The 236,563-nt window shown below is 38.1% G+C and overlaps 2 protein-coding genes and 2 non-coding genes across 7 annotated transcripts; 1 reads left to right on the forward strand and 3 right to left on the reverse strand.

The window, feature by feature from the left end:
- Nucleotides 1-788: 788 nt before the first annotated feature.
- ftz (fushi tarazu) lies at nucleotides 789-2,321 on the reverse strand. The gene is made up of 2 exons (XM_068297291.1): nucleotides 1,517-2,321; nucleotides 789-1,410 (listed from the first exon to the last, which is right to left on the reverse strand). Exons 1-2 carry the CDS (start codon nucleotides 2,319-2,321, stop codon nucleotides 914-916), a joined length of 1,302 nt encoding a protein of 433 aa, XP_068153392.1. The 3' UTR covers nucleotides 789-913.
- A 45,381-nt stretch (nucleotides 2,322-47,702) lies between these two features.
- Nucleotides 47,703-159,304, reverse strand: Antp (Antennapedia). Of its 4 annotated transcripts, XM_068296269.1 has the most exons (7): nucleotides 158,015-159,301; nucleotides 126,295-126,366; nucleotides 61,153-61,369; nucleotides 60,232-61,053; nucleotides 60,039-60,077; nucleotides 59,687-59,909; nucleotides 47,703-49,438 (listed from the first exon to the last, which is right to left on the reverse strand). In XM_068296269.1, exons 4-7 carry the CDS (start codon nucleotides 60,898-60,900, stop codon nucleotides 49,188-49,190), a joined length of 1,182 nt encoding a protein of 393 aa, XP_068152370.1. In that variant the 5' UTR covers nucleotides 60,901-61,053; nucleotides 61,153-61,369; nucleotides 126,295-126,366; nucleotides 158,015-159,301; the 3' UTR covers nucleotides 47,703-49,187. The 4 variants fall into 4 exon arrangements, with proteins under 4 accessions (XP_068152370.1, XP_068152373.1, XP_068152372.1 ...); XM_068296272.1 differs by lacking the exon at nucleotides 60,039-60,077 and having other exon boundaries at nucleotides 158,015-159,304; XM_068296271.1 differs by lacking the exons at nucleotides 126,295-126,366; nucleotides 158,015-159,301 and adding an exon at nucleotides 112,558-112,580.
- A 35,615-nt stretch (nucleotides 159,305-194,919) lies between these two features.
- On the forward strand, nucleotides 194,920-195,026 carry LOC137583284 (U6 spliceosomal RNA). Its single transcript, XR_011033390.1, has one exon. It is a non-coding gene; the product is annotated as a U6 spliceosomal RNA (small nuclear RNA).
- Nucleotides 195,027-229,253: 34,227 nt separating this feature from the next.
- Nucleotides 229,254-229,360, reverse strand: LOC137583295 (U6 spliceosomal RNA). Its single transcript, XR_011033401.1, has one exon. It is a non-coding gene; the product is annotated as a U6 spliceosomal RNA (small nuclear RNA).
- Nucleotides 229,361-236,563: the final 7,203 nt, after the last annotated feature.

The raw sequence follows: 236,563 nt of genomic DNA on the forward strand, positions 1-236,563 counted from the left end.
TGATCTAATGAGTCTTATAAATGCCGCTTGGCACCCAAAAACCCACACCAAGCGACTGGCTCTAGGTCTGATTCTGCACATGGTGCCGATAACTGTCATGGGGAGGAGAGGGGCGAATGAAAAATGACCAATCAATGTCTTACTTGAATAGATTGAGCAAACAGAGGAAGGGCTGCTGCTGCTGCTTTTTGGGATCTAAACTGAATCGATCTGATCTAATGGTGGTAGATATTCCAACCAAAAATGTGACGAAAAGAGTAGAATTTTGAGGAAAAATCTCCAGCAATAGAGAGAGGAGGGGGAAAATGCAGCTGCTCGAATTTGCGACTATTTGATTTTCGGTTTTAAGAATTAGTTTTTCGGTGGTTGATGGCCCAAGTCATTGTTTTTTTTCTTTCAATAAATAGATCATTTATCAAGTTCTTTTAAATATTACTTAATTTTTTATATATTTTTCATAAATAAATATTTATATTAGAAGTAGATAACTAAATAATACTATCTTCGTGTTTATACATTTTTACAATTTTGATTCTATATAAGTTCTTCAGTCTCCAAATATTTTGTGTCTTTGCTTACTTTTCCCAACCGCAGATAATCGAAAACCCATCATGGGCCAGCCACTGGGTTCGCTTAGAGTGCTCGGCAAGGAGCCTCGGCCTGAGTCTCAGGCTCAGTCTCTGTCTCAGTCTTCAGTACGAAGTCGAAGAGATACTTCTTAGCGCACAAGCACACAAATTTCCTAAGCACCGTAGGGAGTTTTGTGTGCCTGCGTGAGCGCAGCTTCGTTTCGGTTCCTCGATACGTTCTCGCTCGTTTGCCATTTGCGTGTCACCGGCAAATGGTCGAGAGAAAAATGTGCGGGGTTTCTCTTGGTTTTTGCCCATCTTGTTAGACCTAGGCTCGTGTGTTCTTAGGGCAATGGCAGATTATACAGCGCCTGATTGGAGGTGGTTAGGTCCTGCTGGTAGTTGCACTGAGACTGTTGATGGTATTGCGGTGTGTACTGGGCCTCGTACGCCTGCTGCTGACTCTGTTGCTGTGGGTAATCATAGCCGCTGGTTTGGGCATTGGCCAAGTACGTGGGATATGCACTGTGGTGCTGGAGTTGCTGGTGGTGGTGATGTGACTGCTGTGGCTGCTGCTGGTAGGATATCGTCGGCTGTGGTACTGTTAGATTATAGGCCGCTGGGCAATGCTCGGGTGAAGCTTCCAGGGTGCGATCCTTCTTGGACTTCATGCGACGATTTTGGAACCAAATCTTTATCTGGCGTTCGGTTAGGCTCAGAGCGTGGGCAATGTCAATGCGACGACGTCGTGTGATATAGCGATTGAAATGGAACTCCTTCTCCAGCTCCAACGTTTGATAGCGTGTGTAGGTCTGACGTGTGCGTTTCGAATCTTTTGAATCTATAGTAAAAAGTAGAGAAAAGAAGAGAATAATATTGAGTATTGGGTCTTTGATATTTTGTTTTCCTCTTTAAGGGGGAGGTTTTACCATGTTGTCGATGCTTACCTAATAGTTGGCTCTCTTCGATGTGCGACCAATTGAAATCGTTGGCTGTCACAATTCGATGATTGATTTGTTCCTGATTCTTTTCTTTCGGTGATTGGGGTGGCGTTGAGATCCCTTCGACCAGAGATGTGGGCGTGGCGGGTGTGGTACTCGGCGGTGGTGTGCCATTTTTGCTGGTCTTGGGCGAGTAGACGTCCAGATAGTCGACATCTTCGCTGGCTGTTGGCGTTGGAGCGGCTACATAATCTGGTTCATAGCTGGGCGCAGGACTGGATGTAATTTTTGTGGAGACAGCTGCCTTCTTGACACTCTCGAATGTGGTATAGAAGTAGTCGGGAGTGTACTTCAATTTCTTGACGGGATTGGTCAGCAGGGCACGCAATGTGCTGGGACGTTCCTCGACAGCGGCAATGACTGCAGCTGCGGTGTCCTTGGTAATTGTTTCTTCTGCCTTACGTTTGAGTGACTTGGGTGGCGATGGAGGAGGTAGAGCTAGAGATTCTAGTGGTGCTGCTTCTGGTACTGATGGCACTTCTTGCTGTTGATACACTGGCATCTGTTCCGGGCTATATCCGGAGTAGTAGCAGTTGTCCGTAAACTGTTCCTGGCTTGTGTATGAGTTGGAATAGCTTTGCTGATAGCTGGCCGATTGCCAACTGGATGCAGTACCTGTGTTTGACTGATAGTTCTGATAGTTATCGTAGTATGTGGATGTAGATGTGGGTGCAGCTAGATGGTGATGATGATGATACATGTTGTACATGCTATCGGCTGCTGTATAGTAATGACTGTGACTGGCTGCCATTTCTCTGTGTTCTGTGCTGTGATGTGTGCGCTTTGCTGCTGCGATTGCGAATGAGCTACTCTCTGTTCAGATCCTGCCCTAATATAGGAAAACTGCGACGACGGCACACGCTCCTCTCCGCTCAGTGCTCGTCATAGCGCATAAATATCCCTGCGTATGACACTTTGACACATGCTGGGCCCAAGGCAACTACCCCTCTTGTTCAGTCAGTCGCTCTGACCTTGCTTCAAGGATTTATGGCTTGCAGGGGTAGAGCAGGGGAAATGCAGAAAGTTATCCGCAAAAAAGTTATCCGTATTGAGGCCTACCTGCTGTGTCCTGCTCATTACCTACCCATCGCGCCCATTATCATCGCGAAACTGCAGCCAAATTATCCGTCTAGCATTTCCCCTGAGATCGCGCTGTCACCTTGAGACGAGCGTATGTCTACCTCCCACGTCCTGTAATTAAGGTGCGAACGAGCAGGACACCTAACGAAATTTTTGCGTTTACCATTTCTCTCTCTAATTGCAATAATCATAAAGACATAAAAAGAAAAACTCGCTGCAAACGTTTGCACAAAAGGGCTTTTTCCCCGGAGTTTATTGTAGGTACATACATAGAGCCCTTAGATTTTCAACAAAAATTTCTCTGGATTTTTTCAGCTCTTCTTGGTGGTTCTTGGAAATCGGTAAAAGGCCCAGGCTGCGAAAGGATAACATTACGTTTATGCAATTGCGCGTGCTCCTTGAACGGGAGACGCGTGTTTGCTTTGTCCAGCGTTTCTCTCCAAGGACTTTTTATTTGCTTAGCTCTGGCAAGTTGACCGACCTAAGCCGCTCTTAAGTAACTAAGTAAATTGACTGGCAAACTTCTCGCCTCGCCTCGCCTTGCCTTGCCTTTGCCCACTTTTTGCGTTTTTCGATTGTTTACACGACTTTCTGATCCGCTTAGGTCTAACAGAATCAAACTTACTTACTACACGGGTCGATATCAGTTTCAGCTTCAGTTTCAATTGCACTTTTACCACCCCCGAGAAAGGGGGGTAGATGGTATTCCTGTAACATATGTGAACAGTTTTTGGTGCATGTGCGAATTTTTCTCTCTTTGTTGATGTCAACCCCCATACCAAGGCCACAGACCTCGACGGAGTCCATTGTTGTCGCCGAACGCTTGTCGTACAAAATTTATGGCGTTTTTCAGTTTGACAGCACATAGGAAGGAGGGTACGATCGAAGGGCCGAACCTTTAGCTGTCCACGACCCACGGCAATGCAGTTTGCAATGTAAAAGAAACTTTATAGAAATTACAGGACATGAGACCTTTACCACCAGCAAAGGAACCCTCAGTTAAATTTGTTTCCTTACTTATCCAATTAGCTTTCAAGCTGTATTTTCTAGTTCGTCTGGGTCACCATTTTCAATTCTTGTTTAAAATTTGCTTACAAGTTTCAAGAATTCATTGTAAAATGTTTGAAATACTTAAAAACCCTTTCAGTTTGCTTAGCTACAGATAATTGAGTTTTTGGTTTTGAAAGTCAAATCCCAATAAAAGTGCAACACAGATAGAGAGACACCCAAAAAGAAGACCCTGAGCAGTTTTAATTGAGTTGTATGGCCCACATGCGAATGTCCGACCACAATACACCCCAAAAATAAAAATGTGCGATTGCTCGATTGCCCGAATTCCGAACCCGGATTCGCACCCAAAAACCAAGCAAAAGGAACGTTTTTATTGCCGAATTAATAAATTACCTTGACAGTGGAATCGGGACCATCCCATTGTGTCCTCATTCACGTTCGTTCGTTCTTTCGCCGCACGCCGTTGCACATTTTTGCCACTCTCAATGAGGGTGAACTGACTATACAGGAAAGGAAATACGCAGGACCCAGGATCACCGACTATTTATCAAAATGCTCTTGCTGTTGTCGGAAGGTAGAAACAGGCACGCGCCTGAAGTAGGCGAATGTGTTAATCCCTAACGATGGAGATGGAATTCAGCTGCGTCTTTTAAAAGTTTCTTTAACCCAATAAAAATGCAGTTAAACACAATCGAGAATCAAGAACTTGAGTTCCTCACTCTAATTTAGGCATCAATTTTCAATCCCATTAATATTTGAAACTTCAAAAGACTTTCCATTCAATTACAAATTGGCATAAGGGAAGAATCATTATATAAATATTAGTGGTTTCGGTCCTTCTTCATTGGGTAAGTTTTTGCCCAGTGCCTCCAACCCGTGGTGGAGTCACATGCTGTGGTTGGTTTTTGGTCTTTGAAGTTTGAGTTTGGGGGGGGGGAGCCATTCCCATCTATAAAGATAGCCATGCTCATTACGTCGATCCCCCACCCAAAGACTAATTAGAAGACAGGAAAATATCCGAACAACAACGGAAAAAAAGAAACAATCGACACTATCGCCAGTTCACTTTGAGGTGGATGTCATGCTGTGTATCAAATGTTGGAGCTATCTGGACGGGTTGAAAAGGGGCTGAGAAAAATTATCAACAACCAAAGAAAAACAAACAAAGTAAATACATGAGAGAGAAGTAGTTCTTTCACTTCTTCCCCCGACTGATTCAGATTTATATTTAGTAACAGCGTCAATGGGTCTAACACGGACCCAGCATGAGTGTTCGATGTGTGGGGAATTGAGGAACAATCAATTTGATTGCCTCAATCGACGGCTAATTAGTGAAAAATTTGAAAAAATTATTCAAAATTCATTTTCTGTTTGTTTGATTTAGTCATTAAGTTGGAGGAAATCAATCGAAAAGTCGAATCGGAACATGGCCCAGCAGGTTCCACGTCTGCAACGATGTAAAGTAGCTCTCGATGAAGTAATTTTATTTTACTTTTCTAAATTCATTGTAGACGAAATTTTCTCTGACCTTCATTCCGAAGGACACTTTGGAGGGGAAGCTTGTCGCTCGTCCTTGGATAGTCGATGATCAACACTAAAGTCAAGGCAAATGCTGCCTCCTCGCTGTGCTCCTTTTCTTAATGTGTACAAACATTTTCCTCAATATGTCACGCGTCGCCTGTGTCCTTGGCTTCTGTTCCTGCCTCTGTCAGTCTATCCATCCGTATGTGTGTGTGTGTGTAAGTGTGTGTGTTTATGTTGGCATTTCCTTAGCGCATCAGCAGACTGAGAATGGGCATCGGACATCAGGATCAGGCAATAATCGCTCCTGTCACACTTATTCGCATTGTTTTGCCACATTTCAATAATGATGACCTCGTAAGTTGGCAAAAGAACTGAACTATATTTATGTGTTTTGTGTACTTGTTTATGGCCTTCGATATCAGCTACAATACCAAATACCTTTAAAAATTGCTGGTGGTCCTATTAACACCTTCTGTGTGTATCATTGAATTGAATAAGTGACAAGGTTCTAAATTCAAAGAGCATTATTTCAGGTGTCGACAGGAGGAGAGTCGAGATAATTTAAGGACGGTATATAGGAGGCAAGTATCCTTACATAGATCAAAGTAAATTTGTCCTTTAAGCCAAGATCTTTATGAATTCAGTTACATTCATTAAGTAGTACTGAACTAACAGATGTAAAGTTCTATGACAAAGAAGTCTGGCTATATCGACTCGGATTCTCATGCTGATTAAGAATTTACATAAATAGTTTATGGGGTGGGAAAGATCTGCCTAACTTACATACATAATAAAACATGCAAACATAGTTTTTGTTTTAAAAATCTTTTTCTCTTTCTCAGAACATGGAAGACACATGACGATCTGACAGTTGGGGTGTAGTTTGTCTTGAAGAACTGAACTGGTGATTGAACTAGTCAGTCCTCTTTTGTAATCACGAATATATGTATGTGTTCAATTAGATTTCTATGAATTTATATTGTTGTTTAGTTTTTAAGAAACATTTACATATTAGTTTTAATTGCAATTATGGCAATTTGCATGTGTTCAATTAGATTTCTATGAATTTATATTGTTGTTTAGTTTTTAAGAAACATTTACATATTAGTTTTAATTGCAATTATGGCAATTGTGGCCCAGTCACAGAGGCAAACTAGGATCCGTCTTGGATTCCCTGGCTAGTGTGTGGATGCAGTTTATCAGCTAATTGTAAGATGCTTGTAAAAATTGGTTGGGTTGATCCTATACTAAACTAATTTTAATCATAATTAGGCTTAGCTTCAGTTTGCTCTTTACACCAAAATGATAAATCCAGTTGGATGATTTCTTTTTTAATACAACCTTTATTGAAGAACTGGGCCATTTGTGAAGTCATTAAATCTAATGAAGCAAGTAAGTCGACTCGTCGACTCGGGTATACCATACACCAGGTGAAACAAATTTTTTTAAATTTCGAAAACCAAATGTACATACATATGTCTATTAAATTGTTTTTACATGCTTCATACTATGTGCTACCTCGCTGACTCTACAAACACACGAGCACTCTAGCGCCGCCACTAGCCAACGGCCAATTCTGGCCTTGTGGACCGCTTAGTAAAATACATTCATACGCATATTTTGCATGTTTCTAGTTCGATTTCAATAAAATTTGGAAGTTTTGTAGAAATAGATAAGATTAATTAGTCTGCCGAATTGGAATGCGATGGTCAAAAAACTACAGGAGGAAATCGGTTTTTTCTTAATTATGGAGGCGGAAGTGGGCGTGGCAAAATATGAAAATATATATACTCTGCGCGCATACTAAGCCAGTATACATACTAAATTTGGTGACTTTAGCTTTGTTCGTTTTTGATAAAATCAGTTTTGTTTGATTTGCGGGGGCGGAAGTGGGCGTGGCAAAATTTTTGAATAGCCAGTTTCTGCGCGTCTATTAAACTAGTCTGCATACCAAATTTGATATCGGTAGCTGTCATAGTTTTTAAGAAAATCAGTTTTATTTCAATTCCGGGGGCAAAAGGGGGCGTGGTTTGAACAATTAGTTTCTGCGCGCCAACTAAACGAGTATATAAACCAAATTTGATGTCTCTAGCTGTTATACTTTTTAAGAAAAACAGTTTTATGTGATTCCTGGGGGCGTAAGGGGGCGTGACCGAAATTCCAATTAACTCTATATATGTACATAATACACGAGTATACATACCGAATTTGGTGGCTCTAGCTCTTATAGTCTCCGAGATCTGCGTGTTCATACGGACGGACGGACGGACGGACAGACGGACATGGCTAGATCGACTCGGCTATTCATCCTGATCAAGAATATATATACTTTATAGGGTCGGAGAAGCTTCCTTCTGCCTGTTACATACATTTTGGCGACTTTAATATACCATTTCACCCTATGGGTGTATGGTATAAAAAGTATATCAATTGGTTTTATATAGTTTGCTTAGGAGTAACTATTCAAAACCTCCTTTCGAATGATCCTGATTTTGCACAAATTACATTCTATTATTATTATATTTCCATGATTTTGTTGATTCAATGCATAATTCAATCGCTAGCAAATTGCATGGAGAAATTTACAAACATTATTTGGCAGAGTCAAATTTCGTTTACTCTGCCTTGAAGACAGACATCAAGAACTAATAAGGATTGTTATCCATTAACAATGCCCTGAACTAAAGGCCACCTCCCGAGAGTTCAGTGTAAAAACTGAATGCAATTTTTGTTAAAATTGACGAGTCGTACGCCATGGAATCGATGCCGCGCACGCCCGTCTGAATTCAGCGAATCGTTTCGGGGATCGTCGATCTACGTTCTTGGCAGTCCAAGAGTTCTCCTGAGAGTTTCAGCTAGAAACTGGGACCGCATTTCGCCCCCTGCGGGCAGTTTTATAGTTTTATGACGTGGCAATAATATTTCCGCCTTGGAAACCAATTGCACATCTCACAAGCGAAGGATACGTGGGCAATTAAGACGTTTTAAGGACCCATGACACGGTGCATTTACATTCTATAAACAGACGACGACGACAACGACGAATATGAGAAGAAGGAGAAAAATTCGAGTCGCGTGAACTGTGTCCTTGGTTGGACTTAAACACGACGATCATTTTAATGCGAGACACACGCGACGTCGCCCTTGCCGTTGCCAGGTAGGCCAACGAATCCTTGATTCGTCCCGTGGAAGTGTTTACTCAAAACATACTTAGCTTAGTCCAGCTCCTCCCGCCTCTCCTTCGTTTCTACTAAAAACTTTTTGGGTGGGTTTCTGTGTCTAGAGTTAAAGGAAATTCAAACAAATTTGTGTCAAGATTATTTTTAGGTGTGAACTATTTCCAAAAGTTGATTTATACTTAACAAATTTAAACAATCTAGAATATATAAAATAAATATATAAATATCTTCTCTTCGTGTACGGACCCCTATGATCCGTATGGTTTTCTTACTCAAAGAAAGTGCGAAAATGTCAAAATCACAACTTCCATCTCAAAGGTAGTCTCATTTTCGATAATTATTTTTGTTATCCAAGCTATTGTCATAAATTATATAATTTGTTTATTTGATCGATCGAGAATACAGCTTTATTGGACTATAATATAGGAATATTGGCCATGGAGTGAATCATTTCTATACAAAACACAGTTTATTTAGCAATTGCAAAATTAAAAATTTAGTAATTAAATTCATAATGAGTAATTAATGTGCAAAACTTCACCAAAATCAGTTAAAGAAATATTTGAAAACATTAGTTTTAGTAATTAGTAATAGTAATTAGACTATTTTTATGCGTTTTAAATACTTTACTTTTATCCGATTATGAAGACTACGGGGAATTCTATTCACTTTTTCTAGTAGTTCGAGAAAATGAATACATTGAAACTAACTAGCAACGAAAACCTACAAATACTTAGAAGTCGAGAAAATCAGAACTTAAGTCTAATTGTAAGAACATATATGCACGACATATGTAGATTCATGTCCACCTATAGAGAACAAGTTCGGGGTGCGTGGACACAAGGCACAATGCTGGTCTCTGAACAAATGGTCTACTTTTCTCAGCTTTCTTTACTTTCAGCAAGTGAGTCTACAAAGTGGTCGATAAAATGGATAAATCCTTATAACCTCATACAGACAACCCCAAAAATAGTTCCAAGATTCTGGGCTTAGAATTAAATCCCCTCCCTCCCTTTAAAATAATATAAGCTTGACATTTTAAAAAGTAGGCCCTCATGATAGAGCCTCCAAATCCATGTTTTTCATTTCATAACTATACAAAATAGTTGTAAAACAAAATATAATGATACAAAGCCAATTGTTCAAAGAAAGAAAACATTAAACATTTACGTGCTTGACTCGGAGATCTGAACAAGTTTTGGTTAAAACGAATGCCATTTATGTAATTGAGGAGGAAAAAAAAATATAGAATATGGTAAAATTTTATATTAAAGTCGCCAAAATGTACATATACATATGTAACAGGCAGAAGGATCACTTCGTGTTCTAGGTGTTCTTACAGACAGACGGGCGGACATGGCTAGATCGACTTGGCTTTAATGCTGATCGTGAATATATGTATATGTATTCATGATTCTGTCTGTATGAACACCTAGATCACGGAGACTATAAAAGCTAGAGCCAACAAATTTGGTATTTAGACTCATGTAATGTGTAAATAAATAGAGTTTATTTTAAAGTTTTGCCACGCCTCCCTCCGCATGTGAAATTCAAAGAAAACAATTTGGCGAGTCTTTTTGGATAGGGAGCGTGCAGATACTAATTGCTTACAATTTTTGCCGCGTCGAAATTTAAATAAAACTAAGTTTCTCAAAGATCATAACAGCAAGAGGCATAAAATTCGTTAAGTGTCGTACCTCAAAGTACGCACAGGTTTTGTTTGTGCAAACAGTTGGGCCCCTTGGCGCCGCGAGGCAACTTACTTGCTTCAGTTATTCACAAAATGGATTTTAATTTTAAATTATGTGGTTGATTCTAGAACTCACGCTTCATTAGAAATATCTGTTAATTCTTCTTTTATTTTTTTAGGAATCAAAAGTGATTCCTTATTAGTTAGGAATTTAATTTTTCACTTTCTTCGTTTCCCACTTTCAAACAATTTATATTATTGATATCCAAAGTTTATTTTGCATAACTTGGTTTAAAATTATAAAAACGCTCTTGTTGTTGTTTATCCTTACTATCGATCCTTATTTTGTTGAAGGTTTAAGTTTAAGCCGAATTCCTTGAACTTTCGAGTTGTCGCAGGGCCATAAAAATTATATTCAAATAGAAAAATTTGTGTAAAAACAAAAGATGATGGCAAAAATTAGGTCAGTTTTTAGGAAACAGTGGACACAATGAGTTTTGAGCAATTTAAATTAGAGCAGCGGCGACAGACCAGTCCCGGGCCTTAGTTCCTTTGTGGGCCGCGGACCAGAGCCTAATCCCCGGATTTAGGAAATCGGTTGTGAAATATTGTGTAAGAGGTGACCTGGAGGTTCGACGTGGGCGTTGCCCGGCTAAACACAATGGCCAACACAATGGCCGAAAGTAGAGCATTTCCAAGTTAAACAAATAAATATTTGGCATTTATTATGCAAGCCTCTTTGAAAGACGAACCCATTTGCAATTGCATAGACTTGCATAACCGGATGCCTCTAAGTTGGTCCGTTGGTGGCCTTGAATTCAAATGAAGATTTGCTGAGATGGCGAAAGGAAATTCATGCCACGTCCTGACCTATTTCATGTCCTGTTCGCTCTCTTCCTGCTACAGTTTCGCGGCTACCAAATCAGGTCTACGGTCGGAAACTCGAGCGGTCGCGTCCATAAAGTTTTATTGGTACTCTGTGTTTCGGAATGGATGGATGGTTGTAAAGCGATAAAACTTTTGTGCGACGAGCATTTTAAATGGAAAATGAGACCGAGAGCTGCCAGCAAAAAAAGAAAGCAAAAGAAAAATATGAAAAAATTAAGTCGCCGCCCGGAGTAATAATAAAAAAAAACTGCTCGCATTTTTTACACAATGGCAAAAATGCCGGCAAACAATGAAAATTCGTTTTAAAATATTTTTACAGGGCATATCTTCTTTTTATTTCGTGTTCCCGTATTCCAGTTTTCCATTTTTTTCCACAGAGAAATTCTCAAAATGAAACTAGAACTAAGGCAAATATTTTTTTGTATGCATTTTTTTGTCCTATTTTTCTAACGATTTTTAGTGAAATTGTTCGACGGACTGTGACTTTTACAGAGGTCGTCAAGGTCTCTCTACAAAATACCAAACCTGGATTTTAACATAGAAAATTGTCACAATATTTTTCGAAATTCTTTTTATTTTTGACTACCAACTGAGCAAATGGAAGCCAACAAAAGAATCCAGCATCGAAGATAACTTGTCAACATTTAGCAGATAATTAAGGATCTAGAAAACGAGAAACAAATTTGGAAAATTCAAGTTGATATCTTCAAGTTATGTGAAATGTTTTACTCTATGATTTTAAGTAGTCCCTAACTTTCTTTTACTTTCTACCAAAAATCCACTGTCATTAATGAAGTTGGATTCGAAGATTATTCCAAAAAAGGTTTGAGCAAACAATTTATAAGGAAAATAAAGTTTACCCAAGTTTATGTATACATTTTTTCTAAATTTTAGCAGTGGCTTATCATTTGATAAGGTCTAAGTCGCAACATAATCTTCGTCTCTTATAAATTTGTATTCATATATGTATATATATAGAAGGTGAAAATATATATTTAATGACAATATGTTATTAAAAAAACATTCGGTTTAGTGTTCCATTATGGTCTTATACATTGAAATGACAAAAGATATGTTCACATATTGATAGTAGAGGTTCTCGTTCGCTTTCAAACCATTCTACAATATTTGTGAACTAGTTCATATTAATTCTGGAATTGCAATTTATTATAAATTTTATTTAATTTTTATTTTGGATTTGATCGAATAAGCATCTGCAATGATTTGAGAGCATTCCATCTATCCCAGCTTATACTATCTGCTATATGAACGTCTTTTTCATAATAATAGCCGTTGAGGTTGCTGATAATAAAAGATCATAATGTCAAAATTTGTGTATCTGAATAATCAGTTACGGTCCATTACAGTTGCCTCTGTACCACCAGGCTCCATAGAATCGCGAGGCACAGTTGATGTCTGGCGCGTCGTCGTTGTCACTATCCTTGGTTGTGAAGGGCCGTTCCTTTAAATTCTCCCAAGTTCTTCAACATATATTTGGAGTCTTCATTATCTATTTGAAAACGATCATAATGAGCAAATGCGACACTTCCATTCTTACGTTCCATTTGTATATACAGTTCATGAGGGCCCGAAGTAGTTATGCCATATAAAAGTTCTAGACCAATGTATAATTCTCCACTTAAACTGCCAAAACCATTGCGATAGTCAGTCCAATTTCTGAGAAAGTTTTCGCTACGATCAAATCGTTTCTGCATAACGATCAGCTATATCTCCGTTGCAAAGAGCAAGAAATGGATCTACTCCCGGCATCTCGATGTGATAAACACCCGATGAGAGTCCTTTACAACTGGGTTTAGGAAGAAGTCTATCATTGCAGTCTCTTTCCATTTGGCTTAATTTCGCCAAATCGGTTAATTGTTCTTGCGATTCCTTTAACTGTTGGTAGCAATAGGAGCGACAAGAATTGGGACTGTCCTCTAAATATCCACAAAGCTACAATGTAAGTATGAAAATATTTTCATTTCACATATTAACATTTCCACTTACCTTTTCGATCAGAGAAGTTGTCGTTGAGTTTACTTCTTGATAACAAGAAAGCCAAACAAGAGCACAAAGTGCCACAACACCTTGTGGATTCATTGCAAAGTCTCAGAATGAAATGATTCTTGTTTTAAATTATTCAATGTTTTCTATTTCCATTTGTTCTTTCGAGAGTCAAGCTTTTGTGATAAGGTTCATTGACAGAAATCTTTGTTATCTCTTATAAATATGTGAGAGCCCAGCCAAAAATCGTCCAAACTCTTCGGTTTTGGGTAGTGTATTGCGAATAAGTTCATTATATTTTATTTATATTTTGCTGATTTTGCTGATAGATCGATAAATAGGTCGCCAAAATAAATGTGACATACCAAATACTGTATACAAGTAATGATTAGTCGGTTTAAGCGATGCTTCTTCGACTAATCTGTTGACGGTTTTCGGACCATGAAAACAAAAGGATGACTTTTAGAGTTCTAAGCTATGCTTGCCTTCTTTCGCTTCATCCAGTTACAATTCGCAACTGGTTTTAGTGTTGAAGTAGTGGTACTGCCTTACAATTCTAGGGTGGTTAGATGCTGATGAAAGAACTTGGTAGTTCTTGAAATAGTCCTGAATGTGACCTCTAGCATGCTCACTCTAACGATTTTTGACCTTTTACAGAACGAAGTTTGAATATTTTAAGACTATTCAGCTTTTTAGTAGAATTCTCCTTTTCCGTTTACAACTTGAATTTCTTAGATATCTTCTACTTATTTCATTTGGTAACCTCAATATCATTGTGGTGGTCGAATTAGTATTAAAAATATCGCAAGCCTAAAGCATTCTCCTATACAAAGTGTCAACAATTTTGGCATCTAGGCAAAGTTTTTTGTTTATCTTGAAAATTGTACGTTAAATTTTGTTGTTGTTGAATGAAAATGAGAACTGACATGCGAAAAAATCTTTGGTCGGTTTAGTTTTAATGGGCCGTAAATGATAATTTTAATTTTTAATCAAACATATGTACATAAACTCAGCGCAGCATAAAATGATTTAAGGGCAGAGAGGCAAGAGGACGAGACAAACTGAAACTGAGACGGCAATGATGATGAAGATGGGCATGGGGATGGGCATGGGTATGGGGAACAGGGACACAGACTAAGGCTAGCAAATTTTATTTTGTTTCAAAAGAAGGCCGCCAACCGAAATAAATGAGAAAAAGAAAGGAAGATGTGAACATGTGAGGAGCAACTGGGCGATGCCTCGCTCCAAGTAGCGCATATCTGCATATATAATATAATTTACATATCATTTTGTTTTCGGCTGAAATTCATGGTCAGGGAGAGAAAGAGAAAGGTAGAAAGATAAGTAAATATTCCAACAGAAACTACTAAATGCATATATAGATACATTGATAGGCAAAACAAGACTCAAAATAGCTTATCTTATTGTTGGGTCATGCTAAAAGCTTCAAGTTCTGCTTCAGTCTATCTTTCAGTCAAAAACATTAATAAGATCTTGGAGAAGTATTTTCATTTAGGGTCAAATTTGACCCCAACAAGGAACATGTAACATTTTATTCCAGAAGATGCCCATTAGAAGAGATCCATTTACCCACGAACCAATGCTTTTCCTTAAGTTCTAACTTCATAGCATGGAGGACTTGGTAATCTCGATTTCCACAGTCTTAAAGTTAACTTTGAATAATACTTTGCCGCAAAAGGAGAGAGGGAGGCAATTCATTTACATATATGGAGGAGTCCCATCCAAGAAGACATTTCGTCTCAAGGAAAAAGGACTGGTTTAACGCTTTACAACAAAAAACTGAGGATATGTTCCTATGTTCTGATTACAATCTTGTGTATCCCGTAATTAGATCAGAAGTCTCTCTTTCCCTTGTGAAAACTTCTATTTTAGCACATTTAGCTCGTAATTAGCTGTAGTTAATCATATTTTTAATTGTTTGTCCGTTTTATTTGTATTTGTCCACGCGATCGTGCCGTCCGATATGCGGCTGCGCCCCACGGTCGGTTGGGCGGGAGGTGGACAGCGCTGTGCTTGGGCTCGCGCGAAACAGGCTATGTCCTGGTGTCGTATGGGCCACTTGAACGTACTTCGCATTGTACGCGTCAACGTCCAGACAATAATGACGTTGAGGATGTTGAAATGATTTCTGCTGTTTAAACTGTCCTGTGGCGCCCTCTAATAAGAGAAAAGGGCACTGCCTCGCAGCCACCTATTGAGTCCAATCAGAAGACAACAGTGGCGCCATCTGTGCGCTGTACAAGAAACACCTCTTACGTCTGGTAAGAATGTTGCTCAACATTTGTTGAGAAACATTTGGCAATTTCAAGGATGTTGCAACATTTCAGATGCTTTTCAAGTAGGGAAATGTAACAAATTAAGGGAAAAGGACTTTTTCAAGGGAATTTCATAAGGATATTTTTATGGCTAATTTCAGTTTGAGAATGTATAGAAATAAAATGAGTCTCTTTACATTTTATGAAAACAAATATTAAAGGAAATGTTTTTAATTCAAAGTTCGAGTTCATCGTTAATTTATATATAAAACTTTTGAAAAATATTGCAGTAATGAAAAAATCCATTACGAAATATCAGAAAATGCGTTTAAGCCGACTGGAACTTACTTACTTACTATATAATTATGAACAAGATTGGAAGAAGATTCTAAGTAAGATGGTCTCGAGTGATGTTTAATTCATTTCAAGGGGTTCGAAATCGAGAGAATACTTACAAATTCTTGTGAGGACTTAATATATTCCAACAATACACTCAAAGGTAATATTTAGTCAAGTTTTCATGTTTGAAGTACTTTCTAAGTTTACTTAAAAGTAACTTGTCTTTCAACCCATATATACTCTATACGAGTTTGAATCTAAAATTAAGGTAAAATTAGATTTGTATCTCTGAACTTTAATTCAAGATTACGAACTGGCAAGGTCTTTGCTTGATGTGGTTTCTAATTACCAAACGTGAATGACTTTTCACAGTCCCACACAAAAGGCTGTGTCTATGTATGTAAGTGAACCTTTTCTTCCCCGAAAACCGAAAGGCAAACTTCAAAAGATTTCCGACATTTTGTTTTAGTTTTTTTTTTCGTTTTCTTTGTGCTTTGTGAGTTTTTCTGTTTGCGTGAGGCTTCCCCATAGCAAAAAACCAAAAAGTTTTGTTTTGTTTGGCGCGTATCTACAGTTGTTCTTCAATTAAACTTGCCTCCATAGCGGACGAGTGTAGCCCCAACACACACACACACACACACACAGTAAACAAAAAAATATCTGTAAGATACAATTATACGCACGCAATTCGTCAATCAGAACGACATTTTTCTTTTATTTGCTCTCTGGTCATTAAAAAAGAAGGGGAAAGAAAAAAAAACAACAAATGAAAAAATAAAGAAAATGAAGAACAAATGTAATAAAAGTGCCGCAACCTGAATGGCAATTATTATTGCTGTTGTTTTTCCTCAAGTAATTATAATTCTGTTAGGTGAGGCTCTCCCCAATGTCTCACCTTTCCCCCCATCGTTCCTCCAGAAGTTGCCTTGCCTTCATTTTGGAGTTTTTGTCGCAAAACTTCAACTAATTAAATGATTAATATCGGCGATCACACGCTTTATCATGCAAATTAATATTATTCAATTTAAAACTGACTCAAACTCATTTTCACCACAACTAAAAGTTGTCGCACTATAATGGCATCGATTTGTTTTCAGCCGCAGAGACGGACAGACAGACAGACAGACAGAAAGAGAGAAGGAGACAGAGCAGAATATGTAAAAACAGTCAGTAAGATCCTTTTGAGATCTTTATCGTTTGCCTGTCGTCTCCATCGCATCGATAGTCGATTCTCTGTCCCTGCCTTCATCTCGCTTTTTCTCTTTGGTTGGGTCTCTGTGTCGTCTGGAACTGGGATTGGGCATGTGAATCAGAGCCGCCAGATAATGCCAATGGATCGCATAACTCAAATTGTGGCTGGTCGAGGGGGAACCTGGATTTGGCTCCGACTCAGTCCGACTCTGTCTCCGGCTTCGGCTCAAATGTGACCAAATTAATTGAGCTGTTAAATGTAAGTCTCCAAAGAAATGAAAGGGAAAAAAATTCAAATTGACAACCTAATTAATATTTTGCTTCTTTCAACCAAAGGTTCGAAAATTATCAAAAGATTATAATACTCACGAAAATAACAAGCAAAACTGATATCTCTGACAACTGCTATACTAAAGTTAAGAGATCTGACCATTTTGGTTAGTCAATTGTTAGCTTCGACTACTATTACTTAGTTTTTGTCAAGCCTACAAGTAATTATTTATATGGCAAAGGCTGCATCATCCACGTGTTCCAATTACATCCCCGTCCAAAAGGTGCCAATGAACCGTGTCAAATTAAATTCTAGTTCACTTGCTCAACAATTCATCTACATATATGTATGCAGGATAAACTGATTAATGACTTTGTTTCCCCCCTCTACCCGTTTGCCATCAAATTAGTCAATATAAGTTCTACTCAATGAATTTCTATGCAAAAATCTGCATCAAGGCAAAATTATTGAAAGAACATATGGTAATTTGTGTATAATAAGAAAACATTGCCATAGCGTAGAGAACTAAACTGAAAGATTTTCGTTATTGCCATTTGGTAGTCAGTTTCAGTTTCAATTTCAGTTTCAGTTCCAGTTTGGGTTCAGGGTTCTGTCTTTACTCTCTATGTATGTATGTAGATCCTCCGTGGAGTTGAGTTTGTTGCGTTTGGCTGCTTTGTAACAGTCTGATTTTGACATTGACGAATTTGTCGACATTTATCATGGAACTCCTCTTCTCCCGTTCTCCCCACTACATCCAAAAACGAAAAAAGAAACAAGCGGGAAACGCAGGGAACTTCCAACTGAGAACAGAGACAGGACGAAAGGATACACCCGAAGTGTATGTGTGTGTGTGTTTGTGTGTGTGTGCACACGCTGCAGGCCTACTCTACCTCTTGGTGGATGATGATGATGATGACGGACTGGCTGACTAGCCAGCCAGACTTTGCAGGCAGACATTCCATCAGCCTTCATCATCGCCGTTGAAATTTTCATTATTCTTCAAATATATACACATAACTATATATGTATATGTATAGGTAGGCATCTAATTCATTTAGCGATGCGTGGAACAAATCTATATTAGACCACCAAATTTTGTTCGTTGAGTCAAGCGTGTAATTAAAATGTATTAATAAAGAAAAGATAGTTTGCATGAATGAAACATAAAATTAGATAATTCTCACACGAATTCAAAATATTCAAATTGTTCTTGATTGAAATGATTCTGTTCCTCATTGAGGTTCTCAAAACTTTTTGGTTTATATTTTGTGATATATGTTGGTTGCTTTTAAAAATTTGATTAGTGCATTGATATTTTTGTTGGACGGGTAAGCTATAGTTCTTACTCGATTTAGATCTCTGCATTCTACGATTATATGGTTAATTGTAAGGTCGGAGTTACAAGAAGGGCACATTGGTATGGGGTCTCTGTTTAGTATGTAACCGAGTGTCCCAGGCGAATTCTTGTAAATTTTATAAGGTCTACTCTATTATTAACTGGGGATTAGTCGCTTATTGAGAGTTTCGTGGAGTTAGCTCTTATATTCACAGTTTATATTCACAGTTTCATTCATATGGCTGAAAATATTGACTTCTTTTTGTTTACAATATTCATTCTAAAACTAACTTGAAATAAAATCAAAAAGTTGGAAATTGTTGTAGAAGAATAAAATAGCAATCTTCTTTATAATGCTGATAAAATTATGATCTGCAAAATATTCCCAATTTTGATCCGATATATCATCATTATCTAAGTACAGATTAAAAGGATTGTTTTTATTTTACTGAAGCTCATTTCGTAAGTATTTTCAGGATATCAAAATCAAGCTTACCTTTTATAATTACTATTAGTTTGTTTGCTTTTCGAAGAGTCTAGAGCTGTAAGAGAGGGACAGTATAATATGCTAAGAGTTTCCTTTGGCTTTTATTACAAATTTAATCCATTCAATACGCATCGTATACATACAAATGTATATTCTTGTATAGGTTATAATATTTCCAGTCAGATGTCTGTAACTCAGTTTCCATGAAGAACAACTATGCTTGACCAGCATGAGAAGGCGAATCGATATATCCATGGCCTTCTGTCCATATGACCTGGAAAACTACTAGAATGAAACTTGGTTCTTAATCCATTTACTACCTAAGTAAGATCGTCGAATCGGTTAACTATAACATACATACTTATGGCTACCATTAATCGACTTTGTTTATAAAACCTTGTTAACATATTCTTAGTGAAAAGTTTCTATAAAATATACAAATATTTGGAAAACGAAACTTACTTATGGAAATTTATTGATGGAATTAAGGATTTTGAAGTAGTTCGTACTACAAAGGTAAATGAACTTGACCTTTTTTTGATTTGTTTTATTAAAGCTTATTTTCAGCTATATTAGGTTATTTCAAGATTATCATTTAATTACAATTTTGGCTATATTTATAATACATATCTGTTAGACTTTCTGGGATGGGAGTATATTCGATTTTTAGCAGTTTGAGTTGCAGAAAGGAAAAGGATTTGGTTTTATTTTGAGGAAAACTTTGAAATAATATTCTATTGGAAGATTGACCTCGAGCCGGATTAAATGAAAGGTTTGACTTGAATTTCAAAAAGGTCGTAATCTAACAAGATGGAAACTTTTAGTTGGCAGATCTCAAGTTTTTAAAGGTAGTCACAATTGTATTAGATATGAGACTTTAAAGCTTGATAACAGATTGGTATTTGTTTAATTAGTAGCATAATAAGGATCGATAATTATCACATAGACTACAATTATGTACACTAAGCCAAACTTAAATTTAGATTACCTTTAGCCAATACAATTCAAGATAATAGATAACTTGTTTTTAATTCGATGGGCTGGCTTCAATTTTATTTCTACTACATGACATTTTCAGACCAAATAAAAAATTTGTTTGGTGTTAAAATTTCATTTAAACGTACTTTCAATTTATAAGGCAAAATTTAGTTTTTATCAAATGAAATGAAGGAAAATAGAAATAAACATTGTTTCATTTTTTTGCTGGTCCATTTTGCTTTGGTTTTTTGTGCAGCCGATAAAAAATATTCCCTGACCATTCGGTGAGTATTTTGACAAATTACCCGATTGGACATTGAAACATTTTATCTGCCATGTCGTCGATGCCAATGGGCAACACACACACACTCACACACACATTTGGTGGGGGTGGTGGAGAGGCGAAGAAGGATGAGAAGGAGGATTGGGTCAGTGCGTGGCATTTTGGTCATTTATATGAACACTCGTCCTTTTTCATTTGCCCATTGGGTGAGTCTGTCTCTCTCTCTCTCTCTTTCTCTCGCAGATTGTGTCTATGTGTATCTCTCTGTCCCTGTCTGTGTGTGCACATGTGTGTGACGAGGTCCTCTCCAGCTCCAAGCTGTCCAAAAAGGCCGCCTTTGAGGGATGCCTGGCAACAACAGTAGCAGCAGCAGCATCATGGCGAATGACAGATTAGTAAAGTCCCCATGGACATTTGTAACCGAACTGCAAAATGCCCAGGATACAGTGGCAAGCACTTCCCAATTCTTGTCCCTGGTGCTGTATGTGTGTGTGTGTGTGTGTGGGTGGGTGGAGAATTGTAATTTAAATTTGCCAGATCTCTCTGGAGACGAAGACGCCTCGGACGCTTCTTATCGGCACTGATTACTTTCTAATCCTTGGCCACGCGTTGACACAAACAAATGACCAATGTCCAGAGCAGACCAAAGTTGTTCAAATGACAGGACTCGGTCTCACATCAAACGCCACTAGAAGTGAAAGGTATTAATTGCCCTCCTGCCTGTCCAAGACCAGGTAGGCCTCTGTCCATCCTACACGTATCCTAGTTGCATGAAAGAGAGTGTTTCTAATGTGAAAGCAATTTCGGTAAATCCTCTCCACTCCTCAAACGAACTTGCCGACCGACTCTCTTCCACAGGTAAATTCCTTTCTCGTTTCGTTATTATGACCGAAAGTGGCCATAATTATTTTGATGTTGCTTTGTAATTAGTGACCACCCACCCTACCCCCTCCACCAGGCCGTCCCACTCCCATTCTTCCATCTCACCATCGATGAATGTGAATGGCAGAACGGTAGAGAGAAGAAAAACAAAAAGGGAAAGTGAAAAATTGCATTTTATGCGTGGCTGGCTACAACAAGAGGAAATTACTCGTACTTACACTCGTAATCGAAAAGTGAAAATGCCGAAAACTAATTGCCATTCCAGCCATTCAATGCAATCGAACAAAATGGTCATAAAATGTGCCACAAAAATATACACGGATATTGAAAACTAAATTTCACTTTTAACCAAAATAAACTATTTACATACTCACATATGATGATCTAAATAAAGTTATTTGGATAGCTTTATCAGATTGCTTTTAAGCCAATTCAAAAAATGCAAAGATAACTCCTAAAATATATTGAATTTCGGCTACCAAACATAATTATTTTAAAATGCACCTAACATTAAAAGGTTCAAATATATGTAGTAGATCTCTGTTTAACGAAACCATTAAGAGATTATTTACATTTAAAATTTATTAAAAATAAAGGATCTGTATAGTAATTCAAGATTTTGTCTAGGTGTTGTGGTTTTTAAAGTTTAATCAAAGGTGGCACTTAAGTCGAATAGAGATTATTATTTATTCAAGAGGATTATTTTATCGGCAGCACAAAATGGTGAGTAGATTGTCAATAGAATCAGCAATCTCCGGAATTCTAATAGGCATATATAGTCATAACCATGAATCGATCATATAGTTGTTGTTAAGTGTGTATAGTGTCCAGACTTGCCATAGCTGGCATTAGCAAAAGGTTCATAGGGTGGGTCATCAATCTTCATCTGTTGAGACCAAGGAGACAAGCCCTATCAGATCAGGCCAGAAAGGTAGATCCAGAATCGATCATATGAAAGAATTATCGTATTTACTGAAAAAACAATAAAATAATAGCCTAAATAAACGATTTTTGATTTCATTTTGGTCAAGCAAATTTAATTTGACAGCAACAGCAAGTACAATAAGTCTCACAATCAGTAGAAGTGAATAAATTATTTGCAATTTAGAGAGGCGTGTACTTTATATGCTCCTTATATTAGATCCAGAAGCACCACCTTTTGAAATAAGAAACTATGTTTTAACGATAGATTATATTAAGAAGACATTAAGTTTAAGGTAGACCGTAAGTAAGTCGATCCATTGACAAGGTTCAGTTTAAACTCCACGATAGGAACTTTAAAGAAAAGTTGAGCTCGTCCTGAAAGTGATAAGTATGATTGGACCTCTTAAGGCGTTTGTGTGGCAGAGTCTTATCGTTGGTTCATAATTGAAATTCAACATCGCCGATAGATGATACTTAGATATTTAGGCATCCTAGGCTTTCAGTTGTTTCTTAAAGCGTTGTCCTTTGTATGATTGATAATACATACATGACAACAACAAAAATTGAAAAGCGTTAAAATACACCATTAGTCGATTATGTGAACAATCAGCATTTAAACGATTGTATTAGTCGAAATACATTTATTATTATTATTATTATTATAAGTATACGCTATAGTTGTAAACTATCAACCTAACTATATTTTACAAGCACTGGCAACTAAGGCCATACACTAGCCTGGGATTCGAACCCGGGGTCCTCGTTGTTCCGTTGCAGAAATAACTCATCTACCGAGGATTTGAAATACATTTTGAAATACAATTTTACCGTTAACATGCGCCAACATGATCCACGCCACGTTAAAACTAGTTGCGAATCAGAACTAATAAGGCGAAAAAGAAAGAAAGATTATTCTATATATATTTTTGTTATCTCAAAGCAAATTCTTGTATTTGCATTTAGTTTTTAATTCTTTTGTTAGATTTAATTCTTCTGTTCAATAGCTTTGAAGTCCTATTTGTGATATTTCAGACGTACAAATATTGAAATATTGTTTCCACATTTTTCCCTTAGTTCTTACATTGGTATTTCTGTTTTTATGAAATATTTATATATGTACTATGTTAATTTGCTTCACTTACAATATGCATGTCTATTGGGCTCAATCTGAAGTCCGCAATTATAAACTTTAACATTCAGCATCTTAACTAATCAGCCATTTGTTACATCAATGTGAAACGGATATTTCTAAATTCCAGAATCTTTATTGTATAAATCTTAACCTAAATTGGCTTATTATTGCATTTGTATTACAAGATAAAGTCCTTTAATATATTATGCAATAATATATATGAATAATATTCAATATCAATCATATCTCATATATAATGTAAAAGAAATGAATATGTACATACATATGTCTCAGTCAACGATTCGTCCCAATTTGGGGACTTTTAGTACACAATTCAATTATTAAATAGCCTTGAAGTGAATTTTTGTTGGTCTATTATAAATGAGTTTTGGGAGTAATTTTAAATTGATTCAGTTATGCCAAATGATATTTGGGGTGTAATTGTTTCCTTGGTTCTCTTTTGTTAGCCAAACACAAGTGATTCTAACCAAAGTGTTTCTTCTGTCTCATACACCATTTGAATGCTGCGTAACTTTTGGCCGGCATTTGAATAATGGCCACGACTCTCGTTGACGAGCACAACAAATTTCATTGCAACGTCTCATACTATCAATGTCGGCAATATGTCAAAATATAACAGCAGCAGCAGCAGGCGCTACAGAAATGCAGACGCAGAGGCAGAAACGGCGGCTGCCACGTGATGCTAAAATAAAACAAGATGAAATGAGCAAAGTGGAGGAGATGCTGCCATGATGATGTTGCCAAGCCCCGCCATATGATGCACAAGGGCAGAGCCGCATAAAAATTCATTTTGAAAACTGCTCCCGTTCGGCCCTTTGCCATCATGCGTCCCCCTCTCCCGCATGTGAGGCAAAGAAATTAATAATGACGCCGACAGTAGCGAAGGCGCGACGATGTTATATAGATATAGAAATAGATATACATACATATGTATGCATGTAGATCTCATAGCCGACATGCAGATGAAATGTGAATGTGTGTGTGTGTGTGTGTGTGATGCAGATTAGATATGGCTTCGTGTTGCTCATAAGGCGGAGACTTACTTGGGCACGAAATGGTTATGCAATTTTAATATCCAATAATGGGACTCCGACAAATTTCCCCATACTTAATGTAATTCCTGTGAATTTTATGTGCTTATAAAAGTCAGCAGATTCCAATTGAGTTCTTTATTAAAAGGAATGGCTTCTATATTAATATTTGGGCGAGTATCTCATTGGAGTGGTCTAAATTGAATACCCCTGTAAGTTTCAGTAACCCTTTTAGGACCACTTTCATCTTCGAATTGTCCTTAGACTTAAGCAAAAGCATATCTTATGCTTGTATGCATGTTACCAAAGTCCTTAATAAGTAACAGAACCAAAAATGGCGGACGTTTTAACGGTCGAAATAGCTCAATGACTTGACCTAGATTAGATTATGCAAATAGACAACTCTGTTCTTTATTTTCGAGAAAATCATTTGTACCTATTTGAAGTACGAGGTCTAGTATGAGTTTAGGGATATAAAGTGAAGTCTTTTGTGCTGATTAGCGATATGAAGAGATGATCCTTCTTATAGTAAAATGATCTAACCGCCAAAGAAGATCGCTTCATACAAATAAAGAAAGTGTTCATTTGAACCGTTTTCCAAAGTGATTTCTAATTCGTTAGTTCTATGTAATAGAGCCCTCAAAAAACCAATATACATACAGCTGTGTTCAAAAGTATAGTATTAATATTAATTTTTCGACATGTTAAACACTAAAAATTAAATTTTTTTTCATACTTTTTAAAGAATGGGATATAAAGATGAGAATAGTGACTATATTCCGCGTGTTCTCCATTGGTTCTTATAATTTTTTAATGACTTTTGCGAAATACACCAAAAAGTGCCTGCTCAAAATTATAGTAGTGGCTACAAAGGGGTCAAAAAAAACCGTTTAATTTAACTCAAAAGTAATTTTTTTAGTTCTTTTCACTTAATAGTGACAAATACTTTGTTGCGTAGCCTTTTTTTTTTAAATACCGACATCGCATCAGCGGATCATCGAATCGATGAGGTCCTGACAACGGCTCAAGGGGATTTGCGATCATGCTTCCCGAACTATTTGCCAAACCTCAGCTGTTTTTGATGGATATGATGTTTCCACAATCCGCTTAACATCTCCCTATAAGTCCTCGATCAAATTAAGATCTGGGACTGAGGTGGCCATAGCATAACATCGATCTCTTTGGATGCAAACCAATCTTTCGCAAGCTTTCTGGTATGTTTCGGATCGTTATCCTGTTCAAATGTCCATTTTATAGGCATTTCCCAACTGGCACATGGTACCATTCTATTTCGTAATACATCTACAAGAACATATCTATCCATATTACCGTTTATCATGTGATAAACGGTAATATGGATAGATATGTTCTTGTAGATGTGGGTAGGGCCAACGGAGTTTCAAGAAAACCATGCAAATATCATTATGCTTATGCCACGATGCCTAACTGTCGTTTGTGGTGTTTCTATTATTTTATTTTCGGAAAGCAAGATAGTTTTATTTGACAAAAAAGGCTCTAGGAAGTACAAACACCTAATATCCTAAATTACTCCAATCTATGTATACTTAATACAGTCTTCTCGAAATTCGCGTAGTCACGTTGACATCTCTAAATAGAACTAAAATTCCCATTCAGACTTCAAAGAGTATAAAATGAAAGCAAGAAAACAAAAAGAAGAATAAAATTTGTTAAGAATCTTTGGCAGCATTTTATGAGTGACAAGACCAATTCGACTTTTAATCATAGAAAATTAAACAGAATTGAAGAGAAAGAAAACAAACGATTAACTAAATATATTTATATAAAATACGTAGCAAACCAAAATTCTTAACAAATGACCAAACACAATTCTCTATTATGTGAGAATTATGTTGAGAGAAAAAGTTCGCTTCCACCATACAACAACAACAAAAATAAAATTTGTTGACTCAAACACATTGACAAAAGACCAGAAAAAAGCCAACACACACACACACAAAGGCACACCACATAGATACAAAAAAAATGAGATTAATTTGGTCAATTTGAAGTTTTGTTGTAATGACTTTTGGTCACTCATTTTGGCTTTGACATTTTGTTGTCTTCATTTTGAGTTTGTTGGTTTGCTTGTGTGTTAATTGCCCAAGTTCCAAAGGAACGAAAGAAAACAAGAAAAAGGAACAAAAAAAAGAATATCTTTGTGTTTATTCAGTTTAGAATTTTATGAAATTTTGGAATTTATTTGATGTGCCTGATTCGGTGAAGCTGCTCATTTTTCCACAGTCAGTTCCGCCTTCAATTCGCCTGCAGTTGCATCTCCATCTGCATCTCGAAAGAAGAACATGTTTCTTATTATTATTGCGTTGTGTTTTGTTTTGTTTTTTTGTTAGTTGCTGTTGCTTTTGCTGATTAATCGATTGTCGGCTGCATGTCGCTGGCTTTCCCTGCCTCGATATGTCATCCCGCTGTCCCCTGCCACGATCTCTGCCGTTTTGCCTCTGGTGTGCTGTGATTCAGACACTTGTCACTGAAAGAAATGTAAACATGAAATGCATTTATGTAGAAAGCAAAAAAAAAAAAAAAGATGAAACATATATAAATGCATCTACATGATATGCCACGCCCTCACTCCTTTATAGAGAGTGAGTATAAAATATGGACATCTGTCTGGAGTGCGAGACAAATGTTTGCCAAAGAGTTGCCCCCAAAGAAACACATCTGAAAACTTTATTTACTGGATATTTAAGAGATAAAACAAAATAATTCCCATCAGATCAGGATCAAAGCCTAATATACTCATCAAACTGCAACTGAACTTCTCATGGATATGACATCCTCTGGTATATGAAAGTTTCCTGTTTAGAAGGAGCAGGAACTTATGTATGTGCTCTCATCTGGCTCATCGCAGACTTTCGAGTAGTTAGAATTTAAATTAAAGTGTGAAGTTTTTAAATCCTCTTTTTTGATTTTTACGACCTTAAGACATTTACAAAAACCATGATACAACGAAGAAGATCCAAAGTGAAACCGAAACCTTTCAAGAACACGACAAGATACACAATTCGGAACAAGATCTTTGCCTTTACCTTGCATAACTTGAATGGTGGCTGATGGGTGGGTGGATGGAGGGGTTAGAGGGGGCCGTCACTGACAATGGTTATTAATCAGTTGCTGATAATACAGACAAGACTTTTGAATATAAAACGAGGGAAGACCCCTTACCGTCACTCTTCATCTCTGACTCTCAATTTCCCGCATTGATCGAGGGGTAAGAGTAGTTCGTTTTTTCCAACATTTTCTTTTTTTGGCTGATGTGTGACACTACTCACACTTTTGTTGTTAATTAAACGTGGCGATGCTCATGCCTCTGCCCCACCATCTCACGCAAGTGTCTGCCCTGTTCAGCTAATGCCGGATTCATGCTAAGTGGTATACACACATGAGGCAAGATCTCGTTTGAAAGTGTCTCGGATTGAACTGTAAGAGTATGTGCCATCTATTCATAGAATTTCTGTACATGGTTGTCATTGGACCTTGCAACAGCACCAGCAGCAGAATTAGGCGCAGATGGAGATGCACAGTCGGAGAGGAAGGCGGAGAGCCAGCCATCATCTTCCGGCAATTGATTAATCACTGACTGTCTGAGAGTCCAAGTCGAAGGCGAAAGGCGATGCACTTTAACGCCTGTGAAATTTATGTACTTTCAATGGAATTCTCGATTGCGAGTGTCATTTAACAAGCAAATATAAGCGATAAAAAAAAAACAATACTAAAAAATAGTAATTATGGAGAATCCGAAGAGAAGTTTGATTATACAAACTTCAAGTACATTCTCTATATTGAAAATAAATATAAAATTTGATACTTTGAGTGAAGTATTTTAATCCTCCACCCCTTTTGTGTTCTTTTTGTATTTCTTCCCTCTGTAAAAATTCGAAAAAATTCATATCCAGAAGGCGAGAGAGAGAGTGAGAGGAAAAGAGGGAGATAGAAACAATGAATAAGAAGAGATTCACAATAAATACAGCCCTTGCATTGGGCCTGGCTAACAACTAGCTGCTGGCCTGGTGGCTTCTTCTTTGCCTGAAATTTTCGGTTGTTCGTCATGTCCATCGAGTGATTTTGATGAATTGCTGCCATTAATCCTATGACGGTACCAAGAGGAAATGCCATCATCATCAAAAGCAGCCCAGACTCAGACCCATGAAGCAGCGGCAGCAGCATCAGCCGAAGCCAGAGCCAGCAAAGGGATCTGGGATGGGATGGCCCGCAGGGAGGCAGGCCGTGGAGAAGGGCAAAGCGAATACAGAAACTTGGGCAAGGGCATTGGAAAAACAGAACAACAAAAAAAGCGTCGAAAAAAAGCAATTCAGGAATAACTTTAGGGCAAAATGCGAGGATGAATGAAACAAGAACACAGAGGAAAAATGTAACATTTGGGATTTTTAGACGATTTCGCTTTCATTTTCCAAGCGAATGAAATCTTATTTGATATGAAATCTGGAAAGGATGTTAAAAGTGAACTAAAGAAATCTGTATTCTTCATAAGAAACAACACTTAATGTTAAATTTTAAGTCCCATTGTGACTAAATCTCATAAAGCTCTGTCAATATTTAGATAAATCCTATTTAATATAGAAATTTTTATATTGAAAACATAAATATGTTGTAGTCAAGACTGTCGGCTAAAAGATTATGTCTTAAAACGAAAAATTAATTGGCTTTTGAAAGAAAAAACATTTTTAGATCCCATTCGCTTCTTTATTATGTAACAACTAATAAATCTACTAAGTCTAAGGGAACACAGACAAAACGTCAAAATTAAATGGCTAGTAGACTTGCTCAAGATATTATATCATGGGTTTGCCTTACTAAAATGTAGTCAATCGTATTTAGTTTCAATCCATTCTAATTAGTTCTACGTAGCAAAAGAAGTACTTTTTTTAAGTAACTGGCAAAAAACTATTGAGCTTACCTCTTGAGTCCCTGGCTTATCCTTATCTTTATCTTTTTAGGTGAGGTTGAAAACTCCATTTGAAGTTGGAGCAAATCCAAAATCCTTACACTTTGGTAATATTTCTGCTTGTCATAATTTATTTCACATGTTTTAATTGTTTTTTAAGTGCCGCACAAATTACTTAATCACAAGCCAAGAAAAGCCTACGGCTACCCTCTCTCTCTCTCTCTCTGCATCTTGTCTGACTCTCTCGATTCTCGTGTACTTGCTGATACCCCTTGTCTCCCCTCTGATGATTATTCGTCTTTTGCTGTTTTGATAAATGTTTTTATCACCGCATCCAGTTCATTCTACAACGGCCCAGGACGAGCAGCAGCTCGGCTTAATCTGAATGCCATCGTCAACTGATGGTAGAGCATTAGTTTTATTCACAGTAAAAGTAGATGGGGGAGGAGGAGGCGTGGCCGAAAAGGAAGTTTCATTACAGTTGCCCGAAATAAAAACGGAAATGAAATCGCCCCTCTGCCCCAGGGTCTATCTCTCTATCTCTTCATTTGTGGCGCTGAAATCGATGCGTATCTTGAATGATGATTTGCGGTGTTGAGATGAACCGCCGAAACTTGAACTTTTTGAAAGCCATGAAATAATTAACACTTGATTATTATACAGGGACCGAAACAAGGAATAAAAATAAGTCTTTGCCGGCAAGTTAAAACTTTCCTTTTTAAGTGGCGTCGTGGGTGACATTCATTTAATTTCCTCGACAAACTATGAGGAGATGCAATCTGAAAACAGATTTCTGATTTGATTCAGAGTCCTGTGAATGAAGAGTAGTCTGAGGCTCAGACAATGGCTGGATGCAAATTGTTGAAATAGTTGCCATGGCATCTGAAAGATTAATGCAAACATTAATTTATCAAATTTTTACTTTCGACCCCCAACTAAAGGAAAGAAGAAAATGCTTTCTTCGCCTTTTGTTCTTTCTAATAAACTTAAGTGCAACTTTCTGTGTGTGTGTGCAAAAGAGGGCAGGACACAAGGAAGCCAAAAGACAAAAGCAGCAGAAATAAAAAATTAACGTCAAACAAAAGAAAATCCACCATTATAATGTGCCAACCCAAGGAACCAAACAGAGATGACAACGTGACACGATGAGTTCAACTAAAGAGCAATTTTGTCACAATCAATCTCAATCAAATTCACAATTGCTTTAAGTTGGAAGGTTAAGTTTAAAACATAAGCCAAACTAAACACATTCTAAATAAACTTAAATAAACATTTAAAAACTAAATTATTGCAGAATTAGCCATGGCTTTTGCTTAATACATGGCTAATTAACCGATTGGGATTCAAACTTGTTTAGGTCACGATCTCAGCTCTAAACTGGAGAAGAAAATATACAATGAAATGCGGTTCAGTTTTTATTTCTTAGAGGGGGAGTTTGAAAAGTTACAAAACAAAACCCACATATGAAGATTGTTAAAATATTATTATAAGTACAGAAAATTCCAAATTTTTCTTGTCTTCTTTTGTTAAAGATTTAGTTATAAAGGGTAGCTAAAATGAACAACATCTAAGAAGAAGTTAGAGAATTGTTAAGTTTTTCTTCAGATGTTGTTCAAGGCAAACTACAAAAAGAGGTATTATGATCCGAATCGCTTTGTTTTTGGCAAAGGCAAACTTTTTAAGCAACCCGTAAATGGAAAACAAGAACAAACAAAAAGCAAGCGTGAACAAAAAAACTGCAGCTTTTCATCCCTGTCACAGGGAAATTCTTTTGGGAAACCATAGTTCTTTTCTTTGGCTTGCCTTTCACTCTCCTCCAGAGGCAACAATGGCAGCAAGAGCAACACAAGGGTGACATGATGGACAGACGTCGACGTTTTTCATCAACGCTCGTCATCTTGTGTCATCGTCAGAGAGAAGAACGCACAATTGTGCGTATGGCAGGGATATCGTTCTCCATCCCTATTCCCATTGCCCGTTGCCATTGCCCTTTTTGCCGCCATTGTGCGAGTGTGTGTGTGTGAGAGAGTAAGGTCCTGACGGTGGTTGGTGGTGTGGTGTGGTGATGGTGGTGGTGGTAGTGGTGCTGCCTGCGTATTTTTGTGTCACATTCCAATCTATATCAATCTTGTGTTCGCAATGACGGATGACATTTGTCAATGTCAGACATTTTCGTTTTCCATTTCGAGGCTCTAATGGCAGGAACAGAGGCAGGAGTGCGTAACATAGAAGTGAAGTCCTTAAAGTCACTTGTATGACGGCGACAACGACAACGAGGACGACGAAGTCAGTCCACGCCTTCAATGCGACGTCCCACGCATGAGTTTGACGAATTTGATGTCAAATATTTTCCTTGTTTTTCCCCACACAACTGTTCGTTTTTTTTTTTTCTTTCTGTTTTCGGTTATATGAAAAGCATTTTCTGGGAATTAGAATTGGCTTCCATTCTGCTAGGCTTGTCTGGGGCCAAGTTTTTTTTTTTTGTTCTTCCCGTGTCAGGGTGGTTGTTCTTTTAGGCATGTTTGCTTAGTGAAATCTGTTCGAGGAATCACTAAATGTGTTTGCGTTAAGTGTTTTCGATTCACAAATATTTGCATGGATTCTCAAAATCAGAGGAAGTATTTGTTGGGGCTCTGTGGGTTGGATGATGATGATGGCCGAAAGATGATGAATGTTTAGTAAGTAGCTCAAAAATGTCTTTTGTTATGGTTAAGCAATGAACATTGCCTCGAATCGGAGGAAACATTGTGCTCTTCCTGACTAAACTAATAGTTTTATAATGGCAATGAAATGGAAATTTCAAGTCTATTTTGCAGGAATTATCTTAGAGCTGTTTTTTATGGCCCAATCGGATGTCTGAGTGTGTGTGTGTGTGGTCCGATAGTTAGTTAGTCCATTTATTTTGATACACAAAAATTGAAAGGCAAGAAATGCCGCAACACGAAATACAATCAACTAACACAATCAACGGGATATTTAATTATATTTTCAAATTGAAATCGACTAATGAAAATTCGCGCTCACTTTAATCGACTCGAGTATGGGAGTTCCGAACAAGATCACGGAGTGCATGGAGCGTGACGATGATCGATTTGGCTAAAACAACTGACTGGCTACTCTTGGCACTGACAACCGGGAAGCCCCATAAAGAGAAAAAGGGCACACACACCTGTTTGTAACTTTTTGTTTGGGTTTTGGACTCCTCGTTTCAATGGATTATTAATGATGGGCGATCGATCGTTGCTGCTGCTGCTGATGATGATGATGATGACGATGACGACGGTGATCGTGGCTTAGTAAAAATAGCCACTGTTACTCCTTCTGCTTGTCCTCCTTTGCCTACTGCCAATCTACTTGGATCTTTGGTTTAACCATTTAGCGTTAACGTTAACTCAATCGACCTGTTATTTGGCATTACCATAATTTCTGCCACCGTCCAACTTGAAGTCGTTCATCGACACATCATTTATTAGGCTTCATAATGAACTATTTTTAGATGCCAACCAACTAAAATTTGCATTCATTTATCATAAAAGCATAAACGTAATATCAAATTAATTAGCCGCCTCCCCCCTGTTATTCCTGTCTCCCCGCCCGAGTCAGCTTATTATGTCTCCCTGTGTTTTATTTTTAATTCGATTTGTTTGCGACCATCGCCAGACTGAGTGTGAAATTCGCTTTTGGTAATCATTAATCAATCGAATCGATCAAACAACACAACACAAAACCCAAGGTAGACATAAAGTCTGGTGGGATGTGCGAGTCAGGATACCACAAAGTCTCTAATGCAACAGACAATTGGGTTCCAATTCTTGTTCTTTCGAGTGGTGACTGGTGACCCCGACGCTAGCCCCATATCCATCGACACAGTTTTCAATTTGTTTATGCATTTTTGTTATTGTTTTTTGTTTTCAACAAAACTTCATTAATTTCCCCCAACTTCTCCTCCCGGAAAGGGGAACCGAGAATGGGAGGACGGGAGGGCTGGACATGCGTTTAGCACATCTTTTGCAGTTGATGTTAAAGTCGAAGATACAGATACAGAACCAAGTCCAAGGCATTCATTAATTCCCTCTCGTTTGTACGTATTTGTGTTATTAATGATGTTCAACAAAACGGCGGCTTCGTACGGTTTTGGTTTCGGTTTTGTTTTTTGACACCGTTTCGGTTCGGTTCGGTTTGCTGTTGATTTGCGGGTGGTTTCTGTTTATTCTCGTAAGAACGATCATCATCATTATCATCATCGTCATTCGTGTGTTAGCTGTCTTTTGGTTTTTGGCTGAAAATGTTTTCATATCTTTGGCCACAGAATCATTTCGAAATGAATGATGTCGAGTGTTTGTTTTGACATTTGCGTGTGCTCGGGGCACCTTGTTGTTATTAAACATTTAGTATTTAACTTTTCTGATTAATGATTTTTCAATTTGTAATTGGCCTGAGAGCAGGAGCAGGAAGAATGACTAACAAGGATGAGAGAAATGAGCCTTACCAGGATTCCTTAATGATGGGCGTAGTGAATGTTCTCCTTGTTACTCACTGATATTGATCTTTCTTTGAAATGCCATTTAGAAACCGTTGAATGTTTTGGACTCTCCTTGCCAAATATCAAAAGGGAACTGGTTGTGTCAATAGCAAAATGTCAACTGAATTTGCATTTGCTCTTCTCGCCTTTTCTCTTTTGCATGCTAGGACCAAGGACGTAGGTAGAAGGCGGGCGGTTTTAACCACTTTCAATTGACCCGAAAGTCAAAGTCAAATGTCATAAATCAAAAAAGGGACATCCAAAACAAAAGCGAGAAAGGCTAAACAAAGCCGTTGAAAAGTCAAAACACAAACACACGAGAAAGTAAACTGAAACTGATGTGAAGGGAAATTTTATGACCCCAGACGGACCTCATCGATGGTTATGTGGATGGCTGGTGATTGACATTGAAGGACATTCAGAGCAACTACTGAGAGTTAAGTCAATGCTACCTACAGCAAGGATTACAAAGGATTGCCGAACAATTGAGATGGTTCAAATATTTGCATATGTCCTGATTCGCCACGCTGTGGGAGTAGATTTCAAGGACATGCAGGCAAAGTGAAAGATTTCCATCTTTAAATGTTCATTCTTAGGTAAATCCTCTCACAATTACTTAATAGCAGTAAAATTGAATTGAAAATGAAGTAATTCAATTCAACTTTCAAAAAAATGCCTTTTACCTGAACCCATCTTCGTGTCTTGGGGGCTTAATATGTTCAAATCGACAAGTTTGGCTTTTTATTTTAGCCTTCACAACAAATGAGGGGGGGGAGTGAGACAGTCGGGGAGGAGATGAGAGGCCTTGCCTGAAAATGTTGCTTATTTGCATAATTATAATAATTAGCAATAAATATTCAGCCAGTGCAGAGAGAAGGGTAGTTTGGGTGCTTTAATTTAATTTGTTTTTAATTAAGTTTAATAATAATTACACTCGATTAGTTCGGCTACATTTGCAATACACTTAAAAATGCATTTCAACAACATAGACATACATACATATATACGCTTGTAATGGTATTAAAAATGTTTATAAATAAATTGTAAATTTGAATTTGAAAAACTGTTTCTCTCTCTCTCTCTCTGTGAGGTGAAACTTTTTGATTGGTTTCTTTGGCAGATAATACCATATCATTTCAAACTGTTAAAATGATCGATTTGCCGATATTAAACAGACTCTGTCTGTCGGTTATATACAAACATACATATGTATATGTATGTGGCACCTGTGCCACGGCAAGGACCTCAATTATGTATCCATTGAAGACTTTTCTCATTCCTTTTTTGTTTTAAAAGCTCATAAATATTTCAACGCGTATTTAGAATGGCTGCGGATGGTGCCACAGCCTGTTGCACTTGGGCGCCCTGGCTACTGTGTGTGTGTGTGTGTGTGTGTGTGTGTGTGTGTGTGTGTGTGTGTGGAGAGTGTGATTAACAAGAATGGTGGCAATTACTGGAAATTGCTTCCTTGCACCTACCTTCTTTTGTCTTCTGCCACTGAACGAAGACAGAGAGGGAGGAGAAAGAGAGAGAGAGGAGGTCAAGCCAGAAGAAGGAGGTAAAAGCAAGTCGATTATTTTCCATGAAAAATGTGCGTGCACTTTTTACTTAATCACAAAATTTGATGCATATAAAATGAAGACATTGGCCAACTGCAATCACCTTGCCCTCACATCTCCCCCCGATACCATTGTCCTTACCCCACTTTGCTGCTGGTCATAGGTGCAGAGTGCTGCTCATTTTGCAATCACTTTAAAAGCCATAATAAGGGTGAAATTTTTAATGACTTTATTACTCAAGACACAAAAAGAAAAGCATAAAAAAAAAACAATGAACAAAAGAGGAAACAAAGCCAACACAGGCAACAGTGGTTTTTGCAAAATGAGGTCCAGAAATTCCTTCTTTCAATGGTAAAACATCGATATCCTTATGAAGAATATATACTTGATCGTGAAATACATACTCGATTATATAAACTTTAAAAATTTATAAAAATTATTTTAAATTTCGACAACATTTTTCCACTAAAGGAATACCGAAAGACATTCAATTGAGAACAGATCTTAGAACAGAGAACAGATTGAAGTAATTTAGTTTTCGAGATTCCTAATCCTGAAGAAATCGCATTACCTTGAATATTATGAAATGCATTTTTCAAATACTCCCAAAAAACAATGTTTAGTGCTCATAATTCATTATATGTATGATCCTCTGGGCCCCTAAAAGCAATATGGTTCCGTAGCATATGCGAATCCTTCCGTATGACTCATCCAGTTTTTGAATCAACGATCGAGTACAATGAACTGAAGTCTTTCACAAACGAAAGAAATCAAATGATAAAGTCGAGATATATCTGTGGAGACAAGTCCGGTACGTCCATTCGCCTCTCCGGCTTTGCTTCCGTTCGTATAAGCAACTATATCTCGGAGTCTGAAAAAGTGTGAGTCACCATATTTGTCGACCATTTGGAAGATTGTTGTACTATCAATATGGACTAAAACCCAGAAAGTGGTTTCAAAATCATGAGAAATTAAAACATTAATCAAAAAGACCAAAATAAATTTCACTTTCTGCAATTTAACACTCAAATATACTAATTTTAGTCGACAACTTTCAATCAAAGCAAGATGATTTTCTGTTCTAATTGAATTTATTCTTTTTAGGTTTTTGTCCCACTGTAACTTTTCTCTCAGGCCTGTTGACATTGCCATTTACCCATACCCATTACCATTACCGTTTTCGGCTCATAAAGGGCCGAGTTCCTGTTCCTCCAGTTCCTCAATTTAATATGTGTTGAGCTTAATTTTCATTTGAACAATTTATGTAATTATATGGTAAATGTTGCCCTTATGAGGTGGGGTGGCAAGAAGGAGAGGATGGTTTCCACCTAACCAGAGCAAGTGCATTAACCTATTTTAGTGTGTTTTTTTTTCCTTCTCCTCTTCAGCCATGTTGCAACCATTTTGAATTGCAATAGGTAGAGAGGCAAGGTGAACACAAGGTAAAGTGAAGTTAGGGTAACAGACGGCACCCAGTGGACAATCAAAGAGAGCCACAAACAAATGCCTGTTTATCTGTTTGCTGTTGGTTTTCGTTTCGTTTTTGGATGCCATTAAGGTAGCCCAGAGGCTCATCTATTGACAGGTAGAAAATTTATGGACACTGCATTTTGTTGTTTTTGGTGGGTCCCGGTTCCCGGGGGTAACCGAAACTCTGAAAACTGGTTTTCGATACATATATGTATATACAAATAATTCAGCTGCTCACCCACTGTGAGGTCAATGGCTGATTTTGGGTTCCTTTGTTTTCTTCTTAGTTTTTAATTACAACAAACAAAATCTGCATGATTTTGAATATGGTTAAGACCAAGTCAAAGGTGTGTTAGGGGAAATTATTTAAATTCCACTGATTGAAGCAGATAAAATGAAAACTATTTCAAAGATTAATAGTACTTGAAATCCGAAAGAAAGTTGATTTCTACAATAAGGATGAATAGTTTATATTGAGGTACTCAAATAAAGACTACACTAAAAAACTAGTTAGCTTGTTAGAGGATATCTAGTGATTGTCGCTTTGCCTCGAACTTTGTGCTTTTTAGCCACAATTGACCTCCACTTCATTTTGGGTTGGCATTGATGGCAAAGTGGCTAGCAATTTAGTTGGCCAGGGGCCATCATCATCATTAGAAACAGCAGCGAAAAGTCCTCCAAATACTACGACTCCACATGGTTCACAACGGTTCCGTTCGATGGTAGTGGCGGCCTTAAGTCGTTTTTGATGTGTGCCAGAGTGTGATTCGAAGTTGAAGTCGAAGTTGGAGACGGAGGTAATCAACGAGCCGCCATAACAACTAACTGATGTCTGATGTCTGAGGTCTGCATTGCCATCAAGCATTTATTATCCACGCACTTTTGCGGCATCATTTGGTATGAAGTCGCAGGTGCCTTCACTCGGATAATGCAACTTTAATTGTCGATCAGTCGTTAATTGTGGCAAATTAAATACATGAGGAGAAATTGCAAAATACCAGAGAGTCAAGCCAGAGACGCCAGCTTACAGATTAGCCAGGCTAAAAATGGAATCTCTTGTATAATTAGCCCAATCAATGGCGACGCTTTTGCATCCCATATATGGCTAGAGAGAAACTGGCGAATACAAATAGTTAGAGTATATCTTACCACTCCAAGTCTTAAGACTTAAATTAAGCTATAATTTCTCATAGTTTTTCCTTTTGGTTTTGACAGCATTTCCTTTCTTCTTTGGTTCTGGAAACCACATGTTGCCACATGAGACGCTGTCTCACTTATGATATTAAAAAGCAAACGGAAAAATGGTCTTCAACACTTTTCCCGGATATGTTGCTATGTTGTTTGTAAATTTACTAGAGTCCCGTACTGCAATTTCATCAGAGAGAGAGAGTCAAGCTTGGCTGCGCGGTTTTTGCGCCCATGAAGGACATAAACTTATAAGGCGACCAAGATTTATGGAATTTAATTTCCTGAGCTGTTTTGCATGGCATCATGTCTGGCGAATGTGTGTTTACTGGATGTGGGATGCAGAAAGGAAAACAAGGAGATGGCTGTCAGCACATCTGCAGTCTCGAGAGCAGGAGACTGAGGGGGAGGAAAAATGAAGAATGGCCTTTTCGGTTACCTAAGCTAAGGAAACTAATAAGTGAGCAACATATTGGGAGAAAAAGTAGGAAAAGTGAAAGTGCTGCTCCTAGGTTGGTTGAGGCAGGCAAATTTCATGCAACGCTAACCACGGGGTTTGAGCCAAGAATAGAGCCACTGCCAGTGAGAAGTGTGCCAGGGCACTGCAGGACATTATTGTTGTTGTTGTTGTTGCTGTTGCTGTTGTCCTGTCTCATATACACGCCGTGTAGCGAGCGAACGAATAATATATGAGTGCACTCACTCAAACTGACTAAAAATTCCCTTGAAAGAGACTTAAAGACAGACAGGGAGAGAGAAAAAGACAGAGATAGAGAAGTGGAGGAGAAAAAAACAAATGTTTTACTCACTTGATCGATTGCTGTTGAACCGTAACGAAGCAGAAGCAACGCACGCGTAACAAATGCAATCCTCCTTAAAAGCAGAAATGTGTCACATATCCCCTCTCCTCGCACTCCTCCCCACTATTTTCTCCCATCAACCCAACCCAACCATGTCCATGTGGTGCCCCTAATGGCTGAATCCTTTCAGTGCAACAACATCTTTGCTCCCTCCCATATTGCTTAGAGTTTTCCTTAGTCCTTTTGTTGAGAGCTTTTGCCAGCTTCTTTTGTTGCGTTGCCTTTTTATTATAAACTTTTTTCCTTTCCTTTCTTTCATTCGCCTTCCTAGTCTTCTCTCTCTCTTGTTGTGTAGAAAACAAAGATAAATTGGTTAATTTCCCCTTGCCTTTTGTTTCACAAAACCAACGAGAGGGATGGGAGGAGAGCCATCAATCGATGTTTTTGGGGTCTCTGGTAATGGACTTGACGGTTAGCTGGAGTTACGCATTACTCGCCCTTCCTTGTTCCCCAAAAAACGAATCCTGTACAATTCCTCTTAAGTCTATCCTGATCAAAAACTTTCTACCAGATCCTGCGGTAATTAAAAGTCAATATCGTTTGCCTGACCAAATATCAAAGTACATTTTGCCCTAATAGATTACACAATCCATAATCGTTCAAGACCCTTGCGGGCCCATTCGTCACTTGGAGGCACTTCATCAGAGTCATAGCCACAGCCACAGTCAGAGTCAGAGTGGGAGTCAGAGTGGGAGTCAGAGCCGGCGTCAGAGTCAAGGCCACATCCACATCATCGAATATGGTGTGCCGGAACTCTGTCGAAATAGAAATTCCAAGCCCAGTTGAAAATGAAGATTTCCTTAAGCTAGCTACCGTTTGATTGCTTCAGCGCCCTGCCACTTCCAGCTCCTCCCACTCCGCTTAGAACAAAAACTTTGATGTGCATACAAAAGAGTCAGGCGAACGAGAAGCAAAGAAAAACCGAAACGAAACGAAAACTGAAATACGGCTGCATCATTAAATTTAATATGATACTCATTTAATGAAATTGTTGCCGATTTGTTTTGAAAATACACGCGCTCCTCCTCTAGTCCTCGTTCTCATCCTTCAACTCCACTTCCAATGCCACCTTCACCTCATTCTCTCATCCTTAACCTCCTCATCCTGGCTGGCTTGCTTTTTGCGACTTTGATGCCTTCAACAAATGCGGATGCGGAGCTTTGAAGCTACTCAGATCTCGTGCCAAATGCGGGCGGCGTTGGCGGTTGGCATTGTGGGCGGGGCTGAGAGTGCAATATTGCGAACATGGACGGATAATGACGACAACGACAACGTCGACCAAACTCGGAAGGAAATGTGCACTGGCCCCGCAGGCTGGAAACCAACGAACGAAATAGAAAGAAGCCATGTGAAGTAGAGATGGAAGCGGGGCATAGGCAAAATACACAGAAAAAAACAAAAGTAAAATGAAATTCTTTAATATTTTAACAGAACATTTTTTCAAAACAGAGAGAAGAGCTCCAAAGAGAAGAGAAGAGCTCCAAAGCTCACTGATAATATTCTAGTTTATTAAGGAAGAAATTTAATTTGCATTGCAATACAGCAAAATCCGGTCAAAATGACTCCGTTCGGTTAAAGCAACGAAAATTCGATGACTTGAAGAGGGCCTAATTTCAACCGCGTCAAAGTTTGTTTATATATTTGAAAAAAGGTTTTATTTAAAACCTCTGATTTAACTAGTTAAGAAAAGTCACTTTTTCTGACTTTATCGTTTGTATGGAATCTATACAATATGGTGATTCGATTCTGCTGAACCCGAGATATACAAACGGTGAAAGATATAGAAGTCTACGGGAGGAGATGCTTCCATTATTATTACAATATCATTCTCAAATGATATTAAAAATGAAAAGGACATTCTTCTATTGTTTTCGGTGAGAGCTCTACAAAATTTTTGGAGGAATATGTTTTTATTGACGAATGTGTGGCGATTTGTAGAGAACCTTTCGAGGACAACATTGTTAACAATTTGTTGGTCAGGACAATGACGAAAACTCCACCGATCAACAGGAAGATGTGTTTCGGAGTCAAATAAGTCTGCGAAAACTCTACATAGATTTGTCATCTAAAATTTTCAAGAAGCTATAATGAGCTTAACGTACAGCATTCATTTCTCGCTTCAAGCGAGTCAAAAAAAAAATTTTTTTAATTAAAATTTTTGGTTCTTTTTTGAAAATATTTATTGTAAAACCTATTGTGAACATGACAACCATCAAATAATTAAGAAAACAGACTTCCGGTTAAAGTCTCGCCGGTCGCTTGAGCGTCGTTATAGCTGGATTCTGTGGTATATTATTTAGTTATAACACATTTACTTATTATTAAATCTATTTTGTTTTAATAAGATATGGGTAGTCGGTTTCAAAAGTGGAGAAGTTGAATACCCAAAGATGGTAGATGAGTGACGAACGATTGGAAGAAAATGATAATGAAGGCGCTTCATAAGGATCGAATTTTTAAAGTTGGAAATATAAACATCGGGAATCTATTTCTATCTAAATGACTTGTAAAGTGAATCGTTAAATTTATTTTATTCTGGTTAGAGATTGCGACCTATTGAAATTTAAATTGAATTTAAACCGGCTCGAGGTCAATCTTACAAAAGAAGATTATTTCAAAGGTAACGGAAGGCACGCCGTTATTTTGGAATTTCATTCCAAAAAAAAAAAACCCTTTTTCTATATGGTACAATATACCGTGTATAAAAAGAAACAGGTCTTGAATTTAGTTTGTTAAGGGCGAAGCTCTTACACTAATATTTCATAGCGCCTAAGGGTAATGCACAAAAGGTGGTCTTCGGTATTGTAGGCTTCGCCAGCTTTTTTCGCTTCATTTAGTTGGCAATGTAATTCCCAACTAGTTTTAGCGTTGAAGACATGGTATGGCTATTGCAATTCTGGAGTTCTTTAGCAAAGTCTGCTGATGATAGAACTTGGTAGTTCTTGAAATAGCTATACAGACAACCTGCTCACCTTTTTGTGTGTTACCTTTGAAATAATCTTCTTTTGTAAGATTGACCTCGAGCCGGTTTAAATTCAATTTATTTTATTCTGTTAGTTCTCTTTAGATAGTTGGTTTTTCTGTAGTTTCTTTCAGTGTAAATGTAAGAGCATTGTAGTTAGTGGCAAAAATCATTCTAATGACAGCAAAACGTAAAAAGCTCTGAAAGTGTTAAGTGGTTTCTCATTAAACTTTATGTACTGCCGCCTTGTCTCTCCCTCTCTTTCTCTGGCTCACTCCCTCTCTCTCTATCTCTCTCTCACTCTCTCATTCTCTGTTGTGGGCGTAGAATTAGAAGGATTGAAGGAATGAGATGAGGACGAAGGCTTAACCGATGGCCAGACCAACATCATTAGCACTTTTAACCGCATATTAAATTTAGTAAAGTATTTGATTAATGGCCAGCAGTCCATTTTTTTGCACACTGACCAGTTGACCAGTTCTCGGCCTCGCGTTTCGTCTCCTCCGTTCTTGGCCAGTGCCTTGTCCTTACTTTCAGTGGCTGGTCTCACCGTCAGGTCTAAACATTAGAAGAGAAGTACAAGCTACCGAAAAATCTTATCTTTCAATGAGTCGTCGAGACAAATGACACGTGATTTTATTTGATTTACTTACATCTGCAGCTCAATTTACAGTTTGACTTTTGGTTGTTCTCCGTCCCGCTCACTCTGTGTGTGTGTGTGCTGGTTGATTTTGGCCTTTCTTATGGCCAAGAGTTACAGTTTCGCTTGGCCCTGTTGCTACTGATGCCCGGGCACATTATCCGAAATGATTCGATCATTAGCGGTGTCGAGTTGTGTTTTGGTGTTCTGTCTGAGTTTCTTTTTAGGCATTACTGGTAATTACTGAGAATGTTGTGACAACATTTTCTTCCCTCCACACCTCTTCCTTAACAACATTGTGGCAATCGTTCTGTTATCCCCGCCCTCTCTTCAAATTACTTAATTTTAATGCTCGGCAATATTGAATGGAAAAAGATTGAGATATGAGAATTTCTATACCAAGTGCAGAAACTTTTTCTCTCACTCTCGATGAATATTGATAAGACATGAATGAATAAAAGAGACATTCAAAAATGTTAACACCTCACGGTAATTAAGTAATTAAAATATTCTCAAATTGTATTTGATCTCAAACGAATATAATAAGTAGCTTGATCTTTGTCAAACTTCCTATTCAAGATCTGTATCTGTCTAGAATCACTTTTATAACTAACTGAAAAAGTCAAATGTGAATATTCAATTTCTTTAGTTAATATAATTTCATTATTTAGGTAATTAGTTGAGACGACTATATTGACAAGGGTAGGAAGATCTACTAAACACTTTTCTAACTAACATACTAAATTCTTATACCATTTACTTAGATTGACCTTAAGCTCAATTAATTTAATAACAGTTCATGGCAAAGAAGTCTCTAAATTGCAAGTTTTAAACTTAAAGGGCGATTTTTGGACTCAATAATCTTAGCAACAAAAAAAAACAACAGATTTTCCTTCAGAATTCTAGAAAATCAACTGATATTATATATACTTTCTACATTGTAATTTCTGCCTTGCTTAAAATGAAAAAAAACACTGATTTTCAGTTAAAAAATATATTGCTCAGTTAAATTTCTTGTCTAGTAATATTTCTCTCAGAAAACTCTTGAAGGCTTTGATGAAAATGTAAGAATAAAAGAAACACTTTGAAAAATATGAGAGATTGGTATCTTGCTCTCCACTCTCAAATCGTTTCAGAATAAGCTTTATGATCTTATTAACCTAATTTTTTGTTCAGACTCTTTTAGGTTTTCCAATTCGTCTGTGGGCCTTGTCTATATTTGACTTTTTCTCTTCCTTTTCTCCTTTCAAATTTATCAATTTCGAATTTCGGGTTATCCTTCTTCTTTCAATTGTTGATTGTTATACTTTTAAGATACTTTTCATTTCAGAACTGAATTATAGCGTTAGCGATCAGGCAAAAACATTGATTTGGATATTTTAAACTCAGAATGAAGAATCAGATCTGAGTCTATCCCTACAAAAGATGTATTTTTGAAGAGCAGAAGAGGAACTGATTAAGAAAAATCTACCAAAATTTATTTTCTTTCGCTTGTAAAGTTGAGAATAAGTTTTTTAAGTTTTCGTTATCTTCCAAACAAAATTAATATTATGATCCAGCATTTTCTATATCAACTAACAACCTAACTATTTTTACAAGCCCAAGCAACTATTGACGATAACTAAAACAATGCACTATCCGGGGATTCGAAGCCAACTACTGCTTGTTCCTGACAAGGAGAAGGATTAGACCGAGTACTGCTTAAGCAAAATACATTGTTCAGATTCTGCCATTCCATATTGGATTCTAATTTAGATTAAGTTTTCTATATAGTAAGTCGTAAGTTCGCTAATAGAAACAAGTTCACAACTTTCATTGATTTAGTAATCAAGTCTATCGAGGTCAATCTAAGCATTCTTTGTTCCGTTTCCAAAAAGATAAGATTTCAATATATGTCGAATTATATTTATTTATCACAGATTGTTTTCTTAAACTATTTAAAACACATTTTCAAAATTCGATCTTAAAATTGAGTTTTCTTCCGCCGGCATTTGTGGTAGGTGGCCAAGCATAACGGCGGCAAATGGTTGCCGCATCTCTGTTTGCTCTGATGGATTCCGCTGCTGCATGCCGCCTGCCATTGCCGAGTCACCATCATCAACAAGAACAACAACAACAACAGCAGTTCGAATGGCCACAGCAGCAGCAACAACAACACTATTATCGAAACGGCAGCCATATTGAAAACAATTCATTCGAAACTCGTGGGCGGTTACAAGTGTCTGCGCATGTGCGCGGGTGCGAGCAGGCCAACCAGTGCCTGTGTGTGTGTGTGTCTCACTCCCTCATGGCGAGACGAGACATCCATGCCGTTTCCCTGTGGGTGCCCCGCTGTGGTGGCATCTCGTTCGATGCGCATGCGGTCCAAGTGGAAGGAATTCCTTGCGACCTGCTGTCGACCGAGTTCGAAAAGTAACTGAACTGCGGAACCCTGGGTTCGAGCGAATTGCCTTGGTATTAGTGCTCGAAATGCATTAGTATTGGTGTGCGAAAAGAGATCTTCGAATTTCGATTACTCGAATATTCGAACAGTAAGTCGAACTTGAAACCGGATTTTCTATATTTCGTCTCTAGAACTGGTTCTGGGTGCAAGTTTACCTGCTGCCTGCCTGCCGACAGTCGCCTGTCGCTTGGTTGTTGCGCTACGGATCCATCTCCAACTTCATCTCCGACTCCATCTCCATTTCCATTTCTGTTACCGTCTTTGTCTTTAGCTTAGCCGCAGCCACAACCACATTTCGAATTGGTTTTTGGGAGTTAATATTCTATTAGAGACTCATTTGGGCCATCAAGGACATGTGTGTGTGAGAGAGATTGCAATTTCGCCAGTGTCTCTTAGTGTGAGTGTGTGCGTAGGTAATTGACAGTAGTTGTTAAATGTTCAGTAATTGATATTATATCGTAAATATTTCGTCTTTATACCCTTGATTAACTCCTCTTACAAGTCAATTCTCTCTAATTATCTCTTCTCCTCTCTTGTGGGCCAATGATTTATGTTTATTTGTCTCTCACTCTTGATGGTCGATCACTGATCACTGATCACCGATCACCGATCACCGATCACATTGCGATTGATGGATTGTGTGAACGAAGGCATATGTTGTGCCATGCACTTGTCTAGGGCCTTCATTATGATTATCGCCGTTGTCGAGTGGATTTCTGACATCTTGCTTTGTCTCTCTCTCCTTCACAAGTTCCAGCTGATAATTAATGATTTCGATTTCCAATTGTTGTCTCAATTCTGGTAAAGTGATTATTGATAGTTTTGACGTCAGTTAGACGTGTGGATGGCTAAAGACAGAATCACCTGACTAAGTTATGGGCATAAAATTAGATTTTCGATGACGATATCAATAGCTAAAGACTAAAAAATCGGTGAATATAAAAGTGAAAACAGAAAATAAACAAAGTAAATTGAAATTCGGATGGTATATTTAGAATTATTTCGATTTAATAAGATAAATATGTAAAATAATAAACAACTAAATAAATATAAAAATTGACATAAAAATAGACTTAAAAATAAAATAGGAAAAAGCAAACCAAAAGAATTGCAAATACTTAAAACAAATTGAATATTAAAACTTAACTAGTTTAAGTTAGTCCTCAAGAATTTGTGTGTGTATTAATGTCTAGGTAATAAACCATAGAAAAGACATTATTTTCTAAAAGTCTTTGCTAAATTTAACTTCACCTAGGTAAGAAATTCAATTAAAATGCTATTTGGTGCAAACGAGAAAGTTTTTAATTAATTTCACTAGACCGAAAACCAAATAAGAACTCAAACTTGGCGTGTTGGGCCAGAAAATCTTGCCATGGCCATGGAAAAACTGCATTTGCATCCGCGTTGCGTTGCATTGCGTTGGCAAATTGGCAGCTGCTCAAGAAAAACTACTATTTCGAGTGGGAAAAATGAAAAACTACAACAGGGCAGAAAGTACTCCATCTGCATTTTCGTAAAGTGGCCATTGAGGCGTGATCTCTATTACATCAAAAGATGACCGAGAATGACATGGCGAAGACACTTTCAATGAGTGCCAGACGAATCTGATCGCCGATCGACAGTGCCTCCTTTCTCTCTGGTTATTGCAATTCAAAGGAATCGCAATTCATTTTGAGAATTCGCTTGTGACATAAACGTGATCACATTCATTTTACAAATGTCTGGTGATTATGCAAACAATGCGAATTCAATTTGTTTACTTGGAGCCTCCCCTCCTCTCTGAGAGATGCGGGTGGAGTTGAGATCCGCCAGATCCGAAAGTCGTGCTGTGGCCTCAGGTGTCCACTTCATTGGTCAGTGGCAGTTTTTCTCTTTCTCGTAGTGTTGGGTTAATGCCAAATGATAAATGACTTATTATGATGTCAGATTAATAAGATCGTTTTCGCAACGCGAACAGCAACCTGCAAAGCAAATATCATATTCTTTTAATAAAATAAAATGAATGAAAAAACTTCAATGACTCACTCACCTTTAGTGTTTGATGTTACCTTTAAAGAGATAAGTTGTTTACTAAAATCAGAAATACAAATATATTCAAAGCGGCACTTGCCTCTTAGTTTTGATTAGTTTAATTACTTCTGATGTCCATCGCAGAGACTTAAATGTAATTAAAGTTAATGTGAGACTGTTGTGATATGAATTCCAATGAAGTCTAGATTAGATCTTTCTTTCTTATGCTCTGAAATGAGCTGCCTCTTGGAGATTTAAATTCTAAGTTCAAATCTGTAAATATAAATTAAGTTCATGTTAGTTATTAAATACTTCCATAATATTCATATTGTACTTACTTTAAAATGAAATTGATATAGTTTTGACTGCCTCGTCTCAAGTAATTACCTAAATAATGCAATACTTCAGAAATGATTTAATTCCCATTTGACTAAAACTGATTGTAGGTAAGAAAAAACCTTGTTAAATTTTTAAATACTATATTTTTATTATAAATTTTACAAATAAAAACAAAATCTCATTTGTAATGTTGTTGTTTTTGTTCTTTTTGTTTGTTCATTTTATTTCATTAATTATAATTTTAATGCTTTTGTTTTCGCCCTCTTTTTGTGTTTACACTAAAATGTGGATTTTGGTATTTCCATCATCGGTTTTTTTTTGTTTTTTAAATTTTTATTTACAACAAATTATTAAGCTTCCACACTTTAAATCAATATCGAAATGTTTTAAGGATGAATTCCTTTGTGATTCATAGAATTTTCTTACAGAATGAGGCCGAAAGTTACGTATCTGGATTGAGAGTGTGTGTGTGTGTGTGTGTGTGTTCAATCACAAAATGTTTTACGTATTTTTATGTTGCGGGGGATTTTACAAAAACGAAACGCACACTACAAAGTTATTGGTATTATATTATTATAATAATATATATATATATATATATCTACATATAAACATATGCTGTTACTTGCTTTTCCATTTTCTTTCTTTCTTTTCTTTTCTTTTCTTTTAACTTTGGTATATGGATCTCTACTGTTAAGTAGAGAAATTGAGTTTGAGTTACGTACATACATTCATATAGTTGTTCTTGTTGTTGTTGTTGGTTGTTGTTAAGGAATTTCGGTATTTCGGAATTCACAAATTACAAATAATGTGATTTTTTTTGTTTTTAATTTTATATTTTACTACTTTACATGTTGGTTGAAGAAACAGCGAAATCGTTTTGTTTTTAGTTTAGTTTTGTTTTTTTTTTTTAACAATTTATAGTAAAAATGTTCGCCAATTTAAATTTGTGTTTTGTTTTCGTGTTGGTTTTTGTTTTGTTTTTTTGGTTTGTTGGTATACTTTATATCCTTTAAGATCTAATTCATTCATTTATCCTTCTTAGATACATCAAAACTAGAGTCCTAAATAGAATGCTGCATTCTTTGGAACACATTCCAATAATCATTAAGAGGTGAAAGATTTGATTAGAAAGAAGAGAAAAGTTGATCAATCATCTGATAGATGAGGTCAAATACGTCAAAGGGTATGGAAAAAGGATGATTCAAGTGGAAGGGACTCCACATTCATAAAGGACTCTAATTCGAAAGACATTTAAGAAACATGAAACAAAAAAATTGCACAAATTAAAATTCTACAAAAATATTTGCCATTTGCCAAAATGAATTCTCTCAATTTTGTTTTCTTTTTTGATTTAGTTTTATATTTTTATATTTAACCAACATTTAAATGGAGAATCTGTTTCATTCAAGATCGATCTGGTTCGACATTTTGGTTTAACTCTTTATTTAGTTTTCAATTTTGTTCATTTAATTCATCATTTTTTTTTTTTTTTTTTAAGCTAAGATTGCTACAAACATTTATTTAATTTTTAGTTTTTATGTTTGTGTGTGTGTGTGTGTATGGGTGTGTCTGTGTATAAGTTAATAGTACATTAAATTATATGTTGTTGTAAAACTAATATTATTGTATATATATATAGTTTAATTTATATATGTTTCATATATAATTCATCTTTGCCTTTAGATTTTTTCATCTTTCGTTTTTTTTTTTGTTGATTTTGTTGTTTTTTTTATAATGTTTTGTTTTTTTTATAATTATACATACATATATGCATTATATTTAAATATATAGCTTATTTAAATCTGAGGTCACATGAGTTGGTTTTGTTGAGTTTTTTACGCCTTTTTCTATATTTATTATAATTTTTGCTCGCTTTGTTTCTTCTTTTTTTTGTTTTTGTAAAATTAAATAATAAAAGTAGAAAATAATAACAATTAACTAAGTTTTTTGTTTGTTTCTCTCCTTTACTCATTTTGTTTTATCATAGTGGTAGTATATATATGTATTTAGAGATACATACTATATAGAATAGTCCTCTCATTTGGATTAGTTTTGCTGTAAAACATAAATTGTATTTAGATTTTGAAGATTTTTTCCATTTTTGGATTTATTTTCTGTTTCGGTTTTTGTTGTTGTGGGGGAACTATTGAAACTACTGTGGACTATTGGGTGGTGTGATCTCATCGCCCTCGCCACCGGAGCCGGGTTCACCCTTCGTCTTGTTCTCCTTCTTCCATTTCATGCGTCGATTCTGGAACCAGATTTTTATTTGGCGTTCGGTCAGGCACAGGGCATGGGCAATCTCGATGCGTCGTCGTCGGGTCAGATACCGATTGAAATGGAACTCCTTCTCCAGTTCCAGTGTCTGGTAACGGGTATAGGTCTGACGGCCACGTTTACGTTCTGTTGGTTGTCAAAGAGCAAAGATAAGAACAAATCACAATTAAAATTCGTGTTTTTTTAAATGGGCTAGAACAACTACAATAACAACAACAACTACAATACAATACAAATTACAACAACAACAACAACAATAAGTAAATATATTCAATCTGGAATGCATCCCAAGTATCTGTATCTCAGTTTCTGGTTCTCTTTAGCTGCGGGCTTTGTTCTAAACCAGAATCAAATCCAAAAAAAAAAAAAAAAACAGAAAAAAGGGAACAAAATTTATAAAAATTAAACAAGAAAAAGCGAGAACCGAAAACGAAAAACCACATGAAGCAAAGGCGCTGAGGCTGATTAAAAGACAACCTTACCGAATTCGGATATTTGTACTTGTCAAAAAACCCAACATGACTTCACCCAGACCCAGGGAGAAAGAAGTGCCCAAGAGTCAGAGACTGAAGAGAGGAGAAGACACTCAGATATCTGACCTCTGTATACACTTCATGTGAAGGAGACTCCCTGTTTTAGAGACTTGAGATGAGACTGAGAGTCCCTCCCTTGATAACTTTCATTTCTGGTTAGAGTATACGAACTTCGTTGAGGGGAAATACATTCGATCTAGACCTTTGCCATAGATATGCATAAATGCCCATCTCTCTGAATGCATAACGAAACCAGACTATCATAGCCATGATTCAGTCAAGTCTGACTTGATTCCATTCCAATTCCACTTTCTTGCCATATCTCTCTGTAGATTGTGCATATATAACTGTTTTATTCAGTTTAATTGCAGTTGCTTTTCCACCAACCAAAACAAACAACAAATAACTCGAAAAAAAAGGTACCACAAAATGGGTAAATGGGTTGCTGCCCCCGCCGCCTAATGACACTTACCATAATTATAATTTTGGTAATGACGAAAACGAAACAGAAACAGAAACAGAAACAGTGAACAAAAACAAAAACAACTGCGACGTGGAAAAATATGTCAAATATAATATAATTGTCAATGGTAAAACGAATTTGGTGTTTGGCCGTGTGAAATTTCAAAAACAGAGCAACTAGAGATGGAACTTTAAGGCTCCGGAAATTGGATTTTTGTCCATTTTTTTTCTGTGTTTTTGCTGACCACGCCAATCAGTAATCAGTAGACTTGGATTTCCATCCGTTTAGTTTTATTTTAACCTAGACATGGGGCGGGTTCTTCTGGGTAGCTTAACTATTTTTTAATAACATCTTCAGCATTTGTCTTGCTCAACTCGCTCGTCCAATTTTCTGTTGTTGTTTTTGCTTGTGTTGCTCATCTATGGCTGGAGGTCATTACATCATAAGCTCTTCTGCCTGTCGGTGTGGTGTAAGTGTGTGTGTGTGCCACGTCCATTAAAGTGAACGCGAATCCAAATCAGGGGAAGAAACAAAAAGTAACAGGCCTGGTCAATGGCAGCTTAGTAGGGTGTAAGGAAGGTGGAGGGAAGGGAAGGTTAGACCGCCTCAGCGGTGGCCCGGGCCAGCAGCTACCTTCTTTTAAATGACACGACTGATGCCATGTCTATAACCCAAGGCGTTCGCATTTAATCATCATCAGTTAGACGACGAGTCGCAGCCGCCGCAGCATCACCAGCAAAAAAATCTTGAGAGATTTGTGGCAAAAAGCGTGCGTGGTGCTTTTTCTTTCATTTTTTTGCCATTTTTTTGTTGGTTTTGTTTTTTTTTGCTTTTTTGTTTTTGCAGTTTAATGGAATGAATAACCTCCATGTTGGAGTCCAGTGAGCTGGGGTATTAGATGCGGATTAAGAGCACATCGTTAGGAACACAAGTGGATGTGGTTTACTTTCACCAGATGAGAATTTAGCCTCCTCTCCCCTCCATCGACCAAATAAAACTTAGACATCCAATTCAAAGAACTGCATCTAAGTTATTCCAATAGTTGCTAATCATCTTGGATCCTTTTCTATCCTTAGTTGCGAGTTCATTCACAAGATTCAAGTTGATTGTCAGATGCTATCACACTTTTCGTGTACTTTTACATCTCTTCAGGGGATTCTCTTTTTGCAGAGGCACTTTAAAGTCACTCGACAAATAGTTTACACTCGATACGTATCATATGGAGTGTTTCATTATCGCAGATCTTGTATATGAGTCTCTCCCCGTTCTTTTACGTGGCAATCGCTAATTAGCAGCACATGTCATAGTTCCATACCCACTCCCATGACCATTCCCATTCCCATTTCGAGCTGCGCATGGCATTGGCAAATAAATGTTTATTTTAATTGATAAAAACACCTTCATGGCTCACAAGTCGATGATGATGATGACGACTATGTCGAGGATGACTGACATGAGATTGCCATAAAAGGGCCAAGCCATGGCCCGGAGACGGAAGCAACGAGAAAGGGTGGCCATAATAGTAGTTATGAGGCGTTCGCATGGCAATTTAAGAGCGGGCGATCTTCTCTACCCTCTCTACCCATTGGAAATTAGTTTTTAATGATGCCTTTGCAGAGAATCGGATTCTTCATCGTCTTATAATTTCGATTCAAATTCATATCTCAAAAATTATTATAAACGCATTAATGGCGCTCTGGGTAATCCCCAAAGAGATTGAAGGCACACACTCATATCAAGAACAGAACAATATAATAAAAGTGAAACAATTAATCTAAACCAAAAAAAAAAAGAAGAAAGAAAAGAGTAGCGATACATGTGAAATACACGCCCAATTTGCCATTGCCTTGCCCCCTTCCCCTGCCCCTTACAGCAAGAGTTGTGGTTAGTATTTGGTTGACTGGAGATGGGAGCTGGAGTTGGCGGTGGCGCTGAAAGTGGAACTGGACTTGGCCTGTGACTGGGACCGAACCATTAATGCTTTTTGATATGAAAGCGTATTGTAATTAAATTGCGATTAGGCCACCATTTTAACCATTTTACTTTGTATATTACTCTTCTTGCTGCCATAATGGATTTTATTCCATTTTTTCCCCCATTTTTCTTGTTGTTGTACAATTACATTAGTGCGCCGAGCACTGGGTGTGTGTGTGCGAGTGTGTGTGTGTGTGCGAGTGTTTAACGTTTAAAGGAAATCATTAAAATAATTACTACAACATTTTTATGAAATTCGTTGAAGCAGCAAAATAAATACAATTATTATTATTATTTAATAGTAAAAAGAGAAGAAATGAAGCCAATTTTATTTCCATTTTATAATTGGCTAAATGTCTAAAACCAAAAATTAAATAAGTATTGAACCAGTAGATTTTGTTTATCTATATTATTCTTGATTCCAACTACAGTAGAACCTCAACTCTCATGACGTTTCTTTGTTAGGCGAAAAGGTCCTTCTTGACCCTATATGTATATAGTCTGAACGAGGTTCTATTTGATTACATCTGAGGTAAATAGATTGTCTTTCAAATGATACCTATATCTATTAGTGATGATCTAAGTAAATATTGTAACTAACTATCAAAGAGTTTTAAATCAAACAAATGAAAGTTCTCAGTAGATTCTGCTAAACAACAAGGCAAGGCCAAAACTGGTTGAGAATTGCAACAAAATACTATGTAAAGCTTCAAGGTTTAAAGCTCACAATACGAGGGTTCCTCTCTTTTTGATTATGCTCTTTGTTGAATATTTAAATTTAACTCATTTCAGTTTAAAAAAGAAATTCTAAATATCTTTGCACTTGATACTCCCAAAATTACAAAGAAAGAAGTTTTTTGTTGGCGGCGTGACGAAACATCATCGTCAATGTCAGGCCACATGTTCTCAGTTTCAATGGCTGCCACCGCCTTCTAGATGGCCAGTTGAGGCACGCCTACCCATAATGGTGGAATAGATGGTGGATGATGGTGATGATGATGATGATGGAATTGGTAGCAGGCGCTCAGCTAGCCGACAAGTTTTCCATTAAAGTAGAGATTTCGTTTGGCCTAGAGGGGATATGATGATATGCCCGACGGCTGCCTGCCAGAGTTCGCTCTGGTCTCTCTCTCTGTGAGATCTCTGAGACTGGTTCTGTCCCGCATAGCCCCTCCTCCCTCTACCCGTCTCGCAGAGCATGTTTTAGTCAGCTGTCAAATATTTTGACATGGGTAGCCATGGCCAGCGACTGAATTCGAATAACCGAAAAATGGGGAACTGAATAGAAGAAGATAGAAACAAAAAATAGTTCCCCCCCGCCATTTCGTTGCGTTTTCTCTTTCTTTTTTTCTTTTGGTTGGCTTTTGTTTAAACGATAACTAACATAAAGTTTTAAAGTCCCTGCACAGTCCTGGCCATGTTTTAAATTTTGAATGGTTGGCAGCAGATACAATCCTTTCTTTTGTCAACTAGTTGTTGTTGTTCTTGCTTTTTTTAAACCTCTTATGTGCTTAAACAAGTCCCAAATTAAAAAACCAAGTCAAATCTCTCGGGATACAAGCAGACAAAGAGAAAGGGACAACACCAAGAGAACCAACAAAAAAAAAAAAAAAAAACTGAGGAAAACAGAAAAGAAAATTAAAATAAAATTGTACAAATAACAAATGATCAATGTTAATTTTTAATTGTTATCCCTGTAAAATATGGTTTTAATTAACCGACCCAAAAAAAAATGTAGGATCGAGGTTGAGTTTTGTGGAATTGGCCATTCTTTTGATAGATGTCAACGGTGAAAATGAATATTTTAGCCTGGCCCACTCAGCCTCCCGTAACATTTCCTCCATTTCCATCGTCTTACATGACAAATAAGTTTTTCCAGCCAACCTATCGACCACACACGAACTAAACAGCAAATTCTTTTGAGTTTTGCGCGCAAAATTTTTATCAACTTATGGATCATAAATAATAATAATTTGCGGCGTCTCTTTGCACGTTTTACGTTTGCCTGTAATTTCCGCAATTAAAAAAACATTTACTCGCATTTGTGTGTGTGTGTGTAGGTTTTTGTGTTTCTTTCATTCGTTTATTAGTATTTTATACGGCAAAGTGCAATATTTTGTTGCATGACATGCAACTTTTCGACAGTCGACCACCAGCAAAGATTGCAAAAGGGGGGCAGAAAGAGGAGGCAGCCAGCCTTAACCTGCCGTTATTGAGTTGGAGGCTATGACAATGTCAAATGAGTTGATAAATTGTTTACAATAAATTCCATTTCATTACTCTTCTTGGTAAGAACTTGGGGATGATCAGAAGCAATTGTAGTTAGAGTCACTTAGTCGACCATTTGATTTCCATAGCCAATCAACATGTCCCTCGCACAGAGTAAACAACTTTTCAATTCTTTGCTTCGAGTATGAAAAGTGCACTTCATTGTGCATTATAACCGACAGCTACCACAATCCCTAACTGTCCTCCACCCACATCGTCCTCCGGATACTCCCCCGCCCGAGAGTCACAGGGCGCAAGACAATGAAAAGAACTTCTTCTGCAATGCCAAAAAGTTGCACGTTTGGCAAACGTTGGACAAAGTTTTGTGCTTTTGGCTTCAGCGTAAAACGTTGATCCCGGGCCATCATCCGCCTTCGACTTGACTTTACTTGCACTTGCCGCTGCTCTAGGAGGAACTTCTCTCTGCTCAACTCCCATCTGCCTCCCCTCCCTATGGCCTGTTGGCACTGCACTTAATGTCCTGGGGAGTGTTTTCCTATTTTTTTTTGTATCTTTTGTTGTTCTTCTCCTTCAACTAAAAATTTTTCTGTTTAACTTGGGGATTTTCCCCCAGCAAACTACTTTTCGATGGTAAAACAGAAAGATACAGACGAAGTAAGAGGCAACGAGAGAGAGAGAGAGAGAGAGAGAGAAAGAGACCCAAGACTAGCAACTACTTAGGCACACGATTGCCAGGGCTTAGGATGTGTCCACGCCGAAGCTTGAAAGCTCCAAAGTGAAATTGTGTTAACGCATTTTCCTTTCGCCTTTCATCCTCCCTTCCACATTCCCCAGCACCCCCTCAAGCTGTCAATGTGTCCCGTGAACGGTTAAATTCATCCAGGATCAAAAGATAATTTGCCAAATGCGTGAAGGTTTTTCCTAAAAATAAAACAAAAAATAAAATAAAAGATGCCAAAGCAAAAACTTTGACATGGCCTGTCAAAATGGAGCTGGTCGACCCAACCAAAGCGAAGGGGGGGGGAGGGCAGAAAAAATGACACGAGAACTTTTGGGATTTCTGAACAAAAAATAAAACCCCCAAAAAACCAAACCAAACCAAACAAAAAAGAAACGAGAGAAAAGTTTAATAAAGCGCATCAAATGCGAAAAGGAAATTTCGCTTTTATTTTTATTCCGTTCCAAGCTGGCCAGCAGAAGCGTAAAATAATGGCAACAGCTCGCCCCAAAAGTCCTTAGGGGATTTTCCAGGGGAGGTTTGGGTCAGCAGCAGTAACAACAATCCAAAGTGTGGGTGGTTTTTGATACCCTGCATCAATATAGACCCAAAAATGGGCATATTCGAAAGACTCAATCGAAGAATCGAAGTCCATAAGTGAATTGGACTTGTTTTCATTCGATACTTTTCTAATACCTTGACCTCAAAGACTTCTTACCCAGAAAGTAATCTCTGTTAAGGATCATCTTTGGGTCTTAATTCTTACAGGTGATCCCAAAGTCGATGCCATGACTTATCGAATAATTTTTTTTCATTTTTGCTATTCTCAATCGCAGCGTTGTTTTTGGATTCCATTTTTTCTTGGTTGTTCTCTTTGTGCTTCTTCTACGGTTTTTGTATTTTGGGATTTGGCCAACCTTTTTGACAAATTACGAATATTATTCATGCAGCAATGAAGTGAGGAAGCTTCCATTGAGCTTCTTTCTGCGGTTTACTTCCACTTTAACTATTTCAAATTTATTTATTTCCGTTGCATGAACTAAAATCCTTAAAGATTTCTATGCTCTAGTCCAAATCCGATGACTATCAAGACTTAACAAGGTCAAAAAAGAAAACTCTTTCACCCACACAAAGACACTTAGAGAGAGAGAGAGAGATAGGGAGAGTGCCAGACTCGCATCCCGTCCAAACAAACACTTGTTGCTTTAAATTTGTTGACTGTCGCTTAAATTTATGACCCGCCTCATACTCGTTCCCTCACCGCAGGCTAAAAGCCAAAAGGCACCAGCCATCGAGGATTAAGTATGGCGAATCCAACCGAGGCTGTGGCAGATTGCAAGTTGTTGCTGCCATTTTTACTGCCACTTTTGCCAGTGCCTCTGCCACAGCTGCTTATGAGCAAATTATCAAAAAGTAAACTACCAATCGTCCCAACATACATTCGACTGGGACTGGAAGTTTCATTTCTTCAACTATGTAAAAGTTGCAATACCCTTCAATCATATCAACTATATATTCTCATATCAAATCCTCTTGGTTTCTACTTGTTCTCCTTATGAAATTTATGTCTTCAATCTACAATCTTTCTCTGACCAGAATATTGCATAAGAGTATAGAAAATTAAGCAAATGGAGCCGGATATCAAAACACCATTAACAGTCGGTCAGAAAGGACCCACTTACTGGTCCTTCGCTTTGCTTCCCCTTCCCTCCTCCCTTTTTTTCTTTTGCCTTCTGATGATCATGAGTTACAACTTAATTGAAACTAAGTTTCCTTTTATTTTCGCTCTTTTGTTGGCCCCAATGACAATGTCCAAATGGCCATGGAAGTTCTTTTGGCTAGTCACGATCGGCGCTTTTTATATGAAAAATTGCAAGGCGTTAAGTAGTTACCATGGGTAAGAGCACCAAGAAAAGGTCTATAAATAATATAAATGAAATAAGAGTTCCCATTCTCTCTCTCTCTCTCTCTCTTCGGATTTAGATGACTCTTTGCATACTTTGAACTGCTCGAAAGAAGCAAATGTCAAATTTTTACATTACATTCTCATTGGATGTCGATTTTGGTGACTTTGAATCTTCTCTGTTCCACTGTATTTCTTACTATTTATGGGCTATGCAAAACAATCTAAAAGGAAGGAAAAAAACCTAAGCAAAAATAAACTCGTATGCATTTAATCATCGTAACTTAAGCTCGGGGATCATGTTGTGGCACAGTGAGAATGCTCAAAGGCCGCACCTTCCACTGCCACACTGCCCCTCTGCAGCAGCCTCTCCTCTGCGGGAGATTCAAACTCCAACTTTAATTCGCCCAGCCTCCAAGTCAAAGTTACTGTTGCATTTTAAATACGCCACAGAAAAAGAAAAAGAGAAAAACCTCGTGTCACCGCAGCTTGGCTAGTAGGCGCGTTCTCCTTCCACTTAATTTTTTGCACCGCCACAAAGGGAGCAGGTTGAGAGGAAGACTGAGTGAGGGAGCAGGGATTAAGACGACGAAGTGGCCAGAGACCAGGCCTGGCCCAGGTTGCCTTGCTATGAATGGGGAGCTCTCGGCGTGTTCTGGAGATTAATAAATTGATGGCATCCATTGCACATAACGTGTAACTAATGACGGTCATCAATTCTGCTTTACATCTCAATCTGGCTTTGGTGCAAAATAAAAAAAAAAAAAGCAGAAACGCAAAAGAAAAACAACAAGCAAATAAAAAACAAACTAAAATAAAATGCAAAAAACACAACGAAGAACAAAATAGAAGCAAGGAAAAAGCTCTCTCAGGCTTAGGCGATTTGGTCAGTGATCCATTTTGCTTGAAATGAAAGTGAAAGTGAATAAAATTCTAAATTTGGAAATATTTTTGTTGAAACAAAATTCAGTGGGTTTCTCATGCCTCTGACTTCAATCTGTATATGGACATATGCTTCAGTGTTTTTCGTGGCATCGATTAGTTACGCTCTGGAAACCTTTTCGCTTTCACTTTGTATCGAACGGTCCGAAGACTCTATTGTCAATTTGCATTATGTGCCTAGACCGCCTTCTGTGTACGCCTTTATCCTGCTCTAGGATCCTTTTGGCCTGTCCCTTTCGGTAAACCTTCTTCCTCCTCACTCGTCTCAACCTCTTTTCCTCACACACACACACACACACACACAGTCGTAGCACATTTATTTGGCATTCATCGATTGCGTTCCGTTTCGATTTTGGGAAATTTGCGAATTTGTATAAAATTGTCAGGTATTTCTCCCTTTTACATTTTTGGGATTTTCGACTTCTTCCTCGCCTTTGTCATTGCAGATGGATTACGTTTAATGCGAGCAATTGGCCAAGGCAATAAAGTGAAAATCACTGAGACGTGTCAAGGTCAGAAGCGTTGTCATGACTCATGAGTGAGGAGCAGACTGAAATGTTTAGAGTTAAATCGGAAGAAAAAGTTAGCAGAGTGTGCATTCTCAGGAGTCTTTAAGAAAATGTTTTAAAGACTCGGACATGGACATAGTTTTAAGTTAGGAATATAAGTTTATAAGTAAAAACTTCTATCAACACTTCAGTCCCATCATTGGGACATCGCAGTCTGTAAATTTGTATTCCATCGTACAGTATTTTCTATGATAGGAAAGGACCGAAGTCCTCTTCGGAGAGAAGTGCAATATGATGTATTTATTAACTAAAATTTGAAGACTTAATGAATGTGTTCCATATCTTGACGAGTTTGTAATGGATTCAATGAACTGCAAAAACTGAAGAACATTTCTAAATTAAAACCCATTAAAATGGATCTGGGGTTTAAACCGACGAAAGAGTTAGGGGGCTATCCAGAGAGACAGTTATGATTTGAAATCAAAAATCTTCCTCTATAAGAATTAATAGGTAAAATAGCAAAGTCTTCTAACAGCTCTCAAAGTATTTCGTTAGGTATTCTTCAAATTGAAGTTTCTGGCCTTAATCCCAGTTAATGGATGGATAGTTATTCAGATGGGATTTCGTTATTAATAGAAGTCGGTCAAAGTTTAGAGCTGGTTTTGGTAAAAAGATTTCAAAATATTGTCAAATCTTTAACAATTTTAATTTCACATTTTCATCAACCGAATAAAAGTGAATTTAATTGTTTAACTTGTTGAAATGATTAATAATAATTAACTAAAAAGGACTAAACAAAAAGCTGAAAAATAAAGTTGAAAAATCGAATATAAAGTCTGGATTTGAATGATAATCCTTTTGGCATTATCGTGTCTTGGTCAATCAATCTGCTGCAAAGGTTCGCTCAACATTCGTTTCTCGAGGCAAATTCACAGCATAAATGGAAATTAGATTAAACAATTTGTTGTTGTAACTACAATACGAACTAGGTAGTACGAACTAATGTCAACAACTAACTACAAATCAACCCACTACTATAAGAAGAAGAAAAATTCCACTTAATACGTTTCGTGGAATTGTCGATCACTTTCCTTGACACTTACCAAACTGACTTCGCATCCAGGGATACAGTGGGGACGGCATCCCTGAGGATTGCGAATTCGGATTTTGGGATGGCGGTGTGTGTTGTCCTGGATGTCCTTGATGCATTTGCGGTGGTCCTTGGCCAGCATGCATCATGCCTTGAGGCCCTGGTGCACCCACGCCTGGTGGTACTCCGGTCTGTTGTTGTCCATACATGCCCATATTGTGATGATTTTGATGGACCTAAAGATATTACCAAATTTTCAATGTTTTAATCTCAATAAACTCAAAAACCCGTTAACCCCATCCAAAGGGATGTTAATAAAAGCAAAGTGTATCAAAGTTATTCGAGTATTGGAAGCTCGATCTTACCTCTGTGACATCGGGAACGCCAACATCTGTGTAACCCAACTGGAGAGGCAGCATGAGAGATAGAAGAATGAAAGCGTTTAAAAAGGGTTAGATTAAGCAGGGGCAGGGGAAGAGGAAGCTAGTGCTTATGTTATGCCACCAAAATTATCCTTAAACCGGTAAAAATACTCCTCATCCCATGTGCTCAACTTACCTGTGATTGCGGATGTCCCAAGTGATGTGGCAACGACATTTGGGCATTCATATGATGTCCACCCATCTGATCAACCAAGGGTGGTGACCCTCCCTCGGGCACCAAGCCCAAGCCACCGCCCACAGCCGCTTGCAGTTTGCAACTGGCATAGACCACAGGTTGTTGTTGCTGCTGCTGCTGTTGTTGCTGTTGCTGGGGATGTGTGGGCACTTGCACTTGCTGCTGTTGCGTCACTTGAGGATGTTGCTGCTGCTGTTGTTGTTGCTGCTGCTGCTGAAGTTGCTGTGGTGCCTGTTGGGATTGCTGCTGTTGGTTCTGAGATTGCTGCTGTTGCTGTTGGTTGACCAATTGACCACCATTCGTTTGCGCCTGCGGCATCACACCACCCACCTGACTGGAGGGACTATCGGGACGAGAGTAACCCTGATGTTGCTGCTGTTGCTGATCCATGCCCTGGCCATTGTAGTAGGGCATACGATCGTAGGGCGGGAAGCGCGGATAGGGCATATTGCCCTGATGATTTGGATTCTGACTGTAGTGATGCATTTGTTGGGCATCGAGATCGGTGACGCCATTGCCCGGATAATGGCCATGGTGCATATCGGCCCCCATATATGAGTTTGTGAAATATGACGTCATGCTCTCACAGTTATTTGTACTCATCGTCATTTTGAAGATGGTGATTTTGCTTCTGTGTGGGTGTGTGTGTGTGTGTGTGGTTCTTAGTATGCTAGTGACTACTGACTGGCTGACTGACTGCTGTGACTCCTCGAGATTTACGTCTTCTTGTGCTTTTAGCTACTTTTCTATATACAAAGTAATCTGCAATGAAACAAACAGAACAAAAAATCAATCAACCGAAACTTTAAACTAAAACAACCGAAACAGTTATGACTTTTTAAGCCATTCCAATTTACTTACCTTTTTTGAACACTTAAGTTTAATGTACAGTTGCCCCTTAAAATCTTAGTTGGTTGTGTGTTTGTGTGTATGTTGCGTGCCTGAGGTATAAAATGATTTCGTATTTTTTATTATTTTGCTGATCCTCTGGTTGATTTTTCAGTGAAATTTTGGATTTTCTTTTTATTTGGTGTAGCCTTATCTTCTAGTTGGTATTTTCAATTTTGATTTTGAAACTCTGTAAAAGAAGAGAGAGAGAAGAATGTCACATTAGCACTTGTTGTCTCTACCAAGTTTTGGTTTGAAATGAAGCTCCAAAATATGGAAACATCTGTAGGATGAGTATCATGGAACATGTGTGGCCTTCTCCCGCTGATGTCTGATAAATTGATTATGATATGCTTCGGCAAATCCTCAAGAGAACTTCAAAAGCTCGGGAATTCAGATTGCATTTCAGTGTCAGAATTTCGAAAGCAGTCCGGCATCACTGAATTTTAATAAGAAACTTATGTAATCAAAGTCCTCACACAAGTTTTGGTGATGCCATTTCCTTTGGTCAGGCTGCCCGCTCCTAGGCATCCTTCCTCGCACTTCTGTCATGTACAAGCTGACAACATTCATTGAATTTATGAATATGAAATCAATTGTGTTATCCCCTTTTGACCTGGACATCCTTCCGGTCAAAGTGATTTAATTTCCTGGCTCATTATCACGAGTCTCTGACCTCATAAATCAAACCTCAGCTCGAACAATGCATACAGACGGACAGACAGACAGGAAGACAGAGACAGACAAGTAAAGTAAAAGAGAGCGAGTGAGCGAGAGAGAATGGGAGTGAGAGTGAGAGGGAGGGGCTAACACACACGTTAAATGTTAAGTCATGCATATGCATGGTGGGTGACAACCCTGGCCAGAAAAAAGTACCTAACTAACGGTAACTTGTTGTCGGAAATGAAACTTTGGCAACTTTTTGCATTGGCTGAAAATGAATGAACAAAAATAAAATAAAAAACTCTAAAAATAGAAAAAGGGAATATAAAAAACTTTAAAATATTTTCCAGCCACCTTATACCCACCCCACCCACACACACACACACATACAAACACACAGGGACAAAAGTACACCCGCCATGTATTGTGTTTGTTCCTCCTTTCCTTTCCCTTTTTGAAATATTTCTCCTTTGTTAACGAAATAATTTTCTTGCTGCCAAAACCAAAGCTTCCCTTTCAATTACACATTTTCCCTTCCAAGTGATGGCCACCAGTGGCAGAAGGAGTTGGATGAGTGGGGGAGGTGGGTTAGGCGCGAAAGGACAATGCCTGGCGGAAGTTTGGTCGCTCGCTCTCTCTCTGTCTATCTGTGTATGGACCTCGATCTCCTTCTGCCTACTGAATAATATGTGTGATATGAAGAGATGATTGGGAAGCCAAAATAGAATGTGGGGAAGATTGGTGGGTAGCCTTGGCCATGAAGGCATTTTTGCGGGCATCGTTGCCGGGGGGAAGCAGACGGCAAAAGAAACTCATTCAAGCACAAGCGAGATGATAATAATGTCTGATGTGTGTGCTCTCCTCTTTCCCCCCCATTGTTGTTGTTGTTGCTTATTATATGATTTATGTCTCATGTGATTTATTCAAGCGCACAAAATTCTTAAATTTGATTCAAAGTAAACAGCAAAAAACTCCAGCCAAATTATCATTATCTAACTTTAATCATAGACAAGTCGATAATACCAACTAATTGTATAATGTGAAGCATCGCTATCATAAGGACATAAGTATAAAACATCTTAAGCTGGGATGTCCTTTAGAAAATTAGATATAGCCTTTTTAGCTCTTTATTAATGACATTTGACATCATTGAGAAAAATTCTGTCGATAATTTATATTTCATTTCAAAAGTATGCAATCTTTTTAGGATTTGGTGCTCAAGCTCTTGGTTAAACATAAGTGTTGCATACTTTTAGTATGAGAAAAAAACATTGCCTGACTTTAGGCAGAAGTAACAATTTTCGAAACCGCCTAAGTTCAGGCAACAGAAATGGCTCGAAATCAGTGGCGCCATCCAGATGGAGACAGTGAGCAACTGAGTAAAGCGCCATCTGTCAGTTAATGTATTAACTATCAGCTATTACAGTGGAACGTTTCGACAAATAAATGGGACGAAACAAAGCCGTCAACTGTATTGCAATCTGAACACTTATTAACTAATATATAATTAGTTTGTTAAATGATGGGCTTAGTTCACAACTAATTTACCCATTGTTAAAGATTTATGTATATGTACATATATATAAGATTCTCTATAAAATAAAAGATTTGTTTATATTCAAAATACTAAATATTGGTATATTCAAAATCTTAGAATCAACACTGAGGGTTATTAAACGATTAACTGTATCGACAATTTTTCGCAGAATTATTTTGGATGTACTCATTATTATTTTTTTTGTTTTAAATATTCAATGAAAATACTACAAAATTTTTGAACGTCATATTTGTTTGGAAATTCGATTTGATTTGGTTGCCTTTTTCGTGCATGCTCAAATCACAGTGCGAGGCCATAGTTTTTAAGCCCAGCCCACTTTCACAGAGACCAGTTTGCATTTGTAGCCTCAGCTGATTTGCCAAGTGTGAAATTTGCAAATGGCCAAACATTGATGGCGATGATGATGACGAAGATGATGACAATTCATCACGGAAATCTATTTTGTTGCTGTTTTTGTTTAGCCCATCGGAATATCAACACATTTTCGAAGCCATTTCCCTTCAACTCCCACGCATGCGCTGTCTCTTTCGCACCAGCCATAAGTGAAAGGGGGCGAAAATGAAATGAATGATGATTGTCTTTTCTTCAGCCATTTTGATTTACGACTGCCGACTGTCACTGCCGCTGCCGACTGCCGTTGCCGACTGCCGCTGCTGCCTTTTTGCATGGCCGCTGCCGTCGCATAGTTGAAGGCGTCGCCCGTTAACTGTCAGTTGTTGTTGTTGTTGCTGCTGCTGCTGTTGATGGCGTCGGGGCATCATCATCATCAGCAGGGGGTAAGAAGTGTGGAGAAGGGGCATGAATGCAGACAAACAAAAGGCAACGGTAAACTTACAAAAAGGTAGTTAGTGCGTCTTATCTCTAGAGGCATGTGGCAAGAATCCAGGCAAGCGCGGTACGTGAAGGGGGAGGCGGGACGATGCGAGTCGAGGCTGACTATTCTGTCTCTCAATTAAAAGCAAGTTGAAAAACGTTACGCTCCGCTGACCCCCCTCCAAAACGATGGATGAGAGTTAAATTGCTAATTTGCATTTTATTTAAATAATAATTGGCTTGACTAACTTTTGCAACGAGAAAAAGAAAACAACACATAAAAACCTAAATGGAAGAGAGAGAAAATCTTGAAAATTCAAAGAGTATCAGCATATTCAGATTTAATTAACTGTAACTCTCTACTCGGCTTTTGATTTTCCAAATTTAATCACTTATCAGCCAATGGAAAAGATTTTTACTCTTAGGAAGAGTTTCTTTAACGAATCGTGGAAATCGGTAAAGTGACAACGAAGCAAACGATTAGAAAGTTATAAATTTATTTCAAATTAAGCCTTCACTTTCATTTAGTCCAAGCCTGATCCAAAATTCGAATCAATTTCTCAAATATACTCAAAAATCAAACGAATACTCCGGTATCTAGTTCACAATCATTTCAAACAAAACACTTTAAATCGTCCCTGCCATACATTTGGGTGGAAGTACCATTCCATTCAGCGACTCGGCTAAATACCTGGGCCTCATCATGGACAGACGCCTCACTTGGAGGAAGCATCTCAGCAACAAACGCAATCAATTGGAGCCACCTCTGGCTGGTTGGAAGGAAGTCTACCCTGCGGCTGCGCGTCAAGCTTTTAATATACAAAACCATTCTAAAGCCAATGTGGACCTACGGAGTTCCCATATGGGGCACTGCCAGCCGTTCCAACGTGGACCGCATACAAACCTTCTAAAATAAGACCCTAAGAATCCTGTCTAATGGCCATCTCTTTACTTCAAATAAAGAGCTACACGAATTGCTGGATATACCTTGGGTACACGAGGAAATTGCCAGAATCTCCAAGGCCCATCTGAAGCGGCTTGACAAGCACAGCTATATAAAAAAAAAAAAATAAAAATAAAAACCTAAATCGTATCTTTGTCGATTCTTTATTTGTCTTGAAAATCTATAGAACTTCGGAAAGGAAGAAAATAGAAAAGAAGATTAAGAAAATTCAAGAAAATAGGAAATAACTTATGAGGATTCCATAACTTTCCAAATTAATGTTATAAAAATATATGATATATATATTTTTGAAAGTAATTAATCCAAAAGGGTAATTATATCATTCAAATCACATAACTTTTCTGCCTATCTACAACATTCTGAATTTAGATTTTGATCAGAAAACTTTTAAATAGGTTAATATTACTCAAAAATCAATCAAAAATCGGTAATAAACTAAAATTGGTAAGTTCATACTATAAACGTATTCGCTGTGCTGGCCATGAATCATATCAAATAGCAAATGCCAACGACATATAAATGTAGATAAAGAACTCAAACTGCTTCAATTGAAACGTCCTTTAGCTAAATGACCTTGAAATATTGCTTGCTTATGTTCATATTTTAATATACTAACTATAAAAAAGTAAGGAGGAAAAAATTTAAGCACGTGCTGTTGTGAGGACCAAGAGAATAACAAAATGCCAAAAGAGTTTATTGTGCCATCAACTAAAAGAGCAAATAAAATTTTATTGCCACTATAAATTTCAGGCGAAAACAGAGCCAAAACGAAATGCTGTGGCAAGACAGGGCACTGCCAGTCTCTGAGGCAGGGGCGGAGGCAGGGGCAAAAGCAGAGGCCAAGGCAGGTTCTTGTAGGATAAGCCCACGCGATTTGCGAAAGAGCAGTGAAAGAGGCAACTCAAGAAGCGGCAGAGAGAAGAAACAATACTGAAGAAGAGACCGAAGAGGTAGGAAGGGTGACTGCATTTTTCTCACATTTATCTTTTCCCTCCACTGAGTTGTTGTTGTTGTTTGCTGCGTTTTATTGCGATTGGAAATTGAGCTTGTCAACGCGGCTGGCCAGGCAACGCTTGGCTAGTCACTGAAAATATCGATAAGGTAATGGTAGGACCGAAGGGCGGGGGAGAACACTGGCCAAGTGGTGGCTAGCAGCAGGTTAAGAGCAGCAGCTGGCTCGGGTTTTTGGCGGCCCTTCGGATAATAATAAAAATGTCAGCCGCTTGACGATTGTCGTCGACGGTTCATAAATAAAACTTTTCAGCATTTGAATTGGAAATTTCCATGGAGTTGAAGGTGGCAAGGTAAGAAAGAAGTGCAATCATAAGAAGGAGGAGTTGGCGGAGAAGAAGGCGAAGTTGATTTTGCAATCATGTTTGGCATTTTCTTACATTTAATTGGCGATATTTAGCATTTACTAATGGACATAGGCTCCTGGCTGGCACCTGCCTCAATAAGCTGGCTAACTGACTGACTGACTGACTGTGCAAAGGAGCTTTAGCCCATTTGGGAATAAATGGACATAAATGGTACATGAACAAACAACAACAAACTGATAATAAATCTAATTGACACATTTGCACACAGAAGACAGAATACATCATTCGAGATGATACTAGATACTAGACAATCTTAGTAAAACCTTTAGGAAGTCTTAGGCAACTCCACGTGAAAACACTCACGATATCATCACTAGAACTTAAAACCAAAGTCCTTATTCCGCTGGGAATTGACATGATTCGCAAGAATATGGGCTGCGTGTAAGCGCAATTAAAACTCCACTTCCTCCACTGCATCGTTAATGATCACAATGATCAGTGATCACAAACACACACACACACACACACCTTGCACGCAAAATAATGGCAGCCATTGCTCTGTGTAATTATGCCTAAAAAGTTGACAATCTACACGCACACAACATACATGATTTTTGTTTTGTTCGATCATATCGAATGGATGGATGGATGGATGGATCGATCGATCAGACGATTGCCTTCCCTGCCGTGATAACACTGCAGGACTTCTGCCATCATCGGCAGCAACATCTCATCCATCTTGACTGTTGCTGTCTGTTTACTGTCCGTCCACACTTCTCTCTCTCCAGCAGATGCATGTTGTTTGCCATTTCTTGATTGGCAGGGCACAAATGAAATGCAATGTGCCTCGACTATTGGCAACTGATTGGCACAAGAAACAGCAAACGGCAAACGGCAGCAGCACAAATCAGTAATCAACATGGCCGGTCCAACATTGGGTAATGAGACAACAAAAAATCCTTTCATTACAAGAACACGCATCTCACGCACCTCGCACGCAATATGGTGGAAATGGCATAGCAAAAACTCTAGTTTATCTCCATTTGTTGTCACTGGAACTACTCTTGTTAAGTGCAAATGCAACTCCCCCGCCTTTAGGTCCTTCAATCGAATTGAAATATTGTTCCACAATTGAATTGTTAAGTGCGTTTGCAGTCTCCAGTCCCAGTGCCTCGAGGCAGTTGCGTGTGAAAATTATAATTTCGTGTGCAGTTCGAGCATGCCAAAAGTAAACCCGATCCCAAAAGTACAAACCAAAAAAAAAACTAATGTCAACAATTTGCAAACGCTTGAGTATCTCGCAATCAAGTTAGTCGTTTCGTCTCTTTTTAAGTGGTAATTAAATTTTCTGTTAATTTTATTTTTTTATGGTTAAGGGAAACTTTTAATTCGGTTGTCTTAAATGAAGTAGAGGTAATATTAATAGCGTGTTGAAAGTGAAATTCAAATGAAGGTAAGAGTCAAAAGGTGCTCGCAGGTACAGAAACTAGTAATACTGGATTTCAAATTGCATTTTCACTTGCTTAACCCAATTATTTAAATAATTATCAGTTGGACAATTAACTAGGTGGGTAGGGTCACAATTTATCATAGACTTTATTAAAAACAAAGCAAGGAATTGTAGGATATACCAACCGAAAGAGTCTAGCAAAACTTCTAAACTAGGGAATCTAATTGGATAATGCCATGGGGTAGATTAAAATAATTAAAACAACCAAATCAAATGAATCATTTGTTCATATATTTCAACTACATTTGATACAGTTTTCCTTATGAATATTTCTGTAGACTTGTTTCTTTGTTTTGCTTAGTGAGTAAAATGAGGTATAAGCCATTTCAGTCACGATTTGCTTTGACCTGCCGCTTAACCCAAAACACTGTCATATCTTTTGGCAAAGACAACCAAATAAAGGAAGAAGAGAGCGAAGAGTGAACCTGCCTATTTCTAATCGAATGGCTACCCACCGAGTTGACAAAAATCAGCAGGAGCTAAAAGGTGAAAGTTGGGAGGAGGTTGCATAAGAACCTCAAGAGACCATGAAACGAATTCAGAAGAATTACGCAAGACCCAGCAAAGACCCTCAAGGTGATGAAGGTCCTGAACTTGGTTAGCAGCTACCTGTCAAATGGCTAAGATCAAGGCCATTAGATTAACTAACAATTTTGTTAGCCAAAAATAGAGCAATTAACCTTGCCTACGTGGCTCAGAAGATCGCACTTGAATGGAGGTCTTTCTTTTTTGGGGGGTTTCTGTGTTTTGTCTGTCATTAGAAGTCATCACGTAATTGTCATATGGCTGAGTTTAATTAACGACTGCAGTGCGGCAATTAATTAATTATCGAAGCAATCTGAATTCGAATCGGATTCGAAAACTGATGACTTTACGAAATGGAAACGGAAAGTTTTTTGCTGTTGGAAATTGTCAACTTCAACTGCTGCTTATATTTACTTATTCAAATCGTTGCCCCTTAACAATTCCCATTCAACTTTGCCGCCTGACACTTTTCTGACAGCAGCCACAAGCAAAAAGGGAATGAAAACAGCAAAAGAATCAGAAGGAAGGCAAAAAAAAAAAAAAAAAAAAACTCAGAAAATGAAACTTTTGTTCTATTTTCCACAGAGCAAAATGATGCTATGTGAAAAAAAAACAAAAGGAAAAATATATATTCTACATACAAACATATCTATATCTATATTTGTATCCCTTTTTGCCCGCAGGAGATGGAGGAGGGAAGTATGCAGGCGAATGTCATGACAGGCTCAGTGACTTTGGGACCCCGAGACCAACTGAATTGCTGACTAACAGCCTGTCGCGAAATATGAGTCCATTTCAGCAAAAGAGATACCAAAAGTATCTCAAAGATACTTGCTTCACGGCAGTAAATACCCTAGATGGAAGTCGAAGAGTTCTCAAACTATTCTCAAAACATGAAAAGCATTTCCAATTTGTGTCCTTAAAATCGTTTCAAAGTTCTGTCCTGAATTGCTAATATATAAGCTTTATATTTAGTTCTTAACCAAGTCCTGTTTTAAGTAATAAACGAGTAAGTAATAACGGTAAAGCGAAGGTTGATCTCTATTGTCTTCAATCTCATATGTTGCCATTGACTAAAGGCAGTTTTCACTGTAGAGAATATATATACAGGATATGCTCACTGATTCCTTCTGCTCCACTGTGCGCACGTGCTTAAATACTTTGACATTACTCCACCCTCCCCTGTTGCCAACGTCGCCCATCCCTCCCGGCCCCACCACCCCCGTCGTGGCAACAATGCCAGAAAGACTCTTCAGGATGTGACACAAAATGCCGCCATCGTCGTGGCCTGTCATCATTGTCTGCTTTAAAGATTACACAAAATATTTGTAAAAATACAAAACAGAGACAAGCCCAACATCAGCGGCAAGGTGGCAATACAAGGGGTGAGAGGTGCGGGGGCACAACAAGAACCGAATAAAAAAAAATAAAATAAACTCACAGCTTTACAAAAATAACAACTGCGGAGGCAGTAGCAACGAAGAAAACCCCGAAAAAAAAAACAACAACAACAAAAAACTGGAGGAGATGGCAAGAAGGAAAATACACACACACACCACACACACACACATACAGACATACAAAAATATTTACAAAATATTTTCCACTTCAACGAAATGGAAAACGCGACCGCCCCAGTCGCAAGTTCACCCACCGTCCCCCCCTTAGTCTCCCCCTTAGCTCTCTCACTCAACCTCTCTCCCTCTCTCTTTCTGTGCTTGCCACTGAATTGACTTGGCTTTTGTCTTTACCCTAGTCCCCCTTCTCCCTTTTTTCGCCTCATCCGATTCACTTCTCGGTTGGATGTCTCTGTGTCTGGCAATGGCTCGTTGGCGTCGGCGCCGCCTGCCAACAAGCGTAAAATGCCTTGGGAGATACAACAACAACAACAACAACAACTATTGCAAATGCAACTACAAATAGCAACAACAATGCAAATAAAATGTGCAACTGAACTTGACTGAGAAATCAACTGCAACAAGAATATTTTCCACAAATACAGCAACATTTTTCTCAACTGCAACTTGAGGAAAGCACAAAACACGAAGGAGGGTGAGAGCGAGGGGAAGATATCGAGAAGGGGGAAGTAAGTTTACTTTTTAATTGACACTATAGTTTGAACAAGTTTCTTCATTCATTTAATTGATTATTTGGTTCTCTCTCTCCCACAAAAGTGAAAATACACGAAGAGCTGGAAATATGAGCAATTAAAGGAAAGCTGGAAAAACCATGACAGATAGTTAACCCAATTTAATTTAAACATTTTGTCCCATTTATCTTTCTTCTTGTGGTTTATATTAAATGCTTCTTCCTGCTTTAAAAATAATGTATTCATTACCAATATTAAAGTTATATTTCATTCCGTATCGAATTTCTAAAGAGATTTAACTTTTGAGAATGAATGGAAACATTTACGATCTATCACAGCTAATAATTTTATATTTTTAAAGTATTAATACTAAAATGATAATAACATTAAGTTTTTGTTCGTTGATTTCAACTAAATTGACATAAAGATAGAAGTTTGATAGATCATAGAACTCCTTTTGGATGGTGAAAAGTTAAGTTAAGTCTTATTACCAAAACTCCAAAACTAACAATCTATTAGAATGACTTCTACTGGAAGAGTATTTTATATAGTTAGTTGTTCAGTTAGTTAATATAGGGTCCGTTGTTCACTGGTAAATTGAGCACAAATATAACTTCCTTCTTCTAACTCTGTGTGAGATATGGCTAAGCTCCAACTCATCTCTACAGCCAGCTGGTTAGCCCTTCTGTTTATTCCCCTGCTGTCTCCTGTCTTCCTCCTCCACTATGATATGATAATTATATGGCGCCACAGAAATGAATGGTAAATGTGAAATTTATATATGCAATTTGCGGTCGCTAAACCTTCAACCCAAGCCTCAAACCCCCCAAAAAAAAAAGAACAAAATACATAAACAGATCTCCCAATGTGGCAGCCAACCAAATACAAACGACAAAAACAAGGCATGTCAATGTTAATTTAGTCAACGCCACAAAAAACAGCAAAAACAAAAACAAAAAGGCAAACAAATGAAACAATTCCATTGGGCATTGTTAGGTGACTCCAAACTTCCCAAACAACGAACTCCTCCAACCCACACGGTGGTTCCATTTCTAGCTTGGATTTCACATGTGCTGCCTATGTCAAGTTTCATGAAAATTAGTTGGCAACATGACGAGCTGCCATCATGGAAAATGTCAACCAACAGAAAAGAAAAACCAACTGAAGGCAACACGCCCATTAGAGGCATTTGGGCAAATGGAAAATGGGTGGACAAAATTTTGTACTAATGCGCAGCTGACACCGACACCAACACCGGCCAAAGTAGTTTTCGCTGTTGCGTATAATTCACAGAAAACTGGGAGCTTGGGAACATTGAGTCCCAATGGGGATTATACGCACACACACACACACACACACACACAGAAAGTCAGACAGACAGACAGAACGAGGCCTTTTGCCACTCTTTTGGGCCACGTTACACGTGTTGCAAACACCGCAATGAAACCCGCCAAAGGGGGTTGGGCAACGCAGCAGCTAATTAAATATCCCACACACACACACACACACACACACACATTTAGTTTAGCCATTTAGTTTAATTAGTACAAATGGTGGCATCACAAATTTTCAACTAAATTAAATTATATTTATTTTCAAAGAGCAGACAACAAAAACCAAAAAAAAAAGAGAAAATTTAATATCTCATTTAAGCCAAACTCTGGGGAATCCTTTTTAAACAGAGTGGCTAAAATTAGTAGCCAAATGGAAGCAAGAACATCTTATTTTAAAAGCAAGGACAGTTTTAAAATGATATCATTTTAATGGATCAGAAATAATATTGACTTTTCCCATAATCTTGAATGGTTTTAACATGTAGAACTAACTAACTAAAAATGTTATCTGAAAAGTCCTATAAATGATCCTTTTGAAGCATTTGTTTTTGTTGGAAATTTTTTTACCCCTGACAATCAATGACTGTTAAATCGATAAAGGCATTTTAGCTGCAATTTCTGTTTTGCAGGCAAAAACTATTTGGTGGAAAACAATATGTTCGAGATGGCAAGGAAAAGAAAGAATCAGAGTCTGCCACACTCCCCCTCTCAATGCCCTTTAACACCCACTAGATACAGAGATTTTTCTCCCTATTTGCCTCTCCGGGTCTCAGGGGAGTAGTAGTGAAACAAAAGTCGATTTCTGTTTGGTTGGCGATAAGTTGCTTGGCCATAACCCACGCAACAAGCTAAGACGATGATGAAAAGCCAAAAACACAGCCCACCCCCTCTCTCTTTACCCAAAGGCAAATGATGCCACAACGCACTGGCCTCAGGACTCGGGACTGGAGGACTAAAGTGGACTGGGAGAATGCTATTGGCATTGGCATTGATAAGGCTTGTCCAGTAACGAGTTCTCAGGTCGCAGGCTCTTAGTTCTCCGGTGCCGGGCAGCTGCCCATATGGATGAAAAACTAAAAATGGCATTAGACCATCGTAATCGCAGACGCCGGGTGGATATTTTCCTGTTTTTCTTTCTTGTTTTTTTCCTCCCCCCTCGCCACTCGGTCGCTGCTGTTGTTGTTATTTCTTCTCAATTTTCCTAACTAGCGGCGCATGGCTCAAAATGGAAAAACAACCCCGTCCTTGGGGTAAGTTTGATATGTGTTTGGGTGTGTGAGTATGAGTGTGTGAGTGTGTGCGGTTGTGGGGTTGATTCCATTCGCTTCTTGCCAAGTGCGTGGCAAAAAAAGTTTCAGGTCTGAAGCAAGTTTTACTATTCAAAAGGGGGAGGCCAACAATTTTCTTGCTTACGTTCGCATTTCATTTCTCATGTTATTTTCCTCCAGGCTTTTGCTGGTTTTAGGCTTATGGCATTTGGCTTGAATTCTTACCTGTAAAGAAATGAAACGAAAACAGTTTAATATTAGTTGAATGTAGAAAACAACTAAGTTTAACTATTTATATTCAAAAACCTTATCAAAAACCTTTATCATTCTTTCGTTCATTATTTCGTGTCCAATTTAAAACTATTTTTCAGACAATTTATTTAATTTGAAGACAATTTGCCTAATCCTCAATCCAATGTCGAAAATATTCCAGGCCAAAAGAGTTGAAAGAATAAGCGAGAAAGATAGAGGAGAGGGAGACATTTGCGGTTTAAAGAAAAGTCGAAAGCGGAGCAACTTTTGTGACGACAACTTTACAATGTGTGGCAAACAAAGGAAGTCAAGACGGCAGGAGGGAGGTGATAAAAGGGGTATATCGGGGGGCAAAAAACATGAATAAAATTTGCGTAAAAGTGGACAACAAGCAAATGTGCAACAAAAGACGGCCAAATAGAAGCTGAGAAGAGACAGGGAGAAACAGAGAGAGACTCTGTTATTGGATGCAAAGCTTAATAAAATAATGCCACAGAAGGAACGACAATCATGATGACGATGATGACAACGACGACGACGGAGAGGATGCTGAAGAGAATGAATGAAGAGGCTGATGATTGTGAGTACCAGCGAATGAACGATGCCAAGTGAGTTCGACTCTGAGTGCTGCTGAATGTTGTGTGGCGCGAAGTGAATTAATGGCTTAATTGAAAAATTTGTTCTCACCAAGAGAATTGCGAGTATTATATGTACTTGGATATAACACACAGAATATGTACATATATATATGTATATGTACTTTATGGACAAATTGAGCGATCTCTGTAGAAAGTACAGTCGTGATGGCGTTGCCATTTAATTTACAGTTTTGTGATTTTCCTGTGTTTTCTTATTCTCTTTGTAAATAAACCAAATCAGTTTAAGCTCCTTTTTGCAAAACTGGTTTTACCTGTCGCTCAGTTATAGCCTCCATCACCTTCTTCTCTTCTCCTGCTGACCATCGTCGTCGTCGTTGGGCTTTAATCAATTTCATATCAATTTGTAAATTTGCAATAATTACGATAATTAGCTCAGACTTCGAACTGAAGCAACTTCCCAGCCCAGCATCCAGATTTGGTCGGCTCTGATGGCGGAGCTGGTCTGCAGCCAAAATGCATTCAAAGAATGCCACAAGGTGATAATGAGATTTCATTTCAAGAAAAGAGCGAGAGAAAAAAAAAACAACAACAACAGTCGCATCGCTTCTTTTGGGCATGAAGAAATCTCTGCATGAATATTTCATTTCAATTTACACTTTTGCCTTGGCCTTTTGCTTGAGCTGTGTTTTTTTTCTCTCTCTCTTTTTTTCTTTGACTGCTTTCTTGGCAAGGATCTGGCCAACTAATTAAGTAATTTTTGCTCCTCCTTCAGGCCTCGTTCTGTTGCCTTCTTGCTTGACTTGCTTGTTTGCTGCTTATATTTATGGTCATTCAATTAACACTTTGCTTGGTTCCTGTTAAATTGCTGGAGTTGAGGAATTCCGGCCTTCTCTTTGGTCTGCAATTGACTTTTTCTTAATTGGCTTTTCTTAACAATTGATTAAATGAACCTCAAAAACCAATTGAGCAATTGCTTATCGAGCAATCGACTGCGAAATTGCATTCAATCTTTCCCAGTTAGTTAATTAGGGCAACTGAAAATAGTTCAAGTTAATCGAAACTGATATGATTTCGAAGAAGTTTTATAAATATACTTCATTGTGTCTATATCGTACAAAGTTATTGATAAAACGATATCGAATAGCATTGAGAACATAAATAAAACGCATTCAATACCCAACCGAGTATATAAATGTGGAACATTTAGTAAGCAATTCATTTTTCGCTTTCGTATGACTGATTAAAGTAGAGCACTTGGTTCCACTTGGTGCCCTGTTACCTCTCTATACGAATATATGTATGTGCACTTGGGTGTCTATATAGATATATCATTTCATAACGTATCGGACCACCGACAGTTACTAATTTTCAACACCTTCGCATTTTCTATGTGTGTGTGTGAGTTTTTTTTGTGTTATTTTTAGAGCCTCCGCAACGGGGGTTGTCGGTCGGTCTGTCGGTTCATTTGTATTCATGCAAATGGCAGACTTTTCACCTGCTTCCTTTGCTTCGACTTTGGGAAAATTGAGTATGTGTGCGTGTGTGTGTTGTTGGTGGAAATTGCATGTTATTAGCCGAGCATACACGATCCCATCCATTGATAAGAAAACCATATTTTATTTTTTATACAAATTTTGCCCGCTTAGACACTTTGTTTGCCAATCCAAAACCGAAAAGCTAGAAAAAAACCAAACCCAACCTAACCGTACCACAGCCCAGACTCAGAACCAGACCCAAAACAGACCCTGGGCTTAGTGTCGCAGCATAATAAGAAGACATTACACCAACAACAGTGGCAACAGCAACAGCAACAGCAACAACAGGGGCAAACTTTTTGCCTTTGCGTGTCAGCATGCAATTTCAATGTAACCAACAAACACACTCACACACACACACACACACACACACAGAGAAAAACAAAAACCAAATTACAAAATTATACTCGTCTATAAAGAATTTGTGCATACGTTTTTCCAATAGCAACTAAATAATAATATGCAGTGTGGTTAAATTAAAGAAAACATAAAATATATATGAAAAAGTCAAGTAAATTATCAAATTTCTCCATGGAAGAAATGTCTTAGAGTGTGTTTATTAAAACAGATTAAATGAAATGATAATAATGAATATGATTTTCACTTGAAGCTTTTTTACCACTGTTCTGACAGAGGCAAGCAAATATTACGTATACGCTGCGTTCACAACATTCGAGTAACGTTTTTATTTTGTGCACAAATAGAGAGACAGAAGAGTAAAGGGGGTGGGAAAAGGCAAATGTAAAATGGTTAGAAGGTATATGGGTGTTAGATTTGCCCGATTTCAACGATGTGTGGAAACTTTATGCGTATCCTAACCAGGCGTAAAACTTTTCTGTTTGTTTATCATTAAGACATTTTACATTTTACACGGGCATTTGCCTTCATAATCTCCTCCATGTTTATATCTCTCTCGCTTGCTCTCAGCTCTCTGACCGTATGTGTGTGTGTGTGTGTGTACAGGATTTTGGCGTCGCCTGTCGCCGTTGGCTGTTTGTGCAAAGGATTACCAGACGTAACCACAACCAACTGCAACTGCTACTCCCGATTCCAACTCTTTTACCCAAGCTCGTTGACTTCATGTGTGGCTTGTCCTGGCCAAACACACACACACACCCAAATACATACATATATTTATATAGCTACCAATCTTTCTTCTTCTTTACGTTAATTACAATAATTTTTCTAATGTTTTGGCATAAATTTGTAATGTCATGTGACCGATAAAGATCTCGAAACATGACAACTTCCAGGAGCCAAGCTCCATGGACACGAACATGGGAAAACTATAAAACAAGAGAGAGCTCTATGGAGAAAGAGAAAGAGGGAAAAGGTAGCCAGAGAAAAACGTGAGCAGCGATTACAATCAATGAGTCTCGACCTGGTTGTCAATCACAGAGACTCATTTACAGAAATACACTGAAAAGAATAACTCCCAAAGGGAAATGCATTTTGAGTTTCGAGTTCAATTTGTCAATGTTGTCAAATCACACCAAATTCACACCAAAGATTAATCCTTTAACGAAACGAGTGAAGCAAGTTCGGTTCAGTTACCTGGGATGATCGTCAAAATATCCTCAGTGTATTGCCTCTTTGTGGCATGGGCGTGTACGTCGTTTGCAATGCGCAATAGATATGCCGGCAAAAGCTCTGTCTCTGTCTTTGTCTCCATCTTCGAATCTACATTGTCATTACCATCTTCGTGGTCGTTGCCGTTGCCGTAGTCGTCTTCATCTCCATTGCCTTTGAATCAACGACCGCCCGAAAGTGTTGGCTATGTGCGCCGCCGGTGGCATTTAACCGCTGTAAATGAGTTTATCTGTCGCAATCAGCAATTTTCGGTATCCGCTTTTGCCGCAAGTACGCGCAGCGCATGTGCAACTGAATGTTAATTAATTGAAATGTACTCTCGAGCAAACTGAAGACGACAGCGCCAGTCGAACAGCAACAACAACAACAACAACAGAACACAGAATACAGCGACAACAGCCACAACAATGCAGCTCCCCGCTTTGGAGCTCTCCCTATTAACAATCTGAGATCATTTTGTGGCGATAAGCAAATTGCAGGCGCTGCAGTTCAAAGGAAAACCGCAATTATGCGACACTAAGCGAAAAATAAAACACAGAAAACCACAATGAAACACAAAAAGTCTTGATCGATGTTTACAAAATGGCTCCCGATGGGCAAAGTGAAGCACAATGATCCATTTTCAGGGATAGGTTAAGACCTTCTTAAATGGGAGTCTTAAAAACCACACGAACCTCAAAGAAATTGTGGGAAAATCAAATCATGCTTTCCTTATTCGAGATCCACCGAATACATTATCCTATAAAGGATGTTTACAAGTCATCTAAGAAGACTTTCCTAATTGATATTTTTGCTTTACTCTCACATTTAATTATTCAAAACAAGGCTTACTCCTTGTGAATGTTAATACGGAATGTCAAAGCGTTTTTAGTTGGTCTAAATGGTATTTTTAACCAATTGTTAAGCTAATGCAAGAAGACAATGTAAGACTAGGAAAATGAAATGAGCCAACAATAGGCAACAACAAGCACATGTGAGAGAGGGTAGCCCAAATAGCCAAGTTAATGATGACACGCGCCCAAACTAGACACTACCAAAACGGAGGAAGAGTTTACAAAGAGTGAGAGAGGGAGAGAGGAAGGGTGAGTGGAGATACCAAAAACAAATTAACATACAAGGCAGAGACCCAGGCCAGGCCAGAAAAGGCCAGAAGAGACAACGGCACAGGGACAGGAACAGGGACTGGAGTCGACTGGCGTTAACCGCCAACGCAACAACAGCAGCAGGCCAAGTGGATGTGGATACACACACACACACACACTCGCAGTGTGTCGTTTTGTATCTACATTCAGCGGATGACTGCCTCGTTGTACGGACCCCGAGGTGCACTATTGTAAACTCGCCTTATTTGTACCGACAACAACTGCAGTTGGAGGCAGACAACAGCTTACCAGGGATTAAGTCAATTGCACTCGAATGTCAAGCCAAAATGCCGGCAACAAGTTGCCAACGTTGCAGCAGCAGCCGCAACCAGCCAATAACTTAATTAGCCAACAGGCCAACGCAGTGATGTCGTTTCGTTGCACTTTCAGTTGCATTCACATATTAGTGGCGGAAAAGCATTAAAAATGGGAGAAAAGAAAACATAAATAAACACATCAACAAATTACTCACTCATACATAGAACATTTTGCCCCCGCAACAAACAAATCTCACATTTTGCACACACAATTTTATATAGAAATATATATGAAACAATCTGTGGCTATCACATCAACATTCCCCCCTCCCACCCAAGGCTGTAAAACATAAAAAAATAATACAGTTGGACGAAACTAAACCAGGCTCACAACCTCCAACAGCGGCGACTGGTGCTGGATACACTGAGCTCTGTGTATACTTGGCAACCCAGTCAGAGTCAGAGTCAGACAGCCGCTTTTTGTTGTTGCCGTTGTCTATCGGTTTCATAAGTTCTATGAATAAATTTCCATAAATGTGTTGATTTTTTTCCCCCCATTTTTTACTCGACGTCGTCATCGTCTGCCATGAGGGGCTCTCAGGCCGCAGCTCTACAGCTGGTTCTGCTTGTAGTTTTGCAAAAAAAACGCTGCTGAGGTGAAAACTTCAAAATACACTGAAAAAATTAACATAAACTTGCAAAAATCCATGGGATCTAATAGAAGAGGAACTGAAGCTGAGATCTTTGGAAGCCAAGACAGGTGGAAGGTAGTCGGATGATCCAAAATAGGGCATCAAATGTGTCCCTTGTTTTTGCCAGTGTACATACTCGTGTCGGATGCAACTACTGGCAAAATGCAATGCAGAAAACAATTTTCAATATAAGCATCAAGTGACTAAATGTTGTAGTTTTTGTTGTTGTTGGGCTGCGCGTGTGTTGGAAGCGACAGTTTGACTGACATTTTTCTAGCATATCGTTTACATATTCGTTAGATTTTCCAACGTGCTCTCCAAGTCCAAGCTGCAGTTTGCTTGTTCAACATGCTGTTTTGTATTGAAAAACAGGCAAACACACACACACACACACACACACACAGACACACTCGACGCACTGAGCTTAATATGTAGAGGAAAAGGGATAGACAGCACAGAAGACAGACAAGCTGGCAGGGAAGTGTGTGTGTCTGCATTGTGTCCAGGAGGCAAGGAGTTTGTTGTTGCTGTGGGTGGATGTCATCTACTCCACTCTTGTTTCTACTCCTGTCACTTGCAGTTTATGCTGTCCTATTAAAAATTAATTCCAAACTCCTATCAGGGACACAGACAAATGCACACACAGAGCAGTCATTGAACTAATTGCTTTATAATGAAGCTGTCATTGTCACCTGTCGCCGTGATAATCTCTCTCTCTCTCTCCCTCTCCCTATCTAATATGCAATGTTGCACTTGAAATCAACTCTTTTTCTTGGCCAAGATTTTTGCATTAATTCATGATCTGCGATTTAAGCGGAGAGTGTGATAAGCCATCGCTGGCCATTAATATGGAAGACAGCCAACATCGTCATCGTCGGATCGCCAGTCATCAATCGGGCATTAATTTCCAACGATAGAAATGTCACAGTGCTTAATCAACAAAGCTTGGGAACATTTTTATTTGGTTTTCTGTGTTTTTGCTCTGGCCCAGATCTGAACAACTAACTAGTTCCCATTGATTTGCAAAAAAAAAAAAAGAAGAGAAACACACACTCACACACAGGCAGACATCTGTGAGTCATTAGTTTCACAAAATGCTAAAAAACTTCAAAGATACAAAAACAGATTAAAACTAAAGCTGAGGGTGATGCAAATTAATTTAAACAGGAAGCGGGGACTTGAATAAATTTATAATATTTATAGGGTGTCTATACAGAGAAAGACTTGCTGAAATATTGCTCTCCAAACCCCAAATATAATTGGGAATGATTCTCTTATTAGAAGATTAACTTAGATTATAATTCTCAATTGGCTTGATCAGAGGTTGATAGTTTTCCCATCGTGACTCATTTGGAACACTTTTCCTCTATTAATGTAAATAACTTATTTTAAGTGGGGAAAAGTAAAATTTTTAATAAATTATAGATAAAAGCTTCGACAAATTCACATTTTAAGCTTATAGAATGTTGATTTGGCTTAGCAATTTCTCAATAAAAGACTTAAACGATTTCGTCTCCGCTTCAGAGTTTCTACTGATTACATTTAAAATACATTTTTATTTACCATAAAGTGAATTAGCATAAAAGCGTGTCAAAATGCATAACGAGATGTTGTCGAATCCATGAGTTGGGCCATGGCTAGTTGCAATTTAATTAGATCATTAAGCCAGCCCATAAATCTCTTTTCCATTTTGCAATTTTACAAAGCAAATTAGCCTGATAATCGCGAATTGCAAATCGCGCGCGGGTTAAACATTTAAGCGGTTCAATAATCAAACAAGTTGTTCTTAAAATAAAACAGCAACAAAATGACATAAATGAAAATCATGAAATGCAAAACTGCTTTTAATTGAGCGAGAAAGAGCTGGAGATAGACAGATAGAGGGAGATGAAGAGAGACATATGAAATAATTAGCGCATCTCCATGGAAGCGATTTATATGTTGATGGCAAGATAAGAGAACAACTGCAGTGCACACTGGGGCACATGCATCTCTCTCTCTCTCTCTCTCTCTCCCTGTCTCTCTGCTGCATTCTCTCTATCTCTCTCGCCGTGTGTGTTTGTTCATAAATCATTTTTTGCTGTTTTTTTTTTTAACTTTTTCCTTTTGTTGAATCTATTGAGTGAGTGTCCATGGCATATGAATATGTTTACTCTGAGAGTGTCTGATTGTCCGTCCGTCTGTCCGTTTGTTTGCCTGTGTGTGGCTTTTGCCGTAATAATGATGTGCCAAGTCAAGTAGCAGTCGAGTATTTATGCAACAATAATAGCAATTAAATAACTATAATTGCGAATAAAACATGAAAATTACAAGCATTTCAATTTATTCGCCTTTTAGCAGCAAACAGCAACTCGTAATTTATGATTTGTTGTAATGATAACTCAATTGTTGTACGGATTGAAAATAGATATACAAAAGAATAATAAACTGTCAAAGCAAAAAACACAAGCAAAATCATATCAAAAGTTTGTAATTTTCAACCTTAAACTATGGATTTTTAAATTTTAATGACACATTTTTAACATCATTTTGATATCAATCAATTCGAACTATTATAAAGCTGACTAAGTTGATGTCATTTGAAACTAACTTTCTACTCGGTTCTTCCAAGGACTGACAGTCCACTATACTAATTTGATCGAGCTTATAGAACAAGGAAAACAAATAGATTTACGTCTTTAAAATGTCAGTCAATGGCCTATCGTAACTCAAAGGACGAATGACTCTTAAAGTCGAGTTGTGCTGATCAGTTTTTGATTAGTTCTTAACATTGAATTAAGTTTTAAAAAGCAAATTCTTTTTGTTGTATTTTGTCTTAAGTATTAAGTAGAATCCAACTGATTATAAAAAATATCAAAGAACATTTTTACTTTTTGAAATTTCTTTCCCCGCAACTCAATTCATCAATACACAAACAAAACATTATTACTCTTTATACCAGAATTTTTTCTTATTCTTCATCATTCCCTAAGCATGTTTTATATATAATACTATCATCGTAGCAAATTTCATGGGGGTACTCCAATTTTTATGAAAATGTTTCTTCTAGAGCTATATGATATAGTGGGCCGATCCTGACAATTTTTATACTTTATCTGCTCCGGGCTATAAGGAGCTCAAATACCAAGATTCATCCTGATAGCTCTTAAGATGGCGGCGTGAAGTTGATTTGCACAGACGGACGGACGCAGCTTCTCATGCTGATCAAGAATATATATACTTTATGGGGTCTGACGCGTCTCCTTCTGTGCGTTACAAACATCTGACCAATTTTATAATACCCTCTGCAAGGGTATAATGATTCGTCTTATTCAAAATAATTGAAACAATACTAGAACCTTTATCTACTCCAATCAAATTACTTAAAGGAGGAACATCAAGTGAAATGTCATACTTCTGATTATGAGTTCGTTTCGTTTACTTTTGAATTGAATTTATTATTACTATTATGATTATTATTATTATAAGTATAGGATATCAACCTAACAATACCTAAGTTTAAGGCCTTCGGCTTAAACTACATCCATGCACTAGCCTGGAATTCGAACTTGATCCTCTCAAATGACTGGGTCACTTAGACAACTCATCTACCGAGGACTGCTGAATCGAATTTAATGCTATTCATTTGCCTAACAATGTTTTTTTTTTTAATTTTTCAAAAGTTTTCTAAGTTTCTTTAAAAACTATAAACTATTTTCTTCTTTTCTTTAAGTTTTAAACTTCACCGTTTAAAAATCTTAGAACCTTGAGTTTTGTATAATTTATTGATAAAGAATAAAGTCCTTTAAAGAACTGAGTAAGTAACATTCTGTTTTATTAAGAAAAACAAAGTTAAATTTAAATTTTTAACAATTTAAAACTTTAAATCAAAACATTGTTTCTTATAATTTTTGAATTGCTATTGTGGGTTTTTTTGAATTTGTTAGATCCTTTTGAAAGTAGACAGTAAAAGCTTGAGATATAGAAAATACGCCATTTAAAAACAACTCAAAATTCTGAAACTTTTAAGTACTTCCTTGCCAATATTTCGAAAAGATATTTCATAACGATTCGAAAGAGAAATGTTTGTGATTTAAAAGTTATTCTGGTTTGTAGAAATATTTACCTTAGTTCAGTGATTGTTATTCGTGTCTTTTATCGATATAATTCTTGTTGTCTTCCGTATAAAATTGGTGCCCAAAATATATATATACGTCGTGTGTGCGTCGATGTATATATATATTTGCTGCTTAGTTTTAGACGTAGAATACTTTCACTATAAACATATAGTTATATATATAGAGCTATATATATGTATGTATTTATATTTATATATATATGTAAATTCCACGACGCGTATGTCTTAATTATTATTATTATTTAATATCACAATATTTTCTTCTTTTTAAAACGTAGACGTTTATTTCTTTTTTACACTTATTTATAAATTTTTGTATAATATTTACATACAAATCGACAAATCACAATTTTTCCGCTTACTCCGAAATCAAATCAAACGAGGCAACTTGTATTGTTTATTATAAGTATTAATATTATTATTGTAGAGTCTTTCGCTGATGAATTTTCTGTATTTCTTGAAATTTTGCAAACGATACAAAAGCAAAATCAAAAAAAGCCTCAACTTGACGACGATGGCGACAATCAGAACGATAAACGAAAGGACGAGAAGATGCAAACGCAAATAATTTCGATGTTGACGGGATGATTTGCGTTTTCTACCCATAAACACAATATAAATATTGTTCCAATATTCCAGCTCGAAATCAATTTGTTGCAACGTGTTATTGTTTGTGTGATTGTTTTTGTGATTTCAATTTTGAGGGTTATCAGCACACGAAATGAGTCTTATCAGGAAATTGGCAGACGAAACTCGCGCTCAAGTCAATGCCGGTGACATCTCGGAGCCCGAAAGAGAGTTCATATTATTGATAAGCCTGCACAAGAAATTGATTTTCACATTTATATTTCGAATTGGATTGTTGCCATTCAGTAATCAGAGACCATGGCACATTTTCTACGTATTTTCCATGTCATTTTTGCGCCAAAACCGAAGACACACACAAGGAGAAGGAACGAGTTGATGAATCTTTTGCTTTGCCACACACAATTCGAATGTTTTCCTACTTCCCACAAATCGGAAGTGTTTACATTTCTCTTTGCTATTTGTTGTTCATAAAATTTACGTAAATTTTTAGCGTTTGAAATAAATAAACCCGTGACTCGATACGACCATAAAACGGCGCGCACACACGTCTATTTGGCCCGTTAATTCATTCACAACTGCTGAAGCGCTCCTCTGACGCGAGTCGGCCAACCAACTTTATTGCTGGCAACATGTTGCGGCCGAGAGAACGAGAGCGCGTTGGACAGGGACAGAGCGAGAGTAGCATGCGGCCGTTTGAGACCATGTGCCAGAGCGAGGCAGATACAAAGAAAATGATAAATGGCGGCATTGTTTTTGGGGCAACAACCACACACACGCATACGCACAGTGGTTCCAAATGCAGGCACATTAAAAGCAAAGAAATTGAAAATGGAAACATTTCGACTTTTCTCAGTTGCTTTTATGACTTTTTAACTAAAACTATATTTTTGAGTATTAATATTTTCAGTCTATTAAGTAATTTTACATTACTTCGAGTACTTTTTTTGGAGAGTTCTTATCGATAAAAAAGATTGCGATCTCGATGTTGGATTAAAATATAATTTTGGATGTATTTAAAAACTAAAAATGTGTTTCAGAAGATTCTTTAGGAGTGGTAATCACAATTGGATCTATATACATACATATATATGTATGTATATGGCTTGAGAATCGTTTTATAGATTTTGTATCCTTTTTGTTTTTTGAGCTTATCAAAAGTTAATTTGTTTATGTCGCTTTTAAGATGAGAAAAAGTAATTAAGTAGAGAGTGATTTAGAGGATAAGTCTGAAGAACTTATAGAACGAATATTATATTGTTCAGTTAAACAATTTAAGTGATTGATTGATTCTTCTACTGATTGTGAGTCTTGGTTATAAAATGTTTCTATGATAATCTCTTGAGGCTTTCCAATTTGGAACTTATTTAGAAATTTCCAGCTTCTGACTTCTGTGAATTTGTGAAACTTTGAACATTTTGCAACCTTTGCAAATTCAGCTAAAGGCACTGTAAACATGTTGGAAACATTTTGTGCCATTTGTTGCCAAGGCAACATTATTTGGAGTGGATGTTGCCAGCAAAATGTTGCGCGCGCTTTCGTTGAAACTTGTTGGTTGAAAGATGTTGTTAAAGTCGAGGGAAAAGTGTTTAATTGAATAAAAATATATGTGGAAAAAAGTAAATTAAACAACAAATTGAAACGATAAAAAACGATTGATAAAAACCGAACTGAAAAAAGCTCCAAACACGTTGCGATAAGAACTTTTGTAGCCTTTGTCAGAATAACTGAAACGCAAATAAAATTTAGAAATAATTATTAAAAAAAAAAACACACACAAAAAGTTGATATATGTACACGGCTTTTGATTTTGAGCCGATAATTGCTGTCATGAATGTATAATAATAATATTTTTTTTGTTGTTTATAAAAGAATTTCTCTTACACCAGGAAACCCTTTTGGGTTGTTGTTGGTTTTTTTGTTCGGTGGGAACAGGCTGAACTTGATTTTGTAAAGCGACAACAACAGCAACAACAACATAATCACAAAAATTACCGCCATGCATATGAAATACAAATATGCCGCTGCTTTTATACCCTTTCCCTGTTGGTTTACCGATGGTTACCCTTCTTTGCCAAACGCACGCAACAAAACACGAAAATTTTGTTGGTTTTTTTTGTTTATATGCGGCAGAAGATTTATTGCCTTTTTGGCAGCGCAATTGTTGGCAGTGAGACTGAGAGACCGAGAGACAGAGAGAAGAAGGAGGAAGCGAGAGAAAAATAGTGAAAAAGTTGAGCCACAATTGAAAGTGAAAAGCGTGGAAACGTGGAAGTCATCGAGAGTGTCGTCGGCTTGGTTGGTCAGTTGCCGCCGCCGGGGCTAAGGACTCTCCAGTCTCTCCGATTCCTGCTTCGATTCCCAACTCTCTGACTGCGAGTCCTACACCGGCTCCTGCCACTTTTTGTTATGGCTTCATTATGCCAACGGACCAGCTGGCTGTTGTTCCGTTTTTTTTTTTTTTTTCGTTTTCTAAATTTCTGTTTTCCCATTTTTTCCTTATTCATTTCAATATCCCTTTTGCATATAATTGAAACGCTAATTGCGTGAAGCCATAAATTTTAAAATGTTGCTTTTTATTTGACTAGCACGAAACGAGTGTGAGTGAGTGAGTGAGCGATATGTACGCTTCGACATTGATAACTTTATTTAATGCATTTGATATGCAACAAAGCAAAACAACAAAAAAAAAGAAGAAAACCAATCAACAGTTAAGTATAAAGAACTCTTTCTGACTGATAAGATAGAGACCTAATAATTTGTTCCATTCAAATTATGAATTATGAGTGAGTTAGAGACAGAAATTTGACCAAATTGAAATAGAAATTAGAAATCCAAATAAAAATTCTATTAAAAATTGAATTTATCAATGAATTAGTTTAAGACTTAAGACTTGTTTTCTTAAGTTTAGTACAAATAAACTCAAACTATATTCAAACAGACAGAATCTAGAAGATTTGATTACTAAATAGATTCATCTACTTTATTTTCGAAGGATTTATATAAAATAAGTCGATTTTGTTGTCCTGTGTCTATGTTGTTGCTTGTAAATGAAACGATCTAAACAAAAACTAAACTTATTACTTAGAATGTCCTTTCTCACTTATATACTTAACATTTGCCCCATTTCTAATAGTTTTTCCCAAAGGAATAGATACATAAATGTATTGGGAAAGAAATCTCTTACAATTACTATTTCCATCCTGTACACACATACATATGCAATTCCGTGTGCCTGTTTTTTCCTTTCTTGCTACTGTTAATTTAATTTATTTCGTCATCTGTTTCGAGCACATTTAACATCCATTAAGTCAACGGCAATTCTCTTGATTGCACAAAGGACACACGCTCTGCTCTGCTCTGCTCTGGTTTATCCCCTCCCACAGCCCTGGGCTAATGCATTGTCACCCCCGCATTAGCCACCTACCCCCTCCATCATTAGCCGCAAAATTGAATGGGATAGAATGCATAGGTTACTTTTAAAGTGCACACAGAGAGAGCATGAGGGAGAAATCAAAAACAATTGAAATTTCAAACTGAGTACCAAAAGCAATGGCAAAAGTCCTGACAAAGACGGGAATCAGAAAAACGTTATGTGCAGAACAAAATTAGAACCTCCCGCAAACAGAGCCAACTGTAAAACGAGGAACTCCGCTAATGGGCAGCAAACCATCAGCCCATCAACCCACTTTCACAGCCCAGTGAGATCCCAGTGAGTTGACTGGCAAAAGATATTCCAAAACTCCCATATCCGCAACACATTCCGAATCCGAATCCGCATCGCATCGCATATGAGTATTGAACGACGAAATGAAACGCACATAAATCAAAATGGCTGGACAGCGGCAATGTCAGGAAGAAAAGGAAGGGGATGGGGAAGGGAGAAGGACGCTCGACGCCGACTACGACTACGACGACGACGACGACGCCGACGCCAATGCCGGGCACGGTTTTTAGACTGACAGGCGGGCTCGAGAGCTCGGGCTAGGTCTCTGACTCTGACTCTGACTCTCGGGTTTGGGTTTGGGTTCTGGGTTTCTGGGTTTCGGGTTTGAGTTTGAGTTTTTGGGCTCTTTGGTTGCACACGGGAAATGAAACTGAAAAGGGAAAGGAAACGGCGTTTTGCTGTTTTTGCGGGGTAAGGGCTGCGGGAAGGCTGATGGCGTTGCTCGTGGTGGTGGTGGTGGTGCTATTACTACTACTGCTGCTGGTGATGGTGATGGTGGTGGTGGTGTCGCATATAAAGAGGAGAGGGCTAGTGCGGGGCATCGGCTGAGTGCGCGCTGCTGAACAAATGAAATGACGACGGGTTGACTGCCTGTCAAAAGAACAAACATGGGCGCACAGCGTCGCCAACAACAGCAGCAGCAGCAGCCGCCATAGGAAATCAAATGAAATGAAATCCACACACACACACACATGGCAAAACAAAAGCCAAAAAACAAAACCCAAAAAAAAATTATCAACCAAAAAGCGAGACAAGGCCTCGCCAGCCACAAAACAAAAAAGCAAAAAAAATAAAAACAACCAAACGAACGAGCCCAGAGTCAGAATCAGCTCCAGAATCACTGGAGATGGAGCAGAAGCAGTCTTGTTGTAGGAGTAGGAGAGCAGGATGAGGAGCATGAGTAGGAGACAAACTCAAAGGCAACACACACAAAACAAAAGCTCTCTTCCTTCCCCCCTACCCATCCTCCGCATCATCATCTGATATTCCCTCTCTGGCCACATAAGCAAAAAGGAAACCAAACAGCCCCATCATTGTAATCATCACCAGGCAACCAAAGACCCGGACTCGTCGTCGTATTCATCCCCCCCTGCCCTGCCCTGCCCCATCCAATCCTATCTAAAGCCTCGGGGCAGACAACAGCTTTCCTGCTCCCAGCCCCTCTGCCCCTCGCCAACAGACACTCTCCTCTCAGAAATGTGCGGGTGGTTGTTGCTGCTATATGATGAATATGACTTCGCTTTTGGTCACATTTGCGGCTTGCAAAAACTGAATATTTGAATATTAATTAACGCTAATAGAATTGTAAAACAACAAAAACTCGACACAAAAACCACAAAAATAGGGAAATGTGGTTAAAATGCAACTAAAGACAGGGTAAAGAGATTGATTTCGATTGAACATGGAGTTAGGATTTCAGTTTCAAAGTCTTTTTCACTGTTTCGTTAGACTAAAGAAAGTGATTAAACTACACGCGATTTCACAGATATCCTTTGGTAAAAGGATTCAAAAGTCTCTTCTATCTTTATGTTGACCTAGTTGGTCAGTTATCAATATTTATAGCCCAGCTCGATCATTGCATAAGTTCAAAGTGAATTGTGATTTATGGCCAATCTATATCCTCAAGTTAATTATACTGTACAGATCCTCCATATATACTCATAACGTTTGTTTACAAATTGCGGCTAATATATTGTACTCAAACAGTAACAATTATCACTTGATGAAGAGACCACAAATGGTATGGAGGGATAATTTATTATATGAGCCTATTTGGGACCTATAACAACTCACACCTGTCGTCATCTGTTAATGATTTCATTTTTTCTATGCCACGCCCTCACATACTCCCAATGGTTGGTACAGGGAGCGGGGAGAGGGTATGGGGGGAGAGAAAAAATAACTGAAAAACATCAAGTGGAAATTGAAATGTTTTCCATTGTAACGAATATCAATTTCGACACAACAAAAACGAATGAAGGAAAGGAAACGGGGGTCAGAGACATCAGGGAAAAAAGGACACGCAAGGCAACACAGAGTGAACAGCGAGGAGAGGCAAATGGACAGGCTCGGCAACATCTCTTGCAACATGGTCCTGCCACTGTTGTTGTTGTTGCTGTTGCCGTTGCGAGTGAGTGTTGGCAAAACGCACATGTTCCAATCTAAGCGACACAAAAACTGTACATGAAATGATTACAGAGAAGAAACGGGAAAAAAGTGAAGGAAAAAAGGAAAAATTTCAATTTTAGAAACGTGTTCCGTTGGGTTTTTTTTGGTTGGTGCTCTCGTTCTGTAACAGTTGCTTTGACTTGTCTTGTGCGATATGCATTTTTGGACACTTTTGTGTGCGTGGTGAGAAAAAAACAAGATGGAAAACCACCCCCCCGAAAAAAAGGAATAGGGGAAGGGCCAGAGAACAACATGGACTCAAAACTCTGACTATGACTTTGGCTCGGAGTCGTAGTTGTAGTCCGACATGGACATGCTACACGAACAGGGACAATGACGGATGAGTGCCTGTCATTATGGCGGCGAACAGGGGCTGGCAGGGTGTCTAAAATCGAGCTGACGAACTGTCACTCACTCGCTCACTCACTCACTCACTCACTTACAGATAGACAGACAGTTCCAGCTAGCGAGAAAGAGAGATTTCGGAAATCTGTGGACGGCCGAGTAGAGGGCCAAAAGGGGGAGGATTACAAGTATACAGATTGATTACAGAAAGAAAAGAAAATGGTTACCTCAGAGACCAAAATGGAAGCAGATTAATATTCATAAGAACAAGTTGAAAACAGCGAAAACCGGAAAATGAAAATTTGTTAATTGTTGGCTAAGCTGCTCTTTCTACGCACTCAACTCGAAAGTGGAAATAGGAAAATGTTTCCATTTTTCCATGTTGTAGGGTTTGCTTTTTTTTTTTTTTTGCCTTTTGAGTTGGGTAATTCTTTTGTTTCTTTTTGGTGGCAGACATGAAGGCGGATACGAAAAAGTTTTGAAAAAAAAAATTATTCATGAATAATTTGGTGCGCTTTTTGGTTGTTTTTTTTTGTTTTTGTTTTTGGGCTGGGTTTCGTTTGTTTTTTTGTATTTCTTATACGAAAATATTTAATTGGTTGCGCTTGAGAGACATTTCATTAATGGATGGAGCCCATTCTTCTCATGAGAATTGCTTGGAGAGTATCCACAAAGAGGCCTTAACAATTAGTCGACTAGAAGAAGTATTAAGGAGATAATCAAATATCTAAGGAACTGCGTAGATTAAATGAGCGGAAAACTCCATTCATACATTTTGAAGTTATCTAAAAGATGGCAGAAATCTTTCAAGTAGAATGATCTCCCGATAAACCTGAAATGAGATTTGGAAAGACGACATGTTCCTGCATAATCCTTTGGGAAATTCAATGCAAAATGACCCGATAATGATAAAGTACTGCAAATAGTTATCTAACTATGGAAAATATTACCACAGTTTTATGGTTATAGACTTCAATCGATGGCTAGAACATTTCTTGTACCTGCAACGAAAAGAAAATGGAAAACTTTGCATTAGTAAATCATTAATGGAAATAGAAAATCAAATCAGGGGACATGAAAAACACTTAAAAATTCGTCACACGCCCAAAGGAAATTGAATTACTTTCGCTCATTTCGAATGTACTCTATTTAGCCCTTTCCACTAATGAAAATATTGAGAGCTAAGGAAATGCCTAGAGAAGAAAAATTTTTACAGACAAAATAAAGAAGAAGAAAAAAAGGGGGAAATGGCAAAGCAACCCTGCAGAAATTGTTTGGTTTTGGTCAACTTTCATTTTGAGTGGGCGTTCGTCCTTCTGGCCTGTCTTGCCGAGTTACACGAGTTACAATATTTTTCAATTAGAAATTATTCTGTTGAAAGTAATTCGATTATTTTCACTCGGAAGGCTGCCAGGGAGAGCGTATCCGTTGCTAGGACTAGCTCCTTACCCCCACCAGGACCATCTATCGTCGCTGTCGCGCCAAAAAAAAAGAAAAATAGAACCACAGAATTGTGTAGATGGAGAAATGTTTGCCAACAGTTTCGATTTCTGGTCAGAAAGGTAGAAGGGAAAAAAACATTTTTGTTGAGTTTTCGTTTTCCTTTTTTCCGTTTCATACTATTTGTTGGTTTTTCGGACTTTTTTTCTAATGAATTATTTGCTCAAATTGAAAAGCTGTTGCTGACAAAGTTGTTTATTTGGCTAGCTACGTATTTCCCCAAAGATTAAAGGGCTTAAAAATGGAAAAAGAAGCCAAAACCTGTAATCATTTTATAGAAATCAAAGTAACTTTAATTCGAGCCATAATTCATCAGTCCTTTACATTCCATCCAGAGGTTATCATTTGCTGTAGTCAAAATGATGTCCAACCCCTCTTTGCATCAAGTACCCCTTCCCCTTGCCCTTTCGAATGCCTTTTGGGAAGGAAAGCCAACATAATCGATTTCCAATCGCCATTCGTTACAAATGTCTCTCGCACTTCATAAAACAAATTTATGAACTCGCCGCCAAGCGCTGCCGATCATTGATCTTGCTCTCTCGACATCTTCATCAGGTGGCTGTCTGCTGCCTGGTGATCTGATCTTGGTTAAATTTACAACAAAATGTGTCCCACAATGTCGTAGCCAGCCAGCCAACATGAGGAACGACTCAGGCAGTTATAACTCAATTGTTGATCCAAATTCCATGCAATTGCTCCCCTGGTTACCCATTGTTCATTGCTGCAGATTGTACGTGTGCCTCTGATTGTGTCGTAGAAGGAAACCAGTGTGCGACGCGTCGTTCAATTGTTGTTAGTGCACTTACTGCCACTAGCCGGCGACTCTTGACTCCGTCTTGAGCTGGCTCTTGTCGCTCGGCTAATGAATTTAATGCAACATTTGGCTGGCTTTGCTGTGTGCATTGTTGCGTGGCATTTGTTTTTGCCGTTTGCTTTTGTACCATTTTTGTCTGACGTTTTTGCGCACGAGTTATGCGTATTTATGATATACGTTTTGTAGGACCAATTCTCCCCCATCCCCCATCCTCCAGCCTCACTGTCTCGCTGTCTGAGACACTGAAACTGAGTCTGAGTTTCAGTTTGGGTCTGGGTCTGTGCGCATGCACAGGATGATGCCGGGGGTATGAAAACAGTTTTTGGTCTTTGGTAACCTGTTGCGTTGTTGTCGGCGTTTTTGCGCCTCTGATTGTTTTTCCCTCTTGAAGGGGGCACTGACGGGGGCCAACTGGTTCTCCACGCGGTTTCGTTCCTTTTTTTTTTTTTTTTGCTTTCTGTTTTTCTTATGACATTTTCTTGTAAGCTACGCACCTACAAGTCAAATTTATCTCGCTTATTGGCAAGATGAAGTTGTTACAGATATTTCGTTGGATTTCGCATCGATTTTGATTTGAGTTGATTTTGATTGTGACAACACCGACAACAACAGCAACAACAACAACAGCCAAGGAAACAAAGTCGAAGACAACGACAACTTTGACATGGAATGACGCAATGTGCAAGGTTGACAATTTTTCCTTTCATATTTGGTAAACTAAATTGGAGGTAAGCCAAAATAGAAGGGTGTCTTATTGGATTTTTCACTAACTGTTTTGTTAACTTAATTAAATGTATTACTTTATTAATATATAAACTTTTGTTAATGGGAAGAAGTTTATAGTGAACAGACGAAATCCAAATCTGGTAAGTTTTCAAGGTCTTTTCTATCAGCTAATAACTTTGACTTGCTAAAAGGTTTGATTCTTCTTTTCAAGTTCCCGAAAGCAGCCCAAATGAAATTTGCAGGTAAAATAATTATAAAGAGTTAAGAATCGGAACCTAAGATATAACCACTAACCATACAACACATATATAGAAAAAATCTCTGTATCTAGTGGTTGTTAAAGGAATTTGAGAGGTGGAGTGTGGTAGACTCTGATTCTTTCTTTTCCTTGGCCCTCTCCCCACTGTACGCTCTCATTGAGAGTACGAACGTTCGGGTTTTTCCCTAATTTCACTGGGGTTCCATGACTAGCGTTGGTATGGTTAGTGATATAACCCAATATTTTATAAAATAATTGTATTTGAATTAATTATTTTCCTTTCGATAACTTTAAATACATTATACAGTAATCGATGGATACAGGAAGTCTTATGAAATATTGCCTTTCTAGTCATTTTTGAATATTGTGAATAACCAGTCAAAACAACGAGCAGAGAGAGAGAGAGAGAGAGACAGGGATATAAGACCCTTTGTTGACCCAAAAGGCTAATCCAATTTAGTTTTCTTCCCGGAACTTATGCCAACCAGTTCAAATCGATTCATTAAAATTGCCAAAATTGGCACAAAGTTTTGCCAATGCCAAAAAAAATGAATAACAAAGAACTGACCGTCAGCCAAATAAAAACCCATAATCAAATCCCTAACACACACACACTCGGAAGCGCACACACACACCAGGGCACAGCTTGTGGTAATTTTGTGGGCGTTTTTACTTATATTAGGTCAGGAGACGTGCCCTGAATGAGATGCGGGATGCGTGAGATGATGGCGGCGGCCAAGGAGAGCTTTAGCCTCAACATGGAGATTGAGCTGATGCTTTGGTATATAGAATATTCTAAGGCCATCTAAGTCAGAAACAGAAACGTTACGTTCCATGTCCTGTGCGGTGCGTGCGAATGAGTTGAACTGTCCAAACTGGCCCAACTTTCACAGCCAGAGCAACAACAACAACGAATAACAACAGCAACACGAACACGTTGCCTGACACCGTCTCCGATTCCGCATCGCCATCTTGTGGCCCAATATATGCATGAGGCTCACATAAATCAATGTCAACCATAATCATTTAAAATCAATCAAAATACGAACGCTTTGACTGCAGAATTGCCGGGAATTGGTCGAACGTGGCCTGGCTTGGCCTGGCCGGGACTAAACTCGACAGGTTCACCCCTTTGTCCCTCCACCCGTACACCCAGGAGTGAAAGGGAGAGAGAGTTCCTCGTACATGTACATTAGCTGTTCCACCTCCATCACCTCCTTCGTCGGCTATCTGCCGTCTATGATCTGGTGGTCAGTCAGTTTCCAGTGTCTGCTGCGTTCTCTGGTCTGGGTCCACCAGTTTTTTTTTTTGTTTTCCAAGCGATTAGCAGTGGCCTCACTCGCTCGAGTTGGCCAAAGCGCCCCCGCCTAAGCCTTTACGCTGTTTTTTCCCCGTCAAATTTGTGTAGTTTTGACTCGTGTGTTGTGTGTCTCAACCTGTCCGAAATGGCCTCGTCGTCTGTTAGATACTCAACATTACCATATCGTTCGATATAAATCCAAAATTCATTCGCAGTCAGTCAGAAAATGCCCTCCATGCGTAACTCTGTCTGGCTTTGGCTCTGTCTCTGCCTCCGTCTCTGCCTTTGACCATGCCATGCGTCATTCCATCATCCATCTAATGGCGACTGGAGGGACAGTGGGTTATCCTTATACTTTTAGTTAGAAGTAACTAATCCTAATCCTTAAAGTGGCACCCAGAGATACCATAGTTAACCACTCTTGGAGCCCATACAGACATTCTTTCTTGAGAAGATGGAAATATATTTTCTGCTTTTTGTTCAGTTTGCTCCACTGTATGTTGCATTGGAAGTTGCAGTGGTTATTTTCTCGCTTTGGCAGGCACCACCGGCGTTGCAATTTTGAAGTTGTTCCTCGATGACGGCGGGGGGTAAGTTACGAGTGCGGCTGGGGCATGCTTATCGCTGACGATGACGCCATTTGTGGAAGGCCTTTCATTTCCAGAGCACATTCAAATGAGTTTGGGCGCGAATTGTCAGTGGAATTATCAATAGATTTAGCCAATTGATTCAAGTAAATGTTTATCGATTAGTGAGGGGAGTGAGGGGGAAATTAAATGCCAGCTGGTGGTCAGAGTCTTCTACATTATCTCCAACTTGTTTCCATTCACCGCCATTATCTCCCATTCCATCCCCATTGGGCAAAAGGAAAAGCATCTGCCAAACGATGTTCAATGCCTTGGCACCTGTCAGTGTGCGTGTGTATGAGAGTGTGTGTGAGAGTGTGTGGGTGAATATATACTGTGTGAACGTCTGCATATGTTAATATTTTCCACTATTTTTCGCTTTAATTTCCTTTTGTTTCACTGTGACGAAAGAGAACGGCCGCAACGGGAGCAGCAGCAAATGTAAAAGAAGCCGCCGCCAAAGATGGCTTAGAAAATTACAGGTTCGTTGAGGGAGTAACTAAGTAAGTGGGGTTCGGCTGGTGGTGGAGAGGACCAGGAGTGAGGCTATCCACTAGCAATGTTTCTATGCCACTTTTGTGTATTTGGTATTCAGTTTTTCTTTGTTTTTGGGTGTTTTTTGTGCATAATTTAACGCTGAGAAATTCTTTACCTTTGCTTTGCTTCACTTTGGGACTTTTCCTTCGTTTTGAATACCTTGATAATAATAATGGCAATAAATCATAAAAATTGCACCTTTCATTCAAGTCTGGTTCAGAGATTTTGTTCGTTTGGTCTTCTTCTCTCCGCAGTCGTCTAATAACAACCTTGCAGGCATTTTTAAGAACCGACTTTTGTCGGTTTGTATATATACATACATGGATGTATGTATATATAATTATATATACATATGTAAAGGCAAGCGCCATTCCTTTTATTTCAAATATTTGAATTTTTGGTCAAACTTTTCGTTTTGAGTTTCGTGTGTGTGTGTGTTTGTGTGTTTGTTGTTGTTCCATTCTTTTGTTGATTTGCGTGTTTTGAATAAATTTTATGCGTTTGTAGTTGACATGACATGTGCGTGCAAACATTATTCATTTCCATTTTTGTATTTCTCGTTAGCATTTAAAAATATATTCGTAATTAAACAAAAACCAACCAACAACAACAACTAAAGAAAAGGAAATATTATGCCACCAATTGAGTTTTATTGTCGTCGTATGTTCTGTGCTCTTTCGGTTAGCACTAGTTTTCGGATAAGGATCATGTTGTTGCTCATTGCACTAATTACAGGACTCATTCATAACTCTCCAACACTGACTTCATGTGTAGGCGAATGCGTGATGGAATTTCTTTGGTTTTGGTTGGTCAAATACAATAAAAACCAGAGGGCCGGGGCTAACTTCGACCGCGTCAAAGTTTGTATACCCTTGCAACTTTTTTGGTAACTCTATCCTTACCTATTAGCCATCAATGTGGAAGAACGTTTTATCTAAAAAGTCTTAAGCTTGAGAAAGAAAGGCCTACGATCATAGGAAATAACGAAGATATTGATCAAAGTCACTGTTTTCGACCGATCGTTCCTATGGGAGCTATATGATATAGTCACCTGATCTTTATCAAATTTGGCATAGTCGCTTATAGGCGTAGTAAACTCTCTAATATTAAGTTACACGACAATAGCTCAGAAAATAACGAAGTTATTGAGAAAGTCACTGTTTGTGACTTGGCCGTTTGTATGGGAGCTATATGATATAGTCACCCGATCTTGATCAAATTTGGCATAGTCGCTTATAGGCGTAGTAAACTCTCTAATATTAAGTTACACGACAATAGCTCAGAAAATAACGAAGTTATTGAGAAAGTCACTGTTTGTGACTTGGCCGTTTGTATGGGAGCTATATGATATAGTCACCCGATCTTGATCAAATTTGGCATAGTCGTTTATAGGCGTAGTAAACTCTCTAATATTAAGTTACACGATAATAGCATAGAAAATAACGAAGTTATTGAGAAAAGTCACTGTTCGTGACTTTGGGGTTTGTATGGGAGCTATATGATATAGTGGTCCGATCCGGCTGAATCCGAGATATACAACGCCTGCAGTATATACAAGCCTACGTGCAAAATTTCAGCTCTGTAGCTCTTACGGTCTAGGAGGAGTTTGCGTTGATCCAGACGGACGGACGGACGGACGGACGGACGGACGGACGGACGGACGGACGGACGGACGGACGGACATGGCTAGTTGAACTCGTCTCGTCGTGCTGATCAAGAATATATATACTTTGTATGGTCGGAGATGCTTCGTTCTATGCGTTGCACACTTCTGACCAAAATTAATATACCCTTTTTGCAAGGGTATAAAAACAGCAAACAAAAACAACTTTCGACCCCTTTGGGCCATTTTCATAAGGAATTTCTATATATTTTGGTCAACCAGAGTGGGAATATGTAGATGAGAATTCTCATATTCTGCCTTATTTCGCTTAATATTGTAGTTGAGAAGTAGATTGAATACTTTTATAAAGATTAAGCCTTTGTTTTTCGACTAAGAGATTGATTAGATTCACATTTTCATAGCTAAAGAACTCCTTTACAATGTTTCTATTCAGTTGAGATCTTCTGGCCAAAGTTCTGCTGGCCTTTGAAGCTGTTCTAAGCCTTTTTTATGGTTATATATTTGGCTAATGCCATCACATTTGAAAAGATTGAAATTGTCAGTGTCAAACAAACAAAAAGATTTCAATTCTTGTGAATTTTTGCTTTTCAAACTAATCCCCCAAGCCAAATCCATTATTTAAAGAGGTTTCATAAATTATGCCCAGTAGAGATTTCAAATTATTTGTCCACTGCCAAATGGAATTTGTTTTTAAGAGACACAAACAACCGAAGTGCTAGAAATTATTTAGCAATAAATGTGTTTTTTAATTATGACAAGACCAAAACAGATTCGTATACCATGGAAACTGGGGAAAAGTTGACAGTTTTCGATGCTGTCAGAGACGGGAAACACGAAACACCAAAGAGAAACTGATGTTTATTATTTTAAAGAAGCATTTTTTAAATATATACTAAACATATTTTAAGTGTTTTGCAACATGTTTATGAGACGCAAATGTAGGAGATCTAAAACACACACACACAGAGAGAGAGACACCCATTCACACAGATGTTTTTGGGTTAAAAATTGTTCGTAGGGACAAGGAGCTGGCGTCGATTGATTTATGGTCCCAAATTGAGGAGCTAGTGCCCCGGCACCAACCATTTTGGGATCGGTTCAGTTTCGGTTTTGCTTTTTGGCAGCCAAATTATATGGCTTTTGTTGTATAGGAACCAGTGTATATATATCTAGAGATGTATATATATACATATCTTTGTATAAGGGCAACTTCATTTTCATTGAAAAGTTTCGTCTGGCGCCTCTCTGCTCGCAGCTGCAGAGGAAACAGATGGAGCTAATTTTTCAATAATTATTAAAAAAATTGATTTCAAAGAATACTGAAAATTAATTTCAATTTAAGAGAGTATTTATTTCTTTGGATCAGCTTGATGAGGTGACTTTTGTCAGCTGTTTTCTATTAAATTTCCCATAATCTTTGGAATTTTCCTTTCAAATCTTATCATTTTACCATCGAAACCTTGAAAAATTGTTAGCTTTGTTGTTGTTGTTGTTGTGAACTCATTAAATTAAAAATTTTACAGCTTATTTATTATTTCATTCACGTCAACTCGTCGTTGACCCCCCACAAGACCAAAAAATAACAACAATATTCAACACCCCCCCTCCACTGCAGCAAAAAATGTTGTTAGTTGTTGTCTGTTTTCCTCTTCTTTCCTCTGTTTTTTCTTCTATTTTTTTTGTTGTTGTGTGCTAATTAGTTGAAAATTTTATTGTAGCTAATTAATTATGTGACACGTTTATCTAGAGAACATATTTTATTTTCGTTTGTTTTAAATTTTTTCGCTGTTCAACTTTGGCACTGACCTACGGAAATGGAAATGGCTATGGAGACGAACCCTACCTCACTTCCGACCCCGACCACGCCCTGTTTCTTGGTGGGGGGTGGGGTAAGGCAAGCAGACAACAATTAAAAGCCAATAAGCAGCCAATTTCATGTAATTCACTTAAACCTCAAACTCAGTTAAGAATCAAATTCGGTTTCAGTTCCGCTCCCTCTTAGTCTTCTCTCTCACTCACGCTGTCGCTGTCTCTATCTCGCCTGTTCCCGTCGACAATACGAGGCCATAAAATGCCGTTTTACTGCCTTTTGGGTCTGGGCCTTAGTCTGGGCATGGGCTTTGGGTATGGGCCGCCTCCAGCCAGCTGCGGTCTTTGCGGCCAAATGGCAAAATGATTGCTTTTTATGACCTCATAAAATTAGATACAAATCGTTTTGTCGACATTTATCTTTCGCTATGTTGCGGAGTGTCTTTAGCTTTTCTTACCACTGACTCTCTCGAAAATAAAAAGTATGCCAAAATATCTGTGTGTGTGTGTGTGATGATCCCTTTGGTTAAGTAAATAATTTAACGCCTTTTATGTTTTATGTGGCAATTATGAAGTGCTTAGCCTCTTCTCCTTTGCCCTGATTTGGTTCGGTTTACTCTGAGACTGTGTTCTGGGCTAGTTTTTACGACCTTCATTGGGATGGGTTGATTTTTATTGAGTCATGGCTGGTTAATTGTTACGCCAAAGTGATGAGAGTCAACTGTGAATAACCCAAACCCATAATTCCGTTCAGATCTATTCAAATCGTTGATAATTCAATCAAGAGATATTAATTGATAGACAGTTTCAGGAGTCTCTGCTTTGAAATCCATGAAATTTAAACACTTTTCAAAATTCAAATTCAAATGAAAAAATGTCTAATTTCTTTAGACTTTTCATTTTGAACTCATTTTCCAAGCGAACAACAAAAGAAGTCTCAGTTGAGCCAAACAAAATTTTTAATTAAATTCATTACAAAATTCATTCGCATCGAACAAAAGTTTACTGGAAAATGGTGGAGATTGAAGAGCAGAATGTGGATGAGGGAGAAGAGAGCGGGGGCAAGCGGCGGGAAAAAATAATAATAAACCGCTGCTTGAATTCGATGCAGACACGGGCGGATATTTTTTGACGTTGCCCAAAGGAGAAGACATGCTGGGCCTTCCCTTCCCTTGCCGTTTCTCCATTCTCAGAGGCAGGCCAGGCCGGGCCAGAGAGGCGTAAATGGTTTCGAGGCCAAAAATGAACTGGTCAGAGTCGTCGACTAGAGAGAAGAGAGTGTGGGGGGAACTCGCAGCTGGGGGGCATCAGCAGAGGCAATATCCTTTTAGGACATGAAAAGGTGGTTGCAATTTTGCAGAGTGCACAAATAAAAACAAAAATTGTGAACTTTAAACAATTTTTTTGCTTGCCTTTTTTCTCTCTTCTTTTGTTTTTTTTGCATATGTATGTATGAATGAGAGAAAAATTGAAGAAAATCTTTTGGTAAAAGGTGTCACAACTTTAATTTCCGCAGTAACGCCACAGGACGAACAACAAAACAGCAACAGCAAAAAAACCAAAACGAAGGGAAAGAAAAGAGAGATGGAGATGGCAGAAAAGCCATGCATGTTCACTTTGTATGTAAATCATGGTGGAGAGCGTCACCAGCAACACACAGGATACACTGGGATACACAGGAAGAGGATGAAGAATGGCAACTGAAGGAAGGAGGCCGACTGCAGGATGAGGATGCGCCGTAGGTGGTCAACGTGGGGATGCACGTATGTACATACGTACGTTCGTAACCGAGACCGCAGAGGGCGCCGTAAAAGCTTTTTGTGTCAACGCCATCAACGTTGAAATCAATTCAACCAACCGCCGACTACAACGACGACGTCGACGCCGCCAACGAGGACAACGGCTACAACGTCTGCTCCTGGCACTGCTGAAGAGGATGATGATGATGATGCTGACGACGATGGTGATACCCAACTGGTTATGGTTTTGGTTGGCAGACTTTTTCATGGTGGGATGGGCAAAGGAACTTTCACCTACGCGTTTGCCTGCACAGCAGGAGCCACCAGTCAGACACCAGCCAGCCTGCAGCTCGAACGCAGATGGGATGGGATGGGATGGGATGGGATGGGTATGGGGTTCAAAAGATGCCATCAGCAAGTGTCAATAGCAGCAAAACAGCGCAGGGAATTATGAAATATTTTATTAAAAGCGAAGGCAAACGTTGGAGGACAATGGATCAAGGAGAAGGAGTCCATGCTGAAGGTTTTGAAAGAGACAATCAGAGAAAATGAAACCGCTAACAACGAAGAGAATTCCCTGTTTAACATTCTTATCCATTAAAATAAGACTAAGTGATATTGAATATATGCAAGTCTCTATCTAGAGACTCATTTGATTATGATTCGATCAGGTTTCGGGGGTTGATTTTTCTGCAGACAAGATTTTGGGGTGATTTTTGCCAACTTTCAATTTAGTTGAATCATCGCTGAAAAATTTCTTTGCCTAATCTGCATGTAAATGCTATGAGAATTTGAATAAATTCCTGGAGTCAAGTCAAGTCAAGTCAAGTCCAAGTTTCATTTGCACAATTTACACAAAATTAAATTCAAACTGTCCTCGTCCTGGCTCTGTCCTCATTTTGCTGTTGTGTGTCTTGCCAGTGTCCTTCCATTCCGAAAGGCAATAAAATGAAAAAATTCCAATGCAACGTTTGAAGTTTATTGGCCATAAATAAGATGGGAAAAAAGGGCAGCAAGCGACTCGACAGCGATTGACAATTTGATTAAAAACAACAACAACCAGCAAAACACCATCAAGGATGCAATTCATTAAAGTGAAAGTGTGGAAAATGAAAATTGAATTGAATTTTCAACATGCGAAAACTTTTGGCTGAGTAATTGTTGCTAATGAAAGAGCAGGCCAAGCCATGAGGAGCAGCCCAATGAGGAGGTGAAGGTGGATTTTAAGTGGCTAATTTCGCTTTGAATGCCAAACCAAAAAAGGTGGAACAGAGAGACAAACAGTAAAGGTAGTAAGGGCGGGAAAATGAAAGAGAGAGAGAGAGGAGAGAGAGGGGGAATGGGCAACAGGATGACAAATGAAATTGCATTCGCTGCACAAAATGCAAATGAAATGCATGTGCACTGGCCATGTGGAGGATGCCACCAGCAGCAGCAGCAGCAGCAGGCAGGAATAGGTGTAGGAGAAGGAGCAGGACAATTGAATGCAATGTGCGAATGTGTGAACATGCATATGTATGTCCATGTCCGTGTGTGTGTGTGCGAACATGAGTGAAATGTTCACCAATGCAAATTGTCCGTCCCATTTCTGTCGTTTGTCCTTTGTCCCATGTCCCCTGTCTTCTGTCTCTTGTCCTGTCCTGTCCTGTTCTGTTTTACAAATTTTGCATTTATTGCCTGTGACAAAATATGATACGAAAATTAATATTATTGATTAAATAATTGAAATTGGCATTGCTCTGCCACCCACTCCCCGCTCTCTCTTTGAGTCCCCCCCTTTTGTGGTGGCCCTCACTCCCTTCCCTTCCCTTCCCTTCCATTGGGCAATTGTATATATAGACAATAAATTATTATTCTGTTGGACATTTTGTGTGCACATTCTATGAGTTTTGTTCTCTCTGTGTTGACACTTTGACTGGGGGTCGCCTTTTGTCATTCTGCTGAAACATTCAAATTCATTTTTAAGGAAATCAAAAACTTTAATGTCCTACAAGGAAATTATATTAATGAAAAATCCAATCCATCTGATTTAAAACATTACTGAAACTTCTAAGGATCATAAAATATATGAAGGACTTTTCGATTCGACCTTTGCAGATCTCTTTAAGTCAAGATATTTTCCTTTCATGCTTATTTCTCATATTTTCCACACTTTTTCATAATTTGCATGGTAATTTCTGTTAACATTTCCCAAATATGACTAACATATGTATATTTGGGCATTAACTAAAATTGCATAACTTCTAAAGATTTGGTAAAGTCATAAAAACCGATCATTAAGCTAATAACCATGAGAGGGATAAGTAGATACTTAGGGTTTATGTTTTTGACCTTGCTACACTTGGCCAACCACTAGGCATAGAGAGAGTGGGATTAAGGATAATAAACAAGGATGAAAAGTCATAAAAACTGATGTATAGGCTTTTCACTTTCCGTTTCCATGACCTTGCCTATGTAGACAATTCTCTTGCATAACATTATTCCGACCTATTCGAACAATTGGATTTAGTGTGTAGGTAAGAATACACAACAATTGAGTGTCCTTGCTGTGAAAGTGTAACGAAAACGCAGTCCTTGTACGAATTGCATAAGTTTTTCTCAACTGGACATAAGAAATTGCAACAATGCAGCAACTTTCTCTTTTGCATCCTGGGTCTAATCCCTTTTTGTGTACTGCTGCACTTTCGCTATTGAATTGAAAAGGAGTTGAGGTCCTTTCTGTTATTGTTTCTGTTTGGAAAACAGGTTCCCGCTGGATTTGCCTGCCGTCCAGGAGGCCAGCAAAATTTGGGAAAAAACATGAACAAGTAGTACTCACAACGAAGATAGATTGTGTGTGAAGAATCCTTTCAAATGATTTGTTTACCAACACACAGCGAGTTCTACGTTCGTTTCACCATATTCCTTCGTCTTCCTAGCCAACGAGCTGGTGCTGGTGGCAGCTGTTGCATTTTCCACGCATTTATCACACAACGCGCGTCCCTCTCACTCTCTCTCTTGGTCTTTGGAGTCGTCTTGGTCCTCCTCATCAGCTGGTTTTTCGGAACATATTTCAATGTTCGTGACTCTCGATTTTTGCCCATTTTTACGTTTTCATCTACCCAAAACAGGGAACCAACGTTCGTGTTGCTTGTCCGTTGTGTCTGTCTTTGGTGTCTGAAACGTTTTTATTTTGTGCGATTTAATTTTTATTATAATGCTCTATGGTCAATCGCACACGGAACGAGAATGAGGTAAACAAGATGATGATGCGCAGACGGAGGAGGATGAGGAGCAGGAGGAGTCATCGTCATCGCCATCGCCATCACCTTAGCCTTTGGTTTATCGACAAACACTTTACGTAGCGAAGCCATCACGGAAGAAGACCATTTGGCTGAGAGGTGGCAATAACAACGGACATGGGTAAAGATGTCAGAGGCGTTGGTTGCTAATGAAGTACACGGGGGTAAGATTTTGTTATGAGCACTCAAAAGTATAGTTAGACGATGTTGAATCTAGTCTATCCAGTAGTTATCAAGAAACTACTTTACAGTTCCTTCATATCCTTCAATATGAATTTGAAGCTAAAGCATCTATAGGTTCGATCCCTTCTTACTTCTCCATCTATGGATTAAGCTGGACTTTTATTGATGGTATTCGTTTTTTTTTTGTTTTTTGGTGTTTGGATGGAAAACATGTTTGTCTGCGTTTTACCAGCAAAAACAAACAACTGCTTTAGCCGTTAGCTTTTACTCGGTGCCTTATTTTAAGCTGCAAAAGGTTCAATTTCAATCATTATGCACTCGGGTACCATAGATGCTGCCCGTTGTTCACCTGCCTGTCGCTGCTTATTAAATGATACCAACTCCGGGCAGCTAATCTCACTTGTCACTCGACGAAGCTGTTTGTTTTTGCTCCTCTCCTTCTAAGTGGCATCTGTGGATGGCAAATGCCGGGATCATAGCTCATAATGCTTGCCTCGACTTGGCGGCGTTTGCAATCTTCAATTCATTTACATTTTTATTCACGCAGATTAACAGTATCACAGGCATGTCATCATCTTCGACGGCTTATACTAAGAGCCAGCAAGCTGGCAATGCTCCATCTTGCATCCCAAAAGGCATTGCTATTGGAGTTGAAGGTGGGTAAGCAAAAGGAGAAGCAATCGCTTCGCCTCTTTCCCATATGCATGTGCCCTATCCTCCTCCTTCTCCTCATTCGTCCAGGCACTTTGTGCACACGTACGCCAAACTGTTGCAATGTCGCAAATTTTTATCGCACGTCTACAAGAAATTCAACGCGTGCACATTCCGCATTCAGTGCTCAGTGCCCAAACACACACAGCATCAACAAGAAGGCCAAAGAGAATATTTGGTACAAACAGTGGGCCAAAATCCATGCCCAAAACCAAAGCCAAAATGGTTTATTCTATATCAAAGTAATCGAATTTGGAATAGGTTATTAAGTAGGGAACCATCTTGGTTGTTTTAAAGACTTTTTGAATGAAATCAAATCAGATCTTGGGCGGATAAACAAGAAGGTAAGTAAACATATTCTTTAAGTAATAAATGATTCAATGTCCACAGATTAATAACGTTGACTAACGATGATTCTAAAACTGCTATCATCCTGATCCTTTTGTAAACCATTCTAAGCTCCATGAGAAGTTTTCGTTTGTGTTTTATTTTGTTACTTTTTTGGCGGTTCTCAGCCCAAGGTGACATTTAGGTATTGTCCCTGGGTCTCTTCTGCCACGTTTTGCTTTCAGTCTGTGCGCGTAGATCTGTGTGTCTATTTATTTCGCCATGGACTTGGACTTGCCTGGCGGATTTGGACTTGGTGTTGGAGTTGGGAGATGGGAGATGGAGTTGGCAGACTGCCTTAGCTGCAATTGACTTGCGCTTGTTTGATTGCATTCGAACTCGCACCTTGGAGCTGGAGCTGGAGCAGGAGGAGACAGAGGATGTGGATGCTGGATATTGGAGATGAAGAGTCGCCTGCTTGTGGTTTCGCCTCTGCCATGGCCTCTCAATTCCCTCAATTCTCTGTGTCTGTGGCATTTCGCAACGAAAAATAAAGATGTTAAACGTTTTGCTGATTCGTGTTTTATGAACTCAATTTCAATTTATAATCTCTGTTGCCACTCAATGGCTTTGGCTGCAGTTTTTCGAGTTTGAGGCGTTTTAGCCTTTTGTGTTATCGCCCAGAAATACTGCTCAATTCTCTCAATTCTCTGTAGTTCTCTGTGTTGGTTTGTCCGTCTGTCAGTCAGTCAGACAGTCAGTCTATCTGTGGGTTACTTAGTTAGCTGCTGGCTAACTCTTGTTGTTGCATTGTCAAGTCTGCAATTTTAATGTTGACAGAAATCAGATATAGGTAAAGGCAGCGCGGCCCAAAGGAATGCTGCATGCACATTTAAGGTATTTGGCTATATGTTGTCTGTGTCTCTTTGTCTCATTCCCCTCCCCAACCCCCTGCAATTGAGCTTACTTTAGTTTAACAAAGTGAGTGAGTAACAGAGAGAGAGATGCCATCACAGCAGCTGTTGGAATAATGTTTGCGTGTTTACCTGCAATGACACCAAGAAGATGAAGAGAAAATTGATTAGTTTTACAATTTGTTTAGATGCATAACTATGCCAAAATTATATAATTGCAATTTAACATCGAATTATTAGTTATCTTTTATGGGACTAACAAAACGACAAGTGTTTACTCTAAGAATCAGATTATTTTAACGAATTCAAGAAACCCATTTAAAACCCGCGGCATCTTGAAAGCAGAGGGAAATCATAAAGTATTCTATCTGAAGTGTAGTCATCATGAATTTCTAGACCAGATCATAACTTGTAAACGTTTCACTAGAAGTCCATTTCTTATTCAGTGAAGTATAATACATTATATCTTGTTCTTAATCAATTCGACGGATAATTTGATGAACGTTGCGACGTTAAGAGGTTTAGCAATTGCCATTTCATTATCTAAACTTATTCAGTTTTAAGTGAATACATCAGAATACTTGTCAATAAAAGTCGTTAGACAGTTATGGGTTTTTCTATTAAGGATATGGATGGATTTGGATGATCAATTACATCTCATCATGGACGTAGTCAGGCGGCTAGTCTTTGGGGTCTAAATGTATCCTGAAATATCGATATATCTAACCATTTTGTACTTTTCTTAGGTTGTCTTGACGGGCAAATTACGAAAATCCTCAAACTGTTCTTAAACTACTCAATTTCCCGAGCCGAAAATCTTAAATTTGTGATAGGACTCCCTCCGATCCCTTCATGCTTCTTTTTTAAACATTTATGAAACGAATGAACAAAAGCTTCTCCTGCCTTATACTATCGTTTCTATATAAGATTTAATGAACCAACTTTTGGTAGATATTTAACATATTTTGTTTATAAGTTTCCACACTTTAAAGCCGCAACGTCGATATCGAGAGCAGCAAGAAAAAAAGAGAGAAGAGAGAACTCAAACTCGACATGCATTTTTATCAGAGGGTAATAATTCATTACACACTTTTTTTTACCAGCCGTGGCCTGGTCTGCGTTCCGCCCCTCGTTGTTGTGTTACTTGAACGCCTTTAACCATAAACTGTGGGATGGACGATGCATTTACCGCATTCGACATGGCCAGCACGAGGCCCCGTTAAAACCCCAGACCCCTCTCCGCACTACCTTAACGGCATTGGCAACGGGAACGAGTGTGGCCCAGTCGATTGCGTAAAGAGCAAATGGATAGAGGATCAAGAAGTAACAAAGTGAGAGAGAGAGAGAGCAAGAGAGATGGAGTGGAAGAAGGGGAACAGCTTTTAACTTTACCGGGAAAAGTGTTTTGTTTCCCTTTTTACTTTTCCATAGTGATAAGGCAGTTGGTCAGTACGCACCTAGAAAGGAAAATACAAAACAAAAAGCCAGCGGATAAGCTAGTTAATCTACTCAATTAACTAATTGCCGCCGCAGCTACAGCAAGCAAGCAGCAAAGGAACAACAAGGGACGAAATTTCCTCGTTAAAAAGAGAGATAAGATTTCATGGAAAACCAAGGGGCGAAAAGGAGAAAAAACAGCAGAAAACTGGAACCATAAATCAATGTAACTGTCAACGTCATCTCTGAACCATCAGCAAGAGCGTCAATATTCTCGCCAAAAAAAAAAAAAAAGAAATATAAAACGTAGCCCAAGCAACCCTCAAATGTCAGAGTCCCTTCTAGCCACGCCCTTTTGTGCGCCCCCAATCAGAAAATGGGTTAGTTTTTGGGGGTTTCATTTGCGTCAGCAATATATGAAAAATCAACGAAAATTGTTTCAAAATCTCCACACATGCACACACACACGCACTCACACACACACATACACACAAAACATGATTACATACAAGAACTTCCTCCGTCGAATGTGAAACTAGACAGATAGACAGACAGACACTCAGACAGGATATTGCAAGCTGCTTGTGGGGAAATTAGATCTAACATACATCGTCTTAAGTACACACAACTCGTACAGTAAACTCTCACAGTGGCGACTTTAGAGTGGAGTGGGAGACGGAGACTTCTTCTGTTAGACAAGAGTCAAAAGGTCTCCCCTGAGATGGGCGCCAAGAAATGTAACTCATAATTGGTTTGATTTTAGGGATGAAATATGATTTGAGGCATTTTTAGAGAACTGTCTACAAAATTCTTTTGAATTTCCCATACACTCGAAGAAAATTCCACGTAATTTGTTTAGAAACCACTGTATAAAACTTAATCTTAAGTCGAACTAAACTTAGTTAAAAGAAATTAACTATGGAAATGGTATTTAAAAGTCTTTAAATAAAAATCTTCAATTCAACCAAGAATGAAGATCTTTTTCAGATCCACTTTTCAGATCCAAAACTCAAAGATACTTGAAGTTTATGAGGGAAATCGATTAATTTTTCACCGATTCTGAAAAAACTTACGAAAATAGGAGTATACGAAATTACCTTTTCAGACTATTGCATACTTTTGGGAGCGAATTTCGCTGATTTCCGCCTTTGCTTACGATTGATTAAAAATTGGTTTGTAAACCTGTTTATATTGATTTCCTAAGTTTCAGTTAACACCTCATTATGGATATGTTTCACTTGCGATATTAACTACTTAAGGTGTTTGACAGAGCACTTAAGAAGTTCAACTTTGATTGTTATTAAAGGTTAAAACACTATCTATTTTAAGTAACCGATTCTCCATTTCACTACAATCTCTAAACCCACTCCCCATTTGTGTTCTTGCTACAGATCAATTAGAATTTAAACATTTTCGAGGTCTAGCCAAATGAATTCATTTGTTTCGCTAAGATGAATCAGTTGCAATAACAACAAATAAACTTTTTGTGGGCGTGTCGTGCACAAAAGTTTCGTAGGGGGCGTTAGGCGATTTAGCCAGCCAGCCAGCCAGCAACATTCAAGACGAGGCTGGCTGCACCTTTTTCTTGTGGTTTCTTTTTGATTTTGGTAATGAAACCGGCTTTTTATTGAGAGGGGATTAAGTTGTGAATCGTGAGTTTAGGTAAAGTGCAAAGTGGATGAGCTTCAACGGCGACTCCAACTCCAACTGAGTTGCGAGGCCTGCGGTGATTAATCCATGAAGTAGAAGATTTTCACCTAAAGATACTTGGCCGAGCAGATGCAGCAGCTGTAGCCAATATGAAGGTTGCAGTCATCGTAGTCGAAGCTTGAGCTTGTTGTTGTTGTTGTTGTTGTTGAAGATGGAGTTAAATGTTGTAGAGTCGAAGTCGAAGTCGGAGTTGGAGTCGCAGTCTGGCGATATTTAACCCATGATTACAATGTTTGTAAATTTTGCTGGGTTTCAGTTGCTTGGGGGCAATTTGTATGCGAATTGTACCTAAATTGAGGTGGGCGGTAGGCGGGGAACAGGTGCTTGTTTCCCCCTCTCCTTCTCTGGTTCTTCCCGTCTTCCTCTCCTTCCCTCAGTCGCTTTCTGTGCTCCGATCATGCCTGGTAGTTGAGCAATTTATTATTGCCGCAAATTGATTTTTATCTAGCCTTAATCGATTGTTGTTCTTATGGAGTTAGCCGTTTCCCTGCCTTTCCCTGCCCTTCCCCCCCAAAACATTCACCTCCTCCTTTCATTCCCCAGTTACCAGCACAGACTTAAAGAGCAAAATTATTTATGTTAGTTCACACGTTGTTTTACACATAATTTATTAACCGACATTTTCTAGTGCAAAAACGTTGTGAATTTGTGACCTTGGGGCCAATGTGTGTGCCTATGTGTGTGTGTGTGTGTGTGTGTTAGAAAATTGTCTGCCTAGTTGTTGTTGCTGAATGTCTGCCGGGTGTGAAGGTGATTTACAATTGGCAGTACGCCTGCATTCGAATTTGGTGGAAAAGCATTGGCAAAAAGATATTTATGACAGTGAAATGAGCGGCAAATTGCTTGCAATTACTAAAAACCAGCGCGTGTTTCGCCTAAAGACCAATCATTTCTCATAGATCGGCTAGAGAAAACACGATTTCAGGTGGAGAGTGGTGCGATCTAATTTGTGATGACTGAAAGTCATTACAAATGGTTCTGCTTTATTTCTTTAAACTAGATCAAGCTCGAGATGATAGGAAAACGTAGAGAAAAATGAACTGAGATCCTTTAGAATAGGATAACCAAAGGGAAACACAATCAACCAGTTAGGTCACTCAAGAGATGACATCGATTCATGTATAACTAAAGACCAAGTTTGTAAAGTAACTTAACTTAATTCCTTTAATATGGAGTTATCCCTTTCTCTGCCTTGCCCTTCCCTCTAAACATTCACCTACTTCTTTTATTCCCATAGATCATCACAGAGGTGATGAACCATAATAAGGTGATAAGCCTCATAGAAGTTCGCCCACTTCTTTTAGGTAAAACTTTATTTAGTAAAGTACTTAATGCATTTTCGTTTCCACATAGTTCTCATTTTTTAAGTATTTAAACTGTTAACATTATGCATATTAAAATATACATTTTTTTTTGCCATGGTTTGGCTACAAATCGAAGCGATTGTTGATTTCAATTCAATGAAAATTGTAACAACTGCCACAAAGAGAAAAGGAAAAACCGCAAATGAAACAGGACCCAGTTGTTGCCCGTACTTTGAATATATTTATATATAGTATATATCTGTAGGTATATATTAATTTGCGAACAATCAAAAATCGACATGTGACACGCGTTTTTTTTAAATTTATGCGCTACGAATTGCATTTGCAATGTTTTTTGCAACCTTTTTTTCCTTTTGCTGTTTGTCGTTGCAAATGCAACATCAATGAATGCAAAATAAGAGGAGAGAGAGAAGATGATGATGATGATGATGCTGGTTGGTGGCTGTTGCTCTTCTTCCTTTTGGGTTTGTCACAAATAATAATAATCATCATCAACGAGAGGGAACAGCAGCAACCATGTAACCGACCTGCATCTGTCTGTCTAGCTGTCTGCGGATGCGAGTGTGTGTGTGTGTGTGTGTATCAGACATATCAAAAACAATTCGAGCTCATCAGCATCATAGTCGTTGTCAGGGCCTCCCCTCATTTTGTACTATATGCACGACAATTCCTCCTGTTCTGCCACACACACGCCATAAATCAATGTTCGATTTTTCCAGCAGAAGGGAAATTCGCAAAAACAACAAGCCAAGCAAAGGCAGAAACAAAAAAAAACAACGACATAGAGAGAGTGCGAGAGAGAGAGGAGGGCGCAAAAAAAGCTGCAAACCTACAATTGGAAAGACAGGCAAGGACACAGGACATTATGTTCGCGCCATGTTTAAAAAAAATATATATATACATATGTATATGTTTGTCTCTGATTTTCAATTCTTGTGCGTTTCAGTCAGCTCATGCGTTACATATTTTATTGTTCATGTTGTTGTTGTTGTTGTTCTTGGTGTTCTTGTTCGACTGTAAAAATGCAGTAAATTTTGCTGCTCTTCTTGTTGTTGCCGATGACATGCGGGGCGCCGGTTGCATACCACAAAAGTAATATGTATGTGGGTAGCAATTAAACAGGAAGAGAAACAACTGTCACCCACCAAAACAAAAGACTCGGGAACCAGGTAAACCCGAGCATTACACCTAAACGAAACCAATGAAGCTTATTAAGGCCAAGGAATAAGGAGTCAATCTCTTTCTCATAGGCAATTTTCGTATTCAAAGACAACTCATAGACAAATCCCATGAAATATCAATAATTTATCATCCAAGTCCATCAAAAACCACCGACAACAAGCAATTTTTCTTGCAGTTTATCAAACAGTTAAGATTGGAAACAAGTTTCAAGCACAGCATAAAGGAAAGTTCAAAGTTTTGGCCCTTTCAAGTGGCCAGCAGCTGCTACAATTCAACGAAATAATACACACAAAACTTTTTATGGACTTGTCAAAATATTACCTCTAAATTTCTCTGTATAAAGGTGTGTCAGAAATCCGTTGGATGTGAAACCCCAAAGTTGGTTAAAAATATGTGTATTATATGGTAGAGGCAGATCACTCATATATAGATTTGATTTTTGGGCCCTATTCGGTTGAGGGCTATTTGCGATACTTTTTCCGTTTCGTTCTGAGGCGCAGTTTACGTTTCTCCAAAATAATTGTACACAATAATTTCATTTCCGTTATGGCCAACATGTTGTTCCAGACCGATATCGATTTCGTAACCGGCGCGACTGCCTTCGTCTTCTTTGATCATTTAATAAGCATTTCCATGAGAATAGTATTCGGAATGGATTTTTTCACAATACCGAAAACGGAAAGTCAATGAAAATGATTTTGGATTGGATTTTTGCCGTCGGCAAACACACAAAACGCCACGCAACGAAAAGTTTCCCTCGTTTGTTTTATTGTTTTTCTCGACTCGATGCCATGAATTTGCCAACTAAGTGTGCCGGAGGCAGCCTTAGGATCCAGAACACTCCAAATGAATTTATTTTCTTTTCGGCCAGGCCAAAATCAGACCAGACCAGCCAGCCAACATCCGTCTCGTAGTGTAAAAAGTAACAGATGATGCTTTACGAGTAGCCCAAAAAAAAAAAAAAACAAAAAGAAACAACAAAGACAGAGGAAAAACGCTTAGCAGACAACAACAACAACAATGTGTGAAAGAAGAGCATAAATTATTTCCCAATAAGAGGACCGTAAAGAGAGATGAGACAGAGAGACAGAGAGAGAGAGATCCATAAATATATACAGCAAGAGTCCCTAGAAATTTAGCTTAAACATAATAATAAGGACATTTTTGAAAATTCCCATAAACTTGGCCAAATGACTTCATTTTTGGTTAAGGCAACACTAACCAAGTCGAGTGCCACTATAACTCTTCAGTTCGTTGGGGGTTAGAGAGATGAGAAAGAGCGAAAGGCAACATCATTCTCTTAGCGTGTTTCCAGCATGCGCAGTTTGTTGCCAACGATGAGCACCGATGAGGAACATTATGGGCCAGAAGCTGCGAGGGAAGGCTTCGTCATTGAATCCCATTCCAGCTGAGAACCGGCAACAACACACACACAAACACACACATAATGAAACCCAAGTATTCATATGCTGACGGCAACAACAAGTAAACATGAACAATGGGAGCCAATGGGACGATTGCTATCTTTGTATCTTTCATATAGATAAGAAAAATGCTATTACGAATTCAAGAAATACCTTTCGATATCCCTGCACTATCAGTTCGATATCTTTAAACTAAAGAACTTAGTTGAGTAAAGCCAGAGAACGAATTAAATAAACATATAACCAAAAATAAAGAATATGGAGGGATGGAAAATGGGAGCATTTCAAGTAAAAGTTGGCCGAGGAAATCTAAAAACTTTATATTAACTTTTAATCAACAACTATCCCTAATTTCAGAAGTTATGTAGTTTGTATTGGTCTAGATTTCCACACTCATAGAATATATGTTCGTTCGAAGAGCCACCAAGCTCTATTATCAGCAATTATCATAAAATTCCTCGAACGCCTAAACAAGTTGAGAATTTTAAGTAAATGAGAATAATATGACTAAAGTTCAGTTAATGAGTTAGCAATAAATTGAATGGACTTTCTGGGTCCCTCCTAAGGGTTTAAGTCGAGGTTTGAGAGGATTTATATTACATTATTGATCTTTACTGACTTTTCACAAGCTTTAGCCCACTGTGCCTGCTGTTGGCAACATTCTCATTGTCACCATTCGCCAACATCGTAAGCATTATCATCAGCCACATCGTCATAGCCATTGCCATCATTGTGCAGCATGTAAAGGCAGCTAATAAAATTAAAATGCCATATTTCAGCCGTTGATAACAATAAGTGCGCCCAAGTTGCCATCGCCGACTTCGTCTCCGTCTCCGTCTCCTGCTCCTTCTCCATCTCCATTTCTCCAGCGTCTGCAAAGTAGGAAATTATTTTTTGGCACGAACGGCAACGGCCTTGCGGAAAGGAGAGTCCAAAAAAGGACCCGAATGCCGCACAAGGACCCCCAGAGTCTGTTGATATGACAAAAGCAACGCAAAAATACCTGTAGGATAAAAGTTTGATTTTTTTGGAATTTGAAGTTATTGATTTTCGCTTGTGGCGAAATTCTTTCGTCTCCCAAGAAAATTATGAATATTGAAAATGAATTTTCAGAATGAAATGAATGGGTGGGGGGTGGGGTGAGGAGAGGAGATTCTCCTAATTTGTGATAAACATCGCTTAGACAAGCAGGAAACAGTAAATGATTTATGCTGACTGGATTTTATTGATTCTATATGAATAAGGTGGCAGTAAAGAGGGGAGGAACCGATGGGGCAAGGCTAATCTATTAATGTGAATATTTATTCACAAAGACAAAAAAAAAAAAAACAATTTGGCAGCCCCGAAATAAGTTCGAGGTACACACACAGACACAAGGAGAAGTATGAGAAGAAGTGTAATTAAATTAAAATTCCTGTTACATGACAAGCCAAGGCAAAAGTGTCGACACACACACACACACACACACTGAGAAACAGGATCCATGTCCTGGCAAGTGAGTGTGTGTGTGTGTGTGTGCATCTCTTGAGCTCGTTTTGTGCAAACTAAGACACGTTGTCAGCATTCATGTCACCGAGTAACTGGAAAGAGAATATGCCCGGAACATGCCAGCATCGGCATCGGCTCGGCATCGGTTAGGGGCAAAACTGCCTTTTGAAGTGGCTTTCTGCATTCTAGAAAAGATTTTTCATTAAAATTTTAGCCCACACTTAATAGTTTTTCCGGATTTGTTTTGCCAGAAAAGCAAAATTCCTCTCCACGTTGAAGAGCAGAAGGAGGCAGAGAAAACAATTTCGCTTTATGTATGTCAAATTTAAGGATTTAAGCAAATGTCAACTGAATAAGAAAAACAACATTTTGACTTAGTTTCATTTTAAGTAAAACTTCTTGAAAACTTCACATAAGAATTAATGTTTTACCAATCATTGATCAATTAGGAGTTGCTCTTGCATCTTGGACCACCCCTCTGTATCAGCCACTGGTGCTGATCTCTAGACCAAAGGACTATTTATGTAAGTTAAAATGTGCTTACATATAAAAACTCCTTTATTTTCTTCTTTTCGTTAGAAATAAGAATAAAGTTAAGGATCAAAATGTAAAGATTTTTATTGGGCTTACAGCTTAAGTGAGGACTCAAGGGAAAAGGAGACCCTTTCAAGCTTGAAGGAGGAGGCTCATAGTAACTTGGTGCAGATTCGCACTCAAATACATTTAGATTTCCTTAAATATTTCAAATTTGATGACTTTTGTTTAAAGAATCTGAATCCATCTGCTTGGGTAACTTTGTCTAGTTCGGTTTAGGCCAAAACTAGATTGAGTCAAATCGAGAATGAACTTGCGTAACTTTCATTGACATTTCCTGTGCCCAAAAACTTTACCGCCAATTCGCAGTATGTAGAAACATAAAAAAAAAAACAGATACAACATACAAACATACATGAATACATATGGAAAAAATCGCGTTCTTGTGGGCTAAATTCCCTTAACGGAGGTTCCAAGAAACAAAAACACACACACACATACACACAAGAAGAGACAACAAGAACAACAGGAAAGCTCAAAACAACAAAAAAAAAAAAAAAGGCAGAATTCTTTTTTGAGTTGAGTTTTTCATGTATTTTGTTTTTGTTACGAAGAACATTTAAAGAACCTCGGAGACCGCAAAAGAACTTTGACATTTTCCTTTTTGTGATCAACGTCTTTGCCTCGCCTCGCCCACCTCCGCCTCAGCCCCAGCCTCTCCTGTCTGTCGCCCCTCAGCCCCTTACCATTCCTTGCTGGCCTGTCATTGTGTGTGGAACGTTTTCATGTTTTTGAGCGCAAAAGTTTTTGGGATTATTTTTGTGTGTGCGACTTTTTTTGTTTTGGACATGTGAAGAAGTTGACTTTTTGACTCTTTCCCTAGAATAACAGAGACTTGTGTTTCAGGAGAAGTTGGTTTCCGTTTTGTTTTTGGGAATACCCTCTGAACTAGTTTGACCTTCACACCACTGACTATGTTTATCAATTGCAAATACATCTCGATAGTGAGGCATATTTTCACTTCCTCCACTTTGGCTTCTGCTTGATTAACGAAATCGATGAAGAGCAAATACTGAGAAAGAGATACAGAGAACGGGAGCTAGAGAGAAATGGGGAAATACAAAAACAATTCTTATGGCACACGCACATAAATCAAAGTCGCAAAACTACAGAAAAAGTGTCAGAGCTTTGCAAATTACTTGGAAGTGGCGCACAGCCATCGTGACGTTGACATCGCCATTTGCTGCCTTTCCGCCTCCGCCTTCGCCTCGACATATCCTCACCAATCTTCTAGTATCCTACATTTGCACATATGTATGTATGTACTGCTATCCTATGATGGCCTTTGGGGAATTGCTTAGCACTCACACACACACTAGCAGAAAAGCTGAGGCTTAGCTAACTGGAGCAACATGTGTGGGTGTCTCTCAGTGCCTGGAACAATTGATACATACTGAAAATGTACAAAACTACAGTGTAGCCTAGTTATGATGAAATGTAAAGTATACAGTTTAGACATTGAATATGTATATCTTCAAGCTAGCTAACTAATTGATTAAACTTTTGACTTTCTAAATTGTCCAAATCGTATTTGAATCACTTTTATTTTGAAAAGGCAACAAGAGAATAACTAAATTTAAATAAGACCTTAAGTAAATCCATTGATATTATGTTTATCCCCATGGAATACAGAAAGAATTTCCCAATCAAATGTTATAAAGTATGAAAAACCCCTTTTCATTTATTGTTTAATATTAATAGACCATTTGGGGATCGACTGAGTGGAGCTAATGCTGGATAAGAATAATGGAAATTCAAACTTTTTCGATATGGATATTGACGTCTGCTCTCGAAGCAGAAAATTGCGCTAATCAGTCGCTCCAGTGGCGAGCCAAAGAATAATATTTACGAATATAAGAAATAAATATAAATCAAACGAATGGGAAAAAAAGTTGCCAAGTTTTATTTCGGATAATATTCAATGGAAATGTGTGAATTGAGGGGGGGATAAGTGGGGTTCACTCTCTCTCTGGTCTCCTCTAGCCTTGGTAAGCAACAACAAAATATTTGACATTATTCCAAAGGCCATAAATCACTTCGATATTCGAGGCCCTCATAATTAGAAATTAGTTGTGGAAAAGTTAAAGTTAAACCTCAACTGGAGCTAAAGATGGCCATGGATATGGAAGTGGAAGTGGAAATGGGTAGCCAAAGTCATCCACTTTGACAGACTATTATGCGGAGAAAGGTTTCTTTCACTTTTCATGGCCAAGTGGCACCAGCAACGGCAACGGCAACGGAGGAGGACGACCACGCCAACGACGACGAAGAGCGAAAGATGTTCTCGCTGCGGAACTGTCATTTCCTTTTTACTTGTAAAATGAACATGGAAGTAGTATTCAAAGGCAAATGCAGAGGCAGCTCAACCAGGGAGGGGCGGCGGAAAGCCTGGTGTAATGGTAGGGAAGGGAATGAGGGGCACAAGGAGCAGCTGACGCTGACTTGTTATATACTAAACTGCTGCAAGACAGGCGGAAGGATGAACCAGAAGCGAGTGCTGCTGCTGCTGCTGCTGGGGCCAGACCAGAGACAGACAGACAAACGGACGGCAGGACAGACGGACAAAACAGACACAAAACGGTGAACCAAGGAGACGATAGAGGGGGCAAGAGAGAGATAGAGAGAGAGACAACAGGAGGCAGGATGAACGGACAGACGCACGGACGGGCGGACGGACAGTTGCGTTTAACGTTTTTCGCAAAAAGTTTCATTCGTTTTCGTTTCTCGTTTTCGTGTATTTTTCGCTCAAGGAAATTGCCGGCGAGTCGGTGTCAGAGTTGGCTGAATACTAAGAAGTGTAGTAAGAGAGAGGGAGAGAGAGAGAGAGAGAAGAGTGGGAAATGGGGGCAACCCAGCCAAGCATTTCACTTCAGTTCTCTCGCTCACTCTCACTCTGCCTCTGCTCACTCTGAAGGTAACAACGCAAGAAAATGCCAGGCAACAAGACAAGCAGAACTGACGTAAAAAGATTTTTGTGTTGCCTTCATCCCACCCACTGTGCTAGCCCCCCTTCCCGTCCCTTTCCCTTTCCCTGCCTTGCCTTGCCGCTCTGGAGCCCATCTTGGGGGAGTACTTTGAGTTTGACTTGTCGAGGGGTTTGCCATTCCGATTGAGAATCATCATGAAGTGGTATATATATATTTTGTTTATTTTCTCCCCCTCCACCCCCTCGCGCACCCTCACCACTTTCAATAACACAAATATTTTCTTAAATGCTACTTCTAGAGAAAAAGAGTTTAGAACCCAATTGAAAATTCAATGAAAATAAACGAAAATTGTACGTGTTTGAATGTTGGCCAATATTGAAAACGGATTACAATTTGGGGAAAGGATAAATGGATTATGCAGGCAATGAATTCAATGTGGAATCAATATAATATTAAAGAGATCTTTCGGTTTAAAGAAACATAAATAAAGAAAAATGGAAGAATTCTTCATGTCGTCAAAGTAGATCAAATAGGCTTTATTTTAAGGACTTTTTTTTGTTGACTTAGTATTGGATGACAAGAATCTAACTAATAAACATTCCAACTATAATTAAATATAACTTATTTATTCTGTTTGGTATAAGGAGAGTCTTTTGTGTTTTCTCTTACTTTATTCCATTCCATTCGACAATTCAGCCCTGACCTTTAACGCTCAATATATCTGCATTACTTATACAATTTTTGCACCCTCATTTTGCAGTACATATAGATTACTTTTTTCTACCATTTCTGTTTTTTGCTTTTTTACAAAAATGTTTTTTCTTTTGCGTCACGCTTCCGTAAACATGAAAAGGAAGTGCACGTCAAAGCTTAGACACAAACCACGAAGCGTAAAGGTGCAAGTGAAGCTAAAATAACAACATTCATTGCAATTTGCCACCCGAAACCCCAACAACACTGTGTAATGTGAGTGGAAATGGGAAAACCCAGGCAAACGAACAACAACAATGGATTAAAGGGCATCCCATCTTCATCATCTACTTCTTCCCTCTGGCCGCTCGTCCTCTCTTATTCATCTCCGCGTATGCAGCAATGCGTGCCAGCGAGAATTTGTTGAACAATTTCGCTAAAAACGTTAAAGAAAATGAAAAGGGAAAACTACTAACTATATAACTTGCTACAGTGCAAGAAAGAGACAGAGTGAGAGTAAGATGAGGATGGAGATGGAGAGAGACAGAGAGATGGAAAAAATGCTCACAAATTACAAACAATTAAATGGCGAACAAAGTAAGCCAAAAGCCGCAATTATCACATCAAAAAAGTTTCAGTAGGGGCAACCAGGGGAAGAAGATGAAAGACTTTAATTTATGAACTGCTGCGCTATGTGGTTACTCAGCCGCAGCTAGGCTACTAAACCCCTCCTTCCCGACCCCTCGCACTCCTTACTCCTACTTCACTTGAAGAGAAATGAAGAAAAACTAACCAAACAGGTGTCAGGCCATGAACAGGCAAATATGCTTAAGTCCAACTAACTAGATGGATGACAAAATCAACTACTAAATGGAATCTCTCTCTCTCTCTCTCAAAGCCTTGACAACGATCCAATTTCATAATGAAAATTTTGTGTTGCCGCTGTCAGTGCCCCTTCAATTGAATTGGGAAAAGAGCGAAAAAAATGTATAAAACTTTTGCAACGCAATAAAAATAATACAAAAATTTCGCACATGCAGAAAAATTATCGATGGGCAGATACCCTGTACTTCTTTTTCCAATTGAGTCATCTCAACCTCTTACACTTTTATGCGATCATCAATATTGATAAGAACTAAGTCGGAGGCTTAGACTATCGAATCTGAAATCGAAACGGGCCTTCGACAATTTGAATATACTATTTCATCCGTTTCTGCAGGGTATCGAAAATAAGACGATGAAGATGAAGAAGTGTGGGGCATATATACCCAATCCCCCACATCCAAGAACAAAATTCAGCTGACAGGCCATCGAGGGGGAAAATGCGGGATAGATGGAGAGCAAAAGAGACAGATGGAGGGTTTGTTGTTGTTGTTCTTCTCTATAGTTGTATCGAGTAAACGAAAAACAAAAACTTTTTTCCACTTGAGTAACTTAAGTGCCAATTCCCCTTAAAAAGAAGCAAACTGAAAACAAAAAAACGAAAGAAAAGAACAATTTTTTGAGATCAATAAAAATGTGAGAAACCGCATCCGAAATGCTCTTTCTTTAGCAGAACAAAAAACGTTTCATAAGGAGAGTATTGGAATTGAGGAGGGTTTAATTAGAAATAAAATGTATAATGTTATTATGCTTTTATTTTAAAAAAGGTCAAAAGCCGAAGGTCTTGTAGCTAGTACTCATATTTTCTAGTATTAAACTTTATCTAAAGTTGGAATTAATAAATAAAGTCAGTCCGAAGTTTGTTTTTTTCATTAAGATATTGAAATATGATATTAGAGATATCTGAATGATGATATACTAGTTTTTACAGCCCAATCTTTTCATGAATTAGAAATGCCTTTTGCAAGTTAGAATCTTGAATAAGTTCATCTAAAGATGATAATATGAGAATTACTTATTTAGGGGGAAAACACATAGACATTTGTGTATGTAGGAAATATAAATTTAAAATTAGAATTTTCAAGTCGAAAGCCTGCACAATGTTAGATGGAGAACTAGCCTATCAACAAAAAACTACAACAATGAGAGTTCTCCTAAGATTTACATTTCCAAGACTCTTGTTCAAGCACTTTTATAAGAACTACACTGCCCTTTAACAAATTGTTAATAATTTTGATCATTTACAGTTTATATTTAATCACTGACTCTGTTTTAAAACGTGGAGAAACAAGAATCAGTCAATTCAAATAGAATAGAATTAACATTTATCGTATATTCTGCAAATGTTTTAGCCGTGTCTGAAAACATTCCTAACTACCTTGTTTATAATATGCAATAAAGGCTAACATGTGAATGGGTCAAAGGGTAATAAACAAAGACTTTGGAGGAGTTCACGATGTTTGTCTTTGCCAGGCAAAACGTCGTGGGATTCACATAAATGAAATCCAACAGAATCAATGAGAAGTTCACCAACCTAAACTAAGTTTTTTTCCGATAATTTCAGTCGATTAGGTCAACTATCAAATGCCGTCGGCACTTAAAAACGCGCAAAATTCAAAGAGTTTAAAACTAAAATCAAAATTTTGGAAAATGAAAAACTAATTCGTTTTCGATTTTCTATATAATTTCTGACCGAAGGCTTTTTGATGATTGATTTTAATGGAGGAATTTGCATAATGGCCGATCCGTTGCTTAGTCATAAAGCACTTCCATAGGCTTTGAGCACACACACACACACAGACACACACACAGAATCAACTCACTCACACAACTATAGAGGGGAAGGGCGGCCATTGATTTGCCGACGGCAATTGAAAGGAGAAAAAGGAAAGAAAGAACAAAAACAAAAACGCAAGCGTCAGATGACTTTGAGTGGCGAATGCCAAATGCTCATCATCATCCACCAACGAACATCTGGAATTGGTCCTTGGTGAGTCCACCACATGGCGGCGGCGGCGGCAACCATCACCGAAAGAGAACCCGAGAACGAGGGAGAGTGAGAGAGACCTATAACTGGAAACAGCTGCGCAAAGAGAGAGAGAGAGAGAGAGTGAGAGCTATTTAAGAGAGTTTTCTCTTTGCTTTGCTTAACTTTTGGCTCTCTTAATCCTGCATTAACTTCTCGAATATCTCTCTTCATTGATTCTATATATCAAGCTATCTCTTTCTGGCACAGCTGCTGAAGTAAATCCCGCCAAATTCAAAATTAACTCACTGGAAATCTCTCACGCTCTCTTTTTCTCATCTCTCATACTGGAAAGCCATACATTGTTTTGGCCAAGCAGTAGAAGAGTATCAGGATCTGGAATTTGTTTTGAAGAATTTCAAGTATTTAAGGTCAAGCATAATACCCGACTATATACATATATATCTCATAACGGTAAGAATATTCGTATGCGGTAAAAAGTAACCCGCTAAACATTCCCATTCCCATTCCCTTCAGGCGGCACGTCTGACCCCTTTGAAGGTAATGACTTTTGGGCCAATTAAGCACACGAACAAACAAAGTTGCAAAAATTTACGCATAATTTGCATTATTTTTGCTACACTGAACAAAATTTAAATGAATTAACTGAAAATGAACTATCGACTTGGTTTGAAATGGAAAATTGAATCAAATAATACATGTTTTAATATATTTATAAATACGAACAAATAGAAAATATTAAGAAATATTTCTCCTTATACCCGATACTATGACATGGAGGGGTCTAGGGGGGAGGTTGGGAGGCCACACATCCTCCAAGAATAGGTTCAAGATTCCTTCATGTGTGGCAAGTTCAAAAGGAAAGCACCTTAAATAGATTTTCTTAAGAAGATTCTATTTACTTTAGTTAGCTTAAATTGAAGATATCAACTACATATACTGCATTTAACTTGGTCAACTAAAAAATCTGTATTTTAATTTTAGTATTCCTTCATGTTATAACAAAAGTTCACCCCTCACACATCCTTTGGATTTATATAAGGATAAACTGATTGTTATTGAAAACTCTGTGAAAGTTTTAAAACATTTAGAAAGAGATACTAAACTAAGCTAATCTATAATTTTGCAAATTTCAACTAAACTCATGTCTGGACGTGGGAATATATGAATATAGAGAATATAGCCAATCAACGTAAGTTTCGAACACAAACAGATTGAAATACCAAAATCGTATATACACGTGTTTGTTTCAGTTTTTTCGTTTTCGCTTTTTTTTGGGGTTCTTCTGACCTTCGCATACCAATTCGAAATCAATATTCCTGCTGTCAGTTGGTATCGATAACCAAATTGGCAATCCCCCCGTGACTTGCGCAGCAAAATAATTAAGTTCTCAAAGAGCGAGGGACCGACAGACAGACAGACAGACAGATAGAGAGTAAGAGAGAGATAAGAATCATGTTAGCTAGAGATCAATTAGTTGATTTTCAAACCAGGCAAAGCATACATCATTTTTGTTTTCACGCCCCCTCCAGCACATCAACTCCAACTCCAACTCCAATTCTATTCCAGCACCACCTCTAGCCTGTCCTCCTTTTGTGCCGAGTGCATAAATTTACATATGAGAATGGATTGAGAAAATGCATTTTGAAAGGCTGTTGAAATGCTGCAGAGCAACCTGCAGAGAGACGACGAGCACCTGCCTGGATTAGCTGCAGGGCAAAAAGATTGCCAAAGTCCAGAGACCAGAAGAGTCCGAATCCCAGTCTCAGTCTCAGTCCCAATCCCAGTCTTGGCTGGACATGCACATGCTCGGACAGGGAGTAACTCATTTATCGCTAGGGATGCGGTTTCTGTTTCGACTTTGCATACCCTCTACAAATGGTGCTTGGAAAGGTATATCCAGAGTAGTTGGGTGCGTTTATATATGTGTGGTACCTTGTCTAATAGATCGTTTATCTTTATTAACGAGAACAGTTTCATATTACAATGTTCGAGTCACATTTAGACTATGTACGCCTTTGGCTAGTGCGAAGTATCGGGACATCGGCTACCTGTATTTTATGGGCATAAAATGTTTTAGCCTTTCCTTTTTTCTCAACGTATTTGAACAACGAATTTGCATGCTCTGGAAATTGTGTTTTGAGGCTTGTTAATTTTCGACTAAAATCCAATGGACTTTACCTAAAAATCCCCCAGACCGATCTCACACATTGCGTGACTTGCCATCAGACTGTTCGACCGACTAACAGACTGAGAGGCTTACGCATGCGCGCGCTTACAAACGCCAAAACTCAGACAGGCAAAAACAACAAAAATACTCGTAAAAAAGAAACAGAACAAACTCACACACAGTCCATGGGGAGGAGAAGGAGGAAGGAGTTGAATAAAACGAAGGGAAAATGTGAAACAAGAACCAAAACAAAGTGTTCAATGTTTCCGTTTCAAATTCTATGGAACAAGACATTTGCCCGAGAGCCTTCCCGGCCTGCCAGCCCCCTCGATCACTCTACTCACTGACCAGTCCCAATCCACGGCCCGGCTATGTTCTGTGCTCTGCACTAATGTGACCACAAGATCCCCATTCCCATTGTCAATGGCCAGCGGGAGACCTGTGGACTGTGGGACAGAGACAATTGGCGCGCAAACAATTGTTTCCCTTTTGTTTTTGTTGCTCTTGTTTCTTTTTTTCGGTTTTGTTTTTCTTTGGAGCTACAAAACAAGTTCGGCTTTTGGCTTTAAGAACCACCGCCAGAACTGTTTAGAGCTTCCAGACAACTAACCGACTAGCACAATGGGAAAAACAGAATAAACAGTGGTCTGAAAACCATAAAAACTAATTTATATTTGTTTATTAATTTCTTTGGTGTAGCATTAAATTCTAGTTCTAGTTTAAACCTCATTAAATGTTTAGCACTCTGAAACTTTCAAATACAAATCAATATCAGCTGATTATAGTAATCGGTTTTCTATAAAGTGAAGATGTGATTGTTCCACTGTACTGGGCCAGTTAGTTGGCCTCGCTCAGCTGCAGTACTGGCCGATTGTGCCGCAGATAAAGGAAAGGCACTTGAGCATTACAACCGAAAGCAAGTCGAAGAGCAAAGGCAACAGCTTGCCCCCTCTCACCTTCGCCCTTGCCCAATGACCAAAAAGACTTCTTGCAAATGGGGGCCGAACCCATAACAACAAAAACAAAATCCAAAACGAAAAAAAAAGTGCAAGAGAATTAACAATTCATTTTATTGTTAAGTATGCCCGGGTCTTAGGCTTGAGATGCCTAGGAGAATGGGAAATGGTTGTAGAATGCGATGGGTAGAATGGATATTCTTCCGTTTTGTTGTGCTGTGTGTGTGTGTGTGTGTGTGAGTTGGCCTGGCTAACTCTTGTTAGGCCTTGTCTGCATCTCTTTTGGCCCTCTGGGGGCAGCAGCCTTATAGTTAATAATGCGATAATTTCATTTTCATTCAAAGCAAAATCCGGATGCAGGAGCAGAGCCAGCTACTGGATTACGAGATGTGTGTAGTTGTTGTTGCTCTTTTGTGTTGCTGGCGTGTTTGTCTGTGTTGCTGGCAACATGTTGCTGATGCATGCGCAAAATTTAAATTATGTTGTTTTTGTCGCATGTTTTTCGCTTTTTTTGCGATGCGCTTTGTCGTTTCTTTAACTCACTTCCCCTACCCATGGACCCTCTCCCTCTACCTCACTGTCTCTCTTTCAATGTTTCCTTTTTTTTACATTATCAATGAATAAATGAAAATGTTTTTCGGTCCTGTGGTTGTTGTTGTTGCTGCTACGCCTGGCATGCAACATCTTCTTTAAGTTGCTTGGGTTTTATGTCACAGGCAACTGTCATTTGTACATTGAATTGCTGCTAAAAATTTGCATAAAATCACAGGAAGCACTTAGGATTAATAGGACAGGTCGCGAAGCAGGCGAACAGCGATCATTGGTTCAACATAAATTGCGAACAATTCTCCCCTTTTGCCCCTGTTGTTATCAATGTGGTGGGGGGTTAATTGAATTATACCTTAAACAGATCGGATCGAATTAAATTGAATTGCTTTACCTTTTATCATCCCAAACAGTTTTGTAATCCATAAAAGTCGGCTGTGCGGGTAATCCAAAGTGCACAAGAGAGCTGCAAGAGAAACAAAAGGTGTAAGATGTAAGTATTTGGCCCTCTATCGTTTGGTAGTGTAAGCTTAATCATGTGAGGAATAAGAAATATGTTGATCTGAAAGTTAACATTATATGAATACATGGAAACTCGGGAAATCCAAAGAAATGTAAAAGGGCTCTTTTAGTTTTAACCCATTTGATGTTTAACCAATATTTTTCAACCTTAATTACTGAAGGTAAAAGGTTTCTGTCATTGACTTCGCAAAAAGATGGTCGAGAGAATTTGAAAATCCCTGACACTACCTCCCTGGTCCGATCTATATTGGAATACGGATCGTGCATTTGATCTTGTCAATATGAGTTGACCAAACCCGTTAAGAATCAGTGCTGTGACTTAAATTGGGATCACAATTTTGGGCTTTCTTTCTATTGAAGTAGACTTTAACCTTTCTTCTTTAATTAAACGTAGAACTATGTTAGCTGTGACCTTTCCAAATGGTGAGAATGACGCTCCCAAGCTGTGGTGCCTGATTCATTTTTCTTTTTCAGTTAAAAGGACTTGCAACACCACTTACAGTCTCCCTCTGTGACTATAATACATATGATTTGCCACGTTATTGGCTCCCACTTTTAAAGGACACAGTCCTGTCATAGCATGTATTCTTACTACTGTAATCTTTGATAAGTAGGCGTAAGCATATAGTTGTGGTAGCCTTTGGCTGAAGTTGGATTTTCTTTGGCGACTGATGTTTAATGGTCAATGAGCCACTTCTAAGTACGTATGCATCCTTTAAACATATAAGTAAAGTTAAAGTAAACTCCTTTTCAAATACATTAAAAAAAAATAAACTAGTTAAGTATTAAGTACTTTAGACCTTCTTCATCGATTTCGTTGGTTGCTTTATCAAAGTCGCCTATCTATATCAGCTCGAAAAGTGTTTGTCTTTTTGTACAATCGTCAAGTTATGGCAATTAATAGTCTCAGATATAGCAATCTGATGGCAAGGAGGAAGAGACGCAAAGCATTGACGCTTCCCTCTGCCCAATTGTCATTGTTAATAATGGCAATGGGTTTTGGTTACACTTTGAATCCGATTTCGATTCCGATTTCCGTGTCTAAACCAGGTGCATACATGTGTCACTCCGCCTTGGAGGAGCCGCTAGCTCGGTAGCGGCTGTCGCTTTCATATTCGCACTTTTATCCAAAAGAAAACAGGAGGAAGAAAAGAAGGCAAAGTCTTTGAATTGCATTGAAATTGCATTATTAACGCCTGCAAGACTGAAGGAAAAAACAAAGTCTCCTGCATTCAAGGTATCCATGGCAGAGGATACCAAATTGGAAGTTGCAATCGAAGTCGAAGAGACACAGTCAGAGTCTGACTCAAGAGTCCAAGTCAAAGACTTAGTTGCTTTAGGTGTGAAAATAATCTGTTTAACGAGGGAGTTTTACAAAAGACCCCGCACGGCAACGTCGGCAACGACGGCAACGACGACAACAACAGCAACAAAAGAGGCAGGCAGCAGGCAGCAGCAACAAACGAGCAACAATAATGACATTTGGCGCAAATGAATGGGTGGAGAGCAGGCACAAGAGCATCCAAAGCATCCTCAAATTTCCCCCGCCTCCTGCCGCTGTTCATTTTGGTGAGGCGAGGTTTACCGCAAAAGGATATGACAGCTTCGAGGCAGCAAAACAGCAAACTGGAAGCTGGCTAACAGGAAACTGACACTTGGCACTTTGGGTCTCTGCTTTTGCAGTTTTTTCCCATTTTTTTTGTGTTTTTTGGGTCTTCCCTTTTGCTAAGCCTTTGCACGATCACAAGGCGCTGACATTAAAAGGTGGGAAAATGTCAAAAGATGGCAACGGCAGAGTGTTTTTTTTTGACCCCCATTGACTTTAATGGAAATATCGAAATAATTGCTGAGAGATAATAAGGAAGCAACGGGAGTCGATAAGGATTTAGGATAAGGGTTCAGTTATTTACATTTTGAACAGCAAATTCAAAGGTTTTGAGGGTTAGCAAACTTTTTATGCAAAATCAATTTACTTATTTTAAATTTTTGTTGCAAAAAAAAAGAAAGTGAATTCCTCACCACACGTTCACTTCTATTTCAATCCAAATCCCATTTTAAGTCCAATCCAAACAAACAGAAAATCAAAGCAAAATTTATGTATATGATCGTGCTCAATTGGTTAAGTCATGAGCGTGACACGGGGGGTGATATGGGGCTATAAACCAAATCAACAAAAGTTTAAATTGTAGTGAAAAAGAGTCCTGAGATGGTCTTTCTAGCTCGTCCTTAAGAACACAAATGCCAAAACTTCACATACTTTTAGGGTTAAAATACATAAATTAGCAGATAGGTTTATTCTGTGACTTTCAAGTCTTTAACTGAACTTAAAACTAAGAAAACTAACTAAAGCCTCTTTATCCGACCTATTTAGGTAGCCCCCAATATATTTTGACTGTAGTCTTAAAAACAACTGTAAAGAACGAAAAGAGGTGTAAGAACCTTGGGGAACCTTCTTAAATGAACTCCATTTTCTATAACTACTCTAATTTTATTTCCTCTTAACCTGCAGTTTGCAGCTCTTCTTAAGATCGTCTAAGATAGAGATAAAATAGTTTATCTATTAGTCGCCAGAGGGCTCAGACTCAAGTACTCTTTGAATACCTTTTAATACACGGATCTGTCCCTAAGTACCTAAAATTCCTTAATGGAATATAGTTTCTTTTTGCGTCTCCTCTTTCTCAACTCTAGCTAGATCTCGTCTACGTCCATGACCTCATCTATCCATCCCCAACGTTCATCGTACATGCTCTGGGGCACGTAGGTACCTACATTCCTATTCCAATACCGCAGACCCTTTGGAATGCAAAAACGTTTAATGATTCTGCTGCCTCAGCTGGCACCCAAAAAACAAAAGAAACAACACAAGGAAAAAGACTCTGGCAGAGGCCAAGAGACCACCTAGACTCCCCCTCAGTCTTTCATATGCATAATTTTTGCGCTTTTTATTTGGATTGTTTATTTGTTTTGATCGCAAAACACTTTTTTTGGCTGCTAACGTTTAAGTCGAAGCGTGGGGATTGACAGATTGACAGTCAGACAGGCTGGCTGGTCAGGATTTATTAGATTTTCCCGAATCAACTCACGACCAGCATTATCAAAACATCCATAAATATTTTTGTCATTTGGCCAAATTGAATTTATGGCCAAGAGTCGTAAAACAAAAACCGTAAAAAGCTCTTCGATCGTAAAAACGGGCCAAAACGTTTCGTATTTTGAGTCTCCAGCTTCGTATGCGTCGTTTGTGCGCAAAATACTTAATTAATTGAGGGTGTACAATATTCCGGTGATTCGTGGGTGGCCCAAAGCGTAGTGTACGGTGCGTTTTGTTTGTTTGATTTATACACAAAACGCGAACGCACGCGGTTTAATGAGCGGCATTTGCATGCGCAGGCGCAGATCGACACCGAAACTCAAACACAACACACACACACCCACTTATTTTGCAGTCTGATTTAAAAATAGACAAAGAATTAAGGAAAGAAAGAGAGTGAAAGAGAGAGAGAGAGGGAAGGAGAAGTAGAGTGTAGTTGGAGAGGGGCGGAGTTTGTTTATTTTCAAATGTTTCAAATGGCATGTGGCATTTCAATTTCAATTTCAATGGCGTTTGGTGCCGAACACTTTGGTGTCGCCATCTGTTGGTAAGCGGCCGACGTTGGCTGGTACTTGGAACCGTACAAGCTGAAAAGCTTTATGGAAAAAGGACATTTCTATCCAGGCATGTTGTTTATGTCCTTACTAGGGGATGAAAGTGCATATTGTCTTGCTTCTTCATTACAGTTCAAAGGATTTAACTAAAGTTGAAGGATTTTTCAATAAAGACTCCTTAATAATTTTAAATTCTGTTTTAATACAAGTAGTTTTTCCAAGTAGAAGCTTCTCTCAACATAAATGTCCTGCGAAAGCTTTTTTCCAGAGAGAATAAGCTGGGACATTGGGAGAAGGCATGTCCTAAAGCTTTTTAATAGGAAAAGCTTTTATGACACATATCCTTCCTTCAAAAAGGACATTTCCTTAGACCATTTAGACCAAAAATATCCCTTTTATGGCATTTCAAACTATTTTTCATGCTGCTTGCTCTAATAATCTTAGCCAATTCTATGGAAAACCTTGACTTTATCTTGTTTTTCTCTTCGGCCAATTGAATCGGTTAATAAATCAAAGTTGATCGCAGATTTATGTATCACTCCTCTCAACATAACGGCATTCACTTCTTCATTGAAACTGACCAGCAGAAGTGACAGTGACTCACTGTAAAAACCAACCAAAAAAAAAAAAACGAGAAAAAAAGGTTGCCGCCATTGTCTTGTGAATTTAGATTACCATGAGATAGGAACGTTTTTTTCCCCCTTAATCCACTGACCATGTGGTAAGTCAGTGAGTAAGTAATCACTTACCGTTGTCAGTTACACGTCGTAAGTGCGATTTTTTGCCTTTTACCCACCGCCGCCTTTGGCTCTCTGGCCTAGCCCTTCAGCGGGCATTTAACTACGCGGAACGTTTAGTCAATATTTCGTGGTTGAAGCTTTTTCATCTGGACCGCTCGTTGATTCTTATCGCTGAACAAAATTCATGACATGGAGTGACCGAAACAACTGCGATCAACTCATAGTCACATCATGTACGACAAACTACAACAAAACAAAAATTGAAGTCAAGTTTGATGTGTGCTAAGGAGGGGTTTGGGGTATGGAGTTTGGGGTCTGGGTCTGGGTCTTTGGGACTCTGGCGCTCTATGACAACAACAAAAGGCGACCTTACCGACACATCGTTCATTTTAATTTGCACAATAACTCACTCTGTTCACTACTGCTGATATATTTTTTTGTGTTTTTATTTCTTGTTTCACATACCCTGCAATCAAAGGTGACTGTGGATTATAGGAGACTGTAGAGAATGAACTTGAACTGAAACGCTAATGAGATGAAAAAGACTCTTTGGAATCTAAGTAGATCTTTCTTTCAAAAACTTTTTCTCAATTTTAGACTTACAATTAGTCTTAGGAGCTATTTCAGCAGGATACTTTCGGAAAAGAATCCTCTAAGATTGTCGTGAATTGTAATTTCTTCTTCCAAAAAGTCAAAGCTCGTTAAAAGGAGTTAAAGGTAGGTCTATTGCAATTGCAATTCTCTAAATATCTTTCAATTCCTTCAACTGAAATCAAAAATCTTTAATACTAAAACAGGGTATCAATTGGTTCACCCCAGTTAAAGTTTGTTAATTTTCTGTGCAAAATGAAAAAAATAATTACCCAAGGCAGAACGAAAAAAAAAGACTGATACCAAAAAAAAAACAACAACAACAACAACGAAAGGTTAATTTAAATTTCAAGTCACACAAGACTCTACACGAGTTGTTGCTGTTTGCCACTTCTTGTAGACACTTCCCCTTACCCCGCCCCATTCCCCCCTACAAACATATATATATTCCATCCTCCACGCAACAGATAGTGTCACGAAAAATGACTTACAGGTATCTCGCTGTCTCCCTCTCCCCCTCTCCATCTCTCTTTGTATCTTTTGTACTTGACCATCTTTTTTTCGGTTTGGATATTTTTTGGGTATTTTTCTCGCCTGCAATTCATCAAAATGCAAATCTCGTTGCCAAAAAAAAAGTCTTTCGTTGTTGTTGTTGTCAACAAAAAAGAAGTAAGCGGACCAGCTTTTTGTTCCTAGTTTGGTTTAAGCCAACTTCACCTCCCTTTCATGTGGTTGTTGTTGTTGTTGTTGCTGATGATGATGATGATTATTGTTTATTAAGTGTTGGCCACAAAACATTAAATTAAAAGGAACTTTATTTTTTATGGCTTTACGTTTTTTGTCATTTGTTGCTGTGTTTTCGTTGATGTTGTTGTTGTTGTTGGTTTTTAATTGTTATTACTTGTGTTTTCTGTCAATGCGTGTGGCATTTTTTCTTTTTTTTTTCTGTTGCTTTGTTGCTTGACAATTTACAAGTTTCCACAATTTGATTTTATTAATCAACCATTTTTGTGGTTTTGTTTGGTAATTTCATTTTCATTAATAACAATTTCAATTCGAATACAGTTTAATAAATGGAAATGAATTCTTTTAAATTCTCGTACTAAACTTCAAGCCCAATTTCCGGTCCCCCTTTTCGAGGGGTCATTTCCATTTGCATGATGCTGGGATGCCAATTGAGACTTGGAATTTGCCATAAATTGCATGTGCGACAACTGCTACAACTGTCTCTCTACCTCTATCTCTTTTCCACTCTCCAATTGTCTCTCTCTTTCTTTGTCTCTCTCTCTCTTGGCCTTTTGCAATTTAGCCCCAAAAGTTGCCCGAGAATGCTTTCTCAATGAAGTCAGTTCATTTTAAGTTCAACTTATGATGCGGCAGATATTTGTAAAAGACAATGTAGGAAAATATTCCAACAACAACAAGAATAATATCAAAGTGTGTGTGTGTTGGTGTGGGTGTATGTGTGGGCGGGTGCAAATTGTGCATTGTAAATGTTGAGGCGAAACTTGGTTTGAATTTTGAATGACCTTGGCATAGAGGAAATGGCAAAAAGCATTATTTAAACTTAACAAGCAGACAACTGGGGATACACACACACACACACACACACACACATTGACAACAGATGGTGCATATGTATGTATGTGTAAGGAGAGAGAAGATGGAGGCATGTTTTGAACTCAATCAGAACACGGCAACCCATTAGAGTTTCCTTCATTCACCAGGGAGAGAGTCAACTCGATGGTTTATAAACCCAAAAAGGGGTGTGACAATGGCCCATCCTACCTATATAGGTATACACACATTTTATATGTGTGTGTATATATTTATATACACACATACATACATTCATATGTACGTATGGTGTGTGCGTGTATTTTGCTAATTTACTAGACAGAAATACGCCTTTAACCCACCAAGCTCATTTATTATATACATAAAAGACTGAAACGGTTGAGGGAGCTGGAGCAGAGACAGGTTCCAGGTTTTGGGCTAACTGGAAAAGCCAACGGCAGGGAGCAGGATCTGGCAGCTGCCTTCTGCCTGATTGCAGTAACAGGAATAGCCGCAGGAGTCATCGTCATCAGCGTCAGTCCCCAGGTTCCCCCTAGTCTTCAGTGTCTCTCGCTCGGTCTCTTCGTGTCTTTTCCCCCTTTTTTTTTCCACCGTCTCTCAAAAAACTCCGAGGGTAGCAAAGTGTAAAAATCGTGTTAATTTCGAGTAGGAAAAAAATCAACAGAAACATGAACAGAGATTCTTTGTGATTTGGGTTGTAACCGTTTTTATATGCGTTTTTAATTACGAAAATTAGTTTTATCCGGTGGTTAAAAGGGCTGAGCCAGGCGAATCAAACTATGATGGGTTCTGCCCTGAGATATATGAGAATATAGATTTAGTCTATATCAAAATGTAACAGACCAAAATTGGATCTCATGATTAGTCTGGGACATTTTGACATCTGTGATTGGTTTTTTCTTACAGTTAATCATAATTTTTGGAGTTCTGAAGCTTTACTTTCTTTTTTTGCTGCATCTACTTGTGATTCCCAACTAGTTTTAGTATTGGAATTATTACCAAACCTATCCAGATATTGAAAGTGATCAATCAAAGGATAATCCAACTTCACTCAAGCTTTTTTTAACTCTTAAATTGGTCCATATAAATGGCCACCGCCTCAACCTATCCTAACCCAACTCCTAACCCAAGTTTGTATTAAACTCTCGATAACTTCTGTTTTTCTAAAGCTAAATCATAGAATTGCATTTATGTATTGAATATAGTTTTATATATATTTCTTTTGTTGAAGTAAATTTTTATATAAAATATATTTTCATTCATTCAAAGTATGGGAAAAGTTCCAATTTAGCATGGTGTCGTCTCAACGATGATTTATGAACGTTGGCCAGAATGAACACACACTCACATACAGAGGGCAAAAAAACGAAAAAAAAAAGCAGCTAACTCTTGCTGCCTCTGACCGTTTTTCCTTAGCTAGTGCTGTCCTCCCCTCTCGTATCCCCGATCTGGTGTCTCTTCATCACTTGCACATGTGTCGCCTGGTGGCCCTGGACTGAGATTTTCCACCACCAGAGTCAGAGTCAGAGACAGAGGTAGAGGCAGAGCAGCATCGCCATTGTCTGTTCGCTATCGCCTGGGTTTTGGGACGGTCGACGCTAAGCAGCGGTTGCCATGATGGCCGCCAACCTTATCGCCCCTAACCCACCACCACGACCGCCAGGAACGAGACTGCTATCACCACCCAGAAGCAGGACCACAGGCACAGGATGATGATGGCGCTCTGCCTATGCCACATGTTGTTGAGCCAGCAAAAGGATATGTATTCTTTTTTCTATTTTGGGTTCTAGATTTTTTGGCTGCGGTTTCAAGTTTCAATATTACACTCATCCATTTGCCCGATGGAAACATGTGTGCGAAAGACACTTGAGACCTTTGCTCAAATGTTGGGAAAAGCGCTACACGTAGATGGAAATGCCAGGAAAACTAAATAGAAAATTCTGTCATAATCAAAATGAAGTTAACCTTTAAACAAGTTGCCTGGCACCTCAGAGATACACACTCGTGCAAGTCCTTTTTTGGGGCGGGGGGCCATCCTTGTCTGTGTGTAAAGTCCGCAGTGCCTTTCTCTTACTGTGTGTGTGTGTGTGTGTCGAGTTTGCGTGCATGTGCGACTATGATTAATTACTTTTGCATACATTTACATACAAATTTGTTGCCACATTGTCTGCCTCTGAGCTTCCCTTTTTAACCTCGCTCTTTCTCTTTCTCTTTTGCATTTCTCTTCGGGGTATATTTTTCCATAAGGGTTGAGTTGGCGACCAGGCCGAGTGCAGGAGGGTTAATTTCATATGATATTTTTCATTTTGTGCGCAAACGAGCACGGAAGGAAGTTGATTTGACAAAACTTTTTTTCCTCTTGTTTTTCTCTCTCATTTTTTGTTGTCACAGCAGGCTCTGTGTGTGTTAATTGCGTTTAAATAATTTATAAAAAAATGTTGCGTAAACCTTAATTGGAGAAAGAAACTCAAAAAGGGGGGAAACAAAAACAAAAAAACCCAAGAGAAAGAGCGGATGACCACTGAAACTGTTGGGCTGACCCAGGTGAAACCTTCTCCATCCATTTAAATTATTACTGACGAGGCCTTAACGACTTCTCGACCAAATAAACAATAGTTTATGCTTCATTTTATATAACAATTCGGTCCACAATAATATAAACAGTTTGAGCTTAAAACTTTAGCTTTAGAGATCATCAAAAATGCATTCATTTAGATCTTTACATTCATAGAACAGTAAGTAAATGCCTTTGAAAACTTTCAAATAAGAATTTAACTCTAAATAAAAGTTAAAATTACTAACATCTACATATGTATGTATATACACTCATGATGAAAATAATAAGTACACCTTATAATAAGTACAACTTAATCTCATCGATAGCTTGTGGGGTAAGCTATAGAATCAGGAGGGAACTGAAAAAGGGCCAACAATCGACAATTGTGGGAGTGCCTCGAAGAAGATTTGAATAGAGTCCTGCCAAGCTTCGATTAAGAGTATCCCCAACTGGATGGAAAAAGTAACGGTAAAATAAAGGTGGATACATTGGATATTAATCACATAATGAAACAAAAATAGATTTTCATTAAATTTGACTTGGTCAATTAAAGTGTACTCATTATTTTGAAGCACGAAGTTCTGGAATTACATTGTTTGTTGTTGTAACTTTTAAATAAACTTATTTGTGTTTTTCAAATTAATGTTTTTTATAAACAAATGTTCAATAAAGAAAGAAGCATTTAAATTTTTGTCATCAAGTTAATAGGCAAAAAGTTGTGCTAATCTAAAGTCAAAAAAGGTAAATTTTAAGGGGTGTACTTATTATTTTGATCATGAGTGTATATAAATACTTCTCTTAATTACCATCGAATTTCAAATTAGATTAAAGGTATTCAAAATTATCAAAGTAATAAGAATTCTATGTGAATTAGTATCAAATGGAAGGGAAAATAAGATTATAATTCATACCTTAAGAAATACTTCAAAATATATTCAAAAGTAATCTCAATCTTCAGATTATAAAGCTGACAAATTAGTGGATTTTCTTTTAAGATTTTAAGTAAGTAATAGTATTATTTATTAGTATAAAGTTAGTATAAAGTATTAAAATGAATTTAAACAACTTAATTTATAAATAGCCAAAATTAAATATCAAGTCAAAATACGTTTCTTGTTTTGTTAAATTATATGTCAAATTCTTGGCACAGGAATCAGGCAAATATTAGCCCGCCATCTACATACAACACACACACACACACACAGACGAACCCACACGCCGTGTTTCTATCTCTCTCTTTTTCGTTGTTTGTCTCTGTCGCGCTTGTGAGTAAGCGAAAAAAGGCCATAATTTTCCAATTAAGCGAAAATGAGCGATTTATTTGCCATGAAATCAGTGAGAATCGCCGATAAAAATCTCTTCATTCTGTTGCACAGTTTGTAGCTGGCCATGGGCCATGTGGGAGCCCGGACCCTGAGTATCCGATTGGACAGAGTGGGTAAGAAGGGGGGAGATGTGCTGGCAGCGGGTGTTCCCCTACGTGTTGTTGTTGTTGGTGTTGCTGGTTTTTCGCTTTGCTTGCAGGAAAAGTGCAATGCGAAATGTTTGCCGCCACCGCCACCGCCGCCGCCGCTTGCAATTATTTATTATGGCGAGTCAGAGGACGCAGCAGTGGAGCAAGAGGTTACCATGGCGGACTGGGGAGGTGTGTCAGAGGGCGTGCAACAACAGCAGCAGCAGCTGCTGTGGGTGGGTGGATGATGTGAATGTGGAAGAGTCTCTCTGATTCTGAGTCCACTTAACCCCAAAAGCCAAGCGGTCACACACACACACACACTCAAAGGGGGTGAGAGAGAAAAAAGTACAAGAGAAAGCGAGAGAGGTGAAGAGCAATGACATTGCATCGCATCTCTCATGGTCTCTTTCTTTCTCTCTTGCTCTTTCCCTCTCAGGGAATTGGGAAATTCGTGCCAGAGTCTGCCATGATATTGTTGCATTTTCTTTTTTCCCGCTTTTCCGCAGCGTTTTTTGCTCTTGCATTGCTTTCGTTTTCCTTCCCCCATTTAATTTTTTCTCAATTCCCAATGGAAAATTCGATGGAAAATTTAAGTTTGACATTTACAAATCGCATTAATTTAGTCAATTTAAATTTAAATCAACTAAACATCAACTAATTTAGGCTTAGTTACTAGGTATATTAAATCAAAATCTTTGAAAGTCTTTCAAAATTTCACTTTCGATCAGCTCAGTATATTTTAGGACCCGAATGGACAACAATGTTTCTTCCATTTGTTGTTGTTTCTATTTGGTGTCCTGCTCAGCTGATTGTCTGCGAGGGTTTTCGCGTTTCAACCACCAAAGAAAGAGAGAACAAAAGTTCTCAACTGACTCAATGGCAACTTGTGTTGCATGTCCAGAGATTGAGGGACGGAAGGGAGGTTTAACTATTTAACACCTGTTAAAGGTAAAATTGTAGTTAGTGGTCTTATTTTTGTTGCCTTTGCTCTAATTAAAAATGCAATTTTGGCCACACGCCAAATACAACACCTCAACACCTCGAATCGCATGTCCAGGGAGAAGACTTCTGTTACGGGAGCCTAATTCAATTGTAGGAACTTGCCCCTTGTCTTGGTTCATTTATCAACGACTTTTCATTCGCACTCCAATGTCTAGTCGGGGTCGGGAAGGGTGGGTGGAAGATGGAATTGGAATCCCTTTTACACAGGTGCCAAATGCAATTTGTGTTGCATTTTTAATTTGTTTGTGGCCCTAGAGAAGTTCAAGTTGCTTCAAGGGCAATGCGAATGACGATGAAGGGTTTATGGACAAGTTATAGACTGTGTTAGTCAAAGAGCTGCCTCTTAGTTAGTACCAAGAGTTAGTTAGCACTCAAGGACAACATTCATTCTAGACATCCTTTCATTCTTTCAACTCTCAATGGTTGCCTTATCTGTTTATCCTGGATAAAATGAACTTCATCGACCATTTAAAGGTTCAACTCAAACTCCACAAAATTCCTTTTTTTTGGCCTTATATAAAAAACAAGGTAAAAACTATATAGACTGGACCAAAACTGTCGAGCACTTCCCTTCCAGCCCACAGTCAAAAATAAAGCACAAAAACAAAGAGGGGTAAAAAAGAAGAAGACCAACTAAAAAAAGGGCAGGAGTTGGAACATAAATTTAATGCATTTTCCATGCGGCTTCTCGACCCGACGGCACATGCATTTCCATTGCCATTTCCCCCATTTTATTTCCATGGCCATAGCCAGAGCCATTTCCATTTGGTTTCATTTTATTTTCTGTTAATTTGGCCATTGCAATTTGCAAAAATTGTGAAATTGTTGCAGACATGGACAAAAATATTCTGCCTTTTCGTATGAAAAATTAATTCTGAATTCGTTAATTGAGTGTTTATGGCCAAGTCGGAAAATATGCAAAAACATACGAGCCAGCGAGCATTCGTTCATATGTATATAAAATTTTATGCAATGGAAAAACTCCAAATAAATATGAAAACAAATTAAATGTAAGAGATTTATGTGTGTATGCCCCCCAAAAAGGGGGCGGGACTGGGAAGGACTCCCCATCCCCCAAACAAAAACTATACAAGGAATCGCCAAAAATGCATTTTGAAAACATTTCAACATTTTAATGAGAGTTTTTGGTAAATTTATGCAACTCTTTTTGAATAAATTATTATTATGGTATTCAATGAGCCAAAATATAAAAAATTGCATATCGATATGTAATTTGAAATGTGTTTCTTACTCATCCGTTACAATCCTGCTATTGCAAAAGGATTCATTTTAACATTCTTTGGAAAGATTTTGACTCAAACTCAAATCCTAACTCTGCTAATCATATCAATTAGTTGGTCATTTCTTGAAATTTACCCATTACAGATTGAACCACTTTAAGAATGACATTTCTTAGAATAAAAATACATAATTCACGTAGCGAAAAAGCAAAGGAAAAAAAATCAAATGTCAGTCAGTTGACTTCAATTTGCATACGAACTTAAATCATTTTGCCGTCTTTGAGTGTTTTGCCTGACTACTGAGTGAATGAGTGTGCCTGTGTGTGCGAGTGTATGTGTGTGTGTCTGTGGGTGAGTGTCAATATGTATGCGCATAACAAGAGCAAACAATATTTCTCACATAAATTCACACTTTAACCAATTTGCATGCAATCTGCGGGGGTGAAACAACTCCGAGAACCCAGACCCTTACACCCCCCAAACCCACTCCCACCTTCAGTCAGACAGACCATTCAACCGACCGACCGACCCTTTTGTCTGCACACAGTGCAACGCCCCCTTTGCTGCAGCCCACAAAATAAAGTTTTCCCCCCCATTTTGCGCATGATTGAGATGGATGTCAGGGAGAGGGAATACACAAGGAAGTCTATGGAAATGGAGATGGAGCCGTCGACGTCGGCGGCGGTTTATTTTTTGCTGCATTCAGTGCAAAAACTTTTGCATATTTAAATTGGCGCGCCGACGGGCCGAACGAGTGAGTGAATGAGTTTGAATGAACTCGCCGTGACCAAAGAAAGAACCAAAAAAGGGGGAAGGGAAAACCAAATACAAGAGAGCTACAGAAACCCCGAAACGCAACTCTCAGCCCACATTCAAAATTTTACTCACTTCCCTCACTAACCAATTGCAAATGAAATATTTAACATGGAATATATAGTGGGACGAAATGAAGAAAAGTATCATATGAATGGATAAATCATATAGAATGGATTTCATCAAAAAGTTTATGACATAGAAGAAGATACCCCCTTATCAAGTCGCTAATAGAACTTTATGAAATCAATCATCTTCTAATCAAAGATTATAAGTTCGAATACATTTTGGAGAATGAATATTTTCGTGTGTTTCAAACCACTGTGCCTAGCGATTGTCTGTCCTTCTTCTTCTAGTTTATATTTCAATGTTTTTCTTCGCATTTTTCTTTCGACTTGGCCCAACATAACGAACTACTAACCCAAGGAACTGCATACATTTTCCTTTTCTGCACTTTTCACAGTGTTGGAACTTAAATCAAAAGGTGACTAAACGAGAATTTCCTTTTTAAATTAATAAACTCGAACTCGACCCAGTCGACTGGGTGACCGGGTGACTAGACGACTCTAGTAGAAGGGGTGTAGGCCATGAGCTATAGTTCTGACCGAGGGCAGTCAAAACTTACCCGTTAACTGCGCTCATAAATTGTGCGCAAAAACTTTCGCACTGACATGCAGAAGTCCTTTTTTTTTACTCAACAAAACCCTTTGGGGTGGAATAGGAAAGAAGGATGGAAAAATTCAAAAATTGTGAAATAAACTCAAACTCACCAAATTAAGAGCAGATACTTGGGAAACAAACGCTTACCTGAAATTAGATAGGATAGGAAATAAATTAGAGTTTTATGTTGTATTTGTTTATTAAACAATATGATTAATAGCAAAAATTTATGACTTTTTTCGAAATACTGAAGATAATGATGGCCGCAAATTTATTTATACATTGTACATAGTTTTTAGACATTAGTTTATTAGATACCCTACTTGAATAAAATAACACAGAGTTTTGGTTCAAGGATCAAATCGGCAAAGCTTCAGCTGTTCCAAAGTTGGTTCAATAAACAAAACACAAAACCCTCTCATCATCGAGGGTGGAGAAATCAGATATATATATATATTCACATGTGTGTGTGTGAAAGCTTTGGGTTTGTGGGGTCTTATCTTGGATGTTTTATCAAGAGCAAAATGCGAATTGTGCAACGCATGAATGAATACCAAGTGAATGCCAAATGTGGAAGTTAGAAACGTTCCATCCTGACTGCCTGACTGCCTGCCTGTTCCTTCACCCTTCATACGCTTTCGTTGCCTTCTCTCTCATTGCCATTGACGAGTTCGCCTTCGCCTTTGCCTTTGCCTTTGCCTTCGCATTTAAATTGTCTGCCTCCGTCCGGGCATTTTGATAAGACTCGTTGCGTTTGCCTTGATAAGAACAGCAAACGAGGACTCGAAGTCAGTCACATGGTTCGACTGCTTCCTGCCGCAGGCAGTTCACTTGGCGAGGGCATTTGTGCCACGCGCCTTTCGCATAGTTGGAGGGTTGCTTCTTCTCCTTCTTCTTCTTTGTCGTGGTGGTGATGGTGGTGACCCCTACGCTGCAGGCCAAGATGTCTGCCTGCAAGTTTTTTTGCGATATCCTCATTTTTATAATTAAAACACTTGGAATGAGGCAGTACGGAATAGCACTAGAGAGCCAGGACTGCTGCTTTTACTGTGCTTATGTGTGTGTGTGTGTGTATATGCCCCGCCAGCATTCCGTCCGGCATTCCTGCGGAGCAACCGAGCGAACTCGCTTGCCAACTGCTCTAGTATACGTTTCGAGGGTGATATTTATCAGCTGCTGCCATGTGAATGTGTGGTCCGAATTGTCGGCGAGACAGCACCATATCCTTGGCAACAATCTTTGCCAGCTGATTGTTGTGGGGTTAGTTGAGCCACATTGAAAAGGGATGATGTTCCTTAGTAAAACTCTTGCATAAAACTTCCAATTGGCCACATGTCTCCACTTAACCAATCAGTTTCGATTCGAAATATTCCCATCATTTCACATTATCTCCAACAAATTTGACCTCATCCACAGTGCTTTAAGGTCGCAAAATTAAGAACTCAAGTTCGTTTCATGTTTTGGCTGGTAATTAATAAATCATGTCAGCGTCAGGCAGAGCTGCTACGGTGGGGAGTGTAAATGTGTCAAATGCAAACACGCAGACCCCCAGAAACCCCTCACCACGACAGCCAAGCCAAGTTGGTTCAAAAAATTCAATACCCAGAGCCAGGAAATGTCAAGAACGAAGTTAACCAACGAACTGAACTGGCAACGAAAAACAAAACGTTGTTGAGGAATTTTCATGTTCGCTAGGAGAAAAAAAAGTTACAAAAAGGCGGGGGACGAAAAGGAGGTGTGGCTGCCGCCAACTCACACGCACAATAAAAAACAAAATATATCCAGAAAATAAAACAAGCAGGGATTTTCTGTCGGGTTTTTCTTTTTAATAAATTAAATAAATTAAAGCTGACTGAGAATTGCCTTATTTACCTGGATACATACATAATTGTGCAGGTATATATAGAGAAAACCGAACGATATATGCAAATATATATATATGTATATAGCCGAAAATGAAAACAAACAATGTGAGAAGGGGATGGCCTTAGTCGGCCGTCTCTTTCGCTCTGGGCCGCTGTGTGAGTTTTTGGCAAAAGGAAATGATAAATGGTGTGGTAATATAAAAAATGGGAAAAACAGCGGGACAGCTCGCAACTAAACCAGAGGGAAAAACGAAAAGGAAACAAAATGAAAATAAACGCCAAAAGAAAAACAAACAACAAAGAGTATCAGAATCGTCGAGAAAGAGACAAACCCAGAGGGAGATAGAAACAGCGGGAGAAAACATTTCTTTTTTTCCTCTGTTTTGTTGGTCAGAAAAAACAAAAATGGGCGCCGCCGCCGCCGCTTTCAAGCAAAAATATAAAAAAAGGAAACACAATTTGAACTTTGGTAACAATTTTCTATCTATGTGTTAGCGGGTTTCTGTGTTACGCAATTCGCATCCCCAAATACTGGAAATAACATAGACCCAACACACCCAGTGACCCTAATTTGATGTCCTTTGAGAAATTCATTCCTATTTGCCACACTGAGAGAGGCCTGTGGCAGTCAAGCACCCCATACTCTTTTGTTTTAATTTCATTTATGGCTTCCGTTTTGCCTACTTTTGTGCTCCGGGCTCTCCCTCTCTCTCTCTTTGCCACTCTGGTTTAGCCGGAGTCCTTTTGGTGACTTATTCCCACCATTTCTGGTCTTTTCATTCCATTTTCATATGATTTAACACATTATTCGTTAAAGGAAGTTGAGAGCAACTTAATTTATTTCATTAAACAAACATAATTTTGTCCTAGCAACCTTACAAAATCTAGAGAAAATAAATCTCCTTGGGATAAGCTGCAAATTTTTGAATACAATGACAACTTTACTTTAGAAAAACTTTTGTACAAAAGAAACTAGTTTCAGTTAAGGAGCTAGGCAACTGAAAGTTCATTTCAAAACTTCAAAAGTGTCTAAAAAGTTGATCCTGGAATGGTTTCTTAAGAAAATGCTTATAAGTATTAAAGAACTAACTAATTTTAGTCAAGACAAACGACAATCATTAATCAGTCCCTCTATAGTTGATAACTAAAAGCAACAGGATGGGTACCAGGAGATCTAATTCTACTTCTAGGATACTTCCTCACAAGGATATGAAAATGTATGAGTTCAATAAACTAGTTCATAGAACTAAAATCCATCTATGTAGAAAACGACGAAAAAGTGTTTAAAATTTTTAATTAAGAACTTTAAATTTAAGGGAAAATCACACGTGTTTTGCTTATTCTTTCACCCAAGCAAAAAAGAAAACGAACCAAAGAAGCAGACTAAGAAGAATGTTTTATTTTTGAAAAATTAATTTTTGTAGAAAAACAAACACAAGCGACAAAGACTAGAGAGAGAGAGAGAGAATGGGGGGATGGGGCCAAAAGGGGGCGTGAATAGAAGGAAGAAGACCCTAGAAAACAACTTTAATACATATTTTGCTTTAGTTGTTGTTGTTGTTGGAACGCGCCAAGCGAGATAGATGGATGACTCTGGGTGCCAAGATTTATGGTTGATCAAGAATTTTCCGTTTTTCTTTTTTTTTTTTTGTTTATTTTTAGAGATTTTTCTTTCCATCTTATTTCATTTCGTTTCGTTTTCAGTGCAATGCTCTCTCGCTCCCCCATTTTCCATTTCCCAACTGCAAGAAAAATCTCTGTTTAGGTGTTTTTTCCTTCTTTTTTTCCCCAACATTTTCCCGTCCTCCAAGTGCGAAGAAGAGAAATGTCTCTTGGGTGCATTCATATTAGAGTCGAGCCATAAATATGCCTTTTTTGCTTCGTCCACCAGACATCCGATCCAGGCGAAACTTCCAATCCAGCCAATGGATGAGCCACGACAACGACAAACTGGGCGTACGCCTTGACGGATTGGACGGATGTTTGGTATGTTCGATGTGTTCCATCGGTCCGATCTGCTTGTAATCAACTGGCAAACAGTGCGAAAGCGAGTGCGCCTCGGTTAATTGAGAAACTAGTTTCAGTTCAGCTGAAGATGACAAAAACGCAAAAGAAAACACATAAAACTTGTTGTCCCCATGCCTAAGACGGTACAGTGTGACACAGTGGGCTGAAACTACACTTAATTGAGACCAATTGAGACCCAACCACATACTATTACTATTAATAACCATCCATTATTTGCAAGTGGAAAATTATACAGATTTTTAACTTTTAATAATAGAACAAAGTCGTAAAGTCGTTATCTCGAATCACATTTCAACTTCAAACAAATTTTTGAATATAAAGTGAGTTAAAAACCTCTTTATATTTAAAAGTAGGGGGTAAGCACTTCTTGAGAACATTTATGTTTCTTATTTGAAAACGTTCATAAAGATCATTGGATCATTTTAGAAATTAAGAAAGTTGAGATGAATCCTTGAAAGTCTCCTAAAAGAGCAAGTTGGTCGAATAGATTGTCTCAATTTCAAACACTGCGATATACTCATTGAAAATTTCCATCCCAGGGTATAAACTTGCCATTATTTTGGTTCGCCATCCTTGTTGTTGTCGCAGGAAGTGTTAAACGGAATGTTTTAATAGCTGAGGAGGGCTTCAAAGGGGCTTCTCTCGTTTTTTTTTGTTTTGCACATTTTATGCAAATTACTTGAACCTGAGCTAATAACATGTTCCGAGTGAGATAAAAGCAAAAAAACATTTTAATTTCTGTAAAACGAGTTTATGTCTCAATCCTGGAGACAAAAAGGATCGTATCTTATGACTAGGGATAAACACCTACAGCAGTTTTTTGTCATTCAAAATGAAAGAGAAATTTGTTTCGAGTCAAAAAATATATACAAACATTTATAAAAAATCGACAGAATCAAAAGAGAAAAAAATTGAAATTAAAACAAACGAACACGAAAGGTGATAAATCAGGTGACACAAAATTAATTGAGTTATTCATCGGATATCGAACAAACCCCTGCCCCCCTCTCTCTTCAACAGTCTGCTGCACCTGATACTTGTCGTCGCCGTTGTTATTTGGATGTTTTTGCCATTGGATATCAAGTGAGACAGAGGCGAGAGAGAGAGAGAGAGAGAGACAAGCGATTTCAGAGATCCGGCCCAAAGCCGCACCTCAAACCGCAAGGAGAGAAAGACTGAAGACATCTTTTCTGATTTTGGATTAATTTGTTCTGCAGTCAAGTAATTCCCCCACGCCCCACGTCTGCATTGCAGGCCCATTGCGTCACAGCAACAACAACAACAACAACGAAAAAAAAGGTTAAAAAACACTAAAAAAGAAACGAATTTTCGAAAAAAACGGAGGAAAACATCGTGGCACAAGTCACAGTCACAAGTCTCTCTACTCTACCTGGCGTGTGTGTGTGTGTGTGTGTGTGTGTGTGTGTGTGTGTGCGAGGAAGAGAACCCTGGGCTGGTTTCGGTTTTTGATTTTATTCTCGCTCGGTCGTTCGTTTTTGGCTTTTTCGCAGCGGAATGATATATGAAGTATCTCATGGTATGACATTAACAGCACACACGAACATGTAGTTTTGTTATTTATTGAGTTTTCAGATATTTTGAAGGCATTAACATTGAAACAAATTATTATGATTACAAGATTTATGACCCCGACAGCAAGTGAAACATACGAATAATCAAGTGTAGATAAACCAAAGAGAGAAAGACCACAAAACAAAAGTAGAAAGAGATTTAAGAACAAGCAGTAAAGAAACTGAAAAACCGAAAACAAAAATATCGCATATCCCATTTGAATGAATTTTGTCCTGCACATTTCGTCGCCTTTTGCTCTTCTTCCTCCCCCGCCCCCAAACACTCTCGAATGCAACTGGTTTGTCTGCTTTTGATTGATTGTGATATCATTTCATTTGAGTTTTATACCATTTTTGGTATTTTCATGGACTGGCGACAATTTTATAGATATTTCAATCGTTTCAATAACAATTTGCATTACATTCCGGAACGGAATTCCTTGATAACAAGGACATTTGAATGGATAGGACTGTGATTTTGACTGCCATTGAAGGGAATTCTACTGATGTCTGAGTTTCGAATCGGTAATACTTGAAATTTCAACACCTAATCAAAAGATTTCATTTCAACTAGAACTTGGAAGGGATTTTTCTATCGGCACATCGCAAGTTCTATCCTCGATTAGGTATTTGTTCAGGCTGTTGACCGTAAGCCCACATCACATAGTTGATTTGCATGTAAATTGTCAAAGGAAGTGATAAACGACTGTCCAAGAGAGCGAACAACTCTATAAAGTAGCTTTTGTCTACCGTTTCTACGAAAATCTAATAAAAATGTATCCAAACAGGCACACACACTCACACGCCCATTTGTGACATGACAGAGAAGATGACAAATTGTTGGACAGACTGACTGACAGCAGCACCAACAACAACTTCATGTGGCAAGTGCACAGTGCAATTAGTCAAAGTGGCAAGGTATCTACAACAACAGCAACCACAACAGCACCCCAAGTCAGAGAGACAACAACAAAAAAAAATAGCAATAAAAAAGCTATAAAAAATTATGAAGAATCGCGTTTGGTGCAAAAAAGTCATAAAAGTGTGATAAAATTATATAATAAAAAAAAGAAAAGACGAAAAATGTAGAAAAAAATACATTGACAAGACTGAGGCTAATGCCGGCACGTAGCTACACGTGCTACGTGCGTCAACTTGTGGCAATTATGAAGTCCGCGTCTGCAACGGGCAACAAGCACCCAGCAATCGTCAAAACTCCGGGCCAGATGTCCGCCTTTGAATCAATAAATGCGATTAGAAAATACTCACAGACAACCCCCCGATCCCGTCTCCCATCTTCGCTATTGCCGACCCAGACCAAAGAACAAGGCGCTTACCTTATCGCCAGCAAATCGTCTGCAAAATGCATCCGCCATAAGAAAAAAAAGCAAACCGTCTGCACTTGCGCATTTCAACTAGCCCACAACTAGCCAATGCATTGGCCAATTATGCAATTGGCAACCAAAAGTGTCGCGTCTTCGTGCTTCGATTCCATCGAATCGAAACTGTCCACTCTTCTTTATGTTCTGCGTGGGTCACTAGACGATGAGTCGTCCAATTCTGTGAACAGAGTGGACGTTGGCCATTATAGCCTGGCCAGCGTCCAGAGATTATCAATGTTAATAAGGCTATAAAATTGGCTACGCTTCGAGTTCTCACACAGAATCAGAGACGAAGATGGTGTGCAACTAAATCGTTTGAGATAAATATATTATTCGAATGGGAAGCTGCCAACAAATGTGTTGAAAATTGGTATTCTAAACAAATCCATTGCTATGGGCATATGACTCTAAGTCATTGAAGAGCAAAATGCTTGAAATAAAGGACTTGTGACATTTACGTACTGCTTCAGATGGAAGATAATTTAAGAACAGAAGAATATAAAACTGTTTTGCTGTCCAATTCATTGAAAAGTTACTCCTCAATCTTTCAATCTTACGATCAAACCAAAAAGAAAAGGAAAAGGAAAAACTTTAGAGTAATCATGCCACATATTCAGGAAACCAAAACCTAAGAGGTTGCCCTAGTTTAATAGGAGCTAGTTAGTTCTTGAACTGTTTGAGAATCCTTGTTACTGTTGATATTCAAAGCCCAAGGATGGAATTCATTTACAGCCATCATATCATATTATAGTATATCAAGATACCGAATTTAACAACAAAAAAACGATCTAATTTTTATCCGATTTTAATGAAATGTATGTCATTCGACGGGAAATTCAATTTACTTTCATTCGTCGTTCAAGGATAAAAGTATTTTAGTACAAACTAATGTCGTAAAATGGCCTCGCCCAAAGGACCAAAAAATTCCATACAAAATTCAGAGTTTCAATTGGCTCCAAAACGAAAGTTGGGCCTAAATTTAAAATTTGTGGTATGTAATTGTTCTTAAATTTGCTAGATCTACAACTTCTTTATAGAAATCTGTAAAATTTAAGATTTTGGAAAAAACTTTTTAAATATATGCCCAACGGACTTTACTTTGTTCAAATGCACCTATGGAAAAGTCGGAATAAACTAAGAAGTCCATTTTTATATTTCATCATCTGAATACAATAACTTACAAATTAGAGAAAGAATTATTCCATTAAGTTACTCAGGAGCCAAGAAAATCAGAACTAAAGTCAAGACCAAAAGCGTCATAAATTTATAATATCTTTAAAGGGTTTCGATTTCTTTATCACTTTCCCATTGCTTATCACATAATGGAACTTAAGGACTAAATTTTAGCAAGATTAAATCCTACAAAAAACGAAGTTGTTACTTCAAATTTGGATTATATATTTGGATTATTCTTAGTTTGTCTTAATTGAGATCTATTTCATTATGTCTTAACTATATGTAGATTGGATATCATCAATTATTTCCTCTTCAAAATTCTTTCAAAACGTAAATTCCAAAAATTCGAAAAATTCTTGCTGATCTTCATGACATTCGCCATATCGTATATAGGATCACTTTCAGAGCGAGAAAGGAACGTAACAACAAAAAAAAAAGGTGGCGTCGGCGGCAGCCATAATGCTGAGGTCTAATCTCTACCCGAATACTCCAATGGCTGACTTTTCGGGGGTGAGATACATCCATAGACCGAAGTGTCGAGAGGAGGGAGGGTAAGATGCTCTTTAACAGCTGGACAGCTTCGGGTGGAGGGAGCGAGATGGCAATAGTGTGTAGAGAATATCTTTTCAACCATCTTTGATGATGAATTCGAAAACCTAACCAGCGAGAAAATAAAACTAGGTTTTTGTTGTTTTGTAGTTCGGGCGGGGGTGAGGACACTGACACAAAAAGGGAAAGGGAAAATACCAAAACACAAAAGAAAAGCAACGAAGAAGGAAAGAAAAGAAAGATGAAACAGAGCAAGGCAGAGATGAACAAAGATGAACCAAAAATTAAAGCCCATTAATCATTTTGACTTATTTCTTTCCTCTTCGTTTCGTTTCGTGTGTTTTTTTCTCTCTCTTTTTTTTTTGGGGGTTCGGTTTTTGTTTCGTCTAAAATTAATCTTGATGCCAAAATGTTGCCAGGGTAACCACAAATTGTGCCCGAGAGCGAGAGAGATGCCACTACGAGTGGGCAAAGGGAGTGAGTGAGATGGGTGAGAAATACGGTCATGGGGATTAAAAGGGCAACCAACGCGCTCGCTCATAACAAAAAGGAAAAAAAAAATCAAAAATTATGAAAAAGGCAAAATATATGTCTGACTATACACACATACATCCATATTTTGTCCAGTTCTCATATGTATATGCCAAAACTGGTAATCGGTGAATCGGTGAATCGAAATCAAGCAACTTTCGCGCCTCACTAGGGGATTAAAGGCGACGTTGACTTTGACGTTGGTTGTCCCAGAAAATAATTTAAAACAGATTAAACCGTTACGGCTGCCATTCACACCACATTGCGTCCTCATCCTGTTCGCCAGCCAACAGTCATCCACCCCCCCCGGCAAATGAATTTGAATTTGACCAAATGTCTTTTGCAAAACTCGTCCTTTTTGCTTTTGCCTTCTTGCATATGCTGCAAATTTGCCAAACTGAATTGGGAAGGGTGACTGAAAAGTGTTGGGATGGGGGCGGATGGTCTAAGGATATGCGGTGGGATTTGCCACTGCTACTGTACACAGATACACAGAGGGTTGACTCTCTCTCTCTCACTCTGTCTCTGTGAGTCCTTGCCCCCATCACCCTCTATAGTAGAGTGGCATACTTAAGGGGCGCGTCGAGTGAAAACAACAGGACGGCCATAAAATCGTTTAAATCAAACGGCAGAACAAATTGGTTTCCTTCAAAGTCGAAAGCTTTATTGGATTCGCTCGACCAAAGGAGGGGTTCGGGTTTGTGTTTGGGTTGTAGTGTTTGGGTGGTGGTGGTTGAGGTTGTTCAGGTTGAGGCAAAGAAAAGATGGTTGTCTTTTTGTGCGGTTTCAAGTAGTTTTTGCCAAGTGTCCTTTATTATATCAAGAGTAATGAGTAAACCATACATATTCAGGCTGATTCTTTATGCTTTTTCAAAATTTCATAGCTTTATAAAAAGAATGAATATGATATTATGTGTTTATTGTATTTAAGAAACACAATCACTTGATTTTATTATATCTAGAAGACGTCGGTTGACATTGAAGTTATTCACATATGTCTTTACTCGATATCGATCACCTTGTGACTAAATAAATAAATTTGTTTAATCCTAGACTTCTTTTCAGATCTCTCTTGATCTGTCCGTGACACTGTCAATAAGGTGAAAATAAAGTCGTTGTTAGTCCTTTTTATACTTAGGCTAAATCGAATTGAGTGGGTTCTATGTATATTAAGTTGCTAAAATGTATGCAATAGAGTTAAAAAGCTAAAGTTTTCAAAAATTATGGATTGAAAAGATTTCTACTGTCTCCATCTACTATCTAGCGAAAACACAGCCAAGCGAACGGGCTTGGAATAGTTAGCAGGGATGAAGGAGTCGACCTGCTCCGTCCTCCGTCCATGGCAAAGGGTATATAAAAATCGACTATTATTTTCCATTTGACATTTGTAAACTAAACATGATTTACATTTAAATCGATTAGATCTCTCCAAAGTTGTAGTCACTTTCTGTGAGAGTGCAAAATCTTATCGTGAAAGATTGAAGTTTGACACGATTTACTTACGTACATATACATATATGTATATATATATATACCGGTTAGCGCTTTTCTAAGACTTTGTTTTGTGTTGTATTTGGTTTTAATTGTGAAATTTCCACGAAATTTTGCGAGACAAGTTTTTAGAGTTTCGGTTGTTTTTTGGTTTGTGTTTTGACTTTTGCTGGAACTGACACGATTCCAACAAAATGCGACGTGGTTGCCGCTGACTGGTCGACTGCTCGACAGTTCGCTCCACTGGCTGGGGGCTTTTGGGGGTCAGTGTGTAGTCAGAGTAGTGAGCAATCCGGACCGCATTTGTGTCATTTCGCGACAACTTTGACATGTGTGACATTGTTATTTTTTTTCATTTTAGTCTCTTCCTTTCTCGTCGCTTCTTCTCTTCCTTACTCTTTGGTTGATTGTGTGTGTGTGTTTTTTTTTAACTTTTGCTGCCCTTTTTTGCGACATTTTCGTGTGTGGCGGCTTTTGCTTATTTCATGTTTAACGCAGACTTGTCCATGGCTACGCTAGTTGGCTTAGATACAGACATAGATATAGGTTTTTATACGATATAAACTCACAAATACATACATATATACTTATGAATGTATGTATTCATGTATGTGTGGCCTTTTGTTTGCGTTCAAATTTGCCGCCAAACTTTGTTCGCAGTTTGTGTTCTCATTCTTTTTTGCTCGTGCCATTTGAACAATGAATTTATTTTTTCTTTGCTGTTCGTATGTCCAGCGGCAAATTCGTCTGAAGCCAAGCTAAACAGATGCAGATACAGATACAGATACAGATACAGATACAGATACAAGCATATAAAAACGTTCTCTAAGATACATATCACAGCAACAGCAACAACAACAAGACGTCAAAAAAAGGAAATGCTCTCGAAAATCTAGAGCGTTGCTAATTGTAAAAGAAAACAACAACAAACAAAGAAATGTGTTGTAAAAAATGTGTGTTAAAATTTCTGAAAATCATATTTTTCATATTCATAAATCTCCCATGCAAATGTTGCGCAACATATGTATGTAACTGTGTGAAAACATACACACATACATACATAAGGACACGCGTTGAGAAAATATTGGTGTAGTAGTTACTTGGAAGTTTCACTTTGGTTGGAAAACAAAGATTTATGACAATTTTGACTTCTTTGCACACTTCAAATAAATCAGAGAAGGAAAAAAATGCTCTCCTTTTTGATGGGTTTTGTGAAAATATTGGAAATAAATGTGATTTATGGGATGGGAGCGAGAGAGAGAGAGGGAGAGAGCGAAATTCCCACAGATTTCAAGGACTCGGCAGAGCCTTTACGTTAATAAAGTTCAAAAGGAGAATTAAAGGAACCTATCAGACATTTGGATTATATTCCAAATGAAACTCAAATAGAGATATCCAGAAAAGTCATAGATCTCATATACATATATGTATATACATCGACAGTGAGTCTTAAGTCCTTTGCTTAGGCTAGTTTCATTCTAAAGATAATATTTTAGCTGCCCAATCGATAACCAGTTTATGGTGCCAATCTCTCTCTCTCTCTCTCTGGACTACCTTCAATTCGTTTTTAGTTTCTTATTTTTTGTTAATCCTTTGCACAATGGCTAAACAGAATTGAATTGATTTATAACCTAAATGCAAACACAAATGATATTTGATTTATTAACAACAAACAATAACAGAAAAAACGAGATGAAGGCAAAGGAAAAAAAATGGAATTTCATTTTCAACTGAAAGTAAAAATCTTCGACTTGAGTGCGATTTTTCAGATCACTTTCAGAAAAACCCCGAGACCAACAATGCCAACTCATAAATAATAATTTTCAAAGGCCAAGACCAAGAACCACGTAGAGGCAGAGGTATGTATGAAGAAGGGAATCTAAAAAAAAGAAGTAGGGCCAATCCCAACTGTAAAAACAGGTAACCTTCGGCACAAACGAACAGACGGACACACACAGAAGTAGATGCCAAGAAGTCAGAGGCAGAGTCAAAGCCAAAAAGTCAAGTTAAAGCCGAGAAGATGCCGAACATTTAACCAAATGGCCAAGGCGAAGGACGCATATTAATTTTTATGAGCGTAGAAAAATGCCGATTGCATAATGGCTGAGACCAAGGGCAAGAGGCCGAGGAGAGAGAGACCGCTGCAAATGGGCAGGTGACTTCCTAATGATTTCTGTCACATTTCTTTATGACAAGAGAGAAATGCATCAAGCAGGTTTTCAATATTCTTTCACTTTCATTTTCAAGGACATTTTCGGGCATAAAAAATACGTGTCTTTTCTTCAACCTGTAAGGACTTCTAGGTAGATTTTTTGCTAGATTTTCATTCTGTTTTTCACCAAACTTGGTGTTGTTTTTTGGTTTTTTAACCAACGCTGCTATTTTTCGGTGTTTTTTTTTTAGCTCTGTGAGTTTTTGCTTTCCAGTTGTCGCGTATCTCTTTGCCATAAATCATTGTCACCCGCTTCGGTTCGTTCATTTGCAATGTCATTGCGAGGAGCTTCCCGCTGGGCTGAGTTTCGGCTGTGGCCCAACACGACTCCGCCTCGACTATGATGACGTTCATTCCCTACTGAACCTCCAAAGCAAAAACAACAATAAAAGGCAAATAAATAAAAACCCTGTTCAAGTGCTGACTTCTGCAATCACAGCAGAATCGTCCAAAATATTTGGGGCTTACTTTTTACGAGTGTTCTATCGAATTTTCAACTAATGCAATTGGAAACAAGCCGGAAACAAAACAAGGGATTGAGTAAACTTGACCATTTAACGAAGTTTGAATACTCTAGTTGAGAGTATCTAAAAAAATTAGAAAGATTTTTTAAAAAACTATTTTCAAAGTAATTGTAAAAGTCACTCTATCATATCTATGAATATCTAAGAGAGAGAGAGAGAAGATTTATAAAAATATATTTCACTTCGATCGAAAAAATCGATATACAAGTGAATTTGGACAAGATTTTGTATCATTTTATATCTTTTTTTACAAAAGAAACAAGCTAAACAATGAAAATTATATTTTGTTTTTCTTTTAGTATATAAAACTCTTAAGTTAAAATATATCCTAAAGAAAAACTTTTAACAAAATTTTAAGATCAAATAACAGTTTTGATTGTTAATAAATTTGGAATGATTTTTATATATTATATCTTATCATTTAGCATGAGTTTTAATGGAAACCTAAGATTGGATTTCAAGGCAAGCTTTTTTCACTTGTGATTCCCAACGTGTTTAAGCAATGATATGCTGGTTAGCAATGTCAATGTTCAATGTCAATATAGTCTATTTCTTATTTGAAATGTTTTTAATATCTAGTTTAATTCTCTAGTCCTTTATTGGCAACTATTTTTGTTCGCTAAAAGTCAATTTTTAAATTAAGTACATTGAAATTTTTGAAAACAAAAGATCTTTTGCTGTTTAAAGAATTCTGAATACTTTCAGGAATATATATATTCGATATTGTGTTAGGTGTTCGAATATTTTTGTAAATAAATTTAAGTAGATTAGAGCCTATAACTATCCACAGGACTTTTGATTTGATTCCAAATCAAAAATATATTTATCAAATGAACACATTCAAAACTTTAATTCAAGTGATCAGTGTATTTTATATCATAATATGATCTAATAACTTTGTTTAACTAATGACGAACAACTTCCTTTAAAATATACAATTTCACAGTCAAATATTTTAAGTTTTCTAAATCAAATTCACACTCCAAAGGTAAAGGCCACATAAAAAAAAATATATGGTAAAAAAGAAAAGATTTATTTATATGGCGACAAGTCTTTTGTAAAAACATTAATCAGACTCGAAACTAAACTCAATAAAAACAATAACCAAAAGAGAGGGAGAAAAAACAAAAAACGAAACCAAAATGTTAAAAAACAACAATGAAAATAAAAACTTGTTTAGTTCTTTTTCCACTTTTTGTTGTTGTTGGTGGCGGATTTAAAATTAAAATTTATTTTAAAACCTATTGATAGATGGCGACACGAAACGGCTAATTAATCATATGCAAAAACAAATGAAACAAAAATTCAACCGACCAAAAAAAAGGTTACCAAATTTCACAGCCAAACAACGGCATCTTCTTTTGGTTGGCATTTCATTTCAATATTTTTTTTGTTTTTAACAATGATTTCACTTCATTTATTTGTTTTATTGAGTGTTTAAAATGGTTTCAAACTCGGTCTCCGAGAGAGAGAGAGAGAGAGAGAGAGCCGACGGAAATGGCGGTAAGTGGTTTTTGCTATTGATTGTCTGATAAACAATAAGCCTCACTCATTTGAGGAAATAATTTACTTTCCGATAACAAAATATTATAAATCGTCTAAATATAAAGTCTTTTTTTATCAAATTTCATCAACGAAATGATCGTCTTAATGTAATTACCAAATAGTCCTTGTTGGAGGAGACGTCATCGTTAACTTAGATTTGTATATATTAAAATTTCTTATATTATTTATTTAAGACTATTGGAATTTCTACCACTGTATTAACATAAACATGTTCTAAAAGCTTCTGTACATGGCTCATGAAGAGATTCTAACTCATGAAAACGAAATATAAAAATGACTTCTTTATGGAATTCGAAGAGGAGAAGACTTTTTTTTCCTTACTCCACTCCACATGCTATTGAGCATTGGAGTTTTGTACCATCTGCAACTGGGCAGATCAAACATTGGCGACCGTGACAGGACCTTGCACTTCGCAAGTCCCAACAGTCCTTGAACTTGAAGAATTCTTTACTTATATTTGGCATCTATTTTGGGATCTAAGGCAGTTTGTTAGTTCCATTTGTGATCGACCTAGAATATCTAATTTTACAGAACAATAAGTTGTACTAATCTGGAACCTCTCTAGTTGTTAACTAAACCACAAGGCATCGTTTATAGATGGAGCACTTTGTTCTGATCCATTGGATCTATTTTCCTTAAAATCTCTATGATCTAATCAATCTAATACTAATATAACGATTAGACACTTAAATTGAACTAGAATAACTATTCAGACTTATCTCTTTAGTTTCTATTATACGATTTATTGATGCATATTTAACCACTGTAGATATCCCGATTTTGTCTTTATTGTTTGGTTTATTTTTTAATTTTTCTGAAACATAAATCATCGAGCTGAGAAAAAGCGAATGGTGAGAGATGGTGAGTGGGGAGGGGAGGAGAAGTGGGTGGAAAAACGTTTTTGTGCATTGTAAACGAAAAGCATTTTGAGTTTATGATTTTGTCAGGGCAGTGAAACATTTCCAACTGATTAAATCGATAAATTATGGGAAAATGATTTCATTTTCATTTCCAGACAGCATAAAATAGAAGTGAATCAAAGGCAAAGGATTGACTTCATTAAAGCTTATTGAACAAATCAAAAAACTCTAGCATAAAGAATGGTTTTTTAAATATCAAATAATAAATAACTTTATATACAATTTCGAGGCGCAAGTGCACTGAGAAAAGAGAGAGAGAGAAAGAGAAGTGTAGGTAGACAGAGAGTGCGACAAATATGCAAGAGGTCCAGACAACTAGGACAACAACAACAAGGACAACTCGCCGCAACAATGGCCGCATAAATTTTCTATGTATCTATGTAAACATGTGTGTGTGTGTGCGAGTGTGTATGGAGAAATGACTGCATGCAAATGGCGCTGCCCTTCCCCACTTCTCTTCATCTCGACCTCTCATTCCTTTGCCATCATCAGTGGGAATATAGTAGGAAGTGAAACTATGTTGCCCAGGATATGTGCAATAATTCAAAAACCAAATTCCAAGTTCAAAGCGACCATTACTCGTGGGCTTCTCTCTCTCTCTCCCTCTCTGTGTATCTCTGTCTCATTTTTTCTTCTGCTTCTCGCTCTCCCTCTTTAGCTAGCTAAGTGTCGTTCTTTGGTGAAGAATCCTCTTCTGGTTTTTGGTTAAATTTATGCAAATGGCTAATAAGCCTGTCAACAGTTTTGCAGTTTGCAACTCAAACTCAAATGACTGATGACCTGAGCCCGCACAATGCGAAATGCAAAATGCTAAAACACTTTTTGAGTTATGAAGTGTTGAACTTGTGTGATGCCAACACACACACACACACACACACACAAAAGTTCGAAAAGTTGAGAGTTGAGAATGAGAAAGAGAATTGGAGAACAGTTCAAATATTCAAATAATCATAAAGTTCTGCATTTATTTCATTTCAAAACGCTTCAAAACTGATTCTTATTAAAGTTTATATTAAAGTTTAATACAGATACATAAACCAACCTTTGAGTATAAATTTTATATATTTTAATTTATGTTTATAGCACAAAAGTTCTTTCTTTCCTTCTTGACCAGGATTTGTTTTACTTCTAATGCTTCTTTTCGACTTTGGGAAACATATTTATTGACTTTTAGGTGAGTTCTTAGAAATTTTGCTATTTGTTATTGCATAACTACTTTAACAACAGCAACTAACTAAATTTTAGATATAAGTTCCTAATGTTTCTAGTACTTTTAGCGATAATACGCTCACTCCGATTGTATTTGTCCCTTGTTAAGTATATCTTAACCGAATGTTTTGATTTTCATATATTCTAGGTGCTGATATTCTCCAATATCTCTATCTCAATATTGTCTCCTTCTGTGGCTTGATACGTTTTCAATATTCCCTTGAGTTCCCTTCAGTTCCAATGCTAATGACATGCAAATTGAATCATAATCTCTCAGGCACATACCTTTTTAAATCCGAATCGAGAATCGTGTGCTGACTTATCCTCGCAGTCCTTGTAGTCCTTCTAGGTCCTGGTCTTAAAATTCAACTTGCGGCTGCTCGTTTGCACGTGCGCAAGAACTTTGCCTGCAGTCAGAGGGAAACTTTCTTGTTTTCTTGTTTCACAAAACTTTTTTCCGCTTTTTCTTTGCTTTTTATTTTGTTTTGGGCTGCTGTCTAGGCTTTTTTTTTGCTTTTGTTTTGTTTTGTTTTTATGATTATATTATTAATGCTTTGTGTTTCGTATGTAAATATTGCTTGAGGGGGACTAGAAAAGTTGAGTGGGAACTCTTAATTTCTTTTAGATTATAGTTTAGTATACACTTAAAACATGATAGAATTTGGCTTGGATCTTGATCGACAATCGAAGAATGCGAACGATTCCCGTTATGATTCGCGAACTATGAACACACAATAATAATGGTAATAGTGATAATTTTTAGTTGCTTATTGCACAATTTGGGTTTGATTTATAGAAAAGACGGGCGGGGAGGGAAGGGCAAGACACCTGCCAGACAAAACGAACCCGCGCGATATTCCACTTCATAAAGTTTCTCTCTTACTCTCTTTCTTGTGGAGAATATCGTTAAAATTGTCTGGGCCCGTCCAAATGGACAACTGAGACACACCGTAAAAGGTTCTAATTTTTTTACGATTATTGTTATGATTATTTTTATGATTTTTACGATTTTGATGGTTTTTACGAGCTGTCAATTGTCTGGTGTGTTTTCTTTACGTTCATTATTATTTTTGTTTTGTTGTGGGCTTTTTTCGTTTTCTTCTTTTTTTGGGACCCGGGAGAAACGCGCGTCTACGACAACCGACGACCGAATGCCAGCAAATAGTTTTATGGGGCTGCCCCAAAAGATGCGGTAGCTCTGAATCTGAATCTGAATCTCTTGAAGCTCTTGGCTGTTGTGAGTGCTAGCGTTTTCTGATTGAGCTGATGGGTGGGTGGAGAAGGGGGACCCTCCAACAACGGCAACAACAACAACAACCACACAGATGACGACGACGACGACGATGATGATGGCAGCGACGGCGGCGACGGCGACAACCAATACGACAAAATAACGCAACGTGTAACACTCTCGAATCGACTCGACTCTCGGTGCCTTATTCTCTCTGTGTATTGTGTATGATGTTGATTTCTTTACGACTTCTATCAAACTAAACCCATAAAGCATTCAATTCAAAGCATATACATGTGAAAATCCAAGCGAGAACTCCTTTATTAATCCAGAAGTGCGCCAACTGCCACCACACACGCCTCTGCCGCTGTCGCTGTTGCTGCCGCTGTCGCGGCTACTGCTTCTGCCACGGTCTCCGTTTCAGTCAACGCAAACTGTGGCAGCGACTGCCTAGGAGTATATAAATAATCTTATAAGAAACTGCTCAGGCACAGCGCAGAAGAGAGTTTTATTTATGTGCTGCGTCCACGTCGCAGTCGACTGTGCAGCTAGCTGCTCTGCAACGTCGACCTCATAAAGTATCTTCTGCCTCTCAGTCACTCACTGAGCGTAGCCGCCAGGCCAGTGAGTGAGTTAGTGAGCTGCAAAAATTCACAGTTCGCCCACAAACAGAGAGCCAGAGAGAGCGCACACGAACAGAGAACCCAAAGCCCATCGAAGGCGCCGAATGTATCATTTTTTATTCTTTTGGCCACATTCGTCCATGGTTTGCGGTCGCTCATACAGGCCTAAGAAACCTTCTTGGCGGAACTTTTCAGTTTTTTCAGGCCTCGAATCGAATATTCTATTCGATCCAGATTGGGAAACTTCTATCTGTTAGATGGGTTTATTCGTAATTTGGTATGTTTTTTTCTGAGTTTTTTTTATTGGATCTTCTTTTTAATCTTTCAGTTCGTTTAAGAGTCAGTTTCTTTTGAATTGGATCAAAACTTATTCTATCATCAGATCAGGCGTCAGTTATAGGCTATAAATGATGTTGGTTATAGGATTTATTCATTCTGTGGAAGGATCATAGATACCTTTATTCTTAGTTATAATATTTAAAGTTATTTATTCAGCCTAATTCATTACACCTTAAAATCAAATTAAGGTTTATTTTTAAATGAGATCCTTGTTTTCTTAACTTAAACTCCATTAATTACAATATTAGTTCAGTCTTACTGTGTTATACTCCTTAATTCCTTAAATATTTATATGTTTATTTGAATTCTCGAAATCCTTTTTCTTAAAATGTAAGAAATAGTCAGGTTAATCTGAGTTAAGTAATATTCTACTCTATTATTAATAGCGATAATTAGTAAATATTTATTCCTAGGTGTCATTACTTTGAATTAAACTAAGGCAATTACTTTAAATACAATTTCAATTACAATTACTTCAAAGCAACTACACTCGAGTTCGAAACGAACCCTATTAAATTTCACAAAAAAATAATTAAAGTAATTAAAACTTGTAGTTGAACAGAAGTGAATATTAATTTTAAATGTTAAATTATAATAATAATTTTAATATATCCTAAAGATACTTCTTTTCTGTTTCTGATTCCCGAAAAGCATTTGTTAGATACTCGCAATTTTCCATTCATAGAAAATATTCAACTAATCTAATCCCATTATCACCTAACAATTGGAATGGATGATGGAAATTCTATGAGAGCGATAGGCAAACGGGGGAAAACAAACGGGAAAAGAATGATGGCCGCCGTAAAGTATGGAAACCGAATGAATCCTTTTTGCCGACGGCAAAACAATCATGGCCGTAGAAATCTCACACAAATACACATACAGGAGACGCTCACGCTCACGCACACGCACACACACGCACATGCATGAACCACCCCACATGAACTCTGCTTGCTCTTGCTCTCTCACTCTTTCTCTCTTGATTTTTTTTGGGTCTGTCTGTGCTCTCTCTGTCTCTCGTTCGGCACAGCTGTTAGTGGACGTGGACGCCCCCGCCTCCGCGGATACTTGCTGCAAAAGACAGATCCAGATCTACACACACACACACAATAACGAAAACTTGGCCGACTTTGCCACACTGCTGCCGCAGCCGTCGATGCCGACGCAGACGCTACCACTGACGGGGCCGCTGCTTCTGCCATCGCCTCTGCTGCCGGTATAAACAGGGAGGAGTCCGGACAGAGAGACGCGCGCTCGTAAACCATTCTCATCGCGCTGGCCGGGAGAGCAACAACCAAAAACAACAACAACAGCACTGCTTACGTCTCGGCAAGATGGATGACGGGACCCGAACACGATGAATGTGTTGCGTGTGTGTGTGCAACAGAGAGCGCTGCCAGCCTTCCAGCTGTTAGTGCAAGCAAGATGGCATGCCACGGCCGCGTTAAGTGTGACGAATGTGCCATTATTTTGCTTTATGTGTCGTGGCGCAATGCCTCTGCCGGCGCTCTGCTCGTTTTATTTTTTTCAATTGGTATATTTCTCACATAAATTTACGCAGACGTCGACGTAGCAGCTACCAGTGGGCAGCGCCGTTGCAGCGAGTGAGCAGCGCTTTGGTTTTTGGCTTTTGAGCGCTCTTCTCTTTGAGTGAAGAAGCGAACGCAAAACCATTTGGAATCATTTGGCCTTTTGCCGCTTCAAATGCACAAGGTACCGCATCGCCGCCAAGAGGAAGAAGAAGAGACAACCATACAATATTGCCAACGGCAAATCGTGGCTATAGATAATGTCAAAACAACATCGCAGGGATACAATGACCTTTTGTTTCATAAAGTTTCCAGAAATTGTTGCGATGAACTTTCGAGTTATACTTATTAGAAGAATGATCCACCGTCTGGAATGGATTCCTTAAAAACCAGCACTTTGTTTAGATTGTTTATTTAAGTTTTTCTTTAAGAAATGCTTTTAAGGTTTTTCTTATGAATGTTTCTTCTTTTTGGGATTTGATCAATTTAATTTGAAGTGATTTTTGGTAGTTAGCAACAATGGACTATTCGAGGCACACTAATACTTACCATTAATCTCCTTCGATAATGAAAATCGGATAAAAAATAGTCCATTTATACTAACTAATGAATGATATTCACTAAGCAAACTCAAAAGGGAAGAGCAACTTTCAAGAAGACAGAGATTTTTAGGCGATATATTTAAATTTAATCGTTTGAATTTACAGTAAAGTAGGTTTTCAAATGGGTAATTTGTACAAAAGATACAGTAGTCCCATCCGACGAATTGTCAAACGTAATCTCAATTATTCAATAAAAAGCGTAGATATCATTTCAGTAATTCAAGTAGTTGAGTAATTGAAATACTGGATCGGTTCTAAAAACTAAGAGAACTAAATACGAAGGGACAAACATTATAGTTTACATTAAATTTGTTTATAATTTCTTACCCAAGTTTATTTTTATAAAAATATATATTAACTATTAAAGTTTGGCTAATTCGAAATTAAGTTATTAACTATTAAAGTTTTGAGTATTGTTTTCCAATTTTAGCAGCCATAAGTTCTTGGGTATTTTTGTAAAAGTTTCTTCCTGGCAATTTTACACTCAATTATGTCAAGCAATAAATATCGAAAAGGAAAAGCGGGATGAATCGGTTTTAAAAGCCACTCCGACTAAGATGGAGGCGAGGCGTTTGGTCCTCCCACCCCGAAAAACCCCCCTTCTGACCGCTTCCAATACGCATCGCTGCTCTTTGACAACTGTGCACCTCTAAATCATTCAATACTGGGTCTGGGTCTCGGTCTGGGATCCATGGGCTCAGCTGGTTGTCCTTTACGGTTTCGGTTTTTTTCTTCTCTTTCCTTCTTTTTTCTTTTCCATTTTAGTGGCGTTCACCTTGGAAAATATTTTCACATGCCCTTCGTTCTCAGTCTGCGTTTCCGCTTCAACAAACTGCAACAGCAACCACAACAACAACAACAACAACAGCAACTAAAATAACAAGGCGCGCGTGCCTGGAACCTGGTCCTGGTCCTGGCCCTGGTCCTGTGACTAAAAGGTCTCTCCAGCAATTCAGGCAAATAAGTCAACCTGTGAGCTCCACCAAACAGCAACAACAACTATAACAACTACAACAAGAACTGCAACAAGAGTCCCCCCAAAAAAAGTGATCGATGAAGTTGCCCTCGAAATTTACGACGTGAAACTTTGAATTGTTTCGCATGTCGCTTCGATTTTGCCATCTGCCACAAAAGCGGAGAGAAGACGGCACCGAAAAACAAAAAAAAAAAACAAAAAACAAAAGCACATACCGCAAACCCCGCTAGCCGCCAAATTTTCAACATTCACCTTTTACTTTTAACTGTCTTTTTGGGGGGTGGACGAAGGCAGAGCCCCAAGACCCTTTCAATTTGAATCATATTCAAAATCGCAGATTAAGTTTAAAACTAATATTCATAATAACAGGAATAGCCATTAATATCGATACGAGAAGAAATCAAGATACAATTGGGTAAAAATTAAGAGAGTGTATAACCAAAACAAAATTTAAAGCAAAAGGCCGGGCTAACATGTCGATAATTATAAACGAAATGTCAATTTGCCTTCGTATTCTAATAGACTTCTCTTGATTAACCTGCCTTCCTTAACTAACCGTAGAATTTTGCTTGGTGTTATTTTTATGCACAAGCTCCTAATTGGTGATATCGACCAGCCTGAGTTATTAGCTCAGGTGAATCTGTTGGTACCATGTATACAGAGTAGACATCCTTTGATACCTTTAACCCTTAGTCGTTGTTCTTCTAACTAGTTCTATAGCCATGCATGAACCTTTTAGGGTCCTCTGCTCTGATTACAACCTTCTATTCCCTGTAATCGACTCAGAGTATACTTAAAACATCTATCCTTTCCTATTTAGTTTATAGATGGCTATAGTATTATTTGTTTGTCTGTTTTTTCTATTGTGTATTTGTCCACGCGATTCGGTCGGTCGGGTGGGAGGTGGACAGTTATCTCTGAACGTTCTGCGCATAGTACCGTCAACGTCCACTGAAAAAAAAAAAATTATAAGCCCTTTCAAGTTTTTGTAGAAATGATAAAAATTTTATTCAAAAATTAAATTTTTGCCTAAAAAAAACATTTTTTTTTTAAATTTTAGGTAACTAAAAATTGTCTGTATTATTTATTTACATTACATTGTTTTACTCCAAGATTTTTACACACAAATCTAGTTTATAATATAATACCTAAATTTAAATGTCTGGATTAATTAACAAGTTTGCTGAAAGAAATAAAAAGTATTAGTTATGAAGGATATATGATTTCCGATCCACGCAGATACTTTGTGTTCATACTTAATAAGTGAGTCATTTTAAAAACGCTTGTTTGAAATACAGTGGTGGACAGTTGACTAGACCCTTTTTTTAACTTTATGCAGTTTATCGTAGATTACCTAGAACTACAACTTCTTAAAAGAATACATATGTCTTACTAGAATATTAAACATTTTGGAGAGACTAGGCTATAAACTATAGACAAAATATTTTTAGGGGGCTTTTTGCTCAAACGCACTTGTAAAAAACGTCGAAAGCTGTCATGGCAATATTTACGAGTCATCATCTAACTACAATAAGGAACAAATAACTGCAAAAATTTCTTAATTAAATTTCTTGGGAGCCGAAAAAATCAAATTCAAGGGTAAAAAAAGAGACTAACCTACTGACCACCACTGTATATGTTAATATTTTTGAGACGAAAGAGTCCTGACTCATTTCTACTGCAATGTATATTTAAGTTTGTAATGCATTATGGGTGAGAATTGTTTGTTATTAACTTTTTTATTGGAAGCAAATTTTTAAATTTCATAAGATAAAGTTTATATTTTATTTGTTGCTCTTTGTAGTCCTAAAAAAAAATCATCTTTATGTTGGGGTTACGTTCCTGGAAATCCTCGTGTTAAGCGAAATATGTATTCAGTACTAAATAAGGGGTTACGTTCTCAAAATTCAAAATTGGCAGGAAAAAATTTGTTATTATTCAAGTTTGGTCTGTTTTTCTTACATTTGTTCAAAATTAACCAAAAGTTATTATGTATATGCCTTTAATAAATGCATATTAATCATATTTTCCAAATTAAAAGTTGGTATTAAATGAAAAAAATGTGCTTCATTTAATTAATTAAAATGTTAAACTATATAGAAACTTAAAAATGTTAAAAGGCAAAAAGGAGATCACATGTTTCAATTCATAACAAATTTGAAATGCATTCGTGTAAAAACGAGGTTTTTAGCATGTTAAAAGGGTGTAAGACCGAGTTCGTGCCAAAAGAGTCCGTGTTAAGCCAAGGCCAAGTGTAGTTCAATAAATAGGATACCCAAAATCCTTAAGACGTACAAGAAATGTCTTAGAAAAAGGATGGAAAATGTTATGGAAAACATGTTTCCTGTTACAGTTAACTTTTAAACATTTTCCATTCTTTTAAGCAAAGGAGCAATACAATTATTATTACTTATTGAACTCTGTTTTATATTGTGACTAGTAAATTGAATAATTTTTGATAAATTTTTTAAGCAGGACTTTTCATTAAAAGGCCAATCCAGAACTATACAAAATGGCTTCATAAAATAAACAAAACTAAACTGTAAATATTTCTTAACTTCTTCAGCGACTGCTTTGAAATTTGCATTACTTTTATAAAGTAAAGCTTAAACTAATCAGATAAGACACATTATTCAGTTACCAACTAACTTTTTATGCCCTCTTTTTTAAATATATTTAATAATATTCAAATTGAATTTAAACCGGCTCGAGGTCAATCTTACAAAAGAAGATTATTTCAAAGGTAACACACAATACACTATACACAATACACAATACACACACTAATATTTCATAGCGCCTAAGGGTAATGCACAAAAGGTGTTCTTCGGTTTTGTAGGCTTCGCCAGCTTTTTTCGCTTCATTAAGTTGGCAATGTAATTCCCAACTAGTTTTAGCGTTGAAGACATGGTATGGCTATTGCAATTCTGGAGTTCTTTAGCAAAGTCTGCTGATGATAGAACTTGGTAGTTCTTGAAATAGCTAATACAGACAATCTGCTCACCTTTTTGTGTGTTACCTTTGAAATAATCTTCTTTTGTAAGATTGACCTCGAGCCGGTTTAAATTCAATTTAAATTTCAATAGGTCGCAATCTCTAACCAGATTTAATAATATAAATTCTATTTAAAGTACTTTCTTTGAGAGAATTGTAAAATTTTAATGTTAAATCACTGTGCCCTTTCGTTATGTTGGCCTAATCAAAATTGTTGACATTTAAACACGAAACAAGGCGACTGCAGGGCCACGCCCATGCAGCATTTGCGGCACCGCCTTCGAGCAGACAGTACGAGGGACTACTTATTTATAAGGTAAGCAATTGATGTTAGGCATTAGCTTCAGAGCCAAAGACAAATTATGATAAACGAGCAATAAAATGTTGTCATATGTATACACATGACTGCTGCCAGTTGTCCAATGCCCGCTGTCTGTTGTCTGTTGTCTGCTCTGTCGACCTGACGACTTCACATGGTTCTTGCGCGACTTCTGTTTGGCCACCGTCCCCCTCTCCAGCAAGTCCTTCTGTTCGTTTTGCCATTGAAGTTATTTATTGACTCACCTGATCAAGTTGAGTGATTACACGAATGCATGCAAAAAACATTGGCACGAATTCCATGGGAAAAAATTCAAACATTGAATGCTTTTCATAATGCTAATATGTATTTATTACGTTTTTATTTATCAGCAAATAAATCTTAAAAAATGCGAAAAATATTGGAAAAACTATGCCCATTGGCTTTTCTCTAATGATATGATTATGAAAAATATTGCGGCCCCTGGGAGAGAGACAGAGAGAGGAAGAGAGAGAGAGAGGGAGAGAGAGAGAAAATAAATACGACATTAATATATATGTATATATACATCTTTGGGATCGAAAGTAGCAAAATGCGTGTGTGCGCCATTAAAATGAAAGAAGCGGAACCGCCTACAATAGCATCAGCAACAATAGCAACAACAACAACAACAACATCTGGAGCTCTCTCTCTCTTTCTCTGTCTGTGGGTCTCCCTTCACTTTGCTCTGGGTGGTGAAATACGATGTGGCAACACACCCAAAGCGACACACACACACACTCGGCCAACCACCCACACCCACATTCATATCCACACCCACAATTCCCCAACGCCCAAGCACTCTGTCCCTCTCACTCTCTCTCTCTCTCTCTCTTTCTCTTTGGCTTTCCCTGGCTCCTTCTTGGCACGCACGCACGCACGCACTCGACACATGGCGCTATCGGCGCTTCCGGTGCGTGCGTTTTCATGCCCCACCCCTCCCTCCACCACATCGCTCTGCGACCCCCTCTTTGAAGAGCAACCCAAGGCTCTTATTCTCCTTGCTATGCGATGTGAGGGTGTAGCAAAGCCAAGAGAACCAACCTACACACACACACACACACACACACCAAAAAAAGAAAATCTAAAACGCAATAACTTTGGGGTGAAAATAGCCGAAAATATCGATGAAGAAGGACACAACCGAACAAAAGAATAAAATAGATATTAACGAATTCTCAATACTCTTTACTCCATCGAACTATTACTTCTCCTTCGAATACTTCCAATACTAAGGTAGATATCATTTCTAAAATTTAAATACCAATGATTAATAACTTAAGAAAGTGCAATTTAAATATTAATGTAACTTTCTGTAAAGTTTCTTTTGACTTTTTAAAAGTTATATCTACAGAATTTGGGATGTTCATTTCTATTCGAATTTCTTCCAATATAAGGGATTATCCATTTTCTTCATTCATCCATCCATCCCCTCCTTCCATCCAACCAAATCGCTTCATCAAAATTCTTCAATGCCCTTTAATAGTTAGAGTATTTTTAGTAGGCAAAAATGAGAGACCGAAGCAAAAAAAAAAGAAACAAGGAAAAAAAAATGCCAAAATAGAAATAAATTCCTTTGTGTGCTCTTATCTATATGATTTGTGATTCTGGGTGTCGTCAATTGTTCGTCTTGGTGTTGTTGTTGTTGTTGTTGTTGTTCTTGGTGAGTGGGCGTCACTAACAACCCACTCCACCCTCCCCCCATTGTTCCCCTTACACATTGTCTAATGGAATTTCATCTTACAACTAAAAGGCCCAAGGATATGCCCAGACTTAAGTCCTGAGAGCCATGTGGCCACTTCCAGATCGAAAGAAGAGAAAACTGGCCCAAGACAAGCTGGTAAGACAAGCTAAATTTCGCATATAAATTTCAAATCAAGACCAATCTATCTTCTGCCACCCGCACGTGAAATTTGAAATTCTTTTGTTTGCCAAACGAAAAACAAGTAGAGAAAACTAAAGAAATTTAAGGAACGAGAAGAGCAAGAATATATGAGAATATCCGATATATAAATATAAATAATATCTCATAATGTCGTGAAGCAACTGCAGCAAAGGGTGGGCGGGGGGGCAGGTGGTGGCATTCGCACACGTATATTATAATATTGCGGATAAAGAGATACAATTTCATTGATATCGTCTAAAAAAGTCCAATATACACAAAGATTTATGACCATAAGCGGGAATACTTGCAGATGATAGCCCCCTCTGCGCCTCCCCCGCGCTCCATAAGCAGCCACAGATACTTGACTTTGGCTTTGACTTTTTATGTGTTGCGGCTTTTTTTTTGTTTTTTTGTTTTTTTTTTTTTTGGGGTTTCTTGTTTCTTTTCTTTTGCCAAAAAGATTCATGTTCATGACCAAAAAGATACAACAGCATAAAAATTATCAAATTTTGTGTCATTCTGCAGATTGCAGATACCAATGAGATCCCCAGATACTCGAGTCACACACAAAACATACGCAAACATTTGGGCGAACAAACGATTTTTGATAAATGTCCGTCATTACACTTTTCATTATGAGGACCATTTATCTTCTGCTCTGTGGCTATGTGACAAGGTCTAAATAGAACCGTAAAGCGCCAAATTAACGGTAATTCATTAAAACTTAACGATTAGGCCACCATAATTGAGGCATTTTATTAAACATTTGAGCTGAAAAAAAGAAAGAAAAGTGAAGAAAACCAACCAATGACTGAATTCTAAGAAAAAATTACGCACAAGAAGCTAAAAGATATACTTTAGTTTGAAATAAAGAAATATTTATTTTAGAATTTAGAAATAAATCATGATGTATTTTCAAATTCCTAATTATTTAATACTTAATTTTATTATAAATTTTAATTTAAAAGTAATAGCATTAGGATACATTGAGAATACAAACACTTCTCTAAAACGTTCTTAAAAAAGTAAGTATTGCTTAAGGATATCTTTTTACCCTTGAAAGAGTATTGTAATCGTTAATATAAGTATAGGATATAGTTGTAATCTATCAAGATAACGATATTTTACAATCTCTGGCAACAAAGGTCTTCGGCTTGCCCCTTGTTGTAAAGAAATGCCAAAAGCTGTTAGAGTTTGAATTGAAATGTAATTTGATAGTGTTAGACTACACATAATTTAGCTATAAGAACATATGATTGATAGTGTTGTAAGACACAGTGTTGGAAGACACTATAAGGGCTAGTAAGTGTAAAAGTAAGTGAGTAAAATGCGCTATTAGTTTTAAGGTGATTTAATTTGTAATATTTCTTAGGAAATAAAACTCACTCACTCACTCTCTACTCCTCAACAATTTTGATGAAATTGGTACCAGGGGCGCTTGGAGAGGGTCAGGAGTTATTACATACATACATATATGCGAAGGGGTCCACGGCAGCGTGGGTCGAGTCAACACCCCTTATACCGCCGTGCTGCTTAAAGTCCACTCGGCGTTTTACCTATGTATAAGTCACCGAAGCTATAACTTTAAACGCTATTTCTTAAGAAATATAGAATAATGCGCTGAAATATTCCACACAGCTTTAAATGACGGGGTATTCTACAATATATCCAAAATTCATCCAAATCGGCGATTCGCATACCTGAAGTTCCCCTTGTTAGACTAGCCTGGGCTTCGAATCCGAATCCTTGTTCAGTTGCCTAAATGACTGGGCCATTTAGACAACTCATTTTCCGAGGACTGCATTGAAAGAGTATATATTGGTTTTAATTGCAAAGTAGTGCAAAAAAAAATACAATTGAATTCCAGTAATTTAAATACTTCTGGTCTTTGTTGATTAACATCCACTAAGATTGGTCATGTGTCCTGGGGGAGTTCTCTAGAAAGCTGAAGTAAAAGGGCTTTTGGTTCAAAACATTTACAAAATCTCGCAAGTCCTTTAATGGATTTTTCTATCTGTTTGGGTTGGGGCCTAACAGGCTTTGTCCTAATGTAGTAGGTGCCACTTGAATGTCCGCCTTAGTCCGATGAAAGTGCTGCCAAACGACTTCCAAACTGAAAGCCTAACGATGTTGTAAGGGACATCTCCGCGGTCTTGTGGGAAGTTTATATATCAAGGACATTTTGCTCACTCGAAAAGTATAAGTTTTAAATCATTTCAATCACCTTTAAAGTAGAAAAACCACGTTTGTTTGGAAGCCATGTTAAGGGTGTGAAATATATTAAGTTAATCCAACATATTATCCAATTGTATGCGTTATATATACATTTGTATGTGTTCTTTATCAAAACGTAATTCAAAAGTCACCCTTAATTCGTCCTATGTTCTTCTCTGCCCACCTGTCTGAAACGGAAAGTTCAGTTAAGTATTACTTAGCTATAAGAAATTGATTGCAGACAATGTCGTAATTTCATCAGATCCTGATAAACATTTTTTTCATCTAACTAGATAATAACAAAATGCAAAATGCAAATCCTAATCCTTGGTTTGAGAATTATAAGTTTGATTTTTGATCTGAATAAAATTTGTGATGTTCACTAAAAAAAAATGATATTATTCATATTTTTTGGGTAATTAGTTTTTATTACTTTCAAAAATATCGTCATTTATACATCATCACTTTTAGTTTGTTGTTTGCAGTATTTCGTGTAATTTATGTGTCATTGTATTAAGCCAACCTTGAGGCGACCCACTGACCATGAAAAGCGAAAGTAACTGATTATTTCAGACCACACCTGAAATGGAAAGAACAATGGAAAAACCGAATGTAAGGTACAAGCCACTTCGGTCTCATCAAGCCATTTTGGATTTTCCAATACTCAAACAATAGAGGAAACATATTATCAGGTGGCGGGCGGGCAGACGCAGACCGACATGGCCTAATTAATGCCCAGCAACGGGACAAATACTCTGAATCCGTGTGGTAATAATGCATAAGAATTCAAAAACTGGGCGAGTGCAATATAATTGTGGCAATTGTCCTTGCCGCATGGCCAGAATTTCAGTGGTGCAAGGTCACGAACTAAACCGAACGGAACGGAACGCCGCCAGGAATCAAGGTTAATTGTCCATTAAGTGTGCAAGAGACAGTGGGGAGGGCAAATCGGAGGAGGACGGAGAGGTGGGTGAGAGGACAAGGAGAAAGTGCAAGTGTCTGGAAATTGCCAGCAACCACCAAAAGTGAATGCCATTGCAACTTAAACTGAACCGAAACAGAAACTGAAACTGAACTGAACTGAACTGAAGCTGGGCGTGTGGGTAATTTATGAGGTCAATGAGCCCTTTTGAATTAATATTGTCCTTTGACCTGCTACTAGTTACTCGGGAGCCGCCGTAAAGTGCATTTATTTGTGTGTGTTTAAAGATATGTCAAAGTATTTTCATTGAACCAAATGAGTAAATTGCGTAAGTCAAATCTGTTTAAGTTAATTTAATCACCAAGGAAAAACATTCAACGGAAGTCCATTAAAATCGAAGAAAATAATTTATACAAGTTAAGTAACTAAATAAAAAAAGGAAAGACACAGTGGTTTGGAATACGTTGAGGTAGTAATTGTATTCTTATAACCAAAACTACATACTTTATTACAAGCATCCTCTTTAGGAATCTCTGATTTGATGTCCAAGAAGATATCTCAAAAATTGAGACTAAGAAAACCCATTTTGACCACTTCCCCTCCAAATATTAGAAATATTGGTCTATACTTTATGAAAGTTCTATTAAAAAGCAAGTGAAATAATAGTTTAATATTTAATATTAGATGTGCTAGATATCGGATTTGGCTATTCAAATAACTGTTATTGGGTGGATAACTGTTTCATCAATGTCATATCGGGTCTTTAGTCCTTGTACCACTGTGCTTGAATAATCAAATAAACTCGTGCACAACTTGACTATGAGTGTCCACCCCAGCAAGCATGATAATGAATTCAAAATCACTTCCGATTTGTCGATTGAATAGAATGGCCATAATAAATTTGCACACACACACACTCACAAACACACAGACACACAATCTGAAGGAAAAAGCTAAATAATCCCCATCTGAACTTCGGGGAGCATAACAAGAAGTGAAAAAAGATTGGCACCACTTAAAAGAAATTGCCAATGATAATGATAAAATAAACAACAAGAGGAACATGGCAAAGCGAGAACACCGAGCCGAAGGAGGAGTAGAGAAAAAGGAAGAAAACTTTTCATTCTAGTAGAGGAAAATCTTGCACACAAACACTCACACACGCCAAAACCAAATAAACAAAATGCCTACGAAAAAGTTTTTCTTTTCCTTTTTTGGGAAATTTCCATAAAAAAAAAAAACAAGTGGAAAGCAAACAAGTTTTTAGAACGGCCACATGGAAGGGGCGCAGCTAGGAGGGAGTAACTAGGCAAGGAAAAACAGAGAAAAACCGTAACCGTAACCACATTTTCTTCATTTGAACAACAGCAACAAGAACAACTGTGTGGGTTGGTCCTGTGATGATTCCCTCCGATATCCAACTTGCCAAAGTTTGAGGTAAGATAAGGCATTCAGCTCATTGCCAAACATTCCTAAGGGAAATCGGTTTCACTCAATTTCCAAAATGTTTCAACACATTCGCTGGCTGACTGACTGACTGACTGACTTCTACAACTGTTTGGCTGACACACACACAGAATTCACCCTCATCACCTTGGGGCACAAGTTTGTTATAAGCCACACAAAAATATATATACTATATATGTGTGTATGAATGTTTTTCTTCATCTTTTCCCTCGGGACCAACAAACCTAATCGCTTATGGCGGATTCTTGTCGAAAGAGCCATGCGGGAATCCCAAATTCACTTTCTCCCTTGATTGTTGCCCAGTTTTTGGATTTTCAGTTATTTTGCTTATTGTTAGATGCAAATCAGACAGATGTCAATCTGCAATTTTCCTTCCTGCCTTCCTCTTGATTGCCATTTTGTATAGATCAATTTGCCTTTTTTCTGCTCGAAACTTGCAATTATCCAGAGTTTTTGTATTCCACTTGTGTCCCAGGCAAATGCATTCTGCATGCTTAGACGAATCAAAAGACACAAAACGGAGATGAAATGGGCATCTATTGGTTTAATTGAAGGACATTAAGATGCTGCACAAAACCAATTCAGCTAGGAGAAAAAATATCTGCAAAAAACATCTTAACGAGGTAAATTTAATCAAATGAAGCAAAAAATTGCCCAAAATTCCCTATCAATGGCAAACGTTTCGAATTGAAGAAGTAAATCTAAAGTTATATTGCGGGGGAATAAAGTTATTTTCTAAAATATTGTCGTGAAATTAATGAGTTAATTACACCTACAAACCACTGTTTTAAATTTGATCAAGAGCGGGTCACTATATAATATAGCTCCCATAGGAACAATCGGTTGTAAACAGTGACTTTTGTAAACGACTGCGGTTTTTTAACCTTAAGGCGTTTGAGATAAAACGTTTTTCCACTTTGACGTCTATCGATAGGGAAAGAGTAACAAACACCTTGCAAAGGTATACAAAGTTAGCCCCGATCCTCTGGTATTTTATTTACAATCATCATAGGCGAAAATGTTTCATTTTTACCTTTTTATACCAAACGCAATGTACGGCGTTAACAATTGCATAATTGTAGAAAACGTTTGGAACTTTGTTTATAACGTAATGCTAAGTCGGTTTGAACGATGAATCTTCCACTAATCCATTGAGACTTTTCGGACTTTAAAAACAAAACATGATCTTTGAAGTTGTCCAGTATGCTTGGCTTCTTTCGCTTCATCCAGTTACAATTCGCAACTGGTTTTAGTGTTGAAGTAGTGTATGGCCTTACAATTCAATTACAAGTGATATGCACGATTAAAAGAAGTTACAAAATTATTCAAGCTATGAAATCCAGGAACAATCAAAAAGTACAAAAAGCTTAATTGTCAAATAGAATTCGTTAAAACTCGTTATTTTGGAAAGGGTCAAGACAAACCTATGTTTAGCATTTATATCCAGAAATTTATCCAGGATCTTTTTTATATGAGTATTCGTTTGAATCAATAGTGAGTTAAATGTAAGAAAGTTACCTAAAAGTCTGTAGCTATAAGGTCAGAAATCTTTTGGCCCAGACCCATGTGTGCAACGGAGGGCTAATTTAATTGAATTTGATTCTGATAACTAATGCAACCTGCGAAAAGAATCAGAAAAGACAAATGAACTTCGGTATGAATTTGCTCGGAAAGCAGTTTCTTTCTATGGAAAGAACCTATTCAAGAATACAAGAAGACTCTTCCTTATTTTCCAATACATTATAGTAGTATTGTAGTATCTTAATGAAGACCCAATTTTAAAAGCCAAACGGAGAGATACGGACATGTGGTGATTACGAAGTTACTATAAACAAACATTTAGTGGATGTAAAATACCCATTGCCTAGGATAGAAGAGATGTTTGCCTCACTTCAAGGAGGTGAATTATACTATAAAATGGATTTGTCCAATGCGTACAATCAGTTGTTACTAGATGAAGAGTCTCAAAAGTTGTACACATGGAGCACGCATATAGGTTTATTAAAAGCTAAACGATTACCTTTTGGAGTAAAGACGGCGTCTGCAATTTTTCAGAAAACGATGGAAAGTAGATACATTTCATAAGTGAATATAGCAAACGAAGCAAAACTTGCCCAGGGTTTAGAATTATAATAAATTAATTAGAAAACAGAGATAAAACTTATAACACGGAATTCGTAGAAAAATATCACACTTTTGCGATAAAAAAAGTATTATTTTGGTTTATTTAATATTCTTTAAAAGTTTCAATTGGAAGTTAGTTGACAATTCGATCTATTTATAATGCTCTGCACAACAATCTAAAAAAGTATATTTATTTTGTTCAATAATCATCAGAATTCTGTCATAAGCGACAACAGAATTCAAGTGCACATTTGCATTTGAATGGCATAGGACGTGCCCAGGTATAACAAACTTTGGCTCTTCCTATTTATACTAGAAACATACAAAAATATAAGGTCTTTTTGTTGTTGTTTGTTTGTTTTTTCATTTCTAATTGCAAGTAAAACAAATTGAAGAGGGGCGAACACGTCCAAAAAAGTAATTGGCAAAGGAACCCGGAACGTCTTCTAGTAGAAGACTTGTCTGTCTGGTCTCATCATCATTATGATGATTATATCTTTATTTTATTTATAAATTCAGCCAGAAGATCAAAGCTTAGCAAAAAGTGAGTGCGGTAGGTCTCTGATTATACAATATATACAAAACAAGTAGAAAGAGATGCGCAAAAACAAACTAAAAACAAAGCAAACAATAAAAATTCCAAAGCATTTTTGCAATTTGACATGTTCAACATTTTTCCGAATCGAATCTGACGTGTTGAGCGAAACACCACAGAAATGGATCTGGTGAAAATCCATATAAAGAAACCGCAAGACTGTAACTTTGAGTAGATGCACCGACTGCAAATCGCATTCATTGTGAATGTAATGGGAGGAAGGGGCTTCTGGTGGGCAGCAGAAGGTGGACAAGGGTGTGGCCAAAAGGGGACCAGGAGGTAATATGCCATCAACAATGATGAGCAGATTTACATGCAAGTGCCGACAAGAGCCGGACGAGCAAACTGCAAACTGCAATTGGCTTTAGCTTCTGGCTTCTGCTACGAGTCTGATGGCTCCGACTACGACAACAGCAACAACTGCTGTGTACAACTGCAACGACAGCAACGATGGCAACGACGTCGACGACTTAATTAAAACGTGAGCTAAATGCAGCATGAAAATAATGAAAAACTGCCCGAGTTGCAGGTGGAAATGCAATACACAGACCCAAAAAACAAAAACAAAAAAAACCAAACAACCATAAGCGTAGACCTGAATATTGGGGGTCCTAAAAGATTTTTCCATATTGAACTGGAGTGTATTTCATATACAAAAGATCATTAGGAACCATTCGTTCTTTAGAAAGAAGTTTCGAGTTTCAAAACTGATGTCAAGAATCTGCCAAAAGTCTATAACTTAAACTTATCAAAAATATCCTCCTATCCGGACTCCGTCTCTGTGCCTGAAAGCATTTTGGCCAGCAATCGTCAGACTCAGACTCGGTTCAGCCCTGCCAATTCCAGTTATAATTAGTGTCAACAGCCACATTACCGTGCTCCAATCCGTCCACATCCAAACCGATTGCCTTTGCTATCATCACGACGACGACGTCGTCTTCTTGTCCGTTGGCTGGATGCAACGTCCTATACATTTTTATTTTTGTATGCCAAAACGTCGGCAATCAAAACCGAAACTGTCGAAACTGTCATTAACTGGAGACCCATAGAAAGCATAGGGCCAGACCAAAATTGGTCTATGTGAGGACACATTTTGAGTTAAGTTTGCCAAGAATAACAACAACAACAACAACAGCAAAGCAACATACAACAGTTTTGTTAGAGCAAATGCAAATGCAACAATTTGCACACTTGTCGCTGCATTTTGTGTGATCTGGCAATTGAGTATTCCCATCACGAGGTATATAGCTTTCGCTATATTAATAAGGCAACAACAACAACACAAATTTGATTCTTTTTATTGCACCTCCAGGCATGGGCGTGGTCTACATACAAATTAAGTTGTCAACTGTAGGGAATGAAGGCCTGAAATGAGGTGGGGCATGAGTATACAAGTTAACACACGACCAAGCATATCCCCAAGACAATGTCCAAAAGTAGAGGGTATCGACAAGTGCACCCTTTCTCATTGCACTAGTTGCAAGGTCAGCGTTGTTGCACCAGCAAAATATCAGAATAGTGAGAGCCCCTGCTAACAAAACGTTCATCATGAGGGTCCCCAATGTAACGCGATACCAAGCGGATGCGTAATGTGCTGAGCCAGCACCAACGTCGCGAGAGGTGGAGCCAACGGCTAAGGCCTGCTATGCAGAACTTGGGGAATGGTTAAGTTTAGTTTAGAAACTCACTTTAAGGAGGGAAAACAAAATTGTAAACCTCAAAAGATAATTCAATAAAGTAAAACTGAATTTACATATTGAGTAACCTACAGAATACTTATTTGGCGCCCAACGGGTTTGATAACTCACTCCCGAAAGTTTCTCGTTTGAATAACTCAAACAGAAAAAAAAAAAAAAAAAAAAGCTAACCAAAACCAATGATATAAAAAAAATGTTTAATTAATCTTGTCAAACAAAGGGTTAAAATTAAAATAAGTCGAAGTTAAAGTGTTATAAAATACGAATTAAACTAAAGCTTAATTAAAATTTAAATAAAGCAAAAAAAAAAAGCTAACCAAAACCAATGATATAAAAAAAAATGTTTAATTAATCTTGTCAAACAAAGGGTTAAAATTAAAATAAGTCGAAGTTAAAGTGTAATAAAATACGAATTAAACTAAAGCTTAATTAAAATTTAAATGAAGCAAAAAAAAAAGCTAACCAAAACCAATGATATAAAAAAAAAAAAAAAAATGTTTAATTAATCTTGTCAAACAAAGGGTTAAAACTAAAATAAGTCGAAGTTAAAGTGTAATAAAATACGAATTAAACTAAAGCTTAATTAAAATTTAAATAAAGCAAAAAAAGAAAAGTGCAGACCAAGCCAAAATAAAAAGTGTGAAACACAAAAACAACAAAATCAACACAAGGAAAATTTACATAATTAGCAAAATGTACTGGTGAGTCGGCTGTTCAATCAAAATTTTTTATATGTTTTTACAATCCAAAGAACCAACACGGGTCAATCACAGTACCGCCCTTGCCCAATTCACAAAATAAATCGGCCCATTTACTCCTTAAGAACATTCAAACCCAACTCTCGTATTGTCTTCTTTCTTGCCAAGTGAGCTAATTTCAGCTGCCCCTATATCATAAGTTCGGCACGCCGAATGAGCTGGACAAAATATAGACAGGAGAAGGAAAGTGACTCGGACGCAGAGATCCGCGAGGTAGTAGAAGGTGCGGAAAAGAGGGTAGAAATAGAAGCGCCCACGATGGACGAAGGCCAGGTACATGCGTTGATGAACGCGTTAGCGGGTAAATTTGAAGAACAGATCTCCGTACTTATGGGGGAAATAAACAGTCTCAAAGCGGTGGCTCCCGAAATTAAAACCTTTGAAAGAATCAAAATTATGCCAGACGTCACCTGCGACGAGCCCTTAGATATAGTAAAATCCCTCCCGGATTTCACAGGTGCCCAAGGGGAATATGTAGCATGGCGACAAGCCGCTACGGATGCCTATGAGCTATTCGCACCATACGACGGTAGCTCGCGACATTTTCAAGCCGTGTCAATTATAAAAAATAAAATTAAGGGCACCGCCAAAAGCCATTTGTTCTCATACAACACAGTATTAAATTTTCACGCTATTATAGCTCGCCTAGATTTCACGTACGCTGACAAAACTCCGGTCCGTGTGTTGCAGCAAGAGCTAAGCATCTGTAGGCAGGGCGAAATGTCCTTGATGCAGTTTTACGACGAAGTCGAAAAGCGTTTAACTCTTATAACAAACAAAACCATCATGACGCATGACGCGGCAGCAGCCGCGGTACTTAATGAACAATTTAGAGACGATGCTCTCCACACGTTCATAAATGGGCTAAGAAGGCCTTTGAAAGCGGTTGTCTTTCCAGCCAGGCCCAAAGACTTGCCCTCAGCCTTGGCGTTGGCCAGAGAGGCGGAGTCAAGCATAGAAAGAAGCATTTTCGCCGCAAATTATGCTCGATCAGTTGAAGAGAAGGCACTAAGGGCTGATGGCCCAAAGCTTTCACAAAACAAACAGTATGACAGGCCACGAAATAAAGACGGCCACGATGCGAGTGTGGCCAACCCACACTATACCAAAAGTCAGGGCTCAGCCAAACACAACAAAAATTGGCAGGGGCAACCCAGGAATCATAACGGGTCACAGTCTCAGCAACCGGAGCCTATGGATGTCGACCCTTCGTTGTCCAGATACAAACAGCCCACTTATCATAACAATTCGGGCGGCGTGCGGGCGGGAACGTCAGCAGCAAATCAGAAAAACCGGTACGCCTCTGACAGAGTCTCTGGACAAAAGCGGCAAAGAATCAATAACCTAGTGCAGGAATTGCCGTCAGCAGAGCAGTATGAGAACAAGGCAGGCCCAGAGGTTAAAGAATTAGAAGATGAGTACGAAAATGAAAGTGAGGCAGACTCAGTCAATTTTTTAGGGAACGGTCCCACCTGCTGTTCATCGAGAGACAGCTGGCGGGGAAAACAATAAGAATCTTGATAGATTGTGGAGCAGCCAAAAACTATGTTAAGCCCCTAAAGGAGCTAGTTGGAATAGTGGCGGCTGACTTCCCCTTTCAAGTTAGCTCCCTGCACGGAGTTAGCACAGTAGATCGGAAATGTCAGTTGCAAATTTTCGGTAAACCAGGGACCTTTTTCTTATTCCCTATATTAGAAAGCTTTGATGCCATCATGGGCCATGACTTCCTAAAGGAAGTCAAAGCGAAAATCGATTTCTCAGCAGGAACGATAAAAGTTGGTCCACACGTGGAACAACTCAAAAGGCATGTGTGCCGCGACGTCAACTTCACTAACGTGAGTGAAATAGTGGTGCCCGAAGCAGTGAAGGAGAATTTTAGGAAAATAATGCTCAAAAACTCGAAAGCGTTCTCCACGAACGGCGAAACTTTGCCTTTTAATACTTCAGTGGTCGCCACCATACGCACCTCTGACGAAACACCCATTTTCACAAGATTGTATAATCACCCGATGGGGGTGACTGATTTTGTAAACAACGAAATAAAAGAGTTGTTAAGAAATGGGATAATAAGACCCTCGAAATCACCGTATAACAGCCCCACGTGGATAGTGGACAAAAAAGGTTACGACGAGGGGGGAACAAGAAAAAACGAATGGTCATTGATTTCAGGAAACTGAATGAAAAGACCATTGATGATAAATACCCAATGCCCAGCATCCCCATGATCCTGGCTAATTTGGGAAAGGCCAAGTACTTTACGACTCTTGACCTAAAGTCAGGCTATCATCAAATTTACCTAGCGGAAAACGACCGCGAGAAAACTGCCTTTTCGGTAAATAACGGAAAGTATGAGTTTTGCCGATTGCCTTTTGGTCTAAAAAATGCTGGCAGCATTTTCCAAAGAGCAATCGATGACGTCCTACGAGACCAAATCGGCAAGTGCTGTTATGTCTACGTAGACGACGTAATAATATTCTCAGAAAACGAAGTCGACCACGTCAAACACATCGACTGGGTCTTAAAAAAACTTAACGAGGCTAATATGAAGATCGCCAAGGAAAAGACTAACTTTTTTAAAGAAAGTGTGGAATTCTTGGGTTTCATCGTGTCAAGAGGCGGGACTAAGACTGATCCTGAAAAGGTCAAGGCCATAGAACATTTCCCAGAACCTGAAAATCTCTTCTCGCTTCGCTCGTTCTTGGGCCTCGCAAGTTATTACAGGTGCTTTATTCGGGGTTTTGCCGACATAGCAAAGCCACTGACTAACATCTTAAAAGGAGAAAACGGCACGGTAAGCAAACACATGTCGAAGAAGATACAAGTCAAATTCGACACTGTGCAACGTGCCGCCTTTGAAAAATTACGAAGAATCCTAGCCTCTGAAGACGTCATGCTAGTATACCCGGACTTTAAAAAACCGTTCGACTTGACAACCGATGCGTCAGCGGACGGCATCGGCGCGGTCCTGTCACAAGGTGGTAAACCTATCACAATGATTTCTAGGGCATTAAAAGACCCCGAGATGAATTACGCCACAAACGAACGAGAACTCCTAGCAATAAAGTGGGCATTAGTAAAACTAAGGCAATATCTTTATGGCACTAAGGATATTAACATCTACACCGACCACCAGCCTCTGACCTTTGCAGTTTCAGATAGAAACCCTAACGCAAAGATCAAAAGATGGAAAGCGTTCATTGATGAACACAATGCCAAGATATTTTACAAGCCAGGGAAAGAAAACCATGTGGCGGACGCGTTGTCCAGGCAAGTCGTAAATGCAATAGAAGCAGAAGAGCCGTCGGACGCCGCCACGGTCCATAGCGAACTGTCGCTCACGTACACGATCGAGACGACAGACAAGCCCCTAAATTGTTTTAGAAACCAGTTGATTCTGGAAGAAGCAGAGTCCCCAACCAAACAAACCTTTGTCCTATTTGGCGAAAAGCGTCGACACAAGCTACGTTTCGCTGACGCAGCAGAGTTGCTCCATGAATTAAAGCAAATAATAAATCCTGACGTAGTTAACGCAATACATTGCGACCTACACACTTTGGCTGCAATTCAGAACGATCTCGTCAGACATTTCCCGGCAACGAAGTTTTGGCATTGCAAGAATCTCGTTACAGACATTTTTAACACGAATGAGAGAAGGGAAATAATGACGGCAGAACATAATCGCGCACACAGGGCAGCACAGGAAAACGTTAGGCAAGTTCTACAAGACTATTTTTTTCCCAAAATGACAAAACTCGCCAATGAAATTGTCGCGAATTGTAAAACGTGCACCAGGGCCAAGTACGTCCGACACCCCATACGGCAAGAACTGGGTGTGACGCCAATTCCAGCACAAGTGGGCGAAGATTTACATATAGACATCTTTTCAACCGACAAAAAATATTTTCTCACTTGCGTTGACAAGTTGTCAAAGTTCGCAATAGTGCAGCCAATCGCATCTCGAACTATCGAGGACGTTAAAACACCCCTGTTACAAATAATGAACATCTTCCAACGAGCAAAAACGGTTTATTGTGATAATGAGGCCGCCTTTAATTCCCAAACAATTACATCGTTGTTAGCGAACAGTTTCGGGGTGAACGTAGTAAATGCTCCCCCACTTCACAGCACATCTAATGGGCAGGTAGAACGCTTTCATAGCACGCTGCTGGAAATAGCCAGATGCCTGAAAATTGAACATCAAATAAGCGACACGGTCGAGCTTATTTTACGCGCCACAAGGGAATATAACAGATCAGTACATTCGGTAACAAAAAAGAGGCCCGTAGACGTCGCGTTACCCTTAGACCCTGACTTACACCTAGAAATTGCGCACAAGGTGCAAGATGCGCAGGACAATTTAATCAACCGCGTTAACCCTGGTAGGCGCAATAGAGTTTTCGATGTAGGAGAGAAAGTGTGGGTAAAGAACAATCGAAGACTAGGAAATAAACTGACGCCACTATACACGGAGGAAACTATTGAAGCGGACCTCGGGACGACGGTCTTAATAAGGGGGGAGGAGTGTCCATAAGGACAACATTAGATAAGCCAAAAAATAGTTAAGATCCCATTCGTTTATTTTTATCTTTTCCTTTCTTTACAGGCCCATCTGGGGGGTAATGTTAGTGTTTACTGCTGCGAGGGCCCGTATAAATGACTACTCTCACGCAGACTATATTCCAATAGTAGAGGGTGAGGTAATTATATGGGACAGCTTCAAATATTTAAGACATACAATTAACGTAACCAAATATTATGAAATCATTGACGAAACTAAAAAGTTGTCCGAGCTCTTCCCACTTTCGCACATGCGAATGCTGTTGCAGTCCGATTGGGGTCACCTGGAAACCCTGCTGTCCGTGTTAAATGTCCACCATAGAACTGCCAGGAGCCTGAACTTTTTGGGGTCAGCGCTGAAAATAATATCCGGCACGCCGGATCATGATGACATGGAACAATCAAGGTTAATCGAAGCAGAATTGATCCATGCCAGCAACCAGCAGAGGGCCATAAACCATCGCACCACGGCCCAACTAAATGAACTGACCGATCGAGTAAATAAATTAATAGAGAACGTCCGTAAGGAGGCGGTTGATACAGCGCATTTGTTTGAAACACTGTTGGCAAGAAATAGAATCGTTGGCCTCGAAATTGAAAACGTCATACTCTCGATAACCTTGGCAAGGGTAAATTTGATTAACCCCGTGATTTTAGATTCCTCCGATGTGGATGAAATATTGAACAGTCGAGCCACTAACATCAGCGTTAGGGAAATCCTTGAAATTGGCACCATTAAAGTTGCGTTAAATACTAGCATTATCCATTTTATCATAGCATATCCTGAAGTTAAAAGTAGTTGTAAGAAAATAACCATAGTCCCCGTCGAACACAGAGGAGTTGTACTGGATCTAGAGGGCACCAATATCATCGCGGATTGCAGCGGCCGTATAGTTCCGATGGATAGCTGCCAAGTAACGACTTCGCACACTTTCTGCAAGGAAGCCGGGGCTAGTACTTGCGCCCACCAGCTGCATGAGGGGGAGCATAGCCCATTGTAAGACACGCCCAAGCCACCTTCCCCCATAGATGAGGTAGAAGAGGGTTTCGTCATCGTCAACAACAGAGCAGCCGAGGTAATAGTGGATGGGGCCGCCCCGCAAAAGATCAACGGCACGTTCCTAATCACATTCGAAAGAGCGGCATCGATTAACGACACCAAAATGATCAACCGAAATGGCATTCCCAAACGTTCTCCGGGTGTTGCCGCAGCTCCGCTAATAAATATCACCGGTCACAACGATGTACTCAGCCTAGCCTACTTGCGCCGGCTGAACGACGAGAACACCGCTCACATCAGCGAAGTGGCCATAACGATCAATAAAAAACCTTTGGCCATGTTTGCCGCAGGGGTTGGAGCGCTGTTGTTTGGCGGAGTGCTGATCTGCCTGGGCTGGTTGCGCCGCAATAAGGAGCCGGGAATTCTTCGGTTGGCCGTGGGCAGTTTCAAGAAGACCGAGGACGGCCCTCAACTTAAAGGGGGGCCAGTTAACACACGACCAAGCATATCCCCAAGACAATGTCCAAAAGTAGAGGGTATCGACAAGTGCACCCTTTCTCATTGCACTAGTTGCAAGGTCAGCGTTGTTGCACCAGCAAAATATCAGAATAGTGAGAGCCCCTGCTAACAAAACGTTCATCATGAGGGTCCCCAATGTAACGCGATACCAAGCGGATGCGTAATGTGCTGAGCCAGCACCAACGTCGCGAGAGGTGGAGCCAACGGCTAAGGCCTGCTATGCAGAACTTGGGGAATGGTTAAGTTTAGTTTAGAAACTCACTTTAAGGAGGGAAAACAAAATTGTAAACCTCAAAAGATAATTCAATAAAGTAAAACTGAATTTACATATTGAGTAACCTACAGAATACTTATTTTACAGTCAAATTGACATATTTTCTTGGTAGAAAAACGGGAACAGTTGCAAGAGAGAAATATCGAAAATATATAAGCCAGAAGAATATTTTTTTAGTCTTTTCAATCAAAACCCAAGTAAAGAAAGTTAAATGACTGAAATGATTAAGTAATACTAAGCATAAAGTAAGAAGAAACCTTTTATCTGATATCTGTTGGAAAAGACCTATATATATACCAAAATATAAGTATTTTATTAATAAAAACTGAAGAGGAGAAGTTAAGACATATACATTCCCATCATATAACCCATTCGAGAAAGAAAAGCAATCGATTTGATGGTGAAGAAAGTGATTTACTTAAGACAAACTGAAGACTCAACAGGTCAGTTGTTCAGAGGAAGTCCTAAAAACTCAATTTTGGAAGACTTTTTAACAAATAATTTACGCATTTCATGCAGAAAAGTGTTAACTATAAGTATGTAAAATTTAATTAATGGATGCTACCAATTGTATTTGCTCGTGGGTGTTTGTCATAGTTCTAGGCTTGTTTTAATTAAGTGACAATTGTTAATTAGAAGTCCTTCCATTTGTCATATGAGTATGTACTGGAAGTTCCACCACCGAATGCTCCATTTAGGGATCAGTTTTTTTCACAGCCAATTATGCAATTGTCGTTTGGTGGTATCTCTGTATCCATGGAAACCATACTAGCCTAACTAGATACGGAGACAGAGTCACCGTTCATTAAGAATGGCACCCAATTACTTTCAGTTCTAGCATTACTTTATCTGCTTTCGTATTCAAGTGTGAAGTGCCACGGACGAAATGCACACGCAATTTAAATGAGGCAGGAATGCTAGTGCCTCATCCCCATGACCAGAAGCAACCACCCCCGATGGGAAAAGTCGCCGCCAACTCCATCTACATACATCTACTATCTCGGAGAGTGAGAGAGAGAGATGGGGTCGGGCAAATGAGTTTTCTCATTTCTTTTAGCGAAGGCATGTGTCTGCTCTAAGCCCAAACCACCACCCACTCAAGTCTCCTCCCCCATGAACCGCACACCTTTAATCAGCATCTGCTGCCTCGCATCTTCAAGTTGCCACAAAATGCTTTATTGCATTTTGTTGTGTTATATTACCCTCGTGTACCCACAACCAGGATGAAGGACGAAGGATGAAGAAGGAAGGAGGAAAGAACGAGGAAAAACGGCAGCAGCTTGCGACCCGGACACGAGCACAAGCGGCGGACCCGGAGACGGACACGGACACGGACACGGTCTCAGGCCCAGTCAGGCTGTCAGTCGAGTCGTCCTTGTTGTCGGATCCTGCCGTTCCCCTTCTTGCTTCATTCTTTCGGTTTGAAACTCGCAGAGGCAGCACAAATGTCCTTTTCTTGTTTTCCCGCTCTCGCTTCGGAACGGTTCCAGCTTCTCTGGTTGGTTGTTTTTCTTTTATTTTCATTTTGCTGCTGCGTTTTCTTTTGGCATTTTTCGAAATTAGTTTTTGCTCTGTGCAAAAAGTCAGAGTAGACTCGGAGACGGAGTCAGAGTCGGTTTTAATATATAGCATCCCATACATATTTATAGAGCTGCGGCACATTCATCTTCAAACCATCTCTCCCCCTAGTCATCCTCTCGTTGCCATCGTTGCCCCCTCCTCAAACAGCGCCACTGTCACCCACTTAAGTTGGTATAAAGTAGGAAAAATGGCCCGTTATTTGCTAGCATTGGCAACATCATCATCATCATCATCGCCATTATCATTTCCAAAGAAATGTCCTCTCATTGCTGTAAAATTAAAGATGTTCGCTAATTTTTTCTTACGGGGATGACAGCAAGGACAAATAGGAGCACGGAACCAAGAAACGGGGGTTGTGAATGGATAGATAGATGAATGAATGGAGTCAAAATGCCACTTGGCCACTTAAAAATTCAACTTGGACACATCTGGTGTTCAGTTGGGCTATCTGCTGTCTTTGGTCACAACTTTGAGGCCCATAATGACTAGTGCCATGTTCCAAGTTGACCCCCACATTCTAGCAGTTGCTGCACCGTGGTTTTAACTTGAAATTTATGTTAATCACTTATCAGTTCATAATGTACTCGTAGTCATAAGTATTCACAGCTTATTATTATTGTTTTACATCGGATATTCTGATTTTTGAGATTTTATACCAAATGTTAACTAGGTTAATGAAAAATTGATTCTTACCAAACAAATCCTCAATTTCTTTGTTTATAGTTTTGGAAATGGAAACATTTTGTCTGCAATGTCCGAAACTTATAAATATCAATTGAAAACTTCCAAACAGGTCAAAGATAATTAATTTTACTACTCTTAATATAGAGTTTGAATTCGATGGTATTTCATATTGTATATAAAGGATTCTATATTTTTAATACAGTTTTTATAGCACTCTGTCCCACTGTTCATTAACTCAGTGCGTGAATCGGGTTCGGGTTCCCTCTCGCCTTTTCATTCTGACAGCTTTTCGAAATGCCTAAAGTTTCAGTTTTTTTTTTCTCTGTTTTATTTTGTTTTGCAATTTTCTTTGGAGAAGAGACAAACCAAGTCGGAATTTAGATGAGGCAAAGAAAAAATAATTCATTCGCTTGTTGCGAGGCGCCTCAAAAGCGGCAAGAGGCAGCGAGGGTTACTCCTCACATACCTAATATCCCTTTTTTTTAGCACTTTCACATGGGGATGTCTTGGTGGACGGGGCTTGGCTCTTGCTTGGCACTTTTCACTAGGAAGAGCTCACGCAATTTGCTTGGAAAACACAAGCAAACAATATAGCACATAGTGGTGGGGGAAGGGGAGAGAGAGAAAACGTAAGAAAAGACGAGAAAAAGCGTATAAGAAGGAGTCAAGAAAAGTAGCAAACAAGAACAAATAAAACATTTTATATAATCTTAGGAAATATATCACACTTAGCAGTGGCAGAGGCAGAGGCAGAGACAGAGAGCTACAACTTCTCCTGCCGCAGCTTCTTTCCATCTTGCAGCATTTTCAATGTGAGAATCCTGACGCTCGTTTTCCGTTTTTCTTTTTCCTTTAGCCGAGCAACTGTCCAATTGTCCTTTTGTCTGTCTGTCTGTCTGTCTGTCCGTCTGTGTGTCTGTTCCTTGAGGCACCATCTTGCATCTTGTTGGCACTGGCATTGCTGGTGGTGGTGGTGGTGGTGTTTGTATGGTGGTGCCAGCAGTGGTGGGTGTTTTCTTTTTTTCCTTTCTTCCCCTCTCTAGTTTTGTTTTCTTTTGTTGTTGTTGTTATTGTTGCCGTTGCTGCTGTTCATCTTCTTCTACGTGCAAGAAAAATACCCTCGAACATATTAAATTGCGAATGCTGAAAATGCTTTATGGCTTTTCAGTTAGATTTATTTCCATTTTGTATGTTTTATTTATTTATATTCGGCTCACCAAATGTGTGCGCTACTCCTGCCACCATGCCCTCAATCTCAACCCCCGCTCCTGGCCATACCCCATCCCACCATCCCACCATCCGAGGCACTGGCAGTCCAACCCTCGTTTAGGGGATGAGTTCAGTGTGTTTGGGTTCGTTTTCGGTTTTCGGAAGGTTCAGCAGAGTTTCAGATGTTGTTTGTTGCTGTTGAAGAATGATAGCGAAACTAATCGAAAAATAATTGGATGTTGCCCTCAACTCTCTAGCAGTGGCAAGCATTTTTCCCTTTCTTTCCCATACTTTTTTGTTACGTTTTCTTTTCTGTGTTTTTAGCCCATTTCTATTTTGTTTTGTTATTGAAATTCCCCAAAGTATCGTAATGTTTAAACAATTTTAAAACAGACCGAAAGCAGCTGCGAAATTGCTTAACATCAAAATTTATAAAATAAAAGTTGCTATAGCAAAAAAGGGATGTACATATTAAGGATAATTGAAATCTGGTTTCAAATACTGATAGTTAGATATGTATATCTATCATTAATGAGAAATCCTTCGAATCATTTAATTATAGTTTGTTTTTAATTAGGTTTTAAATCACAAACTTTTGCATCGATTAACTACAGAAATGAGTCAAAGAACATGCAAAAAATTGCATTCAATTTACGGTCAATGGGAAAATCATCAAAAATTTATCATGTCCAGCAGAGAATTTATGCATTAAGTGCAGCGGCGACATTCCATTTGACTATTTGCCATTCTCCAGGACTCCAGGAGTCGATTTGTGTTTTAATTGAAACGAGGAAGCAGCAGGACAGCCAAGTCCGCAACTGGAAATGTTCAACATAATCATGTCCTGGTCAAAAGAGAGCTAACACCACCAGCCTCCTTTCCCACCCCCCCGTCGAAACAGGGACACCAAATTAATTTTTGGAAAAGACAAAATGCTCCAATGCAATGTGTGGTAGCAGCCAAAGAGAGAGTCCGCGAATGCCATTAGCTGGGCAGTGGGGCAAGCGAATACTACGGAATGGATTACCGGGCCGATGGGACTGGGGTGAGATGTGTGTGGAGCGCGGAGTTGCTCTCTGCATGTGCCACACAAAACACGCGCCAATCGCAAGCTGTGACTGCCTATTCCTGATCCTTACTTCAATGCAATGGAACGTGACACGAAAACGGAACGGATTGCAAAATGCGTGTCCTATGGCAGTGATTTGCTTTGGTGGGATTTAGGAATTTAAACCGATGAGAAGAGGAAATTCAGTTTAAGGAGAACTCAATGCAGTTCTAAAGGATGGATACATGCGGCTAAAAGCATTTTCTCATCACTTTACTCTAAAACGAGGATAATTCCTTTGGTAATTGAATATCCAATGTGGTTGATAAGTCTTGGAGAAGTAACTACTAACTTCAACTTTTACTGCTACCTCAACTCTTGATTGAATTTGTGTTTTTCTTTTGTGAATATATATTTCTCCATGAGGAATAGATTGCCATTTTGATAGATTTTTCTTCCGAATTAACATACTTGAATATCCAAGAAATAAAATAACATTCAACTTAAAGATAGATAGATAGATACATAGCTAGTTGATTGAAACAGGGATGGACACATATCTGACTGAGTCAGGGATCTGCCTTTTGGCTTTAATTTGATAAACGAAAAGATGATTAACGTGATTAACGTAAAGATACAATAAGTTGACTGAACAAACAAAATCTTATCCTCTGTGATAATTTCCTTAAACGACCATGAAGTTTTTTCCATCTTATAGTTTAAATGTGTCATTGCCCTCTTTTCTGTATCTATTACTTGTATATCTTAATGAAACAAAGTCAACCGAGAAGTCCAATAACAATCTTTCATTCTATTATCCTTTCAATGTTAATATATGAAAAATGAAAAAAACTTATTTAAGAAAACTCCAAGATGCTCAGATCAAAACATTAAAACTGATCCACAGTTTACAGAAATATATACATTTCTGCATAAACTAGATTCAACTTTTATAAGTTTTAATAATGTTAACAATCTTCTGTTCTATAACATGATTGATTAAATCCATTATATACGAATGTCTCCCTGTTGTCTAGTAGTGCCAAAGAATGTCTCCATCAATCCTTTCCTTTAATAAATTACACCATTATGCCTTTAAAATTTGTTGAAGTCTATTTTAAAGTCGAGAAGAATTCCAGAATCAAAGACATGACTTTGTATGTTCGGTGGGCACATCAACAGCCAGCAGATGACAATGGCAATGACGACAACAGCGACACATCGACTGTGAAAACCACCAAAAGATTTATGCCCCACACAATTCGTTCGAGGGGTGAGTGACACACACAGATGACAGGGGGGAGAAGGCAGTCGTCCCGCCACTTACAACCGCCATAATCATTTCAACAAGAATAATTTTAATAATTATTAAAAGCGACGACGGCAGCAGCGAACGCGTCGACCGACAATTACAAGCGATTGTGACTCTGATTCCCAGTTTGTCTGGCAACAGGCAGCCAATTCGCATTCTCCACCCTGGCTGGGATTGGGCTCAGTTTTCTGTGGTTTCAAAATTAATACGCGGAAGGATATGGCAGGCAATTCGTTTTAAGCAAACGCCTCAAAAAACACAAAAAACACAAAAAACGAAAACAAAAAAAAAAAACACAATTGGAAAATGCCATGAAAAATTTACATTTGAATAGATCCAGGACGACTTTTGTCATGGGATTGGCATTGGGTTACACCGAATGGAACTGCAGCCAACAGTCCAACAATGGCGGCCCGGCTGCCCGGGGAAGTGCGCCTCTCTGAGCATTTACATGGCCGTATTGTTTTAATTTACCGAATATAATAAATTCGCAGCTGAATGTGACCAAAACGAAATGAAATTAATAAGGCAAGCAACATTTGCCATTGGGAATGCTGGGAATGGCTGGCTCAACAAACTTGTAGACAAACATAAGAAAAGTTACCCATCATGTCCTCCCATAAGTTGATTCCTTAATGAAATCCTTTTTCTTTCTCCCATCATATTCATAAATTTCCCTCAAACACATAATGTCGAGATGTTGGTGCAACAGCGGTAGCTACAACTGCAGCAACACCAAAAACGAGGCAGAAACATTGGCAATGCAACAATAGCGGCAACTGCAGCTTCGCAGAACTGAGCCCCGCCCTCTGCACCTCCCCGCGTTACTTGTTGAGAGGTGTTGAAAGTGTTGGAATATAATAAATAATAGCGCTAAGTACTACTTTAAGAATTTACATGCGGCAATTGCAGACACTAGAGAGCCAACGAGCCAGCCAGCCCGGCAAGCCCGGCCCCAAAATCCAAAGCCATGTAGCTAGAGGCAACTCAGAACGGATGACTAGCACAAGATCAAGCTTACCATACACTGAGACAAAGAAGTACCAATAAATAGACTGCAAGTTAATCGAAATATTAACTTCTCAAAGGCCTTAGTTTGAAATCTGGGTGAGGATATCTATCTGTCTCTCCAAAGGATACTAGATAAAGATAGTTTTATACTAAGGACTGAAGCTTTTCGTCTGTATTCTCTATGACAAATGTGACAAACTGTGAATGTTATTTTCCTAAAAATTGAATTAGAAAATCCAAATAGATTTCTTTGTTGAATTCAAATACTAGTTAAATTGATTTGTAAAGATTCAATTGAATAACACATCACATTTAGTTGATACTAGGAACTTTAAATTACAAAACTTTTCGCTCTGTTTTGGAGTTATTTCTTTCACTCTCCTAAATACTCGATTGATGTATTAACTATAATATTTTGGTTCTAACTTAATATCAACCAAAAACTCGGAATCGAGTATGAATGTAATTAACCGTTAATATAATGAACCTTTCTAAATCGGAATGGTTTTAATGTTTACATATCAAGTATACGTATTGAATAACAAAATCCTATTCTGGGTATTCAAAAATATATATAACCGATAATACATTTTCCATAGTTTTCGAATTACATTTATAACCGTTTCTAGAGTTAGAGAGAAATGTTTTGAATTTACACTGTGTTAAATGAATATTTTGAGAATATCCTTAAACCATCTGATTGTGAGTCAAATCACCCAATTTAAATGACACCATTTTAACTACAATTTGTTGGACAATATTATTATGTACATACATACATAAATATATGAGAATGAATTTCCACAAATAATTTGTGTAGATCAAAAATGAACCTTGATTGGATGAACAGGCTCGACATGGCAGCTTATTGTTAGATTTCTAATACTTCCACTTTAAGACTTTCTTTTCTCCCAGTGTTTACAATTCAGACGCCAACATGGCTGCGGGGATTTTCGCATACATGCACACTCACACATGGCAGCGAGTTGCATTTTGAATAATCGTTGGACAATGACTAGGAGAGTAAAGAATGGAAGGCGGGGGAGGACCAGGCAAAAAGAGAAAGATGTGGAGGGAGCTTTGTGCATTGTGCGACGGCTGTGAATCTTTTTGGGTACTTTTGCCAGTACTATGAGCCTGGGTCTGGGCCTGTTCTCTGCCTTTTGTCTCCCTCCCGGCTCTTTGCCCGTCTATAGAGCGACTTAATCCTTTTGAGTTTTGCCGCATAAGGAGGAGAAGGGTTGGCATTAATAGAGCCACTACTAACTAAACGCAACGTGGATGGGGAGGACATAGAAAGGCACAGGGACTTTCGGTACGATAAATAAACCGCCATCAATAATGTCTAAAATAAATGTTGGCTTATTAAATCCCATTTCCATTTCTTCGTGTTTGCCACCAAACCATACCGTCAGTTAAATGAAATGAAAAATGTTCTTAGCCAGATACATTTGGCCAGTTGTGGCTTGGCTATCTTTCCCTCAAACTCTCTCGGCGTCTCCCTGTGTTCCTTTAAAAACTGATGTCCTCGAAGAGGGAATGTCATCATCAGCAGCAGCAACGGCAGCCAAAGCAGATAAAAAATCCATTAAAATAAAAATGCGATAAGGTTTTCCTTCTTCTGCTGCTTGGTTTTTCCTTCTTTCTTTCTTCTTTTTTTTTGTGGCCTGCTGCTGGTGAAAGCGTGAAAAAATTGTCTAAATTTATGCGGCTTTGCCATAAATTTGAGCAGGCTATAAGGATATCATTAAAGCTCACCCACACACACACACACACCGCACAAAGAAACAGGCAAACATCTTGGCAAGCTTTCACTTTCTTACAACTTGAGCCTTGTCCTTCAGAAAGTGATGGACAATGGGATTAGAATATTTGAAGACTTATGGTTAATCGAAGAAATATCTGATAGAAGTAGATTAGACAAATTAAGGACTTACAATCTGTACAAAAAGTTAGAACTTCTCTGTTGTGTTTACAAAAATTGGGGTCAGAATCGACTCGGTTATGGTTTAAGAGTTAAAACTACAACCAAAACTAACAATCTTAAAGAAAGGTGTTCCATTTTTACCAAGCAACTAGGTAAAGTCAATTTCGGATTGCTCTTTAGTGACAATGGAATTTCAAACCAGAATATACAAGTCTTTTATTATCTTTTGGAATATTCTGAATATCTTAGTAATGCTTTTAAGGTTTTTAGTTACAATAAAGACATTTTCTTTTAGCAGGTTACTTAATTTAGTATCCATCCCATGGTTATCAAGAAACTTCTCATTCAGCGACAGTCATGAGAAAGCCTAACAAACATTTTTCCTCCTTTTGGCACATTAATAATAATTTTCGATATTTATGACAGGAAACATCGAGCAATATTCTGCCCCCAGCCTCTCATCAGCGACCAACGTGAAATGTGATTACAAAAACCAATTCATTCTGCCTCCCCCCTCGGAAGAGGGAAAGACAAACATTTGCCATTTGATAGAGTATTAAAAGTTCGGCGTTTGCATGAGCTTTTGTTGTGCTATGTGGATGGCGAAGGGCGGAGTGGTAAGACAGAAGAGTGGCCAGTGAAATGTTTTTCTTTGCCAAAATTTTTGGGGCAGCGAAAAAAAATTACAACAACACAAAAAAGAAAAGAAAGAAAAAGAAGAATTTCATTTATATCGAAATAAACAACCACTGGAAACCCTCTGTTCGGGGCGCACTCCAACGTTATTTATGATGTCATCCATCATTTTTATCGTGAAAAAACATTTTCCTGTCTCAGACCAAGCGCCCGAGCCTGCTCCTTCTGCTAGCTGCTGATGTCGCTGCTTCTGCTGCCGCTACTGCTTCTGCTTCTGTCATTGGCCAAGGACTTTTTGTGTGTCGCTTGTCGCTGATGCTGATGCGAAAGCCATCGCCCCACCACTCACACACATGCAGAATCCTTGAAGAAATTAGAGGAAAGGTCTTTGCCAAAAAAGGACGTAAATTTTCTTCGGGGAAAAGGCTCGTCGCTGCTCAACGACAACTCTAATGATGCAGCCATCCCGAATGCCTCCCTTTTCTGTTCTCTCTCTCTCTCATTGAGTTTGTCCTCCAAGAGCCATTCAACTGCAAAACTCTTCCACGAGACGAAGATCCTTCAGCCATAACGGGGGAAGGATGGATGTTAATGAAGTGTATGCGAATGAAATACGGAAAATTACGAAAAACAAGGAGAACCCAAGAAAAGAAGCGAGGAAAACTGCAAATGTTGTTTACGATGTTCACGGTTTCCTTTCGATTTCGTTTGCAATTTATGGTGAACAGCAATTTGGAATCGGTTTCGGTTTCAGTTTTGGTTAGCTTTTTTTTCGGGTTGGATTGCTTTCGATTGGTTTGGGTTGGGCTCAAGAAACTTCATTAGAAGTGGTTTCATATTGGTCAAATTGTGACTCACACTTTGGTGTGGGTCATTAATTGAGGAAACTGAAAGGATTGATTCGCTACGGTATAGGATTTGTATGTGGTGAATGTCCTTCGATAAAATATTTCTTTGCTTTGTTAGGAAACCATTTGCATTTGTAAAATTGAACCAACCAAAGACAAATAATGAAAAACCAATTGGACCAATTGAGGGTTCACTCAGGTAGGTGCAGTTCAGCAGTTGTTCGTTATAATTCTCAAGTGTTTATTTGTCGAAAGTGTGAAATAAATGCAACCTTCTCCTCAGTAGTTTTCGTTCTTGCTTCGGCAGAACATATACTAAAATTGGAACGATACAGAGAAGATTAGCATGGCCCCTGCGCAAGGATGACACGCAAAATCGTGAAGCGTTCCACATTTTTTTGCCACAAACTAATATTCTTTTAATCATATCAGCACATAATATTAGGCACATGTCACTTTAGAATTCATTTTTAAATATTCTTGAAGAGGGTATTAAAATTTATATCAGATGATTGATACGCAGAGAAGGGGACGTTTCCGACTCCATATACTATATATATACTCTATCTGTTCTTGAGAAGCCGAGCCGAGTTTCTATTGCCGAATTGAGGTCGAGTTGACAATCCTTTGGATCGAACCACTATAACATATAGCTGCAATAGAAACCATCCATCAAAAAGCCTACTTAAAATTTTTAAAATTTAGAAAAATCTTTTGAAATACAAAAATATTTGGAAAATGAAACTTGTCCAAGGAAATTGAAATCGATTGAACCCAAACGGCCAGATTAAACCCAACCATAGCAAATCGTTAATACCCTTGTCGCGTTTTGTGGTACTCTCTCTTTTTTGTGACGAAAAATCTCATCTGAGGGTAAATTACTTAACTTTCTTTCGTTTATCAAAATGAATAATTTTGAATGAATTAGTATCCTGAGTTTCCGTCATGTTGAAAGAGGTTTCAAATTAAAATTTATCTCATTGTCAAATTGCATAAAGAGACTCTTCAACTCCTTCACCTGTTTTTGTGTATCACTAAATGATTTAAGGGTCCGATCCGAACGATTTTCAAACTTTATCATTCACAGGGTATAAATAGCTTGAGTAACAAGCTGAATCCGAACAGCTTCTACTCTATCAATGTGTTGTAGTAACAATAAATATTTGTTTCAACTCACTGTGATTACGTAACGTAACTAGAACAGATTCAACTTTACACTCCTATACTTTCTCACCTGTAGATTATATAGACAGTATGCTAAATTGCATTGCATAAGGTAAGTCGTCTCGCCGACATCGGTATACCATGCACCAAGTAAACAAAAATATTTTAAATTTTGAAATCAAAATGTCTATTAAATTAAATTTTCACCTGTCCCATGATGGTATATGTTAACCTACCGCCATCTCTGCCCTAATGATCTGACTAGTTGAATATGTTTACACGTATATTTTAAATGTTTCTAGTCCTATTACTGATCACTGTCCATCCTATACAAAACCACAAATCAATTTTGATGCTTCCAGCTTTCATAGTCTCTGAGATCTATGTGTGACGGACTGACACACAGAAAGGGCTAGTTCGACTTAAAGCTGATCCAGAATATATATACTTCAGAGGGTCAAAAACAACTTCCTTCTATCTGTATCCATCTTTTATCTTAAATCTATTTAAAATAATTCGATTTGCCTCAATAAAGATGTTGGTATTACTCCTTTGGCTTTTAATAAGATCTTTTTTGGATTCCAGGATATTCTCTCCCATTTTGAGGAATGCTGGATTCATCGTAACTCGGTGTGACTCACATGGTTTGTGCCAGAGAGTTTATATAAAAGGGAATCCACGAGATTTAGATCCGTCGACACAGAAACACATTAAGTATTTCAAATCGTCTAGGATATCCAACAATCTTGTAGTTATGAACTTATTTTGAAGAGCATTGGCGTCACACATGACAAAAGCACCGACAAGACTCTTCTAGGAAGAATAAGAAGACGGCCAACCGGAATGTCCTTTAAAGCATTCGTGGCTGTGTGCTGAAAAAATACACAATGTCGTTCCTCAGGTGTATGAAAGGTTTAAACGGGTTTTAGAAATTAGGCAATCTTATTAATATTTGGAATTCAAAAAACTTATTTTGATACCGATGGATAACAATAACGGTATTCTATTAAATTGAGGTGACGCTCAATCTCTTTGGTCCTGAATCCAGCCCTGTGTGTGCTGCACATCTTTGAGGTTTGGCTATGGTGATGTCTGCCAAGTGCTTGTAAAAAGTAAAATACGCACACAAGTTTATAAAATTTAAGTACGCAGAAAATGGCCATAAATTAAAACGTATTTCATTTGGAAGAAAAAAATCGGAGGCATAGAAAAACAAATAGCATTTAAAATTTGCAGACGCATATGCAACGTCTTGATATAGTACATTTGAATATAATTCAAATTGGAGACAAAAATAAAAGAAAACCTTACGGCTACGAAAATACGAAAATTCAATTTCTGTCCCGACGCCAGGCAAGGCAAATGGCCGAAATGCTTGACATCCATTTAACCAGACTGAAACAGAGACATCCACAGATGCGATTGACGGGCGTGAGCGTGTCCATGGACGATGATGGATACATGGTTTCGAATCTAAGGAATTAAATCATCTTGAAGTTACGAAATCGAAACGGTTTCGACATTATAATCAAGTCGTTTTTGATTTCCTGTTTCCCCAGAAAGAGGGCAGACTCCCCTCCCCCTGATGGTGAGAGAATCGAATTTATGTGGCGAAATAATTAATTCTGTCAGCAGCATTTGGCATTAAATGCAACACAACACAGAGAAATTGACAGAATGAAATGTGCATAAGGAATGGTTGTATTTTTTGTGTTTGTTGTTGAAATCGTTTTTCGATTATGTTAATTTTCAGTTGCCATTTGAGAGTTGAGCTGAGATGAGCTGATTGTATGTGTGTGTGTGTGTGTGTGTTTGGGTGTGTGTGTGGAGTGGTGTGGCACACATGCCGGCAATATGTCCAATGGGGCGTTGGGAATAAATCCAAATCATGCGATCCAATGATCACATTGTGCCCGCAACTTGAGTTATGGCCACAACGACAGAGACAAAAACAGAGATAGATAGACGGAGACAAGTCGAGAGAGTGAGTGAGAAACAGGAGCCAGCGCCATGAATAAACAGTTTTTCAATGTTCTGATGGCAAATAAATTGCAGATGTGAAACAACAGGACAAATATTTTGTGCAAACATAAATAAATATGTACACAACGACAAAATCAACTAAAACAAGTACTTGAGCCAGCTCCTGAGACATGGAGGAGAAGTAGGAAAGGTTAAAAGATGGAGTGGCAAAAGAACTTGGGTGAGTGTGTGGGAAACAGCCATCAAAGTCACTTTAAAAGTTGAATTTTTTTTACACAAATTAAAGTTCAAGATTGAAAACTTAAATGTTGATGACTGGGTTTGGTTGAATATATCGAGTTTAATATTTAAATCGAAATATTTTATACCTACTTATATTTGTTCATATACTTCTATGTGTTTAAATCTGACCGATATGCTTTGTTAGAAATTGTCTTAATCACATTTTTAAGTAGAAATTTACAATTATTTAAAGTATCTTAAGATTTGCTGAGTGCTTTTTAACGTAAGATTGTCAATGCAAGAATAGATTAGTTTTAAAAAGATTAAGCTTTTGATTAACCACAAAATACCCACTAAAATAAGGTAAATACATATGTATAAAAGAAGGAAATATATCCAAATGCACTGGGTCTTAGTCTTTCTTACAAATTCGAGAATGAATAGAAGTAATATTCCTTTTTGAATTTCAATGATTGATAGATGCTTACAGGTGTTTTCAAGCCAAGAAGGTGTACCAACTGCTGCAGAAACGCTCGAAAGCCTCCAATGCGAGTGTCCAAGCTTGGCAACGGCGAGGCAAAGTTACCTGGAGGCTAACAACTCTTGACGTAGACCAAGCACACGAATATCCTGGCAGATGAAAGCTCTGATATGGTTGCTTCAATGGGTCTATAAGAGACTGCTATTAACAATAAGATGTCCACTGTCTGATCTTAACCTTGTGTGTTTATTTGGAATCCGATTTCTTATAAGTTTTTACATATATACGAACCATCTCAAGTATAGCCTTATAAGTTAACAAATGAATGGTTTTGCCACAATCAAAGAAAGAATTACTCATCTTAACTTGAGAGCACTTTAAATGAATACATATTCAATAATATTTAATTGCAAGTTCTGTGAAATATTTGTTGTATCACCTTCGTCGCTTAATATCTGATATGCCCTTACGAAACTCCTTCAAGGACTTAACTAACCTTTTGCCAAAAGTGCAAAACAGAAAAAAAAAACCTTTCCAACTATTGAAAGACCTCAAATTAGGATTGAACCTTATTGAAACTTTAAGGCAAACAAAAGATTCGCAGCAGAGCGAAGAGAGAAGGATGCAGGTTAAGTCATGCGGAACCACTTACAAATCCATAAATGTGAATATTATTACCAAAATTGTTTTTGTTGTTGTTGTTGTTGTTGTTGTTGCTGTGCAGCCAAAAGACTGAATGTCGATGAGGAGGAGGCTAAGAAGGAAATAGATAGATGGAGATGAGGAGGATGGAAAGCTGGGAGGTGGCAGTCGGGCCAAACACCGCAATGACTTTAGCAAATAGTCAAGAGACAACAGCAACTACAAAAACAATAACAACAGCAACAACAACAACAATGTTTGCACTTTGCTTTTGCCGATTTGCAGTTGTTGGTCGAGAAAGAGAATAAATTTCCAGTAGCCGGAAACGAACGATTTTATTGCTGGTAACTAACTGCAATTGTTGTTGTTGTTGTTGTTATTGCTGGTGCTGCAGCAATTGTTGTTGTTGTTGTTGCTATAACATGTCGTATTATTTGCGATTTTTGGGTTATTTGCCTTTTGTTTTGTTTTGTTTTGTTTTACCCTCGAAATTCCTTTCCAATACTCTTCAACCTCTTGTCTCTGGCAATTGATTTCATTTTATTTATTGGTTTTGCCCTTAAAACTATTAAAAATTGTTGTTGTTGCTGTTCCTCTCTATTTTTATTTTTGTTTTTATTTTTGCCATTCTGAGCAAATGAATAATATTTTGTGGCATCGTTTTTGGTTGTTGACTTTAGTTATTCGTGTTTGGCTTTCCCTCTTTTTTTTTTTGTTTCTCCATTTTCTTGCAAATAATTTGATTTACAAAATAATAAATTTCACAAATATATAAATTATACTTAGTTTGGATTATTACAACACTTTTAAGGGATTATAATAACAGAAAAAAAAACAGAAGTAAAAAAATGGAAACATGACCAAACAGTGGATTACAACAGGGATTTTAATTTTTTATACAAAAACAGGTGTCAATATAATTTTAAAACTTAATATGAACTTCTTTAAAATATAGACAATTTTTAAACATTTTGAAACTGAAAGTAAAGTAGATGGATATTAGTGTTTTTATCCCATCTCTACCAAAATATTATTCTCCAACTTAATGTCAGTTGTCCTTCGATATTAGCATATCTATAGAATTTACATATTTTGTATATATTTCACTTGGCCTCGAAATAAATAAATTTTAACCATCAATAGTTATGCCAAATTTAGCTAAGATGGCGGAACTTGGGCATAAATTAGCCGTTCGAAAACTTCCCTCGAACTGAAATCAATTCCGATACTTTGCCACAAAACACACACAAAGCAGAACCAAGCAAACACAAAAAAGTTTCTTTTCCCCCATTTTTCATTGCCCTTACAACAGAAAGTTTTAAGTAAAAAATAAATTTCAAACGGAAAGGAACTAACAACAACAAAAAACAGAAAGAAGTGAGCTAAAATCAGGAGGGGAACAGGAAGAAGAGAACATTTCTGGTATTATATTTTTTTGTGTTTTTTTTTTGCCGCATATATTTTTGCCTTGCCAACCGAATAACAGACAAAACGTCGGCAAGTCACTCAGTCAGTTAGACAGTCAGAGATTATTTTCTACTTCAGCAAAACCATTGGAACGCATCCAAATTATAAGTTTTGCCCTCATTTCAATTTCGCTGCAGAAGCAAGAATCCCCCAAAGGGGCGGGGCGAGGCAAAGGCAATTTGTCGCATTTTGAAGTCTGATGCGGTAGCAAAAACACAACTCCAAGGAAGAGAGAATAATAGACGGGCCTCAGAGTGAAGTTCATAAAATTGTTGTTTATGTATATTATTTTTTAAAGATGCCAAAACAGAATGCCCCAAAACGAAGTCACAGATAGAGTTACCAGTCGAGGCCATTAATTTTCCAATCGCCGCGAATTGAGTTACTCCTTCAAGTGCCAAATTCTCACACCTCCTGTGACCCTGCGGAGACCAACTCTCGGTCCATAAGAAAAAGTAAACTATGGAATAAGTTGTTTAGCGTTTAACGAGATGCCTCAAGATGGCTTAGAGCCGATGGCGGCTTAAACTGCATCAGGAGTAGCTGCAGCCATTGTAAGATATGCGTTTCTTGCATTCGAATGGTTTTTTAACTGGCGGAATAGGGAAGACTAAGAGAGTGCGAACTTGGGGGGCTGGTCTTAAGGTGGCTGATAATGATAATGTGCTATTCTGATGCTTTGTGCTTTACTCAGGATAAGGCTCTGTAGAGTGGTTTCTCCTGGTGCTGGTGGAGGACTCAAAGTGCCGCCATTATGATGGGAAATGGGAAACGACGATGACTACAACTACATACGTTGATGATGATGCAGTCAAAGTCATAGTCATAGTCGCAGTCAGCCAAGCCGTCCCAGTCCATGAGACTCCACTTCAAGTACAACTGCAGCAACAACAACAATAACAAGAACAGCTGCAGTGGCCCCACGCACAGTGATTCAATTTACATTCGCAAATTGGCAAACCTATCTTCCTATTTATATATATCAGGTCTGTTTTCACCTTTTGGTCAGACGATGTTTCAAACTTTGCTTAACTTGGAATTGTGAACAACAATTGCAAAAACTGAATTTCTTATTCAAGATCTGTTCTTAGTTGGACCATTTTTTATTGAATGACTAAAGAAATAAGAAGAAAGAAGATCCTGTGGATGGCACCGCATTAGTCCTCGTCTTAGTATTCTATAGGTCTAATTAAGCATAGAGTATGGATTACTATTCTAAAGCATTAAAGATGTGTCATGGGGACATTAAATGTATTACCAATTCTAAGTGCTACAATTGCAATGCATTTGCAACCACTGTGCCGCCAATCGAATTGGTTTTTTTGGCTGCGAGTCAAGCATTTTGGATGCATAAATCAAACATTTATATGCGGCACAGCAACGGCAACGGCACGGCACGGCACAGTATTGCCTTGCCCCCCACCCATGCCACACCATGCCACACCACGCCTCACATATGGACACATGGAGCCGGGGCACTTGAATGCGATTACGCAGCAAGAGATTGCACAAGGGAGTCTCAAGTTGGAGAGCAAGAGTAAGAGAGACTCACTCGCATGCTTGGCCTCTTCTCCATCCATCTACAGTTTGGCTTGCCTCAATATCTCTGAGTCATGGTCGTGGCCAGGGCATCAAAGGAGTCTCCGACTATGGCTCTGACTGAAAATGAAGACGATTACTTGGACTTGCGAGTTGGAGCTGGCTGGCATTGGCTTCGACTCTTGTTCCTGCAATGATGATGAATATTATTCCTAAGGCGAAAAGTCTTTGCCCAGCGGTGCTTTGCGACACCAAAGCGATTTGCGCTTTGATTGATTGCTTTATGGCGATTGCAGCAGCGAGGAAGGATTTTGGCAAAGGATACTCTGCTGATTTCAGCAGACTGTGTGTGTGCGTATGTGTGTAACAATGCGACATAAATATGGCTTAGAGGTTGATTCCTTGGCCTGAAGATCACTAAAAAGCAATGGATCTGGCAAGGAATTGATATCTTAATTCTCAGGATATATCACAGCTATGCGTTTATAAGTATATATATATTATTTGGAGCCTTTTCTCTTAGTTCAATTCAATCTTTGCTCGTTCCGAGTTAGACTCATGAATAATGCATAAAATTGGACTTCATTGAATGAATACAATTACAAAACTTGCCCAGTCTGTCGAAAGTTCCTGCTCAAGTTTTTGCTTAATAAATTTACGAGCTGAACTTTTAGTCTCTGCTCTAGTCGTCCTAGCACTTCCTCCCGCTGCTGCAGCAAAAAAGTAATCACTTAACTTTACATTGTTGTTGCTCGAACTCTTAGCATGGCGGCGGGGCATTGTCTTAATCATAGCATTTGCTGATATGTTCAGCTCGAATAAAAATAGTCAAAAGTAAAGATCTCGGCATCTGAGCCAAGTAAATCGAGAGGTAGAGAGAGAGAGAGAAAGATAGAGGTGCCCATTAAATTCATGAAACTAATTTGCCAGTTGCCATGGCCAATGGTATGATGGTATGATGGGTGTGGGAGTGTAGTAGAGATGAAATAATCCTCACCATATCTTCCCTAGCTCATCTCTCCATCGTCAACTGTTGGCCACCCGCGTGGAAAGCCATAAAGCAACAGCAAAGCAAAGAAAAATAAACTTATACACAAAATATACTTACGCATTATTTATTTTTGCAACAACAAACAAAAAACAACCAAAAAAACAAGGCAAAATTAAAGAAAAATACTATAAACACGATAGGGCAGAGGGAAAATTCATTATATACAGGGGTTCCATACTAAGATAATTATGAAAAGCCAAGACCAAACGGTTCTCAGCCTGTCTTTATATTTACATACAGGACTATGATATCCTTTTTCGATTGCTTAGTTGTTTGTTTAGTTATGGCTTAATTTGCTGTGGAGCACCCTGTTGGGTAGTCTTGAGAAAGATAAAGCTTAAAGTTTCGTTTCATCATCAGACAATAGACGCAAGCAAGAGAATCGCATTAATTTTTTGCTCTTTTGTTGCGTCTTTTCACTCCTCGTCTTAACGTGCCGTCTCGCACTTAAAAATTAATTTAATATCCTTGTGTATCCTTTTGCACGAAACGAAACTTGCTAGCGTGTGGATATACCTTAGAGCCATAACGGTACATCATAAAACCTCTGCTGGGGCATCCCTGCGTTCCCGGGTCCCCATTCACGTTTCCTTTCTGGTGACGGCGACGATGGCTGTAAATATAATTATGTCGGGAAAATCCGATCCTAGCAGGATTAATTAGCGCGCATTATGAGACGCACTGGAAGAAGCCCTCCGAGTTCTCAACTAATTTGGGCTTCAACAAGGGTGCCAACCCACCGGTAAAAAATGACGAAGGAACACACAACAAATGGGATACATTTGCTACTAATTAAGAATCCATGTTTTAAATTTATACATACAAGTTCACACATGTGTGTGTGTGGGTATGTGTGTGACTCTATTTGCCTTGGGGTTGGCGTCCACGAGTGTGGGTGGTGGCTTTTGTGGTTTTGAGTTGCAAAGAGCAGCCATAAAAATATAAGTAGAACATGGCGCATAACTGTTTCAAAGGTATTCAAAACCCAAACCAGGACACATCAATAAAAGGACCGTGTTTCGGGAAAATTGAATGGAGACACTCGCTTAATTTGTTGCTATGCAAATAATTCATCAAGATGAAAATTGAGTTAACTTCTATTGGAAGTGTTTCAGCTCATAATTGAATATAAGAAGCTTAAAGAGCGTCTTCCTGTTTGTATTTGAAAAAACAAACTATCATCAGAAAACGAAGAGTTATAGTCATTCGACGAGGGCAGTTTAGAAAGTTCTCGGCCTTCAATACAACGAATAACTAACTGATCTCTTTGCAGTTTTTATATCCCAAGAAAAAGGCATGATTCATATGAATCTTTTCGATTTGGTCCCTTGACCATGGTAAGTATTGTCCTGCAGAATGATGTAATTTCTACCCTTTTAACACCATCAAAAGGTGATTATGTTAATTAGTCAAGACAATGTCAATGTTATGATACCATAACAAGCAACAGTACTGAGTCCCATAAACCCACTATGTATATAGGTTTATTGATAGCATTATCCTTTTCACTTTGTCTTCTATGAAGTCTGTCCCATCATGTGTTCCTTCTGGCATTGATTCGTGGCATTTTCTAAAAAGAATCTCACACAATTGAGATAATGAACACATCCAATCAATGTTCCTCTAAACGACATTTTAATTTATTTACTCTCTAACTGGGTAGAACTGACAACTGAGCAGGCAAACGAGACAAATCTCGTAAAACTCATAAATGTTAGCAATAACAATAAAAATTCCGGTTGCAAAATAAAGCTACCAACTTTTTAGAGGCAACACGCCGGAGATTCTCAAAAGAACATGTTCATAAAATCATTGTCGCCTGTTGCCGTTGCCGTTGCCTTCGCCGACGGCAGGCCAGACCAGACCAGACCAAAACCAAACCAAGACAGAGCAGACCAGACCCAACCGAGACGAGATTCAGCAACCAACTGTTGACTGAATTTTACGAGGCGAGTAATGACGTCATAAAAATTAACAACTTCAAGGACTTGAGTGTGCAAAACAAGAGTTTTTATTGAGACGAAAGGTTTATGTGGGCGAACAGATTGAATCTCTGAGTATAAAGTGTGAAATGAAAATGCCATCAAAAAAAAAAAAAAACAACATGTGAAAATTGAAAAGGTGGAAAAGGTAACAAAAAAATATTGCAAAAAAAAATGCGTGGTGGAATTTTTCAAGCCAAAAATCGAAGCCAACAAAATGCACACACACACAGACAGAGAGAGGAGGCGACACTCATACACCGAAATGGACAAATCCGGCCGGGTCCTGGCTTCTGGCCGAGTGCATTTTGTGTGTGCGTCGCCGCCGCGTTGGTCCAACGACGAATAATAATTTATTCGATCTATGATAGCGCCAGCCACGGCTGCCCCGGTCCTCCGTCCGGCATGTCTCATAAAAATTGCAGTTTAATTACTCCATCGACAGTATCAATTTAGCGAAATCTTTTATTAGTGCCCCACAGATGGATTGCCATCCGTGTTAAAGCGACATCTGTTAAAGGTAACTGAAAAAGGATAAAAGCGTGGGTATTGACAAAGTGCTGAACTGAAATTTTTGGTATTTAGCCACAGGATTTAGCAATAGAGCTTTATTTATTTATTAATAAAGGGTCCTTTATCCTATGGATAGTTTCAGAAATACTCAAAGGATGATTTGCCATGAAAACTCTTCCCCTTTGTCCATCCTGCATCTTCGCTTGGCTTATACTCAAGCTGCAGTAACCTTTTTGGATACTCTAATAACTCTTCTAGTTTCAAGGTCCTTTGGGAGTTGCTTTATCTAAAATCACATGTGAAATTACCCACCTCAAGTGTTAGAGAGATGACATAATAATGAACTGACTCACGTTTAAAGATGTTTGGCATGAGCTAAGACGAAATCTTGCTTTTAAACATTAAAAGATGCTCAAAATTTTAGCGTATTTAATAGATTTACCTTTAAGAGGAGACCCTCCTTAGTCTTAGATTCCCGTCGATGTTGGACTAAAGCTTAGGTCACAGCTGCTTTTTGCTCCTCTCCCTTTTTGGAAACAAACCCATCGGCAATGCCGCCCAAAACTTTACATCCTATCGAATAGGGAGCAGGGGTAAGGAAAAAAGAAAACCCCAAACCAAACCCACCAAATGCTGCACGCTCATCCACAAGATTTATGTATCTCAAATATGTGTGTGTGTGTGTGAGACCGAATGCCTATGCAGCTGTAGCCCAACATTCACAATTTTCCATTTCCACAGTTGCTCTCGTTGTTGAGACTTTTTCTTCTTCCCTATGTATATCTCTTCCTCTCATTTCCTTAATCGGATCTCTCCCTCTCTCTCCCTCTCCCTCTCTTTCTCTCTCTCTATCTCTGTACATAAGCGAAAGCAAAAGCAGCAACAATAAGAGAAATGTTTTTGTTATTGTGTTTGCCGCGCTTTTTAAATTTACGTGCGGCAAATGCAACATACTTCACTTACGGAATTTGCGTTAATGTGAATTTGCAGACCACTTCAGTTTTCCGATGCCCCATGCCCTGGACTCTGCTCCCTTGCCCTTGTTACCCCAACAACAACAACAACAACAACAACCTCCTGCATCTATGGCGGACTGCTTTCGTTGTGCATTTGCATGCCGGCCGCCGACGCATTGCCGTTTCAATGGTTTGTGGCAGGAGGAGGTAGAGGTCAGCGGGGTAAACGGGGGCATAGAGAGATGGCGAGTGGAGAGAGAACGAAGTTGGAGGCATGTGCAGGGCACAAGTGCAGCGGCCTCGACTTTATACAAATGCACTCGTATGACTGCATGTTGGCCATTGTCGTACCTGGCATGGAGAACGGAGCTCTTTGCGGGCATATCAAATCCAGAGAGATCATTCAACTCCCACAGTTCTAATGACTTTACCTCAATTATCATTTTCTATAAGCTCTTTCTCAGCTCGCCCGTTCCTTTTTTATGATTTTTCCTAGTTTTTGCAAGAAAATTGCTGCTGAAATGTTTTTTTTAGCATACTTTTTGGAGTTATCCCTTTTGGATCCTTCTTCAATTCACTGGGTATTCATTGTGCGTATAATGTCTTGTAAATGCCAAAAAAGAACTGCTCATACTTGCTTGTTGTGGCAGGGATTTTGCTTGGGCTCTGTGGCTGTTATTGCAGTTGTTTTTGTTTTTTCCCCTGTGATGATGCAGCCCAACGTTAGCTACAAGGTATGCACATGCATTCAAATATATGTATGTATATACACAAAAACAGACCGACGTATATAAGTATATATAGGATACATTCAACATTTGTCGATGCCGGTGTCTGTGCCGCTGCAGACTCTGGGCTCTGAGAGTCTAAAGGTGGCTCTATCTCTGTCGCACACGAATGCAGCAGCTGCCTGCATCTGTAGCGGCCAGTGAGTGCAAGTGAGTGTCCCTCCATCTATCTGGGTGTGCGTGTGCGTGTGTGAGTGCGAGTGTGTTTGGTTTGAAATGTCCGTCCGTATGTATGCAAGTCCGTCTGTCCGCCTGTACGCAAATGCAGCCATGATTTATGATCTGAAACAATATTGAGCGCACGAAAATTTATGGAGTGCTCCGCTTTTTGCAAATAAAGCGAAATAAAATTTTGTCAGTTGTATTTTTCGTTTCAATATTTTTTGTTGCTCTTTCTTGTTGTTGTTTTATGTCTTGCCCCATTCATCCTTTTGGTATCCATTCATTTCGCTCTCGATTTATTTCGTTTCCGTAATTCGTAGGCGTCGACTATACGATGCAGAGATGAGATGGTCAAAAATGCATTCAAGCTTAATATTTGTTCTTTATTGTTCAATGAAATTGTTTAAACATTAAAGAATTCAATTTGATTGCTAGAAGTTTAATATCTTTTATTCTATAATAAACTTTTTCCTTGTTTTAATCAATCAACTAAAAGAATAACTACAGAAGAAAACCAAAGGAAATAAAGAAATGAAAATGGATGAGCAAATGTGTCAAACAGAGTATAAAAGGATAAGAAAAATAGGAACATTAAAGGATAAACACGATTAAATTTTGAAAAACAAACTCAAAACGCGTATTAAAATAAGGAGAAAGTGAAAATGGAAATGTAAATGAGTCGGACTATAAAAAGGTGAGAAAAATACAAGTAATAAAGGTTGAAAACAATTAAATTTAGGAAAACAAATCCAAAATGGATATTCAAAATAGAAGATTGTAGAGCAAACGAGGCAATAAAAAGAGACTGCAACTTGGAATTACCCAAGTCAAATTGGTTGTTTTCTTTAAATCAGTAATTATTATATTTGTACATTTTCAAGTGCCTGATGTTTCCAACAAGGTCTTGATAAATGGCCTCCTTGATAATGAGTAAACTCTCAAATTATCTCTATCTACATACACTTTGAATAGTATCAAAATCGATGGGTTCATTTGATGTCTAGAACCCTTGGATAGAGAACAGATTTTGGACTTTCTCTTCAGAATCTCCTTCCAAGCCTAACGCTGGGGCTAGAGTCGCATGTGTTCGAGTGCGTTTAGTCTTTTTGGTGGTCGTCGAGGGGTTAGATGCATTTGCAACTGACAACTGGCAAAGGAGGATAAGTCGAACATTTATCATGTTCAGCTACGGCTATGGCAATCGATTTGCGTTCGATTTGAGCCTTATCAGCAGCAGCAGCAGCGGCGGCTAGAGATGTAGATGGATGGCAAGAAGTTGGAGATGGTAGAAGTTGTCGTGGTGGAGCTGCAGGAGGACGGCATGCCCAATTGAAAGCCGTTACGCTTAGATGGAAAGACGCTTCCTGCCAAAGGACACACAACACACACACATGAATAACATATCTATCACCACCAGCATCAGTAGCATCATCTCCATCTCCAATCCTCAACCCCAATACTACATCCAATTCCATACAAATGGCAGATGATTTTGGAGATGCACCATTTTGCGTTTTGACTAAGAGCCAGGCATATGGCCGCAAGCGGGTGGAAGTGGAGGATGAAGAAGATTTTCCTGAGGAGGGTTCTTCGTTTCTTTTCTTTTAGGCTTTTCCCATTTCTATTTTCGTTGCGTATGCACGTGACTTTTGCTCACAAAATTCTCTATAAACCGAACTGAACTAAATTCTTAATTGATTTCTGACAAAAAATTTCAACAACACATCTCAACATATGTTATAAACCAGAACGAAGAACTAAGATAGAATACATAGTTTCCTTCCTACGACACAGACACTTGCCGTTGTCTCTAAGTATCCTGCAATAAAATGCAATAAATCATAAAAACTCACAGGAGGAGGCGGCGGAAATAAAAACAACGAGCCGAAATTATGTTTTGCTCTAGATATGCCCAAGGAACGAATTGCGTTCACATTGCGTAGATTTGCATATGCAAAAAGGGACCAAAAGATGCCATAAAACAGCAACAACAATGCACCAAAAAAAAAAAGAAATATTTACACAAATTCACATATACAATATATTTCTCAGTTTTTTTTCTCCTTAGTTTTTGTGCCTTTTTTTCCAGTTTGCATGTGGTGCACTGTGATTTATGATGATGCAAACGGAAAATCGTCGACGAAAGATGACAACAAAAACTGCCGAGGAGCAGTCTGAGTAGAGGAACTATCCAGCCATCCAACGATTGTGACGAAATCTTAAAGATTGATCACATTTTTAAATTCTATTCTCTGAAAAGTCTCTTAAAATACCACAACTCTATCAAAAACGTATTTCACAACTTTCCATAACTAAAATGTATTTGTTAATAAAGCCACAAACAAATATTCAATTCAAATCTTTAATATACTATCTTTGAATGTGATGTAGATGGAATTTCCATCATGGAAATAGAAAATCAACTGTAGATATTGGAGTAAACATTTGAGAAACTAATAAGTTAAAGGAATTTGAAAACCGACTTTGAGTGAATGAGTTAATGAGTCAGTCACACAATAATCAACCGAAACGAATACGGGTTGAATGGGTTTGAATATGTTTCGAATGCATTCAATAACAATTCATTTTTTTCCTTTTTTGGTTTATCTGTATGCTAAGTAATTAGAATTACGACTTGGCGTCAATTGGAAAATTCAAAACTGAAGCTAACAACTCTTTGTATTGGATATTCGGAAGAGTGATTCAAGTTGAAACTCTCAGATGGAAATAACTATTTTTAAATGGATTGATTCAAATTTGATATTGACTTTGATTTGTGCCCAATTATGGGATGGAGTAATTAAAACATTTTTAACAAACTCTTCACTACAACTGAATAAACTCTTTTAAGAACATCTTAAGCCCAGCGAAACTAAGTTACTTAGGAGCCGAGAAAATCTGAACTAAAGTCTGAAAATTGTAAATGTCATAAATTTGTGCCCAACACTGTATGTATAAATTAGTATATTCGTATTTAAACCATCCCATCAGAGAGCTTAAACTTGGATAAGTTTTCAAACATCCAATACGAAGAGTTTTCAGTTTTAGTTTTGATGTCTAGTCCTAAAATAGCTATCCATAGCTCTCTTTATAGATAGCTCAAAACCTTGGTTTACCATCATTGGTCATATATAACTTTTAGATTTAGTTTATGTTCTTCAAGTAACATACCAAATATTTATTTCCTAGCTATTTCCACCTTTGCTAATATTTGATACCAATTTACCAGTTTCAGTTTTAATATCTAGTCCTAATCTATCTGTACATACATAGATAGCTCTCTCCATAGATAGCTCAAAAACGTGGTTTACTATCATTGGTCATACATATATGTATAACTTGTTTTTCTATAAGGCTATAAGGCTGAACAGCATGAGTTTCCATTGCACTCTGCGGTAGGTAATTAAATGTCCATATAAATGAGCATTAAAATGGTTAAAATATTAATTCCAGATTTCTTAATGACCCCCCCCCATCCGTCCTCCACCCCATTCTGAATCTCATGAGTAGCAGCTAATTTATTATTAATTGAATTGAATGTTGGCCCATCATCTTCGCATTTTCATTGCTTATATCTGTTTTATGTCCCATTTTATGTTGTGCAAACGATGTGCCTGTGTGTGTGTGTGTGTAGGTCTCCTCTACCCTCTCTGGAGCGAAACGCAGCCGCTGTCCCCACTTCAAATAATCGTAAAAATATCAAAACAAATCGTTAAAATCGATCATTGTCATTCGAATGGCTTCATTTGCGAGAGTTTGCCACTTTTTCTTGTTTCGTTTTCTCTTCGGTTTTTGTATATGATGGGGCAAACGCGTGTCAATTGGAAAATTCAAACAGAGGAGGAGAGGGAGAAAGGCGAAGGGTGTAAGAAGGAGGGGAAATGTATCTCTATCTCTGTATGTACACATCTCTTTCTGTGTGCTCCCACATGGCTACCCCAGAAAAGTAGCTCATAAATTTTGTGACTTAATTAAGTTGACTAGAAAGGGGGCGGAGGGAGGCTGAATGGGAGCCATCACTTGAAAATTGTTTGAATATTTTTTGTTGTTGTTTTTGTTGTGGTTTGACTTTGTTGTGTGTGTGTATACGAATGGATGTGTGTATCGTTTACAGATAGTTAATAATTGTAAGAGGGATCTACATAATTGATTCGAATATTGATTTATAATTATTGAATTGACTCAAGAGCTCTTTACTTAGATAGACAAAAGCCAGATAAAGCGAAAGGGAGAGTAGAGATAACGACAAAAAGCAGATGAAAGGTAATGGAAGGAAAGGCATTCATTTCAAAGGTGTAAAGTGAATATCTTGTTATTGCGAATATCTTATCTGATCTTTATACCCTTGCGAAAAGGGTATATTAATTTTGGTCAGAAGTGTGCAACGCATAGAAGAAAGCATCTCCAACCATATAAAGTATACATATTCTTGATCAGCACAACGAGATGAGTTCAAATAGCCATGTCCATCTGTCAGTCCGTCAGGATCAACGCAAACTCCTCCTAGACCGTAAGAGCTACAGAGCTGAAATTTTGCACGTAGGCTTGTATATACTGCAGGGGTTGTATATCTCGGATTCAGCCGGATCGGACCACTATATCATATAGCTCCCATACAAACCCCAAAGTCACGAACAGTGACTTTTCTCAACAACTTCGTTATTTTCTGCGCTATTATCGTGAAACTTAATATTAGAGAGATTATTACGCCTATAAACTACCGTGTCATATTTGATCAGGATCGGATGACTATATCATATAGCTCCCATAGGAACGATCGGTCGAAAACAGTGACTATTATCAATATCTTCGTTATTTCCTATGATTGTAGGCCATTATTTCGCAAACATAAGCCTTTTTAGATAAAACGTTCTTCCACATTGATGGCTAATTGGTAAGGAAAGAGTTACCAAAAAAGTTGCAAAAGGTATACAAACTTTGACGCGGTCGAAGTTGGCCCCGGTCCTCTGGTTTAGATTTAGTTTAGGTTCTTTATTTCAAGTATGTATTTCAAGTACTTCCTAACTATTTCCACCTTTGCTAATATTTGAAACCAATTTACCACAATTCACCACCTTTATCGAGTCTCATATAATATGTATCATATGAAATTATCCTTCATTTCTGTATATATTAAATATTTCACTTCATTTTCTTCTATTTGAAAAGTTTTCCGTTTTAACGATTCCATTCCATTTGCTGATGCTACATGTTTAAACTCATTGTTGGAAAATATTTGAAAAATGAAAAACACCATAAAAAACGAGTTTATTCATCATCGGAGGCAGAGCCTTCTCTTTGTTTATTTACTTATGGCTGAATGGTGAGAAATGTTGAAAAACAATACTAGAAAGAAAAACATGTAGAAATATTCGCAGCATGCCCCAAGTACATTCAAAGCTGAGGGAAACTAAGAGACTCTATGGCTCCCATTGCTACCGCAAATAGAATGAGGTGTTAGATGATATGTGCACACACACACACACACACAGAAACGGGATGGGGATGGTTACTATGGAGGGGGTGGAGGTGGCAAGAGGCGCTTGTTTATCCAACGGGGGTCGACACTTGCTAGCCATATGCCTACTATTTGTTTTTATAGACTAATTTTTATGTGTTGTTGCTGTAAGGCCCAGAACAGAAACAGAAATTCATGTGTTTGTTTTTTTCCTCTTGGATTACTCAACACTTGTCCATGTCCATGATGAACATGTTGATGATGACAATGATGATGAGCTCCGGAACACACACACACAACATGGCCTAATAATCATCATAATAAAGCATTAACTTGCTCATTAACCACAACACCATGGACACACAACAGGATTTTCGGTCATAAAGACATCATAACTCAACCGCCTGCTGAAAGGATAGCATGGACATCACACTGTTCCGCTCCCATTCCTCCCCGTTGGTGTCCCTAACTCTACTCTAGCCATAATTAAGTAGTTTTCTATGCAAAAAGCAAAAAAATATTAGTGTCTAGTACCTGAAATTAAAAAGACACCCTCTGTGCCCTGGCAAGACATTGTCACACATTGTCCAAGGCTGAAACTTTGCATTCGGCAAAACAAAAGGAGCAAAAAAGGGTTGACAAGAAGCAAAAGTAAGTGAAAGAAAAGTATGGAAGTGGCAGCGAGTCGAAAGACAAAGTTTTTCACGCCTATCGACAAAGTCGCCCTCTGAGTTAGTTCCCAGTCCGCAGTTCTCTGGCTTGTGGGTTCGTTCTTCGTTCTGGTCTCAATTGCAATTACGGCAAATTACTTTATTACATCCGTAATTGTGTGACCATCGAGCGTGCCATTTTTCGGGCAGTGAAAATTAGTAAGAGCAATGCCACAAGTGGTTGGTTGCTTGTTTCGTTGGCGTTGGGTTTCCTCCGCTCCTTCCAAAATGCTGCTCCTGCTGATATTTATGATGATGTTAATGCACGCACAGCCGCCGGCAGGACACAGGTCCATTCGCTGCTGCCGTTGAATGAAGTGCAGAGAAATGTCTCAGCCTTACCTATCTCACTCATGTCAATCCGTCGGCAAGTTGATTATGTGAGATACTTTTTTGGCATTTTCTGAATTTCTCATTTAAACAATTTCCACTTAGCAATGGCCAATGACTGCAATCTAAAAGTTATATCTTTAATTTGTAGTCATCTTCTAAAGCATGAGACAATATCAATCCGTAGTAGATAAAACCAACCCCAACCTTTAAACCGATATTTTGAAATGAATTCAACACTTACTATATGTAAAAAAGTTCAGATTTTCTTAAGGATATGCTACATATTAGTTTATTTTTAGGTTGACGGTTATAATTACAACTTAAAATTCTTTTTCTTATGTTTATTCATTCCTAGATATATTTGATATACTGAAATCTTTTTGTAATACGGTGCGGGGAAAAGGGGCGTGGGAAAATATGTATTTGGTTGGTCAATTCCGACGGACTAAGTTATCTGACATTAGAAAGGCAAAGAACATTGGGATCTTTCTAAACAGAGCTATGCGCTGAACAAGATTTGTTTCAAAATACTGACAAATTAAAATTTTACACGAATTTGAACAAAATTTTATGAAAAACACACGGTTTTGGTCCTCTTTCTTTTCGTAAAATCATCGACACTTGCTTTTTGAGAAATCCTAATATATCTCAAAGCCTCCAACGAGCACAATATATCCTTAAAATAGAAATCGGTCATCGGACCAGATAAGGGAAAGTGGTTTGAAACAGTTTTTCTGACGACAAAGATAATCAAACCGTACATATATGTTCTTACATATAAGCTATAGATCCAATTTCCGAGAAGTAAAAATTTCACACAGGACCGCAATTGACTTGTAAGTATTTCTAACTTACGATTAGATCAACATATTAATAAATTAATTATCAATTTTATGTTGAATATTGAATGGCCTTATCAAATAAAGGCTATATCAATCTGTGCAGGACAAGACAGGATTCTTTTTAGTTTATATTTTGGCTTACTTTTGAAAAACAAATCGAAAGGTGATGCACTTCAAAAATATATAGAAATAACGTATATAAGATTCGTAGATCTTCTAAAATAAAAAACTTCTCCGAGTGGGAAATATTGTCTACCAAGTATAAATAAAAGGACTCCAATCAAAATATTCACATTTCCATTATTTATTAAAACTCAAACACCTTTAGTTTTTCAATAATTCGCGGCCCGTGCCTAAAGCTAATTATCTGTGATCGTGATCAAGAGCATGTTTTGCACCTCTGACGTCACAGGTTTTTGGTCGAGTATCTCCATATCCCCGTCTGCCCCTGCCACACTAACTTTAAGATGATGTGAATCGCGCGCCAAAAATTGTTGAAATCTCAAGACCAACAACTACGCAGACTCTTGACTCTCTCTCTCTCCTGGAGAGTAGTCTCTCTCTCTCACTCTCATACGTGTTGTGTCTCTCTCTTTCGCGCTCATGTTCTCTGTCGCTCTGCAGCCATATTTATGATGTAAACAAACCATTAAACGGGAAAAATTACGAGCGCAGTCGCAGTCGGACGGCCATCATGGCGGGCAGAGGCAGAGACGCTGACAGCGCAGCATACGCCGGCTGTGCAGTTTGCTTTATGGCTGCCGAGAATGGTTTATTGCTATATTACACACACACACACACATAACCTCCTGCAGCTAACTGAGTCGGCGCTGGCTCTCGCTCTCTCTCTCTCTCTCTCTCTCGCTATCTATCTGCCTCTTTGAGAGAATCTGCTTTGTGTGTCAAACATATGTTGTTGTTGCTTCTTAGGCTCCGCCTCTTTGAGTATTAATGAGAAACCTGTTAGAGGAGAGAAAACCAAAACTGGTCCAGCACCCCCCAGCCTCTCACTTCCTCTTAACCAACTCCGGCAGAGAATTTATGACTACACGTGGCGCGTTCATTGAGAAAACAGATTCTCTGATTCTCACTCAGTTTTTGTTTATGGGCGTTTACATTTCGCAGCATTCAACAGCGATTTACGACCACTCTCAGTCGAGTGAAAACTCCAAATGGAGTGAAGACTCAACCCAAGTGAGGTAAAGTGTTGCATGCCTTGGCTCCTTTGTTTTTTTATGAGCCCTTTTTATGTTGCATTTGAACTTGAAAATTACTTTATTAATCATCCAGGAATAAGAACGTCTACTTAAGCTCATTTATCATTACGCGTTGTAAGCATATCGGACCGCTTTCCATATGTCCACGGTGAAGGGCGATTTTCAATTCAATTTAGATTCCAAGTGATCCTCAATTTGTTTAGTTTCACTCAGATTTCCTCACGCATTGATTTAGTGATTAAATGCATTGGGAACGCTTTGAGTCAACTTTCGTTGAATATTGATATTGAAAGTTTTCTATTCAATCCTTTTGAAGTTATAGACACTAGAGCCTTGCTAACAATCCTTTGAAGTCAAAAAAGTGTCAATTTAGGACAAATGTAGAATTTAAGCAATGTTTCTTCGACCAAGTTTCTTCTACAAGTCAACATCTAACATCTGCTCTACTTATCTGATACTGATGATCCTATGCTACAATTACTCATCGACAATATATCTATCTATCTTATTTTGGTTGTCATTGTTAAAAAAGATATTGAAATTCGAAATTAGTTGCTAAAAATGTTAATTTGTTAATGTTAATCATTTAATTTGTGTGTACAAGCAATCATAATACATCAATCTTGAAATATTTAAAAATTTTAATAAAAATTTTGTCCACAATGAATTTTTTAATCTTATTTTTTTAAATTTACATGCTTTTTTTCATTTAAAGTTATGTCTTCTGAGTTAGTTTAGTGTACAATACGAAAAAAAGGGAAATCTTTTTTGAAAGACTTTGCAAATCTTTTAAAAAACCAAAAAGTTATCAATAAAATTTGCAAAAAATATGAACAACAAACAAATTTTTAAAATATTTTTCCCAATAGGCAGTTGCCTGTCTCATGAACCGATCTAGAAAAACAATTTAATATTTAACAAAACGAAATCCAAAATGGGCCATTTATGTTTCCATCCATTCCATTATATCCATTGTAAAGAAGAAACTGCTCAAATTTATCTGTTATACGATTTTATTTAAAAGATCGTTTCCTAAATGGAGTCTTCTGTCGAGGCTTCCCGGACAACCCTTCTGCTCCATCCCTGAGCTGTCCCCAACACATTTCTCAAAGACGTAATGAGGAGCAGAAGAACAATTTTTTAATTTTCTACCAAATAAAAGGAACCGATTGCAATTTCCATGTCTTAAATTAGTCAGCTTAATAATTTTTACTAGTTTTTCTAATGTGTTTAAAACTATTTAGAACTTATTTTAAAATGTTGTTCAAACCTTTCTTTAATTTCGAATTTGCCCATCTTTACTTAAACTTTGTGTTAACCAATTAATTTAAGTACAAGTATGAGCAGCTTCTTTCGGTACCGTGTTGGTAACATTTAAAAAATGGTAATTCCTTGCAAAGATCGTGGCCCGGAATGCACAGCAAATTAATCTTATTAGGAACAAGTTGAGTGTGAAATCGCCTGGGTAGACCGAACCAGACCAGAGTGGAGTAAACCGACATCTCCGACCAAAAACCACATGAGCAGGCGTCGGCAGCAGCACAAATTTATAAACTTGCGAATAAAACTTGAACATGGCCAAAAAGGAGACAGCCACAATACAACAAGCTCACACACACACACACACACAAATTATGGCAAGCTAAAATAAGAAGAAACCTAAAAAAAGAAACAATCACAAGATGAAGTTTCCAAGGCTCAAAAACACCAAAAGAAACCTCAAGGAGCAAAGTTTTCATTTTTGGTTAAATGCAAAGAGAAGAATAAGGCGGAGGGAAAGTCAAACAGAGAGAGAGAGAGAGAGAAAAGGTGGTGGTTTTGGGGGATGAGGTGAAATCGGTGGGGCATTCATGTGTTTGTGACAAACTATCTTAATGGCTTTTCGCAGCTTGGCGGCTGTTAAATGCGAATTTAATTAATTGGACACTTAAGTTAACGACATTTCTTTTGGTTTTATTTTCACTCCACGCACTCCACTCCTCCTCCGCCTCTCCACCATCCTGCATTCTGGTGAACTGCCAAGGACTGCACACGGCGACGATTTTGATTAATTGATAAACTGGAGGAGCAAAACTCACTGGCCAAGCCAAACGTAAGCCGATCCCCCAGTCCGCCATAAGCCAGCCGAGGTGTTGCTTAAAGCAGCAGGAGGATTGCTCAAGATTAAGTGCCCGACGGCTTATTAATTAATTAAGTCAGTTAGATCACTAAAAATGTAATGCAATTGACTTGGAAAAATTACCTACACAAAGTCCATGGAGATCCATTTGTAGTTCTTGCCACCACGTTGATCCAAGAAGTAGTTCGATAAGTATCCATCTATTATGGGCGACTTTCAGCCGCTAAAGGAAGGGCAAAGATCTAGGCCTGACTAAGAAAGCATTTAAGACCAGGATTACAGACTCTTTTGGTTCATTCTTCAAGAAATAACATTTTTACATTACTTAATCAAATAATATTAATTTCTATATATTCGTTCTGATTCTGATTCTTATTCCCCCTAGAACTCCCACATCCAAGACAGATTCATTAATTTTCTTTTGCAATTCCTTTCCTTCCTTTTTTTCAACTGCATTGTTTTAAATTCTATTTTGTCTTTTTGTTAAAATTTATGAACTCAAGTAACTGACTGAACATTTTCTTCTGCCCAAGAAGTTTTTACCACCCACAAAAACCCAACACCCACAGCAGTTAGTTAGTTTTGTTTAAACATTTTGCCAGTTTCTTCTCCCTTACTCCTTCGCAATCTCTTTTAATTTATTTTGCGGCAACTTAATTTATGGGCTTTATTTTTTCTCCTATTTAGACTGTTCAAATGTGAGCAGCCGCTTATCAAATAATTGTTGGCCCAGCAGAATGTTGCAACAATTAAGAGGTAAAAAAGGTTCGACCAAATACCCCACGGACTACCCCCTTACCTCAATCTAAAGAAAGCATACGTGTTATTTTCCCTTTCCATACTCCATCTTGGCCATCCATATGACTGCTTGTTGCTCTGCTCCACCTGTGTCCTGGCAGTCCTTTTTTCCTCTTTTTGGGTTAGCTATTTTTTAATATGCTCCATTTTCGGTTTATCTTTATAGTCGCGTTTAGTGGTTAACCAAAAGAATGATGGCGCATTTTGGCGACATTGCAAATGCTTGTATGTATGTATAAACGGATGTGTCATTATTCTTCTTTTTTGGCCAACATATGTAATAGAAATTGGCCATCCTCTTTTTAAGAGTTGGAATGTTTAAATGGTAATTACGACAATTTTAATGTTGGAATTAATTCTATATTGTTCAAGTTCAATATTGTTATCCCAGAGAAGTCAAGAAGTTATGTGTAAACCGAACAATTCTTCTAATAAGAAATACTTATCATGGCCTAGTGACATTGATACTGATCAATTTTGGCTATTTTTAAAAGGTTTAAAAGTCAAAGAACCAAATTTTTACTTTATATCTTGGAATCTTTGAGACGTAAAATTACCCTCAACAAGATTATGACGCGAAACTTTTTAAAGATCTTGTTTCGCTCTTGTAGATCAGCACGATAGAATGACCAAAAAAAGATTCTAAGAAACTTTTTGGCTGAATTCTGTTCACATTTGGATCAAAGTTTCATGTCAATTTCAAATGTCTAACTTTCTAGAATGAATAGATTTATATTTACAGAATCACTGATGATGATGTTATTGTGAATTGCGCCTTTCGGGTGTCATTAATCGACTTAGTCCCAAACATATTGGTTGGGTCATAAGGTCTGTAAAATTGCAATTAGCGGATGGCAAGTTCACCTGATAAGACATGGAAGAATAATGTATAAGGAGCCTTAACCCGAGGGGCATCTTCTAAGTATCACTCCGCCCCTCCTCTCTCTCTCTCTCTCTCTCTCACTCTCTGGTTATTGTTAGTTCTATAAGCCTATGCCTCACACGAGCCAAGGCAAAGTCCCCACTGTCTCTACGCGTCTGTGGCTCCAGCTGGTGGACATCGATCATTTCATTTCGAAAAGCGCATGTGTGCAGTCTGATGGTGCAACCTGATGCCACAGGGCAAGGTTGCTTTTAGTTGGTTTTTTTCTCTCTCTCGACTCAAAGGTTCGTAGAAACCGAACCAAGAGCAGGAGATACGGCCATCTTGTTTGGTCCAAGGTGTGTCACATCTCGCACATTTGTCAGAAATTAATCATGTTCTTGTTCCCGCATGGAGGTATGTGAAGATACTCTTCCATATCTCGGTGTGTGTACATATGTGTGTATGTGAGCTTATGTGGTGTGTGTGGCGTTTGTATGTATGTGGGCAACATTCCCAGCATTTTGATAAATTAACCAAGGAAAGGTGCGACTGAGGTGCCGTCTGAGAGTGTGTAAAAATGCAATTAAATGCGTCCAAAACACACGACTTTGGTGGCGCAATTAATTTTCATTAAAAGGCACAAAACAAAAAAAGCGAGAAAAACGAATCGAAGAACTAACCAGACATACCGGATCTGAACTTGAAAGAAAATACCTGTTCAACTATTTCTTATTTTTCTTATTTTTTTTTTTTTTTTTTTTTGTTGCATTTGTTGGTTTATCTTTCAATTGAGATTCGTACGACATTAATTGATATTCTTATCCAAGCCATCGATTGGGTCATTACATTTACCTTAAGCAAGTTCAATCCACTTTCGATTTGACAGTTGCGACAGACAGGTGACAACCCATAACTCACCCATGCCCATACCCAAACCCATCCACAGTCGGCGCATTGTTTGCCACATTGTTATCCCTCGCGTCTTGGCATCCACTTCAACTTATGTATGCAATCCACTGCCGTCTTACGCATTAGCTCTGATCTCTGGCAAGTGGTGCTCATCATATGCAATGCCAGACACGATTCCCACCAACTTGCATTCACCAGTTGGCGGCACTTGCTCAATGGAATTCTGCAAACAGGGATAAACAAAAAGAATCCCAAATATCCAAGAAGTTCAGCCTTTGTTGAATTGACTGCATTTTGCCATAACATAATTGATGATATTGTCTTTTAATTCGTTTGCTTTCGACGCGTTCTGCATGGCAAATATCACTTTTGGCCATTGTCAAGTATATTAACTTCGATCCGAGGATCACTAGCAGAGAGAATAAGTATAAAGATGTTTTATATACGACAATTTCGACCACAGAGTGTTGGTTTTGGGAAGGTTTTAGTATAAAGGATTGTTTAAAGATTATCTCGAATGATAAGTTGACCAATCTTTGAGTTTTCCATCTGGCAACTTTCTTCTTTGACATACATATATTGGCAAATATAAGTTTTAAACTACTAATCGTTGGATTTCTACATTGATTTGTCTGCTAGAACTGGTAGTCAAATGTTTCACAAAGCTCAGCTTCACTCTCAAAGTGAATGAAAATTAGGAATTGAAATGTTTTTTCCCCATTTCTTTTCCCTCAGCTTGATACTTCTTTATCCTTTGATATTGGTTTAAGTTTCGAACCCAAAACGAGAATCTAAAATGGCTAATCTTTAAGTTCTTTACACTCTCAGCGTGTTTTCAGAGTCAGCGACAACAAAGGCAAAAAGGATTCTAGTTACCTTTTTATTTCGAGCAAAACAAATTAGAGATTTGTGAAGGTAATTTATGACCAAAATGCTTGATCTATGGTTACCGAAAGGGAATTAAATAAGGGTTCAGGTTGAGGATGGAGAGGTTTTGGAAAGTGGATCGATGCATGGTCTAGTGTGGAGAGGTGTGGACTAGTGTAGAATGGGAAAAAGATTTTTCTTTTCGTCTTCACACAGTATTTCTGTGTTATTTGTACAAATCACCGCCATGACCAAACAAAAGTCGCCAAGACGCCATTTGTCTTCTGGCTTATACTGCATCGCACATATCACACATATATGCGAAGAAGGAAACTGAAAAATCTTTTGCTGCAAACCGGCAAAATAAATCAGCGCAGTCGAGAGCAAACAGCGAGCTGAGAGATATGTCAAGTGTATTTTTGGACCTCGACACAACTCTTTCGTTTCAGTTTCGGTTTTAGTTTTCTTTTATTTTGCTGCCCGCTTTTAACTTGGCTAAGATTTATGACATTTTAGTTGGCAGCTTCTCTTTATACTTATCTTATCGAAATTTTGGCATCGTCTTGGGGTGTAATGCATATTTTCCGAACAATAAATGACCTCATCCCTGAAGTTGCCCAAGAACCAAGAACCAATCTTCCCTCCATTGCTCGACACTTTCGATTCCACACTCTTCTGCCGCCCTTTGCCGCTGCTGCTGCTTCCATTCAAAATTAATCACTCTCTTTTACCTGTTTTGCGAAAGGAAAGTAAGAGTGCGGCAATAAGCACGGCATAATGTTAATGTCTAACGGTAGAACATTAAAATTGACCTAAAGTCAAGGTCAGTCTTTGTTTCGTTTCACCATTGCCTCACCTGTACGAGTGTGTCCTTCAGCTTGAAATGCCCTAAGGTCAACAAATATTTTTATTTTCGGCTTTATTTGTCATGGCATTTGGATATTGCGTCAAATCGCAGTACCTACGAACTGCTTGTATTCAGGAGAACAATCAAAATAATTACCATATCAAATCATTTCAAATTTTCATAAATTAAATAGAAAATAGATGGATACAAAGGTTACCATCTTTGGCTTACATTTTGGTGATCTACCGAATAAGCCTGGCCAAATTCAAGGGCAGAGTCTCTGGTGTCTGGAAACCCCCCAATAATTTGTGACTCATTCGAAAATTTTACTGAAATATTTCCAAATATTTTTTCTAGATCCATTGGTTTGATGGAAAGAAAATAAATACATAAAATAAAATTTTATAAAATTTTTGTCTGGAAGTAACTCTAAAATTCGTTAGGAATTCAGTTTATTCAGTTTCAGTTTAAAATCAAAATCTGTTAAATTCAATGAGTTGAATCATAAAGAAATTCATTTTTGCACCTTTTCTTTTGAAAATTGTATCCCACTTTAAACTTATCAATGCTCTAAGGGCAATTTTAAATGTGATAAGGGCAAATGGCAGACCAACCAAAAGGAAAGCAAAAAGGGAAAGTGGCCGGGATTAGAAGCCATTTTGTGGTGCCAATGGAGACACTCACAGGGCAGACTCTAGCCCAGACCCACAGATATACACATAAGGTCCTTACGTACTTAGGTGTATCCCGAATATGGTAAAAGGGATAAAGAGGCTAGCGGATACGTGTCAGGGTGAGTGTATAAGGGAGTGGGTGTGCGAGTGTGTGTATGTGTGTGTGTGCGTGGTGTTGGTGGAACATCCATAAGTGTCATGTTCGGGTATCCTCATTCATCCTTGGCATGCACGCACGTTTTTTGCGCCCCTTTTTTTGTTGTTTTTGTTTTATTATGTGCGCACGAATACGAATTTCTATATGAACAACCGAAAGTGAATGTGTGTGTGTGTGTGTGTGTGTGTGTGTGCAAAGCCAAATAAATTCCGTAGCGCTAGAAGCAAAGATTTATTATCAAATTAAATTTCTGACAGAATTTATTGCTTTATCTCTCTTGCCAAACATAGTTCTTTTGCCTTTCGGCAGCATCAACCGACCAACCAACCAACCATCCAACCAACCAACAATATTATTTCCATCCACCCACTCGAATCAACCGAAACAGAGAAAAAAAGAAGAACCTCTAGCCCTTGGATTCATTCCGTATGTAGTATTCGGATATTCCGTACTCTCCGGTAATTCAGCAGCACAAATTTCATTATGCTCACTTTTGCTTTTTTTGTTTATAAAATTTATAGAGAATAAATTTGAACAATATGCGAGCATAATATGTATCTCGCGTGTTTTCATACATTTTATTTGCAGAAAGACACAGAGGACACAGAGGATGCGGGCCAAACACACACACACACACATGCAACTGCCACATTAGCGTCAGCCAAGAACCCTCCAAACTGCTTTCTCTCCTTGCCATTCCATTCTTTCTCTCCATTCTCCTTCGTGAAATATGATGCATTGCCTCACATAATTAACTAAGCAAGCAATAGACAGTAGAATAAGTTTAGATCGATTCGAGGTGGAGTTTGCACAAATCCGTTGCATACTTTTAGGTTTCATATTTCATCTAAACCAATAAACGAACAATAAGATTTTTAATTAATTTTAATTCTGCCATCACTTTGGCTGACCATTAAAACTTACCAAATCTAATCTCAAAATTGATTATTAAAGAAAATCAACAACAAAAAAAAAAAAAAAACATAAAATGATTCATCTATTGGTTACATAAACTGACACGAGACTTCTGCTCGAGAATTAAACGAAAGCCAGATGACAGTACTTGGAAGAAGTTTTTTAAAACATGTAATCTATATATTTATTTAACCTCTTTTAATCCAAAGATTACTTTGTCTAAAGCCCACGAACTGCTTGAGGTTCAACAAGTTACAGCACATTGCAATACCCTGCTCCCTGAACGTTACGTAGCACCCAAATGACCTCGTAAAAAGAACAAAAATCATATTACAAACATCTTTATCTTTCGAGTTGATGTTTGATTTAATAGAACAAAATGCATAAACTATATGAATGTGTGTGAAATGGGATAAGTTAGTTGCAGCGTGGTGGCAACTCCCTTATGCAGATTGGCAACGTAGCAGCAGTTGTCAGATGTCGTGTGAAGGTAGCAGTCGATATTCCACAGTCGGGAGTATCAGAAATCAGCAGTCGTAAGCAGGAGTAAGGAGAGAAGCCGACAAATTAGCAGTCCACAGAACCCGAGACTAAAGTTGCATATTGTAATCTGATAGATAAACTTGTAGATCCTAAAAAGATAAGTATGAATCAGAAAAGCCTATTCTACTTTGGTACACCTGGGCCTACCCACGATAGCTGAACTAATAGGCCGACACAACAAGTGCTAGAAGCTCATCCGAATCCATTAGCCAAGGATTTGGCCGTCCACACCTCCAGGCGTAGGCTAAAGCGTCTGCATCCTTTGAACAGACGACCAACACACATTGACTTAATTTATAAAGCTCAAATTCATTGTAAAAGTTGGCAGAAGCTGAGACAATGCAAATAAAATATTAACATGAAAAAAATATATATATGCAGATGATTAGATCAAAGTTGTACAAAGACAATTAAAGCTAACCTCTACTTTGATTCACTTAAAGCCAAAGAGCTCAGATGCCGGTAAATGCCAAAGTTCTTATGGTGGGCAAGAACGTAAGGAAGCTCCACTTTTCCGTTGAATTTTTGAGTTAAGTACAATAAAATTAAAGTTTTAATATTTAGTTATTCCCGTGCAGAGAGTAACACTTGATAGAGATATTGAATTGTGTTCAATTCAGTCCGCCAGTCCTGAACTTTTCATAAAAAAAATGAAAAAGAAAACAAGCCAAAGTCTTATCTAAATCAACTAATTACACAAAAATCAAGTATTCAAATTAGTTTAAATACCAAATTTCAAGTGTACCTTAAAAAAATTCGTCGCTGAACTTAACTAAGTGATACGTTTCTTCTTCGTTTATATTTTTTAATCTTTCTAAGACTTTTACAAGCTACAAAAAGTATGTAATAAAATATAATACCTATTAATACTTTTTATTAAACTTGAAGTTTGATTTCCGACAGCAACATTTTTAATTCTGACCACTGTGCGATGGACTTACGTATATATGTTGATATAATAAACAAGATAATTTAGATATAATTGTTATTGTTTTTTTTTTTTACCTTGTTTTATATATTTTACTAATAACCCTATGATGAAACATCTCAAAGAATAAAGCAATGATTCTTATGTAGAAAAAAGTTTGATTTAAAAACTTTTGAAAACTTATTTATTGTGTTTTTATAAATTCTTTTTTTTTCTAAGAAAAAAGGGGAATAACAATAATTCTTAGTTAAACCTTTAAATAATATGTTTTCATAGATCATTTGAATTTTCGATTCGGAACATGTATTATGTGTAAGGCAAGCATATTGATTTATCTATATCAAAATACATATATATTGCCATTTACGTATGCCGAAACACACCCACAAAACGAATGGAAACTTTGGCAATTTCAAATAATCGCAGGAGCCACCCTATAATGAGGCCTGGGAGTGTGGCTCGTCTCTTCTCTTATTCCAATTCGTTTTTTTCTTCTCTTGTTGTTGGCTTGGCCAAAACACGCACCATCTTAGTAAATGGGACGACTAGGAGTAGATGTAGCAGACCAGAGGCAAACAAAAGGAGCATCGAGCAACCCACAAAGTAAGCAAAAGAAACGAAAAGGAAAAAAGAAAACTTTCTTATTGCCAAACTGCCAAACTCACCGAAAATGCCAAAGAAAAGGAACCCCTCCAGAAAACCACCAAAAATTCCCCATCGTTCACATCTTCCGTTTTCCATGTTCCGTCTTCATCTGCTCCATCTTCGCCTTTGGTCTGCCAAGACCAAGACGCGGCGATAGCATGAGGGATTACAGCTCTTGATTTATATGGGATTCCGAAGAAATATGGGCGAAATGTGTCGGCAATTTTTATTGGACATTTTAAAAAGCAAGTAAGATGTTGTTGCTGTTGCTCTCGCTGTGGCCATGGGTATGGCTACGGCTGCTGTTGCTGCTGCTGGTCTACACTTCTCCAGGGAATAAGAAAATATAAGGAACTGCGGCAAAAGCGAAACCAACCAACCAACTTAGGCATCAGAAGGAATATGCACTGCTGGGGCAATGGTGAATGGTGGTGGTGGTGGCGGTGGTGGTGGAGTTGGTGGTGCTCTACCGCACACATATTTTCCGCGGCAGCTGCTCCCCAAACACTTGATTTCGTTTGCGTAGTTAGTAAGGAAGTCGCGTTCATTTCGTTCGCCCAAACAGCATCTTCTTCTCCCTAACGAGCAGCGGAGCAGTGCGAATATTTATGATCAGCCCTGCTGCTGGTCCGGCCAGCAGCAAAGTTTTGCCCAAACTTTTGAGAATTTTCAGCGGCGGTTTTTGCATTAATTTAAATTTCGTATGCAAATGAGCCAATTTCACTGAGTGCCACGTTCTTTTTTTCCCTATTTCATTGAGGCGAAATCCATAAGAAGCTGGGCAATTTCAACCCTTCAAAACGGAGGAACTGCAGCCAATTGTCGTCCCCAGTTTGACAAATTGCATAAAGCCCAAGCTCAGGCTCAAGCCCCAACCATTATCTTTGACCAACTTTGATGTGACTCCAAACGCGTTGCTCGGCCGTGTGAATTGTGACACTTAAACTTATGGCTCCAAATGGCGTCAAAATGAGTGCGCTTCTTGGTCGACTGTCGTGTAGTGGCGGGTTCCATGGATTCTCTGTCCTTTCTTCATTATTAGAACAGGGAGTGATATATCTCAAAGTAGTGAATAGTAATTAGAAATGAGGTAAAATTTAAGTGAGTGGGCTTACTTAGTTTATTAACTATTTTAATTAGTTTGAAGAAAAAGAAGTATGTTAATTTCATGGTTTACTCTGCTCCCTATTTTCACTCCTTTCTCTCTCCGATTCCCGATCTACATATGTTGCTCTCTCTCGAACAATTGTTGCCAACTCGATTTCTGTGTCTGCTGTTAAAACTCTGCTGATAATGCTGTCTCCTGTTAAACACTGCTTTCCTGCTGCCTTATGTTGTTGATCATCTGTTAAAACTCTACAATTCTCCAACGTTCCTTATATATATACACAAACAATGTACATATGTACATGTGTCCCAATCCCACGGTCATTATCGTTTTGTTAGTTCGAACTTGCCAATCAGTGATTACTACCAATTCCTGTTAACGATAAACAATTTTGACTTTGGAAAACTCTCTTCAAGAAAGGCTTGCAAAAATCACTTGCCACAGGATTTCGAACAATGTAAAAGTAGCTTGCAGCTTTCTGAATTTTCGAAAATTTGATATACATGTATGTGTGCAGATGACACTGCCCTTGCTGCTTCCGCTCCAGGACCTTCGGAGGTTCAACCTTTACGAACCATGGCCACACAGATGAAATGTCAGTCATGGAATCAGCCAACACGTATAAGTCGCAGCATATGACTTTCGCCACTCGCAGGCCCAGCCCTAATGGGACGCTTCTCCCGAGTGTGGATAAGGTGAAGTACTCTCGCCTTACCCTTGACAGGCGTTTGAAATGAATAGCTCACATCAAAGAGAAGTCAGTTAAACTTAAAACCCTCCAAAATGCAGTGCATACTCAGCAGGAGATCTGAGCTCAACAAGTGCAGCATAGGCCATTTTAAAGCCTGTATTGACTTGCACACTGGCCCTTAATCTGCTGGACAACAGCATGCGGATTAGACGTCTGAAAGGAAGTCTCCCGCTTGACCTTCCATTTAAACAGGAGACGGACAGGTGATTCCACCTCCATTTTATGATTACATTTGGCAACATTTTCTTATTGTCCTTTTAGGATAGATCGCAAACAGATAAATTCAAAGTTTTAATCAACGTTTTTATACAGCTAATAACTAATAATAATATCAACTCCACTAACATTTCTGTAAAAATTTAATGTCCAAGTTAGTTTTAATATATTTTATTTTTCAAAATGTAACTAAATAAGTAATACTTTAACTAAAAATATTCGTAGATCCTCCGAACTGAGGTCCACCAGCTCTATCTAAACTTTATTCAGCCAACTTTAGGAACAGAAATTGAGGTTTGACATAGTTTTACTAGATCATTAATACTTATCACTTTTTCAATTATTTGTGAAAAGTTCCTATCTTAAATAAATTTCATAAAACTATAAAAGCCTATAGCTTTTAAGCCTTAATAAGTTATAATTATATGACAGTTGTTTAAAACCGCGCAAGGCTTAGAAGGTTAAAAATCAAAACTAGAATGTATCAAGTATCTGTAAAACTAACTAACATTATTTTTTATTTTAGAAATACAGTTTTAAAATATGTTTTACTAAACAGAACAAACAAAAAAGTACTCCCATGCACTGACGAGGGATTTGAACCCGGATCCTTGTTGTTCAGTTGCCTTTTTTACTGAAATAAGAGCAAATGAGAACTGAACAAAATAGTAAATGAATCTGTTGCTCAGAGAATAGAAAAATCGATCAAGCGTTATCTACAAGATCTGTTAAAATTATAAAAATTTGAGGCTTATTAAAAGATTTTTTGACAAAAAAATGTGGAACGCTTCACGATTTTGCGTGTCATCCTTGCGCAGGGGCCATGCTAATCTTCTCTGTATCGTTCCAATTTTAGTATATGTTCTGCCGAAGCAAGAACGAAAACTAATGAAGAAAATGTTTCATTTATTTCATACTTGTGACAAATAAGTACTTGAGAATTACAAGGAACATATGGAGGAAAAACGTTTAGGGGTTGTTTTCTCCTTTGTACCTGGAACCAGAATGCATTTAATTGGAATATGGTCATTGGAATGTGGTCATTGGAATCTTAACGGATCACAATTATATTTATTATCCAGTTGGAATATTTATTTCTCTTTTGCTATAATAAAACCACAATTGAAGAAATAATTGTACATAAAAAAGGCTAAAATTGAAGTCCTTGGGAACTTTATGGCCATAAATTAGGGTAAACATCTTCAAATCGAGCCAGCGAACAAAAATTGATATGCGATCAGTAAATAGGTTTTCCGCTTCTTGCTTTGCTAATACACTTCCTGGCCAGGACTTCCGTGGCTCAACTTTAATTTTTAAATGGATGCCACAGATGGTGATGGATGGATGGGTCGACCGATAGAGGAGAAGAGAGAGGAAGAGGGAAAGACACGAAAATATGGACAACAGCAGAGAGTCATTACTCTCAGCTGGTGTCCTGTAAACTCGCAACACTTTGATGTTTCACAAAAATTATTTCATTTTCTATACACACACACACACTCACACACACACAGGACGCGGGTTAAGAGATTTATGGCCACTACCCAGACAAAGTGTCTGCTGCGGTGAGAAGGATAAAAAAAAAGTTGCAGTAGCTAAAAATTCTGACGACGACCAAGAACATTCTGTGCATTCATCTATGTATGCGTGTGTGTGTGTCTTTCTGTGTGTGTGTGCATTGTGTCCCCTGCATCCTTGCCAAGGCAAAAACTTGAGCAACTTGGCTAAGCTCTCACATGCTGAAGTTTGCACTTCTCTCATGCTCTATGCTGGTAAGACGAAAGTTTAGTGCACTTTTACCGGAAACCGGAAGTACTCCATATTCCAATCTGCAAATAAAACCTCTCACCCACTTGCAATCGAAATGAGAAATTCATTTTTTATTTAAATTGTTTTTTTTTTTCATTTCGTTTTCTTTGCATTGCATTTCTTTGGCTGTACAAAGGAGAAAAACATCCTGCGTGATCCTGCCTGCTGGCACTTCCGCTCTGCTTGCTAGCACTAGGAAGATGTATGCCTTCAGAAACGACAACACGATGACGCCAATGTTTCTTCTTTCTTCTCTTAGTCCTGGGATTTTGTTTGTCCTTTCTGGCAAGCTCAAAAGTTTGGTGCTTCTTAAATTGAATCCCTCATTTTTCAATTCATTATATATTTTAAAAAAAAACACACACTCATTTATTTTATTTCATCGTATTTCAACAATTATGCAACTTCATTAAATTTGCTCGTTTATCATGAGTGCATTTCGCCAAAAAAAAAAAAGAAGAAATTTCAATTGCAAAACGGAGCGTGTAAGCGTCGGCGCCAACAACAAAAACCAATGACAATTGTCCCTCATTTTTAATCCGATGCACACTGGTCCAGATGATATGAATTTTAATGTTGAAATTTCACGGGCCTACTAAAGACTAAAAAATAAAATTGATTTTGTTCTTTCCGCAATTTGACCATTTGTTGCATACTTTTAGGCTTTTTGAATTGTTCGATAAGTCATTTTATTTTTACCATTACAATTCCGATGCATTAAATGGATGATAGACGATCCAAAACTAATTAATTTTAAATAAAATTTTATAGGATAGTCTAAAATGTCTTAAATTTCGGAAGAGGTTGAAAAAATTCATGTCGGATCTCGAAAATTTTGCCATGTTTCTAATCTATTTTCCTTGAATGAAGTGGATTTTCACAAATTGTACTTTTACTCCACGAAACATACAAATTTGGAATTACAATGTCAAAAAATATGACTTCACAAAAACGCAAATAAACAAAGCTTTATCGTACGAAGCAATGAAGCGATACAAGAAATTAAAACTAGATACGTTTAAGATCATTTTCCATTCTGATTCACTTATTTATTTAAGAAAATCCCTAGATATAGCAATTTAAAGTCTGCCTTTTTTCAAGAGAGAACATAGTGAAAGTTTACGTAAGCCAATAGCTAACTTTAAGGACCTGGTAAATTTCCAGGGTTAGGTATGATTTCCAGATGCCCCTGACAATACTCTAATAGAAAAAAACATTGTTTCTTCAAAAAAAAAAAACCTGTCAACTAATTTAAACTGCTTGCCGACTGCTTTCTCAATGCTTGCGCACTGCTTTTACTGCTGTGGGCTGCAGTCGTCGTTCCTTTTAACCCAAATAGCAATCCGTTGAATGGGCAAGAAAGGAAAGGACAAATATCTCATTCGATCAAAAAAGTATAAAAATGTTCTTTGTCTTCTTAAATCCACAATTACCTTTAAGCATTCGAAGGTGCTTGGTAAACTTTTTGAAAATTGACTTCCGTTTGGATTGCCCGTTCCATTAAATGCATTATGATGCATCAGAAAAAATAAACGGCTAAGTCTAAGTTAACAATATTTGCGGTAGAAAATACTAATAGAATGACTAACTCAATGCAATCTGTTGAAGAAATTAAAATGCAATTATATTCAAGTTACATATTTAGGAATGTGTACGACAACATTTTACCTCATTCTCTTTCGATATACATTTGTATTCAGGCATCGATCGTACCCTTTTTGAACTTCCTGTTCTTAGTTCCTTGTAAAATGCTTAACCATTCGGAAACGATCAGTTTCATTTCGATTGCTGTCACATCCTTTTTGCCACTTAACTTTATGATTAAGAACATTCTTCTTATAGTTCTTGTAAGTTTTTAATATTGTTGTAATTATCATATTGAAGAAAAATTGATAAACATGTAACATTTCTTTTTCATTCTACTGATTAAAGGGCAAACGATTCTTTCTCAGAATTAAAAGCGAGAAGAGTTCTTGAAAGGAAAAATCATTTGAGATCGAAAACGAGATCAAGCCTGTATACATATTTTCCCCACTCGATTTTTTTCGTGATTTTCTTATTATTTTAATAGGAAAATACGCATTTGAGAGGCGATTTCATCTACTACCTTTCGAAACCAAAGCAGTAGCCAAAAATCAGAGTTTCAATTTGTGGTATTGAATTACTTGTAGATTAACTACCCTGCAATATTTTTCCGATGGTGTATATTGAAGTAAGCCAAATGTCGATCGGCCAAATTGGAGACATGCAAGGAAAACAAAAATAACTATAAAATTCATGATAACTCTTTTAAGACCCTTGCAGAGGATATAATGAAATTGATCAGTGTCAATAATCTATCTGTCTATAAATCACAACTATTATCACTTTTAAAGCTATTGCAATGGAGCTTGAGTTTGAAAGGAAATATACGCTTCGTTTTGAGTCAGAATCGACTAACCTAACAACTATAGCATATAGAAAATATGATTCTATGGAGATCTAGTCGTGTAAAAGGGACAAGAGTATAAACTATTCCTAATGGAAAGATAACGCCTATACGGTGGTATTCGACCAAGCATATCCAAAAGCCAGGATGCCTAAATACAGGCGACAGCAAGCCAGAGGCACAATCGGGGCTAAAGATTTCAAGAATTTATATGGTTTCATTTGATATTTGTGTGGAAGCAACATTCTTTTAGCTAGTTTTATCTGGATTTCAAAGAAATGAAAGAGTGAAAGCGCCTCTGAATTAATGCAAAAAGAATTCAAAACCAAAAACAAATTATTTATAATATAGTTGAAGTGTTTTATCTTTATACTCATAATCATATAATTGACAGATTGACTATTAAAATTATATATAGAATCATAAAAAACTTAAAAAATGAAATTAAAAACAAAATATGATAAAAACCGTAAAAAATGGTTTCATTAAAAAAAAAAAATTTAATCATATTTATTGATGACCTTAGCCAAAACTAATCGCCAATATGTTGTTGGAGTTTTTTGTTCCTCCTTTTTATTCTCTGTCATAAATTAAGCATTTAATTTGTAAAAATAAATCTATGTTATCACATTTGATGAACCATAGAGAGTAGATAATATAGGATTGGATATATCCACCCACGATCGGATCTACTAGGACTGGTCCACTGGGTGTGAGTGAATGAACGAATGGATGAATGAGTGTATTCCATACATTCGTTGTGTGGAGGCTGTGCAGCAAGTGCAAGTGCGTTTATGGTTTGATGATTTACAGTCACAGTCATAAATACTCGCACGGCCAGTGTGCACATTATATGCGCGATTTATGCTGCGCCGACCATAACTCATGCAACACACAGCACAGCACATGTAAAATTTATGCAATTATTAATTTAACACGCCCAGAAAACCTGCCGCCTTCCCCCTTCCCATCCCCGACTCTCCAATGAACCCCGTTTTTTCCAAAGTTTAACCTAACCAACCAAAAAATAGACAAAAGAACTAACAGAAAAATAACCGATTCTAGAGATCTAATCTGTGACCGGGGCTAAGCGTTTTACAGCTCCCTGACAATCGTGGCATTTCCAGCAATTTGTTTCTGGGTGCCACCCTTCGTCACCATCTCCATTAGCATCAGCATCCCCACATCCACACCCACACCCACACCCACACCCACACCCACACACATGCCCATAATTTACAGGACGAGCAAAAACACTCACGAAAATAATAAATGTCCAATATGTTAGCCTCGACTGGGCAAAAAGCATATAACAAAACGAGGAAAAAAAGAAAGCAACACCAAACACAGCATAAAATCGACAACAGACAGCAGCAAAAATAAAAACCCTTGTTCCATACGGAATGTGTGAACCAGCAGTAGAAGTCCTCCTGGTTGTAGTGACAGTAGCTGGGGTATGGCCACCTGCTAGGCTCGAGTGCAGTTTCCGTTCAGTTCAGCTCAGTTCGGAGTTCCATTCCCCATGAACATGGATGGGCCAACATGTCGCTCCATTAATTTGCCATAAAGCAGAAGTGGACTAAAATTTGTTTGCAAAAAATTACTAGAAAGACCAAATAGAGTTGGGAGGGGAAGCAAAATGCTATGCAATGGGTGTCAAAAGTGTTGGAGTGGGTGTGGGTGAGCGGGTGTCGGAGGAAGGGTAGGGGGAGAAGCACCAACAACTATGCTTCTACTAATTTATGACAACAAACATTTTTTGATGTTCTGTTAAATGTCCCACAGTGACATAACCGAAAATTGACATCATTTTTACATGAGAATATCGGAAGAACATGTCTTCAGCTGGTCGAAGAAGAAGTGACAAGATATTCCTTTGAGTTCATAACAAGAAATATTAATAAATTGGAGAATATTACAATACGTATTCAAAGTGTTTTTGCATTTTCAAACACTTAATTTAGATAATAATCTCAACATATTACTCTGCTTGCATGCATTTTAGTGCGCTTTAAAGCAGTGCAAACCTATTATAATTTACCACTGCTTGAACATCTCATTTGGTTGAACGAGTTGATCAAATACATTTGCTTACTTATTCACTGATTTTCGATCGACTCTCTTGTTTAGTTGGCTTACTAATTCATCCCCTGATCAGTTCTGATACTTTTTTGAAAAGATCATCTTAATGTTTTGTGTCTTTTTACAGATGCACTCCATACTTAGCAACTTATTATCTTAATGACACTTCCATAGAGCGGTTAGACATTATCAATGAATTAAATTAATGAATTAACTAATGAATAAATTAACTTTTAATCCACTACTGTTAGTAAGGCTATGAAGGCTACTGTATCTTGGGATGTTTCTCTATTTTGCGAGAGGCACTTACAAGATTTATTTAATTCTTGTGCGTATATTCTAGCTATTCCTATTAGTTCATCCCAAGTAACCATTGTTTGTTAAAAATATGGTCTTGGGTTTGTAAAACGATGGTCAAAAAATGGTGTTTGACGATCCGTACAGAACCAAAACTCTGTATACTTCATCGGATCTGTATACGGATCTTGTATATGGTCACCCCAATATGAGACGCACCAAAGTAAAATTGAAGCAGTTGAAAAGCAATTTCTGCTTTTTGCTTTTCGCGGCCTAAATTGAGATGGCAATGTTAATTTGCCATCATTCTCAAGTAGGCTTCTTTTAATCAATATTCCTTCTTTAATTAATCGTAGAGTAATGCTTGGTGCTATCTTTAATCACAAACTTTTAATAGGTGAAATAGACTATTCTGAGCTATTGACCCAGTTAAACCTATCTGTACCCTGTAGACCTACCAGAAGTTTTACTCCTTTTATTCCTTAAAACACTGTATTTCTAACTATGCTTTGCATGAACCTTTTTGAGTCCTATACTCTGATTACAATCTCCTTTATCGCGTAATCAGATCAAAAGGCTCCCTTTCTTTTCTAAAAATATCTATTCTATCACATTAAGTTCGTAATTAGCTGTAGTTTATAATATTTTATTTGTTTGTCCGTTTCATTTGTATTTGTCCACGCGACCGAGCCCGTGCGGCTGCGTCGGTCGGGCGAGAGGCTGTCCTGGTATTGTATGGGCCACTTGTAGTTACTTCGCATTGTACGCGGCAACGTCCAGAAAATATAACGATGATCGAAGTTTCCTTTGCTTAAAGCACTTTCAACCACACTACAGCTTGCATCTTCTCTTTGGTTTCACAGAGTCCTTAACATCCCGTCAGTTAAGTGTGAGATCCTGAAGTTTGGCATTCGGAACCTTTTCAGACATATTTTTTTCTGAAAGATCATTTTATTTAACATTATAAACGAATACAATAATATCTTTGAATGTTTGTCTTAATTGTAAAAAAAATATGACTACTATTTATTCGATAAAGATAATAAACATTTATTTTTTATATAATTTTAATAATAAAATTATGCAACATCGTTTTTTGCCTTTACAACACGTTTACAACGCTTTGGCATTGTTCTGTGGGAATGGTGTCCTTCATCTTCTGCAATTCTGTTTTTAAGTACATAAATGGCAACTAATAACGTATACGCATGGTCTACCAGCTAAACAACATTCGTTCGAAGATCGCTTTTATATAAAGTCCTGGAAGTGTTTAGTGAATCAGCTTTTTCCCATGTCAAGCACACAGAAGTCCTACGTTCAGTCCATCTAGATATATCGCTCGGACCTCGCCCTTTAATAAGCACTCTCCTGGTCCCTTTTCTACGATTATTCAGATGCTTCTCCATACTGACAATATTTCTTAAAATAGAGTATTCAAAAGATAATGTTATTAACATAAACTACTAA

The sequence above is a fragment of the Drosophila tropicalis genome, unplaced genomic scaffold (genome assembly GCF_018151085.1).
Source record: "Drosophila tropicalis isolate 14030-0801.00 unplaced genomic scaffold, ASM1815108v1 contig_859, whole genome shotgun sequence".
Classification (NCBI taxonomy): Eukaryota; Metazoa; Arthropoda; class Insecta; order Diptera; family Drosophilidae; genus Drosophila; species Drosophila tropicalis.

Excerpts from the sequence above, each read along its gene's own strand:
- ftz (XM_068297291.1), bottom strand. The coding sequence starts at position 2,321 with ATGGCAGCCAGTCACAGTCATTACTATACAGCAGCCGATAGCATGTAC. Across the intron at positions 1,411-1,516 it reads CGAAGAGAGCCAACTATTAG|ATTCAAAAGATTCGAAACGC; the intron begins GTAAGCATCGAC and ends TTTTTACTATAG.
- Antp (XM_068296269.1), bottom strand. The coding sequence starts at position 60,900 with ATGACGATGAGTACAAATAACTGTGAGAGCATGACGTCATATTTCACA. Across the intron at positions 60,078-60,231 it reads TGGGACATCCGCAATCACAG|TTGGGTTACACAGATGTTGG; the intron begins GTAAGTTGAGCA and ends CTGCCTCTCCAG. Across the intron at positions 49,439-59,686 it reads CTGGATGCGAAGTCAGTTTG|AACGTAAACGTGGCCGTCAG; the intron begins GTAAGTGTCAAG and ends GACAACCAACAG.